Raw genomic sequence first — 288,358 nt, 5'->3', positions numbered from 1 at the left:
ATAAATCATGTCAGAGAGGAATTTAGTCCAGCTAGTCTAATTGCCAAAAAATCTATGTTTGCTTGTGGAAGCTGGGCCTTTTTACAGTATCAAGGCCTACCTCAAAATCTCTTACTGCCTGAGACTGTTATCCCAAGGTTGCTGGATGTGGAATGAGACAACATGGCTTATAAACCTATTTTTACAAAAAAAAAAGTCTGCTAAGGCAAAATCGATTATTGTAAAAGCATTATTTTGTAGCCTATTGAGTACTTACTATAGAAGGCCAAATCTCAAACTTTCTTTACTGAATTGCTTTGCTGAAAGTAATTAAGCACGAGAGAAAATCTTAGTGGTTTCATAAAGAATCAGGTTTTATAGCCTCTCTGGTTGTATTTTCAGCTCATGTCACATTAACAATAATTCAGACGAGAGTTTGGGGCTATTTTTTTTTTTAAAGGCCGTATAAGAAATAACTAATGGCCTAAAAATAGCACATTTATAGTCACTGATGGGTCTAATGTTTTGTGAAATGAATTAGCAGGTAACTAACATCCAGGGACAATTTGTGTTATTTTCCTGGAAATTTAAGAAAAAAAAATATTTCTGTAACTTACGTTGTGCTTCATTCTCTTTTCAAAACTAAAATACTCACATTTTAAAGCTTTATTATAAGAAAAGAAATAAAATTTTGTAGGAAAATTCAGATAAATATTTAGAGAAACTGACACTAAAGAATTCAGTGTAATAAAGGAATGGATGAATTTTCATGAGCTGACATTTTCATCCTAGTTCTTACCTGAGGGGACTTTGATTTACAAGTGCCTAGGAAAAAAACTCCAAAAACAAACCACCAAAAAAACCCAAAAGGAAAACCAAAACTAACCAAAACCCCAAACCATACCAAACCAAAAAATAACTAACCTCCCCCCTCAAAACACTACAGTAAAACATCTATGAAATAGAAAAAGAATTAAGATTAGTGAGCTAGAAACTGTGTGTAGATGAAATATGCTTCAATAATGAAGTAATGGCCTTTAAATATGTATTTTGGAGTAGAATAGCTAAAGAAATTAAGCTCTGTTTGTATAGCTCTATATATATACATGTTCAATAATTAGGGCATGACATGTGGGATTCAGATGTTAGTTTTCTTGCCTATGTTAGTTTTCTTGCCTCTTTTATTTTTAGCTTTGTAGAGAGATGAAATCAGACTGAACCTGCTTCTGTAATAGGAGATTAAATCCATATGTTTAAACGATACTGATTTATAAATTCAGCCTGCAGTGAATATTTTATGTATTAAGAAAAAGCATTCAGGTAATTTTCCCTATGTTTTTAGATGGAACTGAAAGGGGCAAATGCTAGAGCTGTCATGCATGTGTCAAGTTTTGGATTTAAGTTTTGTTTTGATGAGCAGTTGACAGTCAGGAGCACAGGCCTTTAAAATAAAATGAGCCTATTAATGCAAAATCACTGATTAGGAATAAAATGTTACTGAAACCAAAAAGGAAAATCCAGTTATCTTTAAAGTTTGTCTGTAAAGAGAATACTCCCTTTAAAGACCTCCTTCTGTTCTACACATGCACACTTATATGCATTCCTAATCCTATTTGTCTTGGAAAACCACAGTAAGAACTACAGAGTAACAGTGGTTTTAAAGAGATGCACAATGGAAAATATGACTAAAAATGAAGACATATTTATATACATTGCTGACTAACACTTTGCAGAAAGTCTGTAGAAAATGTAGACCAGCTCTCCTGGTCAATATTTTGAAAAAAGACTGTAAAAAATTTATGAAGTCTACTGGCTAACATTTTGGTGGAAATATAGGAAATATATTAATATCTCTTTCATGAGAAATGCTACATCTTTCATATAGCATCCTTGATAAGCTTCAAAGGTACAAAAAAAGAAAAGGAAGAAAAGCCTATATTTTTATTAGTTCAAACAAATGTGATGTCCAGAAATAATTGTTGTTTCCTTTACATATAAGCAGATCAAGGCTATAAGATAGTTTTGGTCTTTCTTGGGAACTAATAAATTAATATTAGTACAGGTTCAGATCTAAGGTAAAAGAAATTATATCTCTGAATGATAATTTGTGAAAAGTGTGAAAACAGATGGAAAACTACTTCTTCTGATACTTCTTCAAGTTTCCTGCAACCTGCATTTTAAGGATTTCATGAGGTGAGTTTGCATTCAGGTTTTTTATTAACACAGTCCTTGAAGGAATATTTCTAGTGTGAGTTTATCAAGTCGTTTTTGGAGCAACTTCTACTACTGCCCAAAAAAACCCCACTATAGCAATAAATGTGGGCAGGGTTCTTCTTTTTACTGCTTTTTAATGTTGGTCCTTAACAATTTCATTTAAAAATAAACAGAATAATATACTTCAGACCACACTTGCTACAGGGAGGTAATCCCAAGGTTTATGTGATTGGTTTTAAATTTAACCCAATTTCTCTTCATCAGATTTCTCATCACCACGGGACAGCACGCCCATATCTATGTCTCCAAAGTAACAAAGCAGCTGTTTATCAGCTGTAAATGAGAGGCTAATTATCAGTACGGGTTTCCACCAGCTCTGGGAAATAAAATGTTGCAATTGCAGGCAGGGTAATCCCTTTGCAGTGTGCCAGCGCCCTCCTGGCCTTACAAAACCATAGCTCAGGATTAATTCATCGAGACTCTGAAGGGTTTGGTTGCATGACCACTCACTTTTCCTGCTTGGATGTCAGGTTCCCAAGGACTTGACATCTCCTACTGGCTCATCTTTCTGGGTCACTGAACAACTGGCACCTGGTGCCACCGTGAGTTATATTCTAGACAGCAGTAATGCAGAACTGAAAACCTCAACAAACATTAGCAGTCCCTGCGTAATCCAGTTATTTCATCAATTGGGAGTAACCCTAATGTACATAATCTTCACCCAAACAACCTCTCAAGTAGGGTCTAACTCCTCATGCGTTGCACTTTCATGTGCTCATTGAGGGAAAACTCCGACTGATTTAATGAGAATTTCAGTCATTCAAAGACTGGAGGCAGAGTGAAGGTGTTTTGAATTTCAACCTGCATACAGAAAGAGTAATGCCCATATGTTCATTCTGCCTGGTGTGAAGAATATGTGGCATAATGCAAAACCATTGCTCAGGGACTTGGAGAAAAAAAAACAGCGTATGAGGAAACATTAAATTCTGAGAACACCAGAAAGATTTGCATTAGCCAGGTTTATAGTAGAGATGACCAATAGGTATTTGCAGTTTGAATTGATCCAAAGGCATAAAAAGCAAATGCATCAATCATGAGCAGGATTGCTATTGTTGGGAATGTGCAGGGTCTATAGGCAGCTGATAGATGAACACAAGCACTGACACCATCGTGCATCATCAATGCTGAGTTTATCACAGTAACACCAATAATTGCTGCAGTCTTCTGTCTCAGGCAGACGGAGCTCAGTGGTGTGAGCTAGGAGAAGAGGAAACTTGGAGCAGTGAGAAGCAGAGATATTTGACATCAAGCAGACTTTTAATAGAATCACAGAACAATAGAATCGTAGAATGGTTTGAGTTGGAAGGGACCTTTAAAGGTCATCTAGTTCCAACCCCCCTGTAATGAGCATGGACCTCAGACCATGTTAATCATTCACTTCAAAAGTAGTTTTGAGAGTTAGCCTTTCAAAATGATAACCAGTTACTTCTTTTTTGGTTTCTTTGGAAATATCCAGTGCTCATAGCATGGGATTAATGTTTTTTTTTTCCTATTCCTGCCTAGTTTAATGATGGTATTTGCTTCTTTCTCCCAGTTTCCTTCATAGAGAGAGCTATCATCTAAGTAATTTGTGAAAGACTATACCCAGTTTTAATAGGGCAGTTGCTAATGAAATAATAATTTATTGCTTTGGAAAGACTTTTATACTTAAATATGTAAGAAAATAGGCCTGTTGTCTTCAGTATTGGTTTGTTTTTTTAGAATCACTGGACTTCTAACAGAGTGGAAACTGAAATCTTTCACTGAGTCACTGAGAGCTGGGTAAATAACCCTCTTGTTAAATGAGGACATAATCCATTTAATCTCTTGTCTGAGATAAGTTGGTTACCTGAGCTGATACACCTGATATTTCTCTGGAGGTGCTAGTAGCCATAAGAGCTTTATGCTGGGTCCTTGACAAGATGGTTTTCACTTAAAGAAGTGTATTAGCTCCTCTACTGTCTTCCATTGCTTCAAGCAACAGAAACAATGACTGCAGTAACAGTGGTTGCTTGAATGACCTTCAGGAAAGTAGCTATTTTAAATTTTAGTATAAGTATTAGCATTACTGTTAGTATTATTTTTCAGGGCTGATATGGACTTTGCAGTTTCATGAAGAAACTTCATTTTCTTTAATAAGAAAATTGTTTAATAAGAAAATTGTTGTTATTTGGTCTCTTTATTCCAAATGCTTTAGGTAAAGACACCTTAGTGACTAGAGAGCAACTCCCTTCCTGGCTATCTGCTAAGTAAAAGAAGATCTGTGTTACTTAAGCAATGCTATTGTCCATCAGTAAAACAAGGTACTTGTGCTCCTAGACGCCCATGTAAAGGTTGCAGTGTTGTACCTTAGGGGTCATTCTTCCCAGCACACCCTTCACGTTAAAAAAATGGGTTCATATCTCCTAGACTCAGAGTGTAGGTTTGAAGGATCACTCCACTGACTTACAGTAAACCAGGGTTGTAGTAGGACCAGGACTTTTTTGTGGTCAGTACAATGAAAACCTGTACTTGGCTCATGTGCTCCAAGTTAGAAGCTAAACTTCCACTGCTGTAGGCTGAACAAGGCATAAAGTTGGTCCTGAATAATTATGGGATTTACATCTTCATCGTTATTATCATGTATTAAAGTTCTCTTTCCTACCAGTCACTATTTGTTGTAGGTTGATATAATGTAATAAATTTGCACATTGTCATGATCTCATCTTTAAGAACTGTGTTTTAAAACAAAGGTTAACAGTAAATCACTTAGACCTGAGAAACTTAAGACAGTTTGAAATGCTGTGATTTGTCACAGCACTCAATTTTGTAAAAGATGAGATGAAGGGACAGATAAGCTAATATGCTCAGCAGGAGCCAGACTTACCAGAGGGATGTTTTGCCATTTAGCGTAGTTTGATCAAATAAACAGCAAGAATAGAAGAGAGGAAGGGAAACAGGCCAACAAATAAACAAACAAGATTTAATTTAACTCGCCATTTTTGCTTTGGAATGTTATTTGCTACAGGTTGCTTCAACTGCATTGAGAAGACCTACCAGTCTGTCTGGGACATTTAGTATTTAGCATAGGTATTATAGTTAGCAGATTTTAAAATGCCACATAAAGGGCTTCCCCTTAGGACTGAGAATGATTTGCCAATAGCATGTAGTGTAAAGTGAGTTATGTCTGGAAGATACATTCTTGAAGGTTAGTATTGTGTGACAGAGGATGGACAATACACTCAGATATCTTTTTCCCCTGTGGGAATGACTGTAAGGCTGTTGCCAAGGCAGTGCAAGGGAAAAAGAAAGGGAGAAAAGGTGTTTGAACTTTACCTGTGTATAACCTTTTTCCTGTTTTGTATTCAACTGTAATACTAAGTGAGTTTTTCCATTAAGGTGTAGTAAGACATTTATAATGTGGTGGCCATGTCTAAAGATAAATCCTGTATCTTTTGGAATTGATGCTTATTAATGTTGGCCTAATTGTGATCTTAAGCTGTCACTCATTTATTATTTATCTTGAAACCCTTTAAGCCGCTTCTCTATCCATTAAAAAAAACAAAAAACAAAGAAACAAAACCAAAAGGCCACTCTAGAGTATTTGCTTGGTCTAAAACACATGCAACTTTCCAAGTTGCAGATGGCTTTGAGTGTTAATATCCAGCAATATTTCCTATTTGTAAGAGAGGTTGACTTGTATTAAGTGGAAGATCTGCTGAGCCTCTTGAGGATAAGCAAGCACAAGTTTTATTACACTGACTGCATTAAACCCCTTAGTCTTTCCTTCTACAGTGTTCCTGCTGCTGATGTAAGTCACAGTGCTGGCTTATGGGTGTTTTTTCATTCGTTTTTAAAGCAATTTTGAGTTTGCTTAATGTTTAAAAAATCAGGTCAGTTGTCCAGTGTCATGCAGATGATGTGCCCATGAGCAGACACATTAGATCAACTAAGAGAGCAGTGTAGGAACTGAGTAGGAACAGGAATGAGTGGAGAAGAGGAAGATCTCTTATATGGTCACATCACTTCCCTTTCAGTGATGTGGAGCCGTGGGTGCTTGTGCCAGTTGTTACTGGGTCCCAATTTACCATTGCTGTTGGGGATTTACTTTATCAGACATAGGAACTCAACAAGATGCTTTTCAAAGCTAGCACAGAGCACCTTCCATTCACATTGTCAACGTTCAGCCATAGTTGTTTGTGGAAATGGCAAAAAATGACATTTGGAAATGAGTTTCTAAAAGGTTGCGTTTAAGATACCTTCGTAACTTTATAAACTTGTTGTTCAGTTCTTAGAATCATGGGAAAACCAGAGGTTGCAGGAATTGAAACTTAAATTTTGTTGGAACGTAGTGCAAAGTGCTGTATTTTCCAGTGTTTCACATTTTTAACACATTCTGAAGGGTTCTGTGCATAATTTAAATATACGTGTACATATATATACTTACATTCATACGTCTCCCTGCTTATTTTTAGTATCATGATGTACTTTGCTTCTCAAGTTTCCTTTAAATGTGATCTAAAATCCACTTTATGGACAGTTTAGAAGGTAGGAAAAACTGCATTTCTGTTTAATTTCAGAAGGATGAGACAGATTCTCCTTGAAACTACATGCCTTGGCTGCAGAGCTGGCTGTCTCACCAGAGTTGAGTGAGGGTAAGTCAGGATGTAAATAACAAAAATAGTAGGACCCAGTATGGGGAATGAAGCACATTTCTGAAAATTCATCCATATTGGACAGAAATGCACAGTGGAATCAATTGCTTTTGCCTCCTTCTCCTAAATTTGTGGTAGTTTTAGGCATAGTAGGGTTGCTTGCTCTTTACAGGTTAGAAAATATATCTGCACCAAACCAATGTGATCTTCATGGGGATTTGTCACTTGGCTTTCTAGTTCAGGGGTATCAGCCTTGCAATAAAGGCTGGATAAAATCCCCAAAAATATCACTATGGAAAATTGCTAAGCCATGTTTCTTCCCAGCCCTCTTTTCCTCAGTGAGGTGAAACCAAGTCTTTTTAAAATAATAAAAGAAATCAAAATCCAATTTCTTTCCTCTCAAAAAAAGAAGCAAATGCAGTCAAGATATGGTATAATCATTTAATACACATTAAGTGAACTTAAGGGTTACTTGCTGCCAAAAAAAAAAACAGTTCTGCCCCCTCATTCCTGGTTGTGCTCTGCTTTCTTTGTGCTGGTACTGATGATTCTTGGATTCCCTACAAAGATACAATTTAGAGAGCAGAAATTTTTGTAGACTTAGTATTCACCCATAAACATGGAGCCAAGAGAATGTCCCTGATGGAGCAGATAAGAAGGAATTTTGTGGAAAAAGTCTGCTCAGAAGTTACATGAATAGCAATCAGATGTTTGACAAATCTATTTGTATTATGAAATAACACAGTTTGTATCACCCAGCAATCAACGGTTCATTTATTCAAATGGGAAAGACCTTGGAGGAGATTGAGGAAAATTTCCTTCCTCTTGCAGTAGCCCAGGGCTAGTGCTAAGCTGGGACAGAGGAAGAATAGGTCTTCAACATCCCAGTCAAGTGTCCTAATCACTGATCTATTCCTTAGTCTGGGCTGCAGATGTCTCTCCAAATTTCTGTGCTGGAGAGTCCTTTCCTGGTGAGAATTTCCTGGAGGGGGGTACATTCCCAGGCAATGACTCCAACTCCACAAATTAGCATGAGGTTTAAGAAACAAAGCAAAACAAGAAATCCAACAGTTTGGTTAGAAAATCCTCAGTGGTTGCCACTTGAGACCAGTGTATTTTGTAAAGATATTTGACAGCTGCTTAAAGGTTGCAGTAATGTCGCTGACCATACAACATCAACGAGAGAAGCCGGGCAGAAGGAGGGTAATTGGTGCTCAAATCCCAGCCTCAACCTTGACTTTCTTCTCCTGCACATATAAATGGCACAGTAGCAAAACTCTACTGGAAGGAGAGAACCTTGCACCAATCAATTAATCCTTGACCCATTTGCTTCTCTAGGTGGTTCTTCGGGGACTGACAAATAGTGGATCCAATATTTGGATGCAATCAACACTGACATTATGAGAGCTAATAAAACTCATTATCCTCTGGTTGTTTGCTCCCCATGACAAGGGAAAGGATAGCAATTTAACGTTGTTTTAATTAACTAACATTCTAAGTAGCCATAAGCTTGTGCCTCCAGTTAATGTATTAAAAACTGAAACAAAACTCAAAGTTGTTTGTAAAGCAAAAAACTTCAAAATTATACTACTAGCAAAGCAAATAAAATTATGATGTTTCTCTATTTTTGAGAGCTTGCCTTTGGGAGATTATTTTAATTTCACTATTTTTCTTCTTTTATGTAATAAAATAATGGAACATTATTTATCCTAATGTGGAAACTATACGAAATGCTTATTACCTGTTCTGTTATGAGTAAAACGTGTAACAAGCAGAGATTTCAGACATCTGGTTTACAACCAGTAAGGAACAAAGGGAAACAAGCAAATGGCTCAGGAATTACACAAGTGCAGATAGGTTTGAGTATAACTGCAAGAGAAATCTCTGCTCCTACTGGATCTGAAAGCAGAGGAAAGGCTTTTTAGTATCTCTAGGTGCAGGATGAGGGGTCTGTCTCTGTATCTGCCTGTAGCTGACTGTGCTAGACACCCTGTGCAAACATTCACCTAAACTTTAACCACTGCAAGCTAAGTACCTGCAATGAGTTAATTGTGAATGTCCTTCGTGCAGGTAGTCACTGTGGACACCCTCTTGTCCCACCTGCTTTTCACCCCTTCTTGGAGTGGGAGGAATATCTCTGTGAGGGTGCCTATTCTGTCTCCACTGGCTGTGGACGGAGTCCAGGTGAGTGGATCAGACTTAAAGGAAGGCTTATCTGCTGGGTAGCAAAACCAAGGCAATTCCCAGCATTGTGCAGATGGGATTACTATGACTATTGAGTAAACCTAGGGCTCTGATTAAGAAAGAGAAACCAGCAGCTTTCTCTGCTGTCTGTCATAATGAAAGGTCTGTGAGCACATCTTCATTTTCTGTAGATTTTGTCCAGAGAAAGGCTCTTGGTCTATACTCACCTCACTGTTTATTCAAACTGGCAGAGGATTATTGCTCCCTTGGGTCATTATTTTGCGCTTGTGAATATACACAAATTACATTGTGTAAATTCTGCTGCTAAAGCAGTGTACCCAGCTGTGGATTTCAGCATTGCCCCTTCCCCTTAGAGACCAAAAAGTACTGGCTGGGTGACTGTCATGACAGAATGGTTGTTCCCTCAGCACATCACTCCACAACCACTCCAACATTCTAATTACAGATATATTGGTACAATGGTGGTTATATAATAATACTGATATTTTCAGAACAGATTAGGTTAGATGAACATATCTTATATACACAACCACTGTATTACTATAAATAATAAAATTTTTTTAAAAAATTAAAAACTTGGGTGGCATCAGACATTCAAAAGTTATCAAGACAGAATGTTTTAAAAAGTTGCTGCCTCCTGGAGGTTGTAAATTTTAAGATACCCAGCTTCTGCACTACAACAGCATAGGAGCACATGACTATTCCAGCTGTGTGTTTCAGCTGAAAACATGGCAATTCTTACCTGGCCGACATAATATAAACTGTTCCAGGTAGATGTTTTCCCTTTCTGGCCATACCCTCTCTATGGAGAAATTTCAAACTTTTTAATTTCAAACATGTCTTCTATCAAGGCCAGCCTAGTACTCAACATTTGGCAGTGTCAGTGGGTGCCATGCCTTAGCAAATTTTGTCCTAAAGACACTATCACAGAAATCCTGCCAAGGCTCCTAAGATGTGTGTAACTGCTTTGGTGATTCATTACATTAGCTAGTTCCACTTAGAGCTATGAGCTAAATCATTAGGAAATGAAAAGTCAGTCTCATTTCAGTGATTTCAGAATGTCTGCAGAGATTTAAACCAGAGTATCACACCCACTGCAGATTAAATATCTCTGTTATTTATAAGCACAAATACACTGTTGTTTGTGTAAAGTTTGCGTAAAGTTTGCAAACTTTGGTTTTGCATTAAAAACACACTTTACAGTCCATTCTGCCTTTGGATCATCTGTCACTGTCTGCCTGCCTTCCCCCCGGCATTCCTGATCCATTCATTGATAAACAACTCATGGACATCAGCGAAGAGAGATTTAACCCTTGGCAAGTACGAACTCTTTATTTACACCGTCTACTGAGAGGGCTGAATATCACGGGGAGCATTTTGATATTTCCACGGCAGAGGAAATCTCAGCACCGATACTTTACAGTATCAATAAAAAATTCTGTGCCCTTATGTGCATTAACGATAGATATAATGCATTAGACTGATACCGGCAAAGAAGTTGAAATCCAATTGAGGTCAGTTCTTTTTATATGTTGTTTCTGTTTAAGGGCTTTAAGACACTGCCAATCACCTCTAATTGCTCTAAACAGTCTGCATTAAGTGTGATTACCCTGTTGAATTCCCACTGTTGTTAGGGTCTTTATTTTAGCAAAAAGTCTAAGCACTTATCAGATCTTCCTAACAAAACACTTTAGCTGCAGCCCAATACCTTAACCCTGCTGTGCTATTGTCTATTTTCAACTACATCCTGTGTCTAACTATGCCATCTTTGATGGATCTATGTAAATAAGGACTGAAAAGCCCCACTGAAACCTTTTGTTAAGTAAATATGGAAATTCAAATAAGGACACAACAGAAATTATTTCATCATAAAGCTCAGCTTTATCGAGTATTCTTACATCAATATCAGTGATACAAATTTTTGGTGGAACAGGCTTTTGCAATCTAGTGCTTCCAAGAGGTGGAAGATCTAACAATAATAATATTCGAGCACAATAATAATGGTCGAACAATAATACAGAGATACAATTATAACTGACAGGATTGTATTTAAAATATAGAGGAGGGGCAAGTGTATATACAGAGATCATGTTTATTTAAAATTTTTCTCATTAATCAAAAGATGCAAAGTCCTGGGGTAGAATGCTGCACTTCACAGGTCTCAATTGATTTTTTCTGATGCCCTGTTCTCCACTAAATGTTTGCATTACCATCTTCAAATTTGGGAAAATAAGACATGCAAGCCTGAGCTTGCAAACTTGGTCAAGAGAAGCACATATAAGACTACAGAAGCTTCAAGTTCATCTACAGCAGTGGTCTAATTTAGGGATCAAGGTTTCCTATCCCGGCTCCCACAATAAGAGAAAAACTGATTTTAAATCCACTCCAACGAATGCAACAATTCAGGTAGGAGAAATTAGACAGAGGCTATAGATACTCTGCTTTCTTTGTGTAGGTACTCTACATGCTGTCAAAAGCCAGTTTGGGAGGCTCCTGCCTTGTATGATTTTGGAATTCCTCCTCATGGTGATTTTGTTCACAGCATTGCCCCACCGAGTTGCTGTGGTACACTACAGCGGGCTCTAACCTGCAGCACTGGAAATTAATTGCATGAAGTCAAGAGGGATGAAAAAATGAGAACCAGAAACTTCTCAAGACCTTTTAGTCCCCAGAGAAAATGGCAATATAACTGCATTCACAGTTTCATATAAAAATTGTGCAACTGCTCTCACCATCCATTCCTTCCCTGCTGTCATCCTCCACCTTCACAGGCAGAAGTTCCACTATGGAAGAATCTGAAAAATCTCCAGGACAACACTATTGGGGCTGTCAAACCCCTGAGCTATAGATAACTGCCTTAGCTTAGACCACTGTTGTAACAAATGAATGAGAACTCAGTGTTGTGTTAGCTTAGATCACTGGTGTAATCAACAGATGGTAAACTCGAGGTTGTCCTGGGTATTTGGTGGCTCCTGCTGGACTCCATGGATATCGACATCTGCACTGGCTAGTTCAAAGATAAAGGTCTGTGCATGCAGCTGAAGGCACAATTCTGACTGAAACACAGACTTATCCTTAGAAAGCAAGTGTACTTGAGTTCATATTTTTAGGTTTCACATTTTTAATGGAATGGATTTACTTCTTTAGTCACTTATCTCAGATTGTGTTGTCTCATGTAATTTATCCGCTTCTCATCTCTAATTTAATTCTACTTACTTACAGTAGGTTCTTCCTGCTTCCATTGAGAGCAGGACATCACTGGGTGCTCACCAGGAGGCCACAAGCTCCCTCCAAGTTCTGAGGAGTTGGATTCTGACTTGTCTCATAGCCTTTTTCCCATAAAACTATTTATTGTGGGGTTGGAGCATTTACCTCACTACCAACAAATCATCTGCCTAATTAATTTTTGAAAAAATTTACGTAGACTCATTACTAATACTTCTGATCAAAAACAGAGAGGAGTTTCATTTCACAGTAGAAATGTTTTCCTTAAAGGACTTCAGTCCTCTATGCTCATTGCAAAAAAAAAAAAAAACCCAAAACCAAAAAACAAACAAAAAACAAAAAACCCAAACCAAAACAAACCAAAAAAACCCCAGAAAGAAGTAGATGTACTGTGTTGTTTTGGTCTCAAACTCAGCAATGAGTGGCTATAATCTATTTTAAATGTACTATCAGTTAAGATACTCTGTGTCTTCTTATAGTGAGTAGATTAACACCTCATAAATCAGTACGGGAACCAGAGCTGGCCTAATGGTACTGGGAAAATACAATGCTTGAGTGTCCCATGTCCCAGAGACCTTTCAATGCAAATGGATGTGATAAGTGCACAGGGAGAAAAAGGAAATCATGAGACAGCACAGTTAGCTGCGGGATGACAGCAAACATTGTTAAGTACAGTGGCTAGAGGGGAGCAAAGCAGAGGGAAAGAAAATGAGGGAGTGAAAGAAAGAGGATTAGAGCAAAGAGCCAATGAGCTGAATGAGGTAAAAATACACACACAATTAAAAATATACACATCCATATGTCCCTGGATGCTTAATGACCCATGCTTTGGCTGATTTTGTGATTCCTTCTACTGCCTGAATCATGCAATATAAGATGTATCATATTTTCTACTGCTTGTAAAATGGGTGTAGGAGTCCATGAATGCTCTTTTTTACCCTCCTTCTCCCATGAGTCCTTCCTTTGAATTTTTGTGTTCCCCCAGGAAGTATCTATCTGTTGGCATTATGCCACAGCCTTGAATTACAGTTCAGAAACTCGTGCCTGCTCACACAGCAGCACTTTGTGAAGTCTGTGTGATACCTTGGTTACTATTGCTTCTTCTTCTATTAAGCTACATTATACAATAAGTTTTTCGTTTAAAAAATTTAAAATACACTATTTGATAGCTTTACAAAGCTAAGACATATTCAGTCTTTCAGTTCTTTCAATGATTACATTGCTGTAATCACATTTCTAGAAGGACTAGTGTAGATACTAATTTACTTTGTGTCAGATGCCAAGTTCCTATATTGCCTGGGTATTGAATCCTACATGAACTCAGATGTCACTCATTTATATGGAATTGGAAACACTCATTCCTAAAGAATCTGCCTCATGACATGCTCAGGCAGTTGTTGGCTACAATAACCCAAATTATCCTTCTATAACTTCTTACTTCTTATCTTTTATGATTACAGGTGATATTGACACGTATTTTGGTGGGCTCATGGTTTGAGTATGGACTGCACAGTTTCCAACTTGAGCATGCAGTCAGATCATTAGTATTGAAAAAATATGAATTTTTCCTGTCCCTTGAGAGGCAAGTAATATTTTCAGAGTAAAAGGTACTACACAAGGCCTTATTCACACGAGCCTTCTGGGTATTTCTACTACCCTAAGGATTTCTGACCATGGGGGGCAAATGCTCCTTTGAGGTTCTCCTTTTGTGTTGGTGCTCATCAAAAAGAGATGTTCAGGAGACGCCCTTCAAAAAATTATTTCAGGGCCTGCAGTAATTTGGAGATCAGAGATGACTTTAAAAGCTGATTAGTTCTTCTGAGAGCCCTCATTCTCTCTACAAGATCATAAGTGCACAGAATTTTCTTTTGGCACCCCTGACACCTCTTGGCACAACTTCATGATCTATTGTTCTCATTTCACAGAGAATCTCAGCCCTATGTTAGCACCTGCAGTCATGAAAGAGAAAATAACATTATATGTTATGATGCTTCTTTCCCAGTTTTGCCCTGTTGTTACTTTGTGATATGGCAGGAACTGAAATAGAAGTTGCAAACTCTGAGTGATCTGCTTAATAAACACTTAATGTGAATTCATGAGTAGTCCCTGGAGCAACGGACCCATAAGGAGGAGTAAGAGGTGAGTACACAGTTATGATCTCTTCCACCTGAATTGCAACAATAGGGACTAATTCTAGAAATGAAGTGCAGTTACTTGCTATTCACCAAGAGAGCTCACAGTCTTTCAAAACACACCCTGAAGTTACCATGACTTGAAATTATATAATGGACTATAATCTGCCATGTTCTTAGGTTGTAGTTGTTGAATAAAGTAGCTATAAACTATTAGTTATAGGCATTTATATTCATATATATACATGAACACATATTTATATGAATGACCAGCTCTCTTTCTCCCTCCCCAGTTCAACCTCAATAAAAAATATCCTCCATAAAAAGTAGCTGCTAAAAAATTAAAAATTAAATACCCACCACAAATTATGACAACCAGGTGCAAGGACTGTCCACAAAAGCAGTACTATGGAATGTAATTATTCTCATTAAATTTAGAAAGGATAATTATTTAAGCAACTTTATCCAGTGGAAGGTGTCCCTGCCCATGGGAGGGGGATTGGAACAAGATGATCTTTAAGGTCCCTTCCAAACCAAACCTTTCTATGATTAACCAAAGGTATGATGCTAGACTTGCAGACCTCTTTGAACCACAAAGACTAGTTTTCCTTTTATTTTCTCAAAAGCCAGGAAATCTTAGAGACTCCAAGCATAAAATATCCAACTAGTTGATCAAAGGGATTTTATCTTCCTTCCAAGTCTGTCTGGAAGAGGTGTGTGCAGCTTAACATGTTTCCAAGGCCATACAGGACTGGGTCCCACTTGGCAGAGGCAGAAGAACACCAAGGAGGATGCACATTCCCCTGTCCTTGATATGTAGGACAACAAAATGGCTCAGTAGCCTCAACCCATCTCGGGCTGACTGTTTTGGATACTGCCCAATGTTCAGAGTAATGTCAATAACTGTAAGAAGTTTGACTTATCTGTTTGACTTCCTGTGATTGTGCCATAGGGCAACAGGGCTCCTCGTGCCACCAGGCCACTACTGGCAGCACTTTGAACTGGATGATTAACAAAGGTCTTTTGCAGAGATTAAACTGGCTTACAAACTGACATGTGTAGTATAACTAGATTTTTCTTTGAAAGCACTTATTTTACTACCTAACATGATAAAGCTTTCTATGAATTCTATGATAACTAGTGGCTAGACCTCTGGGGGATTTTATCCTGTCCTATTAAAAACAATAATCAATGTCTCTCTTGCCTTTTCAGAATTTTCAATGATGGCATTAAATGACAAGCCAGTTCAACCAAAATCCTATTTCTTCTGCTTAAATTTCAGCACAAAGATTTACATGTGTCAAGAACAGTGGATATCAAAGATTGGCTTGCCTGTTGGTGTTGAAACTATAAAAAAAAATTCAACCCTGCCTGAAAATATACTATGTCATGCTGAAAATGCTAAATGACCCTTCAGACTTTGCTGAGAAACATTATCTATTCAATTAATGGGCCATAAAATGATTTAGATAAAAGACAAGCCTGAAATGTCTTTGGAAATTCAAGAGAGGAAAGCTAATGCTATCTAATTTCTTAAACTTCGATGATATAAAAGGTTTAGGAAATGTAAAATATCACTTGCACAGGATTCTACATAACACTTTAGGAAACCAGAAACTACAAGCTGAAGGGGAAGGAGAAGTGCAACATCCTATATGCAGTAAAACACACATTAATGCATGAATGCACACTGTCATTTTCCAGGGGCAATGCATTTAACACACTTTCCAGCTGGGATGACTGAGGGAAGAGAAGGTCAAGTTATCTGACCGCAGACATTGGTCAATGGCTCTGTGTGATCAGAATTGGCACTTTCCTGGCTCCCACAAACCACTACACCAGTACCTCTCATAAATATATGTTTTCCAATCTGTGAAATAATTTATTAGCTATTATGCCATGATTAACCAGCAATTGTACACCTGTATTGAGACATATGCAAAAAATTAAAAAGAATGGAAAAACCAAGGATTTAATGTTCATTGATTTTATCCAATTGGATTTGAAGATTTCATCCTATAATTGCTCAAGTTGCAATGTTATCTCAGCTTTGCAGAGGACTACTTAAATTTTTTTCTTGCCTTTTTTTTTTTGTCCTGTATGTTTTATAGTATAATTGTCTGCTATCAGTTAACCACTTTGCTTCCAACTACATCACATACAGAGAAGCCAGTGATATCTTCCCTCTCTCAGGTGCAAAGAAGTTATCATTTAATTTTTAGCAGGTCCCTCAAATGTTCACTGAACAGTCTTAAGGAGCAATCATGAGGTACAGAAGAGGGAGTCACATGAGCTCCCCATTGCCACACATTTAGTGGCAATAAACTGCAGACAAGGCTCTATGCACTCTAGTGAGCCGTGGTCAGGATACTGTTTTTGTGTTGTTTGGTTTGGGTGACTCAAAATCACTGAACTGTTTGAGGAAAACTAATGATTTTCTGCTTCTAAATTTATAGATAGGAAAATGCAGGTGTCTCCAACCAGAAGAAGAGCAATCAGCAGTGATAAGGAGTCATTTGCACTGTATACAAAATGTTAGCTTTGTCTTTCAGAGCCCTGAAAATACACATTGAATCACACAAGGCTCATTATACACGTAAAGGCACAAACCAGCCTCAAAGTAGTAAAAAAGATGAAGTTGAGATATTTTAGGCAAACTTATCTTTCATTATTTTAGCAAATTTAATAGAGGTTTATTGCATTAGGAGATAAAAAACACAGTTAAGTAGATTTCAGGTGCTGGATGTCAAGATAAGGAAAGCAAAATGCAAGAAATCAATAAAAATGTGAAAATTGCATCAGTCCAAGGCAAAAATGACAGTGTATGTAAGGGCAGTGAATTTTATAAGTAACTCTTAGCTTGCTTTCCAGTGGAGGAGTGATGTGGGCCTTCCAATCTTCCACATCCAGTAGTGCCCAGCTCCCAGGCTGCTGCTGCCCTGTGAGTCCCTGGCTGCTGAGTGAGAGCAGGGCCTTTGCCTGGGCAGGAACTGCTGGGTGCTGCCTTTCCTCGGTGGGAGGATGGTTTAAGATCTTTTCCCTCCAGCCACAGTGCAGTTATTGGGCAAAGTGCATCAACATAACATCTTTGAGGCCTTTATGTCTCTCAGTCTATAAGAACAATTGATCAAGAAATTCAGACATCATTAGAAGTGAGAGGACTGACAGAAGGAAAGACACTGCAGCTGTATTGTACCTCCTGCTCTTAAGTAAAACGGAAGTATAAAATAAAAAAAAGATAACAACTTGCTAGATCTGCCTAGGCATCATGAAGCTCTCTCCTTCTAGGACTGTTTGTTCCAGATGTGCTGTCAAGTTCCTAAGGAGAGATTTCATGCCCTCCTTACATGTAGGTGGTAAGATTAGGCTTTGATGAGATGACTTTGAGCTTTCTGGTAGTGCAGACTTTGCCAAGGATATGCCATGGTTTCTATTAGTGTGGTCCAAAACTAGCTCACACTGGCTGAGCCCTTCTTTATGCAGGTGCAAAGGCACCAATACAGCAACTTAACCATTACCTATGGAGGCATTTCCATGAACACTGCAGGGACAGTGGGGCAGCTGGTCACGGTGTGACCTGACTTCACTCACAAGTTAAACTGTAGCATTGTTCCCTGATAAGTACCTGACAGGTAAGGTCAAGGAAGCGTTTTCTGGTATGTCTCTCTCAAAATTGTGGACAGCAGCCTTATTGCCTGTGCTGTGACCTCGTGAGAGTGCTTGGATTAGCCAAGCTGATCCTAGTTAGACTCCATGTGTTTGCTGAGATGCTGGGGCAGCTGGTGACACAACAGGCAGCTCTCCTCCATGTAAGCTACTATCCCACAGTGACTTCTTTGATCAGTCTGATGGGATGAAAGTGAATACATTCTTGGTTTTACATAGTTGAAAAACCAAGGAGCTATTCACAGAAGCATCTAGGTCAAGCTATATGTGTTTGGACTAAGTAAAATCCCTTTTAATTTTTAAGGAGGAGATGGATTTCTGTGGTATGTCAGCTGGATATATTAGCGAGTAGAGCTGATGTACTTCATGACTCAGTGTTTAAAAAACTCTTGTCAGCTCTTTGAAGCATGCAAGGTGCAAACCATTCAAGCAACAGCTGTTAATGGTGTACAGTATTTCTGCAGGAGTAAGTTACTTGGTTTCTTGTTATTCAGAACAACTAAAGGTCACATAAAAAAATTTAGAAGAATCTAGGCATGGTGTTTTGTTTATAGTTAGTCAGCAAGCAACATTTCTGCGGGAAATTGTGCAAGATTTGACTTTTTGATATGAACAAATATTAGACAGATGGAAACCAGTAAATTGTTCGGAGGATGCTTTCTGTCTGCTCTGCCCTGGAGCAATCTTGATAAAGATCATCTGCAATGAGTGCTAGATCGAAACCCTGGCAGGTCTGCCAGGAAACTTACCCTAGATTTGGTAAAAACTGTTTGAATATGAGGTGTTTCCAGAGAAACATTTGGATGTGAGGTGTATGCTCATCTGTGCCATGTGTCTGCTTTCCTGACCACTGGCTCCACAAAGCAAACCTCTCTTTGGCCCTCATTGCAGTGAAACATGAATACTGAACTCGAGCTGTCAAAGTTGTCACAAAATGGTGCATTAATAATACCCAAAGGGTTTGAGAAAAACCTTTAAGAGAGTCCCCTCTCCAGTGCTTTTACGGCTCAGAGCCTGTTCTTCAGGGTTTGTATGGGAGATATTTGCCCTAAAATTTTGAAGCAGGGAAGCAGAAGGGTCAGGAAGAAGCACACAGAAATAAACTTCCCCAATGTCTACAAGTTTAAAGTTCACAGGGAAAGAGAAGAAGCAGAAAGTGCTGAAAGTGCTTAAACTGGATGCAGAAAGGAACATAGAGGCACCTAGAGTATGCACAAATGTGTGACAGGAAGACAAGCAGGACAGATATGTTGGAAATGGAGGCAGAAAGCCAAAGAGGCAGAAAACAGAGGTGGGGGATGGAGGGATTGATGAGCTGACTGTGTTCACATGGTCACTGCCCCTCACACACATGTATGTCTGCACTGCCAGTACAGCAGTGTGAGAGCTGAACTCCTCTACAGAGACCACTGCTCTCCCTTTTCAAAATAAAGATTTTTGCTTGTTTTTGCCTTTCTTCGAGTGTATTTGCATGTATACTTTACAATATCCTCTGCTCTCTGAAGATAAATCATTGAGCTTCACACTCTCAGGTTCAGCAGGCTTGGGGTTGGGAGGCTAAGGGGTCTTATGATGAGTAGGGGTCCAATGGGACCTGCTTCTGAACCGTATAAAGCAGTGAAATACAATAGAGTTGCAAAAAGGAGTATAAAAGTTGTATTATAATGGTATAAAAGGTTATGGAGCACCTGCCCTATAAAGACAGGCTGAGACAGTTGAAGTTGCTCAGCTTGGACAAAAGAAGACTCCAGGGAGACCTCATTGCAACTTTTCCACATCTAAAGGGACTTATGAGAAAGATGGGGACAAACATTTTAGCAGAGCCTGTTGAAATAGGACAATGGGTAAACGTTTTAAACGGAAAGAGGGTAGATTTTACTAAACAGAAGGAAGACATTCTTTCCAATGAGGGTGGTGAAACACTGTGTAACAGTGCTGGGAGTTTTGCACTGCTTCATCAGTGGCTTGTCTCAGTCTCTTCTGCCTTCACTCAGAGCCAGGATTAAAAAATACACGAAGGAAAAGGACTTTCTCATGTTCGGGCTTGGTTGTTTATTAAATCTTATAAAAATACACAACGTTCAGCAGCACTTCTAGCCACCTGCTAGAAGAAAGCAAAACGGAGATCCAGCGGCTACAAGGTCTCTTAAAACTAAACAGTCCAATAGAGAATTAACACCTATATTATTTATCCTTTAAACCCAGTAACTAACTTCCCATGACCCTCAGTGTGACACTAAGTGTGACACTAACTGTGCAACCAGAAACTACTACGTGAAACCCATGAAGAAGAAGGAAGGAGAACACTGAAAGAGACACCACCCAAAATCCTCCATCTTGTCCCATACTATATTATAAAAGCCTCAAATTTAAAACCCTTCACCATGTGAAAGCACACACTTCTATTTAACTACACACTTGTGATTTTAACTTCATCACTCAAATTTGTAAGGCTTCTCCACGACCTCAGGTCAAAAGCAGTGCTCTCCAGAGGGTCAGTGCCAGAAAGCACAGAAAGCTCAAAAATCCCAGATTTCTGGGATCCAACAGACCTAGAGATGCTGTATGTGCTCCATCCCTGGAAACATTCGAGGTCAGCTGGGCTAGAGCTATCAGGGGGGTTGGACTAGTTGGTCTTTAGGGGTCCCTTCCAACCGTGGCCATTCTAGGCTGCTGCCCTCAGTGATGCTGCGGTTCCCTGTCCCTTGGCACCGCAGGAGCTCCGCTCCCCGCTTTCCCCTCTCCGCACTTCGCTCCCCGCTCTCCTCTCTCTGCGCTCGCTTCCAGCTCTCCGCTCCGCTCCCCGCTCCCCTCTCCCCTCTCCCCGTTCCTCTCCCCTCTCCCCGTTCCTCTCCCCTCTCCCCTCTCCCCGTTCCTCTCCCCTCTCCCCTCTCCCCGTTCCTCTCCCCTCTCCCCGTTCCTCTCCCCGCTCCCCCGGGGCCAGCGCGGCTCCGGCTGCTGTAGGTGACGGAACACTGCCCTCTGCTGCCCAAAGGCGGGAATGTCTTTTTTGGGCTGAGTTTCAGGAGCGCAGCCCAGCCTCGCCCGGGCGAGGAAGCTCGGGGATGGCTGGGCCGGGAGCAGGTACCGAGCCAGCCACGGCCACTGGGAAGGGCTGGGAAGGGCTCTGGCACAGCAGCTCCGTGTCCCCCGTGTCGCAGCGCTGCGTGGGTGCTTCCCCACCACCCCGCCGCTGGAAATACCGAGCGCTGGTGCCTCTTTAGCTGGGGCACTGATTTTCCTCAGCCTCTCCAATTCAGGGTTTAGGTAACCGAGAATGAACCGCACAAGGCTTTTCCTAAGCACGAATGCAAGCAAGTGTTGCAAATATCCACAGTTGCTGCATATAAGGCAACTGCTGGGAAGTCTAAGTTAAGAGCCAAAAAATCAGCACAGTGACACAAACTGAGAAGGTTTTTCCCTTCCTCTGTCTTTTGCTCTTTAAGTGAAATTTCAAAGGTACTGTTCTATTAATAGTAATGAAAAAAACCCTTTAAATGGAAATCATGGCTTAGGTTTTAGCTCTTATGTTTTTCAAATTCTCTGCCCTCTGAAACTTCATATTAGGCGTTAGTAAGTTCTCTTCACAGGGTAGTCAGACAAAACAATCCCTTTCCAGCTAGAGAATCAAGGATAACAAAAATCATAAAAAATAGCAAAGGGAAAGGGGGCAAGCCAAGGGGTTGAGACTTCAAAATTTGGGGCTGTGGTTGGGGAATTGACCCCAATATATAGATGAACCAAAATTTATAAAAGTCTAAAAATTTGTGACTGGGATCCATCTTGGATTTGACCTGAGTGTAGGCCCAGCTGGGTTCTTGCACTGGTGTCTGTATTGAAAGGTATATCCTTTCAATAAATATCTATTTTATTGCTTTTGCTCGGTCTAGTCTCTGTTCCAGGTCAGCCTTTTCAGGCATCAGTACAGGCCTTGTACTTTCATAAGAAGAAAGAAGGTCAGAATGCTGTATATTAGCTTTTTTTCAAGAGAAGAGTCTTTGTGAATAAAATCAAATCTTGAGACTTGCGTTAAACCTGGAAAATAGACAGTATCATCTACTTTATTAAAATTCCCAAGCTAGTAATTTACACTTGAGGTCAGTTTGTCCCTGTCCATTGCCTTGTCTGTCCTCTATTCCTATACTTCTGAATGTACTCTACCTTTTCAAGCCTATGATTACATTTTAACATGCACAGCCTACGTGGAGGCTATTCCTGAAATGCAACGGACCCTGTTATAGCTTATAAGCAAATTCCCCCTCATTTCTTTGTATTTAGTTTTTAATTTTATGGGGAAATATTCTATGGAAAGTATTTTCCATTGTATGCTGTAGAATATGCCAGTCTGGATGAATGAAGATAAATTTCTGATTTGTGTCTCACTTTTGGAGTGTAGAGCACAATTCAAATGTTTGGCTACAAAAAGGCCAGGTTTTATCCCTACAGCATCAGAGGACAGCTTGGAAACAGAACTCAGGTGCAACGGATGTTTGCTTTGGACTGGAGCCATTCTGCAATGAGCTGAGGAGGGAAGTCCTCTCATAGCGAGGGACTAAATCTAGGATTTCTTCCAGTACTGCAGTCAGACCGTGCCAGCAAGATGCTGAAGGAGCTGCTGAGGTTCCTGCCTCGCAGAGAGGGCTATTGCCCTGCTGTTACCAAACCATTTCTCAGCACAAGAGAGGCATGGACATAATGAAGAGAGTCCACTGGAGGACTGGTAAAGTGATTTAAGGATTGGAGCATCTCTCATGTAAGAAAGACTGGGACAGCTGGGACTGTCTGATCTGGAGAAGAAAAGGCTCAGGGGATCTCATCAATTTATATAAATACCTGAAGGGAAGAAGCAAAGAAGAGAGAGCCAGGCTGTTTTTGCAGGTACCCAGTGCTAAGATCAGAGGCAATGGGCACACACTGAAACATAGGAGGTTCTCTCTCTCTGAACACCAAGGAAACACCTCTTCAGTGTGAGGATGAGAGAGCCCTGGGGCAGAATGCCCAGAGAGGCTGTGGAGTACCCATCCTTGGAGAAACTCGAAGGCCTGAAGATAATCCTGAGCAACTTGCTGTAGATGGTTCTGCTTGAGCAGGTGGTTTGGACCAGTGTGTAGGAGCTGTGGGTCTTTTGCAGACCAGATTGTCTCCAGAGACCCCTTCCCACCTCAGCTATTCTGTTATTGTGTGAGCCTTCTCTCAAAGTCAAAATGTATGTAATACCTTGATTCTTCAGAAGTTTCATTTTATCCTGACACCATGGCACATTCTTTGTAACCATACTGTTTTGGAGATGGCTGTGAGCCTGGCAGCTCTGTTTGAGCTCATTATGTGGCAATTTATTGTAAAGGGTCTATGGTCTCTAAGTAAGGAACTTAACGTACCGCACTCTTGGAATGTTCATATTTAAAAATAATTCAGCCCTAGTGGCCTATTTAGTCTAATGTAAAATGTTTTACTTGCAGTATCTGTTTCGATAAAGTCCCAAAGTCTGAGAGCTTCCAAGTAACTGTTGCTGAATGTGGAATTCATTATTCACAGATGGTCTACTTCCTATGCAGGTGAAATGGGGTCACTGCATATCTCTATGTATTCTTTTTCTTTTCTGGTGAACATTAGCGATCTAATCCTCTCTCTTCCCAGAACCAGTTGAAGACTTTTTTTCTCCAGCTGATCAGCATGGTGTGACTCCAAGGATGCCTTTGGTGCATGACTTCAACAGAAACTTGGGTTGACCCACTGGCATGGACAACAGAGGTATATAGGACAGCAGACCTAGAGAAAAAAAAAAGTTCATATTCTTCAAACAACAAAGCAAAATGTAGCTTTTATGATTTTGAATTGTTACTCCAAAATGTCTCTTGATGAGATATTTCCAGCAACTCCTAAAGAAGATGCTTTTTTTTTTTTTGTGAGTCAGGGAAATGAACTTGAAAGTAGTTTCTCAAGTAATTATTTCTATTTGCTGTTGTTTATGACATCCTCCCTGCAAATACCATGTTCTGAGGGCAACTCTTCCAGGTGACTTGTGTACAACAAACATTCCAGCGTTCCAGGTAACAGAGAGGAAATCTGTCTAAATGGTTTGCTGAGAGCACTGTTCCTACGGCATGGAAGGCTATGAAGATAACACTTAGCAGCTCACCCCCCCACATTTCACACTTCTGGACCAGATGCCAAACATCTTTCTAATAAATGGAAAAATATTATAATACCTAGCATTGTGTCTGGTACATTCCTGAATGGTGTTAGTGGAAACACTGTGATTTACACATCTTTCAAGGAAGTCAGTAACTGCAAAGAAACAGTGCCAATTAGAGCAGCTGCTGATTTTGTCAACATGTCTTTTCATGTCTTCAGTTTCTTAGTCAAAGCAGGACAAATTGTTCAAGCATTTAGCTGCAGGTACAACTGCAGCTGGGGTAGGAAAGGTATATTTAATGCAGTGCAATCAACTTTCCAATCTTTTTAAAGAAGGTCATAATTGTTTCTTGTCAGTCAACAGGAAGAGGGAATGAAAGGACATCAGCTCTTTCTAAAATGGAGTAGAAAATTGGCATTGTTCTCTTCATTCTATTCTGCTCTGCTCAGCATTGCACATTCAAACATGTAGAAGTGTTCATGTTTCTGGAGCACAGCAAAGTAAAGATTTAAAACATATGAAATAATGGCATAATAATATAACATGTTGATAGAAAAGAGCTGTCAAAGTAATTAAGACTTGGTTATAGATCAGAATAATGAAAATCACCCATCAATTAAGTACAGGGAGGGGAAAGTTTTATGATGAATACAACGTTTTTCAAATTTAGCTGTAAACTTTATGTATAAACAACAATTTTACTGAATAATTTGACCAGTCATATGTAATATATGCATCATGAAAACATAGATGGGTTCTGGATATATTTATGAGCAGGCAAAGAATGAAAAGCATGAGGCAGATCTATACATTCAGTTCTGAGATCAGATAGAGTATATAAGCAATCAATACACTGTCAAGAGACATGACTCCTTGGGGCATGTTCAAGATCCCTTTTCTGACTTGCTGTCTCTGGTCATGAACATAAATCTGCTCTGCTGTAAATCTGGATATCAAGTCCTAGGTGTTTCTGTGTCTCTGTTCTGCCACGTTGGCATTTGACTGAGACCTACTAGAATAATTGTAGAGATGATTCTGCAGGATATAGCCTTTTTACTTGGAGTGGATTTGCTTGTGCATTCAATCTGAAAAAAGAAATTCAGACAAAAATCTAGGATATAAGTTCAGATATTTCCCTTTCATTCTGAAAAACAATTAATGAAGTCATGTCAGATGATTTAAATTTTTGAGACCATTGAGCAAAGGTCTCATAAAAAAAAAGAGTTGCATGGTTACAGAGCAAAGTTTCATATTTTTTCTGTTGAGACAAAATTTCATTTAGACCTTGTGAAATTAACTTTCCCCCTGTTCTACAATAGACCAAACAAAGTTTTAGCAATGATATAATCATGTGGATGTTTATATTCATGTTTCCCTCAAGCTTCCCTAGAAGCTTTTGGCCAGGTAGAAATCTCAGACTTTATGAAGACAGGTGTTGTCTAGGGAAGTCTGAACATAAGAAAGCTCTGCTCCTTACTCATATGAGGAACCCATAAGTGAAAAAAAACTAGGGACAGTTGAAGATGAGAACTCTCAGCACTCATATTTTTGACATTGAAATTTTTTACATGTATGATCCAAATTCTAAGAAAATCAATTCACTAAGAAAAAGATACCTAAAAATTTTTAACATCAAAACAATAATTTAAATTTTGGCTTAGGCTAGGGAACTCGCAATTCAGCTGTCCTCAGTGCTCCTTGTGCAAGGTACTGCATTTCAGTGTGGGACTGTCCAAACAATTGGCCTGACACAAAGCTTAGAGGTCAGACTAGATGACCAGAGCCATAGGGAGCAGGCTCTGTAGGCCACATGGAATAACACCACTGATGACTCAGTTTTTGGGCTTACCCCAGGGCTGGCAGGAGAAACCAGAGCAAGGCAGAAGGTACTGAAGTATGACTTGTCCAGCTGGGCACTGCTGCTATTTGTGCCTGTGATTCTTTCCATTTTGCATGGTTGTAAAGGGAAGGTTCTCATCTTAGTTAGTTCACCTCTTCCCTTAAAAGTGAGTAGGAGCATCTAGATCCTGCAATCAGCAGCAGGTGAACATCTCCACAGGCTGTATCATCCTACCTTAAACAGAGTGCCTAGAGTAAGATGAACTGCCTTCCTCAAATGCCTGTTTCTTTCCACTGACTGACAAAGAAGCTCACAAAGCCATCTTAGGCTGCAACTCTGGCTTATAAATGGATTGAATTAGGTGAGCTGGATCCTCTTGGACATTGTCCAAGAAAGTCAGGGAGTGACAATGGGGCACAGACCCTTCTTCCAGGGATTGCAAAGCTTGCAGAAAATATAGACAAAAGTTTGATTAATTCCTGTGGCAGAAGAACCAGGTTCCTGACTATAATCCAGCTAACAGTTAACTGCCCTTTAAGTTCCTTCCCCATTAATATTTCCAGAAGTAACAAGTGTGGTTATAATGCTATTTTTTAATGGTGATTTAAATTATTCATAGCATTTACAAAGACTTCGTTTTGCCATTGCAGTTATTGACCAGTTATGTCTACCACACTACCCTTTAAAAGATCACAGAGGTTTTTATTTTTAATGAAAACAAGCTTTAAAAATATCCTTTGAAAACATTTCATTTTCCTTAATGCAACCATCTGAGAATACCCAGACTTCCTAAATGCATTAATTTCTGATTTTCTTCTCTTGGTCTCCCTGGATCAGGTTGACACTTGTGTTGCACAGGGTGGTCAGGATTCTCTACCTGTGCAAGACATGCTGAGAAGCACTGCAGCAATGAGATAAGAAATGCCAGTTGAGAGAGAGGTGTTTTTCTGGAAATCCTTCCTACATGGCTCTTGCACATTTGATGCACAATGAAATAATGCAGGCTACAGTGAATAAAGTACAGTGTTGCCATATTAAGTTTTGTTTGTTTATTTGTTTGTTTGGGTATTTTTTGTCTCCACAAATGCCAACAGAGAGTCACTTATAGAGTGATTTACAAGTTTATGTATGAGCATCGTCCTGCTCTCAGCTTCTCAGGACATGATCAAGTCTGAAGGCTATAATTAAGAGCAGACACTCCCTCTTCCCTCTCCAGAGACTGCAAGAGAGGATCACTGTTGCTTTTTCCATCTGACAAATAATCAAATTTCTTTTCTGTCTGTCACCTGCGAGGCAGACACCAGCCTGTCATCCAGAAGAGATGCACACACTGAGCCACACAAAAAAGGCAGAGCTCCTTCTGTCATTGCAAACGGGGGACAAGACTCCACTTGTGTCCCGGCTCAGCACAGGCACCTGTTACAGCAGAGATTTAGGAGAAAATCTGTGGTGTCCTTGTAGGGATTGCAGAAGGATTTTCTTTGCCTCTGTGCTCTCCACACCGCAGCTTGCACGGGGCTGCCCCAGCTCTCAGCAGCATGACTGGGAGCTCCTGTGAGGCAGATGGTGTCCAGATGGATGAGCTGCTGGGCTCATCCCAGCCAGCCTCAACAGCCGGGCAGCTTGTGCGAGGGCAGACACCGGTGCTCAGGGAGGTCATTATGGGATTGATTGCTGCAGGATGAGCTTTGACATCCACATAGGAACTGTAGTGTCTGACCTTTAGAACAGTTTAATTAAGATGAACACTCAGTCTATTTGTATCCAGAGGTTTAGTTACTGTGACACGACACCGTGCAACCCTGGCTGTATCACTTCTCACCCTGGTTCAATGGGTGTGAAACCAGCCCTTGGCTACCCACAGCACTCTCTCCTCTGGGGGACACACAATCCTGGCTGAGGTTTGCCTGCCCTTGCTGCGGTGGGACAGGCCTCTTATTATGTGCTGTGTGGCTTTTAGAGAGGCTCTCAGCTCCCTCTGTGCTGGTGTGGCAGAGGACCACTGTCCTGGGTGGGCCCTGGCCAAAGTGGGCAGCACATCCAGGGTGTCCCTTATCTGAAGGTGGCACGGAGTCTAGTGGCAGCGTGGGACAGTTTTGTTTGATAAGTGCACAGGAAGCACGTTTTGTTTTCCCTTCCACCTGCACACCAGTGTCTAGAGAGAGCTGAGTGCCACTGCTTCTGCTCAGGTTATTTTGCCCTGTGGCATGGGAGGGCAGCAGGACCACTGACTGCAGTGGCACCATAGCAGCTCGTCTGAACACTTCCTTTTGTTGATAACAGCACCCAGCACTCTTAGCTCTGGAGCTGAATAAATGTCACGAATCAAAGTGTGTTTCAAAATAGAGCACTTGGGAGGAGAATCTGACCCCATTTTCTTTCTCTGCCCTTTGTCTTTCAGGCAGAAAGTACAATGCTGTTGTAAGGATGACTGCAATGCTGTGGTGATAGGTTTGAATCAGAGTACACAGCATTACTACTACTTATAATAAAGATACTGGGCCATATTCCTTTCTCTTGTAGCACTACTTGAAGAAAATGATCTCTGCTTCTGTAGTTATGGTGCTCCATAGTCTGATCCACTCCTTCTAGCTACAATTTCTGAAAGAGTAGTGTTTGCAGTAACTGTTCCTGAGCAGAAATGGAACTCAGAGGACAGACAAATGTTATCAGGTATTAAATATTAAAGTCTGTTTAACACTGTCACTGTCACTTTTGGTTTAGCGAACATTGCAGACTGGCATATTACAATCTAAATCACTTTTCTCAGGAACATGGGGTTTCCCTACAGACCACCTCAAGGTGGAGTTCCTAGTAGCTCTTGTGAGATTTATCCCAAAAATTTTTATTTTCAGTGAGTCAGACTGGGAAAGAAATCAGAGGCACTCTACTGCTCTGGTGTACTTCCAGCTCTTTCTTTGAATACACGCATCTACATGTGAAATCTTTCATTGTCTTAGAAAACATTGAAATGAGGCACAAAGACTAAAACAGTTTTTTTTTTTTTTAATACAGACTTCATTTCTCACATCTCCGTTGCTGTTCATCTTGGATCAGCTAGGTTAGGACTAGAATTAATCAGTTAGGCACTGCTATTCTTCTCAAGAATCTGAGAAACAGCAAACTGACTGGCATTTCATATCATAGCAGGATTTAACAATCATGAAAAGGTAATTAACAGTGACTTAGCTTGTTTGCATATTGTATTGAAGGAAACCTATGTAACTGTACTATTGTAGTAGAGGCAATACCTCTAAGGTTGTGTTTGGAACAGCTTGATTCAGTTTGGATGAACTGACTGCTGAAATCACAGCTGTGCCCTGAGATGCCTGTTAAAACCTGTCCTCACTGTGCACGGCTCCCTGCAGCCATTCTCCTTCCAGAAGCTTTTTCCTTCTGCTTCACACCCAGAAGGCCTTGACCCTGCGTGCACACAAGCCTGGGAGGAGGTGGCTGTTATCAGGTGTCTGCCCTGGCTCTGCCCTGATCTCTCTCCAGGAGGCCAGGGACATGCACAGGGCAGCTCACCCCTGAATTATCTGCTATGGCTATTTCCTGCAGCAGAGCATGAGTCAGCCCCACACCTACTGAAGGTACAAGAATATCCAGCAAAGTCCCTTGCTGCACGAAAGTATTGGCTTATTGGAGGCAGACTCCTGCAGTCCTGAAATAGCTCTTCTGCTAATATCCTCCCTCAATTCCCCAGAAGCAGCCAGGGTTATGGATGCTCAACATGATAGATGTCTGATACACATGTTTTTTAATAACTGAGTGATAAAATATTCAGTAATCCCTGAGACTGCAGTGCCTTGTCTCTAGCCATGACCTAGCATAATTTTCTGAGCAGCTGCCTTTCAGGGCCTAAGGGCTTAATTTAGAATCCATTGAGATGAGTAGGAGTTTTCTGTTAGAACTGGTAATGCTGGATCTGGCCCAAAGGCCTGGATCCTTCACCATCTTATTTGTACAGGTGATCCTTAGGGAGCCTGTGCTAGGAGCATTTACTGTGTAACTGTTGTACCATGCTGGCCTCCCCAGGCTTGAACTGATGCCTTGGGTTTTAGCTTTTATATTTTTTTATATTTTTCATTTTTATATATTTTGCTTAGTGTGTAACTCTGGAATTTCATGTTAGGTGTTAGTAAGTTCTCTTCCCAGGGTAGTCAGACAAAACAATCCCTTTCCAGCTAGAGAATCAAGGATAACTGTACCTAAAAAGCAGGAACAACAGCAAAGGGAAAGGGGGCAAGGCAGGGGCTGAGATTTCATAACTTGGGGCTGTGGTTGGATAATTGACCCCAATATGTAGAAGAACCAAAATTTATAAAAGTGTAAAGACTTGTGACTGCGATCCGTCTTAGATTTGACTTGGATATAGCCCCAACCAGGCACTTACACTACCCAAGGTGTATCCTTTCAATAAATACCTATTTTATTCCTTTTGCTCTGTCTAGTCTCTGTTCCAGGTCAGCCTTTCCAGGCATCAGAACAAATACATCCTGAATCTGTTTCCTCCTCATGTATTACTTGGGAAGGAACTTGGGTCATCTGGGAACTAGGACAGAAAAGCACAGGTAAAAAGTCTTGTTACTGATCTAGATGACATTTGATGCCAAATCTGGTTTGAGCACCTCTAGGCAGCATCATATCATGCAGGACAGACCTGTGAATTTTGGGCTTGTAGCAGATCTATTAATATGCCACATTTCAGCCTGCTTTATCCATTATGGTTAGACAACCTGTGCTATGTGGTAGACGAAACATGACAGAGCACCACAAAGGCTGCTTCATGACCTCTTGCAAACATTAGCACTAACTGTCCTCAGAGGCTTGAGGAACAACTTTCATATAAGTGGTAGAATTCTGTATTAGCAGTGAGTTAAAAATGCAGAACAGTTGCTTTCTTAAGTAGAGGTTTGTGTTATCTGACCACAGAGATAAAGGGGATAAAAATGAGCATATTGCAGAAGTCCTCATGTTCCTCACAAATGCATCTGTGAGCCCCTGGGCCCAGGTTTGTTAGAGACAAGCACTGGCTGAGTATCTGCAGACATGGAATCGGAGTCTGCACTAGGAAAAGCTAAATGAGTAACTGGCAGAGCAGGGATGCAAAACAGTAAGCAAGGGAGGCAAACGTGGGCCTCACAGTGCATGAGGTCTTGTGGCCACGGCAGGTAAATCCCATTTCTCAGAGTTTAATCACAGACAGAATGAGGGCAGATTTAATCAATCAAACCTGTCTCAGAGCTCCAGGTGGTTCGACTTTACCTGTGTAGCTTCTGGCCAGTGGACTTTGGATCCATTATCAGGACAAAGTTACAGAGAAATCCCCAATTTGAAACTTCTCAATTGTATGTCTTATTTTCAGGTGTGAATTCTTTTCTACTTTGTTCCTCTGTGTATTTAGAGCAGGTTCAGGGTTATGGAGCCACTGGTTTATTTGTGTCCTTTATTATCACAGCTCAAGTGAATATCTTCTGGGAGACATCATCCTTGAGGCTATCACTCACTGAATCAGTCTTGAGAGGTCTTGTAATATACCTGCAGCCAAGCACAAAGAGGATTCACAACTGCTAAACACTTTCTGGCTGCTGAAGGAACAGTTTATTTCAAATGGAAATGAGAACAGCTTATAGCACTGTTGATTTTCTAGCATCATGTCTGTGGCATTGGTGAAATGCACTGCCCAATAAACAATATATGGCTAAAACCCTTAATAGTTGCGTTAGAGGGGATCTCTTCTTAACTCTTTTTCTTTGTTTCTGGAGATGAGACTGTGGGATTAAACAAGCGCAGCAAGAGCCAGGGACATGGGGTCAGCTTTCAAAATTATGTGTGGCAGAACTGAGGAGAGGCTGCAGAGGACAAAACTGGCTGCAGGTGGACTTATCCAGGTGTTTTTGTATGTTATTACTGTGTATTAATAGTTTCTCTGTTTACTCAATATTTGGGTACTGCTAGTTGAAAGGCCAGATTTATAGTTTAATTGATTGACAGAACTCCTGTAATCTCAGTCAAGTTTGTACCACCAGAGAGTCAAACTCTAAGGAATATATTTGAGGTGTAATTTCGATCACCACCTGCAATCAATACACTAAACTTAATGGAGAGATTGTCACTGCTCTGAGCACAGAGTAAATTCTACTGTGTCTCTGAGTGACATTGTCACCCCTGAGAGGCAGCAGTCAGACCCAGCCCAAATTCTGCTATTCCTGCCTAGTCTCTGAACCCCTGTTTTGTGGGGGAGGAGCAGCCTCAGGCTGCCCTGCACTGTGACTGCAGCTGTAATAGGTGCTCAGGAGCAAAACTGTACCACACTCTTCTGACTTCCTGCCTATAATATTCATCAAGTTGTCTCCTCTGGGAGGTTAAAACTGTAGGCAGGTTTTGCTGGATATTTTCAAAAGCAGCAACACAATTCTTTGAAACAAATGAACCCGTCTTTGAAGTCAATCATCCAGGTTTATCCTTGAGGTAACTTCTTGTTCCATACACTCAGTTGCTTTTTGAATATTTTCCTGCATTAGGATGTTTTGTTGCCAATGACAATGGATATTTTTATTTGTTTAATTTTTTGTTCTGAATGAAGTGAGAAGTCCCATACAAATGTATTTATATTTACACTTTATGTAAATTCATGAGTGCTTGCACATGGCTTGTAACAGAAAATATTGGTCGACCTTAGAAGGTTTCTATGTTGATGCTGTCAGTACAAGTATCTAACATGTACAGATAGGACAGGATTCAGCCTCAGCAGTGTCTGTGGAGGTGCTCAGCTGTGCTAGTCTGCCTAGAACTTGGCATATACCATGCCAAACATTTGTAATGGAAGGGGCTACAATGACTTCTTTTTATCCAGCCTAATTACTTACAAAAATGGTTCAACTTTCGTTTTTGTTCAAGAGGTTTTACAATGGACATGATTTCCACTATCCTGCTTGTCATTTTTCTGAGACTCCAAGTGGAATACCACTGAGATGTAAAAGCCCAGTGGATGAAGCTCAGGAAAACCTTACATGTTTTTTTGTGTTCTATAACAAAATAAAGAACTCTGGCTAATGAACTAATTTAAGCACAATGAAGTATCAAGAATCCATTCCCAGCACTTAAATTAGAAGCTAAGCATTACTCAGACTGGCTGACTAAGGAGAAAAAAATTGCTCCATTTCCACTCCTATTAACACACAACAAAGGTATAGGTCCTGGGTGAGGATAGGGGGGAGGGAAGCATCCAGAATATTCTTTTACTACTGATAACCACACAGCCACAGACTAAACAGAGTGTATGGTTTTCAGTTCGTGCCACTCCTGTTTCTGTTTTGCCATCAGCTATGTGCTCTGCATAAGGAACACAGCTGTTGTGGCACTGTGCAGGGACAATCTGTGTCAGTGTTGTTTGAATGAGGCTGCATTCCAGGTGGAGATTTTTTGTTTCTTTGTTTTGATCTGCTCTGGCAGCACATTCTCCAGGAAGAAAACATGAATTGTAAGAATTAATTAGCCCTGATTTGAGATACACAGTGAGTGGTGGTAAAGAAAGCAAAAATATATTTATTATTTAGCCTTTTTTTCCCCAGCTGTTCAGAGCTGTTTGAGCTTATGTAGACCTTCTGAGTAAGAAAACAAGTCAAAAGTGGAATTACAATTCTAATGCCAAAGTGAGCCAAAGGCATTCTCTGTCATTTTGAACAGACTGGACACATGCAGAATGGATGACTAATGCCCATAACACAGGCTTTATTTCATTTGATTATGTCATTTGTAGTTTCAGCACTTTCCCAAGAGAACTTCACTTATTTATATTTAAAGAGTATTTTTTCCTAAATAGCCATATCTGGGAAGGCAAAGTATTAAGAAAGAGTAATTTCCTTTTGCTGCTATCTATGACAGTGACCTACTGAAAGAGTCATTGCATGGGGTTAGGGTGTAGCAATATATTAGGGAGGACTCTTGAGATCCCTTTCAGCCTGTTTTCTGTGATTTTACACACAGATCACTTTCTTCTAGGCGATTTTCAAAGATACAAGATGTCCTGATCTGGGCTGTGTGAGGGAAAGGAGACACAGCTGTCAGAGACCAGGGGTTGTCTTTTAATTTAATCTTTCTTGCTCTAATTCACTGAAGTATGTTGTTTATGTTTGCATGGACAGGAGAATAATCTTATTTGTGTTCTGACAGTCACTGGAGGGGCTGACTGCTTCTTAGTAGAGACACCAGGGTCTCTGTAGCAAACAACTACATTTATATATAGAGCTACTTTACACCAAAAATAATCAACGTAGATGTATTCAAAGCAGGCATAACAGAGCAGGCAACGATCCTTAACCCTGCTCAGTCATAATACTATACAGTAACCACAAAATCCTGATGGCTGCATGGCTGGATGTTCTATAATCAGTTCCCTGATTCTCAGTTTCCCAGCTTATATTGCCTGAGCTTTGGATAATTACAGTAGCCCCTTAATGTATTTTACCCTTGAATTATTGACAAGTGCTTTCAACCTTAAATCCACTTAAATGTAGAATAGATTTCTGAACTGATCATTATGCTGTCTTGTGTGTCTCTTCTATTACCCTTCAGAGACAATATAGTATTTATATTTATTGAATATTTACATTTTTATATGAAAGAAGTGTCTGAAAAAAAAAACCTTGGCTATGGACACATGATAAAGTATCTGAATGAGATTGTTAATTCAATTTCTTTTTTCGCTTATTCTTTTTATCACATTTAAACCCATTTTACCTTTTTCTTCCTTTTAAAATCAAAATTTCTCTTGAGATAGAATTTTGCACGTATTTAAAACACACCAGGCTTGCAATAGTAACAGGTACAAAAATAAACTTGACACTCTTAATTTAGAGAAAGATTTGACAGCAATACAATCATGACATTTTTCTGGCTGACAAGGGCAGGATGATTCCTCCCACAGTCTCAGGACAGTCGATTTTGATAAGAGTTGTGGTCACACTCAATTTTTCCTAACCCTATACCAATTTTACTCTGGTTTTCATCTGACTTGGAAGTGCTGGAAATGATTCTAAGTACCTACGTCTTTCTGAATAGCCTCTTGGAAAAATTATTCTCCTGCTTTGGACTATTATGAATTTAAGAATATTTTACTGTTAGATATTTTTTAGGTAAAAAATGAGAATAATGGCAGTATTTTTGGTGCAATGACCTGTACTTCCCTGTCACTGCAAGAAATCACCAAATAAGCACAGTGTGCTTGCTCCAGGCACAGCTGCTGCCTTAGTTCCCACAGAAAGAACTGCTCTCATCCACAGGCTCCCATCCCTGCTCTCACTCACAATCTTGGAAGATGCACCTTGGCTTATCAAGCAGAGTGTTGAAGTTCCACAGCCGTGTGTGCTCTTGGGGATGATCTTACAGTGCCTAAAATACAGCCTAGATGTTCTGGACTTGTTTAAATGTTCGGGACTTGCCTTCAATCAGAAGAGGGAAGCAGAGTCAGAGATGTGAATGATCTGGAACTCCATGAGCCCAGCTGAGCTCCACGGCTGCTTTGCCTGTCCAGCCATGGACCCTCACTCATTAAGATCTCCCCATCTTCAAGGAGTTCACAAGCACACATCTGACACCTGCACATCTCATCCACCCACATCTGGCATAAACTGCCCAGGAAATACCTTGCATGTCTTGCATGTGTGAATGTAATTCTCAAAGCCCTGTTTTTAAACCCAGTCCTGTGTATTTGATGCTTCAGCAGATGTTTATAGAAGGGCAGAAAATGGTCTTCATAAGAATAATGGTGTTCTGTGTTTTAAATCTCAGAAGAACCTGGATTTAGAACTGGGATCACCAAATGGGTAAGACTCTTCATGCTCAGAAGGGTACAAGGACATTTGTGAAGTGTACTGGTAATTTCCATGTCAGCTGAGTTGTTTTCTGGGAATCCTTTGACGAAGGCCTGAAGGCCACTGTGTCTCATGTTTATGCTCATCTCTAAATTGCTTTCCTTGCTGTAAATGTGAAATTACATAAACCTCTGCCATTGATGACTGATTGCACCTACTTTGGGAATGCTTTTAAGAGGACATCAGGTTTTCCAAAGATACCAATGATGAGTGGTACTTGGAAAGGAAAAGAATATTTTCTTACACCAACCACTGCTGATGATTTCTCTGAGATGTTGACTCCAAATTCACTGTTCTGTTTCCTCTCTTCCCTCTCTCCCAAAAATCACCAAATCATTTGAAATGGTGTGCTGGCAACAGAACCTTTTAAAATACCACTTCATCTATTTCTTTTTTCTCCCTTTCCAAGCAGTGTTAGTACGTGGATTTAGTCCTATGTTCCTTAAATGGATGAAGCTCTGCACACTCAGCACAGGCAAAAATGCATTTATAAATGGGTTAATCTCTTTGCCAGCTGAGTTTATTTTCAGGGAGTCTCAGCCCTTTTCCCTCTCCTGGATTTCAATATGTACAGGCCCATGTAATGCCAGTGATATAAATCGGGTCAGCTCTGAGATTAGAGGTGTGGAGGCGAGGCAGAGAGAACATAATCAGTGCCTGCACACTGCTACAATGCTAATGACATGGTTACAAGGAATAATTCTAATCCCAAATGTCTTATGTGTTCTGCAAAAACGTGTCAAGCTAACCTGCCAGGATTTGAGATAAATCCACTGTATTGAACTGTGGCCTTTTCTTCTTTTCCTGTTTTTTTTTAAGTGGCAGATGTGGGTTTAAAAAAAACCAAACCAACAAACCAAACAAACCAAAAAAACCTAATTCAAATGCAGAGATTTAAAAATAGAAGCTAAACCAGTTTCAGATTTCTGTCTAGATGGCAGATTATCTGGTGAGAAAAAATAATAAGAATACAATGGCCAGAATATATTTTAGAAAAGCAGAAGGAGTTTCATTATAGCAGTGAGTAATGAAAGATAGAGGAAACACATAATATTTCTGCAGTATGATCATTATCACTCAGTTTCTGGCCTTAATTGTCTGCAACTATTTTAATTTGCATATGCCAAACTGTGAGCTGGCTAGTTGTGCAGTTCCATGCTGTAATTACTACAAGCATAAATAATTAATATTTGAGGATAGTATTCCTGGTAGAAAGGTCTTTTATTTAATTCTTTCCCAAGGTGATTTGTTATGTAAGTGCACGAATCCCAGATTGGTACTTCTAATTAAATCAGAGATTTCTTCCGAGGTGAGCATGTTAGATAACAGAGACAGAAAGCTGCATGGCCAAACACGCAGGTTGTTGAACTTATTTTAACCTCTTCATCATACTCGGTCCATCTTTCTTCAAACAGATCAGCTACTAATAGCAACTGCTTTTGGGACTTGTTAACGTTTCTGTAGGATTAGCTTGGATCAGACTGTCAGCCAGTTTAGCCCAATTTTATAACACTGATGAAAGATTTGTCTTGAAAATACCAGAGCCACAGCTACAGGAGCAGGATTTAATGAAACAGAGTAGACCACACATCACAAGTGACAAGGTCCCTTTAGGTATTTGTAGCTTAGAGTGGATAGTATCAGTGTTTGAGTCCTAGCTTTGTCTTTCATCAGGTGCTTTTGGACTTTTGCACTTCAACTGATAGTGTATTTTGGGGTTGTATTAACAATGTTTTACTGATTGAACATAATCATGTAGTGTGAAATTGTATGGATGGTTGTTGTCATGCTTATGGAGTTCGTGGTTTAAGATAATAAGATCTGAGAAACAACCAGATATTTCACTGTAACAGGTAAATTAAAGAAACAATCTTTTAATGAGAGGTTGGGCAAAAGCTGTCTGGGGAGCACAGTGACAAGGTAAGCAGATCAGCATCCTCTTGTTATGTCAGTAGAATTATCAGCAAACTTCTGGATAATTTATTAATTGAAACTGCATTTGGTGGTTCAGTTCAATGTAGAAAAAACATTGGTGGAGACCAAATAAAGCAAAGCTTGGCTTTGGTTTAAAAAGGAAACACATTTTCAGTTTGGTAAGATGGACATTTTTATTAAGATGTTTTACTGTGGAATGGACTTTTTACATAAAATAAAATAAAATAAAATAAAATAAAATAAAATAAAATAAAATAAAATAAAATAAAATAAAATAAAATAAAATAAAATAAAATAATAGCTACTTGATACTTGCCAGTGTCATGTGTATCTATCATGTGTCCTCCCATGTGTCTCATTCCCCCCTCCTCTATCAATTTTAAGCCAATTACACAGATCCTGAAAAAGTAAATCGGGTCTAAGAGCTCAGACAGGTCTAGAGAACCTATTCAAGACAAGGATCTTTCCAGCTCTGATAAGGAGCCATACTTAAGTTAGATAATAAGACTGGTTTATTTTTTAAAATTAGGTTAAATTATTAGTATTTTCTTCTTTACCATATATTTTATACTAGAAATTGTTTGCTCCGAGAGAATATGACCATTTATTTTTGTAATCTTTCAGTTCAGCCTTGGGAGTGAAGAGATCTGAATCTTATCTAAGTTCACAGCAGTGAAATCCTGGGTGAGCTAAGAATAAATTAACATTTTTATCACAAAGGTATAGAAGCATCCCACAGTAAATGTTTTTTATATCCATAATTTTTTTTTGTTGAAACTGATTTCATAGCTTCCAAAACCCACAAGAAACCTCTTAGTAAGAGATATTTCCTATCTCTTTCGCCAATCAGTTATGGTCTGCAAGCTTTATAAAACTGAATTTCACTTCAAATACTGCTTATCCAAAAACATTCTTGCAGAACTAAGGCCATGCAACTGAAGGCAAACCCTTGTGATGCTCAGGCAAGGGCAATTTCACCAGCTGCTGTGTGTCAGCAAACTAGCAGCTACCATGAGGGCTTGAACACAATGAAGATTTGATTTTCTGGTTATCTTATAGCTGTGCTCAGAAAACCACTTATTTGACTTTAATTATTTTCCTATTTCCACTAAGGTTATGCAGCGTGGGCAGGGGTTGCAAAGCCTTGTGCATAAGCACAAGATTTCATGCAGAATATGTGTATGCAGATGGAGGTAGAGTCCTGAACCAGCAGATCTGTTAAGCATATCCTAAATTCCCAGAGTATGCTGCAATGCTTCATTGAATAAAGACAAAGCTTCTTGCTTGCTTAATGGTAAATACTTTTCTGGAGAGGGACCTTATCCATCAACTTATTCCAGGTATTGTTTAATTCTGGAAATTGCTGTTCCCTAGAACATCAGTATTACCTGATGCAGAGCACATTTTAGTTGATCTCTCTACAAATCCCAACAACTTTATATTCTTAATTGCATATCCATGGTAAGACTCAGCAGCAGACATCAAAATGTAGGTACCTAGATGCAGCTAACTACATGGGAACAAGCTGTCTAAACTTTGTTCACTCAGTGGAAACCTAACCAAGGCAGCTGTTTGAGGGCACTGCTCTGAGCTCTCTGAGTCACCCTCAAATAGCAGCCTGCACGGGGAGCTCCAAACTCCACTGAGTCCACCTAATGCCCTTTGAGTGTCCTGCCTGATGTTCTGCTGAAGCTTGGGAAGTCATGGTTCTCCTCTGTAATGTGTGCAACATCTGCCACCTTAGTGCAGTGCTCCCACGTGTCCTGCGACATCTCCAGTGACACTTGGTATCTATATTTGAGAAATGAGTCAAAAAGTTTATCTTCAGTGACTAGAGAAGGAATTATAAACTTAGATAATATGTAGGTGCTGTCACTGTGGTTTAGAACCAGGTATCTTTTAGGTCCCTTCCACCCAAATCATTCTGTGATTCTATGCTTTAGAGGCTAAAATGCATCAAATTTTAAAAAAGTATTCTAGTGTTATTCATGTAAAACCCATTCAAAAATATTTACATTCTTTAATACTAAAAGCAGAAACAGAATATTGCTTGAGTTTTAACACAGCTGATTAAAAATCTGTTCTTTCTTATCACTCACTGAATTGGCAGCACAGCACCAACCGTATGGTCTTTTAGGGAAGAGTAAGGGCTCTGTATAGCTAGGAGATACTTGAAATTCTTCTCTGTCTACAGTGCTTTGAAGCTCTCTAAAACTCTTGGATGCACAGATTTTATTTTTCAGGGAAGATAGTGCAGGCAAGACAGGCCAAGCGACTGCAGAAAATTTCTTTTTCTCCCAGGGCTGGTAATTCTGATCAAAAGAACACAACATTTGGCCTTTTGCAAAACTATGAAGTTTCAGTACTGATGTGCCACTCATATTCTGAGCTTTAACAAAGAGCTGAATGAGGTTTTTTGCAGGTGAAGGGAAAAAATGCTGGGGAAGAAAACCAAAAAGAAAGTTTTCAGAGCACCTTGACCCAAGTGTAAGCTTGCTTAAGATAGATCAGTCTGTGAAACATTCATACTGTTCTCAAAGCCTTTACTGGTTGTAACATCTTACGATTTTATTTGAAAGTGCTAGGATGAATGTGCTAGTCATTTCTGTTCCTTTAGAGCCCTGTAGAAAGAGTTTTTCACCTGTTAATCTCCTAGGTATTAAAGCTATGAAGGAATTCGAAGTGTCCCAGTGCTGGGAATACTTTCTAACATGTGCATTTCTCTTGTGTTTTGAGGTATAAGAAAGGATATGAGAGATCTCTCACGTTTATAAGTTTTCTCTGTATTAAAAAGAAGTGCTTATTAACACATTTGTTGTATCAGATGCAATACATTCTGGCATAGCTGGCAGAACAGTGGGACAGACCTTTTTGGAGGGAGGGATGTAAGAGGAAGGCAATAGGGACGGTTAGGAAGAATGGAGGATGCAAGCAAGCTGGACACTAATTATTCTAGTTTTTTACAGATTTCTTTAGGATTTCTAATGAAATAAGAGTAGGAAAATGTACAAGGTATGTAAAGTTTTTATTTTCTTTTTTTTTTTTCCTCTCTAATAACGAAAACCATAAGGACTATAAAATTCCACATAGGAGAAATGTATCAACCAAGAAATAACACCAAAGGACATAGAAATATATGTAAATTCTTTAAATAATACAAAATAGGTAGCTAAAGACTTAAGTCCTCACAGATTTTAGTTTTGCATAAAATTCTGTTGACATTAAGCAAAACTGTTCAGAGCTATGTATGTGTACAGATATTCTAAACATTTTCACGAACTATTTGTGAAAATAGTTTGTTGTGTGTATATAAAGTAAAGAAGAAAAGATATCTAGAGGTCAACCACTGAATTCTCTCTGTATTGCTGAATATAGTCTAGTCCATGAACTCAGCATGAATGGCCAGACCTAAGACAACTACAGTTGGGTGAGTTGGATCCCATTTACTGCTTTTGAAAATCTCTTGGCCTGATAAGGGGAAAAAGAACAGACTTCTCATAACATGAGACTGCAATTTATCAGAGCTAAAATGGCAGTTTTCCTCTATGTTCTTCCATTTTCTGTGTCTTCTGCAGCTGTAAAAAGAGTAATTACCAAATGAGAAAAATACCACACACTGGTGTCATGTGAATTATGAGAGCTTCAGCTGATGACAGGCTACTAATAGATAGGCCTCAAAAGAAAGAAAGACAGGAAAGAAGGAAAGGACAGATTTAAATAATGACCTGGTTCCATATTCTGCTTAAAATTGGGCTGTAAAGGTGTCAATTTAATAAGACAATGGACTTCCTTGCTATGCAGTGTCTGTTTCAATACTACCTCTATCAGTGGAGCTACATCACTGTAATGCATCACCCCATTTTGGTGACAAAACACAGTGTTTATGCCAGTAATATTGCAAAGAGGATCATTCTGAAACTGGCAACTCAACAAGAACAGTACTGGAGGACTTAATATGGAAATCTTCTGTCTTTTAGTATCCATAGTTTTAATTTTGCATTTTGAGGTTTTAAAATTCATTAAACTATTCCTTGCCTTATTCATCTGAGTCATTCTTCGGTCTCCTTCCAGCATTCTGTTTCTGATTAATTAACAGCAATAATAGAAAAATTACTATCTTGTCCTGTAAAATTTGGCATTTCTAATAACTGTTACTATTTCCACAGCTGAATGTCACATACAGAATACAATCTGAAGCAATGCTAAACTTTTAAAATTTCTTTCTAAAGCATATTGTGTTTCTTTTGCATTTTCATTATGACTGTGACCTACTATGTTTTCTCAATAGTTTATTTTAATAAAGCTGATATTTCCTTACGTGAAGTAAACAATAAATCTTTCCACTGTAGAAAAAAAAAATCTATGCTGTAGAAATAATTAAATTCATTATTGTGCAATATGCCAAAAGGAAGGGCAAACTGGATAATCCAAACATCTGGTTTTGTTCACAAATGCAGTGTAAAGATCCATAAACCTATCCAGGGTAAATGCAGACTGCTTTACATTTAAAAGTCAAATTGACTACCTACAGAAGAGGATCTCTTTTTTCTTATTAGTATGGTCGGGTTTCAAGGTTCTTAACAATGAGGCTCAGTACATATATCAGGTGAAACCATGGAAACTGTAAGGAGCCATTTTACTCAAAATAGAAATACCACAAATGACCTTGACATTTGGAAGCCGATGCTGCACATCGTTATTAAGATTGTGAACAATGGGCATGTTATCATGTCCTCTGCTCCAAAATTGTTATTGGTCTTCCAAGAAGGAGCATTTGAAAGCTGGGGACTCTTCTTTCATGGGTGCTAGGGGTCCCCTGTGTTGAGGAAGACTTGGTGCAGGCAGCTCAGTGTGCAGCTGCAGGTTGAGCTCTGGGTGAGGGAAGCCCAGAAAAGAGCCCGTGAACTGCTGACCCTTGGCATAACAAAGGGTTTGTGGATCTGTGGCTCAGCCACAGGTGACACAGAGGGACACAGAGGCACATCAGGAGTGACAACCTCCAGACTCCTGAGCACTTAGACTGTGCTGGTATAAAAGCCCAGGGTTTCCCTCATTCCGTGTCCTTCCTTGGAGGCACCCATTTCGAGATGCTGTTTTGTTATTTCACCACAATTACATTATTTTAAGGATTGAGATTCTGAGACTGCTGTAGGAAACTTGGGGTTGAGATGGTGAGGAAACCTGGTGTGACTGTGTGAGTGTGGGATGTGTAGCTATGAAGAAGCCTTAGTCCCAGCTTAGGTGATGCTGGTGTGGCTCCTGGATGGTCAGACAGGGAATTTTCCTCAACTCTTCTTTTGTGGGCATCTTTTTATGGAGACCAGGTAGAAAAGTTGGAAATACGTAGGAAGACATGACAAATTGTAAATGATGGAGCTTGAGAGAGCAGCACTCTGAGGACCTGTGGACTGTAGTTTCAATTGTCTCTGAAGGCACAACAGGGAAAACTTCTCCCCTGAGGGAGCTGAGTGTAAATAGCCATGTGTAGAGACAGAATTTTTCTACAAGTCTAAACAATACTAAACATTTTAAAATACTGCTGAATTTACAGATTTAATCTGCTCAAGGATTGCTGGACGATGTGATTTCTTAGTCTACAACTCCTGCACGACATTCAAACTGCTACCATCTCTAAACAATTGAAGATTGCAAACATTATTTTTGATTTTTGCTATCAAGTCCTTCTAGAAGCCATTTTTCTCTTCCTGTTTGAATGAAATGCTTGTTGCTGAAATGTAAGTGCTGACCCTAGGCCAAGGAGGGAATGGGGATGTCAAACTTCTCAGAAAAGAACCCCTCCCTCCTAACAGGGTCATACAGGAACACTCACAGAGAGTCAAAGACACTCCATAAAGAGGTTTCAGATGCACACCAGTTCTTTGTTTCTCAGAGGACAATATAATGGGTTAAAGGCATCAGTAACCTGAAGAATATGTGCATGGCAAAGGAAATTTTACCACTGAATTTTGTGGAGCCAAGATTTTACCCTCTGACTTTGGACAATGTGTCACATCTAGGGTGTAGCTAACATCTAAAAAAAGCATTTGTTGAAATCACCACTGCCCACATCTAATTCACAGTACACAAACCAACACATCAGTGGGAATTTCTGCTTGCATAGTTCAAATACAAGAGCTAGCACTGGGTACCATATGAGGAAAGAACATCTTGGATTGCCTTCTCCAGTGATTTTATACAGCTCCATAGAATTTACTCCCTTTCTTCCAGTTTTTTTCAGTCCAACTCTTTCCTTTTATTTGTTACTAGTATGAGAGTAGTCTGTGTATGCCTGTATACATGCACACATGGATGTAGATAATTATAGTTTTTACTAGTATTCTCTTTCATTTTATGGAGTAATATTTCTTGCCAAGATTTTTAATACCTAAAAAAACCTCCTAACACTGCCTTTGAAGCTTTACTTATTTTGTCTTGTCTTTATGCTGGGAGCAACTGTCCCTTTAGGTGATGGATAGGAAGCCCATTCTCTGACATTTCAGATCCAGCAATAATAGCTGCAGGGGCAACCACAACAGACTAAAAACATCAGAGAGAAAATCTGGTTTATGAGCTACATTATAGCCAGGATTTTATTTTAAAACTATTTATGATTAATTTTACACAGTCATTTTATATGCAAAATATTTTAATTTCATTCACAACAGGTGATGTAGCATATTGCAGGTGAACACACTTCAGCATTTCTTGTACAAACACAAGCTCTGTCCTTGTAGCACCAAAGGGTGTCCGAGGACTAGTAAAGACAATTAAAAACCCAATGTTTGCTGCTGCTGACAGTGGCAGCAGCAGTCCCAGACATGTCCTATATGACATCAAGGCTAGAATGAGATCTTTGAGGTCACACTCTGCAGTGCATCCTTGAGCACTGCACAACGCCCAGGTCTTAATGGTCCCTACAGACATGTCATAATAACATAAAAAGTAATACAAAATGGTTTTTTGCAGGTAAGAAAATGGAAGATCACCATCTGGGTGAAAGCAGGGCTGGAGTGTCTTGATTTGGCTGAGAGGACTCGTGTTCAGAGGCAAACTTGGGTCAATAGCCTTCATATACTTCTTGGTCCCTAACTTTTCTGCAAGTTGTATAACTGGTCAAAGACAAAACAGAGTAAATAACAAGTATTTAGTATCCAGGCCAAGACCATATTTCCAGCTGGGGTGAGTGGAGAAAGGGAGCAGATAAAGCCTCCTCCCTTCTCAGTTGCATGGAAACTGTATTTGCAGAAGTGCTGAGGTCTGGCAATGCCTCACGACTCCAGACTGTATTTCTAATGAAAATCTCCCACCTTCCTGCTAGGATTTAACCTGCTAGCTGAAGCTAAAATTAGAATAGGTGTTTCCCAAAATGTCATGACAATAAACATTTTACAAGTATCTGTGGCCCTAAGCTGAAGAACTGCACAGGCTGGTGACTTATGTTAGAATTTAAAGGTAATTATAATTTAAAGAAGCACTGGAACAATCACCATCCTCTTCTTGACAGCAACAAGATAGCTGGATCACATGTGGAGTACACAGTGGAATCTGCAGCATGACACTGAGGGCATGAAATTCACTGGGGAAACAGTGGGGCTAGGTTGTTTTTCCCTCTTTGAGAAGATATCCTTTCAGCCTAACACAGATTCACCTGTCCCTTGTGGGGAACACTAAAAATGCCAGTCCCCGTGGTGTGTATGATCCATCAGATCAAGTCACCACATCTCTGCTGTGCTGCCTCTCACTTCAGCTCCAGTGAAACAAGGTTCCCCTGTCCCTGCCCAAGTAATGAACACTTGGTTATGTCTGTGTCTATGCTCAGTGACAGCTAAGTGGCTGAGCTCAGTCCTATGGGTAGAACAAACCCAAAAATATTTTCCTGAACCACAGGGAATCACTTTTTCCTCTAACTCAGAAGACAATTTGGGCCACACAGATCAGAGCTCTGTAGGGCAGTCTTTAGCATGGAATGGGAGGCTGCAATAGTTTAAATTTACTGATGAATTTCATAAATAAGCCTCCTCGACTGCCATGCCTAAAAGTTGTCTTGGGTCAGCAGCTTCAGAGACTACTGCTTGTTGAAATGAGTCTTCAGAGTGCCCACATTAAGAACATGGTTTTGAGGATAAAAGGTGAATAATACTTCAGCATATGGTTTCTCTTAAAGCATTTCCTTCAGTTATTTTTTCAGCCTTATAATAATAAACACATAACTTTAGAATAATTTTGCATGCATTCTTCTAAGATCTCTGCTTGTTTTATTTGTATAGCGACCCTAAGGCTATAAAATATGCCTTACTGGGCAAATTATTCTGAAAACCCAGCAAAACCCTGCTCTCATATCTGGCCTAAATTTGTTTTGAACATTTGTACCTATTTACCAGCTGCTTTCCTGACTAGCTTTTTGTAACTCCTTTTAAAAATAGCTCTCTACATTCCTTTCTGGTTTTCATATTCTAGGTAGAGAATTTGGTTTAAGTGTAGGGGTGCACAGTAGCCTAAGGGCTTTGAAATGGTTTTACCATTCCAGAGGTAGGTAGCAGAAGTCTTATGGATTTATCTCAGAGTATAATTCTCCTCATTTCAGGAAGGAGCTAGCTTCTGTACTGGCAACTGAAGAATGTTTTTAATTTTCTCAGATTTACTGAACTGATTATATCAAATCACATTTTAGATGTCAGTGCTTCATGAGAGTCTATTCTCATCACTTCTTGTTTTATTTTGTGCTACTTTTCTCTATATTCATCAATGTTCAATTACTTTATTGCTACTCTCTAATTAAACTTGCTCATGATTTTATTTAAAGATATAGATTCTGAATGGCATGTACTTTACCTGGACAAATGCTCTTTCTCTTTGTGTGAAGGCAGAAGTGCTGATTCTAAATGGCACACTGCTGATTCCCATCTGAGTTGACTTGCTGGGTGACACCTTGAAGCACCAGTTTGGACAGTGGCAGGGGCCAGGAAAATGTGTTTGATGTGTCTACCTCTACACACACAGTAGATTTACTTAGAAACTGGCATGAAATTGATGTTTTTCTTGTTTGCTGTTTAATGGTGCAATATAGATTTTGTGGGTTTTTTGGTATTTTGTACTAAACGCCCTACCTTTTGAAGTCACTGATGTTTGTGGTCAGGCCACACTGTGCCCCACTAAAAGCCTGCTGTGTTCTGGTGACTGGCCTTGGGGGATGATGACCCAGAAGTTCCCAGATATATTTATGTTCCTGTGTACTGGCTTTTGGGGGAGGATATTTTTACTCACTGGCATTCTTCCATGTTTCTTCTATTGTGGCACTGTTATTTTGTGATTTCGCCAGTGCATTTCCCCTGAGAGAAAACTAATGATCAGGTGGGGGGGGAAACAATGAGCAAATGTTCTATTCTAACATGGAATTTTGAATTTGCATGTGAGCAAAGAATTCTAGCAGTTATTTCCAAGTATTTTGACTTTGTCACTTAACATTTAAAACTAGCACAAGTAAAAGCATATAAGTTTAGAGAGAAGAATAATGTTTAAGGTTGGTTAATGTCATAATGCATATATTAGGCAAACATAAGTACACTAGCTTATAAATAAATATGGAACTCTAGCCAAAGGGATGCTGAAAGGTGACATTGGAATAAAGTGGCAGATGCTGAGAAATGAGATCTTTGTGAATGAGAGGGAAATCTGGTTTAGCCTTTGCTCATGGCTTTGATCCTGGGTTCAAACAATGCTTTCATGGTTTTGGATGAATGTTTATATCATTGTAAAAGCAGGATGTAGTAGAGGGACTGGGACCTTCAAGGAAAAGATGTGAACACAAAGAGTGAAATCACATTAAAAAGCACAGTACAACTGCCTTCTTCCACTCCCATGTAAATTTTCTGAGTATCTCATTCCTCCTTAATGCCTGATACTGCTGTGGCAGTTGGAAAAAAAAAAGGCTTAAAACCAGAGGTATAGGGGTTAGGAAACAATTACAGTCACCAAATGTGTCTTTGCATATATCATCTCTCATCTTATTGCTGCTAGGCTACCATGGCCCTGTATACATTCCTAACAAAGTATGTGTTCAATAATCTGGTATGTCTTGCTTGTAAATAACTTGGAAAAAAAAAGATATCTTTGATGATTAGCTGGTGGATTATCTGCCTTTAGATATATCTTGCTTGGGGCCAGTGTGCAGCACTGTGCTGCAGGGTGAGTGGTGGCTCAAAGCTGCCCAGAGCCTCAGGTGCTTGAGTGAGGGGTTCCAGCCTGGCTGGCTCCAGAGGGGAGGAAAGGGCTGGCTCTCCTCCGATGGATGAAGCTCTCACTTCTTTCCTCAGACCTGAGATACTGCCCGGATGAAGGTTTGGTGCTGACTGAAGGCTTCCTGCATCACGCCCCTTACCTCTGCCCCACCAGACAAATTCCTAGCACAGTCTGACATGTTGCAAGACTGGGAATTAGAGCCTCTTCCTGCCCCTGCCTCCCATTTTGTTACTTAACATTTTTATCAATATGATCTTAAGTTAACGGTATATATAAAAAGAAAATATATTTTAGCTTCTACTTGTGTCTTTTATGCTTTATATTTTTAAAATTTTATTTTATTCTTTACACTCCTTATGTATAAAGCCTGACACTTATTACACTTCTGTTTATTTTTCAAAATAAGGTTTTCTCTGTGTGTATGCATAGAAGACAGACATAAATAACTGAGAGTCAGTTCCACTTTTAAGATGCTTGCCTAGCTTTTTTAGACACACACATTGGGCTTTCTCTTGAGAAGGAAAGTCTAATTTTGAACACAACTGTTAAAATCATCTCCAGCAGATTCACTTACTTCCTGAGACTCGGCATCTTCCAGAATAAAACAGTAAGTCCTATAAAACCATTGCTATGACTAATGTAGGTGGCTTGGGCTTTATCTTGCTGCTGGGCCCTCAAAGGAGAGCCCATGCTATTGGCACAGTGCAGGATTCAGCCCTGCAATGAGCAAGGCATGTCAGAGCCTTCCCTTCGCAGGTGTCCTTACCACCTGCTGCTTCTGAATGGGCTCCACCCTGACAAAAGCTGCTCCATCACCTCTCCATGCCTGATATTCCCTGGCTCTGGGATCTGAATGGCCAACTGAATCCATCGTTCCCATTGCCCTGGCCCCACTGCACATGGTGGGGCTGCTCCTGGATGGGAGTGCATGGCAGAGGCAGACTATAAGGGAGAAGAATGACTTCAGTGAGAAAATATAGTCCTTTCTTCTGTGACATGTACAGTGTTAAAACTGATGGCTGTCACCTCTAAGTTCGACCATTATTTCTGAGATTTTTTCTTCTTGCTTTCCCTTCCCCCTATTGCTTTGCACCTCCCTGGCATTCATTGTTTCTTTATTTCATTCATGAGACTGTAGCTAGTTTTTCTCTGGAGACTGACAAACGTTAATGTGGATATCTCCCAACAGTATCTGACTGCGGTTAAGCTCATTTCTTGTACTAAACGAGTTCTTTAGTATAGGATCTGCTGTTACAAGTGCTCTCTCTGACATCTGAAATAAAAATAATGAGCTGTTCTCTCCCAGCAGTGAGCTGCCCTCGGGAGTTCATTAGGACACTAGCTTGGTGAGGGTCCCTGAGGAGTGACACTTCTTGTCCTTTGCTTTATGCTTCCCAATGCTCATGCTCCAGGAGAATCTGAAGTCCTTTAGCCTCCTAATGCACATGCTGTTTTGCTTATTCTTTTACTAATATTGTGCTGGGAATGAAGAAAAGATGTTGCCCAAAAATGGCAGCAGTGTGAGGGGGAAGGAGAAGAAAGACAAGTGTGTTGATTTATTGCCTTTGTGACATTTATCAAGTAGAAAACATGGCTGGAAACACTGAAGGAAAAGCAGAGCCATCAACTCATACCACTCTTCAGCTGAGTTTTTTTTTTCTCTTTGTGGCCTGAAATAGACTAGGCTGAAGTACCTCTTGGGCATCACCAGCTTCCTGAACCATCAAGGACATGGAAAGCCTCAAAACTGTCAGCAACTAAAGTGTGACCTTAAAAAGATGATGCCTTGGTAGCTCTGGTACCCTCTTTTGGAAGTGATCAGCTCATGAGACCAAGCTGTGAGCTAAGGTCCTGTTCCTCACAGCAGCTGAGAGCGCTGTGTGAACACTTGCCACTGCAGCAGGGCAGCCCATAAGGGAAGGAGGTTGTCAGCTGGGAGCTAAGGAACTCTTAGGATGAAGGGCTGCCTTTCACTAGTCCTGACTTCATGTTTTCATTAACACAGATAAATCAAAATAGGATGTCAGCCCATGTCCTTAATCTAGCAAAATGGGAATGATGTTCTTTTGCAGTTCTAGCCATAAGGAGGCTGGTCTGCAATAGGAATTGATTGCTTTCTGGTTGATATTGTGTATTTTAAATTCACTATGGTAAAACTTTAAAAGGAGAGATACTGCACAGTAAGTTTTACACACTTGTATTTTATTGTGAATTTGGGTACATTGTTGCACCTTCTCTAAACAACCTGTCAAGTGAAGAGAGTAGCACTGATTTCCCATTCACCACTCGGTGCTGGATGCTCATACCCAACTGCCAACCTGTTATTTAAGTATTCAGACCCAAAAGTAAGCAGGGAAGTTAAACATTTTAGAAATTAAAATAGAAAGGTGGAATAATTTCCCAAAACAAACATCTTCACATAGTCCTAAGAGCAAGTTTCTCTCCTGACAAGTTTGCCACTGCGGAAAGAATTGAAATTGTACCTGTTTGCAAGCTGTACTGTTTGCAAATGCTGTGAAACTGGGAATGCCGTGCCCTTACATTTTTCCATGGGATTGAAGAACACTTGTGTGTATTTATTGTTATTCTGCAATCTCACAGAAGTTTTTGTTGGTTTTACAAAACAATGGCTAGGAATCCTAGTCATAGAACAAGATCCCAAAGCTGATTAAAAATCATAGAATTGTTTAGGTTGGAAAAGACCTTTAAGATTATTGCCAAGCCCACAATGAAACCATGTTCCAAAGTGCCACATCTACATGTCTTTTAAATACCTCCAAGAATGGTGACTCCACCACTTTACTGAGCAGTCTTTTGCAATGCCTCACAATCCTTTTGGTGAAGAATTTTTTCATAATATCCAATCTAAACCTCCCCTAGTGCAGCTTGAGGCCATTTTCTCTCATCCTATCAGTGATAGGGATGTTATTTGGGAGAAGAGACTGACTCTCACAGTGATCCTTTTAGCATGTAGTTGTAGAGTGTGATAAGGTCTCCCCTCAGCCTCCTTTTCTCCAGGCTGCATAATCACAACTCTCTCTGCTGCTCATCATGAGAATTGTGCTCCAGACCCTTCCCCAACTCTGTTGCCCTTCCCTGGGCAAACTCCAGCACCTCGATATCATTCTTGCAGTGAGGGCCCAAAACTGAACACAGCACTCGAGCTGTGGCCACACCAGTGCCAAGTACAGGAGGACAATCACTGCCCTAGTCCTGCTGGCCACAATATTGCTGATGCAAGCCAGGATGCCATTGGCCTTCTTGGCCACCTGGGCACATACTGGCTCATGTTCAACCAGCTGTTGACCAGCACCCCCAGATTCTTTTCTGCCAGGCAGCTTTCTAGCCACTCTTCCCAAAGCCTGTAGTGCTGCATGGGGTTGTTGTGAACCAAGCACAGAACCCAGCACTGAGGTGCCATACCTATGATCCATTAGACTTACAAACTGCTGTTACCAGTTCAACTGCAAAGGAGTGATTGAAGGGATACTGTCTACCAGGTGAATTACATGTATGTCCTCAGGGTTGGCTGAGTTAGAATATGGAGTTGAATTAAGAGCTTGTTTTTGTTGAAATGGGTTATCCTCTTTCCTCTATCTCCATGGACCTCTTTTTTCCCCTTTATATACAAGTTCTTGTGCTCCCATCCTTGGTGAAGTGATTCAGCTCATAAAATCAGCAAAACACTTTTTTCCTTGGATTGGTTTTCTGCTGCCTCAGTGAGTTTATCCAGCTTACTGTGCACTGAGGTGAGTGCCAGCGGTGCAGTGACGGAAGCTGTGGCCATGGGAAGCTGACAGTGGAAGAGATGGGAGACAGGAGCTGCAGTGACAACAACTAGCTGTGGGATAATGAAATAAAAGAAATTGCCCTAAGGACTTTATATAGCAAAAAAGAATCATTAGGATGAGTTTTTCAAGAATCCTTGAAATCCTAACTGAATCAAAGGGAATACTAAAACTACCAGGCCTAGACAAGCACTAAATTTGGGACACCTTCTTAAAAGGAAAAATGTGGTTGAAAACCAGCCAAACAAACAAAAAAAGATATTATTTTAGCTGTGTTAAGTTTGAGCAGTTGGAGTGTTATCAAAATACCTCTTGATAATTGCTTTATAAAACTTGAAGGTGGTATCTTTTATGAATGTGATATGAAACTATCTTATTGATCCAGACTATAAATAAGTAAAATAAAAAAAAGTGGTGAGTCAGTCTTAAATATTTTTTTAAAGGAGGGGGAAAAAAATCAATGGTAAATCTTCCATCCTGACAGAAAAGCACTAACTATTCAGAAATGTGTAGGATATTATGCTTCTTTGGTGTATTCCTTGGCATTATTTTGTGGAAAAAAAGGACAAATACCTCAATAGTTCACACTCTATCAAGCCACAACAAATAAAGTAATTTACAGGACTATTTAGCCTTCTAGGGCTTTAAATACAGTGACTTGAAAGCAAAACAAACCAGTGCAATTCAAGGCACTACACAAACCTAAAAAAGGGGATTAGGGGGAAACTCTACGAGGAGTTAACTTCAAACTACTTTTCCCATATTTTGCATATGTTTAGCAGTTTTGGAGACAAAACCCTGGACAAAAAGGAACATCAAGTGGTCTATTTTCCTTAAAATAATTTTTTTAAAAAAATCATTCCTTGGTTCTTCTTACTTTTCAGCTGACTATGTAACTGAGGTCCTGTCTTCCGAGTATTTCCGCCTTTCACACGAGGCGATGCAACCCCATCCTAAGCATCCTAAACGCCGCTCGGGGCTGCCAACCGCGACGCTCCGCGGACATTCACAGCCACGAGCGCCGTGTTGCAGCCCTCAGCAGCTCCAGGGGTGAGCAAGGGCACCGACCGGGCAGAGCCCGAGGCGTGTCCCGCCGCCGGGCTCACGGTCCCGCGGGCTCTCTGGCGAGGGGGAGCAGCCGGGTGGCCGAGGGCAGGTCGGAGCGCACGCGAGCGCCCGGCAGCATCGCCCGGCCCGGCGGCTGCGGCGGGCGCGCCTGCGCTCCGGCGCCCGGGGAGGCGGAGGCGGCCGAGGGGGACCCGGCGTTGGGTGACAGGCGGGGCGGGGGCGCAGGGCCCGGGCCGGCCGCCCCCGGCGCCGCACGCTCGGTGAGTAGCCCCGTCTTTTTTCTTCACAGCGGCCGGGAGGAGAGCGCGGTGCGTCCCGCCGGCTCCGCCGCCCTGCCCGCTGGCCACCCTCTGGGGGTGGGGGAGATCCGCCGCCGGGGCGCGGTTGCCCGGGTGCCGTTGCCTCCCCGCCCACCCCTCCGCGGGGCCGCAGCGAGCAGGAGGCGGCTAGGAGACAATAGCGGACAAAGGAGGCAAAAGGCGTGTTCCGCTGACGGGGTAGGGATGTCTGGGCACCGCTCTGCACCCGGCGGTCCCGGGGGGAACCCGAGCGAGCTGGGGCGGTGAGGTCGGCCCCGGGTTGCCGGGTCCCGGGGTGCCCGCTGCTGCCCGGCTCCTGCTTTGTTCCCCTTCCATCCTCCTGCCGCCGCTCTCCGGGCCGCTGAGTTGTAGCGGAGTATTTATTTCAGCGCATTTATTTTTAGGCTGGAAAATAAAAGGCTTGGCACGGCGACCTTTGGCAGTCGCATCCGGCGCCAAATAAAAGGGTCGCGCTCTGGCCGAGGCCGCCCCAGCTCTTATGTAAATCCATGTGCCGTCCCCAAGGACGCGCGGTCCCCGGGGCGCTGCCGTGATCCAGCCCCCGAGAGGACGGAGGCGCTCCCCGGAGCTCAGCGCGGACCGCGGGGTCGGGCGGGCAGAGGCCGGGGCGGCAGGGAGGGACGGGGCAGCTGGGGCCGGCGCCGCTGACCTCCCCTGCTTGCTCTCCGCCCGCAGATCGGCAGCAACCCCCGGAGCTCCGTCACCGGCGTCGGCGGCGAGAAGAGAGGAGGATGCGGGCGGCGGAGCGGGCGGCAATGCCCCGCGGCGGGCAGGCTGTCCGCGGGGCCCCGGCGGGCGGCTGCTGAGCGCGGCGCCGCAGGCATGCGGCGACGGGAGGCGGGAGCCGCCGGCAGCGCGGGCGCCCCGGCGAGCGGGCGGCCCCTCGAGCGAGACTGAGGGTGGATGGAGCCACAAAGGAGTTTGGCTGACACGTGCGGCGGGGCGGCCGGCGGCCGCGGCTAGGGCCAGCCCCCTCCCCTCCCTCCTCCCCTCCTCGCTATGCTGCGCTCTCGCCGGGCCCCTCAGCGCGCTCGACGCACGGCGGCGATGGAGCCGGCCGGGCTCCTCTGAGGCCGCCGCCGGACCTAGCATGGCCTCGGTGGGGACCCCGGAGCAGCGGCTCCCCGGGGCGGAGCGGCCGGCGGCGGGGGGCCGGGCGGAGGCGCCGCGGTGCCGCAGTCTGCCCGCGCTCGGCTCCCCCCTGGCGGCCGGGGGGGGCGGCGGCGGCGGCTCCGCCGCGGGACCGGCTCCCGAGGCCGAGCGGGGCCAGGGCGCCGCTGCCGAGGCTGCCCGGCCCCCCGCCGCCAGCGGCAGCGGGAGCTTGCCCTGGAAGACGGAGGGCGGCCAGCCAGCGGCGCCCGGCCGAGGGGTATCCCTGGGCCCCCCGCTGCTGCTGCCGCCGCCGCCGCCGGCGCTTCTGCTGGCGGGCCCCCCGGGCAGAGCGTGCCTGCGGGCAGTGCTGGCGGACTCGCGCTTCTTCCTGGTGTGCATGTGCTTCCTGACCTTCATCCAGTCTCTCATGGTCTCCGGCTACCTGAGCAGCGTCATCACCACCATCGAGCGGAGATACAGCCTCAAGAGCTCGGAGTCGGGGCTGCTGGTCAGCTGCTTCGACATCGGGAGCCTGGTGGTGGTGGTCTTCATCAGCTACTTCGGGGGTCGCGGGCGGAGGCCGCTCTGGCTGGCCGTAGGGGGGCTTTTCATCGCCCTGGGCGCTGCGCTCTTCTCCTTACCTCACTTCATCTCTCCGCCGTACCAGATCCAGGAACTGAACTCCTCCGTCAGTAACGAGGGCTTGTGCGTGGCTGGCAATGGCACTGCCAAAGAGCAGTGGGACTCGTCGGCCTGCATCAAGGACACCGGCGGAAATGACCACTCACTCTATGTAGCTTTATTCATTTGTGCCCAAATCCTCATTGGCATGGGCTCGACACCCATCTATACCTTGGGACCAACCTACTTAGATGACAATGTCAAGAAAGAAAACGCCTCGCTTTACCTAGGTAAGGCAACTTTAGTACCTGGGAACTTTGAATGCTGAACCCCATATCTCTCTGAGGGGCCAGTTACAGGTACTTCTGCCTTAGTCCTGCTGAACATCTGTGCTAAGTTTTCCTTTTCAAATGACCTTTTTAAGTAAAATTGCTATGCTTTCCTGTTTTAAAATGTTTTGTGGCGTGGTGAGCAGTAGTAACAGGTGAAGCTAAGGCAGTGTGACTAAATGCAGTTGTACTCACACCCTCTTGCACGGGTAATAGAACAGCAGAGAAAGTTGGCTTCTCTAATGCTTTTCATCACTTGGCAGTAGCCGGCGACTTTTTCAGAAAGCAGTGTTAAAATTTGCCGTGCCCTTTCAAGTTTCTTTTTGCTGACACGGAAGCTTTATAATTGTAAATTCTGGTTGCTGTGCCTTTAGCCTAAGGTCTCTATAATGTTAATGTTCAATAAGCACTTTGAGAGATTTTTGGCATGCTTTGTTTTACTTTTCCAGCATTCACTTGCCTTGAACTAGTAATGAATTTTGACTGGCATTGATTCATCGTCTGGTATCTCAGAGTTAAAAACCCACCGATAAGCCAGCATGTAAAACCTTCGGGGTTAAGTTTGGTTAGGGCAGCTCAAGGAGCACTCTCAAGAAATGAGAGTCCAATCTGGCAGACGTTTTTCAGCAGGTACAGACAAGTCTTCGTAACTGTGGGAGGAAAGGGTATCTCAGCCGGGTACTAAACTTTATTGCAGTTTGATCGTGATAGTTCGTGTAATGTGTAAGAAGGTGAACTGCTCCCTGACTTTGCTTTAGCACCTGACATGCTTCTGTAAGAAATGAACCTCATGTACCCCTTCAAATTTTTTTTCAAATAAGGAGAGGCACTTAGGGGGCTGAGAGGGCCGTGAACGAGTTTTGGATACTCGGCTTTACCATTTGCAGTTCAATTTTCTCTGGCTTTACAATAGCCATGGAGATTATAATGGCATGTAAACCACACATTTATGGAAGTTATACACTTGTGGAGTGCGTGTGTGTGTAATTACTTTACTGAACAAAAGGAGTGATCCAGATCAGTGTTTTTATTCCTTTTGACCTGTTCTTTGGCAATTTGACTGTTCCCTGAACCGTTTTAAGGCTATGCACAGTCTGTGTGCAGTGTCTTGAAAAAGCTTGGGGCACTGCAGGTTTTTGGAAGGAGGGGGAGGCATTCACTGCATTGCTAATCTGCATGATGAAGTATTTGACAGAGTGTTTTTTCCCTCTCTTCTCCCATCGGAGAAAGGTTAAGTGGTGTGGAAATTAAAATTAACTTAGCATCGACTTTATTGGCAGTATGAAAAACCAAAGCATCTTGTTACTGAGGTTACTAAATTGTAGTTTGGAACTTTTGCAAGTAGGTGATCGCACACAGTTCCTCAAAAACGAAAAAAGGAAATGGAAATGCTGTAGGTGAGGAATGAAGGGTAAAAGGTGAACGGTGAGGGAGGCGGAAATCTTTCTTCAACAAAGGGGAAGGCAAGGTCAATGGGGGGAAATCCTCATTGTGCAGGAGAAATGATGCTTACCAGTGATGTGCTTTTACCACAGGAAATAGTAATGAAGTGACTCAGGTAACTTTAATTGCAGCGAAGTTAACAAAGGTAAAAGGCACCAGCAGCTGAGTAGACTCCATGTGACCCTGTGCCTGCCAGGCACTGAAGGCATCTTTGATCTATACTGGGAGCACCTTTGTAGAGTTGAAGTTCATTTCTAGTGATTCAGGAGAACGAAGATGAGTACACCCAGCTACAGTGTACTTGAAAAATTTATGCCTGTGATTTGATTGTTACCACAGGGAGAATTAAAATGAACACTACCTGTGTTTAAACTTTGAATAAAATTTACTGTAACCTCCATTCAGTCTTGAAGCTACTCAGGGCTAGAGGCAATACTATCTGCTGTTGGAAATCTTGGTATTAGTTTTTTTAAATAGTGTGGAATTCTGAAGAAACTTTTAACTTGTTAATGTTTAAATATTTGCCTCACTTTAGGTATAGGCCAGTGACTTTTTGAGGGGCAGGAGTAAAATCTGAGTTTTTGCAGGAGAAAGAAAAAGAGCACTGTTTGGCACGTTGATGTGAGCAAACATGTTTTTGTTGGATCTTCTCAATGGTTTGGAATGTTGCATGTCCTTGAGGAGAGGGATTTTTGGGCAGCAGACAGCCCAGCCAGGTGCAGGGATAGGATAGAAGTGCCCTGGGCATGGCTCTGCAGGCCTGCTGCCTCACATCCTGTGTTACACAACGCCTGGTTCTCCCGGTGGTTTGATTCTGTTACGGGGGAAAACTATGCAAGTGATGGCAAAATGTAAAATGTATGTCTGTGTGTAGGCATGAGCTAACAAAAAGTCTTGGAGTAGGCCATGGCAGTTGAGTGTTTAAAAAGAGAAGAAAGCCCAGGGAAACAGATCCAAGTCACACACATACAGGTGTTTGAGTGAGGACAGCTGAGTCACAAAAAGAGTATCCTCTAGCATAGAATGGAAGGTCACTAACATGTTTGTTCATAATCAAGCTGCTATTACATTCTATGTTTTTCCTCCAAAGGAGGGTAAATAAATATGTGTGCACCTGGTAAAAGGTTCACTGAGCTTCAGAACTGATGAGCATTTTGACCCTGCAAGTGTGCCCACTAATAGTAGGTCAGAAGAGCCCCCCTTGAGTATCACTAATCCTGATTCTGCAAAAACTCACCTTATGTGGCTGTGGAAGCTATCTTATTTATTTTCCAAGTTAATCCAGCTCAGGGCTCGAGTGGCGATAGCATATCCTCTTAAGTGCAAGCATGCAAGCTGAATGTGGACAGCTGTTTTAACATTCCTGGCTGGAAGTCCTCCTCTCAAAAAACATATTTGATGCTTATACATAGTCTCTTGGCTGCCTACACTTAAGTCCATCTGTCAGAATGGCACAGTGCCAGTTTTTAAGGTGCTATGTTTTAGTAGGACAAAGGTGCCAAGCAGGGATGTGTATTTGGGCTGCTCGAATAGCAGTGTGTGAGCTCTTCTGTGGGATGTTTCTTCCTTGTGAAGCAGTGTCACCTCCGGTCCTCTTGCCCCTTAAACTTGGCAATACTTTGATGTCCTGATGCTAACTTTGAGAAATGTGTGACATCAGGCTTGAAAACAAGTTGTAATTGTAACAGGTGCCTAGGAAATGTAAGAACCGGTTCCCTTAATCACAGATAATCCAAAAAGGAAGTTGCACACTGTGTAAAACTGGGCAGTCACTAAGTGGTCTTTGTCTTCTCCAAATTCTCTCCCTTCTGTGCTCAGCTGAACTGTGACATGTCTGTTGTCAGCTGCCCTGATGTGTGCGGGTTCTTCTAAGTATTTATCCAATTAAATTAATTGCAATTCAATTTGAAGTTGGACTTCCTGAGTCTTGTTTGGTACTCTTGATGGTGTTTCTGCTACTTTTCAAATTCTAGCATTTAATACATTGTGATTTTTCTAAACACTGTGGGGTTTTTTGTAGGTATCCAGCAGTTTGTCTTGAATGTGAGTTTGCCTTGTGATTATATCAGGATTTTTAAAAGAAGTTCTTTAAAATTAAGTGCCGCACTTAGAAACTCTATTAGTGGCGTTATAGTGCCTGAATAATTTTAAAATATTTTTCTTCTTTTGCAAGTGGATATTGTTATAAAAAATGAATTTACCCTAAAAGTTCACACATAGAGAGGCAGTATTAGGTTTTACAGAAATATTGCATTAATGAAAATATTCTAGCATTCAGGAGTGGCTTTTACTAGTACTCCCCAAAATGACTAGTGAACAAATTGGTCTTTGTACTAAGGATGCTTTATTTCAGTTTCCAGAATGCTATAGGCTGGTTAGGATATGAAGTGAGAAAAGTGTCTCTGTTTAATTTCATGCAGACTGTCCCTAAGTTTTGGAACAAACTGTAATTACAAAATGCAAAGATAAAGATTTTATGAGATAATGGCTGAAAAATTGGATAAACCTGTGCAAATGGGCTTGGTACAGATAATGGGTGAAAGCCAGGGAAGTAATGTCATTTCATAACCTGGAAAAAAAGTATTTAGACAAGTTTCAAAAATATTTTGGACTCCTGCTTTGTTTTCATGAAGACTGTTTGTGGGTTGCTGTTTCTAGCATTAGGTAAACCATTGCACTGTGACTATATTCTGTCTGTGAAACACCTCCTTTCCAGTGTTTTACAGGTGGATGTTCTGTGCACCTCTCATGTCTTTGTTACACACTTCCCCAAAGTCTTTATATATGTATTTATGATGATTACATTTACTGTATTTCTAGTTAAATCTACCCTTTTATCCACATCCCACTTGAAAGGAGAGGATCAGGAGGGATAGCTTCACATCAGAAACCCACCACCTCTGCCTGCTGGGTCCCAGGGCATAGCCAAGCTGCCAAACAAGCTAGAGCTCTGTAATGTACCATTGCTTGGATGTTGGCACAGGAGGCACTAGATTTTTGTGCCACTTTGATCCATTTTGGTCTGGCTGCTTCTGGGATTATGGATGTCCCTGGGAGACAGGAACTGGAGCCCACGGGGGGCATCAGGTCCTTTATGTGGGTGCTACAAGGTCATTGAGGTTTCCTGAGACAGTATCAACTTTCTAGCTGAGCAGAAGGGACCATCTAGAAGCAGGGAAACAGCTGACCAGCATTTAATTTTATTCTCACTATTCAGCTTATGACCACTTTTAGTTTACTTTTGGAATATGCTTCCGGATATCCAAAAAAGTTAGTTTCCTACAGGGTTTTCTCAGCACTGATCCCTATAGTTGGTAAACCCTACAATAGGGGTAAATCCTATTTTTACCGCATGCCTGTGAGGAGTCAGATTTTTTGAATCTAAAATTGTGGCAAAAGGGGGTGTTACCAGTAATTTTTATTGCTTTCTCTATTTTCCTTGTAAAGGGGAAGTGTGCCGAGCTTATTTCTCAAAACCATAATTTTATTTTATGTAAGAGAAGGTTTTATCCAGAGGCAAGCACTAAGACTTGATATGTCAGCAGTCTGTTTTTGTACAGAGCTGGGGTGCATCAGGCACAGCCGGGCAAGGGAGGGGATTGTCCCCCCCAGCTCTGCACTGGGGCAGCCTCACTGTGAACTGTGTGCAGTGTAGTGTACCACAATATAAAAAAAGACATTAAACTATTAGAGAGCATCCAAATGAGGGTGATGAAAATGGTGAAGGGCCTTGAGGGGAAACCCTATAAGGAGCGGCTGAGGTCACTGTGTCTGTTAAGCCTGCAGGAGGGGAGGCAGAGGGGAGACATCATTGTAGTCTACAAGTTTTTTGTGAGGGGTAAGACGCTGATCTCTTCTCTGTGGTGACCCGTGACAGGACCCGAGGAAACGGCCTGATAGTGTGTTAGGGGAGGTTTGGGTTGGATATTAAAAAAAAAAAAGGTTCTTCACCCAGATGATGTTTGGGCACTGGAACAAGTGCCCAGCACTTCCTCGGGGAAGTGGTCACCGCCCCAGCCTGACAGAGTCAAGAAGTGTTTGGACAGTGCTGTCAGGTACATGGTGTGACTCTTGGGAAGAATGGTCCTGTGCAGGGCTACAAGTTGGACTTGATGACCCTTGTGGGTCCCTTCCAAGTCAGCATATCCTGTGATTCCATGAAATTTGTGTGAAAGACACGCTTGTTTTGCTTGCACACTCAGCTGGGCAGCACTAGCAGAAGGCTGAGCTCCCTGTGCTCTTGGGGTAGGGAGCATCATGGGATGCAGGTGAAGTGACTGCAGCTCTATTTGTGCTCATGGATTATACTGCTTTCTCCCACAGATGATTTAACACTGAGAGGGTGCAGTATTGTGCTTCTTTGGCACTCTGTAGCATCCCTTCTTTTTTGTTAAAATGCTGATCAGGCAGCTGGCACAGTTCCTGCACAGTTCCTAATAATTACTTACAGTAGCACTGTGCAGTTTTATTGTCCTTTCCTATAACTGAGGAAATAGAAAGATAGATTTCACTTTTCTTCTTCACTTTAGTTTCCTACTCCATAGGTGGACTGATACTTCTTTTTCATACTGTAATCCTAGATGTAATTTTCTTAAGCACTTAGTGAAGCTGGTTTTTTTATCCATTTAAACAATGTGTACATATAGTGAGTTCAGTGAAGAGTGGGGGGCAGCCTTTGCTCTGAAGTTTTCTGCCTGCAGGATTTAATGTCGTGAGTGATACATCTTCACTTGCTCTGCCAGTGTCGTGTCTGTTAGGGATGCTTTCTGCATCTCTCCAGTTGTGTCCTTGCCATGAGCTGTGGCATTGTTCATAAGCAGCTGTATGGACAAAGCATCACTTCCAGTAACTGGCAAAATGCACTTTGTCCTTCTGAGGAGCAAGAAGAGACTTAGGCACATGCTTCCCTGATTGTGTCCTTCTCTTTGTATTAAAGGACAAAAACTGGGTTGGATCCAGGGTTCTGAAACTCACTGAATTCCCAGGCCCAGTTGTTTTCCTTGCTTAGCATTTGTCAGAATGGTTAGCATTTTGTTTCTGGGGTTGACAGTACCCTTTTCACCCGCTTGAGCTTGGGAACACAGTTTTCTTGAAGAGCAGCTCCCTTCTCTGTCAGACTCTGCTGCAGGGCTGGTTTCTGCAGACAAATGTCTCCACCTGCTGCGGTCCAGGAGCAGCTTGGAAACCTAGACGTGAAAGTGGCCTTTAAGTAACAGCTTGTTTGTAGCTTTTGCCAGGAACTAAAGGCTTGGGATCTAGTATCTGATTACCTGGGGGCTGGAAACTTTAGCTGTCTGCTGGATACCCCGACTGTTTTCTAAAGGGCTACTGTAATGACTCCTGTTGCAGATGGATTAGAGATGCTTTGTGTTTCATCCATTTTCCCTTAACTTTCGTTCAGTGGCTGCCTCACCTGGGAGGACTTAATTGCTGTGAAAGTGCTTATGCAGTCAAAAGAGAGGAGACTGGATTTCTCTGTATTGTTATTCAAAGACACATGGTTTTCTGTCTTAGTTGTGCAGGAAATACAGGGAATTTTATAAATGAGTCTCAGCCTTCTGTTTAATCCTAAAGGCCAGCATCTAAAAATTCAGATTTTTAAAGCAGATGAATGGAATTTATCTATGGGTTTTAAAAGAACAGAAAACTAACTCAATCATACTAAACTTTCATGCTCTTATTTTAATTTTACGAATCTTTTTTACTCGGATAGCACTTTTAAAATCCTTGTTTCTTGTGAAGAATGAACTCAGTTTTCCTTTTTTGTTGTTTTTACATGCCTTTCCTATTTATTTTGAAAACAGTTGAGAAGCCACCATGCAAAAATGGCACATATTTCAGCTGCTTCCCTCTGGCAGTTTTTGCCACTCTTAACTGAGAGGTCAAAGTAAGCACTAGCTCTGACTTGGCTCCTGATGGATGGGGCAGTGCCACATGGACTCTGAGGGCAGGGCAAGCTGGTCACCTGTCTTCCTGTGAATTGTCACCAGAGCTGTCAGAATTTTCAGCTCCCGAGTCCAAGGGTGTCTCTGCAACCCCGTCAGCAGCTACAGGGATGCTGAGACTTACTAGGGCTGTAATTGGAAAGCTCTGAAATGGCACAGTTGGAACAGGGAACAAACTGTTGGCTTTCTGATTCCTGGTGTCTGTTCTTTTATTCAAGCACTGTGGTCCTTTTACCTCAACTCATTTGGATAATGTGGGCACATGGGCTGGAGCAAGCAAACTTATGACAGCAGACAGCTCTGCAGTGCGCATGCAGGCTGATTTCACCTGAGTCAGCCAAATCTATATTTCAACTCCTTCCAAGTGCCCAGAAAAAAATAGGACATTTCCTGTGATGGGAACAAATATATCAGTGCTCAGCAGCGTGGAGATGCATGGGCTCTGTCCTGCTCTGCTGCTGAAGAGTTTGGGCATCTGTTGTGCTGTCACAAGGCCAGAAATTTAGACACTGCCAGCATTAATGAAAGAGCTAACGAACTTGGGGCTTTCAACCACTCTTCTTTTCTGACATAAGGAATTTGTTCTTACCTGAGAAATCAGGAAGTGCAGTCAGAAATTCAAGTTATTTTATGCTGCCATTAGACCCGATAATCTAATCAGAAAATATTAACTCTCATTTAAGTAAACAGCTTACTTGGCAGCAAAGACAAATTACACCAGTGAAAAACATCATGCTCTGGTATGAGTTACATTTTGTGGTGAGTTTGAAGGAGATGAAGTAAGAAAAAAACTCATGTATCTTTTCTCTTGTAATTTGAACAAGCAGGTAGATGAATTGTGTCACGTGAAGTGCTTGCCAAGTAGTGCTGCATGTCCACTAATTGTATGCTGCTGTGCTGTTCATCTTTGATTCTCTTCGCCATTTTCAGTACAGGTTTCTTTTCAGCAGCTTGCTTCCTTTACATTAGCTTGCCAGGATATTTTTTTTAGTGCTTCCACTTCTTTCCTTGCTTATATTGACGTTAACACTTTACTTACATTGCACCATGCACAGTAGGACCTCCATCTGGTGGTTGCCCTCTGCACCTTTTATCTTTGATGTTTACTGGTTTAGAATGAAATCCTCAAGCGTGTCTCAGCAGTGATTTTCTTGAAATCCAGCTGCTACCAGCTCTTCACTTTTTTGAATTTAACAAGCTTTTGTAAATTAGCGACACCTTTCCATATTTACCTGTTTTCAGTCAACTTCTTTGAAGTTACAAAAATTAAATCCTGGCAGGGTTCCCCTGTGATTGTACCCTTTCCTTTCTATATTAATTAAGCTATCCTCTAGAGTCAGAATATTTCAGATAATGCATTCAGATATTAGCTGAGTCTATCTTCTGATACCTTGTGATTTGCTGTTTTATACTTAAGTTGTAGTTTACTCCAGTGTTTGTCCTGGATTTCTTCACAGCTGTTGACACCAGGTGAAAGGTGACACCACTGAAAGGTGCTGGTGTGCTTCTGAAGTCAACTGCTTTCAATCACACCTTGGTTCCTGCTTCTCTATTTTTCATTCTCTGATTAGATTAAAATCTGAATACCCAACCTCCCCAGAAGTAATTTCAAGTAGTGCCTTTTTGTAGATAATCCAGAGTCGACAGGGAAATAATTGTGGTGGCTGCTAACCTGTGATTACTTAAACAGAATGTGTCAAGCAAGCCTCATTTGCATCTACAAATATCTAAAGGAAATACTCTGGAAGATGTTATCTGACATTGCTGTGTGTTAAGCTCTCCCTGTCCATGAAGAGAAGCTTGCTATATTCAGCTGAGCTGTTAACTCAGTAGATTTTGCTTTGTATAACAACTGAAAACACTATCTTTTCCATCAAAGGTTACAAGGGAATCAGCTCATAGGCTCAGAGGTCAAACCCATGTGAAATTCATGAGCAGAATAACCTGTGTATGCTGGTTAGATAGGAACTTTCAGCTCAAAAAGCCCCAGGAAAAATGAAGGAGAAGAGGAGGTTGGTTAAGTGTCAGCAGCATGGGATTGTCAGTGCCTTTTCTGTGTGTTCCAAGACAGTGAGGGACAAAGACAGACTGGACTTTGGTCAGGAGGCACCTGCCAGGGACAGTATCTGGAGCCCATGGGAAGGGCTGAGGATGCTGCTCTAAGTCTCTGGAGTACAGGAAAGTCCCTAACAAGGGAGTTTTGACAATGCAGAGACCAGAGAAGCTTCGCTTCTGCCATGCTTTTTTCTTCACAGAACAGCATTTTCCACTTTTGCCCAAAGTGCCTCTCCTTGCCATTCACTGGTTCCTGCCATTTCAGTAGCTGGAGTTGAAAATCAGTAGCAAAATAGTTTTTCATTTAGTGATTTTTAAATCTAAATTTGTGTTTCTGCTTCTTAATTCATCCCAGTGAGGGAAAAAGAGATTTAATGAGGAGCATAACCTAGAGTGCAAATAGCTTCAGTAATAATCCTCCTGTTTAAAATAGTAAAAAAATTGTTACATAATAGTAGAGTCTGTAATTGTTGTATATATGATGGGCAGTGCATATCAACTTGATTTAATACAGCTGTCTAGTGACAGAAATAGTGAAGGTATCCCTAGGGAATGGTTATAGTCACAGGAGAAAATAGCACATGAGCTTTTTGAGTTTGCAGTAAGTGGTGCTGATGCACATTGATATAGGCATTTATCTGGTAAGTTATATGATATATATATATATATATATATATGAAGCTATATGGAATAAGAATTTAAAAAACCTGTTTCTTTCTTCTGCTAATAGCATAACCTAGGGAAAGAAGTGGGATTTTGAGGTTGTCTGAAGCAAATAACTCTGAGTTTATTACCACATCTGCATTGTGTTGCTGGAGGAATATTAGTCCTGTTACACAATGTGAGTAAAAACACTCTGAACTCAGCACTGCATTGTTGTAATGAAGTGTTGTACTGTAAGTAATTTTTCAACAGCATAGCTGAGGACTGAACTGATGCTTGAAGGAAGAGCTGTACTCCAAATTGTAGTTGCTAAGTAGCTACTGATGTATAGAAGTTCTATATAATCCTTGACCTCAGTGACTGAACAGTTTAATGAAATTATGATTATAATGTCAACGTTAGAGCTGGCTGGTGTGAATTTCTTTGACTGCAGAAGCAAAGTAGGCAATAGTATCCATGTGTTTACTCCTATCCATGGCTTCTTCAGAACCTCTGGGATGAGGAAGATGAGCACTTGAGCACTTCTCAGAGTGCCCTCTGTGCTTAGGAGTATCTCTGTGACTCAGCATATGGAGAAGTATAAAAAAAGACCTCCCCTCATTAGCTTTTGCTTCTTGTCTTGATGTTTGTTAGCAATTGATTTTTGCTTAGATGGGGTCATGTATTGTTCTTACTGAGTTTATGCTTAATTGCACTAGCTTTGGACACTCAGAAGCAAGTAGTACACAGACAACGAGTAGGGATGCATGTGGCCTTGAAAAGTAAATTTAAAAGTGTGGTTAAGACTACTGCCCCCATGCATTTGATAATTAAAAGATGATCAGCCTTCTATGACAAGTGAGGTAAAACTGACGGACTAATATTGGCCAGACCAGCTAAGGGGAAAGAACTTGAAAAGAGGTTTTAAGCCTGGTGAGTCAGGTTACATATATACCTTCTCATCTTCACTAAGGATAAGAGACTCAATTAGCCAGAGAAAAACGGAGGAATGTATGAACTATCCTGATTTTAAGAGTTCCTACACTGTCAGCAGCTATTGAGCTACTGAGCAGCTATTACTCCTTTCTTTAACTAATAATAAATTTTAAGTATTTGGATAAGGTGAAAGAGAGCTGTATATCATCAGATAGATCTTCCTTTCATGCTTATTCCCCTCTTCATCCTCCTCTGCATCCCCACACTTCAAATTTAAATCTTACAAAAATAAGAGTTTACCATGGGTCTGATGCAGTGCCACGCCTTCAAGAAAACTCCACGTTTTTATTCTCAGATTTATATTGTGTGTTTATAATTACCTTAGGTGTTATGGAGACTGAGGAAGGGATCTATCGTGTGTTGCAGTTTCAGGATATGTGAGAAATAACATCTCATGGTTTGCCCAAGTTGGCATACTGAAATCTTTTCCTAACTGCTGGTCCAAGGTGGCCATGTTCTGCTAGGAAGAGTAGACGAAACTGGAGAGACAGTGAGGACTGATGAGTGGTTGTGGTGGAAGAGTTTGGTAGCCATAAGGTTTATATTAACAGGTAGGCATTCTACACTATGAGCCAGCTGCTTTTTGTTTGGATTGTACCTGACAGGAAAAAATGGTGCAGTATATCAGGAATGTAGTACATTTCTATTGTCTAGCTTAATAGGATGTTCAAGATAAATTATTTTGTGGTCTGAGCATTAGGATTTCTCCAGAATACAAGTTCGGGGCTCAACAACTCTTCTAGTGCTGGATTTGTCCCAGATTTCATGGCATTTTTGGAGATACTAGAAGAATTTGTAGCATAGCATCAGAAGGGATGGGTTAATGTAACCCTTGTGACTGTGTCAGAGTTGCTGGATGCTCTTAGGACTGCTGTCTGCTGCTTTTCTATTGAATCAGGATAAGAGAGTGTGAGGAGCAACATGATTATTTTTATGTGCAGGGGGCCATAGAATGATACAATAATTCTGCCCTTAATTTAGTCTGTGTTGCACTCCTGTTAAAAAGACTGGTTGACTCTTTTGCTTTTTTCCCCCTAATTTTCTGGAGTAGCAAAATGGTATGGAGCTCAGGGAACTGACAGCTGGTGGTTTTCTGATGTGGGAGATTTGACTTGAAGAATATGTGTGGGTGTGATACAACCCCTTGGTGATGTGCTATATACTCTTGTTATATATTGTGCCAAAATAGACAGTAATCTTCTTATGTGGGATTGTCAAGTAAGTAATAATAGAATACAAGTCAGTGCCATCAGTTCTAAGATTTTTTTTAATAAACATAATTGTTATTCATATCTTCTAGATTCTTTAGTGCTTCTTAATCTTTATATTAAATAAGTCCTTCTTGTAAGTCCTGCAAATGTTATGCTTTGCAATAGTGATGTCAGCCACTATCAAGACTTTCCTACTCATCTTGGTAATTGATGATCTTGCTTTAAAAAGGCCACCGAGATTTTGAGTTTTATAATTCAACTAATTTCCTAACGTGAAAACTTCAGATGAAGAAAAATCTGAAAATCATTTTGTCTGCATAAAACATTTCAATTGTCTTACAAAGAACCCTGAAAAGATCTGAAGCAATCACAGTTACTGTCTGCAGGGTATTCATCCCGTTTAGAAAACATGAAGTTGGCTGCTCTACAGCAGGGCAGACACGATAAGTTGTGCTGGAGGAGAGAAGCAATTAGCTCGACAGCAAGCACAGTCAGAGCAGAAAGGGAGGTCTGGAGGCGTTTAATTAATACTAATGCTTTTGTGATTACAAGGACCAGAGTCGTGGTAGGTTACTGCCTTGCTCTTGTGGTTCTCAAACTTGGCATCTAATGAGCATTAGATTTAGCAAAGCTTTCCAAAAAAGTTAAGAAATTACAACTAACCGTACATGTTCCCTCTGAAAGTAATGAGGTACACCTGATACTGAGTGGGAGCAGGGTCTGATCTGTACAACTTTTCCATTTTTAAGCAGATAACAAGGCCTCTTGGGATTTTTGTACTACATTTGTTCAAGTAATCTGAAATAATGGAAAGGCATGTAGTTTATTAAACATTTTTCAAGTCGCCAAACCAATTAGGGAGAAATAAACTTTTTTTTTCCATTGTGGAAACAGTTTTGGGCAGGTATTTTTATTAATCTGAGTTTGATGGCAAAACTACTTTTGATGGGAAAGTGTTTAGCCATCAGTGTATACTTATTTGCATAGCTTGACATTTTGAGATACATTTTGCTATTTAATTCTCAATTTTTATTCATTTCAATTTCCATTCATTCTTGGGTGGAAAATACAAGTAAAATCCCATTTGGTTGAAGGTCACCTCTCTATGTAATTCTTACTTTCTTCTTGTACATCATTCAAGACATAACTAGACTCCGGTATGCTGGAGAGGATTACTTTTTCCATTTGGTCCTCTGTGGCTTCAGGCTTACATGTTTTTATATTTATAAATGTTTCTCTGATGGATTTCAGCAGTGTATGTTAATCAAAGGATGATCTCTGTGATGATTTATTCTTTGTGCAGGAGCACCAATATAATCCAGTTTGAGTTGTAATCTACAAACTTTAGTTTTGGTTAGATATTGCCTGCATTTAAATATCACTGTGTCACTTCTGCTGTTAATGGTTATCTGTATAAACAGCTTTATTATTCCATTGTGGGAGCAAACTTCCATAGCACATTGCAGTTAATATGGTGTTTTATCACACTAATTGCCTGTTAGTACAGTTTTTGTGCAATTAAAGTTTTCTCACTACAAATTACCATGTCGCCCAAGAATTGCATAACAAGGTAATTAATCTATACTATCTCCAAGGAATAAATGAAAAGTACTGGATGAGGGTCACAGCCTTTGATAATTATTTATGTTACAAGAAGAAAGCTGATCAGAAATGCTTGGATTTTCCCGTTTTGATGGATTTTTAAGTGCATAGCTTTTTTGTCTCTTTAGTCTTCTGGGGCTCTCCAGCTGAACATTGTTACTGCTGAGGTACTAGTTTACATGGTACATAGAATCCTGGAATCATTTAGGTTGGAGAAGAAAGACCTCTAAAATCATTGAGTGCAGCCTTAGATGAGAGTTACAGTGCTAGTTTAGCATTAACTTGAGTTGGATCTGGAGGCTGTTTTGAGGGCTGTCCCTTAGCTTTTGTCAGCAGCAGATGTGTTTCCATGGGGTGTGCTGCCTGGAGGGAGGTCTCTGCACTGCTCCTTTCCCTGTGCTGTGGATGCAGGCTGCTGCCCTTCCCTGGTGTGCCCTCAAAGATTTTGTGACTGGTAGCAAGCAAACCTCCAGCTGCTCTGCCATGGCAGGTTCTGCCGGGTGTGCAGCTTGTCTGTGTCTGCCAGCCTTCATGGCATGCGGTGGGACAGCCAGGGCACTGGGGAGCGGGTGGCTCTTGGAACCCTGAACACACGGCGGTGAAATCCCACACAGCACCTGAGCCACAGAAGAAGCAGCTGCCACAAACATCTGGATTTTTAACAACTTTCATTCCTTTAGTCAAAGACTTTCTTGAAATGCGAGGTGTTTAGCTGAATAGGTAATGTGTTTTTAGTCTTTTGGAAGAGAAGCTTTTACTTTAATATCATATTTGGAATGATGGCTTCCTCAGTGCACATTTTTCAGTGGAATATTTTCTCTAGAAGTTTTTGCCCTTTTGTTATTGCAACTGTTTGAAACTCCCACACCGTAGCTAACAGTTACATTATCCATTGATAAGCTTCTTACACACTTGTAAATACAAATTTTCAGGGTTATGTTGTAATGAATTGTAATACATTATTCATAAATGTGATGCTTGTGTAGAATAGAAGCCAAATATAAAAGCAGTTTTGTCTTACACAGTATTAAGTATTGAAAATTAATGATAAAGTGATAAATGGAGAAAATGTAACAGGGATTGGTCACCCCAATAATAGAAATGCTCCCTTTCTTCTCTTTACAGTAGGAATTTCTCTCCCTGCATTTTGAACAAACAAGCAGACATCTCCCTAGGAAGCTGCCAAACTCACCTTGTCCTCCCTTACCTCAAACATCTCCTTTTCTTTTCTTAAAACCAGGAGAAATTATATTCATGCTGAAGTGTTTGTAATCTGCTTTTGGATACTGCAGTGATGAATCTGATCTAAAAAATAAAAATAGTGTAGAATAACCTTTGAGATTAATGCTGTTCTTTCACTGAATAGCACACAGGGAGATGGATGTTACAGTTCAGTAAGGTATTTATTCTGATTCCAAATACATTATTCTTACAATATAAGGTCAAAGAATTTTCATTTAGAAATGAATAGAATAGGAAGACAGAATAATGCATTCTGTTTTTTAGAAATGGCAATAAATGGAAGTAGGGGATCCTGCAGAAATGTTAGCTGAAAAAGCTGTGTGAAGCCATAAGGCAGGATACCACCATTCACCAGTGCTAATGGGAACCAGCACTGAACCCCACCGGTGGGGAAGGGCATGTTTCCAAGCCTGGCTTTTCTTTCCCCTCATAAATAAAGCTGATGAGTCTCTGCAGAGGTCAATACCTCCACTGTCACAGGGCTGCTTATGCATGTGCTTTTAGGTTGGTTTTATTTTATTCATTATAAATGCAGGAGGGGGAATAGCTCCATTCTTTAAGACTTGATTGTTTTGCCTTCCTTTACCTCTTCCCTGGCCACAGATACCTGAAGTTGTATTATTTGAGTGATGACATCCTTGGCCTGTGGCAGGGAAGGTCCTCTGGGAAGTTGTACTGTGGTGCAAGACCAGCGGAGGACATTGGAAAGGAAATTAAACAAACCAGTCAATAGTAATAGCTAAAATATTTTAGAATTGTTGCACATGCTTGTTTCCTAGAAGAAAATCTCTACAGAAATGAAAGCTGCCTATTTTTTTCTTTTCTTTTGAGTGGAATAAAGTAGCAACAGTTAACATAGCACATAAAACGTGTGACTCAGGTGAGCTTACTGAAAAGGCAGATGCTAAATAGTTCCACTAATCAATGCTGTTGTCCATCTAAGAGTCTTCAGGATATTCCTGAAATGGGGCAATAAGGAGGAGAAGGCTCTTTTCTAATTTTGTTTCTTCCTCTGGCGGTCTGAAGGCATTTCACTGATTTCTGTGGGTTTTTTTTCCTGTATCACATCAGTGTAAAAGATGACATGGTGTGATCCAAGCTTTTTACTTTTTCTTTTAAAACTATGCAAATAGTTTTTTTATTGCATCTTCTGAGTCAATTATATCATTGAAACATTACATATTTTCTGTGATTTTATGGAAACAAACAAAATTACTGTGTCAGAATACTTCCTCTGTGGACATTTGTAAAGGTACAACAGAAATGAATGGATGTATTCACAAAAAATGGGTAGAAAAGGCAGTGTGCTAAATATCCTGAAGAGAAGAGCCTGGGGCAGTACCTCTGAATTGTTCTTCCACTGTAAAAGGAGATGCATTCTGTTAGAGTTACCTATACAGTTTCACAGGTATGAAACAGAGAAATAATGTTTTAGTTTGGTTATTCAGCTATGTTAGCTAGGAACAAATGTCTGATTCTGCTACCACATCTCTGCTGCTGTCACTGCACTGTTTTGATTTTTCAGTTGCTAATCTTTTCCCAACAGTTTTAGTGTTTGAAAAGCATAATGCTGTGTTACTATCATTTGTCTGTTCTGAAAGAAACATTTGCCTGAGTGGTTTATTTTATGAGTTAGCAGATGGTGATTTAAATGCACTTGAACCAGCAAGAGTCTTGGTTCTGTAAGCATGTCACTGGCTCAGAAAATCTCCACAAAGCACTTACAAAGTGATGAGCAAAGTAGCTGTGGTGTTTGGGAGCACAAATGGAGCAGCCGTGATGTATTTGGGAAGAGTTTACACAGTTTGGGGGTTAGAATCGGCCTCTAGGCAAGGATATGTTACTCCAGTGTAACATGCAGTGACCTTAGGCATGCAGCAGGTGAGCTGCTTGGTGGAAAAGGAAATTACCATGAGACATCTCAAAGCTGAATTTACTGTGCCATGTTTTCAGTGTTTTGAGCTCTGTGTTCTGGGTATGAATGTCACTATGATATGCTTTATAAAAGCAGCTGAAGAGGTTAAAGGATCCGGAAGTCTGTGTTCCTCAGAAGTGCTGCAAAGACCCTTTTAAAACTTGTTTTGTTTTGTCTGAGCCATTTGTGGTCTGAATATAGTGTCAACACTGATGGCAGAAGTAGACTTGTAATCTTGGGACGTTTTTTAACATTTATTAGAGACTTGCAATTGGGATTAGAGAATAGGCATGTGTCAGATAAAGTTATCTGTGTGATGATACAAACATACGGATCTAAGCATGTTCTGCATATATAAATAATTTATACAAGTTTTAGATCAAGGGAGTGTTATAGAGAAATTTTTGTTCTTGAGGCAATTTTTTGTTGCACATTGTTTTTATTTTGCAGAGTTTGTTAGAAGCAAGTATGATTTAAAGGGCGATTGAAAATTTAAGAGCCTTCTTGCTAGTGTTGCATTTGGTTCTTTTAACTTTCACATTGTGTCTCTTGTACAATGACAACCAATCATTTTACGAGAGACAAACGAGGGCTTGCACTGCACCTTCGAATGTGTGTGTTTAATAAATATTTGTGAGTGTTCTGTTGAAATTGTCTGCTCTGTCATAAATTAATCTCATGGCAATATAGTTTCTTAAAATGATCTCTGTAGTAGATAACAATTGCAGTTAGATGTAAGGTGCAGTATAGAAATGTAGTATGTGCTTTATATTTGCTCTTTGGAGAAGTACTAGGTGTTTCAGGTTTTAGTGATGGACATTTTTATTCTTTGTCTATGAGCTACGGGCTTCCACTTGTTATGTTGGCAAATTCATCAGTATGAATCTGAACATGTAGTTAAGGATCCAACAGTGTGTGAAGACATGTCTCTTCTGTCACATGTTGTAGAAAACTCCCATGGAGTGGAAAGACGCCAGATCAATTTTCATTAGACTTGGAAAAGCTCTGACAGCAGCAGAGACCACTGATAACACTTGCAATCATAGTTATTCCAAGCAACTCCAGTATTGTTCCTTCAGGACTTCCCTGTCAATCTCTCTCTCTCTCTGTCAGAATAATTTAATAACTGAGTTAAAAATTTCCCAAGGAGACTCAAGGAAGTCAAAGGACCTACCTTTCAGTGAATGTCAGTGGGATTTAGGGCTCAAACTGAATTTTCTTTGCAAACATAAGATTCGAGTTTCAACAAATTGCTTTTTTGTGGTAAATTGATTGAAAGTTGTGATAGTTTGCAGATTGTGTACATAAGTTAATCTTCCAATTGAATCTTCCTAGTGTAAATAACTGAAAAAATGTTCCCTATGAGAATGGATGCAAATGGGCGAAAATACTAGACAGAAAAGGTCACTGAACTGCTTGAGTGAGCAAAATCTACATCAGGAAATAAATTTGATTTTCACTGGTACTTTATACGTTATTTCCCGAGCTTGCTTTAGCAGTGTCTGTGTGTTCAGTACCAGCTCCGGGTCAGTTATCCCGAGGTGTCCTTGCTCTTTGGTGCTCTCGGAGTCACCGTGGCACAGAGGGATGCCCAAGGCTGACTCGGGACAGCCTCCGGGCTCCTTGGCTGCTGCAGCCAGCACCGAGGCCACCACTCATGCTGGGACTATCCCTGCTAAATGCTCGGCTGGTACATCCGTGAAATGGCAAAGTGCACAGGGCACCTCTGCCCTTTCGTGAGCAGGGTAAAGCCTTTGGAGATGTCTTGGGGCATCATAGCCAGGAAGGAAAGGTGAAGAGGCTTCTCGTCTTTTGGCATCCTTCTTTGCAAAGGATGAGGTCTGCAGAATCTACTGGGTTAGAGACAAAAAGAGAATTGGTGGGATAATTTCATGCTTTATTGGGCCAGAAAGGACTGTTATGTTCATTTACTCTGACATCTGTGTTCAATCAGATTTCATTACAGTGTTATCCCTATCCAAAGCTCTATTTATATAAAGCCATATAGCTTAAAACAAAGTTACAGAGAATCAGCCATATCCCTAGGAATATAACAGAGTTAACTATTTTGTTAAAAAACTTACTGCTGTGAAAGTGTGTCTAAAGTAATTTCCACGTAGCCTCTAGCCACCACATTTTTCATGTCTGTGAAATCATCTTTTACTATTGAAGAATAAAAATATGCTTAATAATCTGTTAATCTAAGTAGTTGAGAAACAAAGCTGTCATATCTAATTCTACTCACAAAAGAAAGAAAAAGCCAGAATGAACAATCTTTTCTTTTTTTTTAAATTGCAGACTAAATGAAAGGATATTGGCGATTTTCTCTAAAACATGTCAGCTGAATAATTAAATTACCTAATTAGTGAAAGTAACTTTAGCTGATTAGAAATTTTTCAGATTTTGTAAGTCAGCCATATATGTTATTTTGAAATAATCTTGGGAAGATTCCTGTAATATAGTTTTCTCTTGGAAATGCCAACACTGTAAGTTAGTAATACTTCTGTATTTTATTAACATATTAACATATATTATTGGAACTGGGAATGAGCTGAAAATGGAGCTGTAAATTACAGTGACAATTTATATCTTAAAAAGAAAGACAGAAGTAGCTATAATATTATAATTTGCAATAGGAGAAGCTTTTGTTAGAGTGATTTTTTTAAAGTTACACTTCTAATAACACTGATAAAAATGTTGTGATGGTCTTGCTTTGACAAATTATGATACAATTAAATCTTGATTATAGCGATATAGTGATTTAGGGTTTTTTGTGTAGAGAGGATTATTTGGTTTTGATCATGTTGAAGTATTTAACTTATATTGAATTATTTTGATCTTTATGGTGGGCTACAGATTAGCTTTTAAATTTTTTTTTTGCTTGACACATAGACAAAATCAAAACAAACCGTGTAAAATACATTACTTATAATGTCAAACTAAAATATTTTCACAATTTTTATTTTATTATTGGCATTGCTTGTCAATATTTACCTTTCCTCAAGAGGCATACATTGTTTCTTTCAGGACCTGACTAAAATGGTCTAAGGAAATATATTTATAGAATAATATTTATTTATAGAATCAGTTTGTTACTAACAAATGGTGTCTGTAGTGATTTTCTTTACAAAACAAAAATATAAATTAATTTCCTGCCTTTCGATTTCTTAGAAAACTGTATTCACCTCTTTTTTCCATGACTCCCTGTGATCTCAATTTCATTTTCTCTGATTCCTTGAATATTTCTAACGATTAGTGTCCCTTTATTAGATTTAGGAGGATGTTTTCAGGGATCTGCAGCAGCAGCTCGGTGCTTCTGTATCCTATTTCATGGGGCTGTGTCAGGAGTGTCAGGGTCATTTGAGAACAATTTGTTTCTCAGTGGTGGGGCACCCATTAACTCCTTAACCATGGAGATGGAAAGATTTGCTGGGACAGTGCTTGATGACTTTTTTCCATAGCTGGGGTGAAGAGATTCAGTTTGGTGCTACAGCAAGAAACTCTTCTGTCCCCAATCAGGACATGGAGTTGAATGAGCTTTCATGTCTGTCTTATGATCCCTCTGTGGAAAACAAAGGAGAGATCCTTACCCAGTACCCAAAGCTCAAGTTTTCTTTCCAGAATCAAACATTTCACCATAATTCCAGTTTCATGAAAGTGGCCAAACAGTGTTGTTCCTATGAAGATAAAGACTGTATTTTGAAGCTTTGGAGTTTTTAATAAAATAGTGGTGTTGTCCTTCAGCTAAAATAAACGGTCTGCTCTATTTGTAACTGTTACACATGGATGGAATTGTTTTTCAGACTCTTTGACCTGTAATAATATTTTCAGTATTGCTTCAAATATGACTATACAGCTCTGCATTTCACTTTGCCAATTGTTGTTTAATGTATTTTTTATTGAAGCTATTGCAGCTTTCATCCTTTCTGAATGTAGAAAAATAATTTTTTAGAAATACAGTAGATGTTAAAACTCAAAGGGTCATCTGCAAATTACTGGAATAATAGGCTTTTCCTTACAGGCAGATTTTCAGTCAGATATGAGTAATGAAGTGTAATTACTGTTGTTTCGGTTAAAAGATGAAAATGTAAGTGCAATTTACAAAGAAAATAAGGAGAAATGCTGTGTGGCTTGCTCTTCTTTGCAGTCTGTTAGTGAGAGGTAGTGAAGGGAAAAATGATCACCAACATTTTCAATAATTAACCTATGCCTCCTAGGCAGAAACCAATTTTTGAAAGGAAATTAATTCTGAGGGAATGTGATTGAAATAATTTCCCCCTTTACTTCTTTTTTCTATTGTCTTGCTGGTGGGATAAAGCAAAAATGAATATATATATATAAAGTGCACTTTTTTTTATCAGCACCTAACCTCTTTTGGTAGATATTTGGTCTATTTCCACTCCTTCCTCACATTTCTTTCCTAGGCACAAAGGACCTGGCTTTGAATAATGATGAAGTATAAAAGATTGCATGTCAAACCTTCCTCTGAAAAACAGGTATTTGTGTGCCATTAGCTGCTTTGTGCACAATAAAAGCCCACATCCATAGATATTGGGTATTTAGTGTATAGAGATTTTGCTAAGGAATTGGTGTTTATTCCTGGTCCTTCTGATGGTTCATGATGTCATACTCTTAACATCTGGTTCTGTGCCTGATAAATTTCACGGGGCTCTTCCCTGCTTTTCCTCTGGGAGTGGGTGCATTCTTCCAGCTCTGAGAGATGAAAGGACCTGAGTAATATATTCCTGTTGGCTTGTGCTCTTAGACTACCTGAACATGATGTAAAACAAATTAAAAATAAATCATAATACAAAAATTCTGAAATACTCTTCTTGGCTGGGTTCTGCTGGTCTTGTAGGTATGGACCTTTACAGCTGTGATTTTAAATTTACTCTCTTTTTTTTAATTTTACATTTTCTTATTTGGGATCTACCTGTTGAGGTCTGCTTGAAGGCCAAATCTCAGCTTTCACAATTTGACATTTCACAGTTATAATAGCCTGCAGAAAAGGGGATGACATGCAAGTGAACAACCCTGCCCACTCTAGTGTAGTTAGAAGTAATGCTAAGGACATGAAAATCAGTTTTAAGAAGCAGAGATCAGCAGAATCTATAAGCACGTGCCTGGGGATAATCCCCAGTGAAAATTAAATGTGTGTATGTAGCATCAACTGCCAAACCATTAAAAAAACCCCAAGGCCAAACAATTAAAAGGCAGAGATGAGATATTCCCATTTGACATGACCTTGTAGAAAGAATGCCAATGAGTCAAGAGGCTGCTTCATTATCTTAAAGACAGCCAACAGCTTCAATGTCCTTATAGTAGGAACACCACTGAGTATTAGTGCAGAAGTGCCAAATACTGCCTGCTTCAAGAGAGAAGTCACACTGGCTTCAAGAATACTCTTAATGTGAATGTTAAATTCTCTGCTGTGGATTTAGCTCCCAGTGTTTGAATTAATGGGAAGTAATACAATGAAATTATCTAACCAGTTATTAGTTAAAGGTTTTAAAATAATTTGTAGTAGTAGCTTGCTTATGATTTAGTTAATAATAATTATACTCAGTAGCTAATTTTCTGTATGGAAATGGACACTACTTCTATGACATTTCATTGTTTTGTTCTTTGGAGTAATCAGAACTTTGTGATGCTGACAGACCAGGAATTCAGAAGGGACCAAGGAGTCACTCAGTAGTGCTAATACAGATGGTCAATGTCTCTGTCCAGTTGCCTTACTATTCAGAAAAGAAAATATTTTTAAGAAACATGCACTTTTGAAAACTCAGAATTTGGGAATTCATGCCTAGTCAACTGCTTGGGGTACGTTACCTTGTGTTTGTAATGCAACATACCAACATAAACTTAAAAAACTTGACGATGTGGAGCATTTTTTAGAGCTGATTTCCAGAAAGTAACAGCCAAGAGCAGAGCTGTGCCTTCTGTTGCATCTCTTCGGACATTCTGACTGTTCAACACAAGTAGTGTGTGCATCTCTCTGAGATCTAAATTTCAATAACAGTACTTTTCCATATCAAAATTTCCTATGTATGGAAAAAAAAAATGGCAGTTTTAAGAAAGATCACTGTTACTCACACGTTTATGCAGTTGTTGACACTTCTATTTAAAAAAAGAAATTCCCAAACATCTATTTAGGTTAGCAGTGCCTTTGACTTAATGGAAAGAATATCAGAACATCTTTTTTTTTCAGTTTAGATTCCAATTATGCAAGTATAGATGTGTTTATCTTTGGTCATGCAAACAATTTACATCAATGGGGGCTATCCATATCTTTAAAGTTGTATGTGCTTTTGGAATGCCAATATCTCCAGAAGATTCTTGTTTTAGAGTTGGTTTAAGTACTTATAAAGCTGATAGAACCTGATTTGCTTAATTATCCAATTAAGAATTTCTTTGTGCATATGTCTAATTCAGTTAACCACACTGGTAGGAAATTACACTCAGAAATTGCAGCCATTTTCACTCATCTTTTTCAGCAGATGCGTCTTTTTCACTTTTACTTGCTAACTGCAAGTCATTCTTGGTAATATTATCAGGAAATGTTTATTTATAGGTGAACATAAAGAGAGAAAAGACAGATTTTGATGAAAACTCCCCAAGTAATATTTGTGTGTTCCAAGAAAAACAGTTGTCTCTAAAGAATAGGACAGTCTCCAGTTGCCCCTGAGATTTCTGCTTCCACAATTCTCAGGTTTTAGGAATGAAGAATTAAAGACTCATTTTAAGCACTGGAGTAGTTTTCCTTGGGGCAATCCTTTCTTTAGCCAAGTATCTATAAAGCAGAAATACCATGATACAAGTATAAGCTTTTCTTCTTTGGTATTTTCAGTGTTTTCAGATTTTTGGATTGAATGCACGCACCTGGTAGTGTAACCAAAAGACAAGTATTGAGTCTGTGAAATTTTGAAAGTTGAATTTCTTTGTAGGCACTGTGGCTCTACAGCATAGCCGTGACTTGGAGCAGCATTGCAGGGACAATGTGTACAAGAAGTACAGTTTGGGACAGACAGCCCATTTTAGTTTGTTTTCTTTGGGCTTTCTTTCCTGGGTTTTTATGGATATAGTAGAATCGGATCCAATGAAAATGATTATAATATTTTAGAACATGAACCACAAATGATTAGCACAAAGCATGAAGCAGTGTAGCTGTTTAAATCAGGGAATGATACCAGTTTTAATGCAAATTATATCTTAGTTATAAAGCTGTAAGAGGAAAGTAAAAATCTGACACTTTTCATCTGGTGTTGGCAAGTCACTTAAATAAAATTGAAACATATTTTATTTAATTTAACTTCCAGCATTTTTTTAATGAAATGGTAAGCTGGACCATTAATTTCTTTTCCGTGGTAGGCATGTAAAATGATGCTTTAATTATATTTCTCTAGAAATTTCTCTTCCAGGTCTGTGGAATCTGCTTGTCAAAATAGTGACAAACATATTCTATACAAAGATCAAGAGAGGCTACTGAAGTAGTTTTGTTGCTCTGTTTATTGTTTTGAGTGGAACACTGGATCTGAGAGACTATTAAAGTCATGGTAACGCTAATATGTTTTGAAAGGAAGTGATTTAAAGATGTGAACTGGACATTATTATCTGAACTGCAGTAATGCTCAAAGCATTGTTTTGGAGCAAGTAACCACATTAAAGGAAAAACCCTAAAGCATGTATAGATATGTTTGATTGTGTGTTCGTGATGAAAAGAAGGAAGTGAACCGGTTTCCTGACTTAAAAGCTTTTGAGAAGTCTGCCTGGCTTCTGCTCACAACTCAGTTTTGTGTCCTCAGGCTCAAAAGAATGGTTAAACCTTATGTTTTTGGGGTTAGCTTCTGTGTGGTGAAATTAGACAGAAGGAGGTAAATGTGACTTTATGAATAGGAGCAATGTTTCTTTGAAAGCTCCTTTATGCTTGATCCTTCCTATCCCATCATAGTGCTGTGATATGAGAGGAACAGGGGACAGCTGGGACCTGTTCCCCTTTGAAACCTCTGCCTGTCAGCTTTGTTCTGTGTAGAAATCAGAACCTGCTCTATACCCTAGCAAAATAACAGTGCTTTTCATTCTCCAGTGACTGCATAGTACAGCTTTCCAGGAAATGTCTGCTGGTAGCACTGGAGAGGATGCCATGGTACCATAGCTTGGTGGTGCTTCTCTTGCATGCAAAATTCCAGGTGGTAACCCTGCAACTATTTTTTTAACCTATAGCTCTTTTAATTTCTTGACACATAAATAAATACTGAAGATTATGTAAATTCATCTTGCATTTCTGTTAAATTCAGTCCTCAGATTGTAAACAAGTAATCTGTAAATACAGAGCTTTCCTTGGAAATTCACCTGGATGCTTTTTTTCTGGTGTTTTTATTCTTCTTTGTGCTGTTCTTTCATGAGAGTGTTGTTCAGCCTATAAGACACTGAATTATTGCTTCAATTAAGTATATTACACTTCTGGGCTTACTACTCTGCTTCATGATTATAGAAGATTAATTTCTGTCTTTTATATCTCCTTTCCAATCAATACCCTCATGCTAATGACATTTAAGATTTTGGAATAAAAATTTGAAATCTACAGATATAAAAGGATTATAATTCTATACCACTAAAAGGCATCCTGCAAAATCTATTAAAATTGCTCTATTATTCTGACAATAGCAAATATTCATACATATACTTGTATACATATATAAAATATACCTTCAGAATACATCCTATAGCTTTTGCAGAGTTTTGCAAATTCTAAACTTCCATTGAAAATAGAATAAAAGTCAAATTCTGCTTGTCTTACACATGTATGAAATGAACAGTTGAACTATGGTGATATGCTGCCAAGATTTGGACAATGGGGTCTTTCAGAAATGTTCCTCCTCCTCTCGTGATAAACTCTGTGTGGTGATGTGTGTGCACACAGAGGAGATGACAGGGGCAGAGCAATATATGTCTTCGTTTTTACTTTTTTAACCAAAGCATGTTTTTTAGAGCCCAGCAGCCAACCTGTTGTAGCTCACTAATGTGTAGTTTCTGTTCATCTTAGGCCCAATATGTGACTTGTGACTTTAATTGGTACTAGCATGGCTAATATGAAGAGGTACAGTCAGAGGGTTCATCTATATATTTGAAGGTGCCACAGGGACATATGTTATATATTTCCATGTACAGAGCCTACTGAAGATGTCTTTTGATGTAATTAGAAGAGGAAAAGGACATTCACAATATTTTTATCCCCTCTGTCTCATTAAATTTAGTAGTGTAGGTAGATTAAAAAAAAATTCTTTGGCAACAAAGATTTTTCATGCACTTGGTGTGAACACATAGATTTTCAGATCCATAGAGGATTCAGCTCTTACTGTAGTCAAAAAGAGTGTGTTGCAATAGGCTGTATGTAAAGCTTTCTCCTGTTGAAGAAGAATCTCCTATGAATAAAGCAATTGACACTATAATAATTTTGTCAAATGTTTTCAGAATGGCAGCATCCGTTGTAACATGTCCCAGGATAACTTTGTGATGAAGAATTTCATTGTTTAATCTTATTTCACATGGATAGGTAAATTCCTTATGTAATTAGGTTACTAATTCCCCTTTTCTCTCCCATCCACTCTCCCATCCAGCATCTTAGCTGTGATGGAAGTTTATAGCTAAGCCTGGCTAGTCACAGCCAGCTGCAGTTTTGAAACCTAGACCACCTTGTTAGTATGGTGTAGAGCCTGAGGCATTCCATGCTGGGGACATACTCAATGAGGCAGTGAAGCTCCTCCAGTACAAAGCTTCAAGGAATTAAAATTGCTGTGGCTAGATATCTTGGGTCAAAATGGGCACTTAACTCACTCTCTTTGAACCAGGATGTTTTACTTATCTATGGTCTGTGTCAGAGGTAGAGCTATGATCTGAAAGACCAGGTTTGAGAGAGCTGGGAAAGGCCATCCCTCATCACTGAAGAGAAAGTACACCCAGAGGAAGAGATATGCTTGGTAATGGAAACTCTTAACCACAACACTAAGATCTTTGGAGAAGAGGGAGACTTCAAAGAATCCACAAGGTCTTTGGTCTTTGAAATTGTCTTGTTTAAAGGCCGTGTAATTTTAGTAAAACAATCTGTGCTTTCCTCTGAAGACTTAGGATCCTACATGACAGCAGCATCAGCAAGCTACAACAGACTTCTGGGGAAAAGCTTTTGCCAGGTCCAGTTTGAGCTGGTTGTGTTGACTGTCGTGAGTAGTTCTCAGATGGCTCTAAGTCACCCTGAGATCAGCTCAGTTGGGTAGAGCATGTTACTGTTAATGCCAAAGTCATGGATTTGATCTCTGTGTGGGCCATTCACTTAGGAATGTGGGTGGCTTCCAGCCCCCGGTATATTCTGTGGTTCTGTGAAGTTGGGTAGCAGTAGGTGACCTGCAGATGTGCTTTCCTAAAGAGTTCACATAGAACAGTGTTCCCATGTTCCCACAGAATTGTAATGTGACTTGTCAGCATTGAACATGCGTGGCGAGTGCAGGAACTCAGAGGGGTGCAATCCTGCATTCCACTGCAACCCAATCAGAAGAGATTCAGATTGATGTTGTTGCCCATATGTCTATACAAACAATAGTTTCCTCCTTTTATCTACTGAGGATAATTTATGGTTTGGAATAGAACTTCTAACTCCTGGAATGTATGTAATCTTTGTTTTATCATCGGAAAGGACATATTGCCACTATTTCACAGCATAGCGTTTTGTGACTTAGAAATAGTAAGGTTACTTGCAAATCTAAGCACCAGTCAAGCTTATGGCTATGAGCTTATAAGACAAATGCTGGATTTCCTTAGTATTTCCTTATTTTTCCTTAAAAATTTATACTGGATATTGTGTGCCCTGCCTTAGCATCACAGTACTCCAGCATGCCCCCGATAGGGGGGAAAATGTTTGTTACTTCCATTGAAAGGTCTTGGCTGTTACATCTGTGCAACTCCCTAGATCAAGATCCCAGATCATGGCCTGAAGGGGGAGGACCAAAAAGAGTTAGCTGAAATCCCTGGCAGAAGGCTGAAAGGAAAGTGCTTATATACATCATCTACATGTTTTTGAACCTTTTTCAGCCAAAAAGTGGAGACCTTCTAGTGTTCCAAGTGGAAAAAAATCTGAAACTGTTCCTGTAGGATTTTTTATGTGTGAAGCAGGTACAATTTTGATGACACCCTTATTGAATCTCTTTCCAGTTTAGTTTCCTTTCTATATCATCCAGTAATCCTGGTGGCCTACTTGGGAATCAAAAACGTCTTTATTCTTGAATATAGCTGTGAGGGCTGTGACCAGAATTTTAAGGGTCTAGGACCCTTGAGTAGCCTGCCAGGGTGACTTATGGAGCTGGTTTGCCCTTCACTTCCACAGCAAGGTTTGAAAGTTTGGGGCAGATTCTTTCAGGTACCTAATTTTGAAACACTGAAACGTTATGCTTGCAGTGCTCTATGTGTAGTCCCATTTATAAGTCTAAATCAGTTTCTTGCACTAGTTGTCCAATTTCTGATAGTGACCATTATAAGATGCTGAAAAAGATACTGCAATGTATCTTAAAATGGCAATTTCAAGAACTTTACTGCTGATGCTTCCTCTTACCATTGACCAGGAACATGGAAGCTCTTTGTTTTCTGAAAGACTTAGAAAGTGACATTCTGTCTGTAAGTTATATTAAAAACAAATACATCTTGAAGCCTGAGCAGCATATAGTAATTTTAAAATACTCCTGAAACTGTTGAATTTCTTCCTCTAAAGGAGAACAGTGTTACTTTTATTTTTATTGTGCAATATTTCTGCTTACAAGGAAAACCCTCTGAAGTTTCCAGGTGTACAAAATACACTTTTGGGTAGTGTTTTGAAACCTAAGCAGTTGCTGCTTTCAGTGGTGGTACTAAAGCTGAATTAATGCACAGTATAAGTATTTTTTCTGAATACTGAAGTGAATGGATTAAGTCAGTCTTTTACTCCCTTTGTGTTTCTTCTCTAAAGATTTTAGAGATCTGAGTTTGCTGTAGTTGTCTGAATCAATTATCCAAGCAAACATTTATAGCACAATATTATTGGTTGTGGGAGTGTGAAGATAGTTTTCTGTTTGTTGTTGGTTTTCTTCTTCCTCATGACATGAATTTTGCAAATAACAGTTACTGTGGGATTTATCTAACCACTTGCTGCTAAGGAGCAGAGTTGCAATGTCTCATGGAGCATTTTAGGCATACAGAGAATTGTTTACAATCAATTCAGTAGGGAACATGGCTGGAATAAATTTAAATAGTGAACACAGTTCTGAAAACCATTATGTGAAAAGGACTTCAGCAAAATCTGTATATTCAAAATTGCAGTTTAAAAAAACCCCAAAATATGCTTACAAAAAATTACTTAAAAATGAAAAAACTGTGTAATCAATTTGTGGTCTGGCAGCATTTTTTTGTTTAGGCAGTTTTACCTTTTGTGGTAACTTCTGTGATTTTTTTTTTTTTTCTGCAGTAAGGCTCTCTTTTTACTTGCATGAATGCTCTTTTTCTTCATTCTCTTATTTCAAAATGTAAGAAATGTGCAAGTTATTTTGGTTTAATCAGATAGATGTAGTGATTTTATTTTGTTTATTTTATCTGTGAGACATAATTTACTGTAGCAAGTAACATGGAAGAAACCCAAGCTCAGTTATGCTTCTTCAGCTGCTGCAGTCTAAGATTCAGCATGTGTGGTTGAGGATGGGACCAAAAAGGATGGAGTCTGCATACTCCTGTTGTGAACAGGGACTAGTCCAGTAACCATCTGGACCTAGAAAGAGAATCACAGAGAATTAGATAATCAGTTCTTTCATGTGCTGCTAGAGGATCTACAGCAGCTGAGCAAGTGTTGCTGTGCTGGAGCTTGGGTTTTGGTGGTACAAGATATGTGAGTGGACAGCAGAGACCAACCCTTCCACCCCCTTGTCTTTTATACTTACAGGCAGACTGCATGAGAAGCAGGGCAGAAGCATCTTAAAAGGAGTGGGTACTGCAGGATATATTAAGGAAGGAAAGAGATATTGTAGGGGAATGGAACAGAGTGGAATAAAACAGAGCATTTCAGTTGGAGGGGATCTACAACGGTCATCTCATCCGAATTTCCTGACTGCTTCAGGGCTCATTAGAAACTAAAATCTGTTACTAAGGGCATTGTCCAAATGCCTCTTAAACACACTGATAAGTCTGTCACCTCCCTAGGAAACCTTCACGAGTGTTTGACCTCCCTCTCAATAAAGAAATGCTTCCTTAGATCCAATGTAAACCTCCCCTGGTGAAGCTTTGAACTATTACTGTGTATCTTGTCACTGGATATAAGAGAGAAAAGATTCAGTGAGTAAAGATTCCCTCCTCAGGAAGCTGTAGAGCAATGAACTTGCTCCTCAGCCTCCTTTCTCCAAACTAGAGAAGCCTCAAGTCCTTAGCTGCCCCTCATAGGTCATTTCTTCCAGCCCTCTCACCGGCTTTGTTGCACTTATCTGGACCCATTCAAGGAGCTTCACATCCTTAAATTGTGGTGTCCAGAACTGTACACAGTGCTCTAGGTGAGGCTGCACCAGTGCTGAACACACTGGAATAATCACCTTTCTTGAGCAGCTGGTGATTCTGTATTTGATGCACCCCAGGATGGGGTTTGCCCTCTTGGCTTCCAGGACACGCTGCTGATTCTTACTGTGCCTGCTGCCAGCCAGCACCCCCAGAGCCCTTTCTGCAGAGAGGCTCTCCAGCCACTCCTCTCCCAGTTTATACTTACACTAATCAGTGCCTGATTGGTCCATCCCAGCTGCAGAATCTGGTATTTTGACTTGTTAAACTTCATGCCATTAATCGCTGTCCAGTGCTCCAGTCTGTGTAGATCCCTCTGCAAGGCCTCTTGTCCCTCCAAAGAGTCATCAGCACCTCCCAGTTTGGGGTCATCAGCAAATGTGCTAATGATGGATTCAACTCCTGCCTTCAGGTTGTTGGTAAATGTATTGAACAGAACTGGCCCTAGAATTGACCCCCAGGGAACACCACTGGTGACCAGTTGCCCCCTTTAAGCATTGCCATTCAGCCAGTTCTTCACCCAGCACAGCCTGCAGCCACGCATCCCATAGATGGAGAAGTTGTCCTGAAGGATGCTGTGAGGGACAGTATCAAAAGCATTACTAAAATGCAGGAAAACCACATCCATCTCATTTTCTTCATCCACTGGGTGGGTGACCTTACCATAGAAAGGTAACAAGTTAGTTAAGTAGGACTTTCCTTTTTGAACGTGTGTTCTCTCAATCTCTGAAATAGGAATATTTGATTTCTTAAAATGGACCAATCTTTTATACACAGTATTAGACTGATGGTAACTAAATTAGAATGTTGTATTTTGCTCTCCAATTACAATTTTTATTCTTCGCTTTTCTGCTTTTCTGTTTCCCTACCATTAGTTAGACTTTTAAAAAAATTATATGTTAAATAATTTTGATTTTATTGAAATGAAATGTTACCAAATAGGAAAAATTTTATGGAAGTCAAGTATGCTTTCCATCCAGAATACCAAAATAGTGTATACTTGCATAATTTGACTGAAAATGTGCAGAAGGCAGTAATCTTCTTACTAATGTGTATGTGACTTGGCCAGAAGTTGCTGCCTTGGTTGCAAAAAAGATCTCTAAAAGTTTTAGGGTGCAGAACTTCTTGTTTAAAGAAGCATTATTTACTTTGTGATTTCATGTGTAAATAAACAAGGAACATTAATTTTATTTATGTATGACTCTGACCTTTTATTTCCTCAGCCATCATGTACGTAATGGGAGCACTTGGACCTGCAGCTGGATACTTATTAGGAGGACTTCTTATTGGTTTCTATGTTGATCCTAGGACAACTGTGTACATTGACCAGAGTGATCCCCGATTCATTGGAAACTGGTAAGGATCAAGCATTTTTCAAAACTATTCTCTCAGTTGCCAGTAGGAAATTAAGACAGGTTGGAAGATTTTATCCCTTGAGGACTTGTTTAAGGTTGTAGAAGGAGGCCAAGGAAGATGGTGTTCGTGTTGATTTCTATACACTAGCCTCTGACAGAGAGGAAAGGTTTGCCATAGGAGTGCACAGGAGCAGAGCATGGAAAGCCCCTTATGTTGGCTGTTCAGGACTGTCCCTGAGCACAGTGGGCACTGACTGACAGTGCTCATCACAGGGATGTCAGCGCAGGGTACTGGTGTTGCAGGAGGCCATGAATGATCTCTGCTGCCCAGAACTGACCCCTTCCTACTGGAAGCTGGATTAATCTCTTCTTTGGTTTTCCAGAGGCATGGAACACTGAACTCTGCTGCCCAGATGAGAAACACTAGACTTTACTGATCCTATTTCAGGTGAAGGAGATAGGATGGGGTCAGAGAATGCCCTTTCCAGTCTTTCTTTCTCAGGGTAATGGCTTGTGTTTAGGCAGCAGATGCTGTAAACCATCACATTATTCTCAATAAGGAGTTGGCTTCCAGCAGCACTGAGATGTAGCAGCTCTAATTGTTAGCTGATGTCTTCAGGCAGCCTTTGAGATGTGGCATCCTTGGAAATGTGTCTTTGAGGAAGCAGATCTTGAGGAGAATGTCTTTTCTCAGATAGATTGTAAATCTGCCTTGACATTTTCATGCAATGCCAGAAAAAACCTGAAGTTCATTATCCCAGGAAGAGAATTCTGCTTTTTAGGTGTAAAGTGCAGTGTCAGTTCTCATGCCCTGAGTTAGCATTTGTCACTGCACCATTGCAGTCAGTGTGTATCTCTTTCTGTTTATTCTGCAGTGATCTTTCCTGACAGTTTGATGTGAAAAATTCTCTCTTTGGATTCTTCCTAAACTTTTAAGGATTTAGTCTGCTTTATTGGTCTAACTTTGTCCAAGGGAATTGCTGCAGTATTTTGTCAAATTTTCAGCAAGAGAAAGGCAAAGCTGAGTGCTGGGTGCAGCCTTGGGATTAATAACTCCCTGCTCTGATTTACCTACTGACATCTCACTGAAAAGATCAGTTCTGTGAGTGTGCAGCAATGTCAAAATTTGGACTATTCTAGTATAAAAGATTTGGAATCAAAGCAAAATATTATACATTCTTTGTAAAATTCTTATACTTCATGTGTTTTTAATGGCATGTCAGGACTGGTAATCAGCATCTGATCAGTACTTTTTGACAGAAGTTGCAAACAGGCCTATAAATATATTTGTTAATTGGAATCAGTGGGGCTGTATGAATGTGGGATAAACTTTTGACTTTATCTATAACACAACCACTGATATAATTGAGTTTTAACTCAAGCAGCTTCAGCAAAAGTAAAATAGTCAAAGCAACAAAGTCAGTAAAAATCATTCAAAGTTTTCTTTTTTTATCTTGGTGATTAAATCTATAGGGTCTGGCTTTCCTTGAATGGTATTCCAAGTCTTTATTTCTCGTTCATTTTTGACTATGTCAGTTCTTTCTCTCTTAAATTTCTGAGGAGTATCAACTGCCATCAGGTCCCTGATAATTTGATGCACAAGCTGTGGTAGCCTCTCATAAGAGTTTAGTGGTGTTCATAGCATTTGTCTCATTCTCTTTTCTCTTTCTGAAGCTATATCTACCCATTGAAAAAAGCAAGACTCCTGTGATGTGAAGGTTAAACCTTTGTCCCTTGCTACTTGCTAACTGCCTGGTTGCAGAGAATTCTGGATGTGTACATTTCATTCCACTGAAATGTATTTTCTGGGACTATGACATTTTCTCCTTGTAGGGAAGTGCTGCATAGTCAAGTTTATTTTTATTTATGCAATCTAACAATTTGAAATGTAAGAGTAGCTCAACACTTACTTCAGCTGACACACTTTAAAAGTGTGGTTCAATTGAGATAATTTAATGGGAAGTCATATATGAGATTTCTGAGTCTTATTCCCTTTGAAGTGAATTAGTGTCTTTGATTCCTATCTTTTCTTTATTATAGCTTTAAGGTTCCTAATGTAACTTATCGTGGGACCCAATTTAACAATTTCCATTGTCAGAGGAGGCAATGCTTACAGACAAAATAGTGAGTATAGCAACTATGATATATGGCTAAACTAAAAACAGTATAGTCTAGTTTTTTCCTTAAGCTATTCTTTTCTAGGAGGTATATTGCAGGACATGTAATCTTGTGCAACATGGTGAAATAAAATGGTTGTTTTTCAGGGTTATTTCTGATCTGATTATTCCTTGAGTTTCGCAGGACTTGGATTTCTGCTCCTAGGTTTTGCACACCTGGGGTTTCTGTAGGTGCTCTAGGCTAAATTACAAGCCGGCTCTCTATGCCAGCTCATCAAATGTTTGAAACTGTTTTTTATTCAAATTTGGTAACTGTGGGGATATCTGTTAGAAATCATTCATCATGTTGTTGTCTTTGAAAACTGCTAATATGCTATATAGGGACCTCATTAGTTGTGGAGTAGCCCTTGGCGGTCTGTCAGGTGCTTTGAATCAAATTTTCTTTTGCTGATGCTTTTCTGAGTGTTTTCCTAGTTCAGAATCTGTTTAATACTTGGATCTTCCTATATAGTCTCTCATCAACATTCCACACAAGAAGTTTAAAGGAATTCCTTCAGCATTGTCTGGTCCTTCCTTAGCTTTAATTGCTTTATTTGAGGTCCTAGGGCTTGTGCGGATGCCTTTGAGGTATTCTTCTGCATATTTTCTTTGACTTTAGAAGACAGAAAATCAAGGGCTTTTTAAATTAATTTACCTCCTGTTCTGACCTCTCAATTTCCCACTGTAGGTGTCCTTATTATTTTTGATACCGTTTTTTGTCTGTTTTCCAATTGTTTGATATTTCTGCAGGAAGTTGTGAAGTGTAGATGGTGAGATAATTGCATCCAGTGCTGCATTTGTGACATCTCCAACATTTGGTATGCTGTCATAACAGTCCCTTTGGATATGAATTTCATCTTGTGCTACATTACAGGCCCTGTCTCCTTTGCTGCTTCCTCCTGAGTGGGTGGTTGCAGATTTCTGCATATTATTGCCACAGATTGTTTCTTTGATCAGTGCCTTTGCAGCTTCTGCCTTTGAGATCCTGAAAGGGATGTTGCTACATTTTGATACAGACTACGGATTTATTCTGTCTGACAGTGCTGACTAATCCTCCTAAAAGTCTGCTTTCTAATCCATGTATGTTATCAGCTAAAATGAATGAATAGAGGATTTTCTGTTTACATAATATCAAAATTAGTCAAAACTTTCAGTCACTTATATTTGCCTTGCAAAAGCTTCCTGTAAGCTTCTAATAAAAATAGTGTTACACATGGCTGTTTATTTGTTGTTTGCCTGTGTATAGTAATTTACCATACAAAGCATTGCATATGAAAAATGAAGTTTTTCAGTATCTTTGCAGACAAATATGAGGCCAAATGCTTTTTCTTTCTTGTACAAGTAATCCTGTCTATTCAGAATTTAAAATGTTTTAAAATTTGAACAAATATATAATTAATAGTGTAGAGATAGTACAAAAATATGTAAAAAATGTTCTTATATTGGGTTTGCATGGCAAGGTTTTGGTAGTGGGAAGGCTACAGGGTTGGCTTCTATGAGAAGCTGCTGGAAGCTTCACCTCTGCCTGAGAGAGCCAGTCAGCCAGCTCCAAGAGGAGGCTGCCAAGGTTGAGACCATCAGTGGTGGTGGTGGTAGCACCTTTGGGATAACATATGTAAGAAGCAAGAAATAAAAAGACATGTGCAACACCAGCAGCAGTCAGAAGAAAGTGGAATGAGCATGCCATAGAAACAGCTCTGCAGACCCCAGTGTCATTGAAGGAGGAGGAGGTGGAAGTGCTCCAGGTGCCAGAGCAGAGATTCCCCTGCAGCTAGTGGGAGCCTTTCATTAAGTTTTCTCTCCTCTGTCCTGTGGAGGGTTTTTCCTGTCCTTATCTCGATCTATGAGCCTTCCATCGAATTTTCTCCCTGTTCTGCTGACATTATGAGGTATCACTGCCTATTTTTTCTGAGTACTGGTATGAACATACTTCTTTGCTAACTGAAGCCTTGATCATCCCTCTCCTTTGTAGTGGTTTATGGCTCAGTTCACCAAAGAAAAATACTGTATGTTTAAATGTATAAAAAACAAACAATAGAAATGAACCTATCTGTCCGGAAATCATCCTGCAGAGTGTGTCTACACTGCCCAATGCATCTGAAATCTCTGAGTTGCTGCCAGTGCAGGTAGGTCAGATATCAGACCTGGCATTGCCATGTTAGGGTAGAGTTTTATCCCAAACCAGGCAGCTCTACTGCTTTCCTTATCCAATCTTGCCCCTCGAACTGGCTTTGACATCCCTATGCTGCACTACAGTCAAAGTAGAGAATGAAGTATGTGTTTTATTAAACTCTAAAAGAAAGCATGCTTTTTTTATTCCATGGCCAACAAAATTCTTTGATGGCTGAGTTAAAGAGTTGCCTACTAAGTAAATGATTTGAAGCTATCAAATGACTGATCGAGGATTAAGAGACTGCTTATCATGTCAGATATTCAAGATTAATTCATGTGTAGTGCTGCCTCTTTACTATCATTTTCATAACAAATGTGGACTTGACCTCACTAATTACTATCATGGGCTAAGCAGACTTGACTTAGGGAAATTAATTTATCACCAATTAATAACAGAGTAGGATAGAAAGAATTAAAAAGAAACCTACAAGCACCTCCTAGCCACTTGTTCCTTCTCTCAAAGCTGAGTTTCGCTCCTGACTCTTCTACATCCTCCACTGGAGTGATGCAGTGGGCTGTGGAAAGGGGATTGTGTCACTTTTTAACACCTTGTCTTTGTTGCTCCTTATCTCCTTCAGACAGTCTTTTATTAACTAGTCTAGCACAAGGCCTTTCCATTGGGTGCAGTCCTTTAGGAACAGAGTGCTCCAGCGTGCAGCATCCCCCGTGAGTGACATGTCCTGCCTGAAAACCTGCTCCTGTAGGTGTCTTCTCCACAGGCCACGATTCCTGCTCGAGCCTGCTCCAGCGTGGGTTCCCCACAGTCTGGAGGTGAATACCATGGCCTTGTCCTGGGCATACAGGTGAATGTCTGCACCTGGAGCCCCCTTCTCCCCTCCTCTCACCTTGGGTCTGTAGGGCTGTTTCTTTCCTGTTTTCTCACTCCCTTCACACAGTTGCTGTGCAGGTTTTTTTCCCCTTTCTTAAGTAAGTGAACACCAATATGCCACAAGCATTCTGATAGACTCAGCATTGGGTAGTGATGAATCTGTTTGAAAACTGGCTGGAGCTGTCTCTGTCCAGCATGGGACAGCTCATGATGTCTCCTCACAGAACTCCTGCAGTCCCCACCGTGCTACCAAAACCTTGCCATGTAAACCTGGTGCAATGAGATGAGTCTGTAGTGAAAACTGCACTTCCAGTATGTAAGAAGAACTTTGTAGGTGAATTCTGAGGTTGTCCTTCTTTATGGAACCAGCTGTGTGAGGTTTTGTTTCCCCTAGTCTCTCACTGTTAGAACTCAGAGGAGAAATGATTTTATCTGACACTCTATCAGTGTTCTGGCTGCTGACTCGAGTTAACTCTATAGAACTTCCTAGTGCGACCCTTTTGCCCATCTGTAGTGCTGTGGTGAAGTCCATGAAGCTTTTTGGCTGCAGGGAGGACAACTGTATGCAGCTGAAGAGCTCTCTTCTGTATCCCACACATTGTCCCTTCTGTCGGTATGTCCCAGGTCATTCCCTGAGAGCCAAGGGATCATTTCAGGGGTGTTTTTATATCCCATATTTAAAAGACAGAGAGAGAGAAGAAGAAATTCTTTGTGAAGGCTGTTTCAGGTTGCAGTCACAGAACAGAGTTTTAGGCATAAACTCTGGCATGAATTATAGCACATTATTTGTTTACATTCAGGCTTTGAGAACTCTTCAATTGTGAAGGGAGGGGAATTGGACAAGTCAGGGCAGTGAGAGGTAAGCACTGGAAAGCAGAACAGATTTAGCCCTGATGTATCAAGACATTTTGTCTTCTCATGACATGGATAGCTTTTTCTGTGTTCTCCAGAGAAATACTACATTGCTTTACTGGGAATTATCTGTGAAAGGCTAAGTCAAAGTGAATATCTAATTCTCAGCACTTGGTACTGACAAATTACCAAAATTGAAAATTTAACTTGAAGCTGACACTATTTAATAAAATTTGGTGGGTTCTGGATAAATACCTTTCAGTAAATAAACCAAAAGAAACATCTTCTGATAAAGGATTTTAGTGTGGTGAAGGTTCTCCCCTACTCCAATTCTTTACTCTTAGTGTCAGTTTTTCATACTTTGCAAATGTGTCTTTCCAGCCAGTGTAGCCTCTGGCAGTAACTTGGATTTTTTTGTTTAATTTAATGTGTTTGCTTTTTGTTTCCATTCCTGTTTTCCTGGCATTAGGTGGAGTGGATTTCTCCTTTGTGCCATTGCTATGCTCCTTGTGATATTTCCCATGTTTACCTTTCCGAAAAAGCTCCCTCCTCGACATAAAAAAAAGAAAAAGAAGATGAATTCTGATGATGTTTCAAGTGATGATGATGTGATGAAAGAGAAAACAAGTAGCAAAACAGAAACAGATAGTTCAGTTTCTGCCTCTATGGGATTTGGAGAGAATGTTAAAGGTAAAGTTTGTTTTTATTTTATAAATGCTTTAGATTTTGTGTGCAGGGCCATCCAGGATTGTATGAGTGTAATTGAAGGCATTTTTGACATCCTGTATTTGCTATTATATTTTGCTTTTGGGATTTTAATAGGTGCTCATCTTCTAAAATGACAGGGTGCAGCAATGACTGAAAGGCATTTTTTTTCTTGAATGGTTGATGTTTGTGTACCTGTAACAAACAGGTAGGCTATTTCCTATAGTTACAGGACCCCACCACATGTATTTGTGCATCTTAGACTTTGTAATTGTCACACTTGCTTTGTAAGCTGAATTTACTTCATGGAGTAAAGTGCTTTACTGCAGTGTAAGTGAAACAAGTAGAAGGAATTCTGGTATGTGAGTTCAATTACATTCATGTATTTGGCTAAGTTTATAGAGAAAGATTATTTGTTTCATATTCCTTTCCTGTCTGTTTTGTACTACAAATTATTTTCTGAAGGCTAAGACAAATAAAACCTGTGCTAATTTTGAAAAGTGATGAGATCAAAAGATTGACAAGTAGTGGAGATTTTTATTTTTACTCAAGGGGTAACCATTATTGTAAAATCTAACAGTAAATAATAATCATTGACAAAATGCCTGGGGAAGAAGGGCAATGTTGCTACAAATTGATTAATGTGAAGCATGTAGAATTTAAATTAACAATACAGACTTGACAGTATCATAAAATTGAATACTAAAGGACAGGAGTGAATGTGCCTCAATGCCATTGTGTTGTTAGTGCTGTTGTGTCCTCCTTGGATGCTAAGATGTAAATTCTAGTTGTGCCATTTCATGGTAGCCAGATTAATGCAGTGGGACTGGAAGAAACTATGAAATATCTATTGTACTATCAGACATAATTTGAACTCAAAACTTTTAAGTGTTTGTTGAAATAGACATTAGTGTTGCTTTTTACTTGGATATCAGGCCAGGATATAATGATTGGCAGACTTTTTAATGAAACATTTATGATCACTCTTTAGTCTAAGTAGACAAGGCTTAGCAAAACCAGCTGTTTTTAGACTAAACCGAGTGTAACTTTAAGTTATGTTTGCACACCTGCATATTGATTTGCTCTGTATTATATTTACACTGGTTCTCTCAGGGTACCTAAAGTTACTGTTAATTTCTACAGATGTAAAGAAAAAAGAGGACCATGGAACTTTCTTGGTATGATTTTATTAGCTTACAGATCTTAAGTTTCTTAAGGTACAAGGCTAGCAAAGAACAAGCAAAGTGAACCTCAAATATCAGATCTTTCAGCCATGTTCTCCCTTTGTTGGCAAAGTGGTTGAAAATGTGATGGAGAAGCAAGAAAATCATGTTTCTTCCTCCTTTGAAGACTCTATTCTCCATATTTGTGAGCCCCAATACACAATATTTTCTTCTCACTCCATACAACTAGTAGGTTTTATTTGCCTTCAAACCTTCTGGCTTCTGATTAGTGGAAGTAGTTCAGGTCTTCTCCTGACAGTATTTTCTCAGTAACACAGGGGATTAGGGGAGTCTAGTCTTTGGGCTCCTTCCCAATGATTGAAGGCAATGTCACAGCACAGGGACTACTTCACCCTCAGGTGTGCCTGGTGAAGATACAGGTGAGCAGATGAACTGCATCTGGGTGAGTTTGATGATGCTGGTTCTCTGTTCTGATACATAATTTCACCTTCCAGGCCGTGTTCTCCCTACAGGCACAGCAGAAAAAAAACCCCAGGTATTTGCCTGGGAGAATGTTTTCTAGGACTTTTTTTTTACAGAAATAAAAGCTTCTGAATGTCTCATTTTGGCATGGGTTTCTTTGGTATGTATCTGCCTAGATGTAAAACATACATTCTATAAAATTCTATATTAATATATTAATGGAGCTACCAAATTAGGGCTTTTACTATACAAAACTTTTATTTTTCTCCAGAGGACAAACTTCACCATGTGGAACAGTGAAAAGAAATATGCCAGAAAGATAGCAAGCTAGTTGAGATAAGCAGAAAAAAGTATCTTGCTATAAGCTGATAATAGCTTTCCCATTCGGTGTCAGTTACCCTAGCAAAGAAGGCCTGCAGCAGGAATGCACTATCATTTAATTATTTTTCCAGTTTAAGTGGGCTTTATGGAATAAGATCATGCCTCAAGCTTCTCAGCTGAGGTAATTCTGTTTATAATGGGAAGGAAAAAAGGATCATATGTGTCTAAGTAATTTAGCATTTTTTCTTCTGAGATGCAGTGAACGTTTTATACTTTCCATTGACTTTCAGAGTCAGTCTTTTTATATATATCTTTTTATAGCACTGTGGGCAGGAACTCCACTTAGGCAGTAGCCAGGAGACTGTTGATTTAGTAGGTCATATCTTCTGTTCTGTACTAATAAATACCAATGATGTCATACTCTGCCATGACAGAGGTTAGTGCCATCAAATCTCTGAAATCTGTGCAGCTTTGGTAAGGAAAGTAACTGTTTTCTTCTTCCAGTACGATGTCGTCTTAGGTGGGAAGCCTGGCAAAATTATTTTTATCTTGTTGTAACTTGTCCTAATTTCCTAATGAATTCTCTAAGTGAATGAAAAGTTATCAAAAAGTCATGAGACTCTTTTTTTCTGCACTGACTGCCAGTACAGGCTGAAGAAATAAACCAAAGCTGGCTCCATCCACAAGTAGCCTCGAACTTCAGTGACCTGAGCTTTATTTTGGTGCATGATAGAGCTGAAATCAGATAAAAAGACAGATACAACTTTGCTTTTTCACATGTTTCAAGTTGCAAAGGCTTACTTATGTTTCAAGTAGAAAATGTGAGTTGAAGAATGCTTCTGAGTCAGGTATCAAAAGTATTAAATAAAAGAGTAAGTAGGTCATAGGAGGAAGAAAATTGGATGTAGTTTGTTGGGAAAAATAGAGGTAGTGTAGATTACATGAACTAGAGGAGTTTTATAATGAAGTTCAATCCCATCCATGCATATACTACATGAATCTGAGCAGACAAAACTACTGTTTTCATTTATTACCTAGATACCCTTAGGGTTTTGTACCATGGAAATTTTATCTGCAGTCCCTTTCACTTACCACTATAATGAAACTTAATGTGCAATTGAATAAAGGAACAGTTTAAAGAAAGCAAATGTATATATTGCTTAAAATAGACTGATCTAACCTGAATTAAATAATCAATCTAATTAATTACATGTATTTTGTAGTCTTTGGGATGTTTTTTTCTGTTTTGTCCCTATGTGCATCCCTTTCTTAAATGTAGAATATTCCTGTCTGCCTTTTGACATCTACCAGCTGTTTTATGCCTTTCTTGGTGAGTTCCTGTGAGGGACAGAGACAGGATAATAATGATTGTCAGGGCATCAGCAGAGATAAAAGAAACTCCCGAGGGGCTCGTGGCTGCAGGTTAAGCCCACTGAAGTCCTTTGCCAAGGATCTGGACTGGAGTTTCTGTGCTACCTGAACATCAGTTGGCAGGGATCAGAAGAGGATGAGGAGGAGACAGGAGCTGTGTGTGGGGCACTGTGAATGTCAGAGGGTTCAGCAGAGAATGGGAGATCCTGCAGTGCTGACCTTGAGCGAGGTGCTTCCCTCTTGTCCTTTCTTAGGCTGTCCTGAAGAGCTCAAAATAGAAAAGATTGGCATAGCTCCATGCAGGGAAGAGCTAACTGGAGCCTCGAGGACCTGCTCTAAATCAAATTAAAATCAGTAATATTCATATCAAACTGGTTCTGAGCCCCATCTCTCTTGGTGGGATATTAAGGGCTGTTCAATGATCCAGCCACCACCCAGGTGCTTAAGGCCTGTCCTGAGAGTTGAATGAGGTTATTTAAATGATGTGTGAGTAGCTAATGGAATGACAAAATACTATTCTAGAGATTACTGATTAGCTCCATGCAGGATATATTTGACATAGTTGTGTGTCACTTTGCTAGTTTCCATTCTGATAAACAAACCAGAAATTTTGTCTCAAATCTTGGCTCTGCTTTGTGGAAGATGCCCCTGCGACCTTCGTGTGAAGCTTCTCCTTCTCCAAAGCTGCAGGCTTGGGTGGTGCTGTTGAGACCGGGAGCACTAGCAGAAGGGAGTTCCTCTGGCTAATACCTGCCCCACCCACCATGAGACTTTTCTCATGGACTGCAGAAGGACAATGCTGTAGACTGGGATGGTTTATTCACCTAATTGTATTCATTGCATTGCCTTGGGCTGGATGTGCAGGAACAGGGATAAAAGAAATGATATTAAATGTTGAAAAAGGAGGTGAAGTCAGAATTATTTGAGTTTTTATTGAAATTCTGTTTACAGTGCTTTCCTTAGAGGAATATTTATGAATACTTGTATTACTTGCAGATTTTTCTTATGCTTTTCCCTTACCATGAATCAAGCAGTGGTCCAGCACATGGGTGAAAGAAAAATAAATACTGACAAGAAAAAAATACTGACAAAGATCATGAAAGAAAATTGCCAGTAGACTAGCAAACCAGTCCAGCAAGGCAGGTTTCAATTCACTCTTAGTTATATACTAGGTTATTGGGGAGTGGAAAAAAAAAAAAGGAGATGTTAAGATTTGAGTTACTGCACAGAATTATAAACATGCTTGCAGCCATGCTAGACCTGCTTAAAGATTGTTTTAGTTTTAGGAATGTAATTAGGGGTTTATTAGTTCAGATGACAGAATGAGGGAATTTGCAAGTTTTGTACGTTTGTTTTTGATGCACATTTGCAAAAACATGCAATGTCTTTTGAAGGTGTCTTTCCTAAAGATCAAACCTGATAGGTTTAATAATGGCCTTGAAATCAAAACCTAGGCTTATGGCTAGCCATGCAAGAATAATATGACATAGAAATGTTTTAAAAGCATGATTGATTATGTGGTGTAAAGTACCCTTAAAATTTTTAGCATTCTTGCTTTTTACTACAGTTACGTGGTTGAAAGATAATGAGTTACTTAATAGTGCCTTTTTATTATAGGTTTTTAAATTCAAAAGTTTAGTGTAGTCACACAGAATTTGATTGTATCATGGGAGGAAATCAGGGAAAGTCTAACTCTGAATGTGTGTTTGTATTTCCAAGGTTTTTACTATATAGCAACTTTCCCTTGTATGCCAGGCAATTGCTGTTTATAAACCACGAAGATCATCTCTTAAGTGCTCCAGGTGGCGTGTATTAGTGTGGCATGAGGAAATAAAACTATTTCATGCCAAAATTTACAGTAATCAGCAAAGCTGTTCTCTGAAGAGCCCTTCACATGGGTGTAAGGGAACTTGTGCTTATACCAAGATACTAAGTTTTATCTACTTAACAGTAGAAATCCCATTTCAAAATACTAATTAGTTTTGAAATTAATAATGACCTTTAGCCTGAGTGCTCAGATGAGATCTAAGTAGGAGACAACAGAAGCACAGCTCTACATAAAAATACCAGAGCAAAGTGTTCATTAGCTCTGCAATTCTTTGCTAAGTTATTTCTTTAGTTGACTGAAAATTCTAAAGCAGACATTTTCCTGAAGCTCAGTTTTACCAGGAAGGGCAAACTTTACCAGGTATTATGATGTCTGGACCAGACTCTTTAAAAGAATCGATTTAGCAAAGACCTTGAGTTCAGCTCTTGGCCAAGAACTACCAATTCATTTCTACAAAGAACACTCAGTTCATCATGCTAATAAAATTGTCTTTCTCTCTGTGATGATACCTTATTTTCTTCCACATTTTCAATCCAGGTGAGCAGCTGCCACTAAGTAGCTCAGTTTCCAGCAGGACCAATCCTTTCTGCTTCCTGACTCCTTTCTCACAGCAGCATCAGCATGGTCATAACTTCTTGCTCCTGTTGCTTCTATTGCAAACTGCACCACTTTTTTTTTTTTGTTTAAATCTGTAGGTGGTAAAAAACATTAAGATTCAAATATACAAGTGCTTCTTAATATGATTTATTCATTAGTTATTTCCACCAGATTTTGTATTTAACATTTAATATGTTTTTTCATAGATGTAGCAGGGGAGCATTTGACTACATTAAAATTATAAACCCAGTACTCATAATGAATTCAGTATAAATTTTGACAACTGGCATAAGCTAAGACTGGATGCAGTCAGACAATTTAAGTGCTAATTTGCAGCTTGACAAGTTTTGACATGACAAGTGAAATTCTGTTTGCTTTTATACAGATAACCTACTGGAGTCAGTGGAGAAAGTGAGACAGATTTTTGTCTTGACAACTATTAACATCAATAAAATTCTCACTCAGTTGCTCTTGCTCAACATATATTTCAAATGGGTGCTCTTGTCATTGAATTCAACTGGCTTTGATTCAAGCACTCTTCCACTTCTGTACCAAGTGAAAAGCAAATGAAAAAATCTGAACTATAGTAGGTTAGATATAACACTTAAAAAAAATTGATCTTGGGTAAAAAGAGCCCCAAGGAAAAGAAGACTTGTTTAAATCACAGCATCTAGTCCGAAAAAAATTAAGCTGAATAGGGTGACGATAATTTGACATCTCTGCAGGACTTAATTAAAAATATGTAAGTGTTTAATTTAACTACAGTGCTGAATTTAATGGGAGTTTGATATTTGACTTGAGAATAATTGTAGCATCTATGAATACTTTTTCAATTTAAGTAAATAACATACTCTCACTTTTAATTGATTGCTTTATCCCTTCTGAGAATATTAATTGAGTTGTATGTAATGTATGTTGAGATTCCTTGATATCATTGATGTAATCTTTTCATTATGTTTTGTCTGCATCATTGTAAGTGCTTTTAATTCATGTAGAAAAATGTTTAACTAAAAATATTTATAATTTTTTTAACTAAAAATTAGATTAATATTTTCCCAGCTTTCCAAGCCTGGCCCTTGAGGCAGAGAGTAACAGAGGGAATATAGGATATATTTGCCTCCTATGTAGTGCAAAACTCAGTACTGTCGGTTCAGCAGTGTGATATGTGTTGTCTCACAGAAAATCTCAAAATAAGATACCAGAATAATTCCAAAATCCCTACATTTTATTGCTGTTTTTCTTTCTGTTATGGTGTTACTATCTGTTCTTTGAGACTTTTTTTAATACACACCTCAGTTGTGTTTGTGCCAAGTGGGACCATGGCCCTGACTGAGGCAGTGAGATGGGGTCAGAGCAGGGAGCAAGGGCTGCAATCCCAAGCATGCACTCTCCCAAATGTACCAGCTGCTAGCAAGCCATTATTGCCAGTCTGTCTCAAAGAAAATCAATTGGTTCTGTTTCAGTTTGCTTTTGTTTCTCACTCATTGTTTATAACATTCGTTTGTCATTTTTGTCATTTTATAGAGCTTCCAAGAGCAGCTGTCAGGATCTTAAGCAACATGACATTCCTTTTTGTGAGTTTGTCATACACAGCTGAGAGTGCCATTGTCACAGCTTTTATTACCTTCATTCCCAAGTTCATCGAGTCACAGTTTGGCATCCCAGCTTCCAATGCCAGCATCTACACTGGTAAGGCATTGCCACATAGTGTTACCTTGCAAGGTTGGCTTTGGCTAATGAAATGAGTCAATTAGGAATGAACCAAAAATTGGCTCCACCTTTCTGCATTTGGTTAGATATTCAGTCTGTTTTTTGATGTTTGTTGTATGTATTTAGTAAAATGTGAACCTGTCTATATTGTTAAAGGGCTGGATTTTTTTTTTTTTTTTGCAGAGCCTAGGCAGATGCTTTTCTTACTTGTTGATGATTTTGCAAGGGAGAAAAAAAACAAAAACAAGCTAGAAAAACCAAAGACATGACTGCAATTTGTGTGCTTCAAAAGATCTCTTAAAACTGTTCTTATTTTCTCTGAATTTAACTTCCTGTTTGATTTTTAAAATATCTTTATCTTTTTTTCCCTCAGTGAATAGTTGTTTATCTGTCCTATCCTTCAGTTATCTCTCTCCTCCAGAGTGGTGTTTTTTTTCCTTATTTACATTGAGACAACCATCTAGTCTAGTCAGAACTTCTCAAATTCTCTCCTACCCCCATCTTGCATGTGTGGCACCTCCCCTGCTATACCAATGTACAGCCATGTCCAACTTTTAACGGAGTTAAACAGATCACAAAATTTTAAGCTTCACACTGCTCTGTGACTGAGACAGATGAGAACTTGGCTACTAAAAGAGGCCAAAATATTGTGCAGAATCAGGGTCTGTGTCTCACTGATGAGTTTCTTTCTCTTCTAGCTGCATCGAAGACATTTGTCTTTATAATAATCTTTTAAAACTCTCCATAGTCCTTCTCATACATAACTGCTAATTGCTAGGCAGGTTAGTTGTTTGTTCCCTCAAATTTCCAGACACTGTGCCCTAGGAGTGATGGAGTGGAGTAAATTGTGGGGACACAGGTGAAGTATGGGGTGAAGCTGCCTGGGGTCATCTGCCAAAAAAAGATAAAAAGTAGCAGAAGGAAGAAGGAAGGCACATAGAACTCACATGTGAAGAATTTGTCACTATCAGTGGCTGGAAGAAATGCAAATTTCTAGATTGGGGAGGGGAAAAGTCAGAGAAGCACCATGTGGTGGTTTCTATTTGAGAATTTTTGAGATGAGATTTTCTTCAGGGCATGAAATCCCTGTGTTCTGCATATAAGGAGGAAACATTGACTCATGGGACCCTGATGCTCTCTGAAGCTTAGGGCAGCTACACACACGGGAGTTTTACTGTAATGAGTCTTGATGGGTTTGCTATACCCTAACTTACTTTATTCTCAGAAACATTCTTACCAAAAAAATTACTCAACAACCAGTACATTAAGAGGTAAAACTAGTGTGACCTTGCCCAAGGTGACATTATTAACATCTGTTGTTTCCCCTGTTGTAAATTACTTGATAAAAGACTATTATAATGAATCAAAAGAAGAAGATGAAATATATCAGGCTGGATGTGCAACAAGGACAAGTGAGCACTGCTTCTACAATCCCAACTCTTAAATTTAGCATTGAAGTCAACAGTTGTTAATTTTATAGATAATTTTTTGTAGGAAAGATGGGGAAGGGAAACTTGGAAATTGTGTGGAAATTGCTACTGGCTAATAAAGTAAAAGACATGACAAGTTCACAAATTTTCTGGTTAGTAAAAGGAGAATTTACATGTTATTTACATTATACATCTATGTTTAATACACACATTGTCAGCTGAGTACATGTGCTTCCTGAATCTCTTAATGTAAAGATTTTACTGGCAATTTTTTGTCTTCTAAGCAGCAATTCTTTAATTAAGTCTCAATTTATTTCAGTTTTAAAACAACCCTGGCATTTATCATCATCAAAAAAAACACTATGTACCATGTCTTGAATTTTTGCAGCTTCTACATTTAATTTCTTCTCTTGGAAGAAAGACTGATTTTGATTCTGTGAACACTTTTTTTAGAATCTTCTTCATGAAATTACATTTTATTTTATAATGTCATTGGTGATGGCAGGATAACTAAGGTGCCAGCTGTTTTTCCCTCTATTTTTGCTTTCACAGTCTCAACGTTTTGATAAATATAATGTCCCTTTCACCTTCAGACACGTTAGCAGAGAATAAGCATGCTTTGCAATAGTCATAAAGGTGTTTTCAAGTGATTTACTGGCTTCTTTAAGTGACCAATATCTCTATCAATTTGGATTATAAAGTTTAGCTTCTTTGTAGATGCAGCTGCTAAAAGTAGTTCAAATTCCATGTTTATCTGGAATGCATCTTTATTGGCAAAGCCTTTCATTAAAGGGTGTCTCACGTGTCAGTGAGAACCAAAAGACAGGGGAAGAAAAGTGTAAGATATTTGCTGACTTTACCACCACCTCAGGACCTGACAAGTGGGGACAACCTGGTGATGTGTTGTTGAACCTTGTAACTGCAGCAGCAGAGCAGCAGAGGTTTCATAGGCGTATCTTTGTGTCTTAAACTTGCCCTAATTCTATTATCTTAATTTTTGAAACTGTGTTTGATCAGTTTACACTCCACATATCTGTGGAGAGATGAATTGGGATGCTGAGGTGGGAATTGTGGAATCATGGACTCAAGATTGGAAAAGACCTCCAAGATCATCAAGTCCAACCTTTGACCAAACACCAGCATGTCAATAAACCATAGCGCAAGTGCCACTTCTGGTCGTTTTTTGAGCACCTCCAGGGACAGTGACTCCACCACCTCCCTGGGCAGCCTATTCCAATGGTTAACCACCCTTTCAATGAAGAAGTTCTTTCTGATGTCCAACCTGAACTTCCCCTGGCCCAGCTTGAGGCCATTTCCTCTTGTCCTGATGCTAAGTTGCCTAGGAAAGTGCTATTTAGCTTAGTAAAGTATACGGAAGGCAGAATTTGTAGCCAGGCTTGGGTGTGCACTCCCAGATGGGCAGGGTTCTGGGGTCCTGCTTGAAGTCTTTGTGCTTCACTGGAATTACTCATGAGAATGGGAGGAGGAAGATTTGTGTCCAAATCTGGATTTCTTCAAACTTTCAGTGGTTAAACTGGACCTATATGTAGCCCTTCTTCCCATTCTAAAATAAAAACAAAACAATGTTTCTGCTTCTAAGTACAATTGTTCTCTTATAGTGCTTTGGCTGCTGCTAATATGATAAGGAGGCTTTTATAAATTCTTTGACAACACTCCAGAGGTTTGAAAAGTCTGACTCAGTTTGCTAGCAGAGAATCAGACAATGGAGATCTTAGTGCAGCATTTGCAGTCATCTAATTACAGAATGAAACCAATATTTATGTTTTATGCCATTTCTGTAGGTCCTGTTTTAATGCTGTTCAAACTTGTTCCTGGCAGGTGTGATTATTGTCCCAAGTGCTGGTGTTGGTATTGTCCTAGGCGGCTACATTATAAAAAAGCTGAAACTCGGTGCAAGAGAGTCTGCAAAGTTGGCTATGATCTGCAGTGGGGTATCTCTGCTGTGCTTTTCAACACTCTTCATTGTTGGATGTGAAAGCATTAACCTAGGGGGAATAAATATACCTTATACAACTGGGTAAGTGTCTTGGATGATTATCTCTGGCAAAACCACCTTTTTCCAATAAGCCTGATCTAGAAATGTAAAAACTGCTGATAGCTGATCTACTGAGGAAGCCACATGTTCAAATGAGAATTTAGTGAGTACTGTAATATAAACACATGCTGTTAGAGTGTGGCCCTTGTTTTTTACGTCTGGTTTATATTGCAGTTTATGTAGTAACTCACCTTTTTGAGAGGTGAGAAAACATGTTAGAACAACCTTCAGTGATGCAGAAAAATAAGAATAGTGTCCTCTGTAGATTACTTAAAATTTACTTAATGTTTCAAAATGTTTTCTGCTCATGAAAAATAATGAAAAAAAACTAAGTGAAGTATGAAGATTATTTCTGAATGGGTTTATTAATTATCACCTTAATAGTATTTTAGGTCTACAGTCTCTATTTGAGGGGAATCATTTGGGCATGTGCTGTCAACATCAGTGGTGTGCACTGCTTCTGAACCCCTTATTAGTTGTGTGAATGCTCTCCAGTGCTTGCTGGATCATCATCAAGACAGCAGCTAGACCACATTCCCTGAAGTTGTATAGAGACTAAAGCAGACTGCATTGAGGAAGAAGGTGTGGATATAGGAAGGACTTGGGAGTGAGGAATTTAGGCTGTGGCATTAAGAAATGCATGGAAGGGCATAAAAAAAGAAAAGGGTTATTTGGAGGGAAGGCAGTGTGGTAAAACTTGAGACATTTTCACTGGAAAGGGATTCCGTAGAAGCCTGATCATGAGTTTTTATTTTCTTTCTTACTTTGCACATGAGATTTTCCTCAAAGTTGTCTTCTTCATGTAGGTTAAACACAGGAATAGAGTAAGTGTTTGGAGAGTGTGAACCTATCTGAGGCAATGTTTTTTCCCTTTGCTTTTACATCTGAGCCATGTCTTTTAATTAACCTTTTAATTATGACCAGGTGTTTGGTATCAGATCCATTTGTATATTTGCTTTTAGGGCTCAGCTCACAACTCCTAATATTTTTGAGAGAATGTAGAGTGTGGAGAAGGAAAAGAGAGGATGAAATTGAGAGAAAGTACAATGAGGCAGAGGGATAGCAAGTGAAAAACAAAGAGGAAAAATGGGAAGCAGGGGAGGAAGAAAATAGGCACTGTTTACACAGAGAATGTTTTGCATTTCTTGTTGCTGGGTGTTACTACACTGCTGTCAAACCTTAATGCTAGAGCAAAGAAAACCAGCAGCTGAAAGCCAAGAGCTGATGAAAAGCTGTTACTTCTTTGTATTTTTAAGACCTAAAGCTTGCTCCATAGGGGCTGTCAGTAGAAGGAAGTAGCATGGTGATACACCCTCGTCTGAGCTTAGTGGGCTGAAGAAGGAGAAAAGAGGGATGGAAAGGGGGTGGAATGCTTTGATTGTCCACCTGCTTTTAATGTTTGTGACAGCCTGTGGGTGTAGATGAAGAAATGAAAATTAATAGGAACGAAAACATAAATTTCAAATCGGAATTAGTCGATCTGTGTGGCAAGTCACAATGTCACTGCCTGACTAATGAGAAGCCTGTACCTTTCTGTTCAGAGAAGAAGTGCCATTTGATTTAAATCTATTTCTAAACTGCAAACAAGGTGTACTACTGTCATATAACTCATAGCCTTCATGCTGGAATTGTAAGAGTATGTAATTTTTTTTTAGTAAGTAAGAACATTTGCAGTAAATACGTAGCATCAGTTGGAGTAGGCATCAATTCACAATGCACAATGTTGTGCAAGTCTGCAGTAGCATTACTTCCTTACCACCTTCATCTAATGGTTCTTACTGGGAAAAGAGATGAGAAATAGTAATGGCGAAATTATCATAACTGTTGATGTATATAAACCCTTTGAAATCAGTATAAAAATTATATTGACTGTAATGCCATCAGAAATTGAGCATTACCAGCATGTTACAAAGCATGGTTCAGCTAGATTTTTTAACGCAGAGATCAAGTCCAGTAAAGAGTATGGATACATAGTAAAGAGGCAGCACTACACATGAATTAATCTTGAATATCTGACACGATAAGCATTCTCTTAATTCTCATGATCAGTCATTTGATAGCTTCAAATCACTTGCTTAGTAGGCAGTTCTTTAACTCAGCCGTCAAAGAGTGTTGTTGGCCATGGAATAAAAAAAGCATGCTTTCCTTTTGAGTTTAATAAAACACATACTTCATTCTCTACTTTGACTGTAGTGCAGCATAGGGATGTCAAAGCCAGTTCGAGGGGCAAGATGGATAGTGAAAGCAGTAGAGCTGCCTGGTTTGGGATAAAACTCTACCCTAACATGGCAATGCCAGGTCTGATATCTGACCTACCTGCACTGGCAGCAACTCAGAGATTTCAGATGCATTGGGCAGTGTAGACACACTCTGCAGGATGATTTCTGGACAGATAGGTTCATTTCTATTGTTTGTTTTTTTATACATTTAAACATACAGTATTTTTCTTTGGTGAACTGAGCCATAAACCACTACAAAGGAGAGGGATGATCTAGGCTTCAGTTAGCATAGACTTATGTTCATATCAGTACTCAGAAAAGTAGGCAGTAACATTTCATAATTCAGTGTGTTTCATAACTCAGTATTTTTCTAACTGTACCAGCTGCAAGGAAGTGGATAGGACCTGGAGGCATACACAGATTAGAATATATTAGAAAGGATTTTCTGCTGTTTTATGGGCACGAGCAGTTTTGCTGTTGTTGGCGTGCCATCAGCATTTCTCTTCTCAGCAAGATCAAGGGCACCTCTGTGTTACATATCTCAGCATTTTAGAACCTATTGTTCCATTCCCCAGCCTTGTTCTGAGGGCATGTTTGATATTTGAATTGTAGCTTAAGAAGCCTTACATCAAACCACAATGTGGCATCCCTTCCCTTCCACCATAACAGCATCCAGGTGGGAAGTCCTGAATGAGTGAATGGTCTGGATAAGAGTCCAGATGGCTTTTAAATATTTCTGAAGAGGGAGGCTCCACAGCCTCCCTGGGCAACCTGTGTCACCACCCAGTCACCTTCACAGTGAAGACTGTTTCCTGGTGGTTGTAGGGAACCTCCTGTGCTTCAGTTTGTGCCTATTGCCTCTCTTCCTGGCACTGGGCACCACTGAAAAGAGCCTGGCTCTGTCTTCTCTGCATCATCCCTTCACATATTTATAGACATTGATGAAATCCCCCTGAGCCTTTTCCAGGCTGAACAGTCTCAGCTCTCTCAGCTTTTCCTCAGAAGAGAGGTGCTCCAGTCCTTTCATCATCTTAGTGGACTTTCACTCGTCTCTCTCTGGTATATCCATGTCTCTCTTTTACTGAGGGGGCCAGAACTGAACCCAGCACTGCAAGTGTGGCTTCAGCAGTACTGAATGGAAGGGAAATAGCAGAGATCAGCTGCTTTGTTTTTTTCAGACCTGTCTCCTGCATGTATTGTTGTATAAGGCAGCTAAACAGTCCTCATGGTGAGCTTACTCATAGTGACAGATTCCTGGATTAGTTCAGTTCCACCTCTTACATTTCTGATATAATGAATCAGTACATACTCTTTTTGATTGCTTTGTGTTGTTTTGGTGCAATTAATGTTTAGTTAAAGTGTGCAGTTGGCTTACTGAGGTATTTCACGTAAAAAAATTTGTTATATTCTTCCTCTTGTATCACTGGTTTGAGTTTCTGTTATTCTTGTATCCATTTCAGTCCAATCAGCCAGTGGTTTCCCTTAACTTGAAAGCAATGACTAATTGGATCAGAACAATAACAACAAAGAAGGAATCCAGCTAACACAAGTGAGAGGGTCCCTTGTTTGACAGCTACACAAAAATTGCATCATTGCTGCAATACGAGCTGCTTGCCAACAGAGAGACTGCAGATCTCTGCCATCCAGAATGTCTTCGATACCAAACCAAATATACTGCTGTCAAATTGAGATAATCTTTTTTATCATATAGCCCAATATTAAGATTATAGAAACTATGTGGTTAGATTATCTCTTTCCCTTTGTATTTCGTCGGTCCTGTAGGTTACTACAGTGATATCAATAAAACTATGTGCAAAATCAATTATTTATTTAGATGTTACCAAAATATAGTTTGACATCCTTTTTTAAAAATTGCATTTCATTTAAATTGTAACCTTGTGGGAAGAGGATCCACTTTTAAAATGTTCATTGACTGCCAGTACAGTGATGTTTCAGTCCGAGCCTAAGTATGTGAAATAACAGGTCACAGCTCAAAAAACTCTGGGCAATAAATCTCATTTTATATTCTCTTTTCTCACTTTGCTCCTATACCTCAAACCTTCCCTGGAGTAGTTGGAAAGAAAAACACAATTTAGAAAAAACTGTTAGAAACTAGAGTCCTTTATATTGTTAGTCACATCTAATAAAGGTCTTCTCTTTATCAGCTTTACTAGCATTGTGTCATGGAGACACAGGACAGTCTCTCTGAGAAGTGAACAAATGCAATTTGTCAGATGGGGTTCTGAGTTTTGACCCAGCACATATTTAGTGAACTTGCAGGTAAATCTTATTAATAGAAGGAGCAGCATCATTGTTTGTAATTGAAAGAATAGTTCAGGAAGTGCTGTCATTTGGGGCAATGTGTTCGTGTGCTTATGCATGACTGGTGTCCTTGGCAGCTCAGGTGCAGCAGTGTTGTAAGCTGGCAGTATCTCACTTGCTGAAACAAGCAGAGGAGCTCTTTCTCAGACATCTCATGTTTCTACAGCAGCTGCTGCATTGAAACTAGGCTGCTTTTCCCACAGATCAGCTCATGAGCAGGACATACTAGCTTTGGTGCAATTTCCCTAAGAACCTGCTCTTAATGGCTGATGCAGGTAAATCTGTGATGTGCTGTGCTGTAATTCAGGGATAAATGCTTTGTTTTCCTTTGTGGAGACTATGGAGCCTTCCAGTACCAGAAGACAGGATTAGTAGAGTCCTTTGGTTCAGCTTACTTCCAGAAAAATGCATACCTTCAAGAAAACATTATTCCTTCCTGAAAGAAGTGTTCAAGAAATCTCTTGTAGTATATGCTTCATGGTTAATCTCATATGATCAAAATGGTGTTGCACAGACATGTGTTAGTAGAAATTTTATGTCCCCAGCATCTGAAACTCCTTCATCCCTGTTTCCCACTACTGAAAGAGGAGTGGACAATGGGTGAAGAGTGAAGGTAATGGAGATGAAAGCATGAGCCTCTTAAAACTGTCTAATAATGAACTTTTGGAAATGAGTTAGTAGATGATTTTGTGTATTACGTGTTCTTGAAAGGGTGAAAAAAACCAAACCTCGCTGTGTGCAAAGTATTTGCTCTAATCAGCAAAATAAATTCCCCAAATAAGCAGTGATATGATGAGGACAAAAGGTGTGAAAGCAGGAGAGACAAAGCTTGCAGTAAACTGTTACTAATTTGAGAATATTTGTTTTGTGTATCTGTAAACTTTAGTTGTCTTCCAGGACAAACAAAAAAATGCCCCTGAGATTAAATTATCGCAGTGGTCTCAGTTCAGTTTCCATTTTCATGCTTCTCATTTCTTGCATGCCTGATTTAATTCACCGTTTTTTTTTTTTTAAGCTGATTGCCTAACCTCTCTGTCATGGTAGTGTTCAGCAGTGCAGCTGAAGTTAGTTAGCCACATAAGTAGAGCAAGACAGGGAATGGGTCCTCCTGCCTGTGGAACAAGCCTACCCATCTGTTCCTGAGAAGGATTTTAGGTGGTGGAGGGATAAGAGATCAGAAGAATCTCTCTGCAGGGTGAGAGAGATTGGAGAGTGGAACCCGAGCTGTGCCTTTCCCGACAGTCTGGGTTGTCCCTGGACCTGTGCAGTGTGGCAAAGCCCTGTTGTCAATAGGAACATGGTACAAGGGTCTCCCAGGCAGGCTGTGGAATCTCTCCTTATGCCAAGTATTCAGGCATCTGGGACATCCAGCTCAGCAGGCTGACCAGGATTTCGTAAAACTCTAAAGATGTTGTCTCTTCTGTTGGTGAAAAGCTTTTGTAACTGTACTGCTGAAATTTGTATTTTCCTGATGAATGTTTTGGTGATTTGTTTTTTTTCACTTTGTGAAAAAGTTCTGTTGAGAGATTACTGGAAAAATCTGCCCGTTGCTATATGATGTGTTGCTGCTTATTGAAATCCAGCAGGGTGTAATATGACAGATTTCAGCTGATAGCTGAGAAGGTGACAGAACCACTACCAGTCCTGGATATTTAACTTCCTGCTCAAGCTGCAACTTGTTTCTAAAAGTGTACCTTGTTTGTTTATGGAGCAAGAAACAAAACACTCAAAAAGGCTTTGGTTAGCATCCAACTAAACCATAAAGTGTAAAGTAGTTCCAAGAACTAAATTTGTGAACTTGATTTGTGTGATCAGTAGACGGTCAATAAATATTTGAAAGCTACTTAGTAATATTTAATTGTTTGCAAAAGCGTGCAGCTGGGAAGACAAGCATATTCAGCAAAAGCAAATAGTGGTGTAATAAATACAAGAAAACCAGTCAAGTGGAATGCTCTCTGCAGCAGTTGTGCTACTGAGCATCACTAAGGACAGGAGGTGACACACAGCATGGGTGACAGTTGCTGTGTGCAGAATGGCTCCTGTGCCAAGCCTTTGGTTTAGTCAGGGGTAGAAGATGGGAACAGAAGAAGGTCCCTGGGGTAGCTGGGATGCAGTAAGTCTGCTGCTAGTTGTTTATCTTCACACTGGCCTTGCTCACACATTACAGACATGAAGACAAGCCAACAGCAGCGCTTGTGAGGCTCTGCAGCCATGGCAGTCTGTGAGCATGTGTACAGGATCTTGAGGATGCAGCCACAAAACCAATCCAGATTCCATTCAGCTCCTGCCTGGCTGAGTAGGTGCTGGCATTCCCTGGATATCTACTGGTCTGCTCAGAACAGAGATACTTGAGGTAGTTTTAAACAGCGGTGGCCATTGAGCAGGGCAAACAAGACAGAACACTTAATTCAGCATTGCAATGTAGTGCTCGGTGTGGAGTGGCTGTGCATTCCGGTATAATTCTCAGACATTAATCATTCTCAGTATAATCATGAGACAATTCTCAAGGACTACTGAAGTAAGCTACTGTTTGCATTTTGGTCAGAGCTCTCAAAGACCAGGTATAGATTTGTGTAGTTTTAGGGAGCCATGTAGGTGCAGGTGTTTTAAGCTGCCTTGACTCAAGGATGGGAAAGAAGCATTTGAAATATGTCCAAATCCATAAGGGATCTGTGCTTTGGCCACATTTTGGGGAATGGTCTGGGGAAGCAGAGTGGTAATTCATTTACAGACATTTAGCAAAAGCACAGCAGTCTTCCAGATCTAGAGAGTTTTAGATTTCGCATATTTGTATAAGTAATTGTTAAAATAAAGCATTGTTTTCTGAACAGCTGTTGGTATGTGGGAAAAGATGCCTATTAGTTCACATTGGTTCACAGAATCCTTACATCTTGTCATTGAGTCTTTCATTAGTAATTAACAAGAAATAACTGCAGCTTAGATTAGACATGTAAAACAGTGGTGTCCTACTTCATAGAGGAAAAACAAAACAGGGGAAAAATACACCAAAAATACACCTATTACCTAGCCAAATATGATATAAATTTTAAACTTTGGTATTATTTCTTTTATAGTGTTTTTAGTTGATTTCAAGGATGATGACTTGGGTGTTCATCTTTATTGTTTACGTCATATACATAACCTAGAGTTGACACAGTCTTTGTCTAATAATCAACTCTCAGTTCCAGAGTTAATGAGTAGGATGTTTGCTCCTTCTGTACAGGAGAATATGGCTATCTGTGTATGCTCTACTAGCATGTTCTTTTTCCTTTCTTCAGTCCCACTCTTGCCATGGCCCACAGGAATCTGACTGGAAGCTGTAATGTTAACTGTGGATGTAAGATTCATGAGTACGAGCCTGTCTGTGGATCAGATGGAATAACATATTTTAATCCTTGCCTAGCTGGCTGCATCAGTGGTGGAAACCACAGCACAGGGGTAAGTGCTTCACCCACCATCCACACACAGCCCCCGAGTAGCCCCTTGGGACCAGCGCAGATCAAAGACTTCTCAGTTGTAGCTCAAGCATCCCTCCTGTGAGCTTCAGAGAAGTTCTCTGCAGGTGACTCATGCATCTCTGAGCCTTTCCATGATTTGAAAGACTGGCAATGCTGTTATTGCATGGTCCCAGCCCACTTCCTTTAGTTATGTACCAATTTGAGGTACAAGTTCATTTGTACTTAGTGAATCCTCTAGCTGAGTGAATGCAAATGCCACGGGATAGGGAGGGCTGGTGTTTCCCTTACAGACCCCAAACACCTTGGTGGCAGTGACCTGCGTGCCTGCTGTTTCCTGCAGGGCTTGGAGAGGGTACCTTGAGTCAGTGTCATCTAACTCAGCTTTCTGCCAATGTAGGCAGCCATGTCAAACTGACTTTCTTCAAGCTCAGTCTTACCTTTTAGAGCAGTTTGGATTTTTCTGTGACTTCCTCTCTGAATTGAAGGAAAAACAACTCTTCAGGTAGTTGGACGTGTTTTAAACTCAAATTTAGGTGGAATTTCTTTCAAGTCATTGGTGTTTGTGTCAGCCTCGTCATTTTGCCCAAGTATGTCTTGCACCTGCACTGGTGCACTCATAGGTCTGTGGTTTGCCTGGCTAGGTAAAGACTGCCCATGTATTGTGCTCTTGTAAAACAGTTCAACCAGTCCTATGGCCTTTTTCTAAACCTCTTCCAGGCTAAATGAAGGTTGTCATCAAACTCAAGTAATCACAACTTAAAATATGTTAATAATCCATTTTCTTTCTTGGAAATACATTGCTTGTTACAACCCAGAGTTGTAGTTATGCCAAACTGGAGAATGAAATCCTGCTGGTAAAATCAAACCGTGGAAATTTGGTAGTTTCCAGGACTGGGCACAAGAAGACAGTTGAAAAGTAGAATCTGACTTAAGTATCAAAAGAGCATTATGGTCATATTAGTTTCCTTAAAATATGAACTCTTAAATTCTTCTATTCTTCTGTCCTTTAAAAAAGGATAATTGAAAAAGACAAGAAGTAGTGTAAACATTGATTTCCTTAGGGCTTGACTAAGCTTTCCTGAAAGCTTACTTAAAAAGTATCAGTTTCCTGATTTGCAGTTGTGAGCCAGCCTGTGGAGCAGGAGGATGTTAGGTCCAGCACTTTGTTTTCTCAGGTCACCTGGATAATGGTCTGAAAAAACATGTTCATACATAGATGCCACTGAGAAGATACTTGTTTCTCTTAATTGTTTTTTTTTTCCTTTTTAGATTATCTTGCTGGTTTTTGTAGAAAATTGTTTTGACCAATTGGAAGAGTCTGCATTGTGACCCTCTGGTTAAATTTTAGTGTCTATGTAATCTAATTTGTGCTTTCCTAGATTGAGACAGGCTTGGTCTTTCTTGCATTTCACCTGATATCGAACTGGCACTATTAATTTATTTAGTAGGGAAATACTCTGGGAGTATGTGCTCTTCATTACAGATTTTGAAACATACTATTGCATCTTATGATTTAAGAAAAGATGCTTCATGGCCTGAAGTTTTAACTCAGTAGCTAATGGTGAATAGAATACGACTGACATTGCTTGGAAAAGGAATTTTTTTGGATTAAATAATCCTTTTTGTATGATACTTTTAAAAACAAGTGTAAGTTAGTGCCACTGTATAACACACACTAAATGTTGCTGACATATAATATTTTGGATTTAAGTTTATAACATAGGGTGTTTCGAAATTAACCCTTTAAAAGTTCGAACTAAGAGGAAAGGATACCAGTGTACAGTTCATACCTGTTTCTTATAGATATCTATTTATTTTTTCCTATACTCTTAATATTTCTCTCATGCTATGTCTGTCTTATTTAATACACAGACTTAGTTTTGCTGGTGATGAACCAAGATTGTGTAGTAAAGAGGTCTAATTTCTGTAGGATCTCTATTTGGCATTTGCATTTGGAAGCAATAAGGAGTTTAGGGTGAGGTACTGTAGAAAGAAGTCAGATACTCAAGTGATCTTGGAGTGGAGTGCTGCCTTGGGAAACCAGAATCTGTTTCTAAGTGATGTTGGGCAAGTAACTTAAACAGAACTTCTCCCCATTGGTCTTTAATCTTGTATTCTTCATATTCTGGATGATGAACATGAGCAACAATCAGAAGTGCCTAAATCTGTATTTTAAGGCATGAAAAGTTACATTTAGAATATATTTAGTAGGGTATAGTTCTGGAAAAAAAGGATTCCAGTTGTCTCAAATTAATCACCCATGTTTCTGAAATCTTCAGTCCTTTTCAATTAGTTAACTAGAAAATGGAGATGACATCAATACCTCTTAACTATTTTGAAGATGACTCATTTTTGAAAGAATTAAGTTATAATAGTGAGTGTGATAAAAATTCATATGCATTTTCATATGAATGTTTCATATGGCATTCATATAGAATGTTCATATAAAGTATGAGTCCTTCTGTCTTTGTAGTGGAATATTCTTAGTCTGAGGAAAAAAATACCTGAAGTCACATTTTGAAAATGGGAGGTAAAATCCTGGATAAATACATACATTATTAAGATGTTCAGCTAAATCCTAGGGGGAAAAAAGTGCGAGGTCTCATGATGTCATGGATGCATATAAAGGTATACATTAAAACTGACAAACAGCCATGATTTGGATATGTCGTGATGTCTAAGTGCTTAAATTCACTATCTGAAGATGATTTTGTAACTTCTGTGCCTGTGTGGTCCGAGGTTTGATGAATGAAAAAATTGAAACAGAAAGCTCTTTCCTATAACATCACATATGTCCTGGCCAGTTTATTCTGTAGCACTGGAATGTTCTCATCTGCTGCACACCCCTTTGCCTTACATTAGATGAAAACAGGGGTAGCATAATGTGAAAGAACGCTATTTCTGATCTAGCTCTTCCTCCCCTTGTTCAAATTACGGTCCTGTTTGCCTGTGAAGTGCTACTTCTTTATTCAGTCTCTTTATCTTAATTTCATTCTCTTTATCCGTTCAGGAATCTCTGTCAGTCCTCCAGTCTCACTGTTTTAGTCTCTGCTTTCCCTTTATTCTCTGTTTTTGCTCCTGTCCAGATCTACACCCACACCCAGGTGGAGGATCCTGAGCTTCAAGCATGGAGTGCAGCTTATTGCTCTTTGGCCAGATTTGGGTAGCCTTCCATTAACATGGCAGAAGACACTGCCTGAATATGAAAGTCAGCAAGCAGCTTGCTGAATTTCAGAATATGGCATTGTCACTGCTGCCTGAAGAACATTTCCTCACATTTTTCGTGGTACAATAGAAACAATATTTTTCTCCAGCCGCCCTGTCAGAAGTGATCGAATTGTTTTGTCAATATTTCCCAAACATATTCCAGATTTTTTATAAACTCAGACTAAATAAAGCAATGGAAAGGCAGCGTCATCATAGAGAGTTCTGTCCAGCTTTTAAATTACTTTTTACTTTTGCTTGGGGTAATGATTCTGCTTGAGGCAGAAGATTCTCAGGTTAGAAGTACCACAGGACTGTGGTACAATGTTTCTTTGCAGTGTCACTCTAACCTATATTTTTCACATGGAGATGTTCTTTTTTGCTCTGCAGGTCAGAAATTACACAGAATGTGCCTGTGTGCAGAGTCGGCAGGTGATCACTCCGCCCACAGTGGGCCAGCGCAGTCAGCTGCGGCTCGTGATTGTCAAAACCTACCTGAACGAGAACGGCTACGCTGTGTCCGGGAAGTGTGATCGAACCTGCAACACGCTCATCCCATTCCTCATCTTCCTCTTCATTGTAACCCTTATAACAGCATGTGCCCAGCCATCAGCAGTCATAGTGACACTCAGGTGAGGACTCGGTTATGTTTTGTGTTTTTGCCGTGCCCGCTATCGCCAGTGCCTGTCGAGCTTGTGTATCCTTAAAAAGTGAAAGGGCTGACAGGGATAGGGTGAAATCTGTATTTAGAATATGTAATATGATAATCTACTTCAGGAGACATGAAGTGCACAGTAAATTCCAGATGCCATAAAGAGAAAACATGCAAAACATCATGGAAGAATATGATTTCTCCTGAAAATTTTTCAACCTTCTTGGGGCAATGGTTTGGATTTTCAAATGCAAATGAAAAAAGTTAGTATTGAAAATTATCCTTTTCTCATTCTTAAAACTGCTCATTCCTGCCACATATCTGGTTTTGAGTCTTCCTTTTTTATCTTCACAAGAATTTTGAACTTGTACTGTAGTAGTGGTGTTATTGCCACTACTCCAAGGAGAGAGAACAACACAGCCTTTGTAGGAAAGAGGCAGTGGCATTTATTTGTCAGTTTGAAAAAAAGCATTCATATTTTTGGATTGGCTTTTCCCATCTCTGCCATCTAGTTTGATGAACATAATCATTCGCTGTAACATCTTTGTCCATTTAAAACATAGTTCCTGTAAGTGAAGTTCTGCTGATTTTTAAAGAAAAGCGAGTTGAAAAAATACAGTATGGTCTACTGCTAAAATAAATTTGTATTTGTTTAATCTGTGTTGCTGCTGTTTAAAGAGAGGGAGGACTTAGAGGAAAATTATATCATTATTTACTAGAATTTACAGAGCATATTGATAAGCATTGGTTCTGCTGGTAACAGGAGGACGAAGAATGGTTTAAAGATGTCTATTTGGTTTGGGATCTGAAGCTGAAGAGCTCAGAGCTGAAGCAGTAAGTTCTTTTCAGATGAAGATGAGTTGGAAGATAAAAGAACAAAATAGTTCAGTTGGAAGGGACCTTCAATGAGCACAGAATCATAGAATATGAAGGGGTTTGAAGGGCCATTAAAAATTACCTATTTCCAACCTGTTGTCATGGACAGGGACACATTTCCTAGACCACAGCTCCATCCAGCCTGACCTTGAACTCTTCCAGGGATGGGGCATCCACCACTTCTCTGGGCAATCTGTTCCAGTGCTTCACTGCCCTCACAGTGAAGAATTTTCTCCTAATATCTAATCTAAACCTACTCTCTTTCAGTTTGAAGCCATTGCCCCTTGTCCTGTCCCTACATGCTCTGTAAATACTCTCTCTAATCGTCCAGTCCAGCTGCCTGACCACTGCAGGACTGAGCAGAAATAAAAACCTAATAGTGAGGGCATTGTCCAAACACTGACAGGCATGAGGCATTGACCACCTCTCTAGGAAGCCTCTTGCAGTGTTTGAGGTACTCTTCAGAGGCACACCCAAAATGATCCAGATGCAAATGGGCATCCTGTCCATGAGACCAGGCTAGAGCTGATCTGAAGTAAATCCCTACAGTTTCTTGAAATGCTTGTGGTGTTCATGTCAAGTCTCAGCATTAGCTGTTTAGCTGCATTAATTGCTAACATAGAGACACCTTTTGTCCTGGTTTTGTGTAAAATCTGTCTTCAAATTGAGCTTTTTTTTACACTAGTCTCATGGCTTTTATTTCTGTGAGAATGATCCTCCTAATCAAGTAGGATTTCCTTCTGTTAGTGCTGTCTTTAGAGCTTCACTCTGATATTCTGGGACAAATGTAGGCCCCTCTAAAAATAATAATAGTGGCAAATCTTTGTAATAGGTCATGAAACTGTGGAAAACGTGAGGCAGGTCAGTACTTAGCTTTGGTATCCTTAGACTCAGTTTTGAGCACAGCTGAGAAACCCTTTGGCAGGAATCTTTGTCTCACCTCCTCCAAGGACAAGCACTTGCTGTCATTTTCTCAGCTCAAGTGCTAAGGTTTATGCAGGAGCCTGCTGCTGACACAGAACTGTGCTGTGTCACATTGAGGAATTTTGCTTTCCAGTTTGCTTTTCAAAAAATCCACAGAACGCATTTAAAGGTCACTGTTGGGACATTGAAGCCTGGCACTCGGGGCTGGACACATCAGAATTCCAGCTCCTCAGCCTTACCTCAGCTATTGTGTGCATAGCACCATTATAATTCAGAGACTTCTGACTTTATTCCTCCTGTCTCTGGATTTCCCACATGTAAAATAATAGTAATAAAAACAATATTGCCCTTGCATTGCAATTATCCAAGGCAAATGAAGATCAATATTGCAGTGAACTTCACAATAGTGATGAGGTACATAAGTGACATCTCCAACAGGATTTTGTAATGTTCAGTACAAAAAATAGGGGCCCACACACATGGACAGTGACACCTGCTGTCCCAAACCACTTACTGTGCTTTGTGCATTGGTCCAAGGTCTGTGGCCCAGGTTGGTTCTCCAACTTCTAATTTCTTGACTTCAAAACTAGATTTCATAGCTGCATCACAGCTTTGAATGCAGACTTTTTGTGCTTTTATGGTGTATTTCAATGTCATTAGAAGCTGTCTATCTTAAGACCTTTAGATAAAGAATTAAAAATATTTTAAAATCAGGAGATAATTTATGGTTTACTAAAATTGTAGTTGCAGTGTGGAATTTTATTACTTTGTATTTAGTCTTTGTAAGCTTGACATTTTTCCTTTGAAACTGCCGGAAGGAATCTTGTATTGCTTGAATTGAAAAGGTATTTAAAGAGACTGTTTGGATGTTTGTACTGATGTTTTTCCTGAAGTAACTCCAGAGTGCTTATGCTACACAAAGATGTGTTAAATTCAGAAACTGAGTCCAGTCTTCAACAATTTAGTTATCTTTTAATTCTAATTTACCTCAAAAATATTAAGAAAGATAAATTAAGATGTATGAAATAATAGAAAGCTATAATGAGAAGCCATAAACATTTGTGTGGATTCTCTAAATTTCCTTAATGTGTTTAAATCAAATTCTTCTGGCCTTACACAGGTAAAGAAAGGTCAAAAGGCATGAGTGAGATTTTGATTAAACAGGTCCAGGAGGGGCTGGCTGTATTTTTTTCTAGCAGTATGAGTTAACAATAGTAGAAGCTAAAGAGAAGAAATTTAGACAAAGATTTTCTATAGCTGAGAAGAAAACCATGGGGTAGAGCCAGAACATACCAAGATGATTATTGGTTATGGCTGTTTCTTCACTGGAGTTTTCTGTTCACCTGCTAGGTCTGTGGAAGATGGGGAGCGGCCCTTTGCACTAGGAATGCAGTTTGTTTTATTAAGAACTCTTGGTAAGTCTCACAGTAGATCAGCATTTCCATAAAGGCCATGTTCAGCTTAAATATACCATAAAAGTATTAAAATTCCATAAATCTGCAACTATTTGCTGGACTAATTGTATTAGGAACCTAAAATTAATGACTTCTGAAAAGATTGCATCTGAAAATGTTGTTAATTTACTTTTTTTGGTTACTGACTTTCTAGAACAACGTTATTTCACAGAAAGATAATTTTTAGTTTCAAATGGTATTTAAAAATTAATAGTTGCTAAATATTATTTTATAAGGATTTTTAAACTTTCAAAAATAGAATTTTGTTGCTTTCAACAGTAACAGTAGTTTTTCTAATTTTAAACATAAGCATTTTTTTAAAATAAGCATAATTTTAATGTCTTTCTTCAAATATTATTTAATGTCTTTCCAGTATTTCAAAGCAAAAATGGATAGATGTTAAAAGTCTTTATTTTTCAAAGCATTCTCTTTCAAGCTCTTGAATTTCTAAAATCCTACCCATAAAGAACACTCCAGGTGTTCAGCTACTATGAGATACATGACTAGAGCAAGCAAGGTCTGTTCTAACAGAACAAGAGAAGCCCATTGAGCTGCATCTTCATGTTTTGTTTGAGGAAGGATGTTTCAATCTCATCTTTAAGATGTACTTCTGGGGAAAGCAGGAGCATTCATTGGACTGGCTGCATTTTTAGCTGCCTTAGAATTTAAATTGTATCTTGGGAAGATCTATTCAAAAGGAAATTTATAATCCTAATGGTCTTATCCCTCATATCTATCTTCAAAAACATTTTGTGATCTTCAGTGCTTTTTCACCTTGATCTAAAAACAGCACCTTTCCCAGATCGTGGGCAAAGGATGTTCTACAGGTAATGCTATGGAGATAATGTATTTTACCTTTTATCCTCCTGAGAGCAAAATTGGATTTTTTTGGGAGGGACATGTAGCTCAAGAAGAGCTGTCTGGGGACAGCAGATTAAAGTACCTGTTGTAAGGTGCTGCTGGCTTGTCTTCTTTGATTTCTCTCCCATTTGTGGTAGGTTTAATGTGTGGGGCAAATAGTATTGGTGGAAAGACTGGCTGGCCAGTTTTTCATGTTCTACATTTCATGTGAGAACAGCAGTGTAGAAATCTCAAAAATGTTGAACCTACTCTTTGGCTGGGGCATACAGTTTCTGTAGAAGTTTTCCACGATATGCTAACACATATTATTTCTCTTGCTATTTTTGTTTCAGCTTACATTCCCACTCCAATTTATTTTGGGGCTGTTATTGACACCACGTGCATGCTTTGGCAACAGGATTGCGGCGTACAAGGATCTTGTTGGGAATACGATGTCACCTCGTTTCGTTTTGTCTACTTCGGGTTGGCAGCTGCTCTCAAGTTTGTGGGATTCTTTTTTATTTTCCTGGCCTGGTATTCCATAAAGTGTAAAGAAGAACAACTGCAGAGACAGAGTTGGAGGGCTTCGCCGGTGAACACTGTGAGTGAGATGGTTGGACAACCTGGACCCCAACAAAACTATGCACGGACTAGATCCTGCCCTACCTTCAGTTCCCAAGGAGACATCAGTGTGGCACAAGGAATGAACTGCTTAGCACAGACCTACCCCGGCCCTTTTTCAGAAGCAATAAATTCCTCAAATGAAAATGCATTGGAAGAAGTCACTGCTGAGATATAGACCCCTGGCTTGGTAATGTAATATTTACTTTTGTTGGTTGACTTAGTTACGGCGCCTTGTAAAACACCTGTGCCTTCTATTTTTAATCTAAATGTAACACGTGATAAAACCAACAAAGCTTGATGCAAACAACCATAATACGTTCCTGAGGGCTGGATACCTCAAACCAACCTGAGTTCTTATTTCTCCCCTCCCGACGATGGAGTTTTAAAAATTGTGTTTGTAATGATTTCAGATGTGTCCATTTAATGTCCATGCTCTGATCTAATACCATTGTAAAATTGAGGTGTTAAGAACAGCAGAAGGCAGTGGAAGAGTGACAAAAACTCATATTGTTGATGTCTACACTCACAAAAATGCTTAAATGTATTGTCAACTTCATATCCGCAAATTGTATTTTTAAGAGATGAGTAATTACTGTGAGTTCTGCTACAAAGCACAACTGAACTTATTTAAACTATGCAACTTATTTGGATAAGTGTATGTGCAGCAAATTAAGTTTAAAGCTTGCTTTTAAAGACATTACTGCAACTGAATTTGAAAGGGGCTATTTTCAGGCGTAATCATTAAATTAAAAAATAACATAAGGTTTAAAGTACTGTTAATAAAATGTCAAGCCATACAAGAGTTATGCATCAGGTAATGTTTGCAAATGTTGAGTTGTAACATCTTTATCCTGTCAAAATGTGCATTATTTTTCACTTGATGGCATGTAGTCATTCTTCACAAAGTATGTAGGATACTGTAATGCTTGAAGTAAAAAACTTCAGTATTGGTTTATAGTAACATTAAGATGTAGGAATCATACACACATACCAGAGCAGATATATGCATATTTCTGCAATGTTATTTGGGTGGCTGTTACTAGCACCAAGTCCATACTTTCCTGAAGAAGAAAACAGCTGGTTATGGTTTGATAGGAAGTTTGGCTGTCCTTCAGAATTGCATGCCAGTCTAGTTCAGCTTCAGTGGGAAAGTCCCGAGGGAGGGCTAATGGCCTCGCCTGGTGTCTGGGACCTGGCGTGTCCCTGGCAGCCAGCAGCAGCAGAGTTCAGGCTGCAGGAGTGAGCAGAGGAGCCCCTGCTGCAGGGGCTGTGAGCAGCCTGCCACTGTGGGGGCAGCTGGGAAGGGAGGGCTGGTGACACCCAGCACTGAGCAGCCTGGTGGGACAGGTCTGGAGGTCCCGGCTGTGTGGTTTGTCCCACACATGTCTGCCTTTTCTCAGCGTCACTGAAAGCTCCTGTGAAGGCAAAGGGTGAGTTTGTCTGTCCTTTGGCCTCCGGGTGAAGGGCTAAGAGTAGAAGTTATTGGCAAGTGTGGACTCACAGGACGTGATGTGGCCTTTGTTTATTCCAAATTGCTGTAGTTTATTCTCTCCCTGGGAGATGCTGAGACTTTCTAATCAAATGTGCTTGGCATTTCATTTCCTACTCTGGAGGCTTTGTAGTGCCATACTCATGAGGTACTAATGATGTCTCAAAGGGCAGAAAATTATGTCAGTTGGACACTGGGAAGTCAAGACTGTATTGTGCCCTGCAGGGGAAGTCTTAGAAGTGTAGGAAATTAAAAAGCAGTCTTTTAAGAGGACTCAGTGATAGTCTGGTTTGGATTTTGCAGAGTAGAGAACTTGTATGCAAATAAATAGGAAAGAGCAGAGCTTCTACATATTTTTGAACAGAGTTATTCCTGATTTGATTTTTCAATTTAGAACATGTATATTGATCAAACATTATATGGAACCAAATAATTGAAAATAAAGGCAGTACTCTCCTTGGCATCCATTGAGTTGTCCTGGGAAGAGTAGATTTCCCTCTCTGCCTTTGCCACCTGCCTTTTGTCATCACCTGGATCCTCTTGACCAGCCCATGGGAGTACCCATGGGGCTGCTTATTTCAGAATGTCTCAGTCCATTTATGTAGTTTGTAACAATTCTTACTCTTCCTGTCTGATGACTCCAATTCTTCTGCCCCAAACATAGAGGAATATTGTTTTGATCTCTTCCTGCTATTCTGTCCATATTAACAGCTTCTTTTGGATTAAGCCTGCGAATTCTTTTCTTCTTATGAAGCCACCAGATACAGCATGTCCTCAGTTAGCACACACTTTCTGAGATAACTGAGTTCTATACTTCTTGTCCTGAGAAATAAATTTCCTTGGCTCAAAGGTGTTAGATATATATATAAAATAAGAGGTCAGAATAAATGATAAAAATGTTTCCTTTTGCTTTAGTCTCAAATGCTTGTTGCACAAAGAATTTTGTACCATGGCAAAAATTGGCAAAGTAGTAGGACAAAGTGTAATTGCAGCCCAGCACTCATCCATTTTTATCACTTCCCCATTTTATTCATCACAGGGATAAGTGAAGAGTGACAGTCTTTTCAGATACCTCAGAGCATTTAGGGAATTGTAAAAGACTGAAGATTAATCATCTATCCTGATCTCTTCTATTTCATGCCTTGTGTGCTTCTGTTCCATACAAAAAACAAGGGAGAGAAGAGTAGGATTGTCAGGAGCTAATGCCACTGATGCCAAAGAATGAGTGATAAAAATGATACTTCTGCAGCTGCTGGTGTTTCTGAGCTTTCAAGGGATTTCAGAGCTTGTTTCAATGGAGACGATCTATTTTTTTAGGATATCCTGACCCTTCGACTTATAAGAACATTCATATTTCCTAAGTGATTGAAAAAGTGGAATGTAGAAAGAAAGATACTAACTTCAGAAATACTGAAAAAACCTTCTTTACATACTTTCAATTTTAATTTTAATTAGAAATTAAATTTTAATTTTTCTTTGAGAATTATATGCAAAACAAAATGTAATTCCTTACTTTTCAAACAGATTTTTTCCTGGTTTTGGGCATAGATAATTTTGGCTATGTGAATAAATTTTTTAAAAAATCGATTAATTCAGCGTCCTCTGAAAGAAAAAAAATCCAGACTCTGGCCGGTTTTTGATTGGTTCCTGAAGGAGGGTTTCTCATGAGTAATCTATAATAGTCTAAACTAAGCCAATAAAGGTATGCAGGGGAAACACATCCACCTCCTAGAAATGTCAGTTCCAGCATTGTCATTGACTGGTGTATGGGCTGAGACCTGTGAACAAACGCTGTGCTCTGAGATTGTCATTGCTGCAGGAAGCAGAATCTCCAAACATTGGGTGCACCCCTGGCAGTGGTCATGGTCAACACACGGTGCTAAACCAACTTCACAGGAACAAAAAAAGAACTTTGCCTGTCATCCAGTGAAGGGGCCCATGCTGTCTTCCTGCTGTGAGATCCTCTCACCATAGAACACAAAATCCCATTAAGTTGTTATTTTTGCTGCCTTCCCTCTCTGTCCCTGAACACAAAAGGCTTGGTAGCAGTGAATACAAGAAGAGGTGAAGCAGGTGTCCTGCTCACCCACGGGCTGCTATTGGCAGCAAACCCAAGTCACCTGCAGCTTACCAGCCAGTGATTACATGGAGCAATAACATCTGCTGATTGTTAAAGTGCCACCATGCCCTCTTCCACCATTTAGTCCTGATTTAGAGTGAGGAACATGAGAGGAGAAGTAGCCCAAATACATGGAGTTGAGGTTAATTGTCCCTGCTTGGCCTCCCATTAACCCTTGTTTCCTCAAAAAGAAGAAAACTTCAGAATAGATGCTGCCATGGCCTTGGGTGCTTATGAATGCAGCACCCTCAGGAGATAATTTGTAGATCATTGCAGGGCTGGAATAATCTGAAGAGTGGGACTTTCCACGTTTCCAGTTTTAGTCAAAAGCCCTCTGGTTTTGGTCCCTCCTCTTCCCTTCGAGCATACTGGATAAAATATGGTTTAGTTCGGAACCAATGACATTTTATAGCCTTTCAGTACAGTGTGAGCAGCTGCAAGAAACTTTGAATATTATGGTGCAATTTGTATTTCAGTTCTTTGGCCAGCCTATATATCTTTAAAAGTGCATGTAGTAACATGTAGTTCTTCAGAACTTACTGTTATGTAAGTGGAGACACAAATCTCCTACTAGGTATTAGAAATGTACATTTGAAAAGTCCTAAATTAATTACAAACACTTGAATATAGTGTTTTCAAAAATATGGGGCTTTTTTAATATTGCTTATTAATTTGTAGTATTAGCTATTCATTCATTATGGTTCTGATACAGCAGAACACTTAAATATGTGGGTAAATTTATATATTTAAGTAATGCTCTTGAAAATAATGCACATATGTAAGTATGGGACTGAATTCTGTCTGCATTTAAAAAGAAATTCTTTTATCCAAAAAATATTTCTATGATGAGCATTTCCCCCATGGATTCAGTGATAATTGTAACCAGAATAGCACAAAGTAGCACTTGAGTACTCTGCTGTGGCATTCAGGTGTGGCTACTTACAGATCCAGCAATGGAGGAAGGCTGTCATTTTCAAATAGAATTTCAAATTCAAAATATTTTGTGAGAATGGTTTAAGATTTATTCTTGCTCTTCCTGCCACTTATTTTATGAATTTTTGTCTGAATACCTGTGTGTTGCATTGGGAAATAGATTAAATAAAGGCATCCTTCTGACCTTAGAGCCAATGAAATTGCTCAGGTAATGCTGTAGACTCAAATTGTGCCCTTTCACAGAATTTGAACCTCGAGGTTCAGATGACAAGTTGTCAGTATCTCGCACAAATGGAGCAGAACACTGCCTGCTCAGTGGAACTTCAGAGAGCGTGTCTGGGACAGGGGTCAGTCAGCACCCTCTGCACTGTTCTTGCAGGTCTTTCCCCAAAATGCCTGAATAATTGCTGCCTTACTACATTTTCTGTAGTGTGCATGTGATACCACAGCTCTTCATGGTGTTGTATTGATATAGAACTGATGATAAATAGGTCCAAAGTGTCTTACTGCTATTTTGGAGCCAGATTCTTGGCCTCACCAGTCCAATGTTGAGGCTGAAGAGCTAGGTCATACCTTGTGTTGGAAGTTAACTAGCTGGTGCTTTAGCAGGTGTGTGTGAACTAGGGCATAGCAAGCTTGTTTAGCTTTTATACTCTATTCACTCTTACTACGTTTTTTGGAGGTAGAAGACAAAAAAACTTCCTAAACAAGTTTATCTTTTTTCTCAATAATATGTCTGTTACAATGGCTTAGGAGATGCCATCCTGCATGTGTTAGAATCTGGCTTCTCCCAGCTGAAGCTATCCAGCTGTGGTTGCTTTCCAGGGGCTTAAAATACCTGGTAACAGAGATATACTGGGACTGCGACCTGCATAGTCATTGCTTTGGACAGAAGGTTTGCTACTTATAGATTAAACCTGAAATCAACACATTTCAGGTTCTTCACATACTGGACTTGATTCTTTGGACGTTTTCATCACTTCAGAGTGCTTAGAAAGTGGGCAGTCAACATCATGGTGGTAGATTTATTCTTTGGTAGGGAATTAGGGCTTTCTTCTTTTTTCTTCTCTTGTTTTCTTGTTTCTTTTTTTTTTTTTCCTTGTTTGACAAATAGCAATTCAAAAAGATTGTATGTAAACATTGTCACACAATAGAGATGTGGAGCCTTCAGTGTGATGACAGGGTATGGTCAGTGTTCACATGATTTGTCTCCTTTTACACTGAGTATCACTAATATATGTTCCTTTGAGGCCAAAGGTTTGAAAGCCTCCCTGATCCTCAGGAAGGAAATTTTTCCAGTATTTTCCTCATAATTTATTGTGTAAATTAAGGAGGAAAGTTAACACTACCCGTGTCCCGTGGCCATATCTGTTACATGAAACTGCAGTTAGTAACTACAGTTAATAATTTTAGCAGTCATCCCTCCAGTCCTTCAGTTCAGCTATTTTTTTTATTAATACAGCCTGTTAAACACAGATGTAGCTCTGCAATTTCAAAGTAGCTACAAAGTTTTCTTGACTTCAAGTATTACAGAATAGATGCTTATTTATCCAGGTTCCATTCTACTTCTAATTATTGCATTATCCATTGTGTGTATGGTATTTTTTTATTTTTTCAGTCTCAAACCAGTTGTTACAATGTTATCCTGTAACAATGTTTTGGTCATTATATAGAATAGGTGAAAAGCTGTGGAATTAATGAAGGGCTACAAAAAGCATCCAAAATGTTGTTCACCTTGAGAAAAGGTGAGACAGCTTGATAATCTCTGGACAAAAGACTAAACAACACTGTGGTGCTAATAGGTACTGAAGTATTTTATGATGTGTTCACTATGACTTAAATGACATACTCAAGGCATGTCGATGATGCATGTGTTTCTGTTCCTAAAGCCTGGACTGCTCTGACAAAAACAGTGTTTGTAATTCCTGGTGGGCCAATTCCTACCTAGCTGTTCCATGGGAAAGTAATTTCAGGAGTCTGTGTAGGATTTGGCCCTGCACTATTAGGTAAAGTAAAAGCTACACAGACCACAGAAGTCTCATGTAGAATGTATTCAGCCTGCTGTAGCATGTTACTTTATTTAGTTGCTTTGCTCAAGCAGGGGCTAAAAATAAATTCTGTAGTAATGATAGAAACACTGGGCTAAATTCTGGAACCACTTAACCAAGCAATATTTGAATTAAAATGAGGATTGAGTTCTGAAATATTAATGCTCTTTTGTGGAATACCAGAACGAGAGGGGTAAAATAAGAGCAAATTCTATCTCTAGGAATGGAAAAAAGGCCAAATCTGGTTGACTTTAAAGTGAGCTATGATTTACAAAAGGGGGGTTTTGTTTTAAAATCTTGAGAACAAAATTTCCATTTTGAATTCTGAACCATAATCTTTTTGTGTTATTGTGCTTGGGCTACTCATGCAGGGGAGGTGTCTGTATTCTAAATAGCACTGAAAGCACTAATCACACTTCTGACCGACAGGCCAGAAATTTTGCCTCTGTAGCAAACTCCATATTTGAAAACTTGGAGGGAAATTTCCAAACAAAACAAAACAAAAGTACAAACTTACCCAAAGCTGAGTTTCAGTAAAAAAAAGAAGAAAAATTGTATCAGTGAGATCCACAGTTGAGTGGAGGCTTTCCTGAAAGAAGACCTGCTCTTTTCACCAGCTGAGCAATGGGAGTTTGGCCCCTGGCTGCAGTGCATACCTCTCTCTACCAAATGATTTGTGCAGAACAGCAACAGTCTGGATAGTATTGTAGGAGCATGGAGTGGGCACACTGCCTGTAACTGTTTAGTTTTTAAAAAACTCATTATTAAGCAAATGTGTAGAGTATTAAGGAAATTTGTAGAGTATGTCTGATGGTATGAGTGTGTGGGTGCTGTGCTGTGGTAAAAAGAGAATAATCGGTTTATGCTGGGTATTTTTGCATACTTTAGGCTCCTGTATGTTTTTTTTAAAATTTATATTTATTTCTCAGCAGAGCTTAGAGTAATTTTAAAGTTATATAACCCATGATTTAATGAAACCTACTGTCAGCATCTGTTGTAAACACGTGTTTACAAAACAAACTCTTGAATACTTGATACTTGGAAATAAAAAATAGCATATCATGTGTGTTGATTGGGTCCAGATCCTCTCTGATTTCAAAGTAAGACTTACATATTTTCATTTCCAATACATATAACCACACAAAAAAGCATCTTTCAGATCCCCCTGCATGTCACCAGTGTCCAAGACCAGAGCTGTTAAACCAAGGAAGGTGGATGAGATTGGGTTTGTGGACATGCCGGGTGCATGTCGGAGGCTGAAGAGTGCTGGAAGCCCGGGGAGGGAGGGATGCAGGCTCCAGCAGAGGCGCTTGTGGCGTGGCTCTGCACTGACACCTGCTGCCCGAGCGCCTCTGGACACACTCCCGGCGCTCCCAGGCTGGGACTGCATCCCCTCAGGTGTGACACAGCATTTCTGGAATTACTCTCTGGCTTCTACCCTATTTACTGCACATCGGTTTTCACTGAAAAATTTTGTCAGAGCACACAAACAGGATAGGGGTTTGCTGAAACTAAAGACAGAAGTTTGTTACAACATCACACATACCCAGACACCCACAGCTGCTCAGGGATTAAGTCTAGTTCTGGGCACATCTTTCTTGGACAAGGCTGTTGCACCTCTTGGCTTCTCAGCCCTCACTATTTTATGTGCTTGTGTAACTTCAGTGTAGACAGCTGCAGGCATCTCAGAGGATTTTGGTTGGGAGAGTGGAGGTGGTCTCTGCTCAGACTTGCACTCTAAAACACCTTCCCTCAACGCTTCCCTCATGAAATCCTACAGGTGACTGAACTCCAGAATAATGCTCTGATCCAAGTGTTTATTTGTTTTTGCAAAGCTGCTAGTGTGCATTTACCTCAGTAACAAGATTCACTGCTGGTAACAACTCTAAGTCATGTCCCTGCCCATGGTGAGGTTGGAACCAGATGATTTTTAAGGCCACTTCTGACCCAAGCCATTCTGTGATTCTGTGTCTAGTTCTGGAACTGAAGCACTACGCACTACTGCTCTTCTGCAGTGCTTTCAATTGCTAGGCTGTCTCAGAAGGTGTCTCACACTGTCCAAGGATGTGAGGGCAATACTAGCTGCCTTATCTTAAATTCCAGATGAAACTTTTTACATAACATTGCTACCTCCCAAAGATGAGCAAGTTTTAAAGTTCTTCCTGTCCATCTCCAGGGGCCTTCAGAAAGGAGCTGTGTGTGTACTGCCTTTCAGAATAGACACATCTCTACTGCTCTGCAGGTCACAAAAAGCCACAAAGGTCATCCTCTTGGCCGTCCCCCATGTGAGGAGCACTTGCCAGATTTAGGCACTTCCTTCATTCCTGAACTTGCAACTGCCTGTGAAAGCTTCCTGACAGTCACACCATGCACTGCTCATGGACATGACTGCCTCAGCTATGGGACAAGAAGTACTGTGCAGAAAGAAATACAAAACAAATTGGGGCAGCAACACGCTGCTTAGGCTGCATACTTAGAGAGATGACAGATTTTGGCCTCTTTAATTTGGTTTACTTTTATATTAGGTGCATGTTTCCAAGAGAGCAAGGATCAGAGCTCATTGCTGTCTGTACCTCTTGCCTACAGAATGAGTGTCCTTTATACTTTCTTTCCTCCACACTCCTATAAGAGACCTGTAGAAAAGGCTCCCACTTAGTTTAATAGGTAGGGCACTGTTTAGCTGATAGTTTAGATGACTGAGTACTGTCCTTGAAGAAGGAAGGTAGACAGCTTTCAAACTAATAAGATGTTCTTCCTTCCATTTCCTGAATGAGCACTTTAAGCTCTCAGGTACGGAGGAAGGACAAGTGGGGTGAATCGATGGACCACACTGATGTACCATTCCCTTCTCTATCTCTGTCTCAGCATCAACAGAGAAAACAGCTTGCTTGGTTCTTTCAAAGAATGTAGGGCACATTGTTGGTGCTGGATAATTCCCTGCACAAAGAGACAAGAGGTGGTTGTGTGGGGCCTTGCTTCAATTTGCATTTGTCCTTCAAGTCCTCCCAAACTCGCTGGCTCAGCCTGCTCCACACCTTTGAGATTCATCCTGTGCTTGCTACTGTGCTTTCGGGGCAGACTTCTCTCAGAAGTCAGACTTCTCTGACATTGCAGGGACTGCTTTTTGAACACTTGGATTCATCCACTTTCCTGATGCCATCAAACGTCATCTGTAACTTCATGTCTGCATAAGCATCAGAGTCCCAGGACTATGTAAAAGAAAGAAGAGTTCAAGAAGCACAGACTGAGAGGCTGAGTTTAGGTATGAAAGCAGTCTTATTCACAGGCCATCGAACAGAGTTCATATAGGGAGAAAGTTTACCTTTAAAGCCAAATTCTTTTTCATGCTGACTCTTGTACAAGGAGACACAAGTCCTGACTAGGGATCTATGGTTCACTCTGGGTAAGCACTGCATGTCTGGTCTGCAGTGCTTTGGTGTCACAAGGAGAGCCATGCAGGGAGGGGAGAAAGCAGCAAAGCAAGACATGGCTCCATGAAATATTGTTTTACTTCTGGGAACTGCTGGTTGTGCATGGAGTTCAAGGAAAAAAGGACCGGATGAATTTGGAATTCAAATTAAAATCACAGCATGTCTTAAACAAAAAAAAATCCCCAAACATTACTCACATCTCCAGGAATAATTTGTACCTATCAGAATGTTGTGTGTTATTTTGTTACCTATTGCTTTTAATGTGGATGGATTCTTTAAACTGAAACTGTTAACATATTTTTGAAATAAAACTTACTCAGGAGGAAAACTGGATCATGTGGACTTCTCTGAAGCAGGTAAAGTAAAACACTTTTTATTTCAAGAAATATTGCTTCTAGACTTTCCCGAAGCCAGAATTGTACTATAAAAGTATCACAGAAATATTATACAAGATTTAAAAACACAGTTTGTATCCTAGTAACTTAAAACCTATGTACAAATAGCATCATTCATGACCATAAATATGTTTTTCTATCAATCAGCCCATGACACATACATCAGATAAAGAACTAGTAATTTTAACATATTTACAGAGTCCATCAAAAAGACTGCTTCTTAAAATTATTAAAATCCTACTAAAAGAATCTCCTTTTTAAAAAGTTTCAACTTAAAATACAATGTAATGAGTGTAAGTTTAACCTGCAGTGCTTGCAATAGCCAAAAAGTATTTACTACACTAAATAATATGTAACAGGTAGGAAACACACCTGTGAGTTGGACACTGTGGAATTACGTCTGTTTGAGGTAATTCTCTTTTGTTGCTGTTGTAATAATTATGTAGAAACTTATAAAAAAGCAAGGGAAAATATTAAGTTTTGAGTAATACAGGTTTTTAAAGTCATTTTTGTATTATACTTAATACGATTTAATGTTTGGTAAAGTTCAAGAAAAAATTTAGAATACAACAACAAAAATTATTACTAAACTACTATTTTTTTACCCTCATGTGCCTTTTGTGTCTGAAATAATGGAAACCTAACATGATTTTATCATTCCCTTTAATGCCTGCTCAAAACAAAAAAGAATTTAAGACTCAAAATGATAATAATGCTTTCAAGATATTGCTCAGAATAATGAAAATCAGGTGGGGTGACAAAAACATTTATGTACTGATGTAAACCTTTCTACCAGTATCAGGAAAAAAAAAAAAAGGTCAGAAAAATTAATGGAATTTTAATACTGACAATACCAACATTTAGGGAAACAATCCAATTTAAACAAATCCTTCTACAGTTAACAATCATTAGCCATACCTTTCTGTGAGTAAATTTATTAAAGCAACAAAAACATGCAATATTTTTGCCAAAATAATATTTGAAGATTCTGTTTCCACAGTCCCTGGTGTTTATGTCTTTCAGGTCAGTCTGTTTATTGGTTTCACAATTTCATAAGACAGAGAGCAAACTAAGAAACTCTAAGGTATTAGATGCATAAATGGTATGGCATACAGATTTTAAAAGTGCATTTTACTTGAAAGCATGGCATTTAGAATTGCCAGTGGTTAAAGTAATTGATGAGAAAGACATTATGCAGGCATACTGTGTGAACTGAAACACTCAGTCATGGTGGGATCATTTAGAAATAGAGAAAGTGTCTTGGACATCCTTTTCGAAGAAATAAGTTTTAGCTTTCAGAGAATGTGCTACTGCATTTGAAAGTTAACACTGTTTCTTTTAATGGAAAACTGAAAATCTTGTTTCCCAGTGTGGAGAATTACAGTGAGAGCATGTGCACGTGAATAAAAAAAAAAAATGCACAAATACTGAACTGGGCTCAATTTAGCTGCAAAACGTATCTACAATAAACATGGAATGTCAGTTGTCTTGATTACCTTTATTAGTTTGCTAATAAGAAAAAGGAGAACTTATTTAACAGTTTACAACTTGATCTAATCCAAGGAGAGTGGAGCTGAGGCACTGCCTTCTGCATTTAGGATTTGTGAACTTTCTCCTGCAGGACTTTGTTTGGTTTTTTTAAAGAAAGTTCCTTCTTCCTGGGTACTGACAGGCGAATCGCTAATGGATATGTTTACAATCTGATGAACGAAGGGTTCATCAGACCTCATGGGAAGATACATTTGGTCTTCAAATATATCTTCCACAGTGTCACTATCCTGATGAGTGTCTTTTTGAGGAATGCTGATGGGCTGTAGCATGAAGCTGTGCCGGGATTCCAACTCTCTCAAACCGTTTCCACTGAAATCCATATCAAACCGGTCCGACTCTTTATCCTCCATCCATTTTTCAGCTGGATGACTGCTTCTCCAGTGTGCGTCATTCAAACTACTTTTCTCAGGAATATCATTGTTTAATTCAAGTTTCCTCTCCTGGCTTAAATTCACCGTGCTCAAAGCAAGGGCTGCAAAGTCTGTTGGCACAATAAGCTGCAGCTCTTCAGCACTCAGGCCGCTGGACTCCTCAGCAGAAGTCATTTCCACCAAGGTGAATGGCGTGGATGATTCGTCCCCCTTGCTTCGACCAGTGTTATCCTTGTCTGGTTTATTTTGCTGGTAGTAACTGTTCAGCAGTGCAAACATTCTATCTACATCCTTCAAGTAATTAGTCCAGTCAGCCAGACTAAGTCTAAAGTTGTGTCTGTATTCATATACACTTTCATTCACACTGTACAAGTCTTCCAGTCCTTGCCAGTCAATGTCGCCAGTGAAACTGGGCAGCTTAGCCTTCCCATCCATCCCATAATTGTCCTCTGTTGAAAGAAAGAATAAAAGCTACTGGTGAACACTATTAAAGGTGCAAGCAAAGCTTCCGTGTGTGTTTCTATTTCAACTGGCTTGAAAGCACCACTGTTCATAAAGTGGGTGGCTCCAAGTGAAAGACACTCTTTGTCACCAGGTGAATGGTTCTGGCCTTGGATGTGTTCACAGCCCTGCTAAACACACAGCAAGAACTCCCTGTCTCCCTGTCCTGCTACATCCCTGGGCTGAGTAAAAAAAGAACAAAGTCTGGTCTAATGGGGCTTTGTGATGGCATTCAGAGGTAAGTCCTTCCTCTGATATTTCAAGGCAGGAAAAATGTTTCAATGCACAAATAATCCATTTGCGTTTCTTGAGTGCTCCAGCAAAATATGCAATAACCAAACCAGTTAAGCATAAAAGAGGGGACTACCTCTGAAAGCCATTGGTGTCCTGAATTTCAGTGCCCACATGAATTTTGTTTCTGGTCTACAAAGCAACCAGGCATATTTTATTTAGTAAATGGTAGCCAAAGGGGGCTTTAATTTATTTTTGTAAACATTCATTTTAGTTTACATGGAGCAATGAGGGGAAATGAAAGATGTAAAAAATCTGTGTGAATTAATTTATAGGAGTGCACCACTTTGTAAAATAATGTTAAAATATACACAGAGAATCTTCTTAAGGTTTGGTTTAAAAAAAAAAAAGCTTTCAAAGAAAACATCTAGCAGCCTTTTCAAATAATAGGACTGAATAAAGGGTGTAGATATGGGTCTATATGTAACAAGGGAGCTGCAATTTTTATTGATCACAGCCCGAAAATGCAAAGACACAAAAGAAACCCATTTCCAAAATATTTTAAAAATTCGCTATAGTTACTATAGTGACTGAGATTATCACCTGTGATGTGAAGCCCATTTTGTACTGAAAAGTAACACTGAGCAGCACCATTTTATTTAATTCACTGGGCAGGCTGAATTCACTGGAAAGATTTTATCAACAAGGTGGTCTACAAGGAAAAACAAATCAAGCAATGCAAACATTTGCCAGGGAAAGTGACAATTTTGCCCTTACAAATGGTATTCCAGGCAATCTTTAGTAATTAACTCGCTGATAATGATTTATTTTCTTCATGAAAATGTACAGGCAGGTAGGCTAGTAGCAATTACTTTAGAACTTCAAGTGGCTACAGTCCAACCATGTGAACTGAGCTCAAATCCTCATCTATACTGAGCCCTGCATCACCACGGATGGTTCTTGGCATCTCCATTAATTTGTTTGTATTTTAAGTTGCCCATTCTCATTACTCTAAGAATAACAGAAGATAAAACTTCTGTCTGTCATAGATTACATTCTTTGCTTCTTACTAGGCTGAGATTTCACAGTAACAGAATTTCTCCAATATTTAGTCCATCACATAGAAACTAAGAAAAATACCATTATGGTTAAAATACCTTGAGATTTTCTTATAGTATGAGGCCTTACTCTGCTGCCACCAAAAGGAGACCACTTTCATTATTTGCAGACACCTGAATCTTTGCTCTTAATTGGAAATATTTTGCAACATAAAAATAAGTGCTTTTTTTTAACTATCAAATTCTAGAAATATGTATTTTTGCAAACATTTGACAATCTTCCTGATGCAGGAAGAAACAAAAGCTTTTTGGATTTGGCAGAACAGCTATGACATAGCGTCTTCTTTCTTTCCTGAAGCAGACAAGAGAAATTAAATCATGGCTTGGCCACATGAGAGCCATCTTTGAAAGTCAAATTATGGGAAATCTGTTCCTGGAACAAAAGATAATTAAATACCACAGAGATTTTGAGAAAGATTTAATTTTCTGGTGCTTAGAGACATAAAGGGCCCTAGAAAACATCAGGTGAGGGACTGCTTTAGCGAAGAATTTAGTCACTAAACCCTCTAAGATATATTTTTCTATTATTATTTTTATTGGTAGGGGGTTTTTTGGTTTGGTTGGTGCTTTTTTTCTTTGCCAAGTCAGAGCCTGTATAGGAAAAAAAAAATTTGTAGGGACAGTCAATTGGGTTGTTATGTTATGGCAGGAACTGAAACAGAAGTGATGCTGTTTGACTGGTAACAGTTTTGGGGACACACCAGGGGGCTGAGGGGCAAAGCAGGAGCCATAAAGGTGCCTCTGCTGGCCATCCCCAGCAGGGGGACAGAGGCTTGAGCTGGGTGGCAAGGCAGTGGGCAAGTCTGGGGACCAGTGCAGAGGAGCAGGGTTTCTGAGGAGGCTCAGCAGCAGGGCAATGGGGCTGTGCTGCACAGGAGTAAAATCAGCGAGGAATTTGCAGTGCTCCTATGAAACAGCTGAAAGTCTGAGTCAGAGCCACAGAGTCCTTCACTCTGGATCTATTTTTTGCTCTCTAAATGTGGCACTGTTTCTGCAGTCTCAGAGAAGTTTCACAGCTGGGAAGGCACTGGGAATTGTTCCATGATCTTTGTGTCACAAAGAAGAAAATAGCTTGTTTGAAGACAGAGATAACTTGTATTCATACACGTTAAACAAACAGGGAAGCAAGGTCTTGGAGCTATTTTGGTTGACTGGGCAAATTTCTTCACATTTAATACCCCAGCTTGCAGTAAGCATGAGAAGTTTCCCATTGAAATTAAAGCAAACAGAGGGAAGAGAAGAGGAAAGAAGAGGTTTTTCCCCTGTAAGAAATTTTGTTATAAATAAGTATGAAGTGGGAAAGTGCAGATGAGTTACATTTGAGAAATAGCATGGCAGTGGTTTCCATGATCAATATTTTGGAATTTCTCAGCTATGACAGATCCAAAAGAGAAAAAATTTGTTGCTAGCTGTTTAAAGCAAAACTTACTGATGTCTTTTGTTGTTGTTTGATTGTTGGTTTCTTTGGTCATTTTCAGATCAAGCTTTAGTTAAGCTTTACTCTCCATTTATCCTACCCAAGCATCCTCTATAATGCCATCTGTGCGTGTTTTATCTCAAAACTAATAAGAGATTTGGATATATCTCCTTTGAGACTAAAGACAGGTGGGTAAAACCACATCCTTAATGGTTTTGAAAAACTTCAGACAAGTAGGAGTGGAGAGAGGAATGTGCAGTTCACACATCCTGTTATCAATGACGTCTGCAGAGCCATGCTCTGTCCCTCACAGGGCAGGGGTGACACCAGCCCTTCCCTGCTGAAGCTCTCTCTCCCTTTGTGCCAAGCAAACAGCATTATACTGGCTATTGCCACATGGGCCTGTTGTCCCAGTTTTTTACTGCAGCACAGGCAGTGCTTTACTAGCTCAGGGCATTTTGGACTGGAACCAGGTCTGAGTGGAGAATCTACAGGATCTGAAGAAGCCTAAGGAGCAGTTCAGATGACTTTCCATAGCAGATCGTTGAAATGATACCTGACAAATGGGGTTTGTTAATTTTCTTTTTCTTTTGTTTGGTTTTTTGTTTAAGAAAAGAAAAACATTCCACCAAGATGGGGCTTGAAACAAAATGTTGAACCCATTGAGGCATCTCTGTAAATTGAGAAACTGGGTGTCTGGAATGTCACTGCACAGAACAATATTGCTTGTGTTATATTATACCTGCTATTTATCATGGTAGCAAAACATTTATTGTATGTTCCTTGGCATCAGAAGTTAAAATGTTTTTGTTGCTAAACAGTGTAGGAAGACATAATTTAAAGATTAATCCTGTGTGCTCTGTTATTTCATATAATCCTACAATTCAAAAATGCCAGTTCTGTTAGATCTGTAGTTAAAATGAGGAATGCTTACTTACAAGGACTCCTCCTAATGAAAGATTTAAAAGCATAATTACAGGGATTACTTTCTATCATTGTAGCAACCAGTTCCCACCAGGATGTAACGAGCAATGCAAACAGTGGGATACAAACCAAAAGAAAGCTTATAATTTTCCTAGATCCCAAAACTACTCAGTTGACAAAATACAAAATTGGCTGCAAAAGAAAATTTAGCTGCTTAAACTGGAGATCTATACATTGAAATACATTAGGTAAATTGTTCTCTGACTGCTGGAAACTAATGACAAGGTTCTTTTTGGAAGACTCTGTGAAGAAGGTTTTATGTAGACTTGTATATGCCTTAGATTCCCTTGTTAACTTTTCAAGTAAGCAGAGTATATCACAAGCTACTCCTCCAAAGTGTATAGAGATGAAAATGTATAAAACTGATAAACTGTGAAAAGGAGTCCAGTTTAAATATGACACTCCACAGATGTTAATCTGTTTTCACCCTGAGAACAAGGACTGCTCAATGAACAGCAAGTGAAGTTCTGTTAAGACCTGCAGCTTTTCCAGTCTCTTCAGGTTTTTGCTTTATGTTTGTCTGGTTTCTCCACCAGGAGACACAGTGCTCTGCATGATAATGTAGGTACAATAAGTAAACTTTTAAACAGAAAAATATACTTTCAAAGAGCTGTCTGTCATGTATTCCTCAGGTTCAAGTGTTAGGTTTAAAAAACCCCACCTGGTGCCTTTCCTCAGTTCAAATAATACAACCTTTTTAGGAAATTTAATTTCATGCTTGTCTGATCTGATCCCAGCCCAAAGGAGCTTCATCTTTCTGCCACACTTAAAGTGAACACTCTCCTGCTGACTTCTGAGCACAGGCTGCTCATACTGAGCACTGCTTTTGCTTAAAGCAGTGTCTGCCAACATTTCCAAAAGCCAGTGGGAAGATTTTGCTTTGCTTCCATAGGTTTGACTAGGTTCTTTGTACCTCAGAAAGCCTTTTAAGCATACTTAGCTTACATTTTAAAAGCAGCTGTGAAGACTTACTAAATAAAACCAGAAAAACACCTCCAACTCATCCAAAATCAACATGATAACATGAGAGCAACCCAAAAGAGGTGATTCTTTCTGTGAAATTTTCCTTGGGCAAACATCTAAGGAGCACAGGCATGAAATATGAGCTGTATGAAGTCTTGCTATGACAATGAGCTACGTTAAATGCAGAATGGTAGATCTAAAAAACAATGGCCAAGTTCAGTGTAGGGTAGTTAGAAAATGCATGCATCAAAAGCTATGCTGTGTGCAACATGGCAGGATACAGACATTAGTTGAAATGGACTGGAATCATGCAGTTATTTGGAAAGAAGCTGCTGAGGAGAATAAAAAAGTGTGGATACCTGTGTGGATCATAGCTTCCTCCATCTTTATTTCCTGATATAGGAAAATACAAGAGTAACTTTTGTTAGTGTTTAGAACTTGTAAAACCATTCAAAATGTAGTTTTCCATGCACAGCATCTAATTCCTAAAAAGAAATGTACTGTGTTAAATAAAGACAGAGCTGCAGTCCAACAAAGATTTCCTGGAAGTTTTACATAAAAGAACTGAAAACCCACAGGTTTTCAAAAATAATGAAACCCCCCAAACAATTAGATATTGTAAAAAAGAGAAACATTTGTAGATGTAGAAAGAGATACAAAGAGGCAACACTACAAATTATGTAGAATGGAGCATTCCTGTGAAAAAATAATAAATCACAATGTTCAATCAACCAAAGTTAAGTGCAATGAATTCCAGAGACTTGAAGTAAAAATACCAGCTTTGTTTTACTCAGAGACTCTTGTAATGAAATTTTGCTTTCTTCAAAAATGAAGGAGACTACTGGTGATTAGAAGTTTGCAACATTAAGTCTCGGTTGTGGCAAGGAACCTAGAGTTGTTCACATAGGCAGACAGCATTTGAAATAAACACAGGATTTAATATCTCACTTGACACTGGGAGGAAAAACTAATGAAATAAACCCTGCAAGAGAGAAAAGAGTTATGGCTGTGAAGATCTGCATGTGGATGTTATTGATTAGCTCCAATAACGATATCCCTTCTGCAGCATTTCTGTCAAATGATGGGTTTTGCCATCAGTATCTGTCAAGAATAACCTGTGCAGACTTGCAAAGAAGCCTCCTGGTCATGCAGATGTGCAAGATTGGTGTGTATGGAGAATTCCAAATTGTTCAGAGCAACACTTGGGAGAGTGACATTTCATAAATACAATCAGAACTTAAGTAGATGAAAGCAATGTTCATAAAATGGAGATAAGCATTACTATTTTTCTTGTACCTGTTTCAAGTCCCTTTGGCCTTGGATTGCACTGCTTGTAACCTTGACAACTTCGCAGTTCCATAAGCTGGATGTGTAATTGGTTCAAAATGCCTCTTTCCACTGTGTGAACTGTATTGGTCAGCTGAGAAGGAGAGGAAGGAAGGGAAATTATACTTGTTAACAAAAATTAGGGAAATCCTGCAGGAGTCTGGTGAACGACATTTTGTAACAGGGAAAGGGGTTTACCTGATAGGGATCAGTGTTCATATCAAAATATTCCAAGAAGCCAGTGGCAAACTCACAAAACAGAAAATTGTGGGTGTCATTAACTGTTCGCAAACACCAGTAAGTGTTGTTATTGGAGCTTGTGCAAGCACAGAAAGAGCCCACTGTAATTAAACAAACAAGTTATCAGTTTTCAGTCAAAAATAATATGCTTGTTTCTTCTACTAGTACCTTTAATCACAGTAATAACATACTGGCATTGCCTTATGTTTTTATTGAGATTTATTTAGATTGGGGTACTGTGACTAGCTGTGAACAGTGTCGATGTTTTGAACAGATTTAATAAAAATAGCAATGGTATTACAATACATTAGCTCTTTAAATTCTGAACTGTGTCAAAAGGACATTTTTGTACCCCATGACTGTTGTTGGAGCATTGCCAGAAGGCACTGCAATATGAGAACACTTTTCACAACCTTTTGTTACTCCACAGTTAAAAAGAAATTAACCAATGTTATTCTTGTCTTTAAAACAAAATCATACGCATGGGCTTTAGGAACATTTTTAAATGTAAAGTACATATTAGCAGACAATCAGAAGAGATTATCACTAGGACAAAATTCCTTTCTCCAAACGAAAAGTTGTTCTTAGCAAATTTTCAGCTTGGAGTCAAATGTGTTGTAACTTAATCATCACCTGATCTTGAAATTTCTGAAAATAAAGTTTTCAATCACTTTTCTTCCTCCATCATCACTAGTGAGAAAAATACTGTTTTTGCTGAATACTGAGAAATGTTTAAGTATGTCTCAATAGGATGGTAATCTATATACCCTGATGTTTAAAGAGACTTAAAATATCCTTTACCTCTAATATTTTATTCATATACACAAGTGCTATGCAGTTGTGATTTTGAAAATTTTTTAGCCTATAAAAAGCGGAATAATGGGAAGAATTCATAAGGGATAGTATCTACATTTTATTCACGGTAAGTTGTTTATTATAGATTTTGAAATAAAAATGTTAAAATGAAAGTAGGGCTTCTATGTGCAGAATTTTTTGACAGCATTAAAAGTCAGAATAATGCTCTGATTGCATGAAGTGGAAAACCAGCAATACAGCAGAGGATGACCTAGATGACATCTGCATTTTGACACAAGACTCACAGTTCCAGAAGGGTGCTGTTTGCCAGTGGTTGTTGTCGTGGGTGAAACACGTCAGCCCGGGCAGGCTGCACTCATCTCCCTTCTTCTGGCGCCTTCTCCCCTTGCGCTCCTTCTTCCTTCTCCGGTTCTCCTTGAACAGCTGCAGCTTGCCATCCACCTCCTGGGCTGCTTCTCTGTTCAGAGAGGAAGCTGGGCATTACTAAGAACAGTCTCTGTTTGCTTAACAACAGCACTAGCAGGTTTTCTTTTCATCTTTCTGGATTTTATAAGGGTGGAAGAATGAGAACAGGAGTTTCCAGCTCAGCTTCTGCAGCTGTTAATATAAGGTGTTCTCTTCAGCAAGCATGAGAAAGGATGCACTGCTGCATTTAGGTTTTACTACTATTTTTAAAAAAAGAAATGTATAATTTACTGATAATACTATTTTCATCCTTTTTCTATCAATAGGTTGAAGAAATATTATCCAAAAACTTTCACAAGTTGGTCCAAAACTACTGAATGTTTCTTGTGATAGCTTGCTACAAGTGACCTTTTCTTCCCTTCACCTCTCTCCACAAAAAAATGCAACAAAACCCAAACCAAAAAAACTTCCCAAATCCCCAAAACAACATTTTTTTCTCCAAAAACTCAGCTGTGAGAATGAGAGGTTAATAACAGCCTTACTTGAAGGGATGAAGATGGCTCTTGAGTTTGTCTTGGGCCTTTACACCCTTCTCTTTGTTGTAATAGCTGCAGGGGAAAATTTTTAGGATTATTAAGTCATGAAACTGTTTTTAACACAAAACCAAAACAGAAACATACTATTGTTGACATTTTCTTAAGGAACTATACAGACTTAAAATTTTCATTTAATTTAAGAAAGTTGTATCTATGTGATCCTATGCTAGGTTATAGCAGAACTACAGCTGGATCCAAACATATTAGTAGAATACAAATATATTTAATCTTAAAATGTTAAAATTTATCTTCTTGTGGTTCACAGTAGCTTCTACACGTATCTAACTAAAATAGGGGCCTACAATGGTTATAAATATAATTAATGCTTTGTTTTTTTATTTTCAATGTCAAAATCCCTGGAAAATGTATAAGCCTTAGAAATCAGAGTAGCATTCAGTATTTAGTGCCACCTCTCTTACCTCTGTTTACTACAATCACATTCATCTGGTTTTCTTCTTTTTAGGTGTCCTCTAACTTCCCTCAAATTCTTAATTTTGTCTTGGAGAGCTTCGATCTGCAGAGAATATTTCTGGGTTAGAATTATTCTTTGAAAAGGTACCAGTGTAAAAACTTCACTGAGATTATAAATATCTCTTACCTCCTTATCAATGTAAGCCTTGTGATCCTTCCAGGCTCTGGCAGACTGGTACAGCTCCCTCTCACAGTGAATAGTGTCATTTGGAAGAATGAAACATCTGTAGATGTGAGTTTAAGAAATAAGGAAATGAAGGTCAGTAGTTTCCCAGTTACCCACACATTTTTTCTCTTTCTTCCAACATTTCTAATCAATAATTTTAAAAATATTCTGTTAGTAAATAATAAAAAAATTCTACAAGGTCTTCCTCTGTTGACTTAATAGTAGCAATTGCTTTTATCTGCTTTCTCTGGAAAACTCGTCATCCATGACAGATGGTCTGTGCCTGCTAAGCAAAAAAATGCAATACGTTCTTAATCAATCAGAAATGAAATTGAAACTGATGTAAAAATCTGTTCAGAATTTAAAACCTCTTGTTAATCAAATGTGCCATTGTTTATTTAACCACCAGCTGCTGAGAAATACATTCTTCTTGCCATATGAATATGGCTCATCTTCCCAGCATGCAAAACACTCAAGAAGAGAACACACAGTCAGAGGGATGAAGATCAATATAATCAATAAAGAACAAGAAGAGCCAAAGTTAGAGGAAAGAGTACAAACATGTGGTTTAACAAAAAGTCTACAGAGTGCTTGAGTTAAAAAACAGTGCAATGACAAAAGCATTCACAACTGTGTTTGAAAAAATAACTCTACCAAGAGGAAAATAAAAGCACAAGAAAAACTGAGGCAGTGGATTGATACAGAAAATCCAGCAGAGTGCAGGCTGGGCTTTCAAAGTCACTGTGCTAACAAACAGAAATTCCTTACTTAGAGAAATCTGATTTTACAGACACAACTTTTCTTGGGTCCTGCTTCATCAGAACCCTTCTTTTAATTTTTGAGAATAAAAGAAAAAAGATGTAGATGCTTATCACTTCCATTGTTATCCTATTTTGTTTTTTTCTTCACTCAAAGAATTCTGAAAGCAATACTGTTCTGTAAATGTCAAGACACTATGGAGAAATAATAATTTTTCTGGAAAACTATTTAAAACTTTAATAATTCCATGGTTGGAAATTATCAGTGTAAGAAAGGATTATTTCTACTATTCAAAACTAACTCTCATGTTCTCCTAAAAAAAAGAAAGGAGAAAAGAGATAAACTCTATTTACATTTTACATATAATAAAAGAGATTAAACAAAGATTTTTTTTTTGCCTATATATTCCTGGATTTTCAAATAAATAAGACTCACTTTTTAAAATTAAAAATTATTTTAAGATGTTTGCCTTTTCATTCAGATTTAGTGTACCTTGAATAAACAGGTCTAATTATCTTAGCTAGTGCTAATGGCTGCAAACAACTAAGCATTAAGAAACATGAGGTAGGTGACCTAATCTGTCCTCATGTAGAGCAGGACTTCAGTCATCTCAGATTTAGGCCTCTGTTAAACTGGTAGTCCAGACTTTATAATAAAGAGCAGAAGCATCAGCTTAACAGGGTGATCAATACATCATAAGATGCATATTTTGATACAAGGGATGAATTTCCCTCTGGAGATGCCTACTGCTCCCTAGATAAAACCTAGAGGCCTCCATTTAAAATACACTAAAATACATACTAAGTATATACCACTAAATACCTACTAAAATACACATACTAAATAGAAAGTATTCCACTTCCTGAAAAATACAGCTCCGGTGTATCTAAACTCTGTGATGTCAGTTTCAAGTTCCTAAATATTGTACAGAGGGAGAAAGACTACAGTTAGAAAATGAAGATTTTGTTTTAAGAAACAAAAATACCATATAGAGAAAGCAATCATACTTGTGTGTCACTCTGACAGAGCTGGGTTGTCCTATGGCATCAGTGCCATCAGCGACCATTGTGTCACGAGCAGCACGAGCAGTTTCCTCTCCTTCCTCCTCATTTTCGACATTGTGACGCTTGGTGATACTCCTGGTCTTTAGCACCTGCAGTTCTTCTTCTTCCAGATTTATGTCATAGATCTCACCCTCAAATTCCACAGACAAGGACCGGGTTTGGCGAGTGTGAACGAATCGAGGCTTGTATTCTGAAGCAGAAGAAACATTCACAGTCAAATATATATATATATCTATATGTATATATATGTATATACATGATCCATGCCATGAACACAAAACATATTCCAAAGAGAAGAATGCTGTTCAATAAAACCAGTTTATTTTTTCTGTGACTTTACAGAAACTTATTTAATGATTTTTTTTATACATTGTGGCCCACATTATCATAAGTAGCATGAAATTTTGATTGCTTTGAGGTTTGCATTTCGTGTTAGTCTGATCTTATGCCACAGTTAGCATCTATATCTTCAAATAAAAAACAGCGTCTCAAAAATCAGATATCTAGAAAGAGACACTAAAAAAAATCAGAGAACACAGGATTAGAAACCACTTTAGAAAATGAAACCATTCAGTACTCTGAAACAAGGTCACCACCTATAAATTGGCATGTGACATATTTAATGTATACTCTAGAGTAAAAAATTAATTTTTTAAAGGTTAGCCCCTTTTAAAAGGTAAGAATTTAGAGGGTAAGAATCCATCAGGTATCAGTATCTGTATGTATCTTTATGTATGTATGTACATACACTTCGACATGTATGTCATCTGTATTTATGTGTGCAAGTCATAGACCACCAAAAAATTGCTGCATTGCAGAGCTACAGTGAGATTTATTATGCCACTTCTACCCCTTGAAAGCACTGAGCTTAGTATAGTTACATCTCTTTTAGTTACTGTGTATGAGTAAGATTAACTAAGACAACTCTTTTAAGGGGTCTTTAATTTCATGTATAAGAGAACCTCTGGTCTCAGTCTGAAAGACTTTTCTTACACTTTTTACTTTTTTTGCTACATGTGCTTGACCCAAAACAAGCTGCTAAAGCTGACAGTCAATACCACACCAAAGCATGTCCTGTCTAGCAAAGCCACACACAGAGAGGTCTAGACATACAAAACTAAGCTTGTAAAAAGTTACTTGTAGGGCATTTCCATTTATTGCATCTATGCTGAGCACATCCATGTCACCTAACAATAATTTATCCAGCAGAAAACAGCAGCTGTAAGAAAGTACTGCTTTTGGCAGGCAGCATCAGTTCTAGTGAAGTTTTTATGTTAGTGTCTTTGAGAGATTCAGGCTGAATCTTTCCTGCAAGAATCTTTTGAAAGAGAGGAGAGTGAGCCTCATTGAACTTTTCATTCAAACCACTCTGTTCTAAACCTTTTCAGCAATCACCTGCTGTGAGGTGCCTCAGCCAAGTCAATGCGGACATTCATCTTCATGAACAGAGAAAGTAGTTTCAAAGCATCTTTCTGGTCTGTAACCGTATCACTCTTTAGTAAAATTACATAGAAAGATTCATAGGGTCAGATGGGACAATTTCTTGCATTTAACACCTCTGATGATACTGCACAGCAAACAAGTGGCTGAAGAGATGGAATATATAAGCATCTCATTTATGTGCCATCTGAAGACAAGCTTGAATTAGTAATTCCCTTAAAAATATTTAATCATTATGAGTCTTTCCCTGCTCTACTCAGAGGAGTGTTATGGCCGATTTGGAGGAGGCAGAGAAGGGAAGAGGTGTAAGAATGTTGTCAAGAATTAAAGCATAACAAAGCAACTTTTTTCTGATGCCTCCTTCCGATATTTTCCATCCTTTCCCTACTTTCTCTCCTCCAGTAACTTGCTCCAGTCACAATCCCCCTTCAGCCCTTGCTGGTGACTTGACAGCATCTCTTTCCAAGGTACACAGAAGGTATCTCCCTACAAAAATATCACTTGAGGGAACATTTCCCAGTCTGAGAATCACCTTGTCAGTCTGTGGCATGTACATTTTTCAGCAGAGCTCTGCCTGTACACACTGTGAGGTTCCTTAGATCATATAAAACAAATGGAAGAAATTAGATCAAGACAGGATTTAGGCCAAACAATGAGACAACTTAAGACAGACAATATTGTGGTTGAATGTACAAAGAATACCAGTGATTCTTGTTCTCATCCACAGTGTGGGGGGCTTTAAATCAGGAAATATTTTGAATGATACTGACATTATTTTCTTAGTTCATAGACATCTGTGCAGCACCTTCTAACTCTTGTGTTTCTCATACAACTTCACTAACATCTTGCTTTGAAGACCCATCTTTATTTCATTCTCCAGTCTTGTACTCTAGTTAGAGAGCCAGAGAACACAGCCTGATCTAAATTCTAAAATTCTAAATTCTAAATCTTCTTCTATTGCTACAGCTACAGAAATTCACTTGCTTTGCTGGGCAAAGAGAAGAAAAACCGTACTCCGTTTAAAATAACATCTTCTTCAAATAGGCTTATTTTGTAGAAATCATTGGCAGAAACAAACCCGAGTGCTCCATCCTAAAACCCTCTTGCACAATCCCTTCAGCCCACGCTCCACTAGAGGACACTGTGATCTCACTCGTGTCCCTGCGGGGACGGATGCAGGGATGGAGAAGGGAAGGAGAGCGGAGCAGTGTTCAGTCCCCGAGCTGCTCCCAGTGCCTCGGGGGGGGGCAGATGTGTGCGAGCATCACCGAACAGCGTCTGAATTCAGCATTAACCATGCAACAAAACACTTGCAGCGGCCACCTCGGCAAGTATCAGAATCACGGCGGAGGCCACGGGGCTGTCGTGTCCGAGAGGTGGCACCAGAGCATCACCGCACCCGCAGCCTAAAGGCTGCTCCCCGCCGTGGTCCAGAGCATAAATATCGCTGTTATTGGCGCTCTAAGAATCACAGAATGCTTTGCCATGGAAAGGACCTAAAAGAATACCCAGTTCCAGCCCCCCTGCCATGGGAAGGAACACTCGCCACTAGAACAGGCTGCTCAAAGCTGCACCTAACCAACCTGGCCTTGAACTCATCCGGGAATGGGGCATCCACACAACCTGGACAACCCTCACAGCAGTGAATTTCTTCCTAATATCTATGTCTAGTTGAGGTGTTAGGGCATGGGTTGGACTTGATGATCTTGAAGGTCTCTTCCAACCTAATCATTCTGTGAATTCTGTGAATCTAACCCAAACCTACTCTGTCCAAGTTTAAAGCAATTTCCCTTTGTCCTATCACTAAATGCCCTTATAAAAACTCCCTTTCCAGGTTTAGGCCCACTTTAGGTACTTATTACAGAGACAATTATGTAGAACCTGACTACCAATTACAGATGTCTTCATTAGACACGAAGGTGAAAGCAAGAACACAGTGGTAGGAAAACGCTCTGCTGGCCATTTTCCCCTGCTCTCTGCCTCGGAGTCCAAGAGATCAAGTAACACTTACTTTGCACATTAGGGTTTCTCAGGAACTGTCTTTGATTTTTCCTTTGGGTCCTGCTGTTCCGGTAATCAGTGTCTCCGCAGCTGCAGTCCTTGTCTTTGCCGCTGTATCCCCGGGAGTGGAGGCTGCGCGCTCTCTTTCTGATGGCGAGGATGTCACTTGACACCTTGCACTTGTGAATTCGAAGTTTGCCAGAAGCATCCTCTGTGCACTGCCACTTCTGCGAGAGAGAGACATGAAGATGATTTCCCAGCAGCCTTCCAAATTCCCGTTGCTTTCAGGTAGACAGTAAAAGGAGACAGGTAAACTTCTTTTAAAATTTAAGCAGTCTCTTAAATAGCAAACTGAGACAGGAAATGTTTTAGGGCACAAATTCAGTCACTTTCTTCACAACGCCTTTCTCCTGCTAGGGAAACATAAGCTTGAATGAAATCACTTCAAATCTGCATTAAAAAATACGACCCAGGCAAAAATACCCACCCCAAAAACATATACATATACATATACAATACATATACATACACATACACATACACATATACATACACATATACATACACATACACAATGTATATATAAATATATAAATAAATATATATAAATATATATATAAATCAAGAGTATCTAGACTCCACACATCCCTGAAAAGAGCAAGTAAAAAGTCTTAATTTACTGAGTCAAGGAATACTGGTAGGGCAGTTTTCATCAACACTTTGTTTTCTTTGAAAAAGTTTTTTTTGTTTATTCCGTGACTTGAGATTTCTAGCATGATTCAGAGAAAAATGAAAAAAATCCCCATTCCAAGGAAGAAGAAGAACGGATTCAGTTGTACAGTTTTTTGGAAACAAAAGGACTAATCGTGGATGTAATGAAAAAAATCCCCAATCCAAGGATGCAGAAGAATTGGTTCAGTTGTACAGTTTTTTGGAAACAAAAGGACAAATTGTGGATGTAATTTATAGAAAAAATTATAAACCATTCCCTACAGGCAGCAGGTGCAAGCAAGGGCAAGAACCTTAGGAACAGTAAGCAAGAAATTTTCTTGGATAAACTCCTTTGGATTTATAAGTCATGAGATTTGTAGGAGACTTGGGACGAAAAGCTCTGGAAGGAGTACCTGTAAAAAGCATTGTATGTGTGCTGAGTATCAGAGCAAGTGTGGGAGAATGAAAGGAAACAGATTTTTTTTCCAGTTTGTCTGCACAATATCTGTCTGACTTAATTATCAACATCACTGAACCAGATGGAAGATTCCAGGTGGATTTTTCCAGTGGATCCCATCACCTTCACATTTCAAATTAAAAAGCAACTGTGACTTTAATTTCCTTTCCACATCACACTGTCTTAAAAACCCTAAATGTGATTTAAAAAAAAAAAGGAGTAGGTGCTGAGAGATCGGAGCTCCTTTGCCCATATCCAAAGCTTGCCATACATGGCACTCACAATACACCACATAAAATAAGAAGTCTCTGAAGATTTTAAGTCAGTGGTAGTCTGAATAACAATAGGGAGAACTGGAAATAGCTATGTTTATCTATAATTTTAATACAATCATGAACAACTATTACTCAGTGAGTTTTGTTCATTTTTGCATTTAAGTCACAATGACCAGAGTCTGCATACAAAGCACTAAGTTTGGCTGGATATTGCAAAGAGCAAAACCCAGTAATGCTATTGGTAACTGGAACCTTTTAGCTGGAGTTTCAGTAATTTCTCGGTAATGTGCCCTTTTTTTGGTTCCCATGACTGAATAGCAGAATTAGCTTTCTCTTGCCTCATTAATAATAACAAGACAGACAGATGCTGGTCCTAATGGAGTTGCCAACTTAATTTTTGAAATGGACACTAATATCAGAGCATAGACATTTCAGTAAGTTCCATTAACTAATGGCTGCTCTGGACTGTTTTGGGGATGCTGTCATGCTGACTTGAAAAACGGAGAAAGAAAACCAAGCCTCAGGTAGATTTTCTGGCCTGATAAGCTAAGGAATGAGCTGATGTGGGTTTGAACCACAGCACCATGAGTGCACTCTCTGGCCTAACATGTGGGCTGAATTAAAGATGGGTTCCATGCTGAGATCCTGCTGTGGATTGGCATGACTCTGGTCTCAGAACAGAAAGCCATGTGTAAAAGGACATTAATTTGAGCAAGCCTAATAGCTGGCAGATAAATTACACTTGTGCCCAGACTTCCAGTGTAAAGGTACACCTACAAATGACAATGTCACTTCCTGCAAGAAAAGCTGTCCAAGAGCCCTAAAGCTTTGCAGACTTTATTCTGCAATAGCATGTGCTCTCTTCCTTCCGCAGCAAGAGACGATTGTTACAGGATAAGAGCTGACTGCACCACTGTATTTCCTGTGTTTATTGGGTACGTGTTACAGTTATAAACATATGGCACTAGTTTTTAAGGAGTCTCAAAAGCAGCATTTTAAAGTAGAATAAGTATTCTCTTTGTCTAGCATTAATCATAGCAAGAGGTTGTAGGAGTGGCTTCAATAACCTTTTAGATCATTTTTAACAGTATTATGACTAACACTGAAACAAGACGCTCTGTGTCTAGTACAAGCCAATAATAGTTCCATATTTAAAACAGGGATTAAATGTGATTCATTTCCTCTTTTATTTTTCTTTTTTTAATTTTACTTTAAAAAGTGTCATTATAAAGATGCTTTAGAGTTCTAAGATGGAATTTTCAGTCTAACTTTCCTGAATCCCTGCCCATGCCAGCATAATCAGGCACTGAGCATGTCTTATGCTGTTAAGTCATAATGGTCCTTCTGCTCATCTTTAGATCTATAAAATGCATTAATGCACATAAAATAAGATTCTGACTGAATGCACTGCCCCTTCCCCTGTTTTCTACCTTCTTTCCCACTTTGAATATGAAACTATTTCTTGAAGTTCAGGACTATTAATTTTGGTTTCTGGATTGCCGTTTTTCCATCAATTAAATAACCCCATTAGCATTTACACAAACTAAATATGTCTTCATTAAATTTTAATTTGCATATATTTTCTTATTTTCCCCATGTTTATCTTCTTTCTTCCAGTGATATTTCACAAGACACCTAAAACAATCTAACAATTCACTGTTGCCATAGGAATATAGGATAGTCCTTGCTTCTGGCTGCCTGCTGAGTTAGGGACCTCTGCACTGAGTTATTCTCACCTCAGTAGGAGAAAAGAGATCTAACTCAGAATTAAAAACTCTAAACTAATAGTAGAGAAAAAACCAAGCCCCTGATATTCGGCTGCAGCAAGCTGTTTTATTGTTTCAGTCATGTTGTGAAACTTCATCTGTGTCAGCCTTTTTCCTTGTCATTGACTCATCTTTTCTTTCTTTCATCTCATTTCATCACCTACCCTCCAGCAACTATCTCCCTCTCACCTCAGCTCCCCACCTTCAGTTCACATTCCTCCTCAATTTAGGCTCAGAGAGAAAGCAAAGGTGAAAAAGGATCTTTAATGCTTCCACACCAGTGGAGCCCTGAAGCCCCACACCTGAAAGCTGATGGAACTTTCCCCACTGGGAGGAGCTTTGCTGGTTTACAGCCACCCTGAACCAAGCAGGGTTTGTTCTGCATGTGCACTTGGAGCCTTGGCTGGCTCTGTGTGTGCTGGCTGCCAGCTCTTCCCAGTGCCCTTCCCTGCCTCCTTCAGCAAATTGCAAAGGAGCTTAGGAGAGGTAAAATTGTAAAAGGACTGAGCAGCTAAGGACTTTGGGTTTGTCTTGTTTGAAAAAAGCAGGCTGAGGGGCAATGCCATTGCTCTTCACAGCTCTCTGAGGAGGGAAAGCAGAGAGGGAAATGTGGATCCAGTGATAGGATACGTAGGAATGGTTCAAAGTTGTGCCAGGGGTGGTTCAGATTGGACATTAGGATACATTTCTTTACCAAGAGAGTGGTCAAACACTGTGCAGACTTCCTGGAGATGGGATTGTTGCCCCAAGCCTGTCAATGTTACAAAGGCATTTGAAAAGTACTGTTAACAACATGCCATGGAAGTGGCCAGTTGGATCACTGTAGGTCCCTTCCAACAGAAATGGTTTTATCCTATCTTATTGTGCTGATTTAGGCTGAGGTAATTTTCTCAGTGGCTGGTATGGGGCTGTTTTGGATTTGTGCTGAACACAGGGTTGATAATATAGAGATGTTTTTGTTATTGCTGAACAGTGCTTACACAGAGCCAAAGCCTTTTCTGCTTTTTCTGCTGCCACACTGGTGAGGGGACTGGGTGTGGCTGGGGGGCTGGGAGGAGACACAGCTGGGACAGGTGACCCCAACTGACCAAAGGGACATTCCAGATCACAGGACATCATGCTCAGTATATAAAGCTGGGGAAGGAGGAGGAAGAAGGGAAGATTTGGAGTCATGACCTTTGTCTTCCCAAGTAATTGTTACATGTGATGGAGCCCTGCTCTCCCAGAGATTGCTGAAAAACTGCCTGCCCCTGGGAAGAAGTGAATGAATTCCCTCTTGCTTTGCTTGTGTGCACCGCTTTTCATTTCCCTATCAAACTTTATCTCTGCCTATGGGTTTTCCAGTTTCTACCCTTCTGATTCTCTCTTTGATCCCACTGGTGGGGGAAAGAGTGAGTGGCTGAGTGGGCTTAGCTGCTGGCTGGGGTTAAACCACCATTCCTATCCCTATCCTATTCCTATCCTATCCTATCCCTATCCTATTCCTATCCTATCCTATTCCTATCCTATCCTATCCTATCCTATCCTATCCTATCCTATCCTATCCTATCCTATCCTATCCTATCCTATCCTATCCTATCCTAATCCTAATCCTTCAGGAGCTGAACTGCTTTAATCTCTGACAAACCTGAAGTTTAAACCTGTGCCAGTGTATGAGGCAAGCACTTCAACAGGCTGCAGCAGGAGCTTTTCCTTGGATAATGGCACTAGCATGGTGCACTTTCTTCTGGGGATAGAAGTTTTCCCTCATAAAGCCATTTCAAAGACAAAGGGTAGAACGTGGGCTGGTTAAAAGGGATGGTTTGTACTTGGTGGCTTTGCTTTGCCCTGCTGCTGGAATGGCTCCAGTTATGACTTGCAGCTACACAAGGAAGGCAACACCAATTGACTTCATAACTACTTGGGGTCTCAATTTCCTCGTATTAATCAGTTATGCCACAGACTTAAAATTAAGTCTAATTCATTACTGATTATAATGAAGGCATAAAACTATACATTCAGAAGAAATCACTGTGACACGCTCCACTGTAAGTAGCTACTGAGGCAGGACTTCCAATCAGCTTTGTGCAGTTAATAGACTGTGACAGATTTGAGACAGTTGCTGCTCCCTTATATAGACGGGAAATGAATTAGACAAGTCATGAAAAGTGTCCCAACAGGAGGCAAGCTAAAGCTTTCTATGAAATGTAAACACCTAGTATTTGCAGTAGACATGTCAATGTTAAATACCTTGTCAGATTTTATCACAAAGTTACGAAACCCCAAAAAACATGCAACCAGAAATATAGCAGCAATATTTTTACAGGTGCTTTTTCATTTTTGTAATGTATGACTGACTTCGAGTATTATTACTCAGCCTAGGGAATGTTAAGATAAGGCCTGAAAAATGAAGACTTCATGAATTTAAACATGTCCTCAAGATCTCATTTCCCTTTTTCCTGTTTCAAAAGGTACACTCTAAATTTGAAAACAGCTTAGATGGAAGTACCATCACAGGCTGAATGTGTATGTACTATTTTCCTTCATTAGCAGTAACCAGATCTAGGGGAGTGCCAGGGGACTTGATGTGATAATGCTGGAAAAGGAGTCTGGTTCAGGGCTGTGCTACTGCAATCAGAGCTTTCCCTGGGCCATTAGAAGAGGCCATGTCACACAACTTATTGAAAAGTGCCCTGTAATTAGTTGTCTATGGTAAAAAGTACTGAGTAGTAGCAGTTCATTTCTGCAGAACTGGACCTGAATACTGAGAAATGTTTGCTGGCTAAGGTCATGTCCTCTACGCATTCCTGTAGAGCAGAACTGAGCCCTGGTCCTGACAAAGGCTCCTAAATGCTCCTGGAAATACCAATCTGTGTTGTTTCATCTCAGCAGTACTTCAACATTGCACATGAGCACAGCTGTTTAACAGGGATGGTTTGCCAGGTTCACTCAGGGGATTTGGAATTTCAGCATTTTTGGGGAAAAAAAATCTCCTCCTCCATTTTAGAACTGAGTTGATACTGCCTGTAATGGCAGATCCCAATTTTGTACCACTCTCTCATAACTGAACCACTTTTTATTGGCTCATGCTCCAGAGCCTGACAACATGAATATATTCAAAGGCAGTTATTTATACACAGACTTAGCCCCTGAGAAGTGTTCCTGAAAAATGTAATGGTCAGTGGTTCAACAGACAGGGAAGAAGTTTGTCCCATAAGAACTGATGTAATATGGGCAGAAATGTATGACAGGCTTTAGAAATACTTTCAGATAAATGCACAGGGACAGAACTGGAGGAAAAAGGGAATGAGGGAATTAATCACTGGATAATAGAAATAACTATACAAAAACTGCCAATTTTGAGCTACTTCACAAGCTTCTGAAAAGAAAGAAAGAATTGCTCAGGAATTTTACAGACTACAAAATTTTGCATTCTTGCTGTATAGACAAGATTGATTTTAAGTGTCACTTAAATAGCAGTTCTCCAATGATAAAAAATGCATGAACTGCATTGTCAGCTCTAGAAATGTAGGCACCTAGGTCAAGACAGCAAATATTTCATCTGCATAGAATTCTCTACCAAATCTATTAACTTGCCTGTAGTTACAGCTCAAGATCAAGAGACTTCTGTTGTTACCCAACAAACATCCACTCTCAGGTGCAAACAAATAGGAGCCAATGACAAGGATACATTTAATCCTTTAGTTATAAGTAGTAATACCAATAATAATCTGGTACTATTGTGTCATATACATTTAACTTCGGAGGACTATGCTTATGCTCTATTTCATTGGATACTTTAAAATGGAAACTCTGCAAAAAGAGAACCTCAAAGGAGTACTACAGAAAGTGTTAAAAACTATTCCTGCATAAATTATGTTTTCAGACTAAACATTTTTAGCACAAAGAATTACTTTAAAAAAGGTTTAAAAACTTGCTTTGCTAGAAAAGGTGCCACTCTACCAAAAAGGTCTTTCTGTTAGAGAACACCAGTAAGATAACAGTGAAAATGTTGAACACAGTCGTGCATTGAAAGAGATGAAACCAGTGAATCCAGTGATCTTCCTGGAATATCTCTGGATTTTATCCAGAATAGACTTCATACGTCCAATTAAGAATTGCTTGAATTTAAAGAATTGTCAAATCTAGGAAGAGCTGCTCTCTGTTTGATAAAAACTTAAATATTTAGGCTGAAATGTGAACTATTTAGGCTGAAATATGAAATACCATCCCCTGAAAGATTATTTTGAGAGATAAAGGAACTTATCTTCATATTTGGTTTCAACTCATAAACAGAGTGGTATTTTAACTAGAGGTATCATAATTTCTGGCAATTCCTAGGAATTCTTGAGCAACTAAATTGCAGGCATGTTTCTGTCAGCTATGAGGGATGACTCTGCAGGGTATAAAGTGAGGAATAGCTACAAGGACTGCAGTATCTACTGAGTTTTAAGCACATAACTGGTCCCAAACACCTGCTTCCAGTTAAGCCTGTGCACAGATGCTCCACTGAAATATTACTAAGGAAAGATGGTATCAATGGGGAGATGGCAAAGAAGAGACAGCTTTGAATCAATGCTCTGATAAAACAGGTTGATCACCAGGTGCTTTTTGACTCCTGCAAATATCAGGAGATTGTTCTGGAATCTGGAGAATCCACAAGTGATGTTAATGTGCCATAGCATAATTTTAGTTGGGTTTTAGTGGGTGCTCAGGGTCTGGCTGTCAGTGGCTGGCCAGCCATCTGACACTTCTGGCCAGCTCTTACCAGAGTATGTGTTTTTATTCATACTCCACAGCTGGTCATAAAGCTGACCTATACAAATGTATGGTCTGTGATATTTATTTTATGAGAACATAGATACTCGAGCCAAACCAGACTACACCTAATAAGCCCCATTCTAATTTCCTTTACAATATTATCTGTGAGCTGATTGATGGTGAGGATTCTTTCAGTATGACAAATAGACGTGCTTTCGACTGAATGCTGATATGATAATTTGATAAATACGAATATCAATAATAAAATGAATTCTTATGCTGGGTTTTTAGAGGGTGGAGAACACGTGAGAAATAGGAGTACAGGCTACAAAACATGGTTTTTGGATCAGAGCCAGAAGAATCTTGCACATTCACCACAAAGCTGATGTTTGGATTCAGCAACACGTCTCCAGTGACTACCCATAAAGCCTGAGATCACTGTAAAATACACTGAGACCTAATCTAACTAAAATCTCACTGCACAGTCTTCAGGCATTTTCTCCGAATGAAACATTATTTCCTCAGGGTAGTTTTGGGATACAGTTCCTCAGGAGGAAACACAATATTATGCGTCTCTGAAGCTGAGAGGCATGAAGAGAGAGCAGGGGGAAGGTGCAGCTATAGCATTATACCTGTCAAGCACAGTGTGAGCTCATGTGCGTGCATGTCATACCAGCATGGGCAGCACGATGCATTTCTCTGTTCTGCCCACTGTCAGTGCTCATTGGAGCTGGCAGAAGGCCACGGATCTTTACAAGTTTCAGACCTTTGCTGTTCACAAACTGGCAGGTAGTGTCGAGCAGATGGCAGGAGATGCATGCCCATAAAATAAACAGACCCATGTCTGGGTTTCACTGCTGAGTCATCCAATCTAAGAGCTGAAATTTTAAACACAGTGCTTCACAGTCCTCATTTTGGGAGGGTGGTTATTTTTTTTTTTTTTACCCTATTGGGAAAATTTTAAAAAAGATTGCGGTTTGTGTAATTTTTCTAAGAGGACAAAAATGCGTATTTGGCTATGGGTTTGATACTGATTATAAATAATGGATTGAGCAGTACACTGGAGACACCCAGCCTATCAGTCACCAGGCCTCATAAGGTAACTGTGATCTAGGAAAGAGTGTTAGGTCCCAGAAGTCAAAATTATGCCTTAGGAAAATTCCTATGACTCAGACTGGAGAGAAAAAGAATAAATACTTATGAATTAACTCAACTCCTTAATTACACGTTTAGGTAAGGGAAGAGAGAAAGAAAAAGTATAAATGAAAACACAGTTAACAAGGTTTTATTTGATATTTGCTAAGTATCCAGAAGAATTTCATGAGTGAGAAGATGGAATGAGTTCAAGAAAAATAACCTGCTGGAGGATTTAAGAGCAGCTTGCTTCTAAACCTCCTGAACTAACATATATTCTTGTCTCAGGTTATTCCAGTGGAAAGCTGAGAAGAGATTTGTGTCACGATAAGGTTGTATTAATCCAGAGAAACATTTGTTCACATGTTATTTTTTCTGCTCTGTTGGAAAATTAACAAAGCTTTATTACAAGTTGACACCAACTGTTTCTCATTTTAAAACAAAAGCAGGGTTATGCTGCAGATGAACACTGCAGATGAATGCTGCAGATGAATCAATATTTCTGTACGGTGTAGCTTTTTACTGAGAAGGTAAATATATATCAATGAAATATAAAAATACCCTGCAAGCCATTTAAGTGTTAAAACCAATCAGTATCCACTGCTAAACCAACTGGGCTCAATCAGGTGACCTCAGTAAGTTACACCATGTAAACGGGTGACAAATTTGGCATATGAACTATGGAAGAAACCTCCCGTTCCCATCATAATTTCTTGAGCATTCTCTCATGTGGAGACGTGGAGGGACTGCAAAGGAAATGCCTACCCTTCTCCAAGCCCCAAAGCTGAGCAGGGAGCCCGCCAGCTCCTGCTCCCTTTGCCAGGGGAGTGAGCCTGGCCTCTGCTTTGGGTGAGCACAGGTCAACAGCTGGGGCAGGGCAGGAGCTGAAATCTGGTCTATATCCAAATATGACATGGGCAGGTGACCTATAATTCACTTACAAGTTCATAAAATTAGCAGCACTTCCCAAGTTATGAAGTTGAGGAGGAAGAAGAAAACATGAAATCCTCAAGGCCAGGTACTAAGCAAGCAAAAAATTAAGAGCATGTACTGGAAGGAACATCTGGAGGTCATTTAGCTCATCCTCCTCCTCAAAGCAGCAACATTATTAGGTTTGGATGTATCCTGGGGTGGACTTTCCACAGTCTCTTTGGGCTCCAGTTCTTAATTGTATTTATGGTAACACTTTTTTTCTATGCATCTATTTAGAATTTCCCTTGCTGCAACTTGTCTCTTGCTGATAGCCCTTCTGCTGTGCACCTTCAAGACATACCTGGGTCTGTCTTCTCTCTAATTAGCTATTGGTTAATCAAAGGAAACAATTAGCTTCTTCCTTTGCCTTCTGTTCCCCTGGCTAAACAAACCTCTGCCCCTTCTCAGTACTTCCACCCCATCTCTGGGGTCCTCTCCTGGACTTGCTCCAGAGCACCAAAGCCTCGCTGCTAACGGGGATCCCAACCCGGATCATTCCTGCAGCATTCCAGGTGCAGCCCACAGGCCCCAGGGAGAGGTGAGTTCTCACTTCCCATGACCTGTGAGCTCCTCCCCTGGGCATGGGCTCACTGCTCACCCACGTCAGTGACTGCCAGAATGTAACTCAGGAGTGAACACATCCCCATGCACATCTCAGTTCTGAGATGTTCTCAAGGAGGTGGGTGGACACTTGGAAACTGCCCTCCCATAAAGGGGATAACGAAAAAAAGCAAGGGGACAGTGATCTACAATGTGATCTACATGAAAGTGATGCAATCTGTCAATGGTGCTAGAAAATTTAAATATATATTAAAAAAACAGGGAATGTATTTTATATTTATGTTTTACAGATGTTTAGTATTTTCTCTTCTCCCCTGCCCTCCCATTTTTTAGGTTTATCTGTTTTCAGATACACATTGGACATAGACAAAAAATAAGAATTTTGAAACTTTTAAATAAAAAATTATGATGCTAGGTTCCTTTATTTTCTTTTCTTTTAAAGAGAAAATAAGCTGAAACAAGCATTATCCTGAGCACCACATCCTTGGAGATTTTGGAAACAGCAGATCTCAGGATCGCACCTCATTTTAATACAGGAAAAAAAATGTTTTCTTTTTCAGCTTCCTTGTGTTCTCCTTTTCAAATAAACTACATATTGACTAGAGTAAATTTAAATTAAGAGCAAAATTTTAATGGTGTATTAATTCCCCAAATGCTTATTCTTAGTTTCAGACATTTAGCAGCAGCTTCCCACAGACCAGTAATTTCACTATTTTAGAATCTGTCAGCAATCACTCATTCTGTGAAAGCAATTTTAATTTAACTGATGTTAGCTGTGACTGATTAGAGTAAACGTAGGAAGTATTATAAAACACCATAATTTAAATGAAGATTTTATTTCTATATATGCACCTATGTAATTGAAATCAAATATACAAATCTCAATAGACAAAACAAAGTTAATTCATGCACAGCAATATCTTCTCTTTTCTAAGAAGTGCATTGCAAAATGACTAGAGCAAATCTGCTGCAGGAACCTCATATTAAATTATGATGGCTCAGATGTGCACATTGGAACTAAAGCACATTTGGACTAAAGTACATTTATTTGACCTAGTAACTTTTTATTTTTAAAGAACTTTTCTGCATGGAAAGTCCTGCAGACACTTATTTCACATTGCAATGCCTCACTGAAGTTCATATTATTCCAGTGCTGCTCTTTAAATTCACACCCTACCTGTTCTATGCTGGCTTTCCTGTGAGCACCACAGGTAGTCACAGAGAGAGGAACTGGCCTTGTTTCCAAGGCATGAGGGTGAATGGAGTGGGAGGAATGGGACTGTGCTCCAAAGGCTGAACAGCCCAGAGGATGCTCCACCCCTCATGATGCTCTGCCTAACAGAAGGTTTCCACAGGCACATTTAACTTCAGTATCCCTGCAGGAAGCCTTCAGGATGCTGGAATTATCAGGGACAGCCTTGACCTATTTTTTAAAGAAAATTATGTGTACACACCAATGGCTGTGTCTGAAAGTTGGTCTTAGAGAGGTCAGTTCAGCCGTGTCCTTCATCTGGCTGTGAGGGATGGCTGCTGGGCTCTGTGCAGCCAACACACCTTCAGCATCGAAAAGACCTCCACGAAAGTTTGTAGGTGGGAGATCCACTATCAAACACTTTTGCTTTTGTAGCCTCCTTGCTGACTGAAGCCCTTCTTCCTTCACCCTTTGATCAAAATGGATTCACCAGTCCATGATGGTCTACTGCCCAGGGCTGAGAATAGGGCTGTGAGCAGGGTTTCCTATTAGGACACTTAACCTTTTCTATTCATATGTGGAAAAGTAGTTATTCCAAACCTGGACTTTGGCATAAGAGGTAATAAATATCAGGAATAATTGCAAAGAAAAGATTTTGTTATTTTAAAGCGAAACGTCTTAGCGTCTAACAGTCTAAATTACTTCATTGATCTCCTTTAGTTTTTATAAAGCGTTCAGATTTTCAATTTTAATCTCTGTTTACAATGGCAGTGCTTGAACTCCTGAAAACTTTGTGTTTGGGTGAGACTGCGATATTGTGTATATCCCTTCAAAACCGGCAGCATCTAAGGAGCGCGTGTGAGGTGGGAGCTGCGGCGGAGAGAGGACCCGACCAAGGATGTGACAGCCAAACCACGAATGCAGTCCGAAGTGTGGTTAACCGAGAATCACTGGTTACAGTGATTACACTCCACAGGGGGAAGGGGACGGGCAGCACGGAGCGCACCTTGGGTGGCAGCGCAGCGCAGCACAGAGGGGCTTTGTGCCCTCCTTCCCAAGAGCCCGCCGAGACCTCAGCGCCAGCCCCGCGCTGCCTGCAGGGCTCCGAGCAAACATCTGAGGGGAAAGCGCAAGCGCCTGCCTGGGAGAAATCACCTCACACTTCTGCGGGAGGGAGGTGTGCGGCGATGGGGACGGGCTACAGGCACGGCAGGGCAGGCACAAGCCACTGCCTGGGCCCCCGGCGTGTGCCCCAGCGTGGCTGGAGGTGGTGTCAGTGAGAAGGCAGACAGCTCGCTTACACATCTCCCCAGCAAATCCATCTACATATGTTACCATAGGTATAGCGTTAATTCAGGATGGATTGAAGAGAATCTGGAGTCAGAATTCCTTTTATTAATTTAGCTCTCTTCCTGTGAGTGCACTGCAGAGATGCAGGTGTAAGCACAGTAGTCAGGGGTGCAGTAATTTCTGGTTTTATGAGCAGTAAAATAGACCTTTGTATCAAAGTCAGGCGTTATACTGAAATCATTAAGGCAGCAAGAAGAAAAAGTAATGCTTGTGTATGGGAATCGCTGCCTGAATCCTTACAGTGACCTGAAACAGGGCAAGGGGACCCTTCTATTTAAAGTATTTCAATAAAGAATGATGTTTACTAAGTGTGCTGTTCAGTTGTTCATCCCAGCAAATGAAATCATGTGTAACCTTAGTACTAACCAGCTTGCTTTGGTAGTTCTGAACTGGCCCAGAGATTACTGCCTTTTCACTGCTCATTCTCTCCCTTATTAAGAATTGTCACTGAACTATCTTGCACATTTATCAATACACACAATCAAAGACAAAGCAGTCATTTCACGTTATGTTTGAGCACAGGAGTTTTACGATAAGCTCCGTACTAAGACAGCAAAAGAAGGACCAGGTCTTCAACACCTTAAATTGGATCACTGCTTAGAGAAAATTTTCTGATTTTCTTTCGCTCTGAAGATATTAACAACAGTGATCTTTTAGTTACTTTCCAAAGGCCATATTCTTCAAATTCTTTTGACCCAGAGGGTAAAATGCATATTTCCCTGTGACACCTAGAAAACTGCAGTTAGTTGTGGCTTACCTGTCCCGGTTGTTCACAGGCTGTCTGGTATCTTGCTTGTTGGCATAATTCTTTTACTCTCTCATATTTTGGTAGTTGATTAGACTGCTGAGTGTTTTTGTTGGGTTCCTCCTTCTTGCGTAGAAATTTGCTTATTAAAAAAATAAAGTGGAATGTTTTAGATACACTGTTCTAAGCCCTAAGGATGAATGTAACTTGAAAAACGAAGCTACTTGAAGGTTTAATGTCTTCTCAGGGGAAAAAAATCCCCACATTTCTGTAACTGATGTAGGTCACATACTGAAAAAAAGGCTCAAGTGACTGGCTGAAAATTACCAGAAGATAAATAGGTGCTGCTAAAATATGTCTAACTGGTACAGTTCAGCACCATTCATACATAAATGTAGGTTCTTTCAAAAAGCAGAACTCTTTGAAGCAATAGTTTCTTGGCTGGAAAACACAGCTGAAGACACAACAGGACTTTCATAATCAGCACAAGCTTGGTTGTATCTTACATATTACGATGTGTCTTTTATGCATTGCTTTGTAATACATCAGACAAGGTTTTCATAATCTGTAAAGTCATAGAGTGCCAAAAGGAAATTGCTGTAAAATTTTGACCCAGAGAAAATTTTCACGGCAACAACTGGTAAGGTAAGAGGGTATAAGGAGTTATCAGCAAAGAGAGGAGCAGTTATAGTCATGAATCTCAATTACACGTAAGTCTTAGCTGCAACAAAATGAAGAATGCTTCTAATATGTGATGGAAAATACAAAATCAGATGATAAGACGATTCTACGCAGCTGGATTTGAAACAGAAATTTGGGAAGAAAATGATTCAGATAATGACAAAACTGGGCACAAGCACAGTGTTAGGGAAAGAGGCAGGAGAATCGCCAGAAAAGCATGCTTTCAAATTTCTTCAGAGAAAAGGATTTGAGAGCACAGTAGATTGCAAAGGCAGTGGTGGGAAACTAGGAAAAAAGTCATGCCTGTCAGTTTGCTTGCAAAATTTACTGCTTCTCTGACCATAAAAAGGAAGAGGAGGAAGCAGAAAGGAAAGCATGTAAAAGGGAGTGTTCCCAGCAGGCAGGCTCTCCCAAAACTCTCTCACCCCTAATAATTACCCTCTTTCCACTAGAAATGTGTCACGCCAGATTTTGGTCCTCTTGTTTGTTCGAAACCTGAAAGTAAAATAATAACATTTACTGCTGGCACTGAAGTATACCACTGAAAGTGTTAACAAATTATTTTTGCAAAAACCAACTCTCCACTTACATATACATGCAATTTTATAGATCTACTGCTTAAGAGACTCTTGAAACGGGAAAGCTGTGGTCGTTGCCATGACACAGCTCATTTTCACAGAATCTGTTTTTACACTCAGCTGTTGATTTGCTAAGGTGTTTGCTTCTGAACTGGCCAAAAAAGGATCTTGGGACCCACCTGTTTCCTGGTCTCTCCAAGTCCAGAAGCTTTAGGACAGATTTGCCATCCATATCTGGAGGTGTGTCAAGGCCTGCTATATCCAGAATTGTTGGAGCAAGATCAATATTCAGAACTATCTGAGGCACTCTGCAAATCAACAGGAAAGGTCATAGTTGCCATGTGTTCAATGTGTAAGTCTTCACATTCGCTTGGAAATAGAATGATAATTAATGCTTATCAGGGCTTTGAAGATGTAAAGCTCTACAGAAATGCTAAGTTTAGAAAACCCCCTTTGAAGTCTACAACTCAGAACGATAGGCCAGTACTGCAGACTGACATCACAAAGAAAAAGTTAAGCACAATAAAACAAGGAGGTGCAGCAGCAACACTGCTCTTATCTCATGACAACGAGGGCGTGTTGCTAAATAACAGAGTGAGCAGTAAAGATGAGCACATCGTTTTTAAAAGCAAAACCCAAGTCTAACCCTACAGGACTATGCATTGCACAGTTTTCTCATCTGCATTATAACTTATTCATAATATGCAAAGTGAAAAAACTGCCTCTTTATGAGACTCATTGCTCTGCAATAATAGGGCGTCCTTTATGAAATGAAACTAGACAGAGTGATAATTACATGCTCTCAGAAACATTTTACATTAGGCTCAACAGCTGTGCTAGAGACATAAGGGAACGTACACTGATCCCGGCTCCACACTTGGACCACGAATAAAGAAAGGAACTCGAATATCAAAGTCATATGGCATTGACTTCCCCTTGACCAGTCCGAACTGCCCAATATGGTATCCATGGTCAGCAGTGTAAATAATGTAGGTATTCTCCAGTTCTCCCATCTCTGCAAGCATTTGGTGTAACTGCAACCCAGCACAGAAAGAACTCCGAGTTAAGTGCAGCAAAACATGTTTTGTGCAGAATCATGTGTAACCATAATTTATAACCCTTAAATATACAGGACCAAATATGGCATCAATGACATTGTTGACACAGATTCTGGGGACTGGCATTTGTACATCTTGCCTTCACCATGCTGTGAAAAAATCAATGTACCAGTTCAATTTCACACTTGACAGAGGGGACAATTAAACAGCTCCAGAGAATTAGAATAGAAAAAATATAGTAATGATGGGATAGTTGCCTTAGGATGTCCAAAATTCACTGTGTACTCAAAGACAGCTTGTGAAAAAAGTCTGCTACAGCTTTAGGGGAAAAGGTACTCAGATTTGATTTACTGTGCTAGTCTACAACTTTCTCATTCTTTACAGTTGTGGGCTTGGGAAAAAGCTGTAAATTTTTATTAAAGTTTAAAGAAATCTCTCTAGGGGAAGATCTTTGGTCATGGTGCTTGATTTTGGAACAAAAAGTCATACAAAATAAACCTAATAGTTCGTGTATCATGTTACCTATAATTAGCAGTACACTGCATTGCCTAACTTCTGCAAACACTTGTAGACTGACACCTGAGTTGCTGTGATTTGCCAGTTCCCAGATTTCAACTGAAGGACAAACTGTGAAGGGAGTGTGTGAAATGAATAGAAGTTGTCATGTGTGCACCTGTGTCTATCCATGTGTACACAGGTGATGCATCTTCTGTTAATACCAGGCTTTATACTAGGCCCAGTGACTTTTCACTTTAAAAAAGCCCACTATTTTTTTTGACCCAGCAACTGAAAGAAGAAAGCCAGGAGCTTGGCCTCATGTTGCAGAGAACCAGAATTCAATTCCACTGAGGAAAAAGTGGAGTAATTCCTCACAGTACAATGACTTTCCCCAAAATGTGGTTGGTGAAGGTAAAGAATTAATTAATTTAATTTTTGTTTTGTTACCGACTAATAAGATTGCATTTGGAGCAGTTTCTTGCACTCACTCTTTCCATAGAGTCGTCAACTGACATCAGGGTCTGGAGTCTTTTGCGCTGCAAGACGTTGGTAAACTCCATGTGGATTGGCAGCATGGGCCCCGTGTACTGCATAATCCAGTGCTTATCCATGTTTGGGGCATAGTTATAGCTGGGAGTGCTGGAGGAAAAGAACGGATCTGAAAAGTTGTGCAGCATGACAGACATCACTCGGCTCCAACACAGAAACAGCCAACAAACAGTTAAATCACAAATTCTGTGTGGTATCTGACAAACATCAACAAACATCACTTCAGTGGCTTCCAAGATTCATTGGGTCATGTATCACCTCCTCAAAATATTTTAACCACTTGCTTTCCAAGCTTTCTTCCAAAGACTATTACAAGTTCCATGTTGATATTTGGGATTTGCCAAAATCTATTTGTCAAACAAACCTGTAATCTTTAAAAAGGCTTATCTGAATGATGCATCCCATTTAGATAAGAAAAATTAAGGAAGTCAGAGATCAAAAATGACTGCTTACTTAACATTAGTGTATATTGCCCTGATAGTTCCAGTAGAGAAACTAGCTTTAAATAAAAGTCAACGAATGGTATTTTTCAGTGGGATAAAGAAATTTAGTAGTCAGTATAAAGAACACCACCAGTGTTACAGTTAGTTCTACCCTAAGTACTGTTGAGGTGTTATTTTCAATGTGACTGCAAAGCACAGTGCATTACAAGCACAAAATGAACCATGACAACAAAATTGAGCTAACACCACTATTGATACTAGTATCATGAAGAAGTATGGCACAGAGTCCTACCTAAAGCAAAGAATGATGCCTTAAGAGTTTGCACAAATATCAAAAATATTTAAGAGCAGTGTTCCACAGCCAGTGTATTTTTGAAAGATATCCTATAAGAAACAAGAATATTTTCCCAGAGATATCACCTTGGGAGAAAATGTGTGGCAAAAAATGTGTCAAGTAAACTTTTTCTACAAAGAAACATGTTACAAAAGATCTCCATCAGTCTTGTTTTTATGCCAGCATACATGACAACTACAAGGTGAAGAGAAACCAAGCAAAATCCATGTCCCATAATGGTTTCACCTACATATGAGCAGTTTCCTTCTCTAGAAAGAAGAAATCTAGGCTTTGTCATTTTCATTAAGTTCTTTGGGTTTTATTTTTCCCCTGTTTCTAGCATTCTGCAGTACATGACATGTGAATAGCAGCATCACATTTGAAATTAAACATAAAGAGAAAGTGAAAAAAATACTGTTGGGTGATTAGATTAATTTGATTTGTTTTATTATTTTTTCAGTTTGCAATAAAAATGCAATTCTATATTAATTTACTGTTTTACTGAAAATTATAATGTGTGTTAACAAAAGGTACATTTTTCCTACTGAAATATGTATGTGTAGTTGTCTTTTCTTAAAATGAACAATATCAGGATACTGTATAACTTAGAGTCATACCTTTGACCAGTCCTTCACTTAGGTTTCATTTTTCTTTACATGGTTGTATGTGATGCCAGAATGGTGGAAGCAGTTGATTTTTTATATAAGATACCATATGCATAACCTTCAACTACATAATCTGAGGACAAAAAGCAGCTGAAAGGATATGTAGGTAGGATAATGTAGGTAACTGATAGTCAACTTCAATAAATTAGTGGAATCCACATCTTAACTGGAGAGCATTATTTGAGAAGTTAGGTTGAATTTGAGAAGTATGCCTTTAATACACACAGCAAGTTTTGACTAACCTATTTAATCATTAGTCTCAAAGGAAAAGACAGTATCACAGGACTTTTATAGAGATTAAGAAGTATGAAGAGGTTAGCTCCCTACTGAGCAAAGACAAGTATAAACTAGAATTCCTTTTCTGTTGAAAAGTCTTTTATTTCATGTTGAAAAGCCAAAGTTTTTGCAATTTCCCATGGCTGAAGTCTGATTTTTAAAATGAATACTGACACAGTATTAATAAGGTTTATCTATCCCAGGAGCACAGCCCTCTGTGTCACTGGCTAGCCAGCAGTCCTAGCAGAGGGAGACCCTTGAAGAAGCAAGTCTTAGGAATTTTGTCACCTACCACTTATCAGACAGAAAAGAAGGATACTTTCAGTGCAAATTTTTCTCTGTTTCCTTGGAAGTTTGTCAGACAAAATGTTTTCCCATGAAAGAGCTCATTTTTGATTAATCAGCATTTCCTAGTAAAACCCTGGGTTGTTGTTTTTTTTTTCAGAGGGGTCCTGAGTGCCCCAGCCGCAGAGGGATGAGGTGGCTGTGAGCAGTGCTCAGCCAGCAGCGTGGTGACAGCCTGCTGCTGTGCCAGGAAGGAGAGCCAGCTGCTGAAGCAGGATCAGCTCTTATGTTCCCAGGCTATTGTGAGCAGCCTCCTCCACATAATGGATAGTTTTAAAAAGCAGCACTCAAGGGTTTAGCAGGGCAGTTAAAACCTTTCACAGACACTTTCCAAATGCATTTTGAATTTTCTGGGTGAGAAATGCAGCAGGCAGAGAGGGAGCAGAATTTTCCTCCCAGACAGTTCAAGGAACAGGAACCTTCTGTGAAATATCCAGTGTCACTGGCGGATGGATAAATGTGAAACAGGGGTCCATAATGTCAGAGAAAGAGTACTAAGGAAGAGACAGAAAGGAATTCCAAAACCCTGCGGCTTGTATATGTTCTCTGTGTACTCCTGTTTTCTGGGCCTTTCAGAAATCCACCAGAATGGCACTGGTTGCCAGGCAAAAGATCTGACACTGCCCTCAAATCTACCTTTCTTTTATGGTATAAATGTAACCAATCAACCAGTGCACATGTAAATCTTAGGGAGAATATTGCTGACTTCTGAAAACTTTTCCATATAGACAGACCTCTTCATGATCAGTGATAATTTTTTTATCACAACATTTTTTCTTGAAACTGCTGGAGATATCAGTTAAATATTCAGCTGTTATAAGTCCTTGAAAGCCATTATGGGGTGCTCTGTCACTGTTTCTATTCTTCCATTTTTGGGAACAACTTTGCTCTGTATTGACAAGTACTGCTGTAAAGTAACACTGACATTTCCTTGATTCCTCTTTGCACTGGAAGTTTGAAGAGGTGTGCCATGTCTTCCATGGCCTCCTCTCAGTCATGGAGTCCATCTTGTGTTGGGTACATTAATTGATCCATGATCAGCAGACACTGCCAGGCAGCCCATTATTTTCAGGTTGTCCGTGGGCTCCAAGTCTGGCAAGTTGCTACTGTACTACTTGTCATTCCTGTAAAATATACTAACTTGGGCAAATTAGATTGCTCTGTTGCTCACTTTTATTTGTCCAACACATGCTGTGATGAACTTAATACACAGAGACCACTTGGCACTCCCTAACAGATCTGTTCTGGCACTGGAAGACATTAGGTTCATAAAATTTTGAATTGATTCCCTCAGCTGAACTAATAAAAAAAAATTCCAAATACTTAACAATAAGTAATGCTGAGCATAGACACTTTCCTATAAACCCATACTCATAATGAGAACATTTAACCCTGAGATTTTGTAATCACTCACCTATGTGAATAAGTTTACAGAGAAATTTGCAATGATAATCAAGTGATTTATAGTCTGTGGAAGGAATAAATATTTGTAAGCACTAGTACATTTTTAAAGAAAGATTCTCCACAAAATCTATAATTTATTTGTCTGTAAACATCAGTTCAGGTAGATACTAATGTTGAGAGAAATGGAGTGGTATTAGCAGTCACTGCTGAAATCAAAAGGCCACAGTAACTCTTTCTGACAACATATTTACTATAATCATATTTTTAAATTTGAACTTCAAAATTAAGAATGCGTCTTATTTGGCTCTTAAGGTACCACAATAACTTTAAGTTATGCAAGAAAAAATAAAAATACCCAACAACCCAAAAAATGGATGCTTGTACTTGAGGATCTATTAAAATGGGGTCCCCAGACAAATAATTCAGAAATGAATTTCACTAGCTTCTCCTAGTAACTGAACTGAATTGTCATATTCAATGAAATAAATGGAATACAGCTTTTTTGCAAATCATTATTGCAAAAATATATTTCACAGTTAAGATTGGGAGAGTACAGCATGTTTTAAGAGCTTCAAGAATTTAGTACAACTTTAAATTAACATTTGCTTTCTAAAAAATTAATCTAAATATATGCATGTCTCTAACAGATGGGATAATGTGGAGAGAAACAACTGTGTTTCCAAACATTTGTTCAATTGCTCATAGAAAAATCTGTGTTTGCCCCTATTTACAACCTCCTAATTCCCTCCTGTTTCTACTCAACAAAAGAAATTATGTTCACAGAAATACTGCCTAAAAATATTGGGTTTGAATAATTCCATATAGTTCTCATGGGGTTTTATCCCAAAAGTGTTTGGCTAATCTTCTGTTTGGATTGGGACTCCTCCAGTAAGTGAAAATAATACAGTACTTAGATGCCCCAAGAACATTTTCATTTCATAAAAATAAAAGTCAACAACATTTAAAAATAATACCTCCGGTAACACTGATTGAGAAAAATAAATAGTTTCTGAACAGAATTAGCACCTCTATTATTCTTTGAAATATGATTAGCAAACATGGCATAAGTGGTCATGTTTCTTCAAGTGAAAATAAACAAAGGAAGCAAATCCTTTGTTTCCAGGGAAAGTAGACTTCCAGGTCTAGACACTGTTCTTGGAAAGCAGGAAGCCTAGGTTTTGGGCAAAATTAAAAGTTAAAAAAAACCCCCACAACCAGTGGCCATGGTCAGTATTAATAGGCAGTTGAATTTCACCACTCTGAGTCTGCTTTTACTGCCTTTTAAAAGGGGACTCTTTTAAACCCAGTGATATTTATAGGTATGAGTATGTGGGTATGAAAATTTCACTCCTGAAATGTAACACAACTGCTATATTTTAGAATAAAGAAGTGAAACAGTTGTTGCCTGCTAAATATAAAACCTTTTTCATTCAGGAAAGGTTATTTGTTGCTGCTGCAGAAGTTAATTGTGCAACTAGGATATTACTACGTTTATATTTCACACCACTTCTTCTTGTCTCATTTAAAATCACACTCATAATGACACGTGATGATTTTGATCTTTTATCTCTAAGTCAGAAGTCCAAGCAGGCCTCGGGCCAGCAGTGACACTGCACACTGACACGTCAGGATTTATTACTGATGCCAATGCATGATCCCACTCTAATGGCCCCGGATCCACATTACAAGTACCATTGTTACTGACAGATGTTTGGGACTTGGTCTCAGTGATTCCAGATGCAGCCACCTCACACCCCAAACTCACACTGAAGTCTGCTCTGGTGATCCAGAGCTGCATCTTTTCTTTTGATGCTTTACAACTGCAGACACTCTGCTACCTACACACCTGGTATATCAGCACCTTTCATATGATATTTCAACGGAAATATAACTTCTGCCTTTCATATCACCTACCTTTTCTTAGCTTGTGAAGGTTTCTGATCTATTCCAAGATAGATCAGATTCCATTTCTATCTGCTCCTCCTAATGTTTCTAGCTTGGCAATGGGACTGCTTCCAGGTAGTCATAAAATCTGGCTGTGAGTCCTCTTGCCAGCCCAAGTATTTCAACTCAGCACAGCCAGCAGTGTTTCAGATTTCCATTTTTTACATTCTTTAGTAAACCTGTCTCCTGCAGATTTTGCTTCTAATGTTTGTTTACTTCACAGCTTATAAACAGCTTAGGTCTGATTCACAGTTCCCCTAAGACTGGTTCACACTGGAAGGTAAAGTGCCAGAGGCCCTGAGCATAACAGATAATTCAGGCTTTCATCAGAGCATCCTTTGAGTCAGAGCTTTCCTGCTCAGCTGTCTAATGAAACAAGATTGTCCTGTAACATAACTTCATATTTAACAACAACATTTCCAAAGGTCTAACAACCCTGCTCCCTAACAGATGATGTTCATTACCACAGCAAAAATCTGTGTATTGCTTTCATCTAGTACATCTTTTCTAGTCCCATTTTCTTTCACAGAAATAGTGTCTGGGGTAGTTAGAGTACATGCATTAGTATGATTTATTTTCAGAAAATATATCACTCATTATGGTGATAGCAGCCAGGATAAACCTTTGGAAATATTTTTAGATGTCAGAAATAGGGCATACTTTATGGAGAGAAGGGAGGGGAAAATGGATGTTTAAAAACAATAAAGAGTCTGCTACTTCCAATATGATATAGTTTGTGTTTCATTTTAAACTGGAGTTAATAAGAATTAATAGGAATCACTTAATAAGTAAACAGTGTACGCATCATTACTGTTCCTGTCTTTGTAAGACTTTCCATGCCACTCCAGAGCCTGTTTGTACTGAGGAGGACAGGACTGTAACATAATGATGCTACGTAATTCATTTTCTTTTTGTCTTTGATGTATTTTTCATAAATCTTAACGACTTTGCTGCTGCATTCATTTGGTTTTATTCTTGCCATGTTGATAAGAGAGGAAATGAGACCAATAGACGCCCACACTTGAGGGCAGAACTCTCCCTGAACTGGAGTATTTCCTGCCATAGCCACACCCTTCTTTATATGTGCCAGTGGAAAAACAAACTTTTGAGTTGTTTTCTTGATGTTGGCTTTGTTTTGCTGTGTTTTAATTTATAGAGGCAGCATTTCAAACTTTAGCAGGCACTTTACCAGCAAAGAGACATCATGTAATTTAAGGGTCTGCTTCAGCTACTGTTCTTTTAAGCAAAACTTCTCACATGTGGTTGACAAGCTATCTTAATCCTTGGTTTGTAGGTATAACCTTCCATCTCAGTTTGTTAAGCCAGCAAGCAGCTTTTGACCTGGTTTCCCTTCTTTGTTGGAGGTAGGCGTTACAGTAACATGATACAGCAACTACATTTTTAAAAACAAAATCCAAGGTCAGATGGCTGTCACCCAAGGTCAGAAAGAAAGAGATTCAAATGGTGCTTGACCACCAAGGAAGAAAACCTAAGGGTTAAATGTTCAAATTACACAAACCTTGGCAGGAGGGATTTTATTGTTCTTGTTCTGTTTTCATAGGAAACACTGAATATTTCTGTGAGAATTGAACTTCTCCTATCTTTTAGAGCACGTTGCTCATATTTTTGATAGAGAAATCAGTTGGAATCTTCAGCCATCCAAATCCAAATTAACAGTTTATCTTCAATTTGTCTCGTTTCTCAGTCTGCAGACTGAACTTTAACACATGCAGTCCGTCAGTGCAATAAGAAACACAAAACAAGCCAGCAAGGATCTCTTGAGGTCATTGTAGAAAATACTCTTTGCAAGAAGCTTGCCAAGAAATCAACACCACCAGAAGAAAAGAAGAAGCACAGCTGAGTGCTCTCACAAGCAGCCTAGCAGAGCAAGGTATTTAAACCCCAGGAGTCCACACAAATAAAGATTAATTTTAGTTAGTATTTTGCTTAATCTTTACAAGTAACATGTATAAAGTGGAGAGGCAGTTAAAAATTTGGAGACTAACTAAAGCCTTTTGTTCTACCAGCACAAGCTAGAAAACAAGCGGCTGAAAACACCAAGCAGTAGAAAGTGTCAAGAGCATGATAAAGCAAAGCAAGTTCCTACAAGCACTTGTCAGAAGACAGGGAGCAAGGAGCCTGAAATGAGTTACTTTGGCCTGGGGAGAGGTAGGGTGAGATACAATGATTCAGTGCTTTTGTTCCAGACACCGTGCCCACAGCTGAGCGGAAGCAGTTTGGATCCTGCCCTCCCGCATGATGGATAGTCCCCCAGCAGCAGGATGGCTTGCCTGAGGCCAGGCAGTCTGTGCCACTAAATGGGAGGCAATCTGTTGAATGGGGTGAGAACAAATAGATATAACTCTCTTGCAATGAAAAGCAGCAATTGAAAGGAGACATGGGAGAAATCCATTCAATTTGATATAGTGACTGTTCATTATTCTTCACTGAATGGGAAGTAGGGGACACAGGTGGCATAACCAAGCTCCAGGTTTAGAAGGAAAGAAAAAGTAGCCCTTTGTCCCCAGTGCATGGAGTGACACTGTAGAACTTGTTGCCACCGGATGGTGGGGCTGCCACCAGAGTTCAAAAAGAGATCAAACCAAAGAGAATGGGGCACACTGACCTGGATGCTTCACTGACACTGGTGATTTTCAGAAGCTAGAAAAACCGGGGAAAATGTTTGTGATTTTACTTTCCCCCTTGCTCCACCATCGTTCCCTGCTACTTTCTGTTGGAACACATAATTCAGGACTGAGAACGTTCTTTCATACAACCCAATAGAACAAGTTTCATGTATTCGTGTCTACCTGACTGACCAACTAAAATCCTAACTTCATTAATTCCCTGTACTGGTAGAAACTACTCCAAATATCTAAATAACTACAAAACATTGCTGGCTGGTTTGCATTACTTTCAAAATCTGGTCTCAGGAATGTGGGATCATGGAGAATATAAGATTATAAGGTCAGGGAAACTCGCATATCTAGAAAGTAGCAGCCAGTAAAAGGATAAAAAGATGCAAAACAACAAAAATGTAACCATGTGCCATGAACAGAAAATCTCCTTCTGGCCCCAACTAGTGATCAGTTTACGCTTGCAGTTTATGCAGTAACTACTAGAGTAACTACGGTAACTACTTCTAGAAATTTTAAAGTATTTGATGTAAGTTGAAAAACCATCCTGGTATGTGAACTACTGCAGAGTGTCCAAAATACAATTTTTCGACCAAGGAGCTTTCCCATTGTCTAATGAAATTGGTTTGTCCTCATTTTGAGAGGGCAAATAAATGTGCAATCCAGCTGAAATATTTTATTAAGATTTTTTGTGATTTTTTTTTTTACTGCTGTTCTGTTGTTTTTTAAAGATGTGCAAAGACATTGTTTCAGAACAAATGGAAAGACTGGTCTACAAACCCATGGGAGTCACAAGTGCAATGGAAATCTTCCATAGCCTCTCACTATAATGCAAAGGACCCAGAATATTCAAAGTAACAAGCAAGATGAGGAATCCATAGATGTGGACTATTCACATATTTTTACCTGAAGTTGCTTTTTCTTCTAGAAACAAAATGAAGAGTTGAGGTTTTTTTGTTGTAGTTTAAACACCAGAAAAGATAAGGCGTGTTATTTAGAAGTGCAGTCTGACAGGCTATTTTGGGAATCTGCCAGTATCTAGTCTATAAACAAATCTGGTGCTCTCAAAAGCTTCAAAAGGGTGTTTTTACTTGCAATGCATTCAGTCAGTTAGAGCCCAGGAAGTGCATATCTTAGAGGGAAACGAAGGAAGTAATATCTTTCCAACAGATCCTGACCTGTGTCTACATATTTTCAGGGTATTGTAAGAAGCTGCCCTTACAAAGCCAAATACTGACCTTTTAATCTCCCACAACTTCCCAGGAGGAAAAGAGCTTCTCTCTGCTTTAATAATGGTCAGAGCTGTCACTCTCCCCCGCAAAAGGAACAGGCACAGCAAAAGAAACAAGCAAACATTCCCTGCTTCCATGAGTGTCTTATATTTGAATTCCCTGTTCCTGGGATGTCTCCATAAACAAATCCCTGGCAGAAGCAGATAGAAGGAGTGGGTCTGGCAGTGTGTGATTTTGACTTACATATGCTGTGAAGCGTTGGGGTAGAGCTCTGAGAACTGTGGTGCAGAATCCTCGGGGCCATGGGGTGCAGCGTGGCTGATGACCATCATTATGGGCCTATGGGGATATATCCTCTTAGACATTCTGAAGTAATTAATGCTCTCATTAGTGATTAGGTCTGTGAAGTAGTCCTGGAACATACGATTAACACAAAGCAAAAGTTACAAAGTGCATGATTAATTAGATCACATACTATCATGTTATTATGTTATTTTTCAAGTCCTCATTAAAGCTCAGACCAGGAAGTAAAAACATACCATCAAAGAGATGTATGATTCGAGGGAGCATAGGGGAGACTGAGCAGTAATTACTTTCTTAAGAAGCAGGCAATGCCACATAAAATGGGACAGTATTTTGCAAATCAGATACAACAGAAAGCATTAAGTAAATTTGATTATTAGATTTGGTAATATAATGCTAAGTAGCATTTAAAATGACAGGTTGTACTGAAAAAGATGTGTTCCTTAAATTTCATTGATAAAACACTTCACAAGGTAATGGCTCCCAAATAACATTGAATCTTAATCTGGTTTTATGTTTACATAAACCTTTGTTGCATATTCTTTGTTCAGACTAAACTTTTGCATATGTACAAAGTGGAAGACAGCTACAACCGGCAACACATTGCAAAAAGTCTTAATCAAAGAAATTGCAAATGAGAATGCAGGGAGCAGTTGAATTCCTGTGGGCTCTGTTCCTTTAATTGTGCAACTTTAAGCAGTGCAGCTGCTGAGATTAAGGTTGTGACTTGCTAATAAACTGGCTTAACCCACAGCTAAGGTGGCAAATGGAAGCCTACAAGGAAAAGGGAGGAAATGGGACTAAGAAAAAAGATGAAAACTTAAATTAAACCACCTGCCACCTTGGAGTATTCACTGTTGGCCTGGAGGTCTAGCTCGAGCTTCATTGAGAAAGTGCTGAGACAATGTTTGTAATTTCAAGCACTTCCAGGCATGACTAATCTTATGTTGTGGATTCGAGGCCCCAAACAGCTGCACAAGCAGAGCCTGAGGGACCAGGTCTGTGTCGCATGTCAGTGCTAGGACAAGGCAGCCAGCTGTGACCTCCTCGCTCGCCCTCTCCCTGTCCCCTGCCCCTTCCCCTCTCCTGCAGCACGCCTGGAACACGCACAGTAGCCCTGGCTGCTACAAACCCTGCGAGCTTATGGATGGGATAGTGAGTGATCCTTTCGTTTCCAAAATGGATAATTGAGTGTGAGGCACCAGGGTTGTGATAATTTCTGGGTTTGTGGCCTGTTTGAGTGAAATGCCTGTATGACTGCTCTCCCAAAGCATCTACTCCCCTCCTGTTTCCCTGTTTATTCTAGTTACATACACAGGGTGTGTAAGGAATGTATAACTAACCAGCATTCTATATTTTCTTTTTTTTTACTCTGTATAAATATATAATCAGTATAATGTAATTTCTATGGATGGGAAAATCAGAAACAGGCGTCACTAGCTTCCAATAAAAACTCATTACATGGGTCAGAAACCACAGCTGCAACATCTGTATCATCTTCCTTGAGCTACAATTTGAGGAAATTCCAGATTGCTTTCTGCAGGCTGGACTGTCTGAGATCTGCCTTTCTAAGCCTTTCCAAGAAACTTCATGGCAGTGGGCAGGTCACCTTGGCATACTTTCCACACTTTGTCAAGAGCACAAACAAGCTCTGAACTTTTCCAAAGGCTGTGTTCTTGCCCTTATCTACTCTCATACTCATATCCGGAGTCTGAGACCACAGGCATACAGCCTCTCTTTGGTGTGCACTCTATAATAAAAAACAATATTAACCAAGGCTCTTCTGTGGGTAATAACTGACAACTCCCAGCAAACTTTAAAGTACAGTAGCTCAAGAGGCACAATTCTTTTTGGGAAGGGCCTTTATTTACTGTTTGCTTCTGCCACCAAAACATCACATTCTGTCAGGGAGAGGGAGGGAAGAGAGGAGGGAGGGAGGAATCACCAGCCTCCACTGAAGAGCCTTGGGAACATTCTTCTGTTGAGTGATTAATATTCTCAGGTGGAAATTGATCTGCAATGCCCTGGAGAGAAAATGACATCTCAATTTCGTGGTTGTAGTTGGTTAATTAATTAATTATCTGGTTAATTAATTATCTGAAAGTTATTTTTATATGGATTAATCATGTGGAATTTATGTGTCTGGAAAATACCTTTGCATAATCAAATCCGTGCTTCTCTTTATTACCATTGCGAGAAATGGTGTAATTATAGAAGCGAGAGTTCTTCACTAATCCAACCCACTCTCTCCACCCAGGAGGGATGTAGCTGCCATTGTATTCATTGAGGTATTTCCCAAAAAAAGCTGTGAAGCAAAAAAAAAAAAATAAAGAACACACACACGCATGAGGCTTTGCAATCCAAGTCTTTTAGTCTGAGTCAAAAGAACGTATGAATGAAGAGAAAATGTGTTAGAATGAGTCAGAGTTGCTTTACCAAAAATCTTCTTTTTATAGCTTAGAGGGTTTTGAAAATAAAATAAGTTATTTCCAGAGTTTTATGAGAGTTGAAAGCCTTCGTGACTCTATGTTTTATTCTTAATCTTTTGGAATCTAGTGTTCATGTGAAATATTTCCAGGGTTTCTTTTAGAAAGAGTATCTTCCTCTTGATTTCCACTTGAATATGAAATAAAAACTCAGTGCCCAGAGGAAACATCTGAGAAACACCTCGTGCTTTTAAGCAAGTCCTGTGATGTTTCAGAGCTTGGCTTCTGACTTTTTGAAAGTTCAGGCTTGCTATCCTGGCTACACTTGCTGGTTTAATAAAAGGTCTGGGAAGTACAGATCTCCATGGCATTAGGACATGTTCAGGTAGACCAAGAAGGGATTCCCACCCTGCTTTGCTGCCACATCATCTTTAAGGCAAAATTTACAAAGAGGCAAAGGCTTGGAGGTCAAAATCCTCTACCTGGCCTGCCAAACTCCATGTATGTTTTCCCATTAGCTAAAGGTTACAAGTCAGAACCCACTCAGACTGAAAATTCCAGCCTTTGCCAGAGGTTTATAGGTGCTCCTGCCAATTCCTCTGCAAGGATGTGGGAAGAAAAGCAGTCTTAGAGTGCAGTGGGCTCCCAGCTATCTGGGAGTTGTGGATTGCCTATGGCAAAGATACACTGACACCAAAAGCCAGCCAGCTGCCTCTAGAAGGGAGCATTAATGCTGGCGTGGGACCCTAGCAAATGCAGCAACGTTGCTCCTAGGGAGAGAGAGGCATGGGAGATCTCTAGCTGCTTGTGTATGGATAGAATTGTCAATTTTTATGGGTCCATCCTGCTTTTCCACTGCCTGGGAATTGCAGTGACAGATCACCTGATCAAGTCTGCAGTGTGGGTTTTTTGGGATTTATTATGTCCAGTTCAGTCCCAGCAAGCTACTGGGGTGTCTCAGTATCTTCACTGTTTCCTTTTTAAATTTTCTTGAGGTTTACAAGCCACCGGAGGGTCACCTGTGCCAGCAGTTCTGCTGCCTGTGTCCCCAGCACTCCTGGTGCTCCCAAAATCAGACACCAGTGAGGACGAGGGAATGACAGAGACCTCTCCCTTTCCAGGGACAGAACTCCTCTGGGTGTCAGCTGTGCCCCTCCCTGCACCCCTCTCAGTGCCCAGCCCCTGTCCTTGCTGCCAGCCCCTGTTGAGCAGTCAGCCTTGTCTGCAAAGAGCTGCTGCCCAGAGATGCTGTCCCTCAGCTGGGCAGTGGGACATACCTTGAATCCCTGTACTTGTTTCCTACTAGGAAGTGAAATCACATTGGAAAACCTCACATCCAACCTAGAGGCATTCAATCTAACCAAAAAAAGCACATTTGCGGAAGGGCTCAAATAATTCAGATCTGATTGATGTGGGCATGGTGAACTTTTGGGAAAACTGGTGGAGAAATCAAAATGTTCATAATTAAGACTTGTCTGAGGCAACATAAATATGATGCAATTCAATCAGGGAACTGCCAAATGCCACATGTAACCAGAGATTACAGTAATATATAATGTTACTTTCCTATACCACGTGGAATGTGACATATAAACAAGTCCCACAGATACTAGACCAGGCTTTCAGCTCTTCTTCCCACAGCCACCAAGAGAGCAATCCAATCTGTCTGCTTTTTTATCCTGAGGCCTACCAGAAATCAAGAGCTGTGAGGTGAAGAGGGTGACAGTGGGCAGGGAATACATGCCCAGCACTGTTGTCTCCTGGAATGGAAACCATACCTCTCATAAGGCAGCCAAACTGGTTTAAACTCTCAGTCAGATGTCATGGGAAAGTATATGGGTAAAGGTTGAAATGCTGTGAGAAGGGAAGCCAAGGAAAGTGGGAAAGGAGAAGTCAAGTCAGAGAGAGACAACAGTGAAGGAAAGTATGGGAGAGTGATGTAACTGAGAGGAAGCCTTGTTGAGCCAAGCAAAACCAAGGACAGTCTGTGGTTACAGGGGAAACCTGAGGTCAGCCCTCCTGAGTGCCATCCCAGGTCTATCAGCAGCTGCTGTACAATTTTGGGAACCTCTGTGTGCTGTGCTCATCAGTAAAGGGCTCTACTGCCAACCTGTCTCTCACAAACATCAGAGGCTTTCAAATTGTGAAATGGAACTTATGACAATTTATCACATAGGATGGTTTGATTGCCCCATCTATTATAAGATTGACTCACTCAGAGACCTGGACTCTGCTATTTACAGTCTTGCCAAACTTTAATCATTAGTGGTGATAGTTTCCATGCTATCTGACTCAGGCTGTATTTTGCTCTGTGGAACCTTTTAGCCAAACAGTTCAGTAATTTCCAAGAAAAAGACTAGGGAAAAAGAAATAGGTTCACCCACTTGAAAACTTTTGTTTTCAAATTGTCAAACTTTTCTCTAAAAAGTTCTAGTCTCTGTAGTTCTTGATGTAGGGGCTTTGTAAATAACAGAGGTGGCTATGAAAATCTGTCTCAAAATCACCAAGCTCAGAAAAACTGTAGCACCCAGATGATTACTCCACCTTCTTACTTTAGAGTCACAGCAGCACAATCCTTTATGGATTTGAGACTGTTCCCAGAATTTAATTTTTGGCATTAAAACAAAAAGCCAACAGCTTCTCTCACTCCTTCTTACTCTCTCTTTTGGTATTCATTACCTGAGAGAAAGCCACTAGCATAAAATGAACAGATGAAATGACCTGTGGCATAAGGATGAGAATAGATAAACTGAATTTAGAAAAGAAGGGATGGCTTGGAGCTGGGGAGGGTCAATTCATCTTGGAATTTCCTTGCTTTAGATTACTGAATTTTCTAACTTCAATAATGCTTTGTTAGACAACTTTTGGCCCCCTGAACCCCTTTTTTCAGTGCATGTTATGAGACTTCGGATTGACAGCCTGAACCATTCACCTTTGTGTTGGCAATGATTTAGTATTTTATCATAAAAATAATCTCAGTGCTGTCAAGTTTTAAGCAGCTCCATGAGTGACAGTTTGCAGAAATAGATGTTTGCCCCAGTTGCTGTGTAAAGCAGTTCCCATGTCAAATGTGTTGCAAAGCCCTGAATACTAGAAGAAACAGTGGCTGTAATAATGGATCATATCTGCCAAAATGCTTTAATCAAAAATGGTTTATTGGTCATAAGCTCGAGAGGATATCAGTAATTAGACAGATGAAGGGAAAAGCCAGGCTTTTAGTGAAATGCAAGAGTTCAGTCCTTGCACCGTGTGGGGCTCAGCACCAGCAGTTAGTGCCTAGCCCTTCAGGCTCTGAATGAAGACAAGTGCCAGAGTAAAAGAAAAGCACAGGAGTGTCCATGGGACCAAATAACAATCAGCAAGTAATCACCATGGGTGCCCTAACTGTTTTTTGTTTAACCAGAGGATTGCTAACAAGTAAAGCACTATGGAATATGTCACAGAACTGCCCAGGAACTGACACTGTGATGTGCAGATGTCTTTGCTGGGCCTTCACATGCTTGGCTTGTAGAGTCAACAACCCCCATTTTAACTTAGCCATAGCCCAACACTTGCTGAATTGCCCAAGTCTGAGAACCACTGGGAAGCCTCAGCTTCAGAAGCTGCTGGTACTCAGCAGTTTGGGTTTAGGAGAGGTTTAAGAAGCCATTTCTGCTTGTAATTAGTAATATGGAGATTATGACTCAGTGGGTAAAAGCCTCATTAAAAAGTAATGCCATTTCAAGGGACATCTTTTCATTATTATGTGTAACGGCCCCATAGGGATAACAGGAAAGATAAATGCTTACTTTTGCATTTTAATAAGACAATTTTTATCTGCATTCTGGCAGTTTTGCTAACTGTTCCCAGGACACATTGTTATTTTCTAATCACATGTAGTGTAGCTTAGTATATCAGAATAATTGTATTCTGTATTAGTATGTTCAATTATGTTTATGCAAACAAAAACACATGGCATGGTGAACAGTTTTACAGACATCTATGTGTCTCTGGAGGGGCTGCAGAATATACACGTCTGGTAGCTGACATGAACAGATGCCTTAAGACAGGGCTTTGTTTTCCCTTTCACAATTAGCTAATGATTTCTGTACTGGACTGAGAGATCCAGGGGGTTGCAAAGGGTGCAAGACAAACATAATTTGATCCAGGGGATCTCTAGTACTTACAGCTGAGTGTGATTAAAATTCTCGTAATTCCCAGGACTTCTTTCCCCAGCACTTTTTACAAGCAATTATGACTAATGTTTACAGTATTACACAACAGTTAGTTCTCTATCTCCTGTCAGCATTAGTGCACAGGTGAACTGGGCTACATCTACTAGTGACACATCCCTGCACTTCCATGGATCAAAGGACATTACGTTCTACACCCTTGTTATTTGTTGAGGCTTATGGGAACGTTTCAGAGTTAAAATAAATGCAAACGTTTAAAAAGCCACACTGCAGAAAGGTTTAGTCACCGTGACCCAGACAAGAGCTTTAAGTAGACAGCCCACTTCCTTTAACAAAGTCAGGAAATCATTTACAGGAGTTGCAAGGCACTGTTTATACGACATTTCAGGACTCAAACACAGTGATTCTATGCTCCCATGGACAGAGCCCAGTGCAACTTCAGCTTCCGAATCATTCCAGTAAATTCCTCCTTGCTTTCTTCCCATTATGCAAGCCATAGATTCAAACCCTAGAAGTTTGATTTTCCCCTTCTGATGAAAAATTGCAGAGGATTAGTTTATCACGTCACTGAAGTGCAGAAAGCCAGCTCAGTATGCCAGCACAGCCTAGGAAATGAAATAAGCATTGTCCCAAAAAATATGGTGAGGAAACTGAGGCACCAAGAGGTTAACCTTCAGCTAGACCTAAGTCACACAGGAAGCCTGTGGCATTGCCAAGAATATAATTCAGATTTCACGGTTCCCAGTCTTGTAACTTAAACGCAGTAGAAAACCTCAGATTTTCTACTTTTTCTCCAGCTTTGTGGGTCTTTCCCAGTTGCTGCCAGGTTTACCATTGCAACCAAAAAGATCATTAAGGATTTTATAACTCAGCAGTTGCAAAAGGCATTAGCCTATAACTTGATATAGCAATTGTTAGCCTGGGTGATGTCTTTAACAAAGCCTGCATTATGGTCCAAGCTGGTAGCATTTTCCAATATTGATGTTGTCTGACACTTCTCATTATAAGACCCTGTTTTCAGCTGCTTATAACTCTCTTATTCTTGGACTTAAATTTTCCACACTGGATGTCTGCCTCAGGCTGAATTTTTTGAAACTTTTTAGCCCAAACAGTAGCCATCTTTGAGAACCGCAGTAATGGAAAAGGAATTAGGCTAAACATCTGAAAAAAATTATGTGAGATTTCATTTGATAGCACTTACATGCTCTGCATTGAGAGCAGGAACTCTGTGAAAGGCATGATGGACTCTCTGTCAAGGAGGCATCTATTAGAATACTTTGAATAAAACGCTGCAATTTGCACAGGCTGGAGATCTGGACACCTCAGGACATTTATTCCCTGTCCACCTGTGCGGTGTCAGTAGGTGGGAGAAAGTTGATTGAAGTGCAGAGGGCAGGAGGTGAACCGATAAGGACAAGCAGTCTGGGAAACAGCAGGAAATCCAGCAAAGGAGCTGAGAGGGGGAAGAAGCAGTGGGGGCTTGGGGGCCCAGGACTGGCAATGTCAACCAAGAAATGGGACAATGAGTGCAGAAAGGAGAAAGAAGCTGATTGACAAGGCGGGTAGGAGAAGCAGATTTGCTGATCAGGAAAAGGAGATCGTTAATGGTAAGCAGTGGGAACAGGATGTGTCTGTCAAGAACTGACTGGACCTGAGAGAGGAGGGAGGGAGACAGGGAGAGAGAGAGGGAGGGAGGGAGGGCACGGCTTGAGGACAGACAAGCAGAGGGACAAGGCTCAGAGCAGAGGCCAAGGTGATGTATTGCAGTGCCAGAAAACTGAGGAGTGGACACTGCACTGCCTAATGGGGTAGGATGGAGAGAGTCAGAAGTGCTTTTGGTCAGAGTGGAAGAACCCAACAGTGTCTGAAAGGACTCCTGAGTCTCACTTGTTTCTGCCTTTCATAGGACTTCTAAAACCATATAGCAGTGTGTCCAGCCTCATGTATTTGATAAAACCCCACTTGCTTAGTTTCTCAGCAAGTGAGCAGTGGAATGTGGCATATGGGATATGAGACCCCTTATCCTTGCTGATGTGGATGCCAGCAGTGTGTCTTTTGATAGAACTAGCCTATCTTTTCAAACCAAGGAAATTTCACTCTCCATAAAGTGGTATGTTATGTAGTCAAATACTGTAATTCGGCCATGTGAACAAGAGATGAAATTGTTGCATAGACAATTTTCTACCCAGATTTTCTTAAATTAAGCACTTGAATACATAAACTTGCTGAAAGTCTTTTAGTGTATGGTTTTCTGCCTGATATTTAATAGCATAGAATTCTGCTTTAAGCATAAGTAGGCAGATATACTGTGGTTTTTGATGAGGTCCTGGACAGAAACCAAGAAAGTTCACTTCACGTGATACCATAGAACTATAAAATCCTGCACGTTATCCTTTTGGCCTTTTTCCTCTTCTACATTTCAGTTTCTGTGGACTATGCATACATTCACATATTTCACTTTCATTTATACATTTTTTCATAGACAGAAAGTGCAAATTATTCTGAAAAGTGAGACGTATTTTTAATTATTTAAAATATTTACAGATTAAATTATGTTTGATGTTTCCCAGGATATTTCATACCAATTAAGAAAGAACCTGAAAACTGAGAGTTCTCTCTCTCTTTATTTTCACTTTAGATATAATTTGAAAACCAGCACTTATTCTCTGATCACTCATTCCCACCCCTGTATCATATTGTGCCACCCTCTCTGCTTTGAAAGGATGCATGAGGCAGGATAAAAATTAGGTCACTGAAATGATGCAGATTAAAAATAGCAAGTGCTGGCAGTGATGCGTTCTGCAAGGCTGTGATCAGGAAACACACTGGCTTTGCCTCCAGAGGAAACTTATTGTCTGCCCACACCTTCAGGAGGCATAGCTTTTACTCTCTTTATGAAAGATTAACATCTTTTTTTTTTCTCTTCTGTGTGTCAGAAGGGAATGGTGCACAGTTTAAGTATTCCTTAGCTTTCAGCTTCCTGTTATCTCAGTGCTTTATTAGTTCTTTGCTCGTTACACCAAGAAATGAACTCATAAGTGACAGACGTCAATGGACACACTGACATGTGCTGTTGAACACATTAGCCAGTTGTCAACCAAGTGACCATTTCTGTTCATCACTACACAGAAGTCTGTGACTAATTAAAACATGCCAGATAGGGGCATCTTGGTGTCACTTCATGAGTATGGAGTTTTACAAATTAAGCCATTTAGGAATTAACATTTGAGCTTCTTAACTTTGCATGTTACCATTTTTGTCCCACAAATGACATCAGAACACTTGCATGCATGAATCTTGAATACTTTTCTAATCAGTTGATACATCTGAACAAGAAATATAACACTGGGAAACACATCTTCCCAATGGCAATTCCAAAAAGTGCAAGCAAATAATTGCCTAATTTGGTGATCCCTGTTCTTTCAGGTGGGATTCCATGAAGGGAGAGCTGGTGCTGTGTTTGGCATGGCGCTGTGAGGCTGTCAGCAGCTGCTGAGCCAAGGCAGAGTCCCACTCTCTCCTGCACAGTTACACTGTGAAGGACTAGGAAGAGAGAGGATTAGAGAGCAGTAATTCTACAAAGTAACATTAAGCAGAGAGGATTTAGAGTGTGTAGGTCTGTTAAGGCAGGGTAAGAACTTTAAACTTACACTTTTCATATTTGTAAAGGGATGAAACTTCAAATCCTGCAGTATGCAAAGTATGACCCACTATTTAAAAAAAAATGTTTATTTTATTTCTGTCTTCTGAATGTTGGCCGTTCTCATGTGATGGTTTGTCTTCTAAAATACCAAGATTATGCTTGGCTGCAGCTCAGTTATTAAGAGGTAGCACAATCTCCCTTTCCTACTAATGAAGACAAAGTTACACTTTTGGGGTTTTCCTTTGTCTTTGTGTAGGTGAATGACAAAGGGAACCAGCAACAGCAAAGGGCACATCTGAGAGGCAAGACTATGTGCCACAGGACTGAGACAGAGAAGTAGAAGATAAAGAAATTATGACATTGAAAGAGCAACAAATGACCAGCTAATACTTTGGAAAGCACAAAGCAAAATCTCTAACTCCTACAGTTGATAAATTTATGAATTAGACTTCTAGGTCTGAATAGCTGAAGGAATATCTACTGACATTAAAAACTATGAGATGAAAGAAAACTCAAGCTTTTCTCACAAGTTCAAAAAAATTTGAAAGTGAGGGACCCGTTTTCCTCTCTAGTGTGACTGCCTGCATCCTATGTAATTAAAACAAATGTCATCGCTGACACTCTCCAGAGCTGCTTTGTTTTTTCTTTCTACCTCTTTACTGTGTGCCTTCCCTGCTATGTCCTACAAATTCAAATTTAATATTACCAGTTTTGTGGATAATCAAGAAGCCATGCAGTTGGTTCATTGCTGCATTAACATACAGCTTGAGAATAAGGGAAACTGTAAACATTGAAACATCCTTAATAGTCTAGGAAAATTATAATTAGAAGCAAAAGTGATTTTGGTTTGGTAGTGTTATTTCTGAATATTGTCTGCCCTGCTACTGCCCAGTATTGTTTCTGAATGCTGCCTGCCCTGCTAGTCCAGCACAGTGTCTACATATGATTTAGCACTGACATACAATCTTCCATGAAATGCAACATTGCCCTTAGGTCACATCAGAGTAGAAGAATGAAATAGAAAAAGGAAAGAAAAACCCATTCTGTCCTTTGCCAGGTTTCCCCAGTGGGCTCTAATTATAACTGCAGTTTATTAGGGCACGTTTCAGACCTCACTTTAAAGGGCCTGCTGTGCATGTGTGGAGTCCTCGTGGCTTCAGCAGAGCTTCCCTCATAACAGCCTGCCCACATGTGATCCACTGGAACAGAGAGGGCTCAATAAAGGCTGCTGCAGCTTTAGACAATGGAAGCTTTATAGATATTGAAAACTATTTAGAGCGAACAGAAGTGAGGATATTATAGAAACACTCTCCCTCAACTATATTTCTATTGGCATAAATTAATTGGATCCTATGCAAAAAATGCATGAATTCCCATTATTACACAGTACCAGGTCGGAGGTACTGTACATTGTCTCATCCAGACTGGAGCTCTCTGGTCAGGTGCCTTATCAGGACTGTCACCAAACTGGTGACTGGCCTGAGTCATTCACTTCTCTTTCTGTGTCTCAGTTTCCCATTGAGGAGGTTACTGATTTACTGTCAAAGCACATAGAAATGCACAGGGTAAGTATCTATAACATCTGAAACCTCTCTCCACAGTTTCCTCACTATCACTCCCAATTATTCTTGACTCTGAGGTATTTTTGAGTCATTATAATTTCACTAAACTTTCTAGCTGTGAAGTGTAGATTATTATTTGGGTAGTAGACTTTCAGTGACTTTTTAATAAGGCAACACTACCCTTGAAAAATGTATTATAAGATCTGCTGTTAATTAAGCTACCACCTCAAAAATAATTGTGGCTTAATTAGAAGGTAGGCTCATCTTACAAGAAGTAAAATGATAAATCTTTGCAGCCATTGTATTGTAGGATTGAACAATGCACCTCAGTCAGAACTGGAGATTCATGCAGGTATTTCCATTTGTTTCCATTTTCTTCTACTCTTTTCTGTCCTTTGTTAAAACTCACCTATCCTGACAGTTTTAGGACTGATGTTCTCTCTGCCTGCCTTTGAAAAAGTACTTTTTTCCTGTTCCTTTCCTCTTGACCCCTTTTTCCTTTCTATATAATAGGGTCAAGCCTGCATTTAGTAAGCATCTCCACATGTCTTCATAACACAAGGCAGTGCAGAAGATACTCTCAAAGCAGTGTTTACCCTCAGAGGGGCAGAAAGGGCTAGGGGACAGAGCGGTCCAGTTTATGTGTGAAGCATTTGGTTGTGCAAAGCGTAGATAACAAACTAATAAGATACCAATTTTTAAAAACCACTAAAGCCAGATCCCACATGAAGCAGCCATAGATGAAACAGAAAGGATTTCTGAGATGTAAGTTATGAGATAAAGCTTGCATTTTACGTCAAATTCAGCACCTTTTCTAACAGTGATGGTCAATTCGCTCTTCCTTCCTTTTCTCCTCCAAAGCCTTGATGCTGACCCCTACTCAGGCTTAGCAGTGGTGTACTCAGATGGCAACTTCACTGAGACCAGCTTAATAGAGACTGAAGTACTATTCAGTTCATGTGACAGAGCCAACACTTTTTTCTTAACAAAAAAGTGAAAGATTTGTCTGGTTTTTTAGTACAGGAAACAGAAGTTCTCCAGAACTAGAGATGCAGAGAGACGGAAAAAAAAGAGTGAACTCTGTGTGTGGTGATGGAAAGATAGCACAGAGGCAGATAAACTTGAGGCATGGGATGCAGCAGCTTTAAGAGATTTAGGACTAGCAGACAGCTACATGGAGACATGGAGACATTTGCCAGCTCTGTGTTTTGAAAGCAATCCCTTCTTGTGCCTAAGGTGCCGATAGAAACAAGTCTCTTTGCTGCCAGTTACATTGTGAGGAAGGCAGCTGGCAGGAGATCTGTGCCTCCTTGCTCTGTAAAGGGGAGTCTTTGTAGCTGAATGACACTTCTGGACAAATTGCACTCTGACAACCTCGCACAGCTCCGGTACCTTGAGAAGGGGAAGTCAGGCTGGAGCCTAACATGTCTACAGATTCAATCTTTGGGGATGGGTGATGCAGAAATGAATCGAGTTTTACATCAGGCTGAAGCACAGACGAGAGGAATAAGAAGAGGTCTTTGTAGACAGGAAAGGGATCTCCTGACTACGGAAAACCACCAGGAATTTACAAGAAAACTATCAAATCTTATTGGTGCACATTAGAACAATCCTTCTTAAAGGCATGTTTCTATTCCTTTTCAGAAAATGCAAATGAAATATCACCTCATGGCAGAGTTTAAATTATACCATTCACCTTGTTTTGCTCCCATGACAGTCCCTCCCCTCCTGTGAGGTCTTTGGCACCAGTTTTCAGCCTGGCCCTGACATCTTCTTCCATAACTGCTAGCAGCTGTCCACAAGCAGGACGTAATACTGACCATAATCACGTCTGGAACTGCCAGTCCAGACCCACAATGCCACTAAAATGCACCTCTTTCACTGTAGGTGTAACTGCCCAGCAGCTTATTTCCCACCTGGGACATCCAAATGGTAAAATATGCTGCTTCACTACCAGTGGGTTTCTTTGCCTGGCTGTTACTGCAGATGTGGACCAATGGGCAGTACTACCCTCCCTCTCCTTTATATTCCACCTCTGCCCTGCACAGCCAGTTTGGGACAATAGGTGCTCCTGCTGTGTTTTAGCCCTAGTCAGAAACTAAGTGGCACTCAGTTGCTTTCTCCCTCTCCACCCCCTGCCACAGAGGGATGGGGAGGAAAATAGGAAAGAAGGTAAAATCCGTGGATTGAGATAAAAACAGTTTAGCAATTTAAATGAAATGCAATAATAATAATAAAAAAATAATTATCTGAGACAACAAAAAGAGAGAGAGAAATAAACCCCACAAAAAACTCCCAAACCCCCAAGTATTGCTCAGCAGAACAATTCACCACTCATTTACCAATGTCCAACCAGTTTCCAAGCAGCACCCTCTGCCCAGCTTCCCCCCAGTTTATGTATTGAGCATGATGCCCTAGGATATGGAATATCCCATTGGCTGGTTTAGATCAGCTGTCCCAGCCATGTCCCCTCCCAAATTCGTGTGCCCCTCCAGCCTTCTAGAGGTCAGGGAATGAGACACTGAAAAGTTTTGACTTAGTATATGCACTACTTAGCAACAACTGGAAACTTTGTTGTGTTATCAAGATTATTCTCATCTTAAATCCAAAACACAACACTACAGAATCTACTGGGGAGGAAATGAACTCTGTCACAGCCAAGAGCAGTTTCATTTCAAGCAACAATTTGAGAATATGTCATCTTCACTTTAAATGAAGAACTTTGCTTTGCCTCTTACCTGTTCTGTACCCAGTGTTATTGAGATACACAGCGAAGGTACGAGGCTCGTGAGTAGCCTGCCATGAGGGAGAAGAGCAGTTTTCATTGTTGGTGTAAATGTTGTGGTTGTGCACATACTTCCCAGTCAGCATGGAGGAACGAGAAGGGCAGCACATCGGGGTAGTTACAAAGGCATTGATGAAAGAGGCCCCTCCATTCTCCATAATCCTCCTGGTTTTATTCATCACCTGCAAGGACCCTGCAATAAGAGGTACTGATCATCACTGTGCTGGAAAATATTGTTTGAATATATTGGCTGTTACTAGGCTATGGAAAGTAAAGTATCAGTGATTAGCTTGCCTCTGAACATCAGTGTGCTTCACTCTGTAGCTTTGTTGATTTTAGGAGAAAAGATCACAATTTTACTAGACCAACAAAAATATTTTTAAGGATTCCAGAAAGATGGAATTTTTTTTTTCCTCAGACTTCAAAACAAAGTTAAAATATGGGCTAATCTAGAAATAGTGTCAAAGCTGTATCAAATTTATAGGTCAATAGTTCTTCAAATGCAGCTGTAGAAAAGCAGTATGGTACACAGAGTGAATTATTAGTCAATATGCCAGAAAAATATGTAAAATGCTGAGATTACCAATGAAAATGTTAATATTCTTTCCATTTTATCAGATGACAGAAGAGAAAAATAGAGAAAGGAAGTGAGTAAAGGAGACAGTAAGAGATGGAGGAAGGAAAGAGAGAATCAGTAGCAATTTTTCTAAAGGAAAGTTTCTGTGGACACAAGATCCGCATGTCTGGTTCTGATACTCAAGCTCTCAAAATCAGTTTTCAGGGCTAAAAATGTATGCAAAAAAAATTGGCAAAATGCAGTGCCTTTCTCAAAAATTCCATTGATACTCTTTGAAGAACAAAGACATTTTTGGTACCCTTCAAAGCATCTTCATGAAGTGCAAGGGCTTGCAGATTTCTGATTGCAGAAAGCCTGAGCAGCCCTGGATAGAGTCTGTCAGTATTTGCTGACAGCTGTCAAAGTTTGTTCTTTATGTTATCCAACACAGCAGAGATTGAAGGGTAGGGATGAACAGTGGATAGGTCAGTATGTGCCCAGGAAATAAGTTTGTGAATTGTAGTAGTTGCACAATGTTGGTGGTAAAAAAAGGTTTCTGGAATTTTATTTTCCTTTTTTTTACCTTTGTTTTTTTGCACAGTTGAGTGTTCTTTACATTTAGATCTGTTGATTCCTCTGATACAACAAGAATTTTTCTTGATGATTTTATTTATGTTGCTTGAAAGTCAAATTAAAAAAAGTTCTAAGGCAATTGCAAACTTGCCTGTAAAACCATAAAACTCCCAAGAAGACTTGACCTTACGTGTTAGCAGTAAAATCGTACAAATTATCTTACTAGTTGAAGTTAAGCATGTTCTGTTTTAGTTTTAGGCTAATGAGTCAGTGCTGAATATGAAGTCTTTTGTGTAAAAAAAATTGTTAAAAGAAGGGAAGAGGCAGTAGGGTCTTCAGCATTTCATTTAAAATGCTGGAGTGTCTGTCCTTAAGGATATATTTAATACTGTGTTTGATAGTCACCATCACTTTGTACTTTTTGCCTTTCATAACCCTTATTTTCTAAATGCAGAACATCTGCATCTGTGCTTTTCTGAACCCCATGTGCTTAGGGATATAGAAAAGTAGAAGAGTAACTGAGCGTCCCTGAACACAAAAGGTCTCCATTTGCATGAGCAGGAGCATTTCACTGAATTGTTAAGTAAAAGACAAATGAGGGATCATCCTCATTCTACATGCCTTGGACCCCAGGCTGACTTTTTAGGTTTTGTTTTGTTTTCACCAGAGCTCTTCCATTTTTGAAAAGTCACAGTTTACTCCTGAGAAGTGATCTGTAAAGTGCTTTGAGGTGCTCCGATAGAAAGTGGGCTATTCAGGTACCCTAATGCACAGTAACTGCAGCAGAGCTGATCTGCACTTTCCTGTCTCCATGTATTATAAATGAGTAGCTGTTAGAGTGCTTCCTCGTTCCTCCAGCTGGTCAGCCCTCTGCTCTTGCAAACCTGCTGTTTATGACTAAGTTTCCCCTCCAGGTATGCACTGACACTGATAATAGATTAAGCCTCTCTGGAAATTCTGGAACAGGCACTTCAAAGCAGGTGAGACTTCCTCATTAGGAAAACAAAACACAAGCAGGAGATAAAACTTGCTGATATAAGTTATAATCCTTTGCTGTCTGTGGCTCTCCTCACAGCTTGTGTTTTTTGCCATCTGGCCCACAGTCTCCAGGGCACATGTACTCAGGCACTGTCTGTCAGCAGGACACTCACACTCTACGTGACTGATTGGGGAGCACCTGAGGGGAACCAGATAACTGGGAATGGCCACTTTGGACGCAGAAGTTAGTGAGTTTTGTCAGACAAGGAATTCAGTGTCACTTCTCAGTCTAGTCTCGTTTCTCAAGAAATACATTTGGCAACACCAAGTCTTTAAAGTTACTTTGGATTTTCATCACGGGTCAGCATCTCTACAAAGGGATATTTAGGAGCCCCCCTGTATTTATACAGGTTGTATGCAAGGCCCCAGGAAGGTAATGGACTTTTTCAGACCTCAGTACATATCCCCATTTTTTCAGCTTATGTTTTTTAGAGCTTTAGTTCCAGGGAAGACGGAGAGCACACCAGGCAAATTATGCCTGTTGTGTTGTATCTAGATGATGCTGTGATCTCTTTACCCAGGGCTCTATTCAGTAGCTGGTTTATATAGATTTCACTGGATGGTGCATTAGGCTGTAAAAAAGGGTCAAAACCACTGGAACTACCAACATACTCATTAGTTTTTACTCCTTTCTGACACTATGCAAGATATCTTTTACAGTGAGGACTCTAAGAGTGATTGGGGTGTCATATTTTGATGTACTGATGTGTGTAAGTAGTAGAGAATTGGGAAGAGGGGAAGAAAAGCAAGCAGAATGTTGGACTGAAGAGGATACAGGCCCGACCCCAGTGGGAGCTGGGGCCACTGCCCTGAAGAGCCACAGCACATTGTCTGTAGGAGGGAGAAGTTCTGGGTTCTGGGAGCTTTGAGCCCAAGAATTTGCTGAGTTTCTTCAAGAACTGTGGGCCAGGCTGGTTCACACAGCTTAAGCTGCAATCTACCAGCTGATCTAGAATATCCTTGCTCCTCACATAGAAAGGAAGTGGCTGGAGTTGTGGGGCAATTTGTTGTTTTATCTAATAACACGAATAAGACAGCAACTCTGCTGAATTTCTTTGCTCTCAAAATGCAAAACTCAGGGGGATGGTGCAGATCAATAGGAAGATGTGGATACTCCTATGTCTTGAGCACTAACTAAATGCAAACTCCCTGCCTCTTGCAAATTTTACTTTGGATGAGTTCTCTATATATCAGTTGCACTCAGTCAGATGAATATTTTTTGGTTCAATGCTTATATAAGCTCTGGAGACAAATCCTTCCTGATTGAAGTCTATAATGCACCTTATATGCTTTTATAATAAAGCATTCATTTAGAATAGCTTTTAGAAATGTTCATGCTGGGAATGCAATTGCAAATAATCCATATTGTGCTACTTTCAGTTCTGTGAATTTTGGATACCAATGCCTAAGTTTTATTCTGTTTGTAGCAGAAAGTGTTACTTCCCATTGACCTTTGAGAAATTTAAGACTTTTCTCAGGAATCAATGAAGAGCAAGAGGAAAATTCACACATGGAAAACAGTTTGGCTTTATTTTTCAAATAAGCAGAATGATTTATTAGCAGAAGTGCGAATAACGCAATACAGTAAATCTTGGGGCTGAATCCTGTTTCCTGTGAAATGATCTATGAAAAGGAGAAACCTGTGTGTTCATTCAAGGCACTGGGAATGCATACACACCCAGGCTATTGCTCAGCTGCCTGCTAATAGGAGCCAGAGTGCCCTGTGAGCATTCAGAGCAGCTTTCAAAGAGAAGAGCTCCACAGTACGAACAAAGTGACTCGCCACATCCTTCCTCCTTTTTCACCACTTGCAAACCCTCTCGCAAGACTGAAGACAGCAAGTTGGTAGCACTGGGTTCAGAGATGTGTGTCTGCTGACCTACCTTCCCCAGTGCCCTGGAGAGAGTAGGCTCTTTCAGACCACAAAAAGGAGGACTTGACTTGACCCTTTTAACAAAATTTTTCAGAACGACTCTATCAAAGAGAAATGCACTCCCATTGTAAGAGCTGTATTTTAGACCAAAAATAGAGCTGAGAACAGCTATTCATTATGCAGTATGGCTAAACAGAGCAGAGGTTTGAAAGAGTGAAAAATAAAAAAAGATAAGAATCACTCAGATCTAAGAGCGTATGTTTGGAGTTCTGTTGCATAAAAACACCAACCCTCAGTCATGAAATATAGTGTATTAATTATCTTATCAGAACCCTGCAGGACTATGAAATTATTATTGCATCATGGCAAACTGAAAAATGCTAGCATGCAAAGAACTGCTTTTAGATAAAGACCATATTTTGTTCTACAATTTTCTGTCTGAAAGTATGTGATTTTAGAGCAAATGAAGTCTTCTGGAATGAAGCATTTTCATTTTTCAATGTCATGTGGCATTTTGTCTAGAAATTCACTATACTTCTATTAAAAATATGTCTCATAAAAAAACAACCAAACTAAGACGGCAAGATTTCTTTTCAACATAATTTGCCATTTTTTCACCTTTTTGATCTCACAACCAAAACTATTTGCTTGGGGGTAACCTAAAATGATCCTCTTTCTCTCCTTGATTTTTCATTATGGGCAGTGAACCAAAAAATCAGTTATATGCATAACTACCATTAATATCTTTCTAACTTACTTAATGGAAAACATTCAAAGACCTCCTGGAACATCATCTAAGTGTTTTAACTTTTTCCACCCTAAGAAAAATATGTGAAAATCACTTCTGACTGGTATGTGCTCAGACATTTAGTATACTTGTGAAAGTAAAACTACCATGCTTTTATACATACGGCATAGTCTTTAAAGCAGATGGATTTTAAACACTTCAGTAATTCATACAAATATGAAGATTCCTAAATCCTGTAACTAGATGAGCTTATCTGTGGGGATAAGTATGTCAGATGACATACATCCCTGTGACAAAAATGTGGCGATAGAGACACCTATACAGTACTGAGGGAAATGCTGGCCTCATAAGGGTCAAATTTTTAAATGCTACAAAAAGTCAGAGAGTGAGAAAAGGCTTTTGATACAAGGTTTTTACATGTATGGCCTTGCATGCATTATTAAATCATTTTGTTGTGCTGAGTAAAGCCTCCCATGGTGGATTTTGATAAGCATATATTTCCTAAAGTCTATAATTAAATGTGATGCATGCTGTTAAATATTATTTGTTAACTCATTTTCCAAACTTGTCCCACATTCTGACACTATTCCAGGACCAGCAACTTATCTGAAATTAAAGTTCTTTCTGCTTGGCATAAACTATTGGAAGACACATGACAATATGTAGTAGCAAACAACAATTATTTCTCACCTAGCTCCACGTCTTGATCATCTGTGAGTACAAGGATGATATTTGGTCTGATATTTTTTCGTTCCTGCTGCACACGTCCTCTGAACCTCGGGGACTTGATGGTGGAACAGTGACTTGTTAGCAATTCAGTACTGAGCACTGCCAACATGAGTGCAAACCAAGACGGCTTCATAGTAGTTCCAGTATTTCAATGAAAAGACTGATCCAGAAGTTCCTGAACTCTAGTTTTCAAGACCTGTAGGGAGCAAAAGAGATTCTGTTGAAGCAATAAATAAATTTCCAGTCATACATTGAAAGGATGACACTTAGGGAAGTCAAGCCTGACACACACCATTTAACATGATTATAAGCCATATTGTTGAATGAGAGCTTTATTCTGTCATTTTCTAAGAATAAACTCGGTCATTCCGCAATTATGCTCTCTCAAATAATTTTTGCTTGAAGTCATGCCTGCATTTCGTATAGACATGACTTCTGGTAAATTCCTCACAGTACTCCTTCTCCTACACCCCACGCTTCTTTTTATGCAGCTTGTTTCCTTACATTCAGTAAGTACCTGGGCTCAGTAAAAAATTGCTGGGATGCAGACGTGTTCAGAACATCTGTAGGAGGAGCCCTGTGAGAAGGAGAAAGCAGAAGGCTTGTCAGTCAGAAACCTCAGTACTGTGGCTATGCTTTAAAGTCTCCAGAACTGTTTGCTACATGTAGCTTCTTTCTCTGTCCTGAAAGAAAAGAGTAGAAAAAAATTGCATTCTCCATGATTCCCCTACTTAATTTAATACCATACCTACGCAGGGGTTGGAGGGCACCTTGACTGCTAGAGATAGAGGACATGTATCTCATATTATCAGACACAGGAGCTTTTCCAATATTTGTAGTCAGATTTATAGCGAGATTCTGAGAACAAGCATAAATTCCAGCATATGACACCTGGCAAGCACTAGCACTGTTTTAGGTTAACCCACCTGCATGAGAGACTAAACCCTTAAAAAGCAGAGGGGAGAGCATGGGAGTTATTTGCAATCTGCATGGGATCACTGTGTGAAAAGTCATCTTCCCACTGACAAGAAAGCTCCTATTAAATGACAGTCCATATGATCTTACCCAGCATTGTGAAAGAGCACAACCATCCCTCAATCAATCAACGACAGAGCTGAGTGTCTCATCCATAATGTACAGTACCTCTGCCACAGCCTTGTCCTTGATACTCCGCTCCCAGACTTGTCTCAGTGCGTTATCAGAACCCTCTCTCCGTGCCTGTCAGTCAAACAGCCTTGCTTTTGTAAGACCTGCTGCAAGCACAGAGGCTTGGCTTTGCTGCAGCACATTTAAACCTGTGACTGAAAATGACTGATTGGTCTGGAGAGGAAGGGGTAGCCACTTACACTTTGACATTTTTGGCATTACTGACTGAAGCTCTGCAAAACCCGTCTGTAACACAAGGGAAGGGAGGGAATATCTGGGGGCAAAAAGGAAGGGGGTGGGAAAGAAACCACAGAGTCATGCCTGTTCCCTCCAGGGTATTGACCTGCCACATACATTTCTTCTGGTTTTATTCTGGGTCTGTGGATAAAAGCATGGCGATATTGGTCAATTAAAAAAACCCTCACAAAACCACCCAAGCCCAAGAACAATCAAGAAGTTTGCCCAAGGGGAAGGCTGCATGGGAACTGGGGTGCGCCTTATATAATTAGACTGGAGCATAAATCACGAGATCTGTGCACCCACACCTGAGACTTCAGACATGCAACGTGAGCCACAAATAGATTAATAAACAGAAATAATGAGAGCAACACAGAAGACAAAAGGGCCCCCCAATCACTCACCTAAAAATGCATTAATAGGGAGATGCTCTAAATTTCAGGGGAAGAAGTCACAGCAGAGGGAGGGGATGGGACTTGGTGCTGGACTGCTAGAAAAAGGATCGTGTTCTTGTTTCCACATACACCTTTTATTTTAAGCTTCACAAGCTAAACAGTTTCATGCTCCTCACTCTGGCAGGCTGTAATTACACCAGAAGAGTGTGAACGTCTTTAAAAGGAAAATCCAAGTGTCTATGGCAGAGAAATCTTGTCTTTCATTGTTTCTGCACCAACCGACACTCCAGCCTTCTGCTAGCATTACAGCACTGCAAAGTCAATACAGGGGATTGCCATCAAACAGCAAATGCTATTTCAGTGATTACACAACATTCAGATAAGTAGCTGGAAGTCCGTAATTAGTCTGGACAGACTTTTAAAAATAGTTCCATTTCCACATATAAGTTCTTAAGTCACATAAAAGCTGACGAGAGCCCCAAAGACCAGGGTTACCAGAGAAGTCAGCTTTCTTCTGTCAGACACCAGCTACATGCTCTTGGTGCAAAAGCAGAAATACAATGTCTCTAGATGTCTGATCTTTAAATAGGGAAACTTTAACTCACATCACGAAGCACGAAAGGCTATATGAAGTGAGACTCAATGTTTAGTTTCTTACCTCAGTTATACAGCAAACTTTTTCAGACAATGTTGACCCAGAAAGTGCAGTCATCCTGACTGCACTGAGCAAACATTGGCACCAAGGTGTTTGAATAACCCCCCATCACACGAAACTGCAAGTTCCTGACAATTACACCTCAGTGCTAAGAAAATTTACACTAATCCAAATGGACATTAACAAGTATTCTTCATTTCAACCTGTCTGGTCTTTATTACTTAGTTTATGAAAAACCCCTTTCCTCTAGCATGTTTGAGGCACCTTAGGCAGAAATAAGAAATGAGAGTATGAAAGATTCTCTTCTCACTCTAACTTTTTTCTCTTTGATGGATAAAGGAAAATGTCAGGACATATCTATACATATAAAATTAATTATCCAAATTTCATTGAATGGTTCTTACACAAGAGCACAGTAATGCCATGCTTTGTTGCTCATATTTCAGTTTTGCATATGGTAAATCTTTATTAAAAATTGATCTTTGACAACTTGTCCTTTTACAGTCTGTTTCCCAGTGCTAGAAGGAAATGAAGTAAAGAAAACTTTCAAAATACAGGGTGGATAGGGAAGACAAGGCTGCAGTGTTTGTGTTGGATACTGGCTGGTAGCATATAAGTGCCCCTGCAGATACTGCAATTTGTCTTGAGAAACAGACAAAAATAGGAGGAATTCCAAAAAAGACCTTTTCAAAGTTACATGGAGAAACAAACTGTAATTTTTTTTCGTGTTAGGAAATCAAGATGGTACTACAAAATGCTTTTTTTCCTAGCCAAATAGACAGTTTCCTATATGGGAATTTTAGATTATATTTTTCTTATAGAAGATACCTATGATAACCAAATTGCAGTTAGTAAATAAATGAAACCAAAAGAATCCAAAGAAACTATTTTTCTCCCTGCAGGAGTGGAAATGCATAGTTTGCAGTCACCTTTCAAGGAATAAAATCTGAAAACTTGGATCTTTGGTTGTTTCTATGCAGCTAGTATTATAACATGCAGTTCAGGGACATTGGCGTGGAGAATTAATTACCCATGAAACTTGAATTACACTGGCAGAGAACTGCAAAGAAAGGCTACAGTGCCACTTTGTGTGGTGTGGCATAAAAAACTACAAGGACTTTATTTCTAGGTCTCTTAAGAGAGTATCTTTCAGTGACTTAGAAGTAAAGCAAAAGGCAAAACAGTATCATTTGAAAGTGTGTAGATTTGTTACTCATTTTGATCCAGAACTGTTCAAGAGTTTTCATGGCATTGATTGAAAGTGCTTAGTTGGGAACACAACAAAAGGCAGCCAGTATTCAAGAAAGAGCATTTGTCACTTTGTTCTCATGTCCACCCAATTCACTTAAAATGCCATTTTGTGTTTGGCCAATAAAAATCTGTCCAGAGTCATGCACTTTGTGTATGAAACAGGGCACTGAGTATGCACAAAAATATGCCATTAGAAGTTTTAAAGATACATGAACTTATTCATATTTAATATTGTACAAATGTGGCTTTCACATATTGTTGCATGAGGAATCTGGCTTACATGAACACATTTCCTGTTTGTAAATCTGACATAAATGTGGGGATAGAGTCATGTGTCCATCCCCAGTACCATGTCCTATGCAATGCCCCACATCAGTAATTCATGACCAAGGGGTAACAATGGGAAACAACTTTGTCTTCTCTGCATTGGTGTTTTCTTTTGAGCATGAACATTGAGGCATTATATTATGCAAAGTCATAGGTTAAGGCCCCTGTCCTAGTGGCCTTTCCTTTGAAACAAAAATGGATCAGACAATAAAGGAAACAGTGGTAATAATAACAATAATACTAGTAATAATGTGGACTGTAATTGTGGAGCTTAAGAATCACAGAATCATTAGGGTTGGAAGGGAACTCTGGAGATCATCTACTCCAAACCTCCTGCCATGGCAGCACAGCCCTCAGGTGTATCAGTCACTACCCTCAGTTTTGTGTCATCAGCAAACATGAGAATGAGAATTCTGGCTTCTGTTCCCCAGACATTAGTAATAAATATGTCCAGTGAATTGAGAATGTAAGAATCACAGGGTTCTTAAATCAATAAACTTCTAATGCAGCATCTATTTGTGTTGTGTTCCTCTTTATTATCCAGTATCCTACAGATTTTATCTCTGTCGTTAGATTTCCCTGCCTTCATAAACTGACATAGTTGTATGTAATTAAGATATAGTCCACAAACAAATGTTTTGCAACTTAGGACATTTTTAAAATTCTCTGACAAGTGCAAGGAACTTGCACAAAAATACATCAAATGCATGGGAAAGAAGTAGAAAGCCTTGACATTGCAAATGTTCAGTTGCATCGTTTTCTTTATGCAAAAGATTATCTTGGGTAACTTTTCTTATAGGCTTCTCTAATAAATAAATGGATAAAACCTCTCAAAGGAACAAATTCTCGGATATAAATCACAAGAAAATGAGTTTTCTTTGTTCACCTCAAGCAGAAGAGCATCTTCCTATGAATCTTACCTCTGACCTGCCAACTTGATGGTTTTGGCTTCAATGAGCTCTTTTTTTGCAGGAATATGATCCCAGTGTTCTCTGTTTCCTTTTAATCAGACTTTCAATATGAAAAAGAGAAAGGTGAAGGACAACTAGAAAAACTCTCTTAATTCAGTGATGGGACTCTGCTATTGTCAGTGTTTTGTAATTTCCAGTATGACCTTGGTCACATTTCTGGGCACCTGCTCAGTGTAATTTCAAAAATCTGCCAGTCTGCTGGTGTGCCAGAAATCACTGTCAGTGGCATCATGTAAACTGGTGATGGTTTCATCCTTCCATGACCCTACAAATGTCAGATTCAGGGTTTACACCTACCATTATAAGTTGTATGCTTTAAATTGAGACGTGTCCACCTGACATTGCTGCTGTATTTGAGAACATTTTGCATACATGGAAATTCCCATGTGAAAGAAGGTGAAAGGGGTTTTCTGGACCACACAAATACAGCTTCTGTGAATCTTTGATATTTGTGTCAAAGGGTGGATGGACCTCTCAAAGTCTCACATGGTCTATGCTGTGAATCATAACAAGTGTGTGGTTTAAGACTCAACAAAATTAGCAACTTCATAAGATTAGTAATTGCATGAAGATTGCGCAGACAGATTGAAACTACATAATAAAAGGTCAGGGAGGCGAGATGTTCATCTGCACCCAGCAACCTAGTAGTTCAGAGGTCTTAAATCTCTCCCTTAAATCATATTGCCTTGATGACTAGAGGGTTGTAACACCCTACAACAACAATAACAACTCTCACTTTCACTAATACAGTGAAGCACTTCAGTGGAAAAAAGCTGTTGACAGATGACTGTTTTAAGTTTAGCAATGTTAAAGCTCTTCTCACATCTTACTCTTCTATCTCGTATTTAAAGGCAAACACTGCAATCTCAGACTACCAGGCACGACCGTGTAAATCTGCAGGGCAGTTTCCTGTGGGAATATTGAGCCTGCAGCCATGGGAAACACATTTACAGTACAGCAGAAGTCAGGAAAAAGCAAGATTTACCATCTCTTCTTAAAGGTTAATCCCCTAATCTAGGTTGTAAAGTACAGGATTTACAGTGAACACAAAGAATGTAGTTCCTATCTGTGTCTAATCTAATCATTATCTATTGGATTTCCAACACACTTAACTAATCAATCAGATATCTCCTCCCCTTTCAAATGTAATATGTGTATTCTAATGATGGATCCTCAGTGCCTCAGGCTAGATTAATTTAAAGTAACTATAATTTAAAGTAATTGCAGGTAGGGAAAATCATAACCTTATATTACGTTTTTACATTGTAATTTTGCAAACAGTTACCGACAGGAAAGGAAAAAGCTTGCAGTGACTTGAAAGTGTAATGCAGGCTTGCTAACCCACTTTTATAACTTTGTACAGGTTAAGGGATATTCTTAGTAGGTAGAAGTTTCCAACACTTCATCTGTTAAGGTGAAACAACAAACTCCAATAACATTTTAAAAATATACAAGTGTAGGAGAAATGATCTACCTTTGAGAAAAGAAAAACGTGCATTTCATTTTAATGCTGCTAATATAGCTGAAAAAAAAGCATTAAAGAAAATTAAAATGAATGTTTTTACATTAACTTCAAATCTGTGGAAGTTTCAAAACAAAATTCCCACATATTTTTCAGTAAGAAAAATTCCCATTGTTAAGTTACAAACTTCTAATGATATACAGTTATCTAAATTTACTTCTCACCATCTGATTTACTTTGTTTTAGAAATTCATATTTCAAAACAGCCAAGGAGTGCACTTGTCATACAAAAGAGCCTGGTATAATTGAGCCAGATGACGTGCCCCACAAGTAAAATCAGCCATTCATGAAAGCTGGTCACCAGAGGCCATTTCAAACAATGCACATTTCAAAGTAATCTAAAGTAATCCCTTTTTTCTACTGATTTGGTTTCCAGGCAGTCTTAAGCACATGTGTGCAGCAAACAGGAGGCTTATTAAAACCTCATGTTATATTGGAGGCTATAATGCCATTGCCTTGTGATTGAATTCCATGTCTGTTAGTCTTCAAAGAGAGGGAAAAAAATAAATTAAATTTATATGCTTATTACACATGAGTGTCATGATACGTGCAGTTTATTAGCACTTGCTAAATAATTAAGACTGAGAGAGATAATTAGATGTGCGCTAGGCTCCAAGCAGGCTTCTAGACCAGATTTTTTTTATCTTTAAAGGAAGTGGCTTTCCAGCTAGAAGATAATATAATTACTAAAAGACTCCAATTATTTTTCAAATATAAAGACTAAATTCTGTCTATGAGGGAATCTCAGGTAATTTTAAAATTCCATTTTAAACCCACATATTTTTGCTATGAATAGTATAATGCTCTACTTGCTCACTTCAGCAGTATGAGACATTATGAAAATATACTACACAATAACAAACTGACAATTCAGTGGTTCAGTAAGTAGTCTTGCATTGGGAGATCATATCACAGAGGTGAACAACAGCAACACAGTTTGCACATTTCTTTAAATTCCTGTTTGAGTTCACTGGCTTTAGAAACCGTGCAAGACCATAGCTTTTCACATCTCCTCTGGAGAGAAAACTCTTGGTTTAAAAAGTTTCCTTTCCAGGTATGTTTACTTCTCCTCAAATGTCTGTTGTCACAGGGAGGGGTCAGGGTAGGTGGTGCTGTCCTGGGGGTGGGTGGTCTTGAGTGGAAGCTGAGCCTAAGCCCTGGCTGCTGTGGCCACTCTCCTTGCTGACTGCCCAGGGGAAGCTCATGGGGACCAGAGGAGTTTATGTAAGGACTGAAGGGGGAGGAATTGCCTGTATGAATCTACACAAGTGTATATATGTAAACGGGGAACGTCACCTGTATTTCTAGGAGAGGAACTCAAATATATTTTCAGTTGTATTGTCAGAGGATGGACTACACAGAAACACAGTAGGACTTTAGACGGGTGCCATCCCCTGGCTAGGCAGGGGAGTCAGGCAGTTCTAAGTGTTTTGGAAAACGTCCTCTTTTATACTACAGTACAGAAAGTAAATTTATTTTTAGCACCAGCACTTTGTGCTTACATACAGTGAACACGCTCTTGTGCACCTAGGTTCACTACAGATTGCATGTGGCATCTGTTGGCTTTTTCTTTCACTTTCAGGTCTGGACTCCTAGCCTAATAAATTTTTTGCTATTATCCCATTATATTCTAATGAGTTTTACTTTCAGTAAGTTCAAACTGAATTTAATAGGATTACTAGGATACGCACCAATGCCTCTGGTCCTGAGTTCTGTTTTTAAAGCAAGATCTCTCCTACTACGCTACTTCTTTTTGTCAAGCATTTTTCCAGTCCTGGCACAGTTTAAATTCTTCCTTCACTGATATGCATGTAAAAGCTCCTTGACAGGCCAAGAAATGTGTTTTCAAATAGACTCCTCCCTGACAAACCTGTACTATAGAGAAACCAGCCTACTATTAATAGTAAACAGACAGACCAAACAAAACAATCTGTTACAAAAATACTCAAACATGCTTTGTATCCTTTTCCATAAAGACTACTCAGCAAGGAGAATGCATTGACTCGAGGCACTGCTGAGAACACCACCACCCTGTCATCAACCTTACTTTTAATCTCCTTTGTAACCACGAAGCCTTTGGAGTTCCCCAAGCTCCATTTTCTGGTGGCACACAAGGTAGAACCCCAGCTACCAAGAGCATGGGGGACTAGTGTCTGCTATCACAGCAATCCTCCCACTCCTCTCTCCCCTCACCTCACTGTCCCACAGCCCCCACACACAAACATACCTGGGAGAGCTCAGGGAGATTTGCAGTGACCTGTGACTGACTCACCATGGGAAAACTCAGAAAGTCGTCTACACATTGTCCTGCCCTATCAGGTGAAAATGGTCTAGTACAGGAATGGCAGCAAATATGAGCCAAGGAGTACAATTGATGGGTTTTGCTGCAAATCAGGTGTCTAAGACTTACTTAACCTCTGATGTATGTTCTGCTGTGCAAATAAAGAACCTCTCTTGTATTCAACAGGACTGCTCAGCTCCTTAAAACAACTTCCTGCAGGCTCTTCATTCCTGGTGCAACAATATTTTAAGATATTTGGTATCTTTATTTCAGGAGACATCTAATGGTACATGAAGAAAGGCCAAAATGTACAAAGCATCAGAATACTGGCTTTCATCTGAAAACTCTTATCAAAAAAAGCCTGAAATTAGAGTCACATTTGCCTGTTCAAAGACAGAATATACCACATACAGCTTATTTGTCTGAGGAATACCAATTATTCCAGCCTGAATTCTGAAAATCCATTCTTAAAGGGCTATTTGAAAACAATCTTCAGTCTGAGATCTAAAAGACTCAAGAATTACTTGCTGAAATTATTCTGTGAACAACTTTATCTCAGAAAACATTTTGAAGGGATAGCACATATAAATGCACCTTCATTTTCCTAGTGAAAATGCCCGGGGAAACACTTTCTTCATCTTTCAAGTACATATACAGGTATTTCAATTTCACAGTACTGGCTTCTGTAGATGAGAGAACAGTTTTAAAGCATGGAAGATGAAGCTGAATATATTGAGGCAAACATTTTTTTTGTTGCCAATGCACTTTTTATTAAGCAAAGTTTCTATTTAGCAATGAAGAGACACGATTTTACACCATCATTATTTTTTATAAATATAGATAACTGTATATGTTTGTATATCATTAACTGTAAGCCTGCTCATGAGCCAAGAGTCTACTGAGGTGATCAGCACATGCTGAATTATTTTTTCTAGGAGTGGTGGAGCAGGCAGTCAATTTTATGTTACAGCACTGGGACAGTGCATTATGCACAGAGAAGGGAAGATGGGAACAGAAATTGGTAATTATTAGGCAAAAGCTTCTGCAGCATGGATATATAATAATGCAGCATGGATCAGGAACATCAAGGACTAGGATGTATAGGAAGTCACTCCCAGAAAATTGAGAGGAGTTAGAAAGGCTGGGAACAGGACTATACAGTTTGTCTTCTTTTTGTATAGGAAGGAATTTGAGATGTATCTCATTTTACACTGATTATTGTGGGGAAACCATCAATGTTTACTCTACTGGATGGTTGGGGTTTTTTTTCCCTAAATGTAGATAAACAGTTCTTATATAAAAGGTGTCTCATAAACTGTGTCAATGACCCAATTCAAGAATATTTAGACCAATAGAGAATCTGCTCATCTGTCCTTAGCAGGTTCAGCTGTGAGGTCAGATCAGGCTGCTCAGGGCTTTACCAAGTCAGGTTTGAAAATCCCAATGGCAGACACTGCCCAAATGCTCTGGGGCCCTATTCCACTGCTTAACTGTTCTGAGGGTGAAATTTGCCTTTCTTTATACCCAGTCTGAACATCTTATATTTCAAGTTATGTCCATTGCCTTCTTGCCTTGTCCTCCTGCCACGCATGACTGCCAAGAATGAGGCTCTGTCTTATCAGTGACCTCTCTCCAGCTGGATCCCCCAAAGCTTCTCTCTGCTCCAGGCTGAGCAACCCTTCTCTAACTTCTTCACATGGGACAAGGACTCCAGCCCCCAAGCGTCCTGAAGGCCATCTGCCAAACACACTCCTGTTTATTGATGTCTTTCCCATATTGACAACTTAGAGCTGGATATACTATTTAAGACAATCCTAGAATTTAGTATATAGTAGCATCAAGGAGCAACATCTGTGTCTGTCATTGCCCACAAAGTCTGAGACGCTTTCTATTAGCTTTCTGTTCCACCTATTTCATCACTGTGCACAGTTTATAAGAAATTACTGATATTTGTCTCCCTGCTTAAAATTCTTAAATGCTAAAGGCTAAATTCTGTTTCTTAGTCAAAGGAGCTAGTCAAAAATTCAGGTTTTATCCTTATCTTTTGAAATGGGGAAAAGTCTTCCAATTATTTCAGTGGTCATTTCTTCACAGAAATGAAAGCTGATTATTTTTTTTTTTTCTCTTCTTAATGAAAAAGTTAAAGCAGTTGGGACTTGGAAAGAAGTACAGCTTTATGTAGGAGAAAAGAGAGATTTGAAATACACAGGCCCCATGTAACTGCAAAGAGCACAGTTGGAATGAAACAAATGATCTAACTGGTTTCTGATGAGCTGGGTGGTGTAAATGTTTCACACTAACCACACTGCACGTTCATAATACAGGAGCTAATTCATCTGCCATGAATACATTCCTGTATATGTTGTCCTTTAAAATAAACAAGCAAAAATGAGTAATTTATTGAGTTAAACGAATAGTTTTCCAGAGGGACCTCTTGTGTCCCATATGACTGATTTTAAAGTCTAAATGAAAGCAGCTTAAATGCAACATCGTCTGTCTCACTATGTGAAACAGTTACTGCTTTAAAATATGGAATTTCAATTTTTAACACTGTCAACAAGTTCCAATTGTTCCTTAAAATATCATTTGGACTGCTTATTCATTTCTTGGAAGACTGCAACACTCTAAACACAGGGCTGCAGATGGTGAATCATGACAATTTTCCAAAGTCTCTATTGCATTGCATTTGCAAAATATGTTTATTTCTAGATTTAAGGAATTTTGATGGAAAATTTATAACTACAATAAAGCAGTTTTATAGGAAAATCTCCTAGAAAAAAAGAAGTTAAATCATAACCAGCAGCTCTGCGTGCATTAAATTTTACAAATCCTTTTATATTTCAATATCATAAAATTTATTAAAAAATTATTATTATTGAGACATCATTATGGTCGGTTAACCACACAATGATTTATGTGTTCCCCAGAGTTTTTCTACCCTAGAAATGAAGTTATTAACTTGCATTTGTTCTCATAGTATCTTCCCAAAAGTACAGGTTACTCACAGAGGCAAGCTCTGATGATAAGGTCTTACTAGTGGGTAGTGTGAGACTGAGGGTCACAGGTTTCTTAGATTAATACTGACTTCAGACAACTTCCCTCCAAAATTAAAGGTGCTTTCCATGCCTTACAGTGAAGAGCAAACAACATCTCCTGAACAGAAGTTTCAGAAAAAGTCTACAAGGAAGCCATGGCATAATCCCCACTGTTTTCTGCACAAACATTTTCCTTTGTGGCAGAACAATTCAGAACTGAATATCAACACAGAAAAAAATCTGGATTGAAAATACTCTGTAATCATGTTCAGTGTCCTGATGCATATCTGGAGACAGCAATTTGCACATAAAGAAAGCATTAACATTGGGAAAATCACTTACTGTGGTGGTGGTGGTATGCAGAGAGGCACCACAAAAAACTTCTGCATCACAGAAAGGAGGATGCCCTGATAATACAGCATCTTCTTATGTTTGTTCTTTATTCAAGTTTATAGTGTGTTCTTATAAAGTTCGTGGATCTCCTTAGCACCTCCTTAAAAATCAAGGTGGTTTTGAACAGTTGGCACACCCTAAGTCCCCTCCCAACTTTGAGGATGTGGGTGACAGCACCCACAGAGCACAGAGCATAACCCACACTCAGTCCCCTGCTTGTGTTACTCCACCTTCTTGTTTTTCCGTTTAATTGAAATCTCCTATAAACTTATCTTTTCCCCAGCCTGGTAAAATATGGTCAGATTATGGACATGTTTAAATTTGGTCAAAAATATACCAAACATTTCAGGGTATGAAGAAGGAGAAAGAATCTGAAATGAAAAATGCATTGTGCTAAAGTATCGTGTGGCACCAGCTTATGTTTCCATTATCTCCTACATTTAAAAAGCTCTCTTGACCTCTGTCAGAGGCATTTATGTTAACATTGCAGTGATTTGTTAAACTCTTGCACATTTCCTCGCTTGATTTTCTTCACCAAAACTAGGCCTTTATTACAATATTGAGTTACATATTCCGCTTTTCACAGGGTAGAGCTGGGAAAGAGATACGACAAAATGTCTGAGCATTGGCATCTGTTTCCTACACCTGCTAATGTAATTTTTATGTATCTGCAAATGAAATCCTCCTGTGTTTCCAGCACCTAAGAGCACATTTTCAGGAACACCCTGTGGGCCATGGGCAGGAGCAGCCAGGCAGGATTTGGCAGCCTGTCCCATCCTAGCCCATAGCCAGCAGCAGGGCATGAGGATGGCACAGCAGCAGCCCCAGCTCCGTGGGGATGAGGACAGCACAGACCATGCCTGGGGAGAGCCTAGGGGCTGAAATGGATCCTTACTCTGGGCAGAAGTGGGGAGTCCCAGAGGGCTGAAGTGGGGTCCTGGGCCATAGGCAGGGAGGTGAAGGCACTACAGGGTGGGCAGGGGCAGGCAGAGCCAGCGGTGGCTGTGACACACACGGGCAGCAACAGGATCAGTTGTAAGTGGCTGAACAAGGATCTGTCCAGCTGAATGAGAATCAAAACCATTATCTACAACTTCAGGAAAGTTGCCCAAAAAGTTGTAGTGGGCAACTACGTTCTGGCAGGAAATTGTGACAGTTAAAACCATAGAATTAGCTAGTGTGTGTGAAATGGTGTAAACAACAACCACCAAGACCTGTGATACAGTAGAATGTCACAAATCACCTTTACCAGCATGGTAAAGAGGAGTTTATTTATTATAAATTACCCTATCTTACCCTATGGTTTAACATTCAGTTCAGCAACCATGCAAAATATATATCCATTGTTAACTGTCGAATGATAGAGGTTTTAGCTTACAGGTGAGGACACAGTGGGAAAGCAATTTTAGGAAGCAAATAGCCGTAACCAAATAGCAAAGGGCTATTGCTAATACATTTTCTTTTTAGTGTGAAATTGCTTAAAACCAAGACAGCTGATTGACTAGTGTGAATCAGATGGATCTCCTAGACTGAATGATGAATGTCACAAGTTAGCATCTAATACCTGCCTAAGGCTTGAAAAACTACTCCTCATGCCATCTGTTATGGAAATATCCTGTTGAATAGGACTTTTGGACAAATTTTTAATCTGTCATTCTCTGTTTGTAAATGATATATGGAATATAACACTTCCAGTATTTTTTCATGTTTTCTTACTAATGTCGTTCGTGTAAGTTCCTTGAGTCACCATGCAAAGAATTAGTAAATTGATTATCACTGGTATCAATGCAATAGCACTGAAACTAAAATAAAGAAGGATCATCTTGACTACTCTGACTCCGGACTAAGCTTTTTGCTTACTCCCAAGTGTGAGACTCAGATGGAAAACATTTACTATTCAGTCTGAAAAGAAATTTCAATACAATTTCATGCTATGGAAAGAAAGAACCAAAAAAACTCTGGAAGCCTTTTGTTTCCATTGCAGTGTGAAATGAAAAAAAATCTGAATCCTGGAAAGCTAAACTATCATCCTCTGGCCATCTCTATCCTTAATGGAAGATATACTGCAGATCATACATCCCTATAATATTAAATTACAGCAGTCATAAGTACAAGGCCTGCCTTAAAACCCAATAACATTATGACTGAGGATGTTATACCAGACAGACTTTCCAAAACCGACACCATTCATTAATTTTTTTTGGTTGATGACATGTCAAGCTAGACTGGACTATGAACTTGGATCCTTGATGATCATTCAGGTGAGACTCCTTGACCATGTACTCCTGAACTCCCATTCATCAACCTTGCATTTGAGCTAATACTGTCTTACACTTAATTCATCTCTTTACTTGTAAAATGATCACACACTATTCAGAAATTATTAAGATAAATTATAAGCTGACAGTACCATATTTGAGTCAATGTTCAAAGTAAAAGCATAATTTCACTTACTTCTCTATACTGTAGTAATGTGAGACAGATTATGTGTCCTGGTTTCTTCTGGGATAGAGTTAGCTTTCTTCCTAGTGGCTGTTATCATGTTATGTCTTGGGATTAGTACCTGAACAATGTTGAGAGCACATTGCACGTTTTCAGTTGTTGCTAAGTAATGTTTATACTAAATCAAGGGCTTTTCAGCTTCTCTTCCTGAAGACAGTGAGAATGCTGGAGGGCCACAAGAAGTTGGGAGGGGACACAGCCTGGACAGCTGACCCGCTGACCCCAGCTGACCCAAGAGATATTCCATAACATGCTCAGTATATAAACTGGGGGGAAAGCTGGCTGGAAGCTGCTGCTTGGGAACTGGCTGGATATTGGTCATCGAGTGGTGAGCAATTGCACTGTCCATCACTTGTTTTATGTATTCTAATTCTATTAGTATGTGTGTTAGTAGTATTATTATCCGTCTTTTCAGACCCATTAACTCTCTTTATTTCAAACCACAGGTTTTCTCCATTTTACTGTTCCTATTCTCTCCCTCATTATGATGGGTGGGAGTGAGTGACAGCTCCACGGGGCTTAGGAACTAGCAGGGCTCAAATCAGGACATTATTTCTTCAATAATGTAAGGTGTGAATGATCTTAGAAGCTAAATAAAGGAACTTGAAAAGATTTCCTGATATTTACCTATCTACTAATACAAAACTTCCAGACTTAGTTTATTTTGCAATCTTCAGCTATTTTATAGTTCTCTGCCATATATAAATATGCAGCCATCAGACTTTCTACATTTAAGTCCTCAACACACTCTTTGAAGACAAAGTGAATTTAAATTGCATGATCCATAGGGCATTCGGACAATGAATGACAATAACTGTGAGTTAGTGAGGATTAAAATATGCTTGCTGCTGTGTTGTGGGCTATCTTGGCAGCTGCATCATGCTAAATGAGCATGTCACCTGTTGCAGCAAATGCAGCACATCTGAACAACTGTAAGTCAGCGTAGTTATGCCAGATGAATTTGCTATTCCCATAGCCAGGTTATTGGTATTACTTGGATACTTTGTTCACAGGCTCCTGCCTTAGAGAAAAGTCCTCACAACAGGCTTGTACCTTAAGGAGAATCACTTGTTGGCATTTGAACAGTAGTCACCATCTGTTGGGTTTTTTTGGTTCATTACTGGCACAGCCACAGGTAAGATGTCCTCTTCCATTCCACCATTTTATTTGAGTCTATCTAACAATATCAACTCACATCTGAGCCTAATTTTTCTCAAACACCTTTCCCCTGCCCTGGAGCAGGAAAAGAGCATAAAACAATTGTCAGCATAGAGGCAGGGTTCCTTACTAGAAAGATGCAGTGGCTGACATGGGAAGAACCAGGAATGGCTATTCTGGTGAAAATGTTCGTTAAATATAATTTTTCCAAGTCTTATCTGTACATGTAACTCTCCAAAAGATCAATAAAAGGAATTTTTGTGATAAGTAATCAAAGTTTTTTCTACTTCCACAGCCAACTTTTACTGATGTTGTCATCTGTGCTGACAGTGTAGTGTCTCTCTCACAATTTAGAAATTATGCTGTCTTGAACTAACCAGTGGTTATGATTCTTATTACTTTTCTTATTCTTTTTATTAACCAGCCTTCTAGGAAATGACATTGACAGCTGAAGATGGGACACATACATTAGTTAACATGCAGCCTTCTTTATTTACAAAGATTTCATCAATTCTGCAATTTTCCTCAGATGATAGGTGGTTATGCATTCAGTGAATAATTCCTGCCTTTTCCATTCCTCCAAGAAAATCACATAACCTAAGCACATCAAAGCTGTTGTCGATATGGAATTAGCAAGGGATCACCCTGTGGAGGGTCTCTCAGTCTATGAATACTACTAATAAGGTAATAAGTATGAGAGTTTCCTCAATATGTAATTGCTTACTCTTCATCTCAGCAGGTTTTTCTTTACCTAATCATCAGCAAAATAACCCATGTAAATCACAGAATAGTCTAGTTGTTTGATCAGTCCCTTTCTTTGTGTTAGCCCTTTGATATTTAACCTCCCATTTCAGCCAGCCTTACAAGGATGTTTTCCAGAGAAACAGTATGTCTCATTTGATGCTATATTAATCATTTGGAGAGAAGGTGCATGTTGCTAGGCTGGCAGTAAGTGTATGCATGTGAAAGCAGGGCCAGTTGTGAGTCACAATGAGTTTCTCCTGCAGCAGACCAAGAGCCCTTCATCTTTATTGACCTAGAGAGCAGGTCAGATATGATGGCTGCTATAACAAAGACATTTCTTCAATGCAAAAATGCCTTTGCAGTCACACCACCTAATCAGCCTGTAAATCTCAATTTTATTTGTCTTTAAATACTTCAAGATAACAGCACAATATGACTGACATGCTAGAGGAAAGGCTAATACTCAATCTTTGCCAAGTCGTGACAGATATGCAAATTAAATCTTACTGGAGATTGTAAGCCTTTTGGCAAACTCTAAGTAACTTTTCACCTACTAACTAAAGCAACAGCTAGCTCCAGAAAAAAGTAAGTTCACCAGATAAATAAAACACTGACTCTATTGCAAAAAAGAACCCAAACAAAAACCCAGGAAAATTCCCAAACAACTAGAAAACATTGCTGTGGTAAGCAATGGACTTATAGTGTCTCTTTTTACTCTGCAAACTCTTTTTTTTTCCAACTTCTTTTTTTTTTCAAACTTTTTTCTTTTTGCGAGTGAGCAAGCAAACTGCATTCTAACCATAGCACATTTCCCTGTTATTTTCTATGATCAAGCCCATGACAGTGAATTGTGTGCAAGTGTATGCTGAAAAGTAGTAACTTAGGATCAAATTGGATTCAGGTGAAGGATAAAAACTGTCATCTGAACCACAACAAAAGAAGGATAATACTTTCACCATTTTCCTATGCTAGGGCACTTTCTCCAGCCATACCTGAAGAATAAAACTTCTAAGGTAATTGTAATGGAAAATTAATACCCTGACACTTATGTATGTGTTACATTGGAGGCAAAAACTTAATACTTCCAAAAATTAAAATTTAATTTTATATGACAGTTTCAAAAGAAGAAAAATCTAAGATAATTAATTAACTTTTCAACAACAGAATAAGCTTGTACCCACAGAGATACATGACACTGTAAAACTACTCAGAGATTAAGGTTTGTAAGTTGTGTGGCAAATATTATAGGGATCTTAGTTTCTATCCTGTTTCATGGGATGAAAAGGAGCGTTTAACTGCTTGGCTCCTGCTGTTTTTGAATGAAAATCCAATGCTTCATTAATATTTATCCCTTTTTCTCCTAACCCTACTATACATGCTCTCTTTTGGGAGTTTCAGGAAAACCAGCAATTATCACTTCAAAGGTCATCAGTCCACTAGGGAAACTTCAATCCTTAACTGGTGGAGAATTGCTGCAGCTTTTGCAAACATCTCAGATCAGGCGAGCAAGTGTTTTCCCTCCTCCCTTCCCTCCTGTGACTCTTGTTGGTTTTATTTAATCAGCTTAGAAGACCTCCTTAGTTTTCCTGTGATGCCATACACTATCCTAGACATCAAAAAGATTTTTATACTGCTGTTATATTTATACAGAGGGAATAAAAGAATAACAATGATGATTTAACTGTGCTGCACAAGAGGTCCAGTCTGACACAGTCTGAAAGACTCTGCCTAGATTTCCCAAAATGTACTTTTGTTAAGGTCTGTTCCAAAATTATTTGCAATACTTTTGCTTACTTCAATAGCAACGGTAGCATTAAAGAAAGAAAATGGTCCATCTGGATGAAAATGACAGAGATGTTCAATTTACTGCACAGCAGAAATAAGAAGAACCACTGGGAAATGAAGACCCTACTCCTGCCAACAGCAAGTGTTAAATAAAAAAGATGTCAGTCAAATGCCTAAGATAAATCAAGCAACTGTTTTCAAAACAACATTCTTTTAAAAAATAATAAATTCTGTGTTCGTTACTTATCTTTTGGCTTCCTAGCCTCTAAGATTGTGCATTTTGAAAGTATTTTTGGCAGTCCTAGGTACTGAAATATGTTTATTTCTTTCTTCCAAACGAGAGATAAGTTTTCCTAGAATCATATGATGCCAAAAAATGAGATGTCTGGTAAAGGAGAATGAGCTGGCAGTGTTAAAAATGTGCTCTCTCCAGGACAGAGGAAGATAGATCTGATGACATACAGTGGGATGGGCACCACATCTATCTGTGTTTTCACCCTCACTGGAGAATGGATGACCAAATATCATTAATTCTGAATATTACTTTTTTGGGTTCTTGTATGTTTGCACAATGAATTGATTTAGGTATGTAGGAGTCTTGATGTTAATCACAACATGGCATCACTGTCATGTAGCCTGGTAGCTTGGGCAACTTACCTCCACTAAAACAAAATATCATTCAGTGCTTTAAAAACCAATAAAAATAAATTTTAAAACATAACAAAACTGCCAGGGAATACTGCTCCACTGAAGTATCATTTCTTTCTGACTTCTGTTTCTGTGTCTGATTCTTTGTACAAATCCTGTAGTCAAGTCACTTCAAGTGAATCTTTCCTACTTTATATGTGAAGCTGCACAGGGAATTTGCTTTCAAGATATTGTCAAGCAAATCTGAAAACTTTTATCCAACTTACATTTTAGTGTCATTAATTAGTTGGTTTGAGTTAAAAAATTAATCCATGCTCCTCGGTGCCTCCTTTAATGACAGAGAATCAGAGAGAACACTCCCATGTACCAAGCCAAACCAGATGTATGTTTCTGAAGCATGGTTTTCACTTTGATAGAATTAAAAGGTTTTAATTCCATGTTTCTTTACTTTACAATAAAAGTTAATCTCACATCTAAGGGAGTGGGAAGCCACATAAGAAGCCACAGAACCATATGAGTCTGAAATTTTAGCCCTTCTCTGCTCTGCAGCCATCTTACCAAGATATGAGCTGGTATGAGAGAATTCCCTCTTCATTAAACTCTTGGTGAGGCTCATGTCCTTCCACTCATTTTGATGGGGTAGAAGGGGAAAAGTGGGAAACAGGCAGAAGAATTATTTCTTCTCCCAGACAAAAGGCAGCTGCTGTCTTACTGTGTGCTGGCAAGGCTGGGAATAATGGTAGTGCTACTACAGCTTTACACCACGTAATTGCCTTAAGTTCCTTGAACACCTTGCTAATGCAGGCCCTCCTCTACAATTAATGTACTTAAGGTGAATGTAGTAATGTGCTTTTACTGTACTTTCATGTTACTGCACTGAGTCCTTGGATATTTAAGAGTTCAGTGTGGTTGGCACAAAGTAAACTCAAGAATTAGCTAGCAGAATTTTTTTTGTATATAAAATGGACTTTGTTAAAAAGTGACATGAAATTTTAGACATTTGGTCTGTTCAAATATCTAAAGCGACTAAGCATTTGAACTTGACTTCAGAACATGAATATTTCCACAGCAAAATATAGTGGGCTGAGGAATTTTGCCTATGGCAACGGTATGAATGAACTAAATCATCCCATAAAGAAGACACATTTCTCCAATCTTCCACTGAGCAAGTAAAATAAAGGAATTGGTATAGTATAGCAAGCAAGCTTTTATTCAAGCAATGAAATTTTATTGTTTTGTTTTATGATTAGTACATTTGGCTGCACTGGTATTATTGGCTTCTTAATTCCTAGTTACTGCTCTGTTTTTAGCTCTGCTAATTTTGGTACAATTCAGACAGATTTGACAAACAGAGTAGAAAGAAGCTGCAGAAGTGGCTGAAAGAGTTTCACTCCAGTGGACTTAAAGTTCACTCAGGTGAGCTGAAAGGAGCTTTCCAGGTAGGAAACCACTGGATAGAGACAAGGGACACACCAAGGGTCTGTCGAGCGAATGCTAAATATGCTGAACTGCCCTTAAGTTAGATCCTTAAAGTTGGAAATGACAGCTGAAACCACAAAGGCCTTTTTAAAAAGTTTCTGCTATTAAAACAGCGACACTCTTCCTCTTGGATAAAAATCCACTACAGACATAAAAACCCTCGTCCCATCAAAGCTGAGCTGCAGCACTGAATCATGTGTAACTATGAGTTGTTAGAAACACACAGAGGCTCTGAAGCTGCTGCAGAATATTCAATTCCAGGAGACTTACAGGACGGAAAGGATGTGCTAATAAAAGCTGCTCTAGATGCTGTGATAAGCACTGAATTTTATCTACAAAGTTCTGAGCATTGTACCCAACAGATTATCTGTTTTCCTGAATTACAGTTTTGCAACAAGGACAACTTGAAGATAGATTAGTTTGCTGATTAGTTTGCTAAAACTTCTGAAGCTTTAAGGAAAGATGTGTTTTCATGAAAGAGGCTTTCTTATTCCAACAGGCTGAGGAAATTCAATTGAAGAATACAGTATCTGGATTACATCACTGTAAGGGCAGATGGACAAAGTATATTGGGTTTTGCATTTTAATCAAGTTACAGAGTGTCTATACACTACTACAATCACAGTGAAATAAAAGCTTCATGTGAAATACAAGTATTTTTACTTGTTGGCCCCAGGTACTGCATATTGCAAGACTGCTGCTTGTCTAGACACAAGGCCATGACTAACTGATGATTAATTAGCTTTACTTATACTCTCATCAAATTCATTACTTTCCTAAGTAATTTCTTAAATGACTTAGCTCATGTAGGCAAACTTGGGCAATTATTGACATAGTTCAAATTATTACACTTGTAGCAGAAAGGCTCAAAGAAGTACAATCAAACTGAAGTCTTACCAAATGTGAAGTTTTCCCTGGGGTCACAGGCAACAGATTTTTCTGGCTCCACAGAGCTTTCAGAATCTGTTCCACATGGTGAGCCTTTGGTCCTTGTTTTGATAAGGGAAGATTGAGGGACTTGCCCAGGCAATTAGCAAGGCATGGTTGGAACTACCTGTATTTATGGCAGTTTCCAATGCGTTTAACAGACAATACTGACAGTAATTCCCTCCTCGGTTTAAGCAGTGTCTTAATTCTGACACTACTTACATTAAATGCTAGGAAGTTTGGATCAAAATCTTGGCTACAGTTATGATCTAGAAATACTTTCTGTATGTGATTGTTACCATCTGGGTCAACAGTTCTGTATTTTGTCAAATATCAATCACAAGTGGACCAGACTGTACTCCAGTGAAAAACAGGACCATCCCAATAGAACTCTTATTCACCTTTCAAAATGTAAGGCTCAATTAATTAATATTTTTAGAAAGTTCTTGACAATAAGTTGCTATAGAAATCAAAAATATTTGCAGCCCATAAAAATGTTTTCTTCAGGACAATTAAGATATTTTTCTTGTTACATTTTCTCTAGTTATGTCTCAGTCTTGTCCATGTATCTTAGTTTTCCATTGTCTAACAGAATTTTTGAGGTTTCTGTTGTCATTTATACACAAGCTGACATTATAGTTTTAGAACCTCTGCTGCTTGAAATAGGACCTCTGAAGGGAAAAGTAAAAATATAGAAATTAGTATAAAGTCATAAAGAATCCTACTGAATGATCCAAAAGTTTATTGTTCAGAATTCTGCTCTTGACAAAATAAAATCAAGGGTCTCTAGGAATAACTTTATTGGAAGTGTCTCCATCAGATATGGAAACATCATGCTTTAACTGAGCAACTTCCACAGCCACAATAAACCTCTAACACTTTACTAAGTCTGAGGCCAAGCTTTCAAGTTTACTCTAGAACATATGTGTCTCACTGTCATATGAAGAAACTACATAAAAAAGAACGTTAAAAGTTTGGAGAAACTCAAAAATTAATGCTGGAGTGCTATTTCATACCACAGGCTTTCAAGAGTGGTCCAGGTCACAGGGTCAGCCTAGGACTGATGCAATGAAGTCTCCTGATGTGAAGCACATTTTAAAGATGAATAGACATCTTTAAAATGGATTACTTGTTGACAACCTAAAAACAACTCTCCTATTAAAACTAAATAAGCACTATTTATTTAGTCCCCTCAATCTATAGCTATCTAGAATTGACTTTTCTGATTGAACACAACTCCATGCAACATCTCCTGTCACTTCAAAAAGACATTAGCTAAAATTAAAAAATTAAAACAAAATAAAAGATTTTAAAAATTTTCAAAAAATATTTTCAAAACAGGACCAAACTGTCTGAAATCTTGTAGCACTGTGCCTCCTCTACTAAATTGCAAAATTCCTCTTCTAGAAAAATGGACCATGTTTCAGAAGCAATTGCTTCACTCCCTCCACTCCCTTGTCACCTGTCAGATGGATTGCCACCAAAGCCAGCTCCACTATGGGTTTGGCAGAGCAGCATTGAGCCAAAATTAATAAACCCCAGCCAGATACAGGTAGACACCACAAGTCTCTGTGTTTTCCAGGGAGTTGGCTTACTATGGAGCCAGATAAGATTTATATGGGCTTATTATCTCCAGTTCTGTGTAGCTCAAAAACAGCTGTACTGATTATAGAGTTGAGATGCTCCTGGAATGACTTTAGAAACATTCATGCAGCTCTCAGCTGGTATCTGTGGCATGAATAATCTGCAACACATGGATAATTAAGTGCTGACTGTATCCTGCTTCTGAATGGGTGCACGACCAACATACCTGGTGAGGTAGTGCTCAGACTGAAAAATTTAAGAGCTCTGAGCTGAAAAGAAATTCAAACTCTTCTTTATTTCTAGGATGTCAGCAACTTGTTTTGCACAGAGAAACAAGACTGAATCATGTTATTTAAAGGAAGGTCAGACAGTCAGATTCACCTTCATGCATGGGATCAAGCATGAAAATCTATGAATCACTTCAGGTCTGTTTTGACCACTTGTCAGTGTTCCATAGGTCTTGGGCTCTCTTATGATATGAACATGGCCCTGAGGCCTCCATCATACTTTGTACTAAATAACTTCTGAGTATTCTTACTTTATGGTACTAATCATTATTTAGAATTATTCAAACTCTACAGGAGGTCTCTAACTTCTGGTTTTAATATTTTCATTGGAAATGAGTAAGTATAATTGACTTATGTAATGCTTAATGGGAGTTAGCATTACTAAATGCTTACTGACCACCCTGAATATCTTAAATATGAAAAAAAATAATCTAGAGCTACTTGCCTCACGAATACACCATATATATCCGTCCTGTGATAGGTAAATAAATGTAAGCTAACCATACGCTGGAATTTAATTACACAGAATAGGAATTTATTCATGGTAAAGTCACAACAGTTTTAATTCAACCACTGTCTACTTCACACATACATCTGCATCTATTTAAATGATTTCACAGGATAGGATTCACCTCTGCACCACAGACAGCAAGATTTAATTCTCAGAATGTTGCTAGGTGTTTAAGCTCTTATGACAGTCAGAGGACAATCTAGCCTGTACAATTAGGAGAACCTGGAAGCTCTCCAAGCTTCACTGGCTGTATTGACTCAAATGCTGTTGCCTATAATAGGAGTCCTAGCACCTATGCCTAGGTGTCTCGATCCAACCTAGTAGATGAGGTAATTGGTGTCATTTTTTGAGCTATTGCCTTTCCCTTTTTCAGAAAAGATATTGAAAAGAACAAATTTGAAAATGTTAGGATATAATCAACCTACTGTACATACGTGAATTAAAATCTCCCTGGTGATGCTCCTTCAAGTTGTATGCAAAGGTACAATTATTGTACAAGCATAAAAGTAAAAGAAAAAGAGGAAGAAGATTAAGTAGTCACACTGGGGACAGTTTCATAAATTTTCACAATTTCCCCATCTTGGGGAAGCAATGACTGCCACTACAAAAGAAGGCTAGAAATAACACCTATATCTTCATCTGCATCTACTTAAAGGTGCACACCTTTACATGATTTATGTTCCTTTCTTATGCATGCAATTAAAACTTAGTACCCTTATTTTCTCAAGAGAGGAGAGAAAACGTATTAATATTTTGCAATTTGCAGTTCAGATGAAAAATACAGGCTTGTATTCAGAAGCAAAAATTGTAACCCTGAATTTTGTCAATATAAGCAAATAAAATGCCGTTGCCTTTGGAAGAGTGATACTGACATAAGACTACACTTGCAATACTAAAATATTTATTTACTGCTTTTCCTTATGTTTAGGGAAGCTGTGCCTGAGAACTCAATGCTACTGTGAGGGAAAGCATGGTGAGTTTTGTCCTCTTAACATTTTTTTACTTTCTCCTGAAGCCTAATACATCGACATACTTGATGGTGGTCAGTTCCCCTTTCTCTGCTCAGCTGTGCTAAGCAGGCTCAGGGAGATGTCTAGATCCCAGTTTTTGCTATGAAAAGCTTGAGGGCAAACTATATTGTTTTGCATTTAGTCTAATATGTATATTTGTCAGTTTTACACCTTCTGCAACTTTCTACAGAGATAAAAATGCAACTAGGAAGACAATAAAAAGGAAAAGACTCAGAGAAGAGTTAAAAGTTATGGAAACTTCATTAAGAAAAATATGACTAAAGGAAAGAAGGGAGGCAGTGAAACAAATGGCACAGATGTGAGAAAGGCATGTCTATGTAGAAGTCTGTGCTGATTAAGCTAGTCAGGTTCAGTTAAATCCTTGTATAGGCACTTCTAGGAGCTGTGACACATATACAAACAAATTAACAATCTCTGTCAGTACTTGGGTCACTACAGCATGAACCAATGTGCTTTTCAGCAAGTATGCAACAAATCACATCAGTGCCCTTTCAGAGGAACTTAGGGGCTTAACTTCACAAGAGCAATTAAAATAATCCATACCTATCGTGCTGCACAGCTTAAGATACCTCATGTTCTTTGGAGACCTAATGCTGGGCTTCTGGGTCTGCTCAGTTGTCACCCTGTCTGTGTTGCACTAATTGCTTGAGATCCTGCCTTTTACCTAAAGCTGTTTGAGAGATGCAAAACAGGCCTAATTCTCCAAAGGGCTCCAATTTGTGAGGCGCATATTTTTCATGGAAAATTCATGGGATGCTGGGGATCCATCAGAAACTGGAAGTCTCAATTTCAAGGGTTCCTCTTCATAATGACATCTGGAGCTGCAGCTCCAGTCCCAGGAGTGTTCCTCAGTCACCAGGCAATGGTGACAAGAGATTAAATACCCCTCTCCTAGGAAAGCTGGTCCAGGCAAGATTCATGTGCTGGGGAGCAGGTGGAAGGGGGGTGGGGGGGCTTAGTTCTGCAGGTTAGATCACTTGATGTGTTGATGGGCTGCTGGCATTCTTGAGACATTTCTGCTTCTTATCAAGCAAAATTTTGGGATAACATAGAAAGCCTAAGAGAAAGCATTGAGACTGAGGACATGACTTCAGGCTCCAAGCATCTGTTTCTCAGACTGACTGTATCTGTGTTTGTGCAAGAGACAGCTATCTGGGGTATCCATCCTCTTGTCATCCACTATAAGCTGTTATCATTTCCCCTTGCTCAGATCTCATGCTGGAAGGGAAAAAAACCTACCCCACAGATTGTAGGTGTCAGATAATATTTAACAAATTTTGTTCCCAGAGCGTTCTAAACTAAACTCCCTTTATTGCCTTTTGCCCTAGAGAATGAAACTTTTCTCAAAGCACTCTTCACCACTCCGATGCACAGGGGAAGTCATGTGTACTCTGTGATTTTTGGGGAAGTTTCAGGCTCCCATCTGAGTGGCTTAATGCACTTTCTGATTACCTGTTAGAAATGGCTCACAACATTGTGTAAATCTTGGTATTGTTACACTACTTATTTTGTCACTCAACAACCCAGGAAGGAGCCAGGAAAGCAGCACTTCATCTCTGCTCCTGAGTTTCAGCTATTTGATCAGGCTTCCTTCCTTAAGACACTTGCTTGCATAGTTTCACCATAGCTGTTGTTTTTTATAACTGTAAGTCTAGTTTGACCCACCATGCCTAAACATATTTTTAAAAAGATATTCTTAGGGCCAAATATATAAATGATTCTTTCTCTTTCTTTTTCTGATCAAGAAGAAATTTTCTACCTACGTAAAAATTGTTCGCTATTTAGCTAAGGGCATAAACATTCCTTTGGGAGGTCTGAACTAAATGAAGCTATAGATTTCAGAGCTGGAGGTTTAATAATTCCCTCAGCTGTATGCTCAAAGGCACAGGGTCCTCTTGGGCAGAGGCTACACTTTGCCAAATTCATTGAATGAAAGCTAAAAAGACCCTGATCCACTCAAACACAGAAACAACTTGTCATTACTTGCACTGTCAATACCTGAAAACATGTGACCTTTGCTGCTGGCAAAGTAACATCTTATAGCCCAGAGGTACATCAAATGAGCTTAACACAGAGTCAGTTTGACACTAACATTAATCTAGGGCTTGTGGACTTAGGAGAATCACAAATTTTCTTTTATAGCTTGAAGCAGGTCAAATATCTCCCTTTATTGAAGCAGTTTTTGAGTTTTCTCTGCAGTTTTAATAGCATATATTATTCTACTGCTCCTTAACCCTTTGTTCAGTTTGCTAGCATCCATAAAATTACATATCACTGAAATGGCTGCATTTCGCAATACAACAATGATCCCTCTTGTTTTCTTCATATAATGAAGTAACAGTGCAATAAGAAAATGTTTTACTTTATTTATACTTACAGAAAGGTCCTGTCTACAAAAAGGAAAAAACCCACACAATGAAACATTAGAGCCAGAAATCTCTTATGCTGTTCTTTAGACAGGAAGTGCACCCATTTCAAGTTTGCATTTTAAAACTGATATATAGACCTACTCTGCCACTATTCAATATACTGATCAAGAATGCACATAAACTATTATCCTACACTGGAAATTCAACTTGCAAAGTGATGCTTTCTTATTCAGCAATATTTGCTTAGTGAATAGCAAATTTAGAACTAATGCAAGAACACAACCAGAAGATAAGTCCTCCAAAGATATATGTCTTGTTCATCTGTTATAATAGTGATAATCTAATGAGTAACTGTATATAGGACATCTAGAGTTTGGAGGCAGAAAACATTTTCTACAGAAAAATGTCTAATGTAGCCTATCGACCTTTAGTAATAGTGACTTCTAAGATAGAAGTTATGTTTGTAAACTTGCTTGCAGAAGCTGTATAGTTCTAACAGGGTCACTGTAACCACCATGAACTACGAAATACATGGAACCTTTATGATACTGGTCATATGACAGAGCTGCACGTTAATAAATATCACCACTAATTTGTCAGAAGTCAGTAGAACAGTGGAGCTGTTCTGCCTTTGTTATGTTCCTGGAATGAGACAGATCCACTCAGCTCTCTCTTACCACCAGCTTTTCCACCTATAAGTATTGCTGTGCTGTATATTCTAGTTAATATCCTTTGAGTTAATAGTTAGATCTTTGTTAATGTTGTAATTCAGCATCATGCTTCACCTTAACTTCTCTTTATTTTCATCCCAGCCTATGTTGTGTGTGATACAATATTCAGATTGGAAGAAAAGTCACAACAGAGACTTTTCTCAACAGTCACAGCAGAAAATTGCCATGCACCTGAAAATCAGACCATGCATTTTGAAACTGGTACAATAGCAGTTGGTATGAGATATGGAAAAATAAAAATCACCACTTTCGCCCCCAAATTTTCTAAAGCACATATCTTCTTTTAAATGGTTAAAAATTCATCATGATCCTGATGAGTACTTTGAGGCATAAAATAAATCCACTTTGTTCTGAATCATGACAGAATATAATCCTTCTGGAATTTTAAGTGTAACCTAAGCATTAGGCTGTGCAAATACAGTTCACCACTTCCACAGCATCATGGTTGTGGGGATATTTATGAATTTACCTAAATCACAACTGAAATTCAAAGTCTAAATTTTCAAAGAAAAACTATTTTCTTTTGTTGTTTTATGAAATTCTGGATTATTTCAATAGTTATGCAGAGTTTTAAATATTCAAGAACAGACAATGTACAATATAGTTTAATTTGGCACCATTTAAACTATGAAGTGGAGAGGGCCTGCTACCTAAAAGAAAAATGTGTGTATAAGAATTTAAAAATGCTGGGAAAGAATGTTTTCATTTCAGTTACAATTACTGTGTCATCATATCTTTATTTGCTTTCAATTTGTTGCATGGTTGAACATTGTCACTCAGACATGTCTCTGGCTATTTATAAATATAAATTTAACAGCTATAAAGACCTGCTTTGTTAATCAGTGTTTGTATTTTATTGCCTTAGTCATCTTAACTTACATCTCACAGGATTTCAAAATCCCACAGAATCTCTGATCACTGAGGGGTCTGAGAATGCCTTCAGTGGGAACTGTCGTGGTCTGCAGCTTCCAGGATCAGTTCCTGGAGATAAATATGCTCCATGTGGGATACATGGCAGTTGAGCCATGAAGCCTGGGATTTCTCTGTGGCATTTTTTGAGCATCCCACTACTGCATTACTCAAGCACTTCACAATCTCAAATGTATCTGTCCTGTGAGGTGGAGAAGCAATGTTTTCCTTGGGGCATTGGATGCCAGAGGAAGTCTTGCCCAGAGCAAGAAGGTGGGACTAAATTTCTCTAAATGCCAGCTTATCCACTAACTAAGGCACCAGTTCTCTCACTGTAATGCAACATCAAAGCAGCTGAGAAGGGGATGATGTCTTACTTAGTCTTGTACATACACCTCTCTCTCCTCTATACACACTCCCATATATTAGGAACCACAAAGCTGGCTGGAAACCCATGAATTTTTCTTCCAAATGAGGAATAAAGTGTGAAACATGGTTGAATTCTTCCTCAGAAGTAATCTGTTCTTTAGGTGAGAGACTGCACTTCACTTCACTTGTACCTGATCTGGTTGTGTGTTGAGACACAAACTACTCCTACCACATGTGACACAGATAATAAGCCATTTTCTTCTTCCTTCTGGGAAAAGACTGAGGAGTCAGTAGGGAAAATTATTCCAACTTGAGGCAACAATAAGAAATGTTGTCTTATATCTGTAAAACTGCAAGGCAACAACAAATGCTAGAAAGTTTTACCATTAGTGTTTCTTGGCCCTGATTCAGTAAGCTGCTTCATTGCTATGTCAATAGCACATATACTTATATAAACACATGTCCAAATACTTTTCTCACTGCAAGTAGATTTAAGCAGTTGCAGATACGTAAGTTTTTCTGGATGTCCAAAAAAGTCCTGTGTGAAGAAATGTTGGGCTTACCCATATACCTCATTCAAAAAGCATTTACAGTTTAAATATTACTATGTGTCACCACTTATGTGACATTAGGCAGTTCTGATTCTTTGCATGGTTTTGCTTTAACAGTTTTCTTTTGTCATTTTGGTCTTAATATGTAAAGTCACAAAAGAGTTTCCTTTCTAGTATTCTCTTCTTCCTTTCCAGACTATATCATGTGATCTAGTTCTCATGTGAACCTCATGAAGATCAATAAGCCCAAGTGCAAGGTCCTGCATGTGGATCAAGCACAGATATGGACTGGGTAGAAAAAGGATTGAGAACAGCCCTGAGGTAAAGACTTGGTGTGTTGGTTGACAAGAAGCTCAGCATAACCCAGCAACGTGCACTTAGAGCCCAGAAAGCAAAATGTAAAAAGAGAAAGTGAAAAGAAATGAAAAAGAGAGTGGCCAGCATGTCGAGGGAGGTGATTTCACCCCTCTACTCCCCTCTTGCGAGACTGCACTTGGAGTGCTGCATCCAGCTCTTGGAGTTCTCAACACAAGAAGGACATGCAGCTGTTGAAGCACATCCACAGGAAGGCCATTAGGATGATGAGAGGGTTGGAGCACATCTCCTCTGAAGACAGGCTGAGACAGTTGGGGTTGTTCAACCTGGAGAAGGAAATGCTCCAGGGAGAACTTAGGGCAGCCTTTCAGCACTGAAGAGAAGGTGGGGGACATTTGACAAGGGCATGTAGGGAAACGGCAAGGAGGAGTGGCTTTAAAAGTCAAAAGGATTAATTTAGATTAGATATTAGGAATAAATTCTTCTCTATGAGGGTGTTAAGGCACTGGAACAGGTCACCCAGAGAAGCTGTGGATGTCCTATCTCTGTAAGAGTTCAAGGCCAGCTTGGATGGGGCATTGAGCAACCTAGTCTAGTGGAAGGTGCCCCTGCCATGGTGGGGATTTGGATCTAGATGATCTTTAAAGTGTTTTCCAACCCAAGCCATTCTATGACTGTGATTCTCCATTAATTAAAATCCAAGTTATTTTATAGGGCTACTTTGAATTTTTGCAAGAAAAATGTTGAGCTACTTCTGGATCAAATTACTGACAGTAGAAGTGTATGGCTGAAAAAAATGGCAGTTCTTATATGTTCATCTGATGGGAAATATTTGGGAGGAGGTAGAGGAAATAATGACACATACAATTCTTCTAAAAAATCCACCATAAAAACATTTCTTACATGAAATATTACAAGTATTTTTATCAGACTATGCACGTCTTATTTTGGTGCCCTTGAGTGGTTATATTTCTCCAGTAAGTAATGACTGATACTGGACAGGAAGGAAGTGACTTGGCTCTTAGAGGGAAAAAAACACCACCTAAATGTCAGAAAAGGTTCATAAATACTCCCAGAGACTAGCAATTTGACAACTTCATCTTGAAATCCTAAGAGTAAACTTAGAAAAAAAGTCCCTGCCTTCATTTTGGCGCAGGTGGGAAAGGAAAGTATTTGGATGCCTTTTACTGCTGCCCGTGTCTCTTTTCCCGAGCACACTCTGAGCACGCTGCCCACCAAACTGCTGAGCGCCTGCTCCTCATTAAGGCATGCCGTGCAGAGAAACATGCCACTAACAGAACCAATGAAGCAACATAATCAGCAGCTGAGAACCCCTTCCCACTAAGTAGCAGGAGGAAACGAAGGAGAAAAACCTCATCCTTTCTCTTTGCAGCTCTACTGGTGTGAACTAATTTAATAGGGATGAGCAGCCACAAAGGCAAACAAGTTAAGTGACATGTGGTAGGTTACAGATATACTAAAAACGAAGCCAAGAATCTTCATTTTCACAGTTTCTAAATGGAAAACTCTGAGATCACAGACTTTCTACTGTACTGACAGTCTGCAAAAAAACTCTCTCTAGATCTTAATCAACAATGTATATAGAGAAACATGGGAACGGCTTATGTGTGAGAGTGTGATGGGAAAGAAAACCAAATGGAAAAGGCTCTTGTTTACCAGGTCAGATCAGAAATGTGATGTAGGAAAGAAAGTCACCAAAGGGAGAGGAAAAGAAGGGGCAAATTTTTGTATTTTTCTAATATCTCATTTTATCAGCTGTAACTATTGTCGTTAGAAATCATTAACCCTAATGCATTTAGGGGGAGCCACCCTTATCTTTCAGTTTATAATCCCCCTCTACATAAGCCACTCTTCCTAACAGAGAAACTTGACAACCTGAGAGGAAAAAGAATCAGTTTTATTGGCAAAAGTGGAATATGCTACTCAGAGAACCAAAGTCACTGATGGTAGAGATCACACAAGGGGTATGCAGAAGCGACTAGCTTCTTGTCATGCTTGTTGTCAGATAATCTTTCTGTGGGTGCATGTTTGAACTTGTAAAGGCATGCAATACAGAGATGCACCTCTGTGTTAGAGGACTTTTCCTAAAGAACCTCCCTATTTTTGATAGGTATTTCCATGTGACTTTTTAGCAGGAAAGAAGGAAAAAGCCTCTGGACAAGGAGATGAAGACACTTGACAAGATTCAGACTAAAGGAAAGCTAATTACAGATTCAGCACAACTTGGCTGCATCCTATATAGACAAATAATAATGAAGTATCACAGCACAGAAAAAGGAACCCTACAAAAAGCCTGCAGCTCTGCTGTACACCTGCAAGCAGGACTCTCAACAATACCTTGCTCAGTGTGCACACAGTAAAATGAAGGGTGATGCAGTGAACTGCAAGAAAATGTTACATGCTCTAATGCTCTGTGTGTCTGTTCCTCAGTTTCCCAGCCTCTCCTAGCAAACTACTGACTGTTGGGATTTTTCTGAATTATTTTGTGAGACCCATCTGACCACCTACCCAGGTTTCTCTTGGACACACCCCTGGTCAGTCCTGTACTCTTGACCTCATGCAGACTCACTCTCTGAAGTCCTGTAACATGCAAACCTCTTCAGCTCTCGTTTCAAGATCATGCTCATTCCACATGGACTGAAATGGCTTTTTCAAGCTCTTTCACTTCCCAAAAATAAACTGGGAACGCTATATATATATATTTGGAACTGGGACTGGGATACATGTTTGGGCAGTAATGAAACTACATTTCTAAAAATCTGACCCCCAGGGTTCAGCTGAATTCAACTTAACAGAAGTTGGCTCCTGGAATGTCAGTGGATAATGTGCCAGGAAAGTCTTTGCACAGAGAGTGTCATTAATAGATTATATACATAAGAGACATGATTTTTAAGCTTCAGGTCAAAAAGTTGCCTTTGCATTTTTCTTGGAACTTTCCAACTATTTTATCCATGGTGCAAGTGATAACACTTTATTTCATAATAATATTCTAAAGGCATTCCTAATACTGACAAATACGAATTACATTTATGCATATTCATAGTTATACATTCATTGTATGAGACACTGTGACCCTCAATCTGTAGAGAAAAGGTATGATTATAAACTTTTCTTGTAAAATCTCTCCAGAACAGCAGATGATGTAGACAATGAGGAGTGAACCGCTGAAGATTCACATCAGATAAACAATGTTCAAGCTTTAAAAAAAATTAAAAAATTAACCTTTGGATCTCCAAAAATTGCTTGGAATTCTACCAATATAAGGTCCTTCTTAAGATTATTTGGGTTCCCTGCCTTTAATAGACTAGGAACATGACCAAAATGATCACTTGATCATTGAGGACTGAAAGGTATGGCAAATAATAATCTGATCCATTCTCTTCATCAAAATCAAGAGCATTCATCTATATCATATTATTTCATAACTTCCACTTCTGTGGAAATGTCTGGTATGCATTTTTCTTGGCCTTATTCTGGCTAACCTCTTCAAGAGCAGCCTAGGAAAATTATAGATAAACCTACAGATAAACATAGTAAAAATTTAGATAAAGCTGAGAGAGAAAATTGAGATGGAAATTAAGTTAATTACTGTATCACTGGTATAGGACAGCCTGGATATTCTGATCCACTGCATGCAAGAAAATAATATCTGCTTTATATGGGACCATTATGCAGCCACACATCTGGAGGGAAAATAAAGCAGATTGAATAATCTTATGTTAATTCTAGTAATTATGAAACATTATCTGAAGATCTGGAAATTTAGATATTTTGTAATTAAAATAAACTATGAGCTAACATGTCAGAGAGTTACTGGTTCCAAGAAAATTCCATACAAAGACTTGCATGTGAAATAAACTTGATGTATACCAGCTGTCTTTCACTGCTAGCAATGTCTTAATTTCAAGTCCAAATTTACCTCTGCCACACATATACCTGCTATTAAATCACATACATTTGCAAATTGTTTAACCAGAAAAACTTTATGTAAATGAGGTGACAGAAAATAATATAGCTGAGGGAAAAAATGAATCTCAGAGCCTTTCAAACTTCCTGCTCTGCGTTCTGTCATGTGGCTTTATATTTTTATTTGTTAAGATGAGATGAATGATTTGATACTCAGTCTATTGCCATAATTCCCACATCACGAGGTCACCACACAACTTGCTATGAGTTCCACCTAAAAGTCAGCCAGACCTTGAAAGCACATAACTACCACAGATATTTTGGAATTGCTTTGGCAGAGTCACATAAGACAGCTTGCATAATGCTTTTTCTTTACCATGACCAGCTGCATACAGTGGGATTAGGTTCAAGTTTTCATAATCATCATGTTCACATAAACAAGGGAAAATTCCAAACCATTATTTTTGCTTAGTGTATATCTTTCCCTGCAGGAAAACTGCACTTTTATCTTGACATAACTGAAGCCTATTAAATATTCCTTTTTGTAAACTCAAGACAGGCATACATTTTTTCACAGGATATTATTTAATAACCACAAAACATAGAATTCCTGGATGTCTTAAAAAAATAGAAAGTTAATAGTAGCAAACCTCGGATTGAAAAGTTATCTGTGTAATCATTTACTGGGTTACTAAAATGTGAAGGGTCCTCGGGTTAGTCTTGAGCCTTTAAAGTTTGGCAGAATAGAACCTCCAGAAGATTTACTACAGCTTAATTATTGACCTGACATAATACTTAAACTATGTAGCACAAGCTGATGGCTTATTTAGTTTAATTAATTACTGAATACACTTATTATTTTAGTACCTTTGAAAATTTCCTGAAGTTAATGTGCCTTGGTTAATTTTCATAGCATTGGATAGAAGTCAGTATGTCTTGCTCAGTGAATTTATTATGGACAAAACCTGCAAAAAGGGGAGAACACATTAATACTTATAACTAATAGGAATCACACAGTTGTAACACAAGCTCTGTTCATACAGGGTTTAGAATTTGTTTGCAAAATTTAGCTTATTAATTCATGTTTACTTTGCTGAATCACTCTGCAGAACCAAGTGTATCCACATATAATTACCTTGTTTGCAAGTTAGCATGTTGCTACAGTTAAAATAATTGAAACTTAGAGCCGTAATATACCCACATTCTAATGAACAGTTCAAATATCTAGATGTCCATCACTAAGTTCCATAACCTGCCAGGATATTTTCTGAGAATATTTGTCATATTCTAATTCAAGTTTCTGTTTTGGAGATTATTTTAGCTTTCATAATTGTTCATTTGTCCTTTACTAAAATGACATAATATTGAAATCATATATAAACTAGCACAGACAATTCCATTTTGTCTTTAGGTATCTGAAAGGTAGCTACCAGTATCTGCTTTATTAATCTGAATTCCTTGCTTGTCTTATTCCTTTGATAAAAACCAACTGGTTAGTATCTACTTTCTCCACTTCTGAACCGAGCTACTATTAGGATTCCAGATTCCATAGGTGACTTCAGTCAGGAGAAGGTTTCCCTGACAGACAAAAAGAGCTTTGCTTCATTTATTTTCATGAACACAGGAAATATTTTTTTGACGTGAGCCATAGTTTCAGCCTCAGTTAGGCACAAGATTCTGACAGAAGAGACACCACCTTCCCCCACTGTCCTGGCAGCGTGTCCCTGCATGTGTCAGCACAAATGCTCCTGGGGCTGAGGGGAGCCAGGTGAAAGAACTGATCTGTCCAAGTACTAACCATGCCAAAATCATTACAGCAAACCAGCAAGCAAGATTATTTTTGGGTCAGCTCTTTCACTTGGCTCCCTGTGCTGTCACACCAGTTCCAGTGCTCTCACAAGAAAGGAGGAGACACCAGAAGTCTGCACATGCAGCTTGAAGCCCTCACCTTGAACATGTGGGCACTGAAACCACCAGACGGTGCTTTCCTGCCTAAAAGTCAGCCCATCAGTTAAAAAGGCATCTCTCTAGACTTTCTCTTCCTCTGTTATGAAGTCTCTTTTTCTGTCAGTCTGTCTGCTCCCCTTCTCCAGGATCTCTCTCCATCTGGTGCACCACCCTTCTGGGAAGAACAGCCAGCCCCTGGCTGCCCAATGCTTGTGCCTCTTGAACAGCTCAGAGGGCTGACTTTGGCTTTAGAACAGTCATTCTTCACTGTTTCTTACAGCTGTTTGTAAGGGCAGTGGAGAGAAGTCTATCTCTTTTGAGGCTGGCGAGTGCAGTTAGATTCTTCATTTGAGAACTTCTGAAAGGTCAAACTGAACCTTATTAGGAAAGCTCTGGTGACTTGCACAGACACCAGCAATGCAAACAATGAACACAGATGGGGAGCATTATTTCAGTCACAGCTGGGTACCTGGGACCAAAAAAGAAAAAAAGAAATCCCAGGAAAACTGGGGCATTTGTAGCTCCCAGGGAATGCAGTGGGAAGAAAAAAAGAAAGAATAAACTCTCCAATAAACCCAAACTAGTATAAATCAAAATTGAGGAACATGAAATACATACAAGCCTAATATGCTGCTAAAAAATAAAATGTAACCTTTTCTTCTCTAATGCAGAACAGGTTAATACAGTGGCATAAACAGTGGACTCATTGTCTCAGTTAATTGGAAAGGATTGTGAATTTTAAATCATCTGTTTTTAGGCAGCCAAGATTGCAAAGGTCTGAATAAGTTTAAATCAAAAGCTGCCAGTATTTGGGAACTTAACAAATTACCTCATAGTTATTAGTATGCCACAAATAAGTACCTGCAGTATTATGGTCCTCTAAATCTTACCTTTTTCTTATGCAAGAAAGAAATATTATCATTATTTTTCTGCTCTCAGTTCAGTCTTTTTTTTTTTTTTTTTTCTGTAATAAATAAACCAATAGAAAATTATAACAATTTCCAAGCAATAAACTTAAGAACATTTTGAAAGAAAAAAATCCCTAACAAATCACTTTACCTATACATTACTTCTAGGATAAATCCCAGCATAAAAACATTGCATAGAGGAATGTTTTTTGAGCTGTCCCATAAACTTCACTGGGACCATTGTCTCAAATTTCAGCAGGGAGCAGTTACAGCAAAGTACATTGGGACTACAATTTTCTCATTTTATAAACAATTATTTTTCTTATTTAATTATTTTCTTGAGAAGATTATACAGGCAGTATACATTATCTACAGAAAGCAATAGCTCTCTAAAGCTGCTTCTGCAGGTGCAAAGCAGAAATCCAGCAAGACATATTTAGATTCCAGCCAGTAAGTTCAGTTAAGCCTGCTTCCTAATAAATCAAAATATAAACCAATGTGTTGTTAGGTTTTCAGTTTTGGCAGTGTCTTTGAAAACCAGTAGGTCTTCTGCAATTTCACCTTGAAAATTTAAGATCAGAATCTATACTGAGCACTCTAAATGTTTAAAAAAATACACAGGCATGAAATAACTACAGAAGTGAAAATTAATGTTGTTATTATATTACATAATATGTGGCCTTTGATCTCTATTTGAAAGATTGTCCAGCTTTTACTAATGTATTATTTTTGTTGTTTGGTTTCCAATTTTTTAGCTGGGCAGTAATTGCTAGGATAATCAGACTGAAGGGTTTCTTTGACATTGTCACTAGCTACTATTGAACCTTTTTGCTCACCATTAATGTCATATAAAGTTATGGGAAATTAATGAAGACTTGTCTTTCTTTCTGGATACCCCCAGCACTCTTGGGCATGTATATTGCTTGGGCCAAGAGGTTAGGAATTATAAAAAAGGCACTCTCACAGTCAATGACCCTCAACACAACTTGTCTGTCCCAATGGCCACACAAGCTCTCCTTTGACCACATCAGAGGAGCCAGCAATGCTCTGCCAACCTTCTGAGTGCCATAACTCTTAGGTGACCACTGCTAGGGATGGGTGAGTGCTCCAGGGCCCTTCCCACAGGAGCTGGTTGAATGAACAGAAGTGTTGGAACAATTTTTTTTTTTCCCACAGCAAAAGCTGTGATATAATTAAAGGCCAAGAAGTCAAAAAAGACATGTTTTTTCCACTTACTGTATTAGCTAGACCAAGCCTCATGATGTAAGGAAATATCAGCCATCAGCTACAGCACAAGAGGATGTGAAGTAAGGATAGGAATGCAAACACTACAAGGTGATTAACCATATTATTCCTTCAGTTTTAAAACATTAATGAGGTCTTACTCTGTTTTCTTACTGCTGCTTGTTGTGGCTACATGGAGGGGTGGGCTGTGATGCATAAGGCCAGATTTTTAGCCTTAGTAATGTGAGTACAGATCCTACACAAAGGGTGACTGTGCAGAAGTACCAAAGGATGAATTTTGGCCCTTAAATTGCTATTAAAAGGTGTATTTTTCCCTATTATTGTTGTTGTTATGGGAAACAAATTGGGCAAAGAATTTTTTGGAAGGAAAGGGCTTTCTAATGGCCAAGAATGTAATAGCAAACAAAACAAATTATTAAGATGAAACTAAGCTAATGAAGAAAACAATAGTTAGAACAGCAAATTAAACAGAGGGAAGATGCTTAAAAAACCATCCTCACATCATTCGCGTTCACAGTCAGTAAGCTGACAGCATGTGGACAAGAAAATCTCCTTTTTTTGTTTGTAAAAATATCTCCCTTTTTCACTGAGAGAGAGAGATGATTTTTAAATATATACATATGCATTTTTTGCTCCTTACTTGCTGAAGATGTTAATTTCAATGACATGATAAGACAAAATCAATAATCACCTAATTGCACCATCTGGGGTGAAACAGTGACTTTAGAAATCTCTATCTATACATACAAAAGAGTAAGACTATCAGATGATGAGACAGAGTGATGATAAAATAAGCCCTTGATTGACATATAGAAGAAGAGTCAAGCAGCACTGGAGTCAACAGGAATTTTTCCTTTACCTAAATAGGCACTGAACAAGTCCATACAGAGCAGAAAAATACATATAGAGATGGTAACAACCATTGTCAAAGTTTCCAGAACCCTGTTTTCCACATTCATGAGCATATGAAAATACAGTGCTTTCCTGCAGGTGCACAAAAGAGTTCATTATGACTTAACTTTTGAGAGGAGGTCATACCATAATTTTATTCTATGGAAAAAGGATTCCTTTTTTGCTTTAAATACTGCTGTATTTAAAGAAATTGCATTAGAATTTTAATTTTTCTTTTCTTCCTTTTATTCCTCAGGTTTCTGTACATCATGTACTACCAAAATTCTTAATACAAATTCTTAATACAGCCAGGAACCATGCCACAACACATTTCCAAACTGTGGTACAGAGGGAAACTTAACAGCATCCCATGATGAGAAAGGCTTACAGCACACTGTAATACATAAAATTATTATTTATTGTTTCTGCCTTTGAACAGCAGGAGTTTAGATACTGCCAGATGGCATATTGTTTGGGAATTTGGGGGAATGCAAATGCATGTGTGACACTGACAGAAATCTTCCCTGTATAACATAGATAACCCATAAAACATAGGTTACTCTGTGTGGGACTTTTTCCATACTTGGGACATATTGGTGATAAAATGTTTTCCAAATTATTCCAGAAGTGGTAATATATGGTTGTAACCATCTCCTAGGGCTGCAATCATCCTTATTAATTTCACAAAAGAAACACTGTCACAAAGCCTCCAAGGAAGACCTGAGGGACTGCAGGGAGTGTTGTGTGTGTTTCACTTCATCTCAGACAGACCTAAATTTATGCACTCAGTTTCATGCCAGAGGGGAGGTCTTTCAGAAAACAGGAAAATACCAGACCTACATCTTCCTACAGACTCAGCCCTAGACATGTTCATTACTCCCTCAGACCTATGATGTACAAAGAATGTCCTTATGCAACAGTTCCCCATTTCACTCAGAAACAACTTTATTCCAATGGACAACTCTGATTTCTGTGTGCATTTCCATATGTATAAATATTCTATACAGAAGTTAGAAGAGCAAGGTGATTGTAGATGTAACTCACTGAAAACAGAATGACCTGGAAAATATTTTGGTGGTGGACTTCACAATTGCCAATAAATGGAGAGAAGAATCCAAATCCAGTTATCCAATACTTTTTTTTTTTTTTTCTGGATCATCTACAAGAATGATTGCAGAGCAGCCTGAGGAACCACAATTTATGCAAGCATTGAATTTTCTTCTGGCTTTGTCTTTCTCATTGACTTCAGTAGGCAGTAGGAGGTATTTCTGGATAAGAATATAACCTAATATTTCTCAGAACTGCACTCCATTATTGACATATAAGGGACCTTCAGTGTACACAGAGCTCTCCCACTGCCTGGCACTGTTATCAGGCCATCTAGCCTTGCTCATAATAGATTGAGAACACAGAGTAGTAAAAAGGCACCAAACGTCAGCAACTTATGAACCTCACTGACTTCAGCACTCATTCAGCAGTATTGCCATCACAATGGAAACATCTATTATTTAGAAAAAAAAGGATCAGCCTAAGAAGATCAATACAATATCTATTTCTGTATGCAAAACAACACAGTTATAAATGATCTCATATGCTTTTAGATATTCACAACTCAGTAGGATTATCTCAGTAGACTAATTTATAAGCATTTTTGATAACTTACTTCTGAAGATGACTTGCTACCAATATACTGAATATAGAAGGAGCAATTCAGCCTCCCTGGTGCCCATTTCTGGGTGAAAAGGTACAGAAGAAAACTACTTGCTGTCACCTTTTTGAAGAGCAAATACTGCTTTTAGCCATCATGAGCAAGCCACTTAAATTAAATAAAATTAAGCCACATAAATTTTTTCCTCCTGAAACAACCGACTTCAAGAATTTAATTTTTCATTATTTTAGTGGATACAATTAAAAATTGTGGCAGCAGTTGAATGCTTGAAAAACATTCCTGCCTGACACAGAAATCTATTTTGCTACACTGTGGAAAAATGTCGCCTGCAGGATTCATGTCTGCTTCCCAGTGCTTTGCTAGCTAGCTGGTGACAAAAGTAGACACAACTCTTTACTTCGAAACAACAAAGGGGAAAATTCTGCTTTCTAACCATAAATGTAGGAAAAAAACGCCAAAAGTTTGAACACTTAAGAGTATTAAAGTAAAAATACAATAAAGCCAGCATAGTAGGCAAAAGAAATATAAGAAACACTCTAAAATAATAGAAAAATATTAAGTTCAATAGAACTTTATTACTTTATATATAACTTGTAATTTTTCTTCCTTGACATAACCAGAGGGGTTACAGCGTTGGTGGATACGGGAAGAGCAACCAATGTCATCTCCCTGAATTTGTGCAAAATATTTGACAGTGTCTCCTTGTCTACGACCTGGAAATGTGTGGATTTGATAGACTGAAAACTTGTTGGATAAAGAATTGTTTGGGTGGCCACACTCAAAGGTTTGGGGTCAGTGACTCAATGTCCAAGTGAAGAGCAGTGAAAAGTGGTGCCCCTCAAGGGTCCATATTGAGACTGGCACAATTTAACATCTTTGCTGGTGACAAGGACAGTGGGTTCGAGTGCACCCTCAGCAAGTCTGCCTAAGACACCAAGCTTGTGGAGCAGTTGACACCCTGGAGGTGGGGATGCCACCCAATGGGACCATAACAGGCTTGAGAGGTGGGTCCATGCAAAACTCATGAAGTTCAACAAGGCCAGGTACGAAGGGCTGCTTCTCCATTGAGACAATCCTGGGCACAAGCACAAGCTGGGCAGAGAATGAATGGAGTGCTGCACTGAGTAGAAGGAATTGGGGGTGTTGGTTGACAAGAAGCTCGACATGATAAAGCAATGTGTGCATGAAGCCCAGAAAGCCAATTGTGTCCTGGGCTGCATCAAAAGAAATGTGTCCAGCAGGTCAAGGGCGGTGATTCTTCCCCTCTACTCTGCTCCCATGAGACCCCACCTGGAGTGTTCCATGAGTTCTGGGACCCACAACACAAGAAGGATGTTGAACTGTTGGAACACACCCAGAGAATGGGCCACCAACATTAGAGCTCTGGAGCACCTCTCCTCTGAAGACAGACTGGGAGAGCTGGGGTTGCTCAGCCTGGAGAAGAGAAGGTTCTGAAAACACCCCAGAGAAGCCATTCAGTACCTAAAAGGGGCCAACAAAAAGCTGGGAAGGGACATTTTAAAAGGGTATGTAGGGGCAGGACAAGGAGTAATGGCTGAAAATGGGTAGGTTTAGATTAGATTTTAGGAAGAAATTCTATAGTGTGAGGGTTGTGAAGCCCTGGCACAGGTTGTCCAGAGAAACTGTGGATGTCCCATCCCTGGAAGTGTTCAGTGCCAGGTTGGATGGGCCTTGGGCAGCCTGGTCTTGTGGAAGGTGTTCCTGCCCATGGCAGAGAGTTTGGAACTAAATGATCTATAAGGTCCCTTCTAAATCAAACTATGCTATGATTCTGTGTCTATGATTGGTTTTATTTGCAAGTGTACAAATATTGAATAGAACTAAAGACTTTGGGGATATTCCTGTTATCATCATTCCAATAGCATCAATAACTGAGGAAAGGGGCAAAAATATGTATCATCTTAGAAATGCCAGAAAGGCAACAGAATCTCCTTGACATAGACTTCTATACAACCATCATAATTTTTCAGGGTGCAAAGCATTCCCATGTTTCTAGTATGCAATTGTGAGAGCAGAAAACTATTAATTTGCATTTGAAAGGATGTCTATCTTAGTTTAGGTATTTGGAAGACCTGGCAGCCACAAAATAGACTTAAACTGTTAACTGATACTCAAAATACATGAAGGGGGAGGTGAAACAGGAAATTTCTTAGATGTGACTTGATGAGAGTTAATGAGCCCTCAATTATGTGTGTACTTTCTTGGTTGATAAAATATGAACATATTCCTCTGCCTTACTGCTCTGGCAGATTTCAGCTGCTAAATACAGCTTTTTGTTTAGCAAGAAACACAACCTACTGACAAGGTTGTTTCAGACAGAAAAATAACTCAGGGGTCCTATAAAGCAGATTTTCCTATATTTCAGTACTTAAAACAACAAAGTCAGTGTAACTTGAAACTTGACCACTCCTTATTGCCTTCTCAACATAAAGAACAATGTCACTACAACCAATGAATCAAAAAGCAAGATGACCTTAATTAAAAAATTTAAGGAGCAATTGAGGAAAGTGAAACATGAAGGTGAGGAAGGAGGGAAAGAAGTCTACTTGCTGGAAATTTGCCTCTCTTATTTACAGAATGCACAAGTTTACTAGAAAAAGACAGAAAAGAAAAAATGTAAGTAATAAATCTTTTGTGTTAGCTTGTTAATGTCTGTGCTTTTAAAAATTTTTATTAGCTTTTTCTTTTTTCTTTTTTCTTTTTTTTTAAGAAATGTGGAACCATTCCATGGACACAACTGAGCTCTGCCTTCTGTTAAAGGTTGCAGCACCATTGAAGTTTGAAATAATTTAAGCAGTTCTGCTGTGCTTTCAATTCCCCCACCTTATTTTTTTCTTTCAGTGGATTGAAATGTGACCAAATAGCAGCATGACTGTGAATGGAAAAGATAATTCTCACACGGCATTCTTCTCAGTGTTTTGGGGAAAATGCACACATACAAACACATTTGCTGATGTCTGATTCAAGATGTGAAAAAAAAAAAAAAAAAAAAAAAAAAAGAAAAATTCTATGAGGTTTTTTTCTGAAATTGGAAACACACTTTAAAACTCTCCTATGATTTGTTTTGTTTAGACTAATTATGACTTCTGCTTTATGTTGCCACAATAGACACTAAACATTTGTAATATATTTACTGAGATTAAAAGGATTATGGGATGAATTTGTATCTATTATGCCATTAGCTTTAAGCAATACTGCTTTAGTAATCAGTGGGAATATATTTTTATAAGTCAAAAAGGTGACTTATCAGTGTAACCAGACATTTTGCATTCTCAATACATTACATAATAAAGAGTGCTAGCAAATTTTGCTCTTCAGGAAAAAAATACTCTTTTGTTGAAAACTTATGTTGCTATATTGACGGAGCTGGATTAAAGATGGAAGCAAAAACCTTATGGATTGGCTGGGTAGTTTATCTTTCACTGCTTCTCTCATGTCTGTGCAATTTGTTTATTTTTATAATGAACTTAAAAATGGGAAATTCCTGAAGTAAAGTAAGTCCAAAAGAGTGAAAGCAACATTAAATGTTCTAATGCTAGATATACAGGGATTTACTTCTGTTGTACCTCCCACGCATGTGCAGACAGAAAAAACATTCACTTTCCTTATTAAAACATGATGGTGGAACTAGCTCTTACTAAGACCATTTTTTTCCACATTCTACTCACAAAATCTAAATTAGATTAGAGTCAAGCTTCAGCCACATTGTCTCCTCTTCCAAGGAGCAGGTTTTTCTAACATCTATGTATCTTTTGAGTTTCTCTGGCGATATGAAGGACTGTGAAAACTCCTAGCTATAAAAGCTATTCTAGATCTTAAAAATTCATGTCTACTTTCTTTCATGCAGTTTTTCTATTGTGTATTGTTAACTTTTCCTGAAGTCTACAGCTAGATAATTGGTATCAGCATTTTTCTCTTAATATCATGGTATACAGGATAACACAACATCAATTCGCCAGTGAAACTCAAGGTCCTGATGTATAATTGTGGAAATTTTTATGCTATTAAATGAATAAATTAGTTCTTCCAACTCTTCCATTTTCTATATTCCTACGTCTGGACAAGTTTACAAACCCTCTAACAGAGTCAGCAGAAAAGGAGGTCTATCCCGATGGGAGAGTTCCCCAGTGCTTCTTGTTCATAGCTTGGCATATAAACTACAATTTTAAAATACTTCAGTATGCATCAAGATGCAGAATAGCTGAGGAGATGCCATGGAGCACATTCATCTTTTTTAGACATGGGACTTCTAATTTCCAGGAGATTAACGGAGCAAGAGGTGAGAGGGCAGATTCTGAAATCTCCCTGAGGCATCAGAGATCAAGGATCAGTGCAGAATAAAGATCTGTGTAGAGGCTCCAAGCTACAAGTGAGGAGTCTAAGACAGTATTTCAGACCCATGATCTTGCTGGGCAAAGAGCAGACCTGACAAGCCGGTGAGAAGGACACTTTTGCCTTGTCAGAACTTGTATATCTAAATTATCCTGCTCAGGAACAGTTTACTCTCTTCAGGAAGTTATAGGAGGAGCTCAACTCTTGTATAGTCAAAGCTCTTGTGGTGCAAAGAACATTGTTAAAGAAATTGGAAACATCCTTCAGATGGGAGTGGTCACATGCGTCCCTTCTACAGCAGTAGCTGTAGCACATGCCTGCAGGGCTTCAGTGTCACATTTATTTGAGGAATGATGAGCCAGTTTCAATACATATGTACAAGTGAGTTTGCTCTGGTGCAAAAAGTCAATAAATGCCACTGTAGACAAGCTGTGAGTTTCATTGAGAGACATTTACAGATGACTGCTATTACATTGTAGTTACCTATGACCAGTTACAAAGGGATGGATAGTAGAAAAGCATGGGTAAAAACTGCATAAGACCATGCTTGCTAGCAACTCAATTGAGCTAAAAGGCCAAAAAGAACAGGACACCAGGTTTTAAGAAGCAAATGTTGTTCAAGTTTAGGTTAATTTGAGTCTTTTTAATGCTAAACCTTATAAATAAGTCTCATGAATAAGTATCTTCCCTTACCACAACCATATACAGAGCCATGGAATTCCCTTTCACTTTCTTCATGCTGTGAAACTCTGACAAAGATGGCTCAGGTGTGGACTGAGCCTCAGAAAACATGTATTCCACTCTAGTTATTCAAGAATTGGATGAATGGTGCAGGTGATCACATCACTTGCATAATGGATGAGTCAACAGTTGATCTTTGAACATTCTAAACAAAGTTCTTAATAAAAAAGTGATTCAGGTATTTTGTCTTATAACAGGAGAAATTGAAATTGTGTTTCTTAGAATACTACCAGAGGTTAGTAGTGTTCCTAATTAAATGCCTGGCATTGAATGAATTGAATGTTCAGTGCTATTCACAAAGTAGCTAAGCTCAAAAAGCAGGAGGCTTTTTAAGGGGGCAGGTATGAGCAAACTCAGGTAGAAATCAGTCCAAAATTACACAACATTCTCTATACTAGGGTGGCTTTGGACTTTGTATGTCTTAAGCTGATAAATTTCAGCTCTGTTGGTTACCTCTTTATCTGGCTACAAACAGAATTTTAAAATTACTTCATAAGGACAATACATGCATCAATAGGATATGCCTATTGGACTAAAATTAGATTGTTATAATTGTCAGTTCTAAAGTTACAGAGACATGTAAGAAGCACCACTATGGAAAATTGACAATAAATTATGGGAGGAAGTTCCAGCCACATGAAGATGAGGGAAAGCAGCATTGCTGTAAAGAAGCAAGATATTCAGGGAAAATAATACCACTAATATCAATGATAATAAGGGTTCCAGACTGTGGGGTGCCATTGTTTGAAACTGATATATTTTAGGACTCCAAAAGTTCATTTAAAGTCTTCCCAAAATTCGGTAGAAGGCAATAAAAAATCCATACTGAAAATAAAGCCTAAACTGAAAGTTAAAATCTTGCATAGTTTTAGTTTATATGTTTTAGGTAGTAGTCCTCAACACCGTTCAGTTGGACTGCACAGCAAACCACTGAATTTGAGATACTCTTTGAAGGAGATCTTAAAGATGTCTAATGTGGCCAGATCTGGCCAAAAACAGGAAGAGCACCTTCTCATGTGAATGTATTTTGGAGAAATACTTCTACAGTTCACTGTGACTGGAAGATCTATTTAATGGTGAGCTAAGAACAACTGCATATATCACAAACAAACTATAAGCTGGAATGAATTGCTTTAGTATACTGCTTTTTATAAACATGCAGTTTGCTCAAAGACAAAGAAGTCAGGATGAAAATCAAGAATAAAATTTAATTTAAAGTAAGAAAATGAAAACAAAAAGTTATGGGCAAGTGTTCAAGCAAGATAAGCAACAGTCATCAAGTTAGAGAATGACACTGAATTGGAGGCAATAATGGATCTGCTCAAGACAGGACTGATAGAAGGACATAGATGGACTGGAACAATGTGCATCAGGATCCTAATGGAACTCAGCAAGGACAGACATGAAGTCCCTTTGCTCAGAGCTCATTAAGTGGCACCTATACTATTTTTCTGCCTACAGTACAAAACCACCTGTGATGAACTGAAGCAAGATCAGTGGAGGGCTATCAAGATGCTTTAGGGATGGAGCATTTGCTCTGCAGTAAAAACCTGGGGTTGTTCCTCCTGGAGATTAGCTGGACATGGGGGGGATTCAGAGCAGCTGCCCAGTGACTGTAATTAGGTTTTAAAGAGAGAGAGTCAGGCTCTGTCAGGAGTCAGCAGTGCAGGGCAGGAATACAAGAGATAACGGGCATAAGCTTAAACAAAAGAAAGTCAGACTGGATAAAAATCAAAGCAAGCTTCTTCCCTGAGACAAAGTCAAATAGCAGAACAAGTTGCCCAAGATACTGTGCACTCAATATCTTCTGGGGATTTTCAAGATCCAACTGGATAAAGTCCTGAGCAACTGGATCCAATCTCATACCCTAATTTTAGCACCACCTGAGACGTCCCAAGGTCTTTTCCAACCTGAATCTTCCAGTGTTCATTCTGTGAGTATATGAAATGTTTAATATATTTATGAAGGGCCCGATTGAGAGTGTCTTCACAGGGAAGGTTGACTTTCCTTATTCTTGACAGGGGGATAAAGAACTGACTTGACCATCCCCATTCAGAATATTTATGGATGAACGTAGTGACAATCATAGAACTGTGCTTTGTGAGGGCAAAACTTACATTGAGAACTAAACCAAAATGAAATTTTAGTATGAAGATTGGCTGGTTCTTTCCCTACATTATACAGTCAGGTCTCACACTATCATTGCACATTATTATGTGTCATAGCAAAGCTCCATGGAACACAATTTGATGTGGCATAACAAATGGAGACATCCCAAACTTCAAAGTTCTACAATGGTTACTACTGAGACTGAGGGAGAAGAGAGCTCCAGACCTACCTGAAGAACATGACAGCCTTTCCATTAAAAGCAGCGGTGTCCTGAGGACACAATTTCTGCTGTCTCTGAAACTTTTTTACAGGATGATTGAAAAAGTCTTTTGGAGTGAGCACACTAAGGACTACGACCCCCTAACTAGCCAAGAGCATTCTGTCTCACTCTGTGTGTGGCAGTAGGCACAAAAGATGCCCAGACAGAAATGAAAAACATAGCAATATTTCTAGATTTTTGCAGAAGCAATGCACTCAATAAATTGCAAATGTAACAATTCTGTTCATTTGTTCTTAATGACAATAAAGAAGATGCTTGGAAGGGACTCATTAACCAAACAGATTTTTTCCCAAGATTTGTTAATCTCTAGCAAGAGAACTGACTAAATCATCACTAACAAAATAGAGCTGGAGACATGAAAGAAGAAGGCTTGACACTTCATCGTCAATGCCACAAGCTATTAATTTCTGTCTGAAAATCCAGTTTAACAATTTTGATTCAGGAAAGATGAATGCCCATAGCAGGGAAAGTAAACACGAGCTGTGGAAAGTCTTCTGGTTAAGCTGGAAAGGCTGCAGCCAAGATATTTCCTACTTAACCTTCATCAAGGAAAAGGTCAAAAAAGGCCAATGTGTTTAAGCAGGGCACAGGATGGAACAGAACAAAACTTCCTATGAAAAAGATGAAATTCACATTCTTTTGGTCTACATTAAAACTATTCCACATTACTCCACACTTTCATTTAAAACAGTTTCCTGACAGCATTGAACACAAGATCTTAAAGTATCTTTTTGTCAAAAAGATAAAAGTGTAAATGGAAAACAATTTATCTACTGTACACAAAACAGGGAAAAGTATGAAGGCTGCATAAAAACAGAAAAGAGAAATAATACCTTTAGCCTTAGCAAATTATATAATCAGTGGTATGCAAGGTAATCATCCACCCTGTACTTCCATGTGCACGTACTCTAAGCTGAACAATTACCAAGGCATATGTGGCTTTACCAAAGTGAAAAAATTTTTGTTTTATATGAAGCTTCTAAGGAAGAAATAATTTTCTTCAAGCACTATAAAAGAGATGGAAATTAATGTCTATGGGTATGTAATTTCCAAACTGCTTAGAAAACAAAATAGCTCTGCTTTGACTCTCTCACCTCCCCGTGTCCATTATAGCAACTATAGTTACTGGACAATAGAATACAATACATGGTAAATGCCACACTCGGGATTTCTCCTGGAAGAACAGATAAGTATAATTTTGAGCAGACTGATATGTGAATGGATCACCAGATATGCGTAACAAGCACACAGAAATGCTACTGAGAGAGAAAAAGAATATATTTTCTTTCTATCCTCCACTTACCAATCTGGTCTGCCTTCCTTTGGGATATCTATCAGTCATGATTCATACTCCTACTCTGGCTATTTTAGAAGTTCCCTAGTCTCTCAGTCTAATATGTGAGGTCTCCCTTGCCCTATAGTGTCAGCATGGCACTTTCTTGCCCATCTCAATTTTCATCCTTCATTGTTCACTGTCATTGTTCCTGTTAACTGCATTTGTTGGCAATTCATGATGAAGTGGGGCAAAAAGCTTCTTCAAACAGTGAGAGTGGCCCACACAGAGCTTTGAAGATAAGGACTGAGACGTGGACTCCTCTTTTCATACCAGATGTGACTCAGCAAGGTGTCTGGAAGAGATGGGTGAGGCATTCTAGGAGACCTGCTCTGCCTCCCTCTGTTAGGCTCTCATCCAAAATAACTGCAACACTTTTTTTTAGAGATGAGTTGTTTGACAGCGGGGTATGGCTTCAAAAACCCAGACTCATAAATATATGCATTACTGAGATCAATTATGAACTGAAAAGCCCAGCATATTCTACTATAGGCAGGAAAACAGCAACTCTGGCAGCCACTGGTGGCTGGAGACTAAAAGAAACCAGTGAATAATTCAAACAGCTACCAGATTCAATACTCTGGTACTCCATATGTCTATGTCTCTCTTCCACTGTCATGGAAGCACTAGTGTCATGGTTCAGGCTTCAGTGCTGAGCTCTAATACTGCAGCAAATGCAGGATGGTTGGATTACTGTTGTTATCTGAATGGTCTGTGACTGAAGGGCAAATATTCTTGTGGGAAATGAAAATTTGTTCTGCACTGTATGTTGCCCTGGGGCTCCTGAGGTGTGTGCAAGAGTAATCTCCAGCAGAGGAGTGAACCAGACAGGTCACAGCAGCAGCATCACTCATCTGAACTTGAGCTGCTGATGCCCATATTGATGACCCCATTAAACTGTACACAGTGTGTAGGAAACAGCTTTATTAAAAGCAGCCTTGAGCCCCACCACCCAAAAGCAGTGTGATAGGTATATGAATATGATTGCAGAACTCCCTCAACACAAATTCAAGCTCCTCAGGAAGTGATTCTCTCCAATAACCCTCTGGATTTCTTAACAACAGCTAAGGATACTTACATCGCATATGAAAGGAGGAAAACACAAAGTACACATGATATTCCCGCACTGCAAATGCTCTGCAGCTACCAGAAAGAGCAGTGAATTCTCCAGCCTTACATACAAGGTAGACAGGGCCCTCAAAACACACAATATCAAGATACAGTTGCACAATGTCACTTGTCCAAGACAGCACATACATCAGTTCTACTTGGCCATGCCCTTGTTTTATCTGGCTTTTGCAGACCACTTTGCATGTTGGCAACTATTATCCTCTCTAGAGCTTTCACAGGATTTGATAGATGTCCTCTTTGTGCCATGGTACCCAAGACCAAAACAAATAGCTGTAACACAGACCTATTTCTTGAGATATGGTTATATTGCATCTCAAACCCTTCACAAGTTGATGTGCAAAACTGTGCAAAATTTGAGGAGAGGAAATGTTTGCAGAGCAATTTATTGAAAGACAAAACTGGAAATGAGCTGCAAAGGATGGGAAAAAAATCTGAAAAAATGGTGTATCTCTTTTAATATCTCTCTGTAGCTGCATGTCTTCCTATGTTGAACTGCTATATTTTTGAGGACTCTGGTGATACCTGACAATGCATACCTCAAAGTCTCTTCATTTTGCCCTTCCTCACTTCTGAGGATCTCTGCTTTAGAGGAATTCTCCACACCAAGTAGAAAGAAAACAAAACCCAAATTCAGTGACCTTTTCCACTTAGGAGTTGAGTTGCAGAGCAGTAGAGCACAGGAATCCTTCCTCTGTAAGCCTATCTATTGGCAATGGACAGAAGTTTACAGTGGTATAAAAAATACCAACCTCCTACTGATATAGAGATAAAAGAAACTACTGGAATTCCTGACAGATACTTGTGTTCACCTCAGAGCATTTTTATTGGTCTAACTGTGGTAGTTGTCTCCCTAAATCCTACCACCTCCTGGTGGCCAAGCAGATAGTGTTACAGTCTCAGTTCATAAATTGGCCCTAGATGTATAATAGATAACAACAACATAAATTCATATATGTTTTATTAAAGACACATTCAAGATTGCAGATGTTTCACCTAAAATAAAATAGCAGGGAATGACACCAAAGGAACCTTTGCTCAATATTCCTAAAGTTTGGATTAATACAGAAATCTTTATTGTTACAAAGTTACCAAACCCCAAATATTAGTCTAAAATCTATGATTCTTAGCATTTTTTCAGTCCTTTGGGGGAAAAAAAGTGATAATTAAAAGGCATCCTGTGCTGGTTATTTACAGGATGTTCAGTTTATTATTGCACTACTGTTCTCTAATTTGTGACTGGCATGCCCCTAGGCAGTCAAGTCAATGGGAGATAATCCTCAAAGGATTTAGCATAGAAGATCCAGAAGCATGGGTCCTGAATCTTTTCTTTCTTCCATTCTTTGTCCAACATCATATTCCCCTAATCATTCCTTCTATCGATCATAATCCAGTATTCCTCACTGTAATTTTACTGCTTGTAGGCACCACCACCACCATTTCTAATTTCCCATAGCTTTATCTACCCCACAGGCCTTAGAAACATTCTTTAAGTAGCAACACTGGGTGATTTTTAAAATGTTTTTCTATCACCTATATAATTTACATTCACTTTTTTGGTTTTGTTTTGGTTGGGGTTTTTTTTTGTTTGTTTTGGTTTGGGTTTTTTTGTTTGTTAGTTTATTGGTTTTTTTTGTCAGCATAACCCAGCAATAAAACTGGTTACACTGGAGGAGTGCAGTGTTCCATTTCTACAGTCAGTACCAAAATTACATTTAATCTAAGTGTCCTAGTCTCTCCAAGTGGATCATATCTCCAGGGTTCAAATGAAATGCTTCATGCATTCTTCTGTGGAAAGCATAGGAGACACATTAAAGAGCTGTGTTGGAATTACATAACAACTGTTCAGTGTTTACCCATGGCATTGCACATCTATGGGCTAACCAAGAAACTCAAGATGATATCAAGTTCTTCCAGGTTAAGCTCCTTAGCAATCTTTACAAAGCAAGCGAGCTTCATCCCTACATATGGAAAGAGGCAGGTGCCTTTGAAGATTTACAAAAGGAAATCCTGCTTTCCTAACTGCAGTGCCTGGAGGTCTTCAGGGGGACTCTCTTCATTGATCAGAGAGAGAACATGCCTTTAGGTAGCTGCTGTATAAGTATTTAAGACCCAAGAGACACCTTGGCTATGCAGGCTGGATCCCACCCTCAGAATCTCGTTCATGTTTTTAAGGCAGGAGCTAAGCAGGCATTTCTGTTCCTTTCCTCTTTTCTCTCCACACCACTTACTAGCTTCTCTCCAAAGCCTAGTTGTTGGGTTACAGAGTCAGAAATGGTAAGGCAGGACTTTCCATATTCTGAGTGACACTGCAGCTATTCTCCAAATAAAAAGGGATAGCCCTTAATTAAAAGTGCACATTTAGCCTTGTGCTCGTGGTGACACTGGCACAGTCATTCACATCTGTTTTCACATTTCTACTGCAGACACACAGAGTGCCCCGATGTGTGGCTTGAGGTGTCACCAGGTAGCTGAGTATCTCACAGCTCACAGTCCCCTAAAGGGCTGGCCATGTTTCCCCTCCTCACCCCAAACCACCAGCTCCAACCGTTTTCATTGTTCCATGTGGACCCTCTGTCCACTTGCTGAGATGAACCAACTCAGTAGGCAGGCAGCCAACAGAGCTTCCCACTGCTCTGATGAGTTCATTCAGCACTCCAGGAGGTGAGCCAAGAGCCAAACCTGGCACAAGGAAAGAGATGGGAGCACACTGCTGGAGGCAGAGGATGGGAGGATCAAGGATGGGTTTCTCCAGGGCAGCAAGCTATTCTGCTATCTGAGAAGAGACAAGAAACCTCACTCTCTGTTGCAATAAAACCTCTTTAACAAAATGGGAGTTATCAGACGACCGATCAGAAATTTCAGGGGGAACTGATTACAGTAAATCTCAGGAAAAAAAGTTGGGTTGTTTTAATTGCCAGGCACAACATGCACAAACCCACCTTGTTCACACAGCCTGCATGCATTTACATAGGGAGATTTGGGATTTCTATTAGTTTCCTTCATGTTTCTGGAGCTGCATGCAAGCCAGCTGTCTCAGCAATCAGGAGGATTAGGTTTAAAAAACCAGAAAACAGAGATCTGAACTTCTCACGTTATATCTTGACTCTTACACTTGAAGCTTTACAAAGAAGGCTAAATATCTTCAGACTACTGATAAAAGTCAGGAGAGTTGGCAGTTTTGCAGACATTTACAGGCTTGGCAACACATTTTTCTGTTTTTAAGTGAAAACAGACAAAACAGTGCACATGGTAGAATAACGAACATCTTGGCACAGTGCAATTACAATACTGGAACAGACCACTATTCAGTTTTAATAGATGCTTTTGAGAAAAACAATCCCCTGTGTTCAGCTCCCTGTTACATTTATTCTCCAGAACTCTGGTGCCAAAAGCTTCCCCATCTTCTCTGTGGGCTTTCCAAACAGAGTTCACCTCCTGTGAAGCACCACAAAAATACAGCTGCTGTCAAGCAGCTCCTCTCCTTGCTAAGATGGGTTAGAGTCACATCATAGAGAAATGGCAGCATGCAGTGCCATAATTACATTCAAACCAGGAGGGGATTTTTTTTAGAATATAGCATCACTGTCTTTCTAGTCTTTTGCTTCCATATAGAAACTCCATGAAGTATTCTGTGGATAGCACTGATCTACAGCCTGGATTTCTATAGCACAGTACCACATCTAGAAATCTTCCAGTATATATTCCAGCAATACTACCAAATTTGAAGATATAAGTACAATAATGAAAGCTTATATTTAATTGTAAGCTAATTTTTTGCTACTAAAGAAATTAAAAAAAAATTAAAAAAGGAAATAATAATAAATCTTGGGTGTAAAGGTCAACTATTACAAAAAATGTTTCAGTGTAACCAAACCACCACTGATGGTTATGACTGGAAAGGTTCAGAGCTCCAGGATTTATAGAGCACATGCAGTAACAAAGGCTTACCAACCTTTTCAGCAGATACTGAAAGTGGGAACTAAAGTTCTGGGAAAATCACTGACACTAAATCTGCTGCATGCATAAACCATACGATGAAAAGAGTGTTAATTTTCTCAGAAAATAAAATTCTTTAGACACCTAAAATTAAAATGGAATTACTCTCACCAGTTAACAACCTTTGAGTATGAACAAGCAATGCTAGACAAAGATCTTGCAGGGGCTCTCAAAAGCAGTCTACTGACATAACTGAAATATGCTAAAATAATTCAGCTAAAAAGAGTCTGGTTTGGCTATAAATTTACTAATTACTGTGCTGCATTCTGAGGTGACACTGCTTAGAGCCTTGAGCCTTTCCACTTTACAGAATCCTCTCCAAGCACATGACAGCATTGAATTTGCCCTTCTTGATAAGAATAACAGTGGAGTTACTGCACTGTGATCATACGGAAATGATGAATTAGCGTTGGAGCAAGGAAAGTGAAAGACAAAAAAAGATCCGAGGGGGGCAGGAGAGAATATTACACTGCTGATCCAGCTGGAAAGGCAGAGTGAGGACTTAAGGTTGTTAAAGGGAGAAGCAGGATGAGTTGCTGCCACTACCAGGGCACAGCACAGGGGACTGTACCCCCTCCCACTCCCTTCCACTGCAGCTTTTTACACATGTAACTGCCCAGGGACAAGGTCTGCAGGTAACTGCAGTGCAGGGACAGCCACAGCTCAGTGCATTATTCATCTGTAGCCCCCTCAATGCAGCTCTACCTGTGACGGAGGTGTTAGGAAATTGCAGTATGAGGAAGGCGACTGTGCCTTACGGGTGTCACAAAGGTCTCTTGTGAGCTGTGCTATTCAGTGCCTTCTGATTTAATATCCTTCAAATCTACAAAGATGGCAGTTAAAATTTAAACAGGCATTCTGAAAAGACACTCTTGATCCCATTATCAGTGTCGTGGATGGGATTACAATGGGGGTGGTAATGGTGGAAATGTTTTAGGAGAGATCTAGTATCAACAGCAGGAGTGGCCACTAATTGGATTCTTTCTGTGTCACCGCAGAGTTGTCACGGGACCCTCGTTCTCTGTTGAACACTGCAGCTCTCAAGGCGCTCAGAAAGGAGCTTTCTCAATTGTTATCACATCAGTCTGCCTTCCCACTCAAACACAAATCCCCCAGAGCTCTTTCTAAAGCTAAGGAAATCATGGAGCCCATGACTCCCATGACATCTGCAACAAGTGTCCTGCCTCATCAGTGTGAGAATGGGCCCTGACATCACACAAGGCTCAAACTCCTGATCCTACATGAACATTTGGTCATATATATATATATAAAATATCAAGTGCAGAATGTAAGTTAAACAAAGCAAGATAAAAAACCTGCAAACTGTCAAAATAGTCTGCAATGAAGTGTTTCTAGCCAGAACAGAATTTGCAAATACTTAAAAATATTTTCTTTTCCATAGCTGTCTAGTGTCCACTGAGTCTGTGCTTTATAATGGCTTGCACATTTAGGAACACTGTCCCTAGCATCACAACATTTTAAATAAACTGTTTTTTATCAGTTCCTGACTGCAATAAGAGTAGTTACAATAATTTTCAAAGTGTTACTTGCAATCTTGAGGATACTTCTGGATTCTACACACAATTTTTTTCCTAATGACCTCTAATTTAGTCTACTTCTTGAAGGTGCATTTACATGCCATTTGGAAATTCACCAAAGGGTTTTTTTTTTCAATGTAAATTACACCAATCATAATTAATTTTTTTCCTCTGAAACAGAGACAAAAATCAATGAAAGGCCAAGGAGACATGCCAAGAAGCAGAGACTGAAATTGCATATTGTGACGTAACAAGCTCACCCACCTCGATTATAAAGTGCTAAGAAAAGGAAGCCCCTGACAAGCAATAAACTGACACATAATTAAGACAATTCAGGGCAGAACACATTCTGGCTGGAAAACGTTTTCTTGTGCTCTACCTAACTGCTCAGAGAAGTGAGAGAAAAAAAAAAGCAGGGTGACAGTTTGAAAACTCTATGAAGACAATAAGTATCCCACCTAATCTTCACTAGCTGGGGAAAAAGAAACACACCAACTTTTGTGCAGTGCAGGTTGCCTCACATCACAAACAGAGTTGATAGTACAGACATGCCTGGTATGTTCAGCATTCCATATCAAGCGAAGATGAATTAGCCGCAACAAAAATGTTTTACAGCTTTCATGCAGCAGTTTATGGATTTTTTTGTACCTCTGGAATTTTTTACCTTGAGCATATCATAGAACTTGTGCTGTCTCAGATCTTTTCCTAAGATTATTTTTATCTCACTGTGAGGAACATCTTTGTGAGCTCTGAACACTTTTACAGCTGCTAGGATGCTAATGGGAACTTCATGTGTGTACCCAGCACAAGTGCTCTCAGGAAAAAAAAAGCCAATGTCAAAGGAAGGTATGTAGAAGTCACCATAAATATGTCTTTGAATGTTTACCATCTGGAACAGTAGATTACATTTTGACAAGAAGCTGGACTGCCCTGTGGGCATTGTCTTTTTAACAGCCCCATCATTATAAAGGAAGGAAAAACATGATTTGCTGTTCCTAGTTTCTCAGCAAGATTTTCTGGCAGTGCTAGAGAAACTAGTTTGGTTTTTCCCCCCTAGTAAAACAATAACAAGTTGGGCATGTGTAATTAGCTGTGCACTTTCTTTAAAAAGTAGGGTTTCTTGTAGATCATCTGATCTGTGATCCAATGACACCCACAAAGAGGGATATGTTTCAGCTAGGCAGTGACAGCAGCAGGCTCTGCAGCTCGCAGTGCTGCACCTTTAGCTTTGCTGGAAGTCTGAACCTCTGTGTGCTGAGCTTGTGTATTGAGCTTCTCACAGGACACACTGGGAGAAAGAGGAGAAATCCAATATACAAGACTTTAACGTGGAGCTGTAATGAGGTTTTCCTTTGGTTTTGTTTTTCATTTTAAGCTTGTAAAAGTTTCCATCACTTTTTACAATGAGAAAGTGTAGACTGACAGAAAAAAACAAAATGGTCAAATTTATTCACATAAATCTTGGTCTGGTTGTGCACTGATTTTTGGGATTTAGCTAATTCTCTGTTTCAAATTGCTGTGGATGACTTCTGAGGACACATTTGTATTAAAGAGTGTATTTGAAAATACAAGCTGAGAACAACCTGTAAAGGGGCCAAATAGTCTGTTCAAGGAAAAAAAAGTTAACAAAATAGTTGGTTCGAGGCAAAAGAATATGTGCAACATGAAACATGGGTTTATGGGCATTGTTACACAGTTGAATACCAAAATCACAAAGCACCAGCTATAAATGCCCTTGCTCAGCCTACTAAACAGATCTTATTTCAGAGCACATTATATACAGTATTATATATAGAATATCTCACCTGTAAGTGGTGAGGACAGTGTTAGATTTCTTTCACAAGTAGGAGGCCAATAATTCATAAGCAGAAGAGGTACGTGACAGTTACTGTGAAGATCTGTTATGGTGCAAAAGAAGCAAATATTTTGTTACTCTGCACAGAAAAACAGCATATATATACAACAAATTTGTAATTAAACAACCCCAAACCAAATAAAAGGGAAAATAATCCATCCTCTAATTTCTCCATCTATATTTTAATATAAAACAATGAAAACATCTTTTCTGATAAGCTAACATACTGTAATTAGTGATAACATTTCTGAATTAGTTAATTTGCTGGGCTTCCCACGCTCCAGACATCAATGAACTTAATAGCGGAATTAAATGAAAATGATAGCGGAGTACTTCCATAACTAATTTCTAATTATATTTCTGCCCCTCTTCCTTCCTAAACATAAATTTTTGCCTACTTCTAATTAACACTTCAGATCGCTAGTTTAGAATCTATAAATATAGCGAGTCTTTAATGATCCATTATAGTGATGCTACTTAGTTTTCAATGACTTGTAAAACTTTCACAAACAGATCTGCAAATGAATTACATCCATCTGCTCTGCTGCAGCTGCAAGAGCAGCATTACATTGTACCCTGCCTTTCCCCACTTTACTGATTTTCACTTTATGCCCGTGTGTAAGCCAAACCATCTTGATGCCGATTATCAGCAGCCCAAGCAGGTCTCTATAAAGGAGTCTTCAAACTTTACAGACATCTCAAACGCACTTTCGAAACAGTCTGGTTTGCCTCCTCCCAGCTGAGCCCCAGACAGCCTGCACGCTGCTGAAGCATCCTGCTCAAAACCTCGGAAATACTCCGCGGCGGCTCCTTGTCGCTGCCGAGCAGGCATTTTCCGCGGCTGTGCGGGAGCAGGGAGGCGCTGGCAGCCGCAGGCAGGCGCAGCACCCAGCCGTGCCCGGCTGCTTCCCCCGCGCCGCTCCGGGCACACACGTGTGCGCCCGCGGCGGCGGCGGAGGAGGCACCGCAGCGCCGGGATACGCTGCTCCCGGCGAGATTTTCCAATCTACACCTCCGAAAGCCTGACCTTAGCGGCGTTAAGAGTGCTAGTTCTATGAAGACAGCCAAGCATCAGGCTGTGCTCGCTGTTATCTGTCAGCCGTACAATAGCAGCATTGATAAGGCAGCAGCAACTGGCTTTGACAAGTGTGCTGTGCTAGCATTCCTCTGAAAACCGTGAAGGGGAAAAAAAAAAAAGAGAGAGAGAGAGAGAGAGAGAGAGAGAGGCATGAGGTGCCTTTTACTTTACCTGAACAAAGTGTGCTGGTTTATTTTTCCCTCTGAGCTGCTGGAAACGATTCTTCCCGTTTCTCCCCCAGAGCTAGGTATTTCTTCTTTTGCTTGCAGCTCACACTTGGGGAAGACCACACAGCTCCAGCAAGGCTGCCTCTCTCCCCTAATCCCCACTCGAGTGTGATGACACACACTAACCCCAACCATCTGTTGAAACACGTCCTCAAGCACTCAGCACAGTGGTGTGTCAAGACGGGCTGCCCAATCCAATCGCTGGGGTTGGGTGGCTCTTAAGGAGCTGGAGGCAGAGACAAGGGCAGAAACTATAAGGCTGAGAACTCTTTAGCAAAGTAACCTGAGATTTTGAGAAAGGGCTGCTATTGAAAAAAAGAGCAGAAGGGGGAGGTACTCGCGGGAAGGTAGAGGGAGTGGATTAGTCTGGTGGCCAGTTGTGTAACTTCTCACAACTCCTTGTATTCCCAAGGGACCACTGGGATCCCTTCGCAGTGAGATGCACAGAAGCACAAGAGCAACACTAAAATGTTTTTTATGGCTGGTCTATTGAGGGCAATCTCCTCCGAGAGACGCTTTTCTAAAAGAGATAAAAGATGCAGCTTGAAATCCTGATAAAGTGCTACTGCGGGAGTCGTTTGCACGGCGATGTGACATCTGCATCCCGAAATCCCAGCTCCTTACCGTGCCGCGGTTAGCCCGTGGCTGCTTCCAGCCTTCCTGGGAGAACGGCGGAGAGAGGCTAGAGGAAAACCGGGGTGGGGAGCGAGGCGGGGTGAAGAGGGGATATCCGAAGAGCAAATATTTCTGCTCCTGCACACAGACATCTGCGAGTCCTTCCCCCGAGCCCGCGCTTCCCGGGACTCAGGGTGGCCGCCTCTGCTCCCCGGCGCGCCCAGCGGCTCGGTGGCCCAGCGGCACACGCTGCTCGCCCTCCCTTGGCTGCTGCAGCGGCCGCTCCGCGCCCCGCGGCGCTGCTGTGACAGCTCCGGTCCCCGCTCGGTGCCCCGCTCCCTGGCCCACTCCCTGCCCCGCTCGGTGCCCCGCTCCGTGCCCTGCTCTGTCCCCGCTCGGTGCCCCTCTCCCTGCCCCTCGCCCCCGGCCGGGAAGCTCCACCAGCCTGTTGCTTCCCCCCTTCCCGCCCGTTTCCGCCACCGCCGCGCCGCCCCGCAGTGTCCTGCGGGATGCGGCCGCAGTTTCGGGAGCGCTCCCTGCCCTTGGGGACCCGTCACCGCCCCAGTCGGGGCTGGGAGCTCCGGGCAGTGCTGCGGCAAGTCTGGACCGTGTCTAGTCTGTGCCTCAGTTTCCCTCTGCCACAAAGCAAACATTATCACACCTTCCTCCTTCTCAGGGACGCTGCCAGGAAAAATCCACTAATTTACAGAAGATGTCCGGGAAGGATAGATAAGGGACACAGAAAAGCTGCTAAGTGCCAAAGAAACAGTTCTTTCCTTTCCCCTCCCTGTAATAGGATAGCGTGGAAGAGAGACTTAAAATCTCAAGGGTTTTTACCTCATTACCAAGTGCCTGACTTGACACTTGCATTAAATCTACATTTCACATTATGACAGATGTTGTGTTTTCTTTGAACTGAAAGGGAAGGACGTTGTTTTGGCACTTAAAATTACTCTGAAAGTGTTAACATCCAACTTGAAGAAAGGTTTGCAATTGTGAAAAGACACACTCTGCCCAGCTATATGAAAGCCATATGAGAGTCTTGAAATGTTGATTTGGCTTACTCGTTCTTTAATACCTTACACAAGTCTGTTTCTGAAAGACTAGTGGCAAAGTGAATACTTAATAAAATGTGAGATTCAAGAGCTGGGGTCTGAGCCCAGATAGCTGTTTGCAAAGAAAACGTTTCTGGAAAAGAAAGGAAAAACAAGAAACTTTAGTCACAACTGTATTTACCTAAATTCTTCCCCAAAGTGATGAAGTCTATTTCAGCCTATTACTCTGAAACTGCTATCACAGATGTTTGGTATCCACTAAAACACTACTCCCTAATCTGCTAATTCAAGATAAATAAACAGCTGAATAATATTTTCAACAGTAATATGTGGTGAAGTAGAGATGCAACTACTGTCCCTGGGGTATTGTAAGATTCTTAATGTTGCCAATTATATCTTCAGGGCAAGGGTTTGGTTTGATTTTGTTTCATTCTAGCAGACTGTGGTCTGTAAACAGGCTGGATAACCTTACACACTCAAAAAGCCTCAGAGACTTTAGTGAACTCATTTGTATTTTCTTTAACTGTACTTCTTACCAGTATTGTATAGTAACTGTATTAAAAATCTATAGTGATCAAAGATGTGGAATATCAAAGAGCCCCTCAAATTGTGCTGCATCATCCTGTGTACTGACTCATTTTCTAAAATGCAGCTCACCTCAAAGATGCTCCATTTTTTTATTGGTCAGATGAGAGGCAAACTCAGCATGGTTCAATCTCTAACCAACATGAATGACAGTTATGTGCATACAATTATTTTATGTTGTGATGTGTATATGCTTACCCAATGTTGTGTATTATATTTGAGTATAAATATACATAAGCAAGTTACTGAGCACTTGTGTGATGCACAGGCCCGGATCTGTTGGATTTTTATGCCTGTGTAAGTCAGGGATGCCTCTGCTGATGCCTGTCAAGTCACAACACTGTAAAATAGACATATTTAAAAGGTATCCTAATTTAGTATTTTGTATACAGAGACACCCCCCCCCCCCCCCCATTTCTCTTCAAAGACTGCAATGACTTGAAATACAAATTTTTGTCTCTATAACCAATGTTAGCAATAGCCCTCAAACATCATGCATGATCATGTTTTCACTTAAAAACTACTGCTGATGTTGCGGGATAATTTAACTGCTACTTGTGTGACTACAGCCAGATTTAGTTTGCTGTGACAGCTTATAACAGACTTTTCCACCACTTTTCCTCTATGCACACTGCCATCTGCAAAGAGTTTAGGTTTTAAAGGCTGAAATGAAAGCTGCACTGGAAGAGCCATACCCGAAATGCTGTTAAAATTATGCATCATAAAACAGGTTCTCAAGTTGACTGTCAAACCCTTGAACTCTTGCTAAGGTCAGGCTGCCCCCACTCACATAAGACTTGGAGCAAAGTGAATAATGCTTTATGCAAATAACTCAAGACAATCCTAATATGCAAGATTAATTGTGGGTAATTGTGATATTGAGAAATAGTCACTCCTGTTTTGTTCCCACAGATAACATGTCCCTCACATAGTAGTTCCAATTGGTTTCCATGGTAGCCAACAGCATCTTTAAGCCAGGGCACTGAGGTTCATTCACTCTGTGTTGCCTAGACTTTAACTCACCACCTTTCCTCCTGCACAGACGGCCTTGGCAGTTTCGTGTGTCAGTGTGAACATACACACATAATCACACACGTGCACCTCTGCTCAAGAACCTCATGTAATTCTCAACTCTGGCATTTACAGCTCTCAAAAGTAATTAAAGGAGATTTTTCATTATTCCTGCAGCAACCTCAGTCTATCTGTCCTGCCAATATGAATGGAAGATGACTTTTTATTTCCTTGAATCATTTTATGTCTACCCCAGATTCAATTATTTTTGAAGAGTTTATGTAGGAACAGAAGAGATTCTAGAACATGACTATAAATCCACTGACAAGTTTACTGTTAAATTCTAGCTTGAAATGTACTCATGCTCCTGTTGAGTTTCAATGATATCTCATCGATTATGAGATATAATAATAAATCCCTTGAAATCCTGAATTGGAAAGAAAAGCTAAATAATTAAAAAACAGTGTTTCTCTCTAAAGATCCCAGCAAATAGCACGTTCCAAGAAGCACAGGAAGATATGCTTCTTCATGTGGAACACAGTGAAGCCTTGGAGCTACTTGCTGCAGGATGCAGTGAGGATGAAAATGACATGTATTCAAGCGTTTGGACAAATTCATGGAGAAAAAAAAATTACTCACAGCAATTAAATACAAATATATGGCTTCTGGTGCAGGGAATTCCTGAATAGCCTGGAGTGTATCCTGGACAAATATTCTGTGCTTGTCCTGTTCTTACACTTTACCCCAAGCATCCACTATTTTCCACTCCTGGAGGGTGCCAAGCCTAGTATACCCATGACTTAGTATGGCACAGCTGCTCGTTCTTTCTTAAAGAATTTGACCATTGGCAGTTTTGGGGCCTCACGGTGGGTATTATAAGAGAGATTAATTCCTTTTAAGAACTTCAGCCAAGATTTTTAGAGGTTGGATCATAAATCCATAAGGAATCTTAGTTAAAAAGGTCTGATCAAAAGTATTGAGTACACAGCAGCTGCTAGTGAAGGCAGCAGTTCATTTTCTTGCTCTCCATATGTGGGCATTCCAAAGTCAGACATAGGCTCATGTAAAATTTGTGAGTTAAATCCCAAACTGCATTTTGTGCAAAACTCTGCTCAGTTGTTTCTTAACCTGGACTCACATAAATTCCAGAAATGCATGGTCTTTCAGAAGCGTTTCCTCCATGCTGAAAGCCCTGCACTGTGCAAGACTGAGGAGTCAGGCACTTCACTACAGTTGTCTAAATTGCTTCAGTGGGCTCTCAGAATTCATCTACCAAACTTGGAGACCTTTGAGTGGCATAACTAAAGGTCAAAAACCTGGCCAGAGGAAGAATAAATAAACATCTTTTAGGACATGCACCCATATACCCGCTGGTAGTTTTCTTCTCACTGCCCCTGCTCAAACCCATTCACCTGAAAAAAATATTCCAACAATGATTATTCTGTGTAAAAACATAATAGGGTTAATGTACGAAAATATATTGAAAAATTTGGTGAGTTACATACAACACACATGAAAATGCAGAATTCTGGATCCTAGAAGCCTGGATGTTAATCCAGGTATCCCAGAACAATTTCCATATTTTCTGGGGAAATGTGCATGGGCCTATACAGGCACTCTCTAAGTATGAAACCATACGTGTGCTAGCTACAAAAGGACTTCTTTAGAAATGCATTAAGGGCACAGTTCCAGAATCAGGATTACCTGCCTGTGCACAGCCCTTGTGGAATGGAAGAGTTTAGACTTCTTCAATTTTTTAAGGAAGCTCTTCTGCCCTTCTCCATCTTCCCTGCAATGGAATCAGATGGTATGGAAGTTATACCCAGCTACAATTTGTCTTAGGACTGCAATACTAAAAATAGTTCCCCTGAGGGGTAACCAGAACAGAGGATAGAGTGCAGGTGAGACAGACAAAAGATCATAATTGACTCAATTCATCACAGGGCTTTACAATTTGTCAGATTCTTGTCATCACTATCACTTGCTTCCAGAAGAAGATTAATGGTTGAAATAATTGTCAGTCTCAAATTTGTGTTTCTTCACTTACACCCCCTCTAAAAACAGTGATTCTTTTTGGCTACCATTTCTTCTCAGGTAACTCCCTCATTAGTGGTTGCACAGTAATTCACTACCAAACAAGGTCACTGCAATAAAAAGGCATGTGTCTTACCCTAGCAGAAGAGCTGATTAGATTTGTCATAGCTAAATTTTTTTTTTTTTTTTTAGTATCCCAGAATTAAATAAAGATGACCAAAAAAATCCAACAAATGAAAACCCAGTATATTTGTCATGTCATTGTTAGGGAAAAAGAAAACAAAGCCAGCAAAAGTTTTTCCAAGCTAGAGCCTAATATGACGATTTAATGCACCAAGAAGCTGTGGTTCTTCCCTTCTCAACTGCCAGCTGGCCAAGAGTTCCAACTCCAGCACAGTAAACAAGTGATCACTGAGTCTGGGAAGAGCTCAACACACCAGACAGCTGGAAAAGAGGGGAAAATATAGGCAGGAAAATCAGCAGATTTAACCAGTCTGCACAAGGTAGGTGATCCAATTCTCAGCAGTAGGGAACACACCAAGGAGAGAGTATATATGGAGTCTATAAGGCTTTAAAAGTGTGAGAACTCAGAGAGCAATGTGCTCTCAGCACTTGTGCTGACTTCACATTTTTGGACAGAGTTCAATTTCATTACTGAAAAAAATTGAGGTAAACCATCCAATACTTAACAAAAATTGAAAAAATGCCAAAAATTTAGAAGCCAGAATGTCTCATAGCTTTTAATGTTAATTATTAGTGGTCATCATTAAGTCCCTCCCTCTTACATAATTATCATCTTTGCTCCTAATCAAAACTTTCAGCCTGAAAAAATTGCAATAACAAAGAATGAAGGATTTTGATGACTCTATGTTAAACTCAGCAAAATCAGGAAAAGCTTTATTATGAAGATTTAATAATACCCTTCCTTCTTTGAGCATACTTCTAGTATTGCACATAATCAAGGTACCACTTGCCTAAAAAAAACCAACTATGTTCATGATGTTGTTCTGGACAGAGCGTGGGAATACACATAGTTTAACATACAGATTCATTTTTTCCTAGAGAGTCGAGGAAGCAACAGCCCCTGTAGCCCTTTTATTTTTATAACAACAAAGTATCAGCAAATCCCATAACAATTTGGGAAAACATTTCATTTAACCCTTTTGTGATCTCAGACACAATGATGAGAATATTTGGGAGCAGAAAGAGCAGATGCATTGCAGGACCAGCTATACCTCTGTGTACAGAAATTTTTATATAGTAGCAGGGACCTTTCAGTCTTCCTTCTGTTCTCACTGAGAAAAGAGGCCAATATGCTTAGCTTGCCTCATGTATAATTAACTTTAGAGTTACACCTGCTAAGACAATTAACCTCAAAGAAATTTGCATCTCATGTAAGGACATACAAATAAACAGGTAGGGTAATGCAGCCATAATAGCTGGCAGACTCATTCAAGGCCCTCTTGATCATAAATCATGACATAGTCATAACACCTAAGGTAAGCACATACTAAAGTCATAATGAAGATTTATGTCACCAAAAGAATTACAAAGCAGGATTAATTGCATGGAGAATACATTTGCTGGAGTCAAGTTTTCTTAGAGTTGTCTCGGGTGTAGCTATTAACTTCTCCTGCCCATGGGAGTGATTTAAATGTCAATACCCATCCCTTAAAAAACTATGTGTAGACATGTGTAGGTAATGTTGATTAGTAGAATTAAATATATATGTATGTAAAATAGATATGTTTACATGTGTATATAATTCTATATCTATATTCTTATTACTGGGCCTAAATTAGGTATGTTATACATTGAAAGCAAAGTAAAACCATAATAAACCAGTATATTTAGAAACATGACCTATAGATAACAATTCAAATGTGGCTACTCTAAGAAAAAGAAAAAGGAAAACAGAAGGAAAGTTACCATGCCTATCTTATCACTTGCCATTCTTTTTGTAGGTGCCAAAATCTCGTAAGTTCCTCACTCTACTGCCTAAACCTCTAATTCACCTCCTCCATAGAAAACATCTATGCCTCACATCCTGTGTCAGTAAAAAAAAAAAAAATTCATTGTAGAGAAAACTGAAAAAGTGAGGACAGAGTGAAAACTGAAATTTAATATTGAAAAAGGCCAAGACAGAAGAGTTAATGTGAGGTGGTGAGTTGCTGGAAGACATGATTACTTTGCAGGTGAGAACAATCATTCAAGATGTATAAAAAGCCCAGTAGCAGGTGTAGGTCCTGTATTGGTGCTGCTGAGGGTGTTCAGTGCTAATGGAAAGAGAGTTCTCATTTCTTTCCAGGCAGAGCTAGTTTAGGCAGAGTGAGTGGTACCATCTAAGGGTCCCAATGCACAGCAGGTTGTTCAGCTGTATTGACTAGTTGCAATTGTGTTCTCCAAAGGACAGGAAAATTCAGCATTGTAGCAGTGGCAGAGGGATTTGGGTGAGGAAGGAAGGAAAAAGGCATGGTACTTTGTAGAACAAGAAGGTATTAGTCAAATTTCAGAAAGCAAAAGAGGCTGAGGGCATTCAAGCTGATTGACAGGGAGTCAAAAGGTCTTCAAAGAAAGAGTAAAGGTTTGGAGGGGCTGGGAAAAGGTCCTAGGGGAATATCTATCCTTGATCCACCTCAAGGAGGTTTTCACAAAAGTCAGAATTTGAAAAAAAACAACATTGGGCTGCAGAGCCTGCTGAACGTGGCATTTCTGAAAGGCTATGGGTCAGAAGAGAGATTCCTGACCCTTTTGCTGGTCTGTTCCTCTCTGTACTTTCCCTTCAGCTGTGGCACAGGAGGATCTCGTTCTTCATCCTCATGGCTTCCCCTTTTCTCTCTCAGTACCCACCACTCTCCTCCACTGCCCTTTAGCACAGCAGCCACATTCCCTCTCTCTCCTTAGACGGTCCCATGGCACTTCCCAGACTCTGAGCACTAAAGGGCAAGGGACACAGGGGAGAGGAAAGGGTCAGGACTGAATGAGACAGAATGGAATTCTGGCTGGAAATGCATTTTCTGCTTCTGATGCCACCATGGGCCTGAGTACCCCTTCAGGCCTCCTTTGTCTCTCCCTGTCCATGCAAAACCTTCTACAGCAGCAAAGGAAAACTCCCAACAGATAGTCTCATCTGCTGTCCTTAGGCTGACACTTACCCAAAATCTCCTGTCATGGCAAATGTAATTATTATTTACTCTCAGTGGTAATTTAGGGCACTGAATCTTTTCCAAGCTTATGTCAGTAAAATTGAATTTTAGAGGGAATGGAGCAGGAAGTTGTACTATTTGCCTGGCTGGTTTACTTTGTTTTTATTTGAATTCCATATTCGGTTGAAGGAAGGGATAAATATTTTTCCTCTTCATTCTGGTATCAATGAGTAGGAAGGTGGAACCTGGTTGGTTAGACTAATGTAAAAGGCAGAGCTGTTCTTTCTTCTGTACTGTCCTAAGGGATTCAGAATATTTTTTATAGTTGGCTCGTTCTCTACCCAAGGCTGTACACATAGTTCTGAAAACAGGACAGAAATGCCATTTTGCAACTAGTTTCGAAACTTGTTTTTAATCTGCACTTTAATAAATCCAAGGCCTTTCTAACATTTTCTTCAAACTAGATGCTATCAAGGAGTCACTGAAAAATCAGAATTTGCAAAAGAACTGTAGTAAGGGCTGTTGTTTGATGTACAGTCCAACAATTGGCTCCACTGAGGTGGCTAGGAGCTATACTCCAACTGCAGGTGATGCAGCTTCCAAGGACAAGTTCACATCCAGCAAAAACCTCTGGAAGGAACAATCCATCCTTTTCCCTCCCTCTGCTCACTCGGTTCTTGTTCTTGCTGGCTCCTTTGTGTAAACATTAGCTGACCACTTTGGTGGTTTTTTGAGTGGCTAAATTTTGCTCAGGTTTAATCAGACTACAAAGTTATGAAAATGCTAGTGCTGACACAACAAAAGGAACAGAATCATTGAGCCAAGGGAGACAAAAAAGAAAATTAATCTTACTTCAGAGACAATCTCATCTTAAATGGCCTCAGGTTGACCTTAAAATCAAATATTTGAACTCACATAAACTCAAGATGAGTCAAACTGGAGAAACTTCACCATGGCCACCCTCTCTGGGATGGCACTAGGGACAGAAAGCGTTCTACTAATGTGCAGTTTCCTACTACAGGGTATAAGACTTGTCCCTGAGATTCTGAATTATCTTGACAGGCAGTCTTCAGATAACAAGCATTATTTTTAGGTTTTAGCCCAGATGCTATTTAAATCAGTCTCATCAACAATAAAAAAGTTTCAGTGTAGTTGAGCTTGATTTCCTCCTAATGATAGACTTTGACTGAGGTTAGAGTCTCTGCCACGCCTGTTTGAGACACGAGGAGGATGACCTTTCCTGACAGGAAGATAGCCTGACACAGGAACTCCATAAATAACCTTTGCTTTTGCTGGGGCTGTATTCTGCCAAAGAGTGCCCTTTTGGGGACATATTCTTTGGTTCTCAAGAAGGCCAAAATGGTATTTTCCAGATAAATGAATATAGAGGTTTCTAAACCCACTTGTAGGGGTTTTTAAACCCGATTACCCCCACTGTGTGCTTTCATGAATTCTTCATAGGTGGTAAAGTGGTCTACCTGAACTTTCTCAGAAGAAAAAGGAACTATATTTTATATATATGTAAATATATACATGTACATATACACACCATGCTTTATTACATTTAAGATTTTTCCTATTAGTTGAGAGTCCCTGAGCAAAATAAAAAGGCTTTTAACCTGTAGTTTTTCCAGAAGCAGCTGACAGCCTGACTAAGCTCTGTGCTTTTACAGCCTCTCCCCACAGTGGGACCAAGCAGACAGATCATTTCACTGAAATAAATCATGCTTACCCTTCTACAAAAATTTCTTTCACACAAACCAATCCACAGCCAAGTTTTAAAACATCAGTGCCTGAATTATAAGTAGCAGTGTGATGGCTGATCAATAACTGTGTCACAGAACTAATAAATAAAGATATGCCAACAAACGACTAATTGCAGATCTCAATCCCTGCCTGTCTTGTGCTGATGTGGAATCCCCCCAAAGTGAAAGTGGTGGAATTCACTGCCTAGTTTAGAAGCAATTTTGAGCTAGAGATCTGATCTGCTCTCTTGTGATCTTGGGGAAAAACAGAAGTATTTTATCACTGAGTGACAGTAATCATTGGCATATCATCAGGCTTTTTTTAAACCTCTCCACTTGCGGTGAGTTACTTATTAAAATCAAAATTGGTCATTTTTATTGGGACAGCATAGTTGCCTGCAATTTTTTTCCCATTCAACTGTTATTCCCAAAATTAGCACAACGTAAGGCAGCCTGTGTTAACTCTTTCTTATGCTAAACAGCCCTTGTTAGTTTAACAGAACAAAAGCTTTGATTGTAAGTGCAAATATGTGTGAGAATCTAGAGTCAAAGCACATTGGTGGCTTTTTTTTTAACTGAATGACTTGCTTTGGTGCAAGTTTCCAAATAAAGATTTAATTGCACCCACTTGCATCAATTACAATATCAAAGCACATAAGTTATAAAAACAGAAGGTGCGGACACAATGGCTATTTCAGAGTCTGTTTTGAAAACAGATTAGACAGAGTTATAATGATCATTTCTTCAAAAGAATTTAGAGATTATCAGAAAAAGAACAGACTGTGGATTTTAATTGAAAACTCACTCCAAATTCTTTGTATCCCTCTACTACAGCCTGGTCTCCTTCACAGCTTTTAACAAAATAGTTAATATGTGGGTTTAACAGGGGGGATTTGAAACCTGGAGATAAATACAGTTGCAATACCCAGTTCTTAATATTGCAGTGCCTGTGGTACCTTTGGGTGATCTCATTTCCTGCACTTACACTTTGACGTAATCACACTTAGCACCTGTACTACAACTCAGCAATTCATTCCAGAAACCCAGACACTCTTTGTGGGCCCCTTGGACTTGAGAATAGCTATCTGTACCTTTCCAAGGAGAAATCTTACTCATATATCCTTGAAAATCTTTTGTGATTCTGAAATTTCGGTTTCTCTTTCGAGAGAGTAAAAAAATAAGTAAAAAGAAGAGAGCACCTTTTCACATTTTTAATATTAGTAATCTCAACGATATTTGCTCAGATCATGGAAACTCCCTGGAAGGTGTTCTTGATAAACATTGTTTATGCACATACAGTGTTTATTAAAAAGAAGTGGCATCAGCGATGCCTTTGAGAAACAGGATGGCATTTCAGCCTCACCCAGCAAAACCAAAAGTCTTTAACTAGTATAGCTTAATAGTTGTTAGATTAAGATATGAACACACCTAAGTTCTTCTACATATTGATTGTTACAAAGTCAGGAATATATTGAAATATATAGAAAAAGTTGATATACTGATTGACAGAAGGTACTCCTTTATTAACATGATGTGTTAATTAGGTCACATAATTTTTTCTTATGCAAAGATTGTATTTTCTGAGCTTATTTCCATAAGCAGGACGACATTGCAGAACTCCCAGGAAAGGCCCTTCATGTACCAAGTTTTCTGAAGATTGTTTCATTGGAGATGAATTTGGATCATTTTGGCAAAGCAAGAGTCACTGCAGAGTGTGCCTCCCATCCCAAATTAAGGCTCACCTCTTGTCCACAGGGTGAGATCTGGACCACTCTGATTCTTGCTAAACACACAGATCTGGTTTCTCAACTGCCCCCAGCTCTGTGCCACGACACACCACTGCTTTCTGTCACAGTTCCTTCAGCTGCTTAGAAACTGCCTTGGCCTGTGTTGGTCTCCACTTCTGGGGCACCCCAGTTTTATAAATGCAGAAGACATCCTCTATATCCACACAGCACTCTTATTGAGGCCGCCTCTGCAAAAAAACTGTCCCAGTATTTTAGGAGACTGAACAAACCTTTTGGAAAAATTGTTGCCTCCTAAAGTTACTAGATTTCTTCCTCTTCTTAAACTTAGAGCTGATTTTTATCCATGGTTTCTGTTATTGCAAATTTCTCTGAGGGGATTAAGCATTTTAATTATACTGACATAAAAAATATTCAGTAATATGTCCATTGCGTAACTGATAATAAAAATTGAAATATTCTAAAAATATCAGCTAATTTAGAGTATCAAGGACACCTTCAAGGATACTGAAGGATTAGCAGTCACAACCAAAGACAGCCAGGTGGCCAATTCAAACACATGGCAAAACCTTTCTGAAAAGTAAAAAAGCACTGTGGTTTTACATCAGATTGTATTTCCATGCAGTTCTGTCACTGTCTTTTTTTATATAAGCAGACTCAGAAACGACTTTAGCAATCACCTACATCTCACACAAGTACCAGTGCTGGCCTGACAGGAGCTGGGATGGATGTGCTCCCTGCAGTCCCTGTGGAGCTGCTTGGCATCCTCTGGCAGGTAGAGATGGCTGCCCTGGCACAGAGCAGCAGCTGGCGTGGGATGTGTGGGGACACCTCACAGCAAAGCTACTGCAGGAAAGACAGGCAGAAAAATCTCTCCAGTGCATAGGGCTGGAACAGCAACATATTTTGTTCATGATAAGACTCAGCCCTAGCGACTTGAGTTTCAGGCAAATGAATGTATCTCCCTATATAAACCAAATTCACCTGCTGTCACAAAGAGGAAGCAAACAGGGTAGCCCAGAATACAAGAGCCATGATGACATCTAGCAATTTCTCCTAACTTTGGTGTGTGATGAGGAAGCTAAATAGGTGTGAGAAGTACAGTGGTGTGAAGAATGGGGTGCCTGACATGCTGGTGTGTCCCCCTCAGGGTTCATGAGCACGGGCCAGGCAAATACCTCACGACTAATGTTGCCACTGAGGTCACAACTTCTAATAATTTCCCTTCACTTCCATACTCTCCCCAGAGCGTCTCACTATTGCTTCCTGGATTTCAGATGCATGCTTTATCTTTGAAAGAATAAACAAAACAGTGGGAGAAGGATACACTGTTTTAGAGATAAGGTGATTGAGTGTCTTGGAAACCTTTAAACAAAACAGCAGAAATTCTACCAAACTGCCTATTGGTTTAATTTACTTCGTATTCTGGGGCTGAGAGATTTCAAAGTCAAATGACTGTAATGAGCCTTTAAAATCCATATTTGGGTAGATAAACAGATAGTGCTGAGCACTGCTCTTGTCTCCATCTTGTAAGTGACAAGTAAATGGCTTCCAGGAGTTGAGCAACCACTCACTCAGGTAAACAAGTCAGTGGCTCTGGTGAATATAAATACAAAGTGGGAATGAGAGTTAGCTCTGGGAAAGGCCCTGACACACACTTTCTGCCTTCACATTTTCAAAATGAGCAGTGGAAACAGTGTTGTGTCTCATCCTCCTGCCCTGCAATGTTTGATTTTGCCTTTAAAGCACAGAACTAATGAAGCTTAATAGAAAAATATCTAAATTAATAAAGGCTATTGGCAGAAGAGAGAGAACCTTTTTGGGCTCCAAGTTGAATAGAAATGAGCACAGAGACATTTTGCTAACCAAGCTGTGCAGCTAACCACAAAGACTGTGAGGTGCTACACTTAAAAAATGCATTGTAGGGGTTTTCTCATTTTTCACATTTAGGGACAAGCCCAGCAGGACAACACTGGTGTGCGGCCAGGAGATCACTCTGAAATCACACCAGAACTACACAGCAGAATTAGCATCACAGTCTCTGGGGAACAGCTCCCTTTTGGTCAAAGTATTTTACAGACAGGTTGCCAGGAACTGAAATCCAGTGGAAACAGCAGTTCCCAAACTAGGACTCACCCTCTCTCTGGGAAAGAAAGGGGGGTATGAGAGACACTGGCAGGGCTGCAAACTGAAATGAGTGGCTGTAATCCTGAATGCTGGATGCTGAATGAGCTGGAGAGGAAAGGAGAGAGAAGGGTCATGAACGGTAGAACTCACTTGGGAGAGGGGCATAGGAAAAATAGTTTGGGAAATGCTGAAGCAGAAGCCTTTTTTTTTCCCAAATCCCTTCTTTTCCATTGTTGCTTTCTTGAACAAAAGCAGCCCATGCAAAGACAAGGGCTTAAAACTAAAAGGCCTGACACATATTTCCTTGTCTCAGTATCAAATATCTCCTGCGATATTTACAATTCTTATACCATAAATAGAAATGCTTGAACACAGAGCTCATTTCCTGGTTTCTCAGAAAATGACATCCTCTTCCTTCTTGCCAGTTTCCCACATCTCTCCGTGCTTAATGCTGGTGGCCTGCCTTTCCCCACCATTGTACTGGTTCTCTTTTCCAGCAGCCACAGCCTCACATTCGGTAACCTTTGCCCTTCCATTTGATCAGAGCCAAAATGCCACCTTTAGAAAACTAATGCACCAGAGAAAATGGAAATATGAAGCTGGGCAATCCACCATGATGTTATCTTACCCTGTTTCCACCGAGGTTTATTTTCTGGAATACACCTGTTGATTTTAAATTCATGAAAGATTTTCTAAAAAAACTGGAGCGTCTTAAAAACCCAGGATCTCCTTAGGAGCAGAATCCCTTTATAAAACTGAACCTCTGTCAATATGTTAAATTTGAGGCAGAGTAACTATTTACTGAAAAAGAATGGTACTTTACCTGCAGGCCTCTTTGAAGTCTTCTTGTCATTACTAGAAATTTCACTGAATTATCTTCCATCCCCCAAATCAGCTTTCTGCTGACACAAGAGAGCTTCACCTTCTTTTTGATCCTACAAGTGAAGCCATGTGGAAATGATTGAGAGTGACGTCACGAGTTCAGCATTATGATTTAAATTTAGGATCGAGCAGAAGGAGGGGAAAAAAATTACACGCATCCATGATTACTGTGTTTGGGTCATTCAGACGTAGACTTAAAAAATAAGGTCTCAGTGAATATGGAATGTACCATGGAATCTTTTAATAGGAACTACTCTTTGCCTCTATCTATCTATCTATCTATCTATCTATCTATATACATATATATATATTCATGTGTCTCCAAAACTTTGGCTTCTTCACAGTCTTTCATTGTTTATGTGACTTTTTGATTGCTGTTGTCAGTACCAGAGGTAATAGTATTTTGGTGATGCTGTATGTAAAATAAAGTTTGGACCTTTCAAAAGGAGAAGCATATGTTCCCGTAAGTTCCAGACCCCTTTTATCCTCACAAATTGAGTACCCAGAGATTGAAAAACTTGTGACCACTGAGTTTGAAACACTCACAATTACTACTAATTAATGTAAAATTCAGGTAAATGGAAGGTGACCTTTTTAGAACAAGCATTTATACAGAGAAAAAGCTGATAAGTAAATCAAGGGTCAGAGAAAACAGCTTGAAGGGACAAACTTAAGGAAGTCTATATGTTTAGCTCATTACAACTAAGGGGACTGGCCAACTTTGAACCAGGAGGCCACCAGGAAGAAAGATCCTCGGTTCCCCAGCAGAACTGGGAGCAGTACTAGAGGCTGGTTCTGGAGGTGGAATGGCAAGGTGGTACAATCATGGTTTCTGAGCTCCACTGAGGTAATGTTCCACTGAAACTCACTACCACAAAAATACCATCTCCACATGTCATGAAGAATACAAGTGGCCTCTTTTAGGAGACTTGTATTAGTCGGTCGATTTTGCTTTATTCTCTATTTTTATTGCATTCACAAAATCACAGAATCATTAGGGCTGGAAAAGACATTGAAGACCATAGAGTTCAGATCACAGGAAGCTGGGAAAAATGTGATACACAGGATTGTTTGTACACTTTAAATTGTAGTAACTTGGAGAGGCTGTGGGAATATAGTAATTCTATTCTATTCTATTCTATTCTATTCTATTCTATTCTATTCTATTCTGTTATGTTATGTCATGTTGTGTTATGTTATATTACATTATATGTTATTTTTAAGCCTGAAGAAGAGTTTTCCTTGAAGAGGTTTTGTCAATATGAGCAGTGAGAGTTGAGGACACAACAGAGCATCCAGAAGCATCATAGCAGGAACAAAAGTGACATGAGACCTATACAGAGAAAGTTGAAAGTTCTTTGAACTTCCAAGCAAGATAATAGATACATATGTTTTCTTAAATAGAGGTCAGTATCTTTTGCCACCAATGAAAAATGTTACTTTCTCATCTGTGATTCAACAGTAAACTCATAGTAAAAGTATACAAATATTTCTCTGTATGTAAATACCTAGATTTAGATACAGTCTCTGACTAGCAGTATTCATTAAATCTCCCTTGTACCACACACATACCATCAGCAGATAAATTAATGAGACAAAAATGTTCAGCCTCAAGCCTCATTTCATTGTTTAAGCTTTTATTTGCTCCTCCAGGCATATTCATGTCAATGTCTTAATAAGGCAAGGACAGCCATTTCCATGCCTGAAAACACGTGCTCAGACTCAGGAAACAGTGCAAAAGTGGGATAGGACTGGTATGTTTTCTCAGGAAAGAAGTGTGGTAGTTTCTTATTGTGCATCATGAGCTTCAATCTGCAGTTAACTTTGGCAAGTAAACATACATTAGCCAAAAAAAAAAAAAAAAAAAAAAAAAGTAACAAACTAAAAGTGCCTTTGGAAGTACCTGTTGTAATAATTCATAGCTGATATTGTTGCTAACATGCAAAAGTTTCCTCAGAGTTTGCTACTGCAGAGCACAAGGTGATTGATTTACAGTTAGGATACTGATTAATCCATCTTGCTGCATTTACTGCATTCTCAAGTAGTCCTTTACCTTGATCATTAAAAAACTTAAAGTAAGATATGGTCTTTATGAAAACAATGTCCAAATGGAATGATTCGGGAAAAGGTATACAATAAGCACAAGTTTTAAAAAAAAAGATACTTATTATATATCATATATTGTATGTGGTATATTGTATATTAACAATAATATGGCTATTTGTATTAGTGTGACTATCTAGTAAATATAAAAGATGGCATGCAAAATTTTTTGCCCCTTTCCAGGCACCTCTTGGGACCTTTAGTTAGAGACATGAGAACCTGTCAATCTTCAGGGCCAAAAGCTGGGCATAGGATGAGGTCCCTTCTCAATCTGTGCTGAGCAAATGGAAACTCTCCTTGCTGGAATTGCAGTCCTCCTTCAGTGGGAATTTCCATATGGTGTCAGCCCAAAGCAGAGCATGTACTGTGTGTAGTTGCTTCTGCAGAGTGAGAAGTTTCCCGGAACTCTAAGTCCAGGGCCATCTTTACTCTGCTTTTAAATCACCATGATGGCACCCAGACTTCCTTCTTTGCCACCAGTGTTCTTCCATATCTACCCTGTTTTCCTTAAGCTCACCAGACCATAGGTCTCTGATGGACCCACCACATTGTGTATCCCACCTGTCCCTGGGCTGTAGCCTTGAAACTATTCTAACTGCTGTAGAGATTTAAATTGAGCCATGTATTTTCTAGGACAGAAATTCCATACTTCTTTAAAGTCATCCAGTGAAAATGAAGTCTCGGAACTTAGGCATTGACTTCAAGGAGGATTTTGCCTGGGTATGCACAGCAGAACTGAGCTATTAACTGATGATAAAGGATAGCTCTTTCAAATATGGTTTTTACTTTGATGGTTTTTTAAGGAGGAAGTTAAAAGAATTTAAAAGAACATTTAGATTCAACGATCAAGTATTCAAGGCACTTAGAAGTTCTCAAATTAAGGTGTCATTTAATAAGGCATGGGTCACATACAAGTTTAAGGATATAGTTGAGGAGAATTCTGAAGAGAATTTTGAAGTTTCCCAGATTATCCTAATTCTGGGTGAAGTCATTTGCCTGAGGTTTTGTGTGGTTTCAACAGTTTTGGCACCAGCTATCTGGTTTTATACACATATTAAAAAAAAAACAAACAAAAGGAATATTGAAAAACTGACAAAACCTTGATGTTTCCCAGAAAAAGTCTATAGCAGACCTGGACTCCCTGAGTCCTAAAATAAAATTCAGTAGGATATAATGTTGTTTGCATAGCAGCTACTAAGGGATGGAGAAGAGAAATCTACAATAGCTACTTATTTCTTAAATAAATTCAGCAGTGGGACATTCACAGCTATTGCACTTTAAAAATCACTTTTCTATTTCTAAGCTATCCCAGTGTCCTTTGACCCTCATCAATCTCATTCATTTACCTTGTCTGTTTTGCATGTTTATTCCTGCCTCATTCAATATCATTCTGTATTAGCTATGCAGCTTTATGTATTAGTTAGGTTGTTTCTTCCTCCTTAGTCTGGATTGTGGCGGACAACGTGTTAAATTAATGCACAATCTTTTTTCAAGTCTAGTAAATATCAAGTAATGTCAGGGGAGATCTGCACCTCCCTTGCAGCTCTGGGAAGGTACACAATCGACCCAGCTGACATATCAGAGCTGTATGTGGATGGAACATATTCAGTGCACTGGAATTTTTTGCAGTTCTGCAATTTTCAAATAATACCTCTGCCAGTTGCAGATAGATTTTCAAGACGATGTAGAGGAATAAAACATTTTTATTCCTTGTTGTCAAGTGTAGTCCCTTATCAAGAATATTGTTTTGTAAAATTAAACATTGAAGCCGAAGCAAAACTGTTTTTTTCAGACCCAGCTGGTCTAAAATGGGTCTAAATGGTCACTTACCTTTCTCTCGTCTATTGCTTATATCCCTGTTTCAAGCTGCACAGCATAGCAATTTTTAAGCTGGTATAGTAGATTTCAGGTAAATGATGTAACCAGCAGGCTTTTCTCACATTTCCATGAGAACAATTCCAGGAGATAATTTGTTTGTTCTAATGTCAACCAAGGAAATTTTCATTTCTTGGCCACATGTAGCCTTGAAAAGTGTACCTTCTATAAATACAACCAGTACAGGCTAATATTAGCAGGAACAGATTGAAATAATTCTTGTCATCTCAACAGAAGACTCAAACAGTCTTTACTCTTAAATGTCTGAATATCTAAATTAAAATCCTTGCCTCTCAAACACTTGTGTATGTGGGTCTTTAATCTGCTCCCATTGAGCACTTTCCCCTCATCTTTTCTACTGCTGCACACTACTTCAAGTTCTTTATAGAGGGTCGGTATGCCATTTCATAAGACAAGAAAATGGTATACTATGGCCATCTGTGTTTGTTCCATGATAAACAGGAGGGTTTTAACTAAGATTTTTGTAATTCAAAGGAAATTCTCAGCTGAAAACACAATTAATCTCCTGATGCTGGTGACATATAAAATAACAAAGGATGACCAGTCTCTGTTCTCTTTTGGACACATATAGGTGCCATCTGTGATGCTCTGCTAGCTACTGGTCTAGAGAAATCAAGAGCAATGGTCACCTAAAAAGTGACTGCACTATGTGTGGTGTCACCATCCCTGTGCACTTTGGGGACAGGCTGACTGAGCTCTCACAAGTGGGGTGTGCCAGATGTCAAGCGTGGAAAGAAGTAGGCTGTTGCAATGAGAACCTTAAAGTCCTGCTTATCTTATTTGAAGTGAGTCTCTCTAAACATTGGGAAAGGGAGAAGGAGATGAAGGGAGAGGGAGAAAATGAATCCTTCTATCTCTCGTATCAGTTTTACCATTTGTTTAATAAAAAGATGTTAAAGCACAAGGCACTTGATTTTACAATTTTTATATCACACATTCTTTGGGAAAAACACTGCAAGACCTACAAGTTTTTGGGAATAATGTAGCCTTATCTGGAGAAAAGTTGGTCTGTTTATGCTGTGTTTTGTAACCAACCACTAATTCCCTAAATTAGTTTCCAGTTAACTCTCTCTTTGTGTAAGCATGTAATGGGCTGCTGAGTCAAATATTTTACTGACTTCAATTTGTGCTAAGTATGCTAGTCAAATGCTGTGGTGATGTGCATTAAATGAGTTGCAAAGGAGTGATTGAGTTATGTAGTCTCCCCAATGGACCGCTAATAAAAAACTTTATACCTTATGAACCATCATAACTCTGTATATGCCACATGAAATAAGGTATTAAAATGTTTTAGAGAGCTTTAAAATTTTATTGGTGCTTTTTTGGTATTGCTCCACCTATAAAGCTGGACTTCCTTAATTAGTGAGGACCTACGCTCAGGGGGAAAAAAATGTCTGGGAAATACTGGACCCTTTAAATTTTAAGTAATCCAGCTATAGTTAGTTTTGCTACCATACAGTTAATGAAGTATTATTAGCCAAGTGGCCATCCATCCTAGGCAGAGCATTCATACAGGTTAGTCAGTACATTCATTTGGGGTTTCTGATTTAATTTCAAAGTGAATTAGGTTCTTGGTTTAGAGGAATTATTTGACTCTTCCCAGGAATAACTGCTGCTCAATAAAAGATCACTGCATATAGGAGTGTTATTAGCTATTCTATGTATCATAACAGGAGCCACTCAAAGTGCTGCTAGCTGCCAATGAATGGGTCAGCAATTCTCTTGTCAGAAAATATTTCTCACAGAAAGAAGCAGTTGGACATTCCAAATAATTTAAAACTTACTGAGGAGCACGTTAATCCCATGTCCCAGAAAAATCAGGCATATTTTTTGCAAATGCCGACTTCCCAGTTTCTGGAAGTTTGGCTGCTGGACATGTGCTTGAACAGAGCACTGGAGCCCTACTCACTCCTGAATGAGGCCTGGAGCCATAGATGTCTGTGAGGATCTGAAGTTTAACCCTTTCTTGCTGCTGTAATTTTGTGCCTTGTCAATTACCCACTAAAACACATAGATTTCTTAAGGTGTACCAAGACTTAATTATGCAATTATGCTTACCTTAATGCACAAAGTTTATGACCCTGAAAGCCACAAGACAGTTTCTGCTCTACAGGTCCATGACTGGAGTGAGGAGTGGGCAAACAGCAGTGGCAGCCCCTGCTGACAGGGAGCAGCTGACTGGGGTGAGGCTGTTAAACCTGGGAAGTTTTAGCTAGGACCACTTCCCATGGCAATACCCTCACCCCACAGCAGCACTGTTGTAGAAGCTTCTCTTGCCTCTGACCTCAAAGCTCCATCTCAACTTAATGTTGATCTTAAAATCCTGTAAATGCTGTTCAACCACTATGCATTTAAATAAATGTAGCTATTTCTTTTCTTTGCTGAATCAGCACACTACCATGGTCTCAGTAACAGCTGCTCAGACTCCTCTTTCCTTCTGCCTCCAAGTTGTTTTCTTTGGCTAAACCAGAAAGGCAAATTCAGGGGAATGGGAAAAGGTACAGGACACTCATAATGCTTTCCTAAAGCTTTAAATTGTGTTTAATGTCTGTTGCAGAGAGCAAGAGATGACTTCTCATGGCTGTGTCTGCACCAGCCCCTCACCCCCTTTTAGGGCTGAGATGTTCCAGAAACGCTGAAGTGTCACTCAGGTTTTCCAACACTATGCCATCTGAAAGGCATCCAGGGAAATGCTGAGGATGTTCTCTTGCTTTGGATACTGCAGCAGTGCAAACTGCTTCCAGGAAAAGCTACTAGGACAGCAGGAGCAGGACTCCAAACAGGCCTGTCAGAGGCTACACCTGCACTACAGCTGGTGGCTGCTGCAGAATGCCAAATAAGTTTAATATTGCTGCTAAGAGGGGGATGGTGCTTACTGCAGCAGTGAGACACCAGGACCTGGTCTATTTGACTGCTGCAAGAAGTACTTCACTATTATCAGTACAAAAGATGGAACACGGTCAGTAACTGAACGTCAGGACCTGAGAATTGTTTAGCACAAGTCTATTGCTCTCTGGATCTCTCTGAATATCTCTGTAGGAGAACCAAACCCAGCAAGTTTTCTGTGAGATGATACCGATGGTATAAGAACAGAAGTAAAGCATTTTTAGTAGCAACTAAAAATACCAACGTGTATTTTTAAGATTTGTTGACAAGGCAATAAGGATGTCAATCCCTCAGTCCGTGACTTTGCACTTATCCAATATGCATTAGCAGAACAAACGTGATTTGAAACATCTGCATCACACTTGTGGAGGGTCAGCTGGACACTGACATTTTTCTACATGCAGTTCATAAGTTTTCCCTTGAAGCCCCTTCCAGAGAACATCTTTAAGTCAGAGGTGAAAAGGAGAAAATGGTCTCTTAAAAAAGAGTTTAGGAATGGCTTCCTTAGTCCATAGCATAACAAGAAGCAACGCATCATAGACTTCTTTAAAACAGAAATATCCCACACTCAAATAAACACCCATATCCTGTTTGCAGGGTAAGCCAAAATTTCATTTTTCTTTGTCCCAGATCCAAATTACTCATCTTTTTCTGGGGAAAAAAGAAATTTTATAATTAAAGTATATGTTCCCTCCTAAGAGGCCCTTTTTTCAGGCCAATGAAGCTGGGCAGAGCATCGTGTGGTGGATCTTCCCTGCCTCCAGCACACATTCCTGCTGTAGTTTCAAGTGCTAAGCTGGCATCACTTCCTGAATGTTCTCTTCTGCTCTGCTCCTTTTGCTGCCTGGCCCTCTGCCTCTTTCCATCTTCCTCTCTCACCTTCCTCCCACACTTGCCTTGTGTCAGAGTCTGTTATCTGAGAGCTTTAACTCACCAAAACCAGGAGAGAAATGCCCATGTTTTTGCTGTCTTCCTTGTCAGCCTGGGAAACTGAGCTGTCTCAGCCAAAATGCTGCCAAATTGAAGGGGTGGGAGAATGTGGCAGAGCGGAGGCAAGGAAGGAGATTTGTGAAAGGCAAGCAGGGCCTTCCCCTTTGGTAGTGGTAAGAAATGTGCCTTAACTCCACTTCCTCCAGGTCTGTCACCATCAGAATCAGCAGTGAAGATGGAATCATGTCCCCACTGGATTTTACACATCTTCTGCTCCAATTCTTTAACCATGACAAGGTCTCAGCTTCAACAAGGAGCTGCTAACTGAAGATATGTCTGAGTGCCCAGGAAGCAGCAACATCTTTTTTCAGTGTTCTCTCTAGAGTTACTCATATTTCACAGTGGCTCCATGGAGTAATAACAGTATCTAGATAAAACACCATAGATTTTAAGTGCACACCTGAGAGCAATTATGTTACCCTTTGCTCCCAAGTTTCCTCAACATGCCAAACCTTTCTAGCTGCTTTTCTTTCAGCTGCCAGCACCACAGGCAGCTAACAGAGCCATAGGCATGACAAGGCATGTGAAGGCATGACAAGACATATGATGAACTTACCATCACCTCCCATTTTTAACTCTGCAAATTCAGTATGACCCCCATCATTGTTGAATATCATTTGGAAAGTCAGTGCACAGTTAACTTAAGTGATTAATCACATCTAAAGGCAGAAAATCTAAGTCTGTATCACCTATAATCCTAATTATTTAACTGCACAAATACAGACAGCAAAAATGTAGATACCAGATTACACAGCATCTATTAATACATTCCAAGCCTAAACCAGAGTTGCCCATGCTCTTGAAAATTATAAAATAAAAATGATTGTCCTTTTTGTTATTTTCTTTCAGAACTACAAGGTACTTTGTGGAAAGTAAAAGTAGTGAGCTAAATGAACTAATTTTATTACAGCTAAAATGCACCACATATGGCCATAGATACTTACAGATATTTGGGAGAAAGCTCCAAAGGGAGAAAAATTAATTTAGAAACCTTTTGTAATGGAATTTGTTAGAGAAGTGTAAACTGACTTTCACTTAACAAATCCATACAAAAATACGATGGGTTAAAGTTTGATAGTTGGCTGCAAAGTGACTTCAGTGCTTTTAAGGTATCTGGCAGCCCATAAATAGGATTCATAAATGTTTAGGCACCCCAGTATCTCCAGGTATCCTCTGATTCTGTCCAAAGGACCCATTTCATGCAAGATTGCCTTTCTGACATTAGACAAACTTACTACCTTTCTGCAGCTCAGAGTTCTGGTTTTCAAGGCCTTTGGATATTTGGAGATCCTGTTGACATCTTTGGCTCTTCAGCACCGCCTGTCACCACATCTTTCTCCCATTGTGGATCTGTCAGAATGGCTCTGACCCTCTGTCAAATTACGCAGAGGGACCACAGGCTAAGTGGGTAGCACTGACAGATATGCACTGATGTTGATCTCGCTGGCAAAGTTAAGAACTATTTTTAACTTCATTTTTAATATCCACAACCAGCAAGAAGTGAACTGGAAAGTGAGTAACCTTCTCCAGTAACATTAAGGGGTTATACTCCCTAAGATGCTTTCTTCTTTTGAAATGTGAATACATACATTTGGATGACTTATAATACCCCATATGTGAGCTCAAAGTTGAGAGCATCAGTAAAACCATTAAAAGTGTCTAAGTGCTTTCTTGCATTCTTTTGGCAACTGTCCTGCAATAAAGTACCTTACCTTGAAGTAATCTCCCTTTTACGCATGGGGACCACCACTTTGGGAGGATGGAGTCACTCAGGGAGAGTGAAAGCAGTACCAAAGCCTAAGGCCAGCTTAAGCATATTTGTATATTTGCATATTTAAACAGAGAAAGGAAAGGAAAGCATTCCCCCACCCCCCCTTTTCAGTGGCTGTCATTTTGAGCATGGGTAGAGGTAGGATGAGGTTAAAAGTTCAGGGAAGAGAGAGAACACAGAACAACATCCTATGCATTCACTGGAACTATGACAAGGGGCTTAAAACCCTTCCCACGTATTGCCACATACAGTACTCACCGCAAGCTGTCCCCTAAACTGTCTGGCTGTGGTTACAGCTCAATTCTGAGCCAGGAATGGGGTAGGACAGTGCTGAGCCCAGGCAGGCTACTGTGCTTCCAGCACGCTTTGCTGGATGGATGAGACCTGGCATTCCCAATTAGGGCACTCGCACAAAGCGGCGGCCAGGCCGCGGCATTGCCATGCAGCCCAGCTCCGCAGCGCAGGCTCCCGCTGCCAGCTCCGAGGTAAGGACTGCAAGCCCTGCCCGGAATTTGGGTGCAAAAACCACGCGGGGATTTATACTTATTTCCTGTACGCACTCTCCTCCTCACAGGGAAGTGCACACGGGGGTTTCTGTACAGCATCATATGGGAAGAATGTGGAAGGACGGCTGGGCTCTCCCAGGCTGGTGAGGAGCTGCCATGAGAAAGCAACATTTCAGAATGGAAGGAGTGAGTAACAGCGCCTCAGCCACAGCAAGCAGTGTCCCAGCAAGGCACGGAGATGCCTGCCTGCAGAGCCAGCAGGTATTTGGGATGGCTGGTAGTGGAAAAGGGATCTGCTTTTACTTCGCTTGTGATGGTCTCATCCTTTATTCTGATACAGCCAGAGTAGATTTAATAATGGTCATCAAAAATAACAAGTGATTTCATGCAGCAGACTTTGTTTGCGGCTAAATGACACTGAAACACAGGATTAGACATTTAGTTATCCCCAGATTTGCTAGCCTTGATGTTCTGAGGTTAGAAATAAAAGAATTAGCATACATTGGGAGCAATGGAGGACAGAATGTACATTCTGTATATTCCTGAGTTTCTACACTCCCACTTCTAGCAGCACAAACAATAACCCCAGAATCCCTGCCTTTTATTTCTTCTTAGTCTGTTTGTGAGGAAATTTTGATTTCAGCTACTGTCAGGGATTTGTATAGTATCATACTTCATTGGATTAATCTAATCCTTATCTCAAAATTTTTGCATGGCAGTACATAGCTGCTGCCACTCAAAGCCTTCTTGCAGCTATCAAGAAAACTGCTCTGGGCTCATGAATATCACCAGCTTTGTGGATCACTCTAAGAAGCCTCATATTCTAGAGAATTCTATTAAAAATAATTTGATCACTTTCATCTACAGCTCCTCACCTGAAAACTCCTAGATTTTACTTTATCTGTTACACAGCTCCATGATGTCTTTACCAGGTAGAGAATCTGCCAGAATTTTTAAGAAAATCAATATTATTGAGGTTTTTGTTCATTGATAAGAGGAGATCTGCTGTGCTGAAATAACAACAGTAAGCTTCTAACAGGTGTTGTCATAATTGTTCCTGCAAGCAAAGACCTAATTCATATGATAATCTGTCATCGTCTGGCATTTCATCCTAAGTGATTTTTAATGCTATATTGATCTCAACTTCTATAATTGGCCTCTTCTTCACAGAGAAAGGGAAATAGGAGGTTTTGTTTCTTTCAGCCTCTTTTACTATCTGGTATATGCTGCCATGGAATTTAATTCTCTGTAAATTAAACCCCAAAAAACAAAACCCAATCCAGAATCTACATTTCTGGAGTCTGAATAAAATATAGTCAATTTGCATTTGATCTGGGAATCCTTATGTAAACCAAGATTCCTTACTTGACAAAATAAATAATAAGTGAAGAAATTGAAAGGCTTTAATTTTCACATCTTTAAAAAGCAATGGTTTGATTCAAAGGATGTTACTCCCCATAATATCTCAGCCGGAAAAAAAAAATATAAAGTTTTGTCAATTAAAAAAAAGAAAAAATTAAAATAAAATAAAATAAAGATTAAAAAGATAAAAAAGAGATGCTTGCAGGCTTTTGTGACTATCTGAACAGTTGTATTCTAACCTATAAAAATCAGCAGCCACAGATGCAGCAGCTAAGTTAACAAAGACTATGCTGCTCTGACCCTCATCATCCCTGTGCATCTGAAAACAGAACTCAGAACTATAAGGTTACTGCAATGTGGAAAATGGCAGGCAGTCAGCTCTTTCACTAGACTTAGCAAAATTGTAAGAATAAACAAAAAGAAAAGTAAAAACATGTAACCAGTACTTTGCACATGGATGGGGGAGAGAGGAGAATTTTAGGTCATCTAACAGCTAATGTAAACTACAGGGTGGATTCCTTCCAGAACTAAGCTTGTGATTACATTAATCAGACACACTAGAGCTAATGCTATACATTACACTTCCAGGATTTCAATAGCAGGTTAGAGGTACAAAGGAGGGAAACAGTCCCCAATATTGGGCACACCATTAATAGAAATAAAGAACAGGAACATAATTGCTGAAACAGCCAGTCGGCTGAACACCGGGGAAATAGTGAGTGAGCAATTACCAGTTCGTAATCGATGTGACCATTACCCTCTTCTCTTTTACAGCACATCTTTTGCACCTGGCACTTCAGGCAAACAGCAGCTGAAAGAGAACTCTGTAACATGTCCATAATAGACTGCTCCCCTGCCTTCAGGAGCAAGTGGCCATTTCAATGGCTGCAGATGTTTGTGCAAGAATGGACACTGCTCTGTACCATTCTCTGGTAATGCCGGAGTCCTTGTAGTCAACAGCTTGAGCTCTTTAATTCAGGATACAGTCTTTTTGCTAAAAGGTCTCAAGGAAACACTGATAGCTTCTGCTTCAGATGTTCTCTGCAGACTGTGTAAGGGATGTGTTGGTTTAGAAGGTCACATTGATGTCCTATATTTACTTACAGGAAAGGCCTTCATTGTATTTTTCTGATTCTGTCTGCCTGAATGGATTGCATGTTAGCTGTGCAGCTTGCTGAATTCTGAACACAGAAAAAAACCCAAGTATGTTATAACTGGTTCTCATTAAACTGCTAAATGGAATACTAAAAGGTAGCTTAAAATCAGGTGCATTTAATAAAGTTATATTTGAATTGGCACATGCATGGGTCCCATGTGTTTTTAAGTTCGCTAGTGTTGCAAGTTTATCATGTGTATTACCTATGCTTAAATGTTACTTCTCTCCAATAAAAACAGGCATCATTCACAATTTCTCTCAAACATTGCTAAATCCATGACCCAATTCATTAGCTAACCGTTTGAGGCAGCCTAACACACCCATTGAATTTACTGAATCTTGGAAAGTGATTTATGCCTTTAGATTAGATATGGGTTTGGAAGATCAAATAAAACCACACAGGGACATGAAGGGGAGATTTTCTGTAGAAGATACATTTTTAGTTTGAACAGAAACGTACAGAGCATTCATTCACCACAGTTCACTTTCCTTCTTAAGCCTGCAGAGGTCCAGAAAATAAATCACGGGGAGGAGTTTCATCCGTGTAATTATATAAAAATTCCACATTGAAGAAAGCTGAGTGATGGGATCTGCAGTGAGAAAGAGTGTTTTCACGTTTGTTCACCAAAATTCCTTTGGGAGAGAGCACAGAAACCTCTGTGGCTAGCAGACCTGGGAATCTCCCAAGGACTCCCTGCCCAGGCCAGGAGGGGAGCTGGAACCCATCCAGGTCTGCCTCTTCTGATTCTCCGGATGTGCTGTTATGAATCAGGCACGGGCATGTCCTAACTCTGACACAGATCCCAAAACAGATCAGTGTTCCAGCAAGGCTGTGTAATACTCATTCATAACCAGACAGCCTTGGACATAATTAGTTGTCCCTGTAAGTCTGGAGACATTGCAGTCCTCAGATGTGACAGATCTCCTGGAGCAGGAATTTTACAGATTTGCCTCACACTGCCCTTTCATATTCATAGTCAGAGAAACCACTGCTCGGATCTGAGACTTCACCACACCTCCACAGGACTCTGTTTGGTTGCTTACATGGAAACACAACAGTAGGAAACTATTTTACGTAATTTAACAGTGAGAGAGAGAGGAAAGGAGCCAGCATTGCGGGATCTTCCAGCACTCTGGACCACCATCAGGTTGTGCCTAAAATAAACTTCTGCCACCTCTGCTTTACAAAAGCACTAACACGCAACAAGTTTCTACCTTTCTTTATTCAGGAAGGAAAGGAAGCTGAAATAATTTATTAGAAATAAAAATTTATAAGAAATTAAAAATTTATGAGAAAATTTATAAGAATTAAATTGATTAGAAAAAAGAATGTGGATTTTAATAAATTATCATACCCATGGTAAGATAAATTTATGCTTGCAAGGGCTTCAACAGATGTTTTTCATTGTAATGGCTGAGATCCAGAATCTTTCTACATTCTTATTTTCTTTCCTCAAACTGCAATAAGACCAGAGGTCACTCCAAATTCTTTTTGTGTGTCTGTGTGTGTTTTTTTGCGTAAAGAAAGTGGACATATGTAAAAAAAAAAGATTCCCTCTAAATAGGAAAATAAATCAGAAATACCACAAACCAGGACAAACTCAGATTTTCTGAGTGATGCAGACATTTGGAAATAAAAGCCAGCTGAAACAGTAATTTAGAAAACATCGCAACTTCTTTTGAAGTGAGATTTCTCAATGAGGAAAGCAACTTCTTTGGCTCAATGAAGGTGCAGTGGCACCACAAAGCTCATGCCTTTCCCAAATACTTTTGAAACCCGTACAAACTCATCCAAACCAAAAAGGAAAAAATAAAACAAGATATTTGACTCACAAACTAGCCACTAAATGTCAACTGGTTACAGAATGCTCCACCTGCCAAGGCTGAAATCTAGGACAAAGATCCCAGAGGGGTCACAGTCCTGCAATTCCTACTCAAACCAAAAGCCTGTTAGCTCTAACACTCCTCTTAAAAAGTGAGAAAATACATATATTATGCAATCAGACTAGAGTAGAATATTTTTTATGAAAACAAGATGTTTGTAGAAGGTGCCAGGCTGCTGGTCCCAGAAAATAGAAGGCAACTATAGCTGAGGCAGAAGTAGGACTTGCTTGTTCATCAACCTGCCGTGACCTGAGGCCAGGACAAAGAGTTCAGTCTCGCTGCCTGCTTAAATCCTGGGCTCAGGAGCTTTCGTAGCCACTAAGGGTGCTAATTAGAGTCAACTGTGGTGTTGACACATGTCTACTGGGAACCAGGAGGAGACCAACCTCATTTTTACAACAGCATCGCACAGAAAGAGGTTTTGGTTGGTTTGATTTAACGACTTGATTAGAATTTGAGCTGGTAATTTACAAGGGATGGGTGTTGTATCCACTGCCAGCCCTCTAAGCCAGTCAGCTTTGTATAGGATCAAATTCATATAACAAACCAGACTCAGCAGTGTCATAAGTGAGGGTATGAATTTTGTGCCAAGTGTAAATGAGTAATAAAGTGGTTACCAAGTAGTATGTCTGCACACTGATTTGGCATTCCCTGTGTGTGCAGAAGCAATTTGGTATGCTATGGGGACAAAATTCAGTCCTGGCATAAATCAATGGGACTCACATCTATTGAACACCAGAACTGAAATAGGACTCAAAGGCATTTTAGACAGCATAGGAATTAGTGATGGGAGGGAAATGTGAAGGGCATATGGATGTGAAACAGCACAGAAATGGAAAACAGCAGGAGAGAAGCAAGGAGACAGGAGTGTAAAAGGTGAATAGGACTTTCTCTGTTTTATTTGTTGTTCCTTTTCTTCAATTGGAACTTGAATATATATTGTTTCTTTCCTCTGCCTCCAAACTATGATATGATAAATTGATAAATCGTATAAATTTATTATGATAAATTGGGGAACAGCTTGGAAACACTTAAAAGCCTTTTAATGATCAGTCGCACACGATGAGTAACAATCATTCAGGTCAGTTCTGAACAAGATCCAGAGACTTCTGTGGAATTTCCATCTGCTTTCCACAAAGACCTACACGGGAATTTGGCCACCAAGTATTCTTGAACCCACAGTGTTATACTAGAGGTGAACTGAGCCCAACACATAGAGGTTTCCAGACTTAAGTTTTCCACAGCAAACAGACCCCCAGCTGATAAAAGCACCGTGGCACACACACCGAGACACATAGAATAAAGGATAATGCAAACCTGGGTGAAAACAGTGGACCACTAAGATGTCAGGCTGGTTGCTGAAAGCAGGCATGGTTTTACCAGTAGCTAAGATGATCCAATTGCAGCTCATTTTGCCAGGCACACTTGCACAGCAAACAGCGAGGGAGAGCTGCATGTCTCTGCCAGCCCCCAGTACAAACTGAAGCATTCCTAGCAGTGTTTACTATTGCACTGTGCAGGCCTAGAGCAGACCAGAAAACAATGGTGTATGGTATTGCCTAACAGGTTCCAGATTATCCAAATAGTTTGTAAGTGGGCATGAGGGAGCAATGCAGAAGTTCTGCAAATTGTCACCATACATTTCAGACATTTATAAGCTCTCAGGTGTTGATCACAGTGGTTTATTTATATACTATGTGAACAGTGTTAAGGCTCTTGGCACTAGCAGGAACAGAAAGCAGATTTTTTTGGTTATTTACTGGTTAGTTTTGTTTCAGACTTGCTACTGGTTCGAGACAGCAGGTTTCCATATTTTAATAAAATCTTATGGCACTTTTGAACAAACTTCCACTATGCAAACCTCTACAGACATTACAGGCATGGCACTTGTCTCATCATTATGTATAAATGCATTTGGATTATCAAAACATGATACAATTTCTGAGGCTTCCCAGAATAGGAAACAACACAATTCAGAATAAAGTATGAGTATGTGAAATCTCCACTGTCAGCAAGCTGTACAATTTCACTGCACATTTTTTTATGCACATCATCTGCCTTTTGTTACTAAACTCAGTAGGATCTAATTTACTGTATTCAAATCACATTTAAATTAAGTATCACAGTATCTGATCACAGTATTTTGTCCACAGCATACTGAAAGGATAATGCTTATAATTGATGTGGTAAGCCTAAATTTCTTGCAATTATTCACCTGTTTGATCAATGTCCACCCACATACTGTCACTCCTTGTTGGAAGTTTTATCCACATATAGTTTGTGAAAAACACTTAAACCCACAAAATAATGACAGGTTTTATCCCAGTGCAAAAGCTCTTTTCTTCTGCATTACTGCAGCAATTTGTAGAATAAATTGAAATTGCTCTTGTGTTCTTAAAATCACTCAGATATAGGCTTCCAAAGGCCATCAGAAACATAAACAAACATATCACAGCACATCACCATCACCCACCAAAACACTGGCTGCTGGTATTTATGAATATTTCTGTGGCAACAGGTAAAATTGATAACCAAAAGTGAAATGATGATAAATACTTTCCATTGATATATGGACCCATAAGAATTCTTTTAGATCCTCTGAGAACATACAGTATGGAAACTCCAGGGGCAGTTCATCTTTCTTGTGGACTACACTTAGCAGAATAAGGCTGATGAGATTGCCTTTGATTAAGCTCAGGACATATACAAGCCAGTTTCAAATAATATCCAGTATATCTACTCCTGCTACAACTCCATCAGAGGAAAAATTCTGGGTTAAATGATATGTTATCCAAACACCTGCCTGAATTAGAGACAGCTAGGTTAGAACATGCACTACAGTAATCATACATTTTTAGCTCATTAGTCTAGGGTAAGGCTTATGCCTGAGCACACAGTAAAGCATGTGCATTGTCAGAACTGGGGTAGGAATTCTTGCAGAGCTGCCTATACATTCTTGCAGGCTCTGTACATTCTTGGCCTTTCTTAGCAGTCATAGTGATACACAGAGCCAGAAGAATTTGGGATGAAACATCCTGCAAGATCCTTCCTACCTGGCTCAGTTTTGCACAGCACAAGTTCTGTGCAAGAGTGGACGTGACCCACCTTCCAGTCTCACAGGCGGTATTAAAATTCAGTCAATGATGGATAGGACAGGGGTAAGAAGAAATGGATTGGCACAGAATTATGTTTATCCCGTGGCATCCATGCATTTCATTCAAGATTGAAGCTCGGCAGCTGTGTAAATTAGCTGTTGAAAGCAAAATAATTTGGTGACCAGCCTTGAATCCAGTGTCCTTAAGCATACAGATGTACTTACCACACTATCATTTGTTAGAGAATGTCATAAAAAGGTGAGAATTCAATATTTTAAAGCCCATGCACAGCATTTTAATAAAATATTCTGCCAATCATGCAGCAAAGGTTCAAGCATCCCCTTTAGATCAGACTAGATTTACTCAAGGCTAATGGTTTCTTTTCCTTCACCAAAAAATGTATGTATTACAGGTGTCTTGAGAAGTGAGTTCCTGGGTCATCAGATTAATTACCTGCACCCAAATCACTAAATGCCTTAATGTGCACACTGTCCCTAAAATCAGAAATATTTTTCCTCACTCCATCTTATTCCAACTGTAGGTTTTTTCCAGAAGTTGACTGCTCAGGTTTACACGAGGCTGTTCATACCTGGCAGAGAGCAGTGAAGGAGTGTTTGTTAGAGTTAGATCAGCTTTAGAATACACAAAGCTATGCCACTGATAACTGGGGCCCACTAGGATGTGCTGAAAAGAGAGAGAAAGGACAGCAACACACACAGACCTCTTTGGGGGAAAAAGGCCAACTTTATTGTATGGACAGCTCGTATTTAAAGTGTGTTATGTGCAGCTAGGACAGGACAGTAGTTCATTGGACAATTGGGAAAAACATCCTTGGGACAGTACCTCAGGATGTATCCCACGGGAAAGACACCAAGTGTTAATCTTTATTATGAATTCCACTCTGTTTTTCACCATGTTATCACCTTGGGAGACTTCCTCCCTAACTGAAGCTGCAGTCAGCTTGTCAGCCTGGGAATGGACCTGAGAGTCAGGAGAAATCCAGGCCTGGAAAGAATTTCCAAGCTGTAGTTCCCTAGCTCTCTAAATGTGTGTGTCCACACCAGGTAAGACAGCCCAAGAGTGAAAAT

The 288,358-nt window shown here is 39.6% G+C and overlaps 2 protein-coding genes and 1 long non-coding RNA gene across 11 annotated transcripts; 2 read left to right on the top strand and 1 right to left on the bottom strand.

Annotated features, from left to right (window-relative positions):
• Positions 1–54,388: 54,388 nt before the first annotated feature.
• Positions 54,389–129,197, top strand: SLCO5A1 (solute carrier organic anion transporter family member 5A1). The gene is made up of 9 exons (XM_014883500.2): positions 54,389–55,301; positions 87,169–87,301; positions 93,779–93,999; positions 101,302–101,466; positions 104,757–104,955; positions 112,793–112,952; positions 116,567–116,808; positions 119,979–120,043; positions 121,276–129,197. The coding sequence occupies exons 1-9, from the start codon at positions 54,389–54,391 to the stop codon at positions 121,719–121,721; spliced, it is 2,544 nt and encodes an 847-aa protein (XP_014738986.1). The 3' UTR covers positions 121,722–129,197.
• Positions 129,198–131,899: 2,702 nt separating this feature from the next.
• Positions 131,900–279,639, bottom strand: SULF1 (sulfatase 1). Of its 9 annotated transcripts, none has more exons than XM_088176087.1 (25): positions 279,526–279,639; positions 269,563–269,674; positions 259,647–259,731; positions 254,621–254,902; positions 253,322–253,414; positions 195,840–195,912; positions 195,297–195,531; positions 189,772–190,011; positions 177,384–177,535; positions 175,171–175,340; positions 165,588–165,738; positions 164,402–164,577; positions 163,723–163,851; positions 163,404–163,460; positions 162,297–162,426; positions 148,392–148,608; positions 144,884–145,130; positions 143,079–143,175; positions 142,900–142,994; positions 142,427–142,492; positions 141,764–141,936; positions 140,622–140,764; positions 140,394–140,517; positions 139,457–139,490; positions 131,900–134,332 (listed from the first exon to the last, which is right to left on the bottom strand). In XM_088176087.1, the coding sequence occupies exons 7-25, from the start codon at positions 195,466–195,468 to the stop codon at positions 134,302–134,304; spliced, it is 2,604 nt and encodes an 867-aa protein (XP_088032213.1). In that variant the 5' UTR covers positions 195,469–195,531; positions 195,840–195,912; positions 253,322–253,414; positions 254,621–254,902; positions 259,647–259,731; positions 269,563–269,674; positions 279,526–279,639; the 3' UTR covers positions 131,900–134,301. The 9 variants fall into 9 exon arrangements, with proteins under 9 accessions (XP_088032213.1, XP_088032208.1, XP_014739009.2 ...); XM_088176082.1 differs by having other exon boundaries at positions 195,853–195,912; XM_014883523.2 differs by lacking the exon at positions 139,457–139,490 and adding an exon at positions 230,243–230,340 and having other exon boundaries at positions 279,526–279,635.
• On the top strand, positions 279,623–282,433 carry LOC148225497 (uncharacterized). The gene is made up of 3 exons (XR_015807677.1): positions 279,623–279,752; positions 279,842–280,034; positions 281,910–282,433. It is a non-coding gene; the product is annotated as an uncharacterized LOC148225497 (long non-coding RNA).
• Positions 282,434–288,358: the final 5,925 nt, after the last annotated feature.

Source organism: Sturnus vulgaris, chromosome 1 (genome assembly GCF_052056855.1).
Source record: "Sturnus vulgaris isolate bStuVul1 chromosome 1, bStuVul1.hap1, whole genome shotgun sequence".
NCBI lineage: Eukaryota > Metazoa > Chordata > Aves > Passeriformes > Sturnidae > Sturnus > Sturnus vulgaris.
Note: the sequence above shows the minus strand (reverse complement) of the source record. Positions and strands in the feature narration are given on the sequence as shown.

Excerpts from the sequence above, each read along its gene's own strand:
- SLCO5A1 (XM_014883500.2), top strand. The coding sequence starts at position 54,389 with ATGGCCTCGGTGGGGACCCCGGAGCAGCGGCTCCCCGGGGCGGAGCGG. Across the intron at positions 55,302-87,168 it reads AAACGCCTCGCTTTACCTAG|CCATCATGTACGTAATGGGA; the intron begins GTAAGGCAACTT and ends TTATTTCCTCAG. Across the intron at positions 101,467-104,756 it reads CAATGCCAGCATCTACACTG|GTGTGATTATTGTCCCAAGT; the intron begins GTAAGGCATTGC and ends TGTTCCTGGCAG.
- SULF1 (XM_014883523.2), bottom strand. The coding sequence starts at position 195,468 with ATGAAGCCGTCTTGGTTTGCACTCATGTTGGCAGTGCTCAGTACTGAA. Across the intron at positions 165,739-175,170 it reads CCCAACGCTTCACAGCATAT|CACTCCCAGCTATAACTATG; the intron begins GTAAGTCAAAAT and ends CTTTTCCTCCAG. Across the intron at positions 162,427-163,403 it reads ACATTTCTAGTGGAAAGAGG|CAAATTTCTACGCAAGAAGG; the intron begins GTAATTATTAGG and ends TTTTTTAATAAG.